General features: G+C 36.1%; 7 protein-coding genes, 1 long non-coding RNA gene, 1 other non-coding gene and 2 pseudogenes across 12 annotated transcripts; 7 read left to right on the forward strand and 4 right to left on the reverse strand.

Annotated features, from left to right (window-relative positions):
* Window positions 1-190: 190 nt before the first annotated feature.
* On the forward strand, window positions 191-569 carry LOC134385096 (small ribosomal subunit protein eS17-like; annotated as a pseudogene).
* Window positions 570-8,609: 8,040 nt separating this feature from the next.
* On the forward strand, window positions 8,610-10,644 carry LOC134384219 (syncytin-1-like). Its single transcript, XM_063105802.1, has one exon. The coding sequence runs from the start codon at window positions 8,610-8,612 to the stop codon at window positions 10,362-10,364; it is 1,755 nt and encodes a 584-aa protein (XP_062961872.1). The 3' UTR covers window positions 10,365-10,644.
* A 41,326-nt stretch (window positions 10,645-51,970) lies between these two features.
* Window positions 51,971-88,690, forward strand: SLC35A3 (solute carrier family 35 member A3). Its single transcript, XM_063104986.1, has 8 exons — window positions 51,971-52,217; window positions 68,308-68,512; window positions 73,635-73,789; window positions 73,862-73,984; window positions 77,701-77,872; window positions 81,179-81,297; window positions 82,945-83,078; window positions 88,213-88,690. The coding sequence occupies exons 2-8, from the start codon at window positions 68,326-68,328 to the stop codon at window positions 88,301-88,303; spliced, it is 981 nt and encodes a 326-aa protein (XP_062961056.1). The 5' UTR covers window positions 51,971-52,217; window positions 68,308-68,325; the 3' UTR covers window positions 88,304-88,690.
* On the reverse strand, window positions 78,629-78,702 carry TRNAI-GAU (transfer RNA isoleucine (anticodon GAU)). Its single transcript has one exon. It is a non-coding gene; the product is annotated as a tRNA-Ile (tRNA).
* Window positions 88,691-100,261: 11,571 nt separating the features above from the next.
* Window positions 100,262-141,529, forward strand: MFSD14A (major facilitator superfamily domain containing 14A). The gene is made up of 12 exons (XM_063103760.1): window positions 100,262-100,474; window positions 112,345-112,440; window positions 120,229-120,291; window positions 121,033-121,160; window positions 123,398-123,512; window positions 126,427-126,645; window positions 126,925-127,038; window positions 127,737-127,808; window positions 136,668-136,780; window positions 137,974-138,071; window positions 139,062-139,225; window positions 140,259-141,529. The coding sequence occupies exons 1-12, from the start codon at window positions 100,391-100,393 to the stop codon at window positions 140,463-140,465; spliced, it is 1,473 nt and encodes a 490-aa protein (XP_062959830.1). The 5' UTR covers window positions 100,262-100,390; the 3' UTR covers window positions 140,466-141,529.
* Window positions 141,530-143,903: 2,374 nt separating this feature from the next.
* On the reverse strand, window positions 143,904-190,384 carry SASS6 (SAS-6 centriolar assembly protein). 2 transcript variants are annotated; one of them, XM_063106785.1, is made up of 17 exons: window positions 190,320-190,384; window positions 185,046-185,106; window positions 183,210-183,289; window positions 182,707-182,811; window positions 181,654-181,825; window positions 180,719-180,784; window positions 179,748-179,867; window positions 172,935-173,126; window positions 170,616-170,810; window positions 170,419-170,508; window positions 170,163-170,342; window positions 169,672-169,753; window positions 168,833-168,969; window positions 166,743-166,871; window positions 146,164-146,261; window positions 144,111-144,205; window positions 143,904-144,007 (listed from the first exon to the last, which is right to left on the reverse strand). In XM_063106785.1, exons 1-17 carry the CDS (start codon window positions 190,382-190,384, stop codon window positions 143,904-143,906), a joined length of 1,971 nt encoding a protein of 656 aa, XP_062962855.1. The 2 variants fall into 2 exon arrangements, with proteins under 2 accessions (XP_062962855.1, XP_062962856.1); XM_063106786.1 differs by lacking the exon at window positions 185,046-185,106 and having other exon boundaries at window positions 190,320-190,340.
* LOC134383139 (small ribosomal subunit protein eS25-like) lies at window positions 150,676-151,038 on the forward strand (annotated as a pseudogene).
* Window positions 190,385-190,654: 270 nt separating the features above from the next.
* On the forward strand, window positions 190,655-208,487 carry TRMT13 (tRNA methyltransferase 13 homolog). Of its 2 annotated transcripts, XM_063104563.1 has the most exons (11): window positions 190,655-190,881; window positions 193,700-193,746; window positions 193,835-193,901; window positions 199,186-199,248; window positions 199,712-199,781; window positions 200,225-200,331; window positions 200,679-200,846; window positions 202,725-202,797; window positions 203,337-203,411; window positions 206,504-206,933; window positions 207,220-208,487. In XM_063104563.1, exons 1-11 carry the CDS (start codon window positions 190,735-190,737, stop codon window positions 207,413-207,415), a joined length of 1,443 nt encoding a protein of 480 aa, XP_062960633.1. In that variant the 5' UTR covers window positions 190,655-190,734; the 3' UTR covers window positions 207,416-208,487. The 2 variants fall into 2 exon arrangements, with proteins under 2 accessions (XP_062960633.1, XP_062960634.1); XM_063104564.1 differs by lacking the exon at window positions 207,220-208,487 and having other exon boundaries at window positions 206,703-206,844.
* LRRC39 (leucine rich repeat containing 39) lies at window positions 206,342-232,412 on the reverse strand. The gene is made up of 9 exons (XM_063104565.1): window positions 232,279-232,412; window positions 224,292-224,484; window positions 219,197-219,302; window positions 216,325-216,481; window positions 215,608-215,744; window positions 212,810-212,955; window positions 211,945-212,097; window positions 210,792-210,928; window positions 206,342-207,701 (listed from the first exon to the last, which is right to left on the reverse strand). The coding sequence occupies exons 2-9, from the start codon at window positions 224,402-224,404 to the stop codon at window positions 207,646-207,648; spliced, it is 1,005 nt and encodes a 334-aa protein (XP_062960635.1). The 5' UTR covers window positions 224,405-224,484; window positions 232,279-232,412; the 3' UTR covers window positions 206,342-207,645.
* Window positions 232,413-240,919: 8,507 nt separating this feature from the next.
* Window positions 240,920-282,710, reverse strand: DBT (dihydrolipoamide branched chain transacylase E2). Of its 2 annotated transcripts, XM_063104970.1 has the most exons (12): window positions 282,643-282,710; window positions 270,296-270,419; window positions 267,949-268,024; window positions 262,924-263,105; window positions 257,433-257,554; window positions 254,472-254,688; window positions 253,353-253,519; window positions 248,692-248,769; window positions 247,237-247,428; window positions 247,021-247,092; window positions 243,498-243,706; window positions 240,920-240,953 (listed from the first exon to the last, which is right to left on the reverse strand). In XM_063104970.1, the coding sequence occupies exons 1-11, from the start codon at window positions 282,691-282,693 to the stop codon at window positions 243,539-243,541; spliced, it is 1,449 nt and encodes a 482-aa protein (XP_062961040.1). In that variant the 5' UTR covers window positions 282,694-282,710; the 3' UTR covers window positions 240,920-240,953; window positions 243,498-243,538. The 2 variants fall into 2 exon arrangements, with proteins under 2 accessions (XP_062961040.1, XP_062961039.1); XM_063104969.1 differs by lacking the exon at window positions 240,920-240,953 and having other exon boundaries at window positions 241,892-243,706.
* LOC134383678 (uncharacterized) lies at window positions 242,863-263,955 on the forward strand. Its single transcript, XR_010024199.1, has 4 exons — window positions 242,863-242,944; window positions 244,462-244,638; window positions 257,451-257,565; window positions 263,819-263,955. It is a non-coding gene; the product is annotated as an uncharacterized LOC134383678 (long non-coding RNA).
* Window positions 282,711-288,358: the final 5,648 nt, after the last annotated feature.

Here is a 288,358-nt window from a genome sequence, read left to right on the forward strand (position 1 = left end):
AGAGAAGAAATCTAGGGTAATTAGAGGGGGGAGGGAAATGGGGATGGAGAGAGATTGGATAAGGGGCATAAAGAGTAAGTATGACTTGTAAGAATATATATGCTAGTAATATGATCAACATATCTCAACGTTGAACCCCAAAAATATGTATAATCTATTATGATTCAATAAAAATTGAAAGAAAAAAAACATGGAGAAGGTGGTGCGGGTCCCCATTGAGAAGTATTACATGCCCCTGGGCAACAACAGCCACAGGAACAATCGTGTGTGCGAGGAGATGGCCATTCACCTCAGGAAGCTCCACAGCAAGATGGCAGGCTATGTCATGCATCTGACAAAGTGGATTCAGAGAGGTCCCATGAGAGGTATCTTCATCAAGGTGCAGGAGGAGGAGAAAGAAAGGAGATAATTATGTTCCTGAGGTCTCAACCCTGAATCAGGAGATCATTCAAGTAGATCCTGACACTAAGGAAATGCTCAAGCTTTTGGACTTTGACATTTTATCCAACTTGCAGGTCACTCAGCCTACAGTTGGGATGAATTTCAAGATACCACATAGAGCCGTTTGAATCTTCCTGCTATGCCGTAATAGTTTCAGTAAACCTGGGACAGTTTTTATTCATGAGAAAGTTAAAGTTCGCTTTTTTCCCCCCAACCAGTAAAGATTTTAATATAAGTTTAGTAATAGTATAGTAGAGGGGGAAAAAAATCTATGTATAAGGTCTCTTTGGATAATAATGCCTACTATTAAAAGGTGAGATGTTTCTGAATTTGACTCTGGTTTGGGGATACCCATTTGGCTTGATCTTTTCCCTCTCTGAACAGCTATTATTTTCGTGTTGCCTCATTTTGTGTCCTGAGAACTTAGCTTGGCCTTCTTCCCATTGGGGTATGTAAGTGATGGAGCCTGTGTGTGCAGGTTGCCAATCAAAAATTTGGAGGCCCTCAAAAATATGGTCAGACAGAAATGTGGGCTATACCCCATTTGTAGCTAACAGCCTATCAATTGTTGCCAGCTCTCAGGGGAGTTGTCTAAATCTTTCTTTTGGCTATCTTTAGGAGTGGCTGCGGGTATTGGGAGAGCTGTATCTTTGCACCCTCACTGAAGATGCCTCCTGTAAGCATGGTTAAGCCTAAAATGCTTATTGATTTTAGGTCATAAAAAGTGTACTGGTTTTGGTTGTGAGCCACTTGATAAATGTACCTTTGGCTTAGTTTGGTTTCTGACATACAGAGCCTTATAGGAGCAATCTTTTTCTTAAACCTTCCCTGTTCTCTTTATTGGATCCTCCTTCATGGGAACTTCTCAGTTGAATGAAACTGATGTCAGAGGAGGGGGTCTGGGAGGCCCAATAGTCAGCCTCTACACACCCCATCCTCTTACCAGGTTCTTGAGTCTACCACAGGAAAGAATTCAAGAGCAGAGCCGCAGTAGAAAATGAGAACAGGATTAAGTAATGAATAAGAGATACAGATTTCACAGAGTGTGGCAGAGCTTCAGAGACTGAGCAAGGCCCACAAAAAGTTTAATATAAAGGTAAGAAATACATACTTAAAGTTCTATACAGAGTGCAGGCTGGCTCAAGAGAGTGAGCAGCCACTTGCTAAAAGTAAACTTGATACAAAGTAAAGTGTACAAACCTCAGTCAGTGATGCGTGAGTTGGCCCCAGGAAAGTGAGAAACAACCCCGCCTTCTGCTGGGATTTGGCTTTTATAGTTTCACTGTCTAATGCATATTCAATTAAGGGAGTGGTTCCCAGTTAAGTAACATAGTCTTGCACATGCTCAGTTGGTCAAATCCTATCACATGTACTAAGCATATTCAAGAATATCCTGAGCTCTCTAGCACCTCTAGTGGAAGGTCATTCAGAGAACAAACTGCATTTTACTGAGTATGCCTGCCCACCAGGGTTATATAACCCTTCCCTATTGAGCATGCCCAGCCACATAGGGATTTGTATAGTCCAGCCCCTTGTGGTCTCATTTCCCCTGTGTTGGTGCCGAAAATAGGTGTAACTAGCAATAGTAACTTTCCTCTGGAGGGTCTGGAGTAGGGGCCTGAGACCTTAGAGAAAGGCTTGAAACCTAGAGGTGTGTCCTGAAATCTGAGCCCAAGGAAACTGAGCACCTCTTATCTCGAAACTCTCTTCTTGAACCCCTGCTGACTACCTGTTCCACCAACTCTGTCCATCTCCTTTTTTTTTTTTGGTGGTTGGCAGTCCAGGGATCTGAAAGCCTTGACCTTGGTGTTATCAGCACCATTCTACCCAGTGAGCTAACCAGCCAGTCCTCATCTCCTTCTTGTTAGCATAATTTTGCTGAGGATAATTTGAAACTTCATTGGCTTCTTTAAGAAACTCATGATTTTACTGGCTAGCCACCAAAAAAAAAAAAAAGAAACTCAAGATCTCTTCAACTGTCTCCTCTCAGACCTCTTCCTTCTCATTGCTTCTGCTCCTTGTTTTGTCACTTTTTGAGGGGGTGGGGACTGGTGGCCAATACAGAGACCTGAACTGTCAGGAGCCATATTTAACAATAGCCACCATTTTTAACAAATAACAGCCATTTTATGTAAGCCTTTCTCTTCCTCCTCAGAAAAGCCCGCGCTCGCCAAGCCAACACCCCTCCCACCTCCTCTTCTCATACCACGCCACTATCACCCCCCTGCCTTTCCGCCTATCATAAGCTGCCACACTCTGTGACAGCCCGCCCCTTCTTCACTATGTATATAAGCAATCGCCTAACAATAAAATTTTGAGGCTTGATCAGAATCTTGTCTTGCCTCCATTCTGCGTGTCTCCTGTCCCTCCCCCTTTTCACCAGCTACAGGTAGTCCTCCTCGAGCCCACGTTCTTACCTGTCCCGCAGGCCGGGACATTCTGGCGCCCAACGTGGGGCCCGAGGCACGGAACAACGTTGCTGGCACCTACTCGGAAGACGCCTGGCCAGGCATACCCTGAGCTCCTGAGCTCGTTTCGAGCCCGTGGATGATCAATCCTCGGGACAAGACTCGATTTTGATCGTCGCTGGACTAGCCGCCCCAGCGGACATCGGACCGGTGAGTAGGTGATTATCATGGGACAGGAATTGAGCTCTCACGAGCTCTTCCTTAAGGGGCTTAAGGATTCCCTCAAGATGCGCAGAATTAAGGCTAAAAAGAAAGATCTCTGAAGTTTTTTCAATTTCTTAACTGATGTATGCCCCTGGTTTCCTCAAGAGGGTACCATTGATCATAAATACTGGAAACGGGTTGGTGACTGTCTCAATGATTACTATCGTACTTTTGGCCCCAGCAAGGTCCCTGTGTCTACCTTTTCCTACTGGAATTTAATTAATGACATTTTACAAACCCATTCTCAGGACCCGGATATCAAAAACATAATACAAGTGGGGGAGACAGCCCTTAAGGATGGTTCTCGCCCCCCCTCAACTTGCCCCTCTGTCGTAATAGGCATGCCGGAGGGACTTAACAGCCATGATGCTGATCCCCCTGAAAAGACTCTTCAGACAATCTCCCCTGAAACTAACCCCTCTAAAAAGACTCATAAAACAGCTCCAAAATTATACCCCTCCCTTACTTCCTTCGCCCCTCATAATGATCAACTTTCCCCCGAGGACCAAGAGACCTTAGATAAACAGGCAGCTCATTATCATGATAACGAGGATCCCTGGCAGCTTACTGCGCCAGTTCTTCATCCACCGCCCTCCGCTCCCCACCAACCCCCCCCTTACCCCCTCCCTCAACCACTTCCTCCTTTTGTGGGCCCCCTATGCCCTGTGCCTGAGAAACTCCTTCAAAACAACCCCCTACAACAAATAAATTCTTCTCTGACCCAACAAATTTCCTCCCTCAGATCCACGCTTCAGCAAAAACGACAACACGTCCAATTAGTCAAAGAAATAAAAGCCCTTGACCATGAACTTAGTTTGCTCCTTCTAAAAGATGCCACACCCAAAAAACGGAAGACACCCAGTCCACCAGTCTTAACTTTTCCCGTCACACGCAGTCACGCCCTCATAAATTCCAGTCAAGATAAGGGCGAAACCGAAGATCAAAATGATCCTGACACCCAAGACCCCCTCTCCACCGAGGAGGCCTCCGATACGGAGGAACCTGAGGTTGAAACCCTGAGTAACTTCTCCCAAGGACAAAAATATCGTAGACTCAATCTTAAACATCTTAAAGATTTAAAAGCTGCGGTTGGTTTATACGGACCCACTGCACCCTACACCCTAGCACTTCTCGAGGGCCTCAGTGATCGGTGGCTAACACCAAATGATTGGTTTTCCCTAGCTAGGGCCACCCTCTCCGGGGGCGACTTTGTTCTCTGGCGCACAGACTTTGTTGAAAACTGCCGGGAAACGGCACAGCGTAATACAGAGAATAAAACTTCTAAAACTTGGACTAGGGACAAGATGTTAGGGAGACCTCCTTATCAAACTAATGAAACTCAGGCTGCTTTTCCCCCAGGATTGTTGTCCCAAATTCAGGTCGCCGGCTTAAAAGCCTGGCGCCGACTCCCACCCAAAGGGTCCGCCACCACTTCCTTGGCTAAAGTTCGTCAAAAACCAGACGAACCATATTGTGATTTTATTAGCAGACTAACTGATGCAGCAGAACGATTGGTTGGGGAAGGCGAAAACGAAAGCGCCTTCATTAAACATCTAGCTTAGGAAAATGCCAACCCCACCTGTCAGGAAACTATCCGCCCACACTGCGGCGGTTCTCTTGCTGATTATATTAAGCTTTGCTCTGGGGTTGGGGCCTCCCACACCCTCGGCCTTGCTATTGGAGCTGCCCTAAAACCCTTTGTTGCCGCAACAACCAACAAAGGACAACAATCCAAGACTTGTTTTACATGCAAACAGCCCGGTCACTTCTCACGAGAATGTCCAGCCAAGGCTCAGGCTGCTCCACAGACTGATGCCAAACCTCCTCGACCTCCCCCCTCCACTGTCTGCCCTCGCTGCAGACGGGGAAAACATTGGGCATCTGATTGCTATTCCAAGACTGACATTGACGGGAATTCCCTACCTAAGAAACAGGGAAACTCCCAAAGGGGCCAACCCCTGGCCCCGTCCTCGGGACAGAACCTAGGGGCTGTACGGTTCGTCCCCCCGAAACAGGTTCTCCCCGCCCAGGAGTTAGCTCCCTCCAACGAGCCACTCCTGGAAGCGCAGGATTGGACCTCTGTTCCGCCACCGACACAATACTAATTCCTGAACACGGTGTGCAAATGCTCTCCACAACTGTTTATGGCCCCATGCCCCCTGGTACCTTTGGACTCGTCCTTGGGAGAGGGAGTTCTTCCCTCGCTGGTTTAACCGTAGTCCCCGGAGTTATAGACAATGATTTTACAGGACAAATCAAAATCCTAGTGTCGGCAATCTCGGGACCAGTCCCTATTAAAACAGGCGAATGCCTAGATCAATTACTTATATTACCCTTAAATACACAAAATCACCACAATTCATCCCATCCCCCATCAGATTCTGCCTTTGGCTCTTCAGATGCCTACTGGATCCAACAAATTACTCCTGAACGGCCCTTACTAACCTTACATTTAGAAGGAAAAAAATTTGAGGGACTAGTAGACACGGGGGCTGATGCTACTGTTATCTCTGAAAAACATTGGCCTTCTTCTTGGCCTTCTAAAGTCTCTTATACCCACCTCCAAGGTATAGGACAGTCTACCAACCCAAAACAAAGTTCTAAAATCTTAACTTGGACAGATATGGAAGGAAATTCAGGAAAAGTACAACCCTATATTATCTCAGGAATACCCGTTAATCTTTGGGGGAGAGACATACTGTCACAATTAAAAGTCATCATGTGTAGCCCAAACGAAATAGTAACCAGTCAAATGCTAAATCAAGGGTTTCTCCCTGGTAAAGGACTTGGAAAAAATAACCAGGGCATTAAAGAACCTATTTCGGTCACACCCAACACCAACCGACAAGGGTTAGGAAATCAAAATTTATTCTAATGGCCATTGATCTTCCTGCACCCCACGCGGAAAAAATAAAATGGAAAACAGACACCCCTGTTTGGGTAGATCAATGGCCACTAACTGAAACTAAATTAACTGCGGCCACTATGTTAGTGCAGGAACAACTTAATGCTGGCCACATTGAACCTACCACATCACCATGGAACACTCCTATATTTGTCATTAAGAAAAAATCAGGCACATGGAGATTACTCCAGGACTTACGAGAGATCAATAAAACCATGTTCTCTATGGGAGCCTTACAACCTGGGCTCCCCTCCCCTGTAGCTATTCCCTCCAATTATTCCAAAATCATTATTGACCTTAAGTATTGTTTTTTTACCATTCCCTTACACCCCCAGGACAGAGAATGTTTTGCATTTAGCCTCCCAGTAACCAACTTTAAAGGGCCAATGCAAAGGTTCCAGTGGAAAGTTCTTCCACAAGGAATGGCCAACAGCCCCACACTATGCCAAAAATATGTGGCACAAGCTATAGATCCCCTTCGGGATAAATGGCCTCATATTTATATTATTCATTACATGGATGATATTCTCTTGGCAGGAAAAACTGCCCCTGAGGTACTCAATTGTTGTGCCCAATTACAGGAGGCACTCACCACCCTTGGGTTACAAATTGCACCCAATAAAATTCAGTTAAAAGATCCCTATTATTACTTAGGCTTTGAGCTCAGTTCGACTGTCATCACTACTCAAAAGGTTCAATTAAAGACTAATCATTTACATACACTCAATGATTTTCAAAAATTTCTAGGGGATGTCAATTGGCTACGGCCTTATCTAAAGTTAACCACAGGAGAACTTAAACCTCTCTGACATATTACAGGGTGACCCTGATCCCCTGTCGCCGCGTGCTCTTACCTTTGAGGCACATAAATCACTCCAACTTTTAGAAACTGCTATACAAAAACAACAAGTTACATTCTTAGATTACAGCCAACCTTTCTCCTTCATAATCTGTGCCACGCCACATACCCCTACCGGGGTTATTTGGCAACATAGCCCCCTATTATGGGTACACTTATCTTCATCTCCGAACAAGGTTTTAACAACATATACCACCCTCGTTTCTAAACTAATCAAAATAGGAAGGGAAAAGAGCCGCCTACATTTTGGAAGGGACCCTGACAGTCTTGTTCTCCCCTACACCAGAGAACAAGTACAATGGCTAATGCAAAACGATGACTCTTGGGCTATTCCCCTGATCCTATTTCAGGGACAAATTGACAACCACTACCCTGCCGATAAACTTCTCCAATTCTCTCGGCTACACCCTTTTACATTCCCAAAAATTACCTCTCAAAAGCCCCTAAAAGGAGCGACATTAGTTTTCTCTGATGGCTCCTCCTCAGGTACAGCTGCTTATATAGTAAATAACCAGCAATATATTACAAAATCCCCATATCAATCAGCTCAACTTGTTGAATTATTTGCCATCATACAAGTATTCAAGCTCTTTAAAAATGAGGCCTTTAATCTATATACTGATAGTGCATATATTGCCTTCTCTGTCCCATTATTAGAGACTGTTCCCTACATAAAACCTTCTATAAATGCAGTACCTTTGTTCCAACAATTACAACTGCTAATTTTATCACGACAGAAACCTTTCTTTATTGGACACCTAAGAGCCCATTCAGATCTCCCAGGCCCCCTCTCTCATGGTAATACACAGGCCGATACTCTAACCCGGGCCTGTTTCTCCTTACTACAGGACCCCTTTAAAAGTGCCCAACAATTTCACAACCTACACCATGTAAATGCCCAAACACTGCGCCTCCGTTTTAAAATCACCAGAGAGCAAGCCAGAGACATCGTTAAAAACTGCCCCCTTTGTGTAGTCTTTTTATCTTTACCACACCTTGGGGTTAACCCCAGAGGCTTGCTTCCAAATGAAGTATGGCAAATGGATGTTACACACGTTACAGAATTTGGCAACCTAAAATACATCCATGTCACAGTAGATACCTTCAGTGGCTTCATCCTCGCCACCCTCCAAAGTGGTGAAGCCACAAAAAATGTAATTGCTCATGTTCTCCACTGCTTTACAGTTCTGGGTAAACCTAATATCCTAAAGACAGACAATGGCCCTGGATATACCTCTCAAGCCTTCAAAACCTTTTGCCTTCAAATGCATATCAAACACATCACAGGAATCCCATATAATCCACAGGGCCAAGGCATTGTTGAAAGAACAAATCAAACCTTAAAAAATACCATTAACAAGCTTAAAACCACAGGTCTCTACCCCACCAAAGGCTCACCACGTAATATCCTTAACCACGCTCTATTCACTCTAAATTTCTTACAACTTGATGCACAGGGAAAATCAGCAGCCGATCGTCATTGGCACCAAAAAACAAATGACCAATACGCACAGGTCATGTGGAAAAATCCCTCAACACTTAAATGGCAGGGCCCCGACCCGGTCCTCATATGGGGACGTGGCTCGGCCTGTATCTATGACACTCAAGAAGGGGGGCCTCGATGGCTGCCTGAACGTCTAATCAAACCAGTAAACCCCCCCCAAAAAAATAACTCACCCAACCCAGGGAAGGATCCCTGAGAAAAAACTCTTTCTTTTCTCTTTTACAGACAATGAAACCCTGCCTCCTCGCCCTTCTTTCATATGCCTTCTGTGTGCAGGCGGGTTTTCAACCTCCACCAAGTCGTGAAGAACTCTACAAGGTCCTTTTTGGAAACCCTTGCGATTGCAAGGGCGGTACGGTTTTCCGCACCCCAAGTGCCTATACCAGTCAAGTAGACTGCAACACAAAGGTAGCCTATATCGCAACATCTTACACCTGGTCTGGGGCGACAAAGCCTGAATGGGTCTGCAAAAACAAACCTACAATCATTCCTACAGTACAGGGTCGCCCTGGACCTTGCCCTAAAAACTGCACTTTTCTCCAGTCCGTCCATTCCACTTGCTACTCTTCTACACAAACATGCACTGACCATACACAAACACCACAAAAAACCTACCTTACTGCTACCTTAGAAAGGGCCTTTTCGGGCACCTTTGGCAGCGCCTTAGAGGGAGGTTCTGAAAAATATTCTCAGGCATCCTGTCTCCCACAACATGTCGGCAAAAATGTATGTTGGTCGCCCATGGCCCCGATTCATGTATCGGATGGAGGGGGCCCCAGCGACACCCTAAAAGAGGCTTTAGTTGCCCAACGAATTCAAGAACTAGCCCAACATTTATATCCTCTATTAAACTACCATCCACTCGCCCTTCCAAAACCCAGAGACATTACTTTAGATCCACATACACAAGACATCCTCAGCGCTACCCACTCTCTATTAAACTCCACCAACCCCTCCCTTGCACAAGACTGCTGGCTATGTTTAACCGTTGGTATGCCTCTACCTACTGCCATTCCTATGTTCAATGCCTCGTATATCCCCTTTAATGAAACTGCCAATTGCTCACTATCATTCCCCTTCAGAGTACAGCCCTCGGGTTTTAATCTCTCTGATTGCCTCCAGGGACTTTCACAAAATAATTCCTATGACGTTGATGTCGGATTTGTCACCTTTTCCCATTGTCATACCATAACTAACATTTCCACCCCCATCTGCCCTTCTCCAGGACAGGTATTCATTTGTGGAGGCAACCTTGCCTACACCCTTCTCCCTACTAATTGGACAGGCCTCTGCGTTTCAGCGAGCCTTCTCCCTGACATTTCTATCATCCCCGGAGATGAGCCCGTCCCTCTTCCTAGCCTTGACCTTATAACAGGACGCCACCGGCGTGCTCTCCAAGTCATTCCCTTGCTTATAGGCTTGGCTATTACAACCGCTATGGCCTCCGGCGGGGCGGGGATAGGGGTCGCTGTTAACACCTATAATAAATTATCTCGTCAGTTAATTGATGATGTTCAAACCCTCTCTGGAACTGTTAATGATTTACAAGATCAAATTGATTCTTTAGCTGAGGTAGTTTTACAAAATCGTAGAGGGTTAGACCTATTAACTGCAGAACAGGGAGGGATCTGTTTAGCTTTACAGGAACGGTGCTGTTTCTATGCCAACAAGTCTGGCATTGTCCGAGACAAAATCAAGAAATTACAAGAAGACCTCATCAAGCGAAGAAAAGAATTGTTCGAAAACCCGCTCTGGACTGGACTTAATGGACTCCTCCCTTACCTCCTCCCTGTCTTGGGCCCCCTTCTTTGCCTCCTTTTACTTATAACCTTCGGTCCCTGGGCGTTTCGCCATCTCACCAACCTAATTAAGAAACAAGTTGATGCCGTCCTTTCTAAACCTATCCAAATTCATTATCAACGGCTGGCATCAAAGGACGCGGGAGAAGACTACTATGGCTCCCTCCCTACGGGGACGACATGATAACCAGAGGCATGTCTACCCTCTCCCTTTAAGGAGAACAGGGTATGAGCACCGGGGTGAGTGTAAAACAAAGTATTGCAAGGGAAGGTCACAGAACTCCGACCTCCTCTGGGTTTCCCTGTGAGCACGCCTGGCTTGCATAGGGGTTGGTATCTAATCTATCAAAAATCAATTTCGGCTCTGCCCCTCCCCCCAAAAGATACCAAGAGCCAATGATGGTGGATTCAAAAAATCCACGGGGGAGCCAGGCCCCTACTCCCTCGCCCGGTTAATGCTCGCCTTCCCTTCTGTCTTTGAACAGAAAGGGAGGAGATGTCAGGAGCCATATTTAACAATAGCCGCCATTTTTAACAAATAACAGCCATTTTATGTAAGCCTTTCTCTTCCTCCTCAGAAAAGCCCGCGCTCGCCAAGCCAACACCCCTCCCACCTCCTCTTCTCATACCACGCCACTATCACCCCCCTGCCTTTCCACCTATCATAAGCTGCCACACTCTGTGACAGCCCGCCCCTTCTTCACTATGTATATAAGCAATCGCCTAACAATAAAATTTTGAGGCTTGATCAGAATCTTGTCTTGCCTCCATTCTGCGTGTCTCCTGTCCCTCCCCCTTTTCACCAGCTACAGGTAGTCCTCCTCGAGTCCACGTTCTTACCTGTCCCGCAGGCCGGGACACTGAACCCTTGTCCCTGGCATTATAATACTGCACTCTAACCAACCGAGCTAACCAGCCAGCACTGTTTTGCCATGTTTGATCTTCCATTCAGTTCCTTTGAATCCTTTGTTGTGAGGCTGCCACATGGAAAAGGAACCAGAACACCCAACTGAGAATTTAAAAGGGGGTTTTTATTGGCCAGCCAGTGACTGTTCCTCCAAGAAAGTCTTGGAAGGAAGCAGCTCTGAGTTTACGTTTAAGGGGTCTTTTAAAGGCACATAGTCCTGAGGTGAGGGTCCTGACCAAATCATTCTATTTTCCCAACAATCCACCCCTTCAGGGTCTTTGCCGAACAATCTATGTGTTCAGAATCTTCCACAATGTTCCCTTAGTGAAGATAGATGACCCTTGCATTCACATATTACACATTCCATCCCAGTCCCAAAAATCTTTAGCTTGTTGCAGCACCAATTCAAAAGTCCAAAATCCAAAGTCTCATCTGAGACCAAAAGCAAAAGTCCTTCCAGTGAGGAACCTGTAAAGAGTCAAACGAGTTTATCTACTTTCAAGATACAGTGGGACAGACATTGGGTACACATTCCCATTACAGAAGGGAGGAATAAAAAGGAAAAACAGGCCCACAAACAAATCTGAAACCCAAACAGGGCAAACATCAATCACACTGGGCCACCTGGACCCCTAAAGTGTTGGGCAACCTCACTCCTACAGCTCCACCAAGTGCAGCCCATCGAGCTGCCCTGGTGCCTGCCGCTTTTCCAGGCTGGCGCTGCTTGCTGCCAGCAGCCCCACAGTTCTGGGCTCCTGGTGGCAGTCTCACCATCCTGGCTCCACTAGACATTTCCTCAGTGGGGTTCTCTGTCGGGGCTCCAACCCCACTTTTCTGCTCAACATTGCTCCATAGATGACCTTCACAGCAGCTCCACCCCTGCAGCATGTCTCCACCTGATTTCCCAGCCTTTTCCATACATCTTCTGAAATCTAGGTGGAGGCTGCCACGCCTCCACTGCTCTCACATACCCCTGGCCTGCAAACTTAACACAGCATGAACGCCACCAAGGTTTTTGGCTTTTGCTCTTCAGAGGTGTTGAGGCCAGATTGCTCCAGCCAGAATGGCTGGGATGCAGGGAGTAGTTTGCGGAAGGCAGTGACACCTCAGGTCTGTCCTCTGGGACAACTCAGTCCTTCTAGGATGGGAGGGGTGCTCTCCCAAACTTCTCAAATGCCCTCAGGGCCTGTGATGGGTTGGGTACCCATCCAGACTTCTCAAATGCCTTTAAGGCATTTTCCCCATTGTTTTGGGTTTTAGCATCTGACTGCCTCCCGCCAAGATAATGTCTTTAGCAAACAGTTTATCTGCTTCACCCTTATATTTTTCTCCTGCTCTCCCTTCTCTACCTCATGACCAGGCTGCAAATTTTCCAAATCTTTATGCTCTGCTTCCTTTTTATATTCTGGCTTTTGTATTACTTCAGTCAGCTCAGCTTATACCAGCTACTCACTCAGTCTCAGGCAGTTTTTCGCAGCATTCTCCCACAGTTCAAACAGCTGCATTCGCCCAGTCCATCAAGGAGTGGCTGTCCTGTCCCTGTGCGTATCTGCAGCTCTCCTGTAACTGCTGCCACCGAGACAGGTGCATAGTAATGGAGACTAACTTTTCCACCTTTTCACCAGGTGAAAACATACTTGAAATTCTGCAGGGGCACCCGTCCTCGGGTCATCTGTCCATCTGCATGTGACACTCTTTTCTCATTCTTTTCTCAGGTTTATACAGCACCCTTCAAGCCATCGGATTTAAGTGGCACCCTTCAAGCCATTTGCCTTCAGACAAATGCAACACACATTTCTACATAGTCTCTAGAGCAAGTTACACCATCCACCCATAGGTCTTGTAGTTGCAGTAGCCAGGGGCTCTCCCTGTTTCTGCTGCTTTACTGTCTCAATTTCTCATGCACAACCGGTCATGCCTGGAGACACATGGTTTTTCCCAACTCATCACTGGGTTGGTCGTCTTCCCTGGTGTGAGGGGCCTGAGTGGCCAGTCGCTGCATGTTGTCCTCCAGGATAATCATTCTCGCTTACAACAACTATGCTTTCTGCTGCATATCTTGATCAGTTTGCAGCATAGTGATCAGTAGGCAGGCTCTGGTCAGCAAAACAGTGGCCACCAGACACCACATGCTCAAGGAGAGCCACATTTCCTCCCCTTCCCAATGGGTTTTGCATTATAATGCCCGGTTTATGCTGCCTTGCAGTACAGTGAGCAGCAACCAGATCCCGGTCAACAGGAAGGTGTCCATAGGGCAGAGCATATTCAAAAGTAGCCACATTTCCTCCTTCTTCTAAGGGCTTTTGGTTCCTGTAACTGCTCAGAATCCTGTTCCAGACTATGCCAATTGTATGGCTCTGGCTAGTGTACTCCAGTTGTTGCGCTACTTTATCCTGTTCATGACACCAACTGCCTAGCTACAGGACCATGCCAATTGTAAAGCTATATGACTATGCCAGTTGTTGGGCTCTTTTACCTGCCTGCACTGACTGGGCCAATCCTGCACTGACTGGGCCAATTGTCGAGCTAGAGCTGCATCTGCAGCTCACAGACCCCTCAAGCCTGTTCACAGACTGGGTCACAAAACCTTCACATGCCAGGCTGGGTCCCCAGACCCCTCACATGCCAGGCTGGGTTATCAGACCCCTCACATGCCAGGCTCAGTCACCAGACCCCTTACACACAGGTCTATGACCTAGGTAACCAGCAAACAGGTCCTTGGAAGCCACAGGTTGGAAAGGCATGCATTTGCGGAGCGGCAACAGCCACCAGAGGCACTAAACTCCAGCCAAGGTGGTGGTGCCATGCAGGTGCACTAACTCCACACCCCACCACACAATTTGTTTACTGAACCACCCCCAACCAGACCTGAGGTGAGGGTCCTGACCAAACCATTCTATTTTCCTAACAGGCACCATTCCGTTAGACCAATGAGTTCTCACTAGCTAGGACACCAATCTCTTTAACCAATATGACAGATATTACATTCAGGGCTCAACCAATGACCAAATGGCACGAATCCCGCTAAGGACTTAAAACCCCAGGAATGTAACTGTTGGGACCCTTGAGCATTCTCCTCTCTTGCTCAAGCCCACTCCATTTTCTCTGGAGTGTACTCTTCTCTCTTCCTTGCTAAATAAAACTGCTTTTAGTTTCCAGTGTGTCTTGTCCAATTCTTTGCTCAAGATACCAAGAATCCAAATCTAGCCAGCAAGACTTGGAATTTTCCTGTAACAGAATGTACAATATTTTTCTGAAGTAAAATAAAATTCACAAGGGGCCGGCCCCGTGGCTCACTCGGGAGAGTGCAGCACTGGTAGTGTCAAGGCCGCGGGTTTGGATCCTATATAGGGGTGGCTGGTGCACTCACTGGCTGAGCGTGGTGCACGCAACACTGTGCCAAGGGTTGCGATCACCTTGCTGGTAAGAAAAAAAAAAATTCACAGGTAATGTTCAAACTTCTGTTTAACTCTAACCTTTGGCAGAAGATGCTTTTTTTTCCTAAGCTTGTAATTCAGTTTACTTCCTATAAAATAACCTTGTACACTGAAGAGCAGAAAATGCCACCCTTTTGGCATAAGATTATTTTGAGAAGTGCAGTAAGAATAGTGATTGATAATAGGCTCTTTTAAAGTCTGTTTTGCCCGAAGTTTTAACAAAGAATCTCAGATTGGACTTTTAAAAACTTCTAAAGGCTAGGAAGCCAATCCAAGGACTCACCAACAGACTACTATTTGTAGGGTTCCCAAAATATTCTGAGGTTTTTGGGCCTGCCAGAAAGTGACCTTGCTTTCTCCCCAGTAAGGCTAGGAACACCAATGAGCAAGGTACCAGGCTAATTTTTTCAAGGGGCTTTCTTGGCTTCATAAAGTCAAACTTAGTTCCTTAAAACTGTCTGATCATTGATAAATCTTGGATGTGACCAGTGCCATTGTGCATACAATAAGCACAAAATAGCAGCTGGCCTTGTCTTCCATTCCAGCACCAAACCCCTCCCCTCTTCCCTTTAGGAGAAGCCTCGGGACTTCTGCAAAACAGAAATCCTTTTCCTTCTGCAAGGGTGCAATCCTCCACCCTGGTCGCCTAGCTTTGGCATTAGCATAATACTCCTCCTTGATGGTATCAGCCAGCCCTTGGCGCACTATATAAGCTCTCTCATGCCCTACATCTTGTGCTGTCCTCCATTTTGAGAGCAGCCCTGGGCTGCCTGCCACTTTGAGCACAGCCCAGCAGATTTTCTTTTCCTTTAATAAAGCTTGATCAGTACCTGGCATCTCTGCTCACTTTCTTTCAATGATAGCCATTTCTATGCATATTATTCACAGATATGTATGGTATTTGAGTCAAAGCCTTGGGAATATAATCAATGTTTCCAATTGTGTCCCATTACAAGGGGGGCAAATTCTTATTGAAATACCTATATTGCTATGAAAATAAGATGCTCAATAAGAGTTTCCAAATTCTGGAGGGATCAGGTAGAGAGAAAAAGATAAATGCTTTATTATTTTGTTTACGGGAGTATAACCTACCAAATGGCTGTAAGTTATAGATAATTAAAGGAAAAACGATAGGGCTGAGCCCGTGGCGCACTCGGTAGCGTGCTGCGCTAGCAGCGCGGCGACGCTCCCGCTGCGGGTTCGGATCCTATATAAGAATGACCCGTGCACTCCCTGGCTGAGCGCCGGTCACGAAAAAAAAAAAAAAGGAAAAACGATAAAGTTTCCTTAAATCTGGAAAATAAATAAAGAACCAGCGGCGTTTCAAACCGAAAGTCATACATATTATAATCATTCTTGTCAGTTCATTTAGTCCCACGTAATTAATTCTTGTTTTGCTTGATCTTGGTTTAGCAGTTTTATAAATCAATCAGTTCCTCCATTAAAGTTTTGGAAATTCTTACCTAGTCCAATGGCGTGATCCTAAACCTATCAGAAATCTGTATTTGTTAGAGTCTTTCATGATTCTCTCTAAGAGGAAGCACTTTCAGATTAAATTTCCTTGTAAAAACTTCTAAGGAAGCATCATAGTAAAACAAACTTACTGTCTGCAGTTGACAAAAGACTTAAAGTGACAATGGGTAAAGACTGAATGAAAGTTCATTATAATGCAATTGACAAGGAAATTTTGATTTTTCTGTTTTATCTTAACATTTTAAGATAAGTAGAATTATTACTGATAACATTATACTAGGACATATCAGATTTCTAGGAATTTTATACAATTTCTGGAACACATATATTAATAACATATACCCAAACAAATATAACATAAAGAAGGTAAAGCATCACTTCTTATTTGACAATGCTTTACATGCAATTTAAAACTGAATAAGCCTAATTAGTTTAATATCTTTCTTTTAATAAGGAGAGAAAACAAATTCTTTTGAGATTTTCCAGGGGTTCTCTGGGAAATCTCAAAATTAATTTGAGGTCAAAAGACTTTGTTTAAATTTTGATTTGGGGAAATTTGTCAAAAATATAAAGAAGTTTAAACCTTTAGGGCCGGCCTGTGGCTCACTTGGGAGAGTGCGGTGCTGATAACACCAAGGCCATGGGTTCGGATCCTATATAGGGATGACTGGTTAGCTCAATGGTTGAGCGTGGTGCTGACAACACCAAGCCAAGTGTTAAGATCACCTCACCAGTCATCTCTTTAAAAAAATTTTAAAAATTTTAATAAATAAATAAATAAATAAATAAAAAAGTTTAAACCTTTGATTAAAATAGGGTCACAGGTCACTTTGAAACAATAGTTATGCATTTAACCAAAGAGACAATGAAAAGACTGCAAAGGCCAATACAGAAAGTTATAGCTGTAGAAAAAACCTTAGCTTTTTAAATAGAGAATACTCAGTTTTCATAAATGATCAAAGATTTGATACAGACATCATGAAGCCCTGAAAATAACTTTGATAATAAAAAAAACTTCATTTTCTAGGTAAATTACTTAAAAGGTAAAGAAAAACTTTTCACGATCTCTTATCAAAAACAGACCAAAACTCCAAGAAAAATTTGTCATTTTAACAGAAAAAAGACCAAATTCTAGTTCTGCATCAGCATATAGCACTTTTGATGTTAAGGCTCATTTGAGACCCTCATAATAAATTCATTCAATTTTAGCCAGCTTGACAACACAAGATTCTCTCTCTATCCCCCCAACTTTCTATATCCATTTAGTTTTTTTTCCTTCATTCTCCTTTTCCATTCTGAAATAGTGTTTAAATAACTTCCAAACTGGGAACAAAATTTACTTTTTCTTAACAAAAATGCATCTTTATATTGTATACTTTTTCTTACCAAAAACACATTTTACATTCCTTGAATACAGAGTTATTTCCCTTATTATTTCTGCTAGTTTAAGTGCATATATTAATTAAAATTATTAACCCTTAGTAATCCTAATTTTTAGTAAAAACTATGAAATAAGCAATTGTGAACTCTTTGTCAAATAATAACATTCTGTAGATTGGCAAATTTGTGAATATACAATTTCATAATTTCTAGAGACATATGTTTTCTCATAGTACTATTTTTCAGTGCAGCACAAGACATGTTTACTAACAGATCCAAATCATTAGTTCTCCTGTGAAAGAAAGTGAGCCGAGATGCCGGGTAACGTTCAAGCTTTATTAAAGAAAGAAATCTGCTGGGCTGTGCTCAGAGTGGCCCAGGGCCCAGGACTGCCCTGAAAATGGTGGACAGCACCAGGTGTGCGGGTGGTAGAGCTTATATAGTGCGCCAAGGGCTGGCTGATACTATCAAGGAGGGTCATTATGCTAATGTGGATCAGGGTGGAGAACTGCATCCTTGCAGAAGCAAAAGGGATTTCTGTTTAAGTCTGGAGGCTTCTAGTAAATGGAAGGGGGGTAGGGGTGGAGGTGGGTGGCGCCATTTTGTCCTTGGGCTTGTCTAAAGTGGCGCTGGTTATGTTGCAGATCTATTATCTTGTAATAAGAATCCAAAAGTATGTAAACTTAAACTTATGTTTAGTAATTCATATTTCAGTATTTTACTTGGAAATGGTTTAGAAATTCAACAAATATCCATCATTTAACTTAGCAAAACTCTAAGGGTGTAAGTTGCCAAAAAGATTTGGGGAGCTATTTTTAAATAGACATATTATTAAACAGAATTATTGTTGAAGAGTTCATTTGTAAACTTTTATCCTAAAAAAAAAGAATTCTTCCAAGAAAAAAGGCACCAAAGTTATAGATATAGCTTCCCAATAGTAAATCATCATATTTTAAGTATGGTTATGTCTCATTTTAAAAACATCTATAGGCAGGCAGGTGTGCCCTGAATGTTTCTGAGTAGGAGAGGCTCTCTGCCAAGATTGGCTGTGAACAAACCATGAAATGGTTGAGTTTCTTTGTTAACTAAAGGGAGGAGATGAAACTGGTGAGGGTCAGCAAAATGCTTAGACATTTTAAGTCTTGAGAACCCAGAACTAGCCTCTCCACCTCTTTAACTTTGTAATATTTTGCAGTGAGGAAATTTCTTTCATCTCTGTTTACTCAATTTCTTACCCACCCATATCTATAAAAAATAATCTGAGGGCAATGGTGAAAATGTCCATGCTACCCAAAGTTATATACAAAGTCAATGCAATCCCCATCAAAATCCCAGTGACATTTTTCTCAGAAATGGAAAGAACTATCCAGACATTTATATGGAATAACAAAAGACCATGCATAGCTAAAGCAACGCTGAGCAAAAAAAATAAAGCTGGAGGCATAACACTACCTGACTTTAACTATACTACAAAGCTATAATAACCAAAACAGTATGGTACTGGCATAAAAACAGACATACTGATCAATGGAATAGAACAGAGAATCCAGAAATCAACCCACACACCTACAGCCATCTGATCTTTGACAAAGGCACCAAGCCTATACGCTGGGGAAGAGACTGCCTCTTTAGCAAATGGTGCTGGGAGAACTGGATATCAATATGCAGGAGAATGAAACTAGACCCATACCTTTCACCATACACTAAACTCAACTCAAAATGGATTAAAGAATTAAATATACACCCTGAAACAATAAAACTTCTTAAAGAAAACATAGGAGAAACACTTCAGGAAATAGGACTGGACACAGACTTCATGAATACGACCCCAAAAGCACGGGCAACCAAAGGAAAAATAAATAAATGGGATTATATCAAACTAAAGAGCTTCTGCACAGCAAAAGAAACAATTAACAGAGTTAAAAGACAACCAACAGAGCGGGAGAAAAAATTTGCAAAATATACATCTGATAAAGGATTAATATCCAGAATATACAAGGAACTCAATCAACTTTACAAGAAAAAAACAAGCAACCCAATTAAAAAATGGGCAAAAGAGCTAAGTAGGCATTTCTCTAAGGAAGATATACGAATGGCCAACAGACATATGAAAAAATGCTCAACATCACTCAGCATCCGGGAAATGCAAATCAAAACTACGCTGAGATACCATCTCACCCCATTTAGGATGGCTAATATCCAAAAGACTGTGAACGATAAATGCTGGCGAGGTTGCGGAGGAAAAGGAACGCTCATATATTGTTGGTGCGACTGCAAAATGGTGCAGCCTCTATGGAAAATGGTATGGAGGTTCCTCAAACAATTGCACATAGATCTACCATATGACCCAGCTATCCCACTGCTGGGAATATACCCAGAGGAATGGAAATCATCAAGTCGAAGGTATACCTGTTCCCCAATGTTCATCGCAGCACTCTTTACAATAGCCAAGAGTTGGAACCAGCCCAAATGCCCATCATCAGATGAGTGGATACGGAAAATGTGGTACATCTACACAATGGAATACTACTCAGCTATAAAAACGAATGAAATACTGCCATTTGCAATGACATGGATGGACCTTGAGAGAATTATATTAAGTGAAACAAGTCAGGCACAGAAAGAGAAATACCACATGTTCTCACTTATTGGTGGGAGCTAGAAATAAATAAATAAATTCACACACATAAAAAAAAAAAAACGGGGGGGCGGGGAGAAGACATAACAATTACAATTCCTTAAAGTTGACACGACAAGCAAACAGAAAGGACATTGTTGGGTGGGAGGAAGGAGAGGGAGGAGGGAGGGTGGTTTTGGTAATGGGACACAATAATCAACTACATTGTATATCGACAAAATAAAATTTAAAAAAAAAAAAGGAAAGAAATGTCAGATTGAACTTTTAAAAGCCTCTTGAGCTAGGAAGCCAAGCAAAGAACTCTCCATCAGATTTTTCCATGATACCTATAAATTTGAATGAATTCCTTTCTTCTCAAATTTTCTAAAATATCCTAAGGTTTCTTGGCCTGCCAGGAAGTGACATTCTTTACTCACCCTGTAAACCAGATACCAGTCCAGTTTTCCTATGCATGTTTCATAAGCATTAGATCCCTAAAATTAACTGTTGTGCCTTAAAAGTGCCAGGTCATTGCTGATTAAATCAGTATTATTCTCAAATATGACATTCCAGGTAAAGCCTCGGTTGCTGTAACCAATGTTTTCAATTAAGTCCTGTTGACAAGGAATATAAGACTCTTATTGAAATTGTGCAAATAACTATACTTCCACGAAAATAAGAATACTCAATAAGAGTCTCCAAATTCTGGAGGAAATCAGGCAGGGAGAAGAAGATAAATGTTTTATTTCTATTTACAAAAGCATGATTTACTAAATTATTGTAAGTTATATATAGCATAAGTGGAAAGAAAAAAGGGTTTCTTATATTCAGAAAATATAACATTAAACCTCAACAGTATTTCAAACAAAACCCACAATTATCCTTCATCAGTTTCTTCAGTCCTATGTAATTAATTATTTTTCCACTCTATCTGGGATAGCTATCTCAAGAACCTATCTGCTTCTGGTCTAATGTTCTGGAAATTCTGACTCAGTCCATTTGTATGAACTCAAAGTTGTTTAAGCAATGCCATCATAAGCCGGTGGCCGAGAATACCTGAGCACAGGGCTCCTTTTTCACAGGGCTCTGAAACTCTTTCTTTGTTGACTCACTTTGGCCTGTGGCTGAATGCAGATGCTTTCAGGGAAGCATCAGAGTAAAACAAAAAACTGTCTGTAGATGACAAAAGACTTAAACTGGCTGTGTTTAAGTTATTATTGATAACGTTCAAAAGTAAAAGACCTGATGAGAGTTTATCACAAGAATAATGCAACTGGCAAAGAAATGTTTCTGTGGCATGCAAAACAAAATACAGTCAGACCAAAAACGTTTTAGACAAAATATCTATAAACATGATGATTTTCAAAGAAGAGTGGATAATGCATCAACTTTATGAAAATAAACTAACATAATCTTTACTAAGGAAAAAAAACTTCAGATTTAATGTATAATAATCCTGAGACAATATACCATGGATATACCAAGCATGTAGTTAGAATGTACTAAGAATATATCAAGTTTATCAAGTAAAGAGACTCTAAATCTGGAATAGGTCCTAATATGCAAATCATATTACTAAAACTATAGGTAAATGATGAGAATCCCCAGTTGAAACCCATCCAATGAGAAGATGCTAGATTTCAGTTAAATAAAGCAAGCTGCAACTAATTTAACATTAAAAAAAAAAAAAAAACCCTGAAATTATGACCAGTACTATTATGCTTTTATTGTTTAATATCAGGCAAAGCAGCACTGGGACTGACAAACAGAAACATACCATGATCAGTGAGGACACTGACGAATCTCTAGGAACTTCTTCAGCATACAATTTCTGAAATGTTTATATTAATAGCATTTTACCCATACAGATTTTACCTAGGGAAGGTTAAGCAACTCTTCTTATTTGACAACTTTTCCCATGCAACACATCCATAGTAGCATATCAAATAAACCTAATTATTTCCAGCACCTCTCTTTTTATAAGAAGAAAAACAATTCTTTGCTATTTTTCAGGAGCCTTTGGAAAATCAGTTTTAGGTGCAAAATATACCATTTAATATTTGGTGTTGCAAAGGGAAAATATCAAAGGTTGCTAGAAGGTTTGAACACTTGATTAAATAGGATCATGGGTTACAGGGAAACAATACTTGGCTACGTAGTTAACCAAAATGACAATAAAATTTTTTAAAAGTATACTTAGGAGGCCACACAATTTTAAACAACCTTGGTTCTTTCAAAAGTGGGAAGACTTTGTTCTCTTAAATAATCAAGGACACGATAAAAGCAACATAAAACACAGGAAATTATTCTGATAAGACACAGAACCTTTGCTATACAGACAGATTACTCAGAAGGTAAGTAAAAATCTCTTACAACCTCTTACCAAAGCAGAAAAGTAATCCAAGAAGAGTTTTTAATTTTGACAAAGAGAAAACCAAATTCTAGTTTTGCATCTCTATGATATTTGATATTAGGGCTGGCTGGTGGTTCAGATCCCAGTACCAGCCAGCCTCACCTGCCTCCAAAAAAACTGATATTTAAACTCTTTCTGACAATCTTATATATAAGCCCATCAAACTTTAGCTAGCTTTGACCATCACAAATGAAATTTCCTTTCTGCGAACCTTCTACAACTTTCTACATCCATCTAGGTTTTTTCCTACTCTTTTCTCCTTCTCATTCTGGAACAAAAGAGTCATTTCACTTCAGTATAAAATTGCTCTTTTTCCTTAACAAAAATATGTATGCGTACCTTGCATACAAAGTTCTTCCTCTCTGCCTCTATCAGTCCTAGTAGAGTCTCATTTACATACGTTAATTAAAATTTATAACTACAGGGACTCCTATTTTATAAAGAAGACTAGATGGTAGATAATTGGAGCTGTTTGCAATACAACAGCATTTTTAGCAGACTAGCAGAGCTTATGAATATACATCTCATAACTTTTATAGTGATACACATCCTAAAATCACAAAACTTAGCATATTCATTAACAGATCCAAGTAGACAGCCTCTCTGTGTCATATAAAAAAAAGCAAAAAGTTTATTAAAAATATCTAAACTTAAAATTATGCTTTGCAATTAAGTTTCAGTATTCTGTCTTATTTAAAGATAATCTAGGTATCTAATAAATGTCCATTAACTAATTCAATTTAACATCAGTCCAAATTTTTGTTACCTAAAGATCTCAGAAACTATTTCCAAGCTAACACACTACAAAACATGATGACTCTTGAAATAAAGTTTGCCAGAATAATGATTCAATTTTATTAAACACAAATTTACATTTTTCATAATCTTAAACATCTGGTAGATGTAATGCTAGCTTATTTGATTTGTAAACCTGTGTAAATTTAAGATGAATATTCCCAGTTAGGATAAAAATGTACAATACTGATAACTCAGAAGATATAGCTGTTTTTATTAAACCAAAAATATTAGTTTAATTCACCAAAGATTTAACCTAAATAATGTGAACTCAAATTCTTTTTTTCTCTTTACATTTTTTTGTATTGCACTCAAATTCTTGAACCATTTAAGTTAGTCGCTATAAAAATATATTTTCTATAGCACATTAAAATTACTGGAAGATCAATTTCCTAAATTTCTGGGAATTTTAGGAATTATATAAGACATTTATCTCTAAACCAATCCGAATAGAGCTCCTTTAAGAGATTTTATAATCTAATTTGGCAATATCATCTGAAGGTAAGAAAATGTTACACACTTAACAGACACATAAATATATATTCAGGCCCAGATAGAAAACTTAGAACTTCAATTTTAAAATTTCAACCGATTTTGTATTTTGGCCAAACAAAATACAAAACTAACTAGATCAGTTCTCCTCCAATTGGGTACAAATTCTTAATTGACCTGAGTTCAAAATAGACAAAACAGACAAAGAGGAAAGAGTAACAAACCACTGTCTTTCACCCACAAAGACAACACTTTTATAAACCATTTAAGTAGTTTACAGAAATCATAAAAAGGTCAGAACAAAAAACCAAAAGAAGCTGGTACCAGAAATTAAGCCAGTATTCAAAAATAATAAAATTCAAATCCTTACTGATGGGTAGGAGTCTGGAAAACAGGACTAGGAGTTGGACTCACTGTTGGATCCCTGGACTGACAGTCAAGAGTGGAGCATGAAGGCCTGAAGAGACTTCATTGCCTGGGTGGGGTAAGCAGGGATCTGAAGCTAAGGTCCAATCCTATCCAATCTGGCTCTACACTGTCAGAGACAAAAACTGGAAAAGTAAGGATTTGTGTATTAGTCCATTTCTGTTGCTTATAACAAAATATACAAAACTGAGTATTTTAGTAAGAAAACAAAATTTATTTGCTTACAGTTTCGGACACTAGGAAGTCCAAAGTCCAGGGAACACATCTGCTGAAAGCTTTCTTTGGTGGTGACTTCCGTGATGGCAGATTATCACATTGCAAAATGGCAGAGCAGAGAGAGAGAGAGACTCTTCATGCTCCCCTTCTAAAGCCCTCTGAACCATGCCCATGACCACCATTTTTAATCCATTCACTATGGCCTGGTTCTATAACCTAATGACCACTTCAAGGCTCCACCTTTCAATTACCATAATAGGATTTCCCACCTTCAAAAAAGTCACGTGGGGACCAAGTTTCTAATACATAAAACTTGGGGACACAATTCAAGCTTCAGTGAATTTGGGGGGGGACATAATTCAATCCACTACAATATGGATTTTATTTAGGCTATTATCGCAATACGAAGAGCACCAGGTCCAAGAATCAGTGTCTTGGAAGGTTGTTATGCCCTAGAATTTTATAGGTAGAGGCAGACAAGATGCAGATGGAATGATTTACAGTAAGAGTCGTTTCACAGTCAAGGGAAGTCTCAGTCAGTTAGCTGACTTTTTCCGTGGATAGCTAGTTTCAGGAAGATGAACAATTATAATCTCAGCTAATCAATCATGAAATAAAGAATGGAAGTTGGAGGGTCTGTGTCTGCTCTTATTAGCAGGCTCATGTAAAAGGGGCTTGTCACAGGTAAACAATGGAGTCATCGGTGACTCGTGGGAATCACCAGAAAGTTAGAAAGCAAGTCTTACTTAAGTTGTATGAAGAAAGTGGTTCTTTGTGGGAAGCCATTTCCCAGAACACAAAGGAGTGGTATAATTTTGGAAAACAAAAATTTGAGGGAATTTCTTAATCATTACTGTTTTCCAGAACACAGGGCTCAAGTAAAGTTACACATTCTCTCTACATTACATAGACTAATCATAGGCATGACAACAGAGGTGGAAATCATGGGTGCCACTTTAGAATTCTGCCTACCTGCAAGAAGCTGAAGCAGTTGTTGCCAGATAATATCAGTTTTCTCTTTGAGGTATGTGGTGGGGGGAGAGTTGGCATAAAGGGTAGAGAAGATTTGTGTAGTTTGGAAATGATCATTGTGACAGATAGAAAGAGCTGATTAAAGATACTGAAGATCGCAATGAAGTAGATATTTAATATCGAAGATCATAAATTTGCAATGTCTCTAATCCACTAAATTGTGTGGTTGTGTAGTTTTCTTCAGAAATCTTTGGCACAGAAATCTTAAAAGTAAACAAACAAGTAAACCAATTTAAAAATGGGCAAAGGAGCTGAATAGGCATTTCTCAAAGCACGATATAAAAATGGCCAACAAACACATGAAAAAATGCTCAACATCACTAAGCATCAGGGAAATGCAAATCAAAACCACATTGAGATATCATCTCACACCAGTTGGACTGGCAAGTATCAAAAAAACAAAGAATAACAAATGCTGGCGAGGATGTGGAGAAAGGGGAACCCTCCTACACTGTTGGTGGGACTGTAAATTAATGCAGCCGTATGGAAAACAGTATGGAGGTTCCTCAAGCAACTACAGATAGAACTGCTATACAATCCAGCAATCCTGCTGCTGGATATACACCCTAAGGAATGGAAATGACCATATTGAAGTGATACCTGTGCTCCCATGTTTATCACAGCTCTATTTACAATAGCTAAGAGTTGGAACCAACCTAAATGTCTATCGTCAGATGACTGGATAAGGAAAATGTGGTATATATATACACAATGGAATACTACTCTGCCATAAAGAGAAATGAAATTCTGCCATTTGCAGCAACATGGATGAACTTTATGTTAAGAAAATTATGTTAAATGAAATAAGCTAGGCACAGAAAGATAAATACTGCATGTCATCACTCATAAGTGGGAACTGAAAATAAATTTTTTTTGAAAGAAAGATACAACAATCACAATAATTCCTTGGACTCTCAAAAGGAGAGAACAGAACTGAGGACAACAGAGATGGGAAAGGTGGAGAGGGAGGGAGGATTAGGGAGAAATTGGTAAAGAGCACAAAAAATGTTTACATTCTGTAATGATAAAAATAAATAAATAAGAATTCAAATTATGTGAGGGGACTTCAAAAAGTTTGTGGGAAAATGGGATTAAAAAATAAACATAAAAACATAAACTTTATATTTCTCAACAAGAAGTATCCATCTAGTTCAAAATACTTTTGTAAATGATGATACCAGCCATTTAGTCCATACCTAAAGAACTGAGGGTTCTGGGAATTTAACCATGTCAATGCAGTCTTTTTTACATTATTAACTGAAGAAAACTGGATGCCCTTTAAAGATTTTTTTAAGATTAGGAAGCAAAAATAAGTCAGAAGGAGCCATTAGGCATCTACCTTACTGTGAGTTAGATGCTTAATGATTTCCAATTGAAACACTTGCAAAATTGCCCTTGTTTGATGAGGCCAATGAGCAGGAGCATTGTTGTGGTGAAGAAGGGCTCTGGTGAAGTTTTCAGGTGTTTCTCTGCTAAAGCTTTAGCTCACTTTCTCAAAACACTCTCATAATAAGTAGATGTCATCATTCTTTGGTGCTCCAGAAAGTCAACTAGCAAAATGCCTTGAGCATTCCAAATACCTGTAGCCATGACCTTTGCTCTTGACTAGTCCACTTGTGCTTTGACTGGATCACTTCCACCTTTTGGTAGCCATTGCTTTGATTGTGCCTTTTCTTCAGGATCGTACTGGAGAAGCTGTATTTCATTTCCTGTTATAATTCTTCCGAGGTATGCTTCAGGATCTTGATTCCATTTGTTTAAAATTTCTATTAAAAGCTCTGCTCTTGTCTGCAGCTGATCTGGGTGCAACAGTTGGCACCTGTCAAGTGGAAAGTTTGTTCAACTGTAATTTTTTAGTCTGAACTATATATGCTGAAGTAATTGAGATGTTTATGGTGCTGGCTACTGTTTCTGCTGTTAATATTCAGTCTTCTTCAATTAGGGCATGAACAAGATTAATTTTTTCCTTGCAAATTGATGTGGATGGTCAGCCACTGTGGGCTTTATATTCAACATCATCTCATCCCTTCTTCAAAGGAGTTATCCATTTGTAAACTGCTGATTTCTTTGGGGTTTGGTCCCCATAAACTTTTTGTAAAGCATCAGTGATGTCACCATTCTTCCACCCAAGCTTCACTATCAATTTGATGTTTATTCTTGCTTCCATTTTAGCAGAATTCATGTTGTTTTGATAGGGGCTCTTTTCAAACTGATGTCTTATCCTTCTTAGTGCCTCAAACTAGATCCCGTTCAGATATGTTACAACAAGTTACTAGGAGTTTATTTTGGTGCAAAAATTTTTTTGGAAATCCATACATAGTTTTTTCATAATATGCATTTCCATGAACTTTTTAAAGACCACTCCTAGGTATAGTGGGAGTAAATAAATGACACTCCTGAAATAAAAGGAAGTTTTGGATAAATATCAGACTGTGGAGTTTATTATTTCAGAGAGGTAGAGCATTATGGTGATAAGGGGTAAAATGTGGCTACAGGTGTTGCTGGGTAGAGTAGGAGTAGACTCTAAATCACATGCTACTGCTCCTGTGAAATGTGGAGATGTGACTAGCAGATATCAGAGATAAGCAGGAGCATAAGGTGGAAAGAATGGAAAAGGAAAATTTGTTTTTGTTTTTGTCAATGAGAGAATAATAGTTCGGTAGTAAGAGTAGGGAGCTAGAAAAATGACAACACAGCCTTCCAGATGTGGAGTCACTGCTTAATTAAATATATGACCTTCCTAGCTCAGGACTTGAGGGGGAGGAATGTAGGACCCTGTTAAATACATACTTCCCAAATGCCTGGTACCTCACTTTTATAAAAATTATAGTATAGTACTTACTTGTTTTGTTGAATGTCAACTCGCTGAAAATATGATCAAAACAACCTGTTAAAAAAACAAAGGTGAGTTTACAGTTTACTGCTGGTAAACATATTTTATATGTATATATAAAAAGACTAAAATTCACTTTTTTTATAATTTAGTTCTATTAGTTTTAACATAATCAATTTTGCATATGTTAAATTTGTGTAATCACCCCCGAAATCAGGATACAGAACAGCCTTATCACTCCAAAAATTTTTCTTGTGCTGCTCCTTTGTAGTCAAAACTTCTCACCTCTCATCCCTGACAACTACTGACCCCTATAATTTTGCCTTTTCCTGTATGTCATTTAGTATATTCATATAGTATTCCATTGTATAGACATATCACGATTTGTTTATTGATTCACTCATTGAAAAACATTGGATTGTTTCTAGGTTTCAGCAATTATGAACAATCTTGCTATAAACATTCATGCATGTACAGGATTTTACATGAACATAAGTTTTCAGTTCTCTTGAGTAAATAACTAGAAGCAGGATTGCTGGGTCATTTAAGTGTATGCTTAACTTTATAAGAAACTACAAAACTGTTTAACTAGAGTGCTTGTGTAATGTTATTCCCACCAGCGGTGTATGGTAGTTTAAGTTGCTTTACATCCCTGTCAGCACTGGGTATTGTCAGTGTTTTGTTTGTTTGTTTGTTTGTTTAGCAATTCTAACAGGTATGTAATGATATCTTATAGTAATTTTAATTTGTATTTCCCTAATGTCTGAAGATGTTCACCATCTTTTTCTATGCATATTTGTCATCTGTATATTTTCTTTGGGGAAAGTATGTTCAAGTCTTTTGCCCATTTTTAAAATTGGGTTTTCTTATTTTTCATATTGTTTTCTTATTTTTGAGTTTTGAGATTTTTTTTTCTTAATTCTGTATGCATATCCTTTGTCAGATAGGTGATTTTTGAATATTATCAAAATATTACATATTTTCAAAAATAGAAATCTTTCATTCTCTTAACAGTGTCATTTGCAGAGAAAATGTTTTTTAATTTTGATGAAGCCCAATTTATAAATGTTTTATTTTATTGGTTGTGCTTTTGCTGTCATATCTAAGAACAATTTGCCTATCTAAGATCACAAAGATTTCCACCTGTGTTTTCTTCTAAAGTTTTAAAGGTTTTTGTTTTGTTTTGTTTTGCGTTACATTTAAGTCTGTGATCCATTTTTGAGTTAATTTTTGTAAAAAGTGTAAGGTGAAAATAGAGGTTCATTTTTTGCATTTGGATGTTCAATTGCTTCCCTATGATTTGTTGAAAAGAATATATATATATATATATATATATTTTTTTTTTTTTTTTTTTTTTTTTTCCACTGAATTGACTTTGAGTCTTTGTCAAAAATCAGTTGACTATATTTGTCTGGGTTAATTTCTAAACTCTGTTCTGTTCCATTGATCATGTGTATGCTTTTGCTAATACCACACTGTCTTGATTATTATACCTCTATGTTTTTTATATGTAGCTTTATATTTATTACTGTAGTTTTATAATAATTCTTAAAATTGGATAGTATATGTCCTTCAACTCTGTTTTTCAAATGTTTTTTTCTGCACTAATTTTATTCTCCTTTCCTCTTGGCACTTAAATGACATGAAATGTTAGACTATTTGGTATTGTCTCATAGTTCCCTGAGGTTCTGTTCAATTTTTTTCAATATTTTTCTTTCTGTGGTTCAAATTCCATAATTTCTATGGCTCTTCAAGTACACAGATTATTTCCTCTTTTCCATTTTGCTATCAAGCTATTGAATCTTGGTCTGATAAGTTCTAATATCTGAGTCATCTTACACTGGGGGGTGGTGTATTTCCCCCTGTGAGTTTCTGTAATCTTCCTGTTTTTGTTTCAGTTGGTTTTTGTTTGTTTGTTTTTTCTTCAATTGTTGAGTGATTTTGCATTGTATCCTGGATGTTTTCATTGTTATGTTATGAGACTCCAAGTCCTGTTAAAAATCTCTGGGGAATGTTGGTTGTTTTCTTTATCTTGTTTTAGCAGATAGTTGTCCCAGTTATGTTCAGGCTAAAAGTCTTGGCCTGCTTTTTGTGGGCCATGGTTCCAGTGTAATTTCACATTTCAAGCTTTTGCAAACTGGATCTGTTCTATGTGTGATTCCCCCAGAGGCTAAATAGGACCTGGTGGTGGTCTACATTGTAGACCATTGTTCAAAACTTTTAGTCTTGAGGGAGTTTGGGATATGCCAACTCAAAATATGCTGCTTTGGTATATTGATTATTTGGAGCAGAAGGCACTTGAAAAACAGTAAGTGCAGGGAGAGGCTTTCTCTGAACTCCATTTATCTGTCCAATGACAGATCCTCCAAAAGGAACTCAGTTGTCAGCAATCCCCTCCCTGGGATGATTGACTCTTATCACAGGAGAGGAAACTAGATACCACTCCCAGACAAACTTTGTCACAAACTATCATATCTCCCATCTAGTTTTCTTAGAGCCCATTCATCTTTCTTAAAAATTATTTACTCTCCCCTAAGTTGCCTACATCCCTCCTTCCCTTTGCCTTCTAAAAATGGTATATAAGCTACCAAATCTCACTGTTTTTTAGGTAATCACTCTGTTTTCTGTGATGCCTATGTGCAAATGAACACCTTGGGGGTCATCCTAGAACCACAGTCTTCTTGAACTCCTCCTCTCTAAAATCTCCATAATACTCTCTGGCTCCCAGGGCTCCTTCTTCTGTTCCTTTGACTGGAACGCCTTGTTTTCAGTCTCCTTGGGCTATCAGAGACCTCCCACAAATGGTTCCATCTCTGCTGTGCTCTGAATATTGATATCCCCCAAAATTCAAATGTTGGAACTTAATCCCCAATGTGATCATAATAAGAGGTGGCCCCTTAAGGAAGTAATTAGGTTATGAGGGCAGAACCCTCGTGAATGGGATTAGTGTCCTTTAGAAGAGGCATGAGAGCCCCCTTACCCCTTCCACCATGTGAGAGCACAGAAGCCACCACCTGTTAGGAACAGGCCCTCACCAGACACTGAATCTGCTGGTGTCTTGATCCTGTACTTTCCAGTCTCCAGAACTGTGAGCATTAAATTTCTGTTGTTTATAAATTACCCAAAGGTGTTTTGTTATAGCAGCCCAAATGGACTAAGACAATCTCCAAGGCAAATCATCAAGCTCAACTGCTGATACAGCCCTTGCCCACACAAAGAATGTATCCTTGGAACTGGAGCCCTACAGAGCCAAAAGAGGAAAACGAAAAGAAAAACACAGAATTTACTCATTCTCTCTTTTCTTCAGGAGGTCCTCTTCCCAGTTTTCTTATTAGAGTGATTTTCTCTTGGCACTGCCCTTTGCAATGTATCAGAATTTGGGTTGCCTTGAGAGTAAACCAGGAGATAATAGAGGGGAAAAAAATATAAAATTCACCATAAAAATTACTCTAGCTCAGAAAGCAAGGGTAATCTTTATGACTTGGATTTGGCAATAAGGGTTTACTATGTAGAACATATGAAGAACCTTCTTACTGAGTGATTCCATCCAATTGAAAGGATTTACTGGGTGACATCTGATAACTTAAAAATCTACTGTGAGCAAGTCAGCTAAACTGTTGTGCCTTGGGAAATGTGGGATAAGTCAGCAGTCACATCCTCATGTCCTGGAAAACGTTATCATGAGACCGTTTTAGCTAAGAAACCAAACATGCCAGCACCAGAAGGAGTAATAGAATGTTTCTTGTAACCCTTACCCTAGATTCCTGCATGTAGAATGTAAAATAGTAACAATCCAAGATCTATATATATGTGCTACAGGTCACAGATCCTGCTGCCTGCCTTCTTTCGAAAACAATACACTCAAAGGTCAAAGGGTGAAAATGGAAGTCAGCTTTTATTCAAAAATACCAGTGACCTGAGGAGAGATGTTAGGCTCACCCCTCTCCCCAGTAAACCTGAAGGAGAATGGCCAGGCTAAAGCCATCTCAAAGACTCAGGTTTACTGAGGGGTTTTTAAAGAGGAGGCTGAGGGAATGGAATGTGATAAATGAAAAGTAGGAGGGAGGGAGACGTGGCACGTAGTAGGGTGACCCCAGCTCATTGGTGACACTCTAAGAAGTGGCACCCATAGGCAGCACATTTGTGACCCCACACATTATCCTGACTTGGTCGCATCTGAAGGAGGCTTTTAAATTACAGGAAATCAAAAACTGAGCCTTCCCTTGGGGGACAACCCCCTTTAGAAACCCCAGCTGGATTTATGCATAACACCTATAGAAGTTCCATCTTGCAAATACCTGGGAAAATGGGCACATATTACTTGAGGTGACATAAATTACAATGGCCTAAATGTGGATGTTTTGAATTTCCTAAATTAATACATTTACACACACAGTTGGAGCAAACTGGTTTTGGAACCAGACAAATAGAATGGGAAATTTACCTCCAATGGCACTTAGAAGCCACTAAAAGAGGTACAGAAAAAACTCCTTCCCAGGGCCAGCTCATGGCACACTCGGGAGAGTGCAGTGCTGATAACACCAAGGCCATGGGTTTGGATCCTATATAGGGATGGCCGGTTAGCTCACTGGCTGAGCGTGGTGCTGACAACACCAAGCCAAGGATTAAGATCCTCTTACCGGTCATCTTTTAAGGAAAAAAAAACAAAAAACGAAAACAAACAAACAAAAAAAAACAACTCCTTCCCTTCTAGAGACAAACAAGAAATTGTCAGCAACCATTTCAGAACTGAAGAAGCCTTCTGAGTTCTCTTTCTCCTCACCACTGCTCCTCCATCCTCTTCCTCTTCACCTCTGTATCCACTTTTGTTTGATCTTTGGGATCCAGAACTATCATCCCATCCATCCCCTCCTCTGCCAAAGGAAGCTCAACCAATTTCAGAGCCTCTCTCCAAACCCGTTCTTCTGGCTGCACCTTTTACAAGAAGACCAGTGACAGGAAGAGGAGATCCAGCTTTAATGTATAATCCATGGATTAAAACTGAGCTTAAAGGTACTGTAAAAGATTTTTCTGGACTCAAAGATCGCATAGGATTTGCAAAAGAATTTGATTTAAATATCAGTACCTATAAGTCTGGATATTCTGATCTCTATCAGCTAGTTCATATGCTGGTATCAGAAAGAAAAGCTGCAGAATGGTTAAAAAAGGTTAATTGGAATAATCTGTTGGAGGACTTTGATTAAAACACTGAGCCAGAGAGCAGGTTTGTTTCCTGGCAAAAGCTCTCCATGAGGCCATACCAAAAATATTCCCCAAAATATTTATTGGAGTAAGATCCAGCAAGGTAGACAGAGACCAGATGAGTCTATCCTCAGTTATTTTGAATGGTTTGAAAAAACTTTTATTTCTTTGTTTTATTTTTTGGCAGCTGGCCATTACAGAGATCAAACCCTGGACCATGGCTACACACACACACACACACACACACACACACACACACACACACACACACACACGTATTTTTGGGGCAGCACGGGCTGATATGGGGATCTGGCCCTTGACCTTGGTGTTATCAGCAGCACCCTCTAACCAAAAAACTTAAATAATATTCTGGTAGGAAAGATGAAGCCTCCAAAGTTGAAAAAGTGATACTCTTTTCCTTAATGGACTAAATAAGGATCTAGTCACCTTGGTTAAGATATCAAATTAATTGGGCAACTGCCCAGGCTCATGATGTTGTTAGTTTGGCTGATCAGCTCTCTAAAACTCTCCAAAAGAAAGAGAAAAGCAAGGTCTCTAAGGTCATGAGTTTACTGCTTCAGCAGGTGACTAGTCTTTTAAGTGAAGGCAGACTAATAGATCTTTTAAGTGAAGGCAGACTGCCCCAAGTAACCAAAGAGTTGTCTGCTTTTACTGCAAAATGTGGGGTTGGAGAGCTGAGAGCTGAACCATGGGTGAGCCCAGCAAAGCCAGAGGGGTGGGGCTGCCTGAAGACTTGGGGGCCCAACCCCCACACCACTGTACAGAGGATACTGGAAATGGAGTCAAGGGAGATTATTCTCCAGCTTTGAGATTTCATTCCTGCTTGCTGGGTTTTGGACATGCTGTGTGCCAATTACTCCTTTCTTTTCTGTTGCTCCGTTTTGAAACAGGAGGGTGAACCCTATGCTTGTCCCACCATTACGTCTTGGAAATGGATAAATTGCCTGATTTCACAGATGGGATTTTGGCCTTTGATCTTTTGAGCTGGTGCTGGAATGAGTTAAAACTTTGGGGCTATGGGGATGGAATGAATGTATTTATATATGAAAAGGACATAAGCTCAAGGATGGAATAGGGGTTGAATGTTTTTCTCCTCCAAAGTTCATGTGGAAGATTGATGATCCCCAATGTGGCAGTGTTGAAAGGTGGGGACTTTGAGAGGTGATGGCATCATGAGTACTATGCTCTCATAAATGGATTAATCCATTCACGGAATAATGGGTTAATGGTTTAATGGGTTATCTTGGGTGTGGACTGGTGGCTTTATAAGGAGAGCAAATAAGCACATTAAGTGCTCTTCTGCTCCTTGCTACATGATACCCCGAGTCACCACGGGACTCTGTAGAGACTCTCCACCAAGAAGAAAACCCTCACCAGATGCACACCTTGACTTTGGATTTCCCAACCTCCAAACTGCAAGAAATAAATTTCATTTATTTATAAATTACCCAGTTTCAGGTATTCTGCTAAAAGTGACAGAAAATGGACTACTATACATACATAGTCCAGCAGGGAAACTTAACTACTCGAAGAAAGGGAAAGCCAAGTTACATTAGATATTTGTGATATCACTAGAAGCAGTGTATACCAAGGGGGTGTAAATTATATCTTAAAGCAAAGGACTTGTCTTTCCTTTCTCTCAAAATGCTACAATTGCTTCTGCCATCTCATTCTCACAGCAAATAACACCACCTGATAAAATTATGAGACTATCACATGGGTTTACACAAGTTTGGGATGGTTTTATGTAGCTGACACCATCATTTGGGCATCTCAGTAATATAGCCCATTTATGGTGGAAACAAACAAACCATACTAAGGACAACCAACCAAACAATACTGGTGACATGGGTTGGTTGCCCCTTGGCCAATGTAATTGTACTTTACAGCTTCAGGCCACTGATTAGTTTGCTACTTATTGATCCCAACTCCCTGGCATTTACTGGGTTGCTTGTGGAACAAACTTGTGATCCTGGCTGCCTCCTGGTTGGTTAGGGCATTGCACTCTATGTTTTGTCTGGGCCCGGGGGCATGTCCTTACCACCTTAGAAGCCTTTGCTAATCTGTCCTTATTAAAAGCCAGATGGACTCATGCTGTCTTTAACTGGTTTGAATACCTTGTAGCCTTCTTTGTTCCCTCTCTGGGTATTGAGGATGTAATTATGCACATAGAAGTCCTTATCAACTTCACCAGACAAACCTTAAATAAGCCAGTAGGGTTTAGCTTTATCAAACAATGAAGTGACTCTAATGCATAAAGCTGTAGTGCAAAACTATATAGCTTTAGATATTTTGACTGCTTCACAGGGTGGCACCTGTGCTATTCTCAAAACTGAATGTTATGTATCTATACCAGACAAATTAGCCAATCTGACCTACATTTTAAAGAGCATGGCAGAACAGATTGATGCAATGGAAAGTCCCTTTCTATCCCTTATGGAACTAATCACCATATGTTTTTGTTCTTGGGGCTCCCCAAGAATAATCACATTGATTATTCTGGTTCTCATTTCATAGTCATATGCTTTGTTCTTATAATACTGTTGTTCAAGCTAATTATGATATGTGTTACTTGATGTTTTGAGTATACTACAAAAACTAAAATAATGATAGCTGGATGCTTAGAAATAAATGAACTTCCTGCTACATAGGAGTCAAGGATCTGTCTATTGTCCCATCCCAACTCCCATGTTGCTTGAAATTTAAACTTAGACCTAGAGGACAAAACCTAACTTCTTTCCCTCCTACGTGGCACACGACTTTCTGGAATGAGCCTTCCCAACAACAAGGGATGAAAATGTCTACATGAGTTGATCATCAATGCTTTCAGATAAAAGATCTTTTATCAAAAGAGGGAAACTAAAAAACTAAAAAATCTGCTGTGACCAGGTTGGCTAAATTGTAGTGGCTGGGGAAATGTGGAGTAGGTCAGCAGTCACATCTGCATGTCCTGGAAAACATTATCATAAGACCTTTAGCTCAGAAACCATACGTGCAGGCACCAGAAGTAATAAAATGAACTAGAATGCTTCTTGTAAACCTTACCCTAGATTCCTGAATGTAGAATGTAACCTAGTAACAATCCAAAATCTCTATATATGTACTAGCCAATAGAAAAACTGATGTAATGATAAGGAGGATTGTCCTTTTCTCTCTCTTTTCTTCTGTCTCTCTCTCATCCCTTTGATTCACCCCCTTTATGTGATTTTGAAATGCTGAGCTCTACTGGCCCGCTTCGAAATGCATTTCCCAGGTCAATCTGACATATGCATTTCCTGGCTGCAGTTGTCACACTGTCTTGATAAACTCCATGCCTATATGTTGGACCTCAGTTTCTTTTAGGTCAATACATCTCAGTTCATTCAGAGATTTGAAAGATCGGTATGATGGCGTTATGCTAGGTTTGATCCTTGACTAAGGGCCTAATTCTACTAGCCTTTTTTTGTTTAAAGGCCCAATTTGAAAAGTATTCACCACTCTCTACCTTGCAAGTTCCTGAATTTCTATGCTCTCTTTTTTTTCTTTCTTTTCACTATTTACAAATTAGTGAATTATTTTTTGAGTACCTCTTGTACTTCTCTTTCATGAGGTATTTTGTCAAATACAGTCAACATTAACCTACACAAGCTATTAACATTTTGTTTTCTAATATTTTCTCTCTGAGCTACAAGCTTACTCGTTTTATTATTATAACTTTCCAAGTTGTTATTGGCCACAATTTTATCAAATATTCCAATGCATAACACGGTTATCATTGTTCCAGCTTCTAAAATCAATTTACTTGGCCTCATCACTTGACTCCAAAGTCGATGTCACAAAAGTCATGTTTTTGTTAAAATATATGGCATCCTTGGATATCAATTTCTGTATTGATCAATATACGCAAAGTTTGTCAAAATCTTAATGATTAATAAAATCGTTAAAATCTTAAGATTAATAATCTTAATCATAAGAGGGTACTTCAAAAAGTTCGTGGAAAAATAGAATTAAAAGATAATATGAATCTTACCATGAACTTTTTGAAGACCCCTCTTATAATAATAATAATTATTCCCCTTGTATAATCTATTTTTTGTTCATGCTATATGTATAGCACATTGCAGGTTACTAGGGACTTCTCTTGAAATTTCCACACATAGGATACAGTCTGATAGAGCATTATGATCATGCACACTGCCAGATTCAAAAGCAGACAGAGGGCGGGTTAGCGCAATTGGTTAGAGTATGTTTTCGACACCAAGGTCCAGGGTTTGATCCCTGTACTGGCCAGCCATCAAAAAGAAAAAGAAAGAAAGAGAGAAAGAGAGAAAGAGAGGAAAGAAAGAAAGAAAGAAAGAAAGAAAGAAAGAAAGAAAGAAAGAAAGAAAGAAAGAAAGAAAGAAAGAAAGAAAGAAAGAAAGAAAGAAAGAAAGAAAGAAAGAAAGAAAGAAAGAAAGAAAGAAAGAAAGAAAGAAAGAAAGAAAGAAAGAAAGAAAGAAAGAAAGAAAGAAAGAAAGAAAGAAAGAAAGAAATTGGAGTCAGATTATAATCTATATTCAAAAGCAGACAGAAAGAGAGTTCTGGAGGGTCACGAATTGGCAATTCAATGCTCTGGCCCAGAGATGACACACATCATCCAATGACAGCACATAGACCAGAACTAGTCATGTGGTTCCACTCAACCACAAGAGAGCCAGGAACTTCAACCTACTTTAAGAAGTGTTCTGAAGGTAGAGACTGGGAAATATTTGGTGACTAGCATAATCCAATTGCATATGAACTTCATAATCAAAGGTACTCTAGGACTAGTGTATTAGAGGCCCTACTTCACAAGTTATAGTTCCCCACTCATTCCCAGACTGAAGAGGCTCCTGATGGGCTTTAACAGCACAAGTACATATTGTGCACCATTCTCCTAGTCTAACACAAAGGAACCTGTGGTGACTTTGTCTGGTAACTCTGCCAGGTAAAGGAGAATCCCTAATGTTTTTATTTATAATTAACCCTGACTCTGAGATAAAACCAATTACTTGATTCCTGATGGACTTAAGAGCATCAAATGATAACTGAAGCTTTGATCAGTGTCAAGAAGCTCCATAGGGCAACAATCATACAGGGTAATTTCCCCAGTTTCTGAATGTACAGAGGGAGGAGAGGGCCTCTCTTCTGTGAAATCACTCCATGGGCCCCTGATTCAAAGAATAAGTCTATTATAATCAGAAAAGCCAAGAAGAAGCCACTGGAGCACCTCACCTGGTCAAAGAAGGAAATGAAAAGTTAAGTTCATTTCAAATCTGTTAGGTAAATGTTCCATAGAGTGTTAAAATCCACAGATCCACCTCAAAACTAAAGGATCATGTAATTGTTGAGCTACTGATATAGAAGTGACCTCATTCAACTTCCTTTAGAGGTAAATGATGTGCAAGTAGATAACCTTTGCCAATTCTTTCCAGCTTTGTTCACATATCGGTTCTTTCCCCTACAGAACTAGAAGAAGGCAGATTCGACTAATCTGGCAGCTTGAAACAACAAACTGGTTTTTCCTGCTCATGAGCAGTAATTTCAATTCAATAGTTTTAAGAACTATAATAGTATAAGAACATATTATTTGGTAAAGTGACACCTGGAAACCTGAGCTTTAATTCTATAAGCATTGAAAAAAAATTTTTTTAAATTTTAACCTTTGTAGACAGAAATTCTTTTAAAAATGTGTATCACCATAGTCCCTGCCCTCTTTCTTGTTTGTTGTGTTTTTTTTTTTTTTTTTTTTTCCCCTACTGGGTCTTCTAACCTCTGACCTTAAGCAATTAAAGTTCCTAAACTACCAACCTGAGGATACTGATCTGGTGAATGTACTTCATGTGCATAATGCTTTCAGTGTCAACTGCACCAAATATAACTAGATCTGTCTTCATTTCTCTGAGGCACCATTGGGAATCCCAGTTATTGTGCAATATTATAATACATTTATGCCTTCAATAGGGTTGTCAGACTTAACAAATAAAAATATAGGATACCTAGTTAAATTAGAAATTCTGGTAATCAATGAACTTTTCAATCTAAGTGTATTTCAGACATTGCATACTAATTATTATTTATTTGAAATTCAAATTTAACCAGGACTTTTGTATGATATCTGGCAACCCTAATGCAGTGGATTGACTTATGTACCTCCAAAATTCATTGAAGCTTGAATTATGTCCCTCAAGTTTTATGTATTAGAAACTTAGCCCCCACTATGACTGTTAAGAGGATGGGAAATCCTTTTATGGTAATTGAAAGGTAGAGCCTTGAAGAGGTGATTGGATTGTAGGATTGAGCAGTTGTGAGTAGATTAAAAATGGTGGTCAGGGCATGGTTAGAAGGGTTGTAAAAGAAGAGGAGAGTCTGTCTTTCTCTGTCTGATCTCTGTGCTTCCACCATCTTGCAATGTGAGATCCCTGGGTCACTGTTGCCACTACCAGATGGACTTTGGACTTCTCAGCCTCAGAAACTATAGGCAATAAATTTCGTTTTTCTTTATAAATCACCCAGTTTCAAGTATTTTGTTATAAGTGACAGAAACAGACTGATACATCTAATAAGGTACCACTGATAAACATAGTCCTGCTTGGCCCTGGCTGTCCTGAGACCGATATCTTGTTCTCATTTCTCTGTCTTTAGGGTGCCAAAATTTTGCTCAGAAGACCTGTTATGATAGAGAAGCCAAAGCTAGTTCTCTGACCCAGATTGCTATTTTATTCTCGTCTTTTATGGTCATCTCTGTTCTTCAGTGATATTTCTTGTCTCTATTGTTACTTTTGCTGCTTGCCACCTTTTCTCTATACTCATTTCTCTTCTCTCCCATTCCAATGGCAACCATGGGAGAGAATAGCAGAAAATTTTGACCCAAAATATGCTTGGACATATTTCAGACAAGATCAGGTGCATTCAGGGTGGAATGGATGTAGACACTTTGACATATTTCAAGATGGCTAAGGGCCGAGCCCGTGGCGCACTCGGTAGAGTGCTGCGCTGGGAGTGCGGCGACGCTCCCGCCGCGGGTTCGGATCCTATATAGGAATGACCGGTGCACTCACTGGCTGAGTGCCGGTCACGAAAAAACGACAAAAAAAAAAAAAAAAAAAAAGATGGCTAATTCAGGGAAACTGGGAATGAAGATTAGCTAGATGACTGTTTTTTGTGTGTGTGGAAAGAAATTTACATCTATCTATGAAAATAGCTAGGCTTCCTCTGAGGTCCCTCCTTTGGCTACTATCTATTTTTTCCGAGAGCAGGTGCTAGTTTGCCTGAAATATTTTTATCTGCATAACAACACAGTCTTAACTTTAACTTTTGCCTGCCTCCTTTCTGTGAGGCCACCTCTCCCAGGGCTTTGGAGAAACCGGATCTCAGGACATTGTTCTGGAGAACAATTGTACCTTCCCCACCTTCTCTCTCTCTTTAATGAATACTTGTATATAAGCTTAGCACCCCATTGGATTATTGGAATCTTGGGAAATTACTCTCTTGTGATTCCCTCCTCCATTGCTCCTTCCCAGCATATTAAAATAATAAAAGTTGTCGTGCCTTTTCTTCATACTGATGCGAATTTGTCAGTGATTTTTAGTGAACCTTCAAGGGTGAAAAGGAAGTTTTTCCACTGGCCCCTACACAGTGTTAAATAAAATTATAGGAGGGCATTGTTTTGGACTAAGTTCCTGCACTAGACCCCAATAGACCAGACTAAACCCAAATTGAAGTCACCCTTGCTCAGTTCTACATCACTTACGTTGTGGTCTGACCTTCCAAGAAATAAGGAGAAAGACATACCAGCCAATTTCCCAAACAGGCTAGTTTAAATCTTCAATAGATGTAATGATGAAGTTCCCTCTGCTTTAATCCTTACACAAAAAAGATAGCCTGATGCTAACTAGTCAGTTATTTTTCTATTTTTGTTCTGTCTTCCTGCCCCCGCCTTACAAAGAAAGTAACTTTGAAATGACCAATTTGCTTCTCTGTTGTTGTTTCTGCTTTCTTCAGCCTTTTTCCTACTGTAAAATCAACCTCCTTTGCTCAGATCATTAGAACACTTATTCTATTTTATGGAATTATGTGTTGCCTGATTCTAGAATTGCAATAAAACTAATTGACATCTTTAACTAAATTTGTTGTAATTTTGTTCCTTGACAAAAGCTAAGTGTAGTGTTTTAAAATATGGACTTTAAAGGCAGACAAATAAGGACTTGAACCCCAACTTATTCTTCAGTAGATATGGAAACTTCAGTAACTTACTTAATATCTGTAAGCCTCACTTTCTCCTATTTTGTAAAATATAGGTACCAATGCTTACTTTATAGGGCTATTGTGAGAGTTAAATGAGCTAATAAAGAAAAATAGTATTGTTATTATCAAAAGAGCTTCAGGCCTTAGATATTGACGTGAACTGTTGGTTGTCCGGATTTGCAGTTCAGGCTCATTCTTGCCCTGGTGAGCTTTTGTAATATATGGCTTCTCTTTGACATCATTACCAACAAGTTCACTTCAGTTCAGGAAATGTGTATTAAATTTCTGCTGTGTGCCAGGTACTATTCTAGGTGCTAGAGATCCAAAGATAAATAATATTGACCTTAAGGAAAGTGTTGGGCTGAAAGGATAGATATAAAATAGAAGCACAATACAATGAATTAAGTAAAATGACCTAGTATGCAAAGGATGCCTCAAGATGCTATGGGACCACAGAGAAGTGATTTGAAGCCTTGAGAGGAAAGAGGCAAGACAATTCTTCAAGTTTGAATGATACCTGAGCAAAGAACTAACAGTTGAGTAAGTCCAGTATAAAAAATATAAGGGAGCATCAGAAAAGTATTCTATTCTTAGCAACCAACATGAGAAAAGAAATGGTGTATACAGAAAAATTCAAAGCAGTTCCATATTATTAGAGTATAAATTGTAAAGTCACAAAGGGCTAATGAGCTCTTGCCCTGTCACCCTATGATGCCCTGCACCACCATGGGACTCTGCATAGAGTCCCCATCAAGAAGAAGGCCCTCACCAGATTCACCCCACCGACCTTGGACTTCTCATCCTCCAGAACCCTCCTTGCCACTTTCCACCATGAGTAGAAGCAGCCTGAGGCCCGTGCCAGATGCAGCTGTCCCAGAATCGACTTCCGGCGGCAAGATGGAGGTCTGAAGGCAGCGGCAGCAGTGGAAACTCAAGACTCGGGGCCCCAGGGACTGGAAGAAATCACAGTGCCTACTTGGAAAGAAGAAAAGGTAGCGACTTGCCCCAGCCCAACCCCAGAGCGGGCCCCTAGAAGGGTTGGAGAGCCGCCGCTGCTTGCAGTCGGTGAAACGAGCAACTCTGCACCCGCCAGCGGCAGTGGCAGTGGCAGCAGTGAAGGAAGTGGTGGCAGCGGAGCCAGCAGCAGCAGCAGCAGTGGAGGAAATGGTGGTGGCGGAGCTGGCAGCAGCATCAGCAGCAGAGGAAACGGCGTCAGCAGTAGAGGAACCGGCGGCAGCGGCAGCATCGGAGGAGCTGGCGGCAGCGGCAGCGGCAGCGGTTTAAGCGGCAGCGGCGGTAGCGGCACCAGCAGCAGCAGTGAGGGAAGCAGCACCAGCGGTAGCGGCAGGAGCGAGGGGAGTGGCAGCAGCGGAGTCGGAGGCAGCGGAGCTGGCAGCAGTGATGAAGGCGGCAGAGGCGTGAGCAGAGGCAGCGGCAGCAGCGGGGGAAGTGGCAGCAGCAGGAGCAACACCCTGCAGTACCACCCTGTCACCCAGCAGCCCGGCAGAGTCCAAGCTGACCAGAGAGGTTGCTCCCCGGAGAGGCCCAAGACCCGAGGCAACCACACACGCAAAGCACTAGTGGCCAACTGAGCAGTCACTGAGGTAGCCATACCAAATTGGCAACCCCAGCAACATCTAAGTCAGACAATAGTGTCAAACCTGTGGACTGTGAAACCCCCTGCCACAATGAATAAACATAAAGAAAAGAAACCAGAAATAAAAAAATCAAGAAAGTACACCACCCAAAGATAATAAATGTCAAGCTCTAGATCCTACAGAACGAGAAGCCCTTGAAATGACTGACAAGGAATTTCGAGCGATAATTCTAAGGAAACTGAATGAGATACAAGAAAACTCAGCCAGACATCATGATGAAATGAAGAAAAGTATACAGGACCTGAAAGAAGAAATGTACAAGGAAATCAATGCCCTGAAAAAAAATGTAGCAGAACTTGCCAAACTAAAGAAGTTATTCAGCGAAATGAAAAACACAACGGAGAGTTTAACCAGCAGGCTTGTTGAAGTTGAAGAGAGAACCTCTGAACTTGAAGATGGGCTGTTTGAAATAACACAAGCAGACAAAAAAAGAAAAAAGAATCAAGGTATTGAAGAAAATCTGAGAGAGATATCAGACAACCTTAAGCACTCAAATATCCGAGTCATGGGTATTCCAGAAGGGGAGGAAAACGGAGATTGCATTGAAAACATATTCAACAAAATAGTGGCAGAAAACTTCCCAGGTATAGGAAAAATCACAGATCTTCAGATCCAGGAAGCTCAATGATCTCCAAATGTATTCAACCCAAAAAGGTCTTCTCCAAGACATGTTATAGTCAAATTGGCAAAACTCAAAGACAAAGAGAGAATCTTAAAAGCTGCAAGAGAGAAGCGTCAAATCACCTATAAGGGAGTCCCAATCAGGCTAACTTCAGACTTTTCATCACAAACCCAAAAAGCTAGAAAGGAATGGGATGATATATTCAAAATACTAAAAGACAGAGACTGTCAGCTAAGAATACTCTACCCTGTAAGGCTATCCTTCTGAAATTAAGGGCAAATAGTATATTTCTCAGACAAACAAAAACTGCAGGAGTTCACCACCACATGACCACCCTTACAAGAAATTCTCAAGGGAGTACTGGGTTTGGTTCCTGAAAAATAACTACCACTGCCATAAAAACCCAAGAAAAATCTAAACCCAATAGTATAATAAAAATGGCATTCATGAAGAGAAAACGAACAAACAAAAAGGCTATCTACAACCTAAGGAACCAACAAACACAGAAAACAAACAGTAAATCAGAAAGCAAGGAATAAAAGACACCTAAAACAACCAAACAACAATCAAAAAAATGCTAGGAATAAATCAACACTTTTCAATAACAGCTCTTAATGTAAAAGGCTTAAATTCCCAGATCAAAAGACACAGACTGGCTGACTGGATCAAAAAGGAGGACCCAACTATATGCTGCCTTCAAGAGACCCACCTCACCCATAAAGACTCACATAGAATAACAGTGAAAGGATGGAAAAAGATTTACCATGCAAACAGAAAAGAGAAATGAGCTGGAGTAGCTATTCTTATATCTGATAAAATAGACTTTAAACTAAAAACCATAAAAAGAGACAATGAGGGACACTACTTAATGATAAAAGTACTAATCCATCAAGAAGACATAAAATCATAAATATGTACACAGCCAATGTTGGAGCAGCCAGATTTATAAAACAAACTCTATTAGACCTAAAGAAGGAAATAGACGCTAATACCATAATAGCAGGGGACCTGAACAACCCACTGTCAATATTGGACAGATCATCTAGGCAAAGAATCAGCAGAGAAAAACAAGATATAAACAATACTCTAGATCAATTGGACATGGCAGATATCTGCAGAACATTCCATCCAACAGCCTCAGAATATTCTTTCTTCTCATCAGCACATGGATCATTCTCCAGGATAGATCACAAATTAGGTCACAAATCAAGTCACAACAAATTCAAAAAAATTAGAATTATTCCATGTATTTTCTCAGACCATAATGGATTAAAACTAGAAATCAATAACAAACGAAATTCTGGAAACTGTATGAACACATGGAAATTAAACAGCATTCTACTTAATGACTTATGGGTCCAAGAAGAAATCAAGCAGGAAATCAAAAAATTTATTGAAACTAATGAAAATAATGATACATCATACCAAAACCTGTGGGATACTGCAAAAGCAGTACTAAGGTGGAAATTTATGGCATTAAATGCTCACCTCAGAAGAATGGAAAGATGGCAGGTGAACAACCTAACACTTCATCTTAAAGATATAGAAAAACAACAACAATCCAAACCTAAAGTTAGCAGACGGAAAGAAATCATTAAGATCAGAGCAGAACTTATTGAAATTGAAACCCAAAAAACAATACAAAAGATCAACGAATCAAAAAGTTGGTTTTATGAAAAGATAAATAAAATTGACAAACCATTAGCATGGCTAACAAAAAAAAGAAGAGAGAAGACTCAAATAACAAAAATTAGAAATGAAAAAGGCGACATTACAACTGATTCATCTGAAATACAAGGAATCATTCGAGACTACTATAAACATCTATGCGCCAACAAGTTTGAAAATCTGGAGGAAATGGATAAATTTCTGGACACACAGAAGCTCCCAAAACTGAGCCATGAAGATGTAGAAAATCTGAACAGACCAATAACACTAAAGGAGATTGAAGCTGTTATCAGAAAGCTCCCAAAAAAGAAAAGCCGAGGATCAGATGGATTCACAGCACAATTTTACCAAACATTAAAAGAGGAATTGACACCGATTCTTTACAAACTATTCCAAAACATTGAAACGGACGCATATCTCTCAAACTCATTCTATGAAAAAAACATCATCCTGATACCAAAACCAGGTCAAGATATAACCAAAAAAGAAAACTACAGGCCGATATCCTTGATGAATATAGATGCAAAAATCCTCAATAAAATACTAGCAAGCAGAATACAACAACACATACGTAAAATCATTCACCACGATCAAGTGGGATTCATCCCAGGGATGCAAGGTTGGTTCAACATACGCAAATCAATAAATGTGATACACCATATTAATAAACTCAAACACAAGGACCATATGATCATCTCTATAGATGCTGAAAAAGCATTTGATAAAATTCAACACTCATTCATGACAAAGACCCTCTATAAGTTAGGTATAGATGGAAAGTATCTCAACATAATTAAAGCCATATATGATAAACCTACTGCCAATATCATCCTGAGTGGGGAAAAGCTGAAAGCCTTTCTTTTAAGAACAGGAACTAGACAAGTATGCCCACCCTCACCACTCCTATTCAACATAGTGTTGGAAGTACTAGCCAGAGCAATCAAAGAAGAGAAGGAAATAAAGGGCATCCAGATTGGAACAGATGAAGTCAAACTGTCCCTGTTTGCAGATGACATGATTCTATATATCGAACAGCCTAAAGCCTCTACAAAGAAACTCTTGGAGGTGATAAATGATTTCAGCACAGTACACAAAAATCAGTACCATTTCTATTCTCCTATAGTGAACATGCAGAAAGAGAAATCAAGAAAGCCTGCCCATTTACAATAGCCACCAAAAAAATAAAATACTTAGGAATTGAGTTAACCAAGGACGTGAAAAATCTCTATAATGAGAACCACAAACCACTGCTGAGAGAAATTAGAGAGGATACAAGAAGATGGAAAGATATCCCATGCTCTTGGATTGGAAGAATCAACATAGTGAAAATGTCCATACTACCCAAAGTGATATACAAATTCAATGCAATCCCCATCGAAATTCCAATGACATTTTTCTCAGAAATGGAAAGAACTATCCAGACATTTATATGGAATAACAAAAGACCATGCATAGCCAAAGCAACGCTGAGCAAAAAAAAAATAAAGCTGGAGGCATAACACTACCTGACTTTAACTATACTACAAAGCTATAATAACCAAAACAGTATGGTACTGGCATAAAAACAGACACACTGATGAATGGAATAGAATAGAGAATCCAGAAATCAACCCACACACCTACAGCCATCTGATCTTTGACAAAGGCACCAAGCCTATACGCTGGGGAAGAGACTGCCTCTTTAGCAAATGGTGCTGGGAGAACTGGATATCAATATGCAGGAGAATGAAACTAGACCCATACCTTTCACCATACACTAAACTCAACTCAAAGTAGATTAAAGAATTGAATATACACCCTGAAACAATAAAACTTCTTAAAGAAAACATAGGAGAGACACTTCAGGAAATAGGACTGGACACAGACTTCATGAATATGACCCCAAAAGCATGGGCTACCAAAGGAAAAATAAACAAATGGGATTATATCAAACTAAAGAGCTTCTGCACAGCAGAAGAAACAATTAACAGAGTTAAAAGACAACCAACAGAGTGGGAGAAAAAATTTGCAAAATATACATCTGATAAAGGATTAATATCCAGAATATACAAGGAACTCAAACAACTTTACAAGAAGAAAACAAGCAACCCAATTAAAAAATGGGCAAAAGAGCTAAGTAGTCATTTCTCTAAGGAAGATATACAAATGGCCAACAGACATATGAAAAAATGCTCAACATCACTCAGCATCTGCGAAATGCAAATCAAAATTACACTGAGATATCATCTCACCCCTGTTAGGATGGCTAAAATCCAAAAGAATCTGAACGATATATGCTGGTGAGGTTGCGGAGAAAAAGAACTCTCATACATTGTTGGTGGGACTGCAAAATGGTGGAGCCTCTATGGAAAATGGTATGGAGGTTCCTCAAACAATTGCAGATAGATCTGCCACATGACCCAGCTATCCCACTGTTGGGAATATACCCAGAGGAATGGAAATCATCAAGTCGAAGGTATACCTGTTCCCCAATGTTCATCGCAGCACTCTTTACAATAGCCAAGAGTTGGAGCCAGCCCAAATGTCCATCATCGGATGAGTGGATACGGAAAATGTGGTACATCTACACAATGGAATACTACTCAGCTATAAAAATGAATGAAATACTGCCATTTGCAACAACATGGATGGACCTTGAGAGAATTATATTAAGTGAAACAAGTCAGGCACAGAAAGAGAAATACCACATGTTCTCACTTATTGGTGGGAGCTATAAATAAATTAAAAAATTCACACACACACACAAAAAAACTGTGGGGGAGGGAGAAGTCATAACAACTACAATCCCTTGAAGTTGATACGACAAGCAAACAGAAAGGACATTGTTGAGTGGGGGGGGAGAGGGAGGAGGGAGGAGGGTTTCGGTAATGGGCCACAATAATCAACCACATTGTATACCGACAAAATAAAATTAAGAAAAAATAAATAAATAAATAAATAATAAAAATAAAACAAAAGGCTAATGAAAGTATTGCTTTCTTTTGGTCATCAGTTTTGGGGCTCATATCTTTACTTCACATCATCAGTTGTGGGTCTCATATATTTTGCCCTCTATTTTCATTTTTGCTTTTGTCTGTAGGTATTTGGTCATTTTCAGTTTCATGCCTGTCCCTGGTGACAAAGTGCATGTTACTGTTTCATAATATAAGTACTTCTAACTTCTACTTCTCATTTTTATCATTTTAAATATCTCTGAACAGATTGAAAAGTCTTTCTTTTCTCTAAAGAATGTACGAGGTGTCTTCAAAATGTTCATGGGAAAATGCATATTATAAACAAACTGCATGAGTTTCACAATTATTTTGCATCAAAATAAATTTGTACTAACTTCTTACAACATGTCTAAACAGGATTCCAGTTTGAGGCACTATGACGGATAAGGCATCAGTTTGAAAAGAGCCTCTGTCAGACCAACATAAATTCCACTAAAATTGAAGCAAGAACAAACATCAAATTGATGGTGAAGCTTGGGTGGAAGAATGGTGAAATCATTGATGCTTTATGAAAAGTTTATGGGGACAATGCCCCAAAGAAGTCAGCAGTTTACAAATGGATAACTAACTAGTTCCAAGAAGAAAAGAGACAATGTTGAATATGAAGCCCACAATGGCTGACCGTCCACATCAATTTGCAAGGAAAAATTAATTTTGTTCATGCCCTAATTGAAAAGGACTAATGATTAATAGCAGAAAAAATAGCCAGCACCAGAGATATCTCAATTGCTTCAGGTTGCTCAATTCTCACTGAAAAATTACAGTTGACTTTCCATTAGATGAGTGCCAAAACCATTACTCCCAGATTGGTTGCAGACAAGAGCAGCGCTTTCAATGGAAATTTTAAACAAGTGGGACCAAGACCCTGAAGCATTTCTTGGAAAAATTGTAACAGGAGATGAAACATGGCCTTACCAGTATGATTCTGAAGACAAGGCACAATCAAAGCAATGGTTACTAAGGGGTGGAAGTGACCCAGTCAAAGCAAAGCAGCAAAGTTTATGGCTATAGTTTTTTGAGATGCTCAAGACATTTTGCTTGTTTACTTTCTAAAGGGCCAAAGAATGATAACATATGCTTATTATGAAAATGTCTGGAGAATGCAAAAGCTCTAGCAGAAAAACACCTGCAAAACCTTCACCAGAGAGTCCCTCTCCACCATGACAATGCTCCTCTCATTCCTCTCATCAAACAAGGGCAATTTTGCAAGAGTTTCCATGGGAATCATTAGGCATCCACCTTACAATCCTGATTTGGCTCCTTCTGACTTATTTTTGTTTCCTAATCTTAAAAAATCTTTAAAGGGCTCCCATTTTCTTCAGTTAATTATGTGAAAAAGACCGCATTGACATGGTTAAATTCCCAGGACCCTCAATTCTTCAGGGATAGACTAACTGGTGGCTGGTATCATCACTTTCAAAAGTGTTTTGAATTTGATGGAGCTCATGTTGACAAATAAAGTTTATATTTTTAATTTTTATTTTTTAATTTCATTTCCCATGAACTATTTGAAGTCTCCTCATATTTATGTCATACGGTGTTTTTTTGTTTTTGTTTTTTTGGCAGCTCTTTTTTGAGTGGGGTGTTCGAACCCTTGACCTGGTATTATAACACTGAGTTCTAACCAACTGAGCATAAGGTGTATTTTTCTTGCTGGTGTATTTTAAAAATATTTTGGCTTTCTTTCCCCTTACAACCACACATATTTACTAAGTACCTACTATTTTTTGAACGAATATAAGTATGTGTGTATATACACACACACACACACACATAAAAGGATCTGTTAAATAAAAATTATAGGAGGCCATTGCTTCATACTGAGCTCCTGCACTAAGTCCTAACAAACCAGACTAAAAACTAGAATGGACTCACTCATTCTGAGGTCCCACAGTTTACAGAAACTGAGTTGTTGTCTGGGCTTTCTTCATACTGAGCTCCTGCACTAAGTCCTAACAAACCAGACTAAAAACTAGAATGGACTCACTCATTCTGAGGTCCCACAGTTTACAGAAACTGAGTTGTTGTCTGGCCTTCCTAGAAATCAGGAGAAATAATAGCCAAATTTCATAAACAGGCCAGTTTTAGTAGGTATGATAATAAATTTCCCTCTACTTTAATCCTTACTAAGAAAAGTAACCTGAAGAAACCTGATGTTAACCAATCAGTTATTTCTCTATTGTTCTATTTCTCTGTTAATGCCTTACAAGAAAAGTAAGGTTGAAATGACCGACTGGTTTTTTGTTCTTTGCTTCTGCTTTCTTCAGATCTTCTCTATTAAAACCAACCTCCTCTGCTCAATTCATTGGGACACTTATTCTATTTTTGTGGAATAAAGTGTTGCCCAATTCCAGAGTAGCAAAAAAAAAAAAAAAAAAAAAAAAAAAAGCCAATTAGATCTATACCTAGATTTGTTGTGATTGTCTTTTGACAGATCTTCTAATAGTTCCTAGCTGTTATTATCATGTATCATGCACATTTTAGTTTTGAAAAAATCGGACAAGTATTAAGATACTTATATAGTCCACCATCCACAAATTTTCTTCTATTACAGAAAGTTTTAAAGCCAGTTATTCTACTCTAAGACAGTTATTTAATTTTATTTTTCTGTTCTCTCTCGTTTTTCTAAGTATGTCTTTCTTGGACTTAGTTTTAAACATTTGCAATATAAGGAGACAGGCTTAATTTACAGCAGGATTGTGTTAAGATGTGTTATGATGATGAAACTGGACCTAGAATGTTAGTTTCATCCTGTAGTGACTGGAGAGTTTCCAACAAAGATATTGGAAGGTCTTTTAAATGATAATGTTGTGTAAGGGGTCCATGTAGCCAGGAAGGGTCACTCATAACTCTGAGATACTCTGGCCCCAGATTCTTCTTTTTTTCCTCTCCTGGTTAATGGCACGAGGCCCATTGGCGGCACCGCTTTGGGCTCCCCTCAGCCTCAGGGTATCAGTCAGAGTGGGAAAAGTGGTCATTTCCAGCTAAACAAGCCTTCTTCCAGAATACTAGTCGGTCTGCGCCAGAGCTAATCTGGTTTGTTTTCGGGTCAGTGAGAGTCATTTCTAGGAGCGGATTCGTTTGCTTACAGGATCCGCCTCCCCACTCCTCTCAGGGTTCTTTGCCCCAAAGGACTTTGCCCTTCCTTTCGCAGATGGACACCGTGGTACACTGTGCAACCGGACAGCTCCGCAGAGTCCCACGGCGAGGGTCACCCCCATCTGTCTCGTCCCCTCAAGAGGTGTCTAGCAGGAGGCAGAGCCCCAGCGGTAACGCGACGGTGAAGCCGGCACCTGGGGCAGCCAGCGGAGTAGCCCAGGAGCGTCGCCTTAGGGACGGAGCTGACAAGTGCCGAGCTGGGGCCGCCGGAGCCAAACCGGGAACGTCGTTTGCCCGGGACGCGGCGGAAGCCGGAGCATTTGCGGGACCGGACCGCGGGAACCCGGAAACACCTGCGCCGCACTGAGCTGGCGGCAGCTACTACGGAGGGAACGGGCGGCGCTGCGGGTCAGCGGTCCCGGCTGACCCGTCGGGGTCGTCAGCCCGGGGCGCCCGGCGGAGCTGAGCCGCGGCCCCCAGTGCGCGCAGCCGGCCGAGCTGTGCGGAAGGTGAGTCCTGAGCGCTCTTGGGATCGGGCGGGCTCTGGGAGGCCAGCAGCTGCGGGGCGGCCCGGGCAACTCTCTGAGGAGCAGGAGATGTGCGGGCGGCAGATGTGAACTCCGTCTGGGTGAAGGGGCAGTGTCGAGGACCTGAATTACAGTGCTTGCTAAGTAGGGGTGGGAGGAGACGGAGTGACACGTTGTAACTCCGACTGGCGAAGTGTGGAGTGTGCTGGGTGGAGGAGGAAAAAGGGCCTGAGGAGAGGGGTGTGTCAAGCGAATGAAAAAGGCAGTGTGTGTCTCAGAGCCTGGGGAGTGCAGAGCGAAGTGACCGGTGGGCCAGGCTGGCGCCCAGTCATTCCTTCGGTGGACATTCCTTGAGTTCGTTCTGTGTGTAGCTCCGTGGTACCCACGGATCCACAAGGACTTTGCGCTAGGGACTTCAAAAAACGGAAAAACTGCCCATGGTAAGGAGAGTACGACGGCAAGGGCGGTCTGAGACCGTGTGAGATTCCCATGAGAACAGGAAGAGAGGGAGAAAGGGAGAGGGGGTCGGGGAGGAGGAGTTGGGGGAGGGTTCTTAGTGTTGAGGAAAGAAAGATTTTTAAATAACATCTAAACCAACCAAAGCACCTCTTAGTTCAGGAAAGCTAGATATAAAGAATAATATTAAATGTAGCATTGGCCCTTACTTTAGTAAACTACTTCCATTTCATTACCTTAAAGCAGAAGACCAAATCTTTTATTATGTCCTAGTAAATGCAGTATTTGAAAATGAAACCAGAGTTAAGTCTTTTTGTTTTTAGAATCAACATTCGACTCTGGTAATTAAAGATGAAATTTGGTACAGTTCCTCACTTGGTGCTCTTATTCACTTTCACTGGTAAACTCAGTTTGTTTCCTGACTTGTAACTGATCCTAACTTTCCATCCAAGTGTTGATTCTACAAGGAATGCCTTCCTTACTGTCTTTGTAGAAATCCTACTTATTCTGTAATGCCTTAAATGCCACCTCTTAGGAAACTTTCTGAAATCTACCGTGAGTCCAAAACATTCTTTTTCTCTTGTGTACTGATTAGGCTTTATAAATCTTACAATACTTGTTAAATTTACATTGTATCATGGATATTTGAGATTTTATTGCTAGAATGTAAGCTTTTTTCCTAAGGGAAGTAATTGTACCTTTTAAATTTTTTTAACACTTTAGCACTTGAGCACAGTATCATGATAAACTCTTAGTAAATATTTGTTACATTAAACCATATAATGAAACCATCAAACTCCTGGAGACAAGGATAACTCTTGTGTTGTAGGGTAACCTTATTTCAGATTTTTAAAAATAATCTCATATTTGAAAGTGCTTTTCTGTTCCAAGTTTTAGTACCTCATTTGATCCTGGTAATAAATCTTAGAGGAAGGACAGTTATTATCAACTCCATTTTATAGATAAGAATATTAAAGATAAATAGGTCAAATGATTTGCCCTAGGTACTACATACACTCCTTAGGCTGCCACAATTATATTTGAAAGGAATATAATTTGTATTCTCTAACACGTGTCTTTTACTTAGTAGGAACTCAGTATGTCGAATCAATGACTGGATAAATCATAGAATCAATAGAAATAGTCTCTCAGTTGAAAGCCTACTCATCATTCAGCGTCTGTGAAGTATAACTTGATCTTCTTTCCCTTTCCTGAAAATTTTAGAGAGGGAAGCTTCTATTTGATGTTAATCAACTGTGGAATTTTTTTTGTGTGTGTGAAATTGTCAGAAATTTAAGAATAAATTATAGACCTATCTGGGTAATTGAAATAGCTTGAATATCATCAAACTGGCAGTTAATGTCATTCATAGGTATGAATTTATTATTAAAGTTTAGATCAATAGAATTGGTAGCTTAACATTAGATTTCAGTCCTCACAAAAGTAAGTGCATGCTAAATACATTCAATTTAATTGTCCCATTAATGGAGTGTAGTGTTGTGGTTATATATTTTTAATCACTGTTTTTTTGATGTTTTGTTATGTAAATTTAATATGAGAATGACTTTAGAAGCTAGGATGTTACTTGATTGCCTGCCCAGAACTCAGACTAGCTTATTATCCATATTTTGAAGATATCTTCTCAAGTGAAACCAAATAATCAGTTTAAGATAAGTTTCTGTATATTTAGAGATAAGCATTTTGATTGAACAGGTATGCTACATCAGGTAGGATAACAGAAATTAGAGTTTAAGATGAAGCTGAAACTTTTAGGTCACCTAGATAAAATGTTAAGAAACAAATTTATTCCAAAGAAAAAGCGTCCGCATATGACTTTATACGTACTCTGCCTGTTTTTTTCTCTAAAGTTTGGATAAGAAGATTTTTTTCTAAGTTCATATGTGCTGTAAAGCCAATTTATCCTTTTTTAAATCCAGAACAGAGTAAATGCCAATATGTGACAGGCACTGGTAAGGAAATACAGGAAATACAATGATGGATAAAATAAGGAAATGTATATATGTCAACAAATTAGTTTGAAAAAACTTATGAGTGCTATTATAAAAGATATGTGCAAAATGGCATGAGGTATAGTAGAGGGAAGGATTCAGTTGCTTGGAAGACTTAGGAAACTTCACTGAGAGGACACTTGTATTTTGAGTCCTGTAAGATATATAGAAGTTCTACAGGTAGAGAAGGAGAAAGAAATTTTTTTAAAAAGGGATATTCAGAGAATGCATGAAAGAATGTGTTTGAGACAGGTAGTAATTTATGGCAGGAAATTTAGATTGAAACCAGATGAGAGGCTGTTTTCTGTGAATGAGTTTGAACTTTATCCTCTATTTGGTAAGGAGTCAAAAACTTTACAAATGGAAGGAATGTGATCAGATCTACATTTTGTTAATATCTGTTTCATCCAGAGAATAGATTAGAGTTGACAGTCTGAAGCCTGTCCCCATCGGTTAGGAGGCAAAGTGACATGAGACTTGAATAGTAAATATTGAACAAGCATAATTAATGTAGTACATTCATATTCTATATAGTTTAAGAACAGCATATGTAAACTTCTAAGACTGTATGTAGGTTTACTTGAGAGTGGTTGCAGTTTCATGTTTAGAAAGGGTGGTAGTTAAAAAAAGCAAAAGCACATACATAGTATTTGAATTCTAACACTGGAATCATGACCTTATGGGAGGATGGTAATCTTCCAATAATTACCCAAGCACAATCAATCAACAGCTAGGATTTTAAAAAGTTTTAAAATCCTTGACAGTTTGTCAGACCATAAATCCATAAAAATCAGCTTATTCTATGTGTTCTATTAAGTTTTAGTTAAATTATTTTCACATTTTTCTAAAATTCTTATTGTTTATAAATGCTATGCAGAAAAACATTGTAAGGCCCCTCACCTTTCAGGCTTAAACTCAGGCTGAATGAAATAGCTAACTAAACATTAAGCTCGATTGCCCTTGTACACTTTAAACCTAAACATTTGAAAAATCATTGGAAGATGTTGGAACGTTGTTATTAATGTTAGTGCTTGGGGAGCAACACTGTCTTTTAGAATGATTATGTTATGTTTGATTTTCTGCATATCGATAGATACATTCCAGATGGCATGTTTTAACACATGTAGTCTCTCAGAAAGTGGCCATAAATTATGTTTAAAGGAGTCAACTTTGAATAGTTTAGTATGGACAGAAAACTTAAAATTGGGAATTTTTTTTCTAGCTTATAAACTTTATATCTGATTACATGCTATTAATATTTCAAGTTATAAAAACAAAGATACTAATGAAAATAGTGACAATCTGTATGTTCTTTTGCCTTTTATGTCTTTTAAAATAGCAAAGAAATTGATGTTTTCTCAAATAAGCAGTAGTAGAAAAATTACTTTGTAATATTGGTCAAGTTTTTACCTTCCCTGTGGAAATGTTATTGTTAACCATTTAGTTTATGAATGAAGTGGATGTGTGTTGGGTTTTCCATCAGAGGAGATTATTACAGTAATTTCTTATTCATTTGGTAGCTTTGTTTTGTTCCTGAGTCTGGCATTTATTTTTAAAAATATTTATTGAGCACCTACTATGTGCAAGGAATTGTTCTATGCACTCCAGTATAACCCAGTTTTCCTAATAACTAATTAATTCTTTTGAGTACTTAAACTTAATTTTAACCAGTCTTCCTTTGAAATATAGTAAATGCTTTCTGCCTGAGTAGACATAGAATAGAGATCATTTAATTTTTTCAAAAAATTTTTTGGATTTTTAATGTACATGAAAATATATAATATATATTCTGTGTGTGTTTATGTATTATACTGAAAAATAAATTATCAGGCATTTCTAAATTAGCAAGTTAAAATCATATATACTTTTTTAAGAGAGTGAAACTTTATGTCCTTAAACAGGAAATGAATGGGCCAAAATATTCTCATTCTGTCCAATTGGAAATGAGAGTTATGTTAAGTCAAATGAGATTAAAAAATAACTAAAGCCTAGTCTCCATAAAAGAGAATATAAATGTTATACATCCTTTTATTACAGAACATTATTTTTTAAAATTGTTTGAGGAGAGAAAAGGTTTAAGAGGTAATTACATATAATTTTAAATAGGATTCCTTTTTATTTTATATTTATACTTCTCAAAAAAATCGCTTTCGCAGGTTACTAATTAAATCATGATCTTTACATTGTTTTACTTCAAAGATTTAGCTAACCTTAAGAATAAACTAAGCAAATACTATGTTTCAAAACTGTATGTCAAAAAAATATAAAGAAATGGGCAGACGATGGTGCTTAAAAGATTGCACTTCGAATTTAGCATTTTTTTGAAAGGGGGAAAGCATATTATGCCATATTGTCCATAAATATTTACTAAATAAATAAACATGGTTCACCTGATGTTTTTAAAATCTTGTAAGCTGATTAAATCACAAACATTGTTTTAGGAAAAACAAGGATAGGGTTTTAAATAGTTATAAATTATGATAATAATAATAAAAACTTTTCAATATCTTCAGTGGCTATTTATTTTGGGGTTTAAAAGCCAAAAAACAAAAACAGTGTCATCAAAGCACTGTATGTTTTAGCCTTAATATTTTAAACTATACCTATTAATAGCATGAAAGTATTTCACATCAGAGTGTCAGCAGGACCTCCTCCTCTCTGGTTACTCTAGGGGAGTATCTATTCCTTTCCACTTTCAGCTTCTGGTGGCTGTCAACATACCTTGGTTTGTGCCTGCATCACTGCAGTCTTCAAGGCGAGCATCTTCACATCTCCATATTGCCGCCTTCTCCTGTGTATGTATCTGAATTCTCCTTTAAACTTTTTCCCAGCTTTACTGAAGGTATAATTGACAAATTAACATTGTATACATTGAATTAGATCCCCAGGTATTCTCTTCTGTTTCTTATAAGGACACTTGTGACTGCATTTAGGGTCCACCCAGATAATCCAGGATAATCTTCCCATCTCAAGATCCTTATTTTTATCTGCAAAATTCTCTTTTTCAAATAAGGTAACATTTACAGATTCCAAGGATTAGGACCTGATATCCTGGGGGCCGCTATTCAGCCTACCTCAGAGATTTTTACACAGAGATTGTAAAAATATATGGACTATAGTATCCTGAGATCATCCTGTAAAGTTGTTGACTCAATTTGCTTTTTATTTGAGCCTACCACAGGATCAGACTTCAGATTTATTTTCAAGAAATGTCAACTCTGCTGCTGAATGGGATGAGGTTTTGTTTTAGGGCCGTCATAGAAGCTTTCTGATTTCTTGCCTGGACCTTGGGCTGTGAAGGGCCTCAATTTCATTATTTTCTTTCTCCAAGTTTTCTAGCTGATTTAGAGCCCATCAGTGAAAACCCATATATTGCTATTTCCAATAAAATGTATCAGCAACTACTTGATCACCCGAAGCCTTACCTTGAGACACTTGTAGGTGTCTACAGGTAAAAATTTAAGTAACTTTTACCTCTGCATGATGAACTACCAGTGTCTCCTTTACAGATGGTAATAGGGTCGTTAATGGTTTTCAATCTAGTCAGATTAGAAAAATGATTCCAGATTGCTGTCTTTTTGTCTCTGTTACCCTGGAACCACATAGTACCAATAATTGTGTCAGGTAGGATCCAATCAGGGAAACAGAATCCTTCACTATTATGGAATAAGGGATTTATAACAGGAATAAGACCTTTCCCAGTTGTAGGAGAAACATGGGAAGTAAAGATCAAAGAAGAGGATGTTGGAGGATTACTGAAAAGTCACCAAGCAACCTTTCTGAAACACTGGTGTGAGTCAAAAAGTCAGAGCTTTCAAAGGAATCTAGGAAGCCAGCCATGTCCTGTCAGAGGAGGACCATGCAGTGGAGCTGGGGGAAAAGTTTATGGAAAGCTGTTAACTCTGTGTTGCTGTCTTTCTGTGTTCATAGTCAAGAATCTGGTGGAAGGCTGGGCCTACTGTTGCTCAGTAGAGTCAGCAATTGGAAAGAAGAGTGGATCTAGAGCAGGGAAGAATGAGGATAAACTGGAACAGGCCAGCAGCCCTGTTTTTATCTCATCACATTTAACCCTGACAATCGTCAGAGAGTAATGGCTCTTGCTTCACTTCTGCTTTCTAAATCTTGTATAGATTTTGTTTAGCCAATTCTAACCCAGCACCCATGCAGAGAAGGGGTTTTGGGGAAATGTGGTTTGAACTTAACTAAGTTGGCATAGTATAGTGCAGGTAACTATAATTTCCCCATAATATTTTCCTATTAAACTCTACATTCTCCTGTTTTAGCATTTTATACACTTATACTATTTCTTGGTTATATGAATAATATATGTCTTCCATTCTAGAGAGTAACTTCCATGAAGAAACAGACTGTCTTGTTCATTATTGTGTCCCTAGTGCTCATCATTAAGTAAGAGTGTCTTAAATATTTGATGGCTGATTGAGAATTGTATTTGATACCTGTATTTTTTACATCTGCCCCTAGTCTCCTTAGTCTTGAACCTTTACTAACGATTAGTGCCTATGAAACTTACCTGGCTTTTACACTAGTCTCTGTTTTTGTAGAATATCTTTAACGCTTGCCTTTAGCTGTAAGTGGTGGGAAATGACCATAGTAGAAAGTGGTAGAGCAGAATAGCAAGGGGGTAGAGAAATGGGAGAGAGAAGGAGTACATTTTTGCATGGCATCATACTTTGGAAGGGGATCTTAGAGTTATACTTATTAGGTAATTTTGTTTTCTGAATCACCAAGAGTACAACAATACTGAACAATTTTTGTCTAAAAGTTAGAATGTAAATAATTTTATATTTGTATAGTTGAAGAAATATCTGAATACTATTGATTTTTACTTGAATGTAGGAATGAAAATTCTGCAGTCTGTGAAAGAGCAAGTTAAAAATTGACTGTTCTGTAACTTACAGGTGATATTATCTTATGTAAACAGACACCTGACAGCTTCAGGAAGAAAGGAAAGAAGAAACAATGAAAAGTTGTTTAACTTAGAATGTAATAGGAACCTGTAGTTGGTAAAGAGTTGGTTAGCAAGTGTTATTGAGCAAGAGTTTGCTTTTCTTAGTCATTTAAGAGTGAAATAATTTAGTGGAGTTTATTGTTTCTATCATAAAAACGAAATTGATTATATCGATAGTGTAAATTACTTTCTACTCATATTTCTTTTACTAATACAAAAAGTAAGATTTTTGGATTTTACACAGGATTATTTTGGATTTGAAGGATAGCATATTGTTGCTCTTTTTTTGAGTACTGTATCTACTTCTGAGGTAGTCAGAAGATACATAAATGCCAGTGTCAGAAATCATCAGTGGTGATAAATTTTACTTGTCATTATTTAGCACATAACTACAAATTATAGTTTTAAAGCTTTGGCATCATGGAAGATAATGGACAAAAAACTGCAACTGAACTCAGCATTTCTGTAAGTATTTGCTTTTTCCATTTTTTTCCCTTTTCTTTTTTTTGGGGGGCAGCTGGCCAGTATGGGGAACTGAACCCTTCACCTTGGTGTTACAAGGCTATGCTCTAACCAGCTGAGCTAACTGACCAGCCCAGTATTTACTTTTTCTGTTCTTTTATTTGGAAAAACCATAAAAGGTTTGTTTTTTATACCAATAGTTGTTTCTGACTAGTGTATAATGTGATTTATATTTGCATAGCACTTTATAGCTTGTGTTTTCACACATACTATATTATGTCTTAACCTCTAGTAGACTATTATATTGTAACAAGGAAATATATTTCAGAACTAGTGCTTAGAAAATGTAAATATAGCTGACTCTAAAAATCATAACAGAAATTTAGCTTTTTGTTTTTACAATAGAAAGAAAATTGATCTGCAGAATATCTTAGATACTTAGTAGTTTTTTAAAAAGTATATAAATATTACAGTTTTAAAACATTGACTAAACATTTAGTTTTTTAGGACTTTTAGTGGCCGGAAACATCAGCAAAATACAGATATTGTCTCAGAATGGTATGCTTCATACACAGAACTAAAGATTATGTAACTATATATTGGTAAGCCACTGAAAATAAGTCCATAGCCATACTCATTTTCAGATTTACCTACAAGGAACTATAGTCTATATTTGAAAAGATGACTAGAAATTATTAGTATATGGTGTTTTGAATATTTTAGAACTTAGTGCATATCTGTAATGCAAATAATGGTATAAACAACTAATTTCTCAGTAATCCTGATTAATTTGGGGGTGGTTCTGGTGGTAGTGGTGTGCATTAATGATGCATATACATTATGTAAGGTACATTTTTAAAAATATTTAAAGCATATAAAATATATGAGAATTGGCTGACAAAGCTTTGTAAAGCAAGGATTTTTGGGGTGCTACTTAATGAAAATGAGGGGTGTGTGATTAGCATATCAAATGTATTTAAATTATAGCTTCTAGTATGTTTGAAAAACCTTTTTTTCTTAAAAATATTAAAAAATTATTGGGAATGTCTTTGAACTTGAAATAAGCTTACTAGTATTTTTTGTATAAAATGCAAAAGTAAATTCTAACCAAGCCATCATCTGAACTCATCAAATACAAATGAATGAAGTATAGATGAATGAAGTTTTGTTGTACATTTCCCCCCCAAGAGGTGAAAAGAGATTTTAAAATATTAAAACCCAACTTTATAAATATCAGACATCCAACAATTCAAAGGAAAAGTGGTGATTAGGAAGCAAGTACAAGATCTATTAGGGTGACTAATCAAACCCTGAAATATTCCTTGTGTATAAGGTTGTAAAGGATTTTTAGAAGTACTAGCAGTGTGATTGCTGTATTAAATTAGTGTGATTGTAGTATATACACTCATGCACAAATATTACAATTATATATTGTTATTGTAATATACAGTAATTACTGTATGTTATACATTGCTATATAGGTAACGTTCACAATTTAAAAATTCAGATGAAACTTAGATGAAAAAATTGACATTAGATTAAGATAATTTTTGTGTGTGTGTGTTTTAGATGGAAGAGACCTGAGAAATCATATAAAATATTACATTCTTGAAAAATTGCTTAAAAATACTTGTGGTTTATATAGCATTTAGGGGCTACTTGTTGAAAAATTTTAAAATATCATAAAAAGGAAAAGAAAAGGATTCTAAATGCTCATTAGTAGGAGAAAGGGTAAATAAAAGGTCCACTTATTTGATGAACATTATACAATTGTTAATAGCAATGAACTAGGTCTATATATCAACACAGATGGCAATGCAATGCTTACTAAAACAAGAAAGATGCCAAATAATGCATACAGTTTGATGCCATGTATGTATATTAAAATATTTAGGGCTTATATCTATATACATGTATAAAAATTTTTAAAAAGTAGACTGGAAATATATACTCTGAATCATGATAATAAATTCTTCTGGGGGAGAAGGAAAGGAATAGGATTTAAAGTTGTGGATTAAAGAGGACTTTGACATTAGTTGTAATGTTTTATTCCTTAAAAGGAGGAAAGATAAGCAAATGTGACAAGATTGATGCTCATTAACTCTGGGTGGTGGAATTATGGATGTATGTTATATTCTTGTGTTCTTGTTATATTACTATATTTTTAAATTCCATTTTTCTCCCTCAGGAAAAATATATTATTTCTTGGGAGAACATTGAACTTTGTGTCCACAAGAATTTATTTTTTATATAACTAAGAAGTCCAAAAGTTTGTTGAAGTCTTTTTGGTGGGAATATGAAATGGTCTAAGTACTTTATTCTTCCTGTGCTACTAAAGTCCTGGGGCTTTAGGGATTTCCAAAAAACTGAAATAAGTAAAGAAAAATTATTGGCAGAAACTATACCAAAGTATAAGTATGTCTTTGACTGGTGGGATGATGGTTCAAAATTTTACTTATTAATAGAATTTTAAATTTTCTACATTTTCCTCATTAAGAATATCCTACCTTTTAAAGTAAATAAAGCATAAATGCTGTTTTTAAAAACAGATGAACAAAAACAAAGAAAAGCCATCAGAATGATGCAGTGTCGTTTACCTAGTAATTAGGAAGAATGCATTTTTTCAGGTCTTAGGTGTTAAGGTTTAAGTAGGGCATCTAAGTATCCTGACTCTTCTGCTATAAATCTGATATCCTTACTCACCCTAGATGGGATCAGGGAGCTTAGTAACCAGGCTCCTTAAAGGAATGCAGGCAGTAATTTGTTCACTGGTTTTTGACAATATATCATAAAAACATAAGGTCTTTGACAATAAATTGAATGAGGCTATATCTGTGAAAGAACCTAGCACAGATTCTTCTTGATTATTCATCTGTAAGATTCTTAAAGGAAATTTTTATGAAGCAAATAATAATGTGGAAACAAGAGGATTCATTACAATTGAAAGGATAAAAGGGTATTAGGTTGTAAGAGAAAAAAACGTACAAAGGACTGAAATTAAATCTTAAATGTAAAATTGTTTTAAGTGTGTTTTCAGTTAGAATGGGAAAATATTGCAGACTTTCAAATGAGGAAACAATATTAATCTTATACATTATAGAAGTGAAACATAATCTTTGTTCTGGCCGATTTTTGTATTTATGGATTTGCTGTGCATTTATAGTTTGTTTTAAGTAAGTAAACTTAATAGTTTTACCTATGTGGTATTCCAAAACCAAACTGTGTGTTTGTACAAATACTAATATCTTGATTATCTTCATTTTGAGTTTATTCTGCCCTTAGGTGGAATAGCAAATTAAGTTGTAAGTCTTTAAATGTAATCTGGTACAAATGACCATTTATTTGCAAATATTCTACTTTCCAACTTTTAAAAAAACATATATTATAAGAGACTGAGAGCATTAATAAGAACTGTATTATCATGGTGAATATATATATTGATGTTGTATATTATGTTTGGAAATAGAGAAGCATAACTGTAAAATTATACCCTAGCTTAGAAACTGACCTTTAAATTTTCATTGAAAATAAGTTAGAGAATCGCTGTTATAATAGGAAACTTATGGTTTTGGTTGCACAGAATAAACAAAAGACTTCCTTGAACAGATTTGAAATCATTGTTTGACATTTTCCCGGCCTATGGTAAATATAAGTTGCTGGCGACTTAACTCTCTTTCCATATAGAGATAAGGGCACCAGGATGTCCTGGAATTTTACAGTAGCATGTAGTGGGAGCCAGGGAACCCACTATTTAACTGTATAAGCTGATATTTCCAATTACTAGTTACATGACCTTGAACAAGTCATCTAACTTCTCTATTCACTATTTTCTTCATTTTTAAAATGAAGAGATTATATTAGATGGTTTCTAAAGCATTGTCCACCTCTAAAATGCTGTAATTTTATTTCACATTAGGGCTTTTTTGCTATTGCAGAGTCACAAAAGTGAGACAGATGGTTGATAAAGAAGTCTATATATTCTTTTCTCTAAGTTTGATCCTCTGTGTGTAACAAAGAGAAATATTCAGTTTTTTTCTCTGGAATTCAAATGAAATGCTTAAGATCTTTTTTTTTATAATTAAGTATATATTTTTAATAGTGAATATATATATTTCACCATTTAAAAAATTCATTCTCATATTCATGGTGCTGCTCTGTTTGTGTGTGGGGCATATTCAGCTGAGGGTAGGAATTGCTAAATTTAGCAAGCTAGACTTGGTGTCTTTGAGAATAGGTCTCTCTGTAACCATGGTACTCAGCCTAGTATAGGCTGTAAATAATGATTATTGAATCTGTTTGAATATTTTATATGCTATTATAATAATTAGGAGTTAAGGAAAGGAAGGATCATATATGAGGGTACTTCAAAAAGTTCATGGGGAAATGGAATTAAAATATATTAATCTTTCCATAAACTTTTTGAAGACCCCTCATATCTAGAACCATAAAAGGTAGCTTGGCTGTGAGAACTCTGAAGAGATAGACTAGAAACAGGATTTATATTCAAAGAATTTGAGGTGGGAGATGGAATCATCGAAAGGATAGAGGTGGAGTGAAGAAAGACTAACAAATTCAAAGAAATCAGAACCAAAACCAAAGCTATGAGGAAAGCCTGGTGAGGAATGCTACTATTTAGTATGTTCTCAATCTTTAATTTTTTAAATCAACTTTATAGGGTTATAATTCACTTGCAATAAAATGTACCCATTTTAAGCATACAATTTAGTGAGTTCTGATAAATGAGTATAATATAACCACTACCACATTCTTCGCTGAATATTTCCATCACCACCAAAAATTATTTTCTATCCCTTTGCATTCAACCCTCAACCCCAGCCCTTGGGCACAGGCAACCATAAATTTGCACCTGTCACTACAGATTAGTTTTGCCTTTTCTAGAATTTCATATAGAGGGAATTATATAGTACATATTGTTTTACTTAAATTTTTTTGCTCAGTATATTTTTTGAGATTTTCTGATGTTTTAGTGAGTATTAGTATTTCGCCCATTTTTATTGCTGAATAGTATTCCATGGTATGGCTATATCACAATATATTCAGTAATTCACCTTTTGATGGGCATTTGGGTTATCTTATTTCTGTCTTTTACAAATAAAGCTCTTATGAATATTCATAGTGTAGACATATGTTTTTGAATTTCTTGGGTACACTTAAGAGTGGGATTGCTTGGTCATGTGAAAAGATTATGTTGTTGTTGTTTTCTTTTAATGAGAAACTACCAAACTTTTTCAAAGCGAATATACCATTTTACATTTCCACTGTAATGTTGAGAGCTCTGTTTGCATTAAATCCTCCCCAATACTTGGAAGCATCAGTTTTTTAAGATTAGCCATTTTAATATGTGTACAGTGGTATCTTATTGTGATTTTAATTTGTGTTTCTCTAATGACTATGATGTTGAACACCTTTTCATATGCCTTTAAGCTATTTATTTGTCTTTATTGGTGAAATATCTTTTGTCTATTTTTATTTTATTTCATTTTATTTATTTATTTATTTGGTGGCTGGCTGGTATGGGGAGCTGAAATCTTTTGCCTATTTTTAAATTGGGTTGTTTGACTTCCACTTATTGTGTTATGAGAGTTCTGTATATATTCTGAATAGAATGTCATTGTCAGATATATGTATTGAGAATATTTTCTCTCATGACGTGGTTTGCCTTTCCATATTATTTTCATAGTATCTTTGGAAGAGAAGTTTTTAATTTTGATGACCAGTTTACCTATTTTTAAAGTGATGGTTTGTGCTTTTTACATCCTAAGAAATCTTTGTTTATCTTTACATGGTCATGATTTTCTCCTATGCTTCCCCCCCCCCATAATTTTCCTTTTATTGGGGAGTAATTTTTCTCAGGTCTCTGCACCAAGGATCTCCTATGCTTTTTTACTGAATATTTATAGTTTTAGCTTCTATGCTAGGTCTATGACTTATTTCTAGTTAAATTTGTTTTGAGGCAGTTAAGGATAAAGGTTCATTTTTTAAAAAATCATCTCATTATTTCAGAACTACTACTGACCTTTCTCTTTGGTGCCTTTGGTAAAAATCATTTGACCAAATATGTATGGTGCAATGGACTGAATATTTGTGTATTTCCCCCCCAAATTTGTATGTTAAAATTCTAACCCCCAATGTGGGATGGTATTAGGAACTAGGGCCTTTGGGAGGTAATTAGGTCATGAGAGTGGAGCCCTTATGAATGTGACTAATGCATTTATAAAAAGAGACCCCACAAAACACTCTCTCTGCTCTCTGCTATGAGAAGATACAATGCGAAGACAGCCATCTGTGAATTTAGAAGAAGCACCTCACCAGAACCTGACCATAATGGCACCTTGATCTTGGACTTCTGGACCCCAGAACTATGAAAAATAAATTTATGTTGTTTATAAGCTGCCCAGTCTATGGTACTTTGTTATAGCAGCCCAAACTGGCTAGGACACATGGATGTCATTCTGGACTGCATTCTGTTCCATTGATCTGTATTTCTGTCCTTATGTCAATACCAGTCTTGATTACTATAGCTTTATAATAAGTCTGGAAGTTTGGTAGTTTAACTCCTTCAATTTTGTTCTTCCTTTTCAAAATTGTTTTCATTGTCTAGGTCCTTTGTATTTCCATACGAATTTTAAAATCAGCTTGCCAGTTTCTACCAAAAAGCCTGTAGGAATTTTGATTGTGAGTGAATTGAATCTTTTGATCAATTTGAGGCAAAGAATGTGATCTTGGGTGGGGAAGCAGTCAGCTGACCACACACTCTGTATTAAGTCCTTCCTTAAAGGAAGATCTGGGTGGAGCATCTCCATGTCTGCCAATTATGATGGTTAATAGTGTTGTTCAGACCTGATTTTTTTTTTTTTTTTTTTTTAGTCTAATTGTTCTATTAATTACTGAGAAAGGTGGGTTAATTAAGACTGGATTTACCTGTTTTTCCTTTAGTTCTGTTAGTTTTTGCTTTATGTATTTTGAAGCTATGATTTTAGGCACATAAACCATTTATAATGGTATGTCTTCCTGATATATTGACCCTTTATCATTATGCAATGTCCTTCCTAGATTCTAGAAATAGTTCTTATGCAATGTTTTGCCTGATATTAACATAGCCCCTCCAATTTTTAGTTATTTTTCTCATGGTATATCTTTTTCCATCATTTTACTTTTTAACCTACTTGTGTCTCTATATTTAAAGTAAGTCTCTTAGAGTAATACTGAATTACTTTAGGAAAAATACAGGAACTTTGCAACTACTATCATTAGGTGAAGCTGGATGAAGGGTATGAGAACTCCTGTACTATTTTTTTTAACTTCTATGTGAGCGTAAGATTATTTCAAGAGTGTTCATAATTGCTTGTTGCTACATTTTTATGATAGCTTCTTTGAAATTCTTGTCTGATAATTCTGGCATTTGTGACATCTCTGTATGTTGTCTGTCCTTACTCATTCAAGCTGAGATTTTTTTCTGGTTTTGGGGATGAGTATGTTCATTTTGGCTTATATCCCGGACATTTTGAGTATTCTCATTATGAGACTCTGGTTCCTACTTAAATCTTACATGTTAGTAGACAGCCATGGGTGAGGGAGGAAGGATACCACCTCTTTGTTGACATTTGCCTTGTGCCCTGTGGTCTCTGTGGCTGCAGGTCCTTGTTAGAGGGGGAAGGGACAGCACTTTTGCTCTCATTGGTGCAGGGTGGGGATGTTCAGCAAGGCTCAATCCTACAGATCACACAGAATCCAGTTGAAAAGGTTCTGGCCTGCAGGACTGCTGTCTTCTCAGTCCTTTGGTTAGAGAGAGTGGGTTTTTCTTGAGGCTTTTTGTTGTTGTTCTATGCCTGTTGGCAGTTGCAGGTTGTGAGCTACTGTAGCACCCAGGGTGGGATACATAGATGACAAAACATCTCCAAGGGAATTCATTGCTGAGTCATCCCTCAAGACCTGAGGTCTCTAGCCATTTTGCCTTATTTTCTTCACCTTTCAGAGTCTTTCTGGTAGTTGCATTTTGTCTTTGGTATAAGGTTTTTGGTTGTAATTAGCAGGAAGAATAGAGTGGAATGAGCTTATTCCATCTTGTCTGGAACCAGAAGTCTCTTGTTTTTTAATATATTAGTTTCTGTGTCTTATCATTTTATTTATTTGCCCTGTTTATTTTGTTTTTCAGGCACATGAAGATAAAACAATGTCTGCCAACCTAAAATACTTGTCCTTGGGAATTTTGGTCTTTCAGACTACCAGTTTGGTTCTGACAATGCGTTATTCTAGGACTTTAAAAGAGGAGGGACCTCGTTATCTATCTTCTACAGCAGTGGTTGTTGCTGAACTTTTGAAGATAATGGCCTGCATTTTATTAGTCTACAAAGATAGCAGTGGGTATCTAGGTTTTTTTGTTTTTAATCAATGCAATTTATTTAATTTACATATATATATAAGTATATACTGGTAACTACACATTTGTATTCTTGCATTATCTAATGCCCTAGTATTAAGAATATTTCAGTGTATTTTAAATTTTATTAATTCAGCTTTAGTCTAGAAATAAAGGAATTTTATTGTAATCTATATCATGATTCATGTCTTCTAGTTAATGCTGTAAATATGAAACATAGTTTCGTGCATTTATAATAATTTGAGAATAAGAGTAATTCTATAATTCTGTGACCGTTAGAATTTTAGAGTCATAATATTTTTTTACTAAAGTAAAGGCTTTTTATTTAATTGGCTGCATTGATTAGTTCAGCATGACTGATTTGACATAGTTTCTTTAAAAAATTTTATTGAGTTATAATTCACTCATTTAAAGTGTATAATTCAATGGTTTTTTGGTATATTTTGTTTTTAATTTTTTTAAATTGTACTAAAATATATATACATAACATAAAATTTGCCATTTTAACCTTTTTTAGTGAACAATTCATTGGCATTAATTATACCCACGATGTTGTACAACCATCACCATTATCCATTTCCTGAACTTTTTTATCACCCCAAACAGAAACTCTGTAACAATTATGTAATAACTTTTAATTCTCCCTTACCCCCAATCCCAGTAACCTCTAATTTTTGTCTATGAATTTGCCTATTCTAGATATTTCATATAAGTAGAATCTTATAATATTTGTTTTTTTATGTCTGGCTTATTTCACTTAGTATAATGTTTTCAAGGTTTATCCATGTTGTAACATGTATCAAAACTTTATTCTTTTTTATGGACGTATTAAGTTTGAGACCACCTATAGGAGTATTTTGTTGTATGGATATACTACATTTTGTTTATTCATTCATGTGATGATGGATACTTGGGTTGTTTCTACCTTTTGGCTATTGTGAATAATGCTGGGATGAACAATGAATAATGCTGTAAAAGATGTACACGTATCTATCTGTTCAAGCCCTGCTTTCATTTCTTTTGGGTATATATTTATGAGTGGAATTGCTGGGTCATATGGTTATTCTGCGTTTAACTTTTTAAGGAACTGTCAAATTGTCTTCTTCAACAATACACCATTTTACATTTTCACCAGCAGAGTTCTAGTTTCTTCACATCCTCACCAACGCTTGTTATTTCCTTTCTTTTTTTTAATTATAGCCATTCTAGTAGGTATGAAGTGGTATCTCATGGTGGTTTTGACTTGTATTTTTCTAATGACTAATGGTGATGACTTTTCATGTGCTTATTGGCCATTTGTATATCTTCTTTTGAAGTACCTCTGATATGACTTGCTAATAGATTGGATATGTAAAGGTCAGAAAGAAGGAGGAATCTACTTTGAGAAGTAATTCCTAGCTTTTTAGATTAAATTACTGGATGAATGGATGCTGCAATAAATGATATACGGAAGATAAATTTGGAGGAAAATTAGGAGTTCTCTTTGGGATGTTAAGTTTGAGATCACCTATAGGTATTGCAATTGAGATGTCAAATAGTACATTATATGAATATGGAGGTCAGGGATTTGTCAGCTCATATATTGCTTTTAAAGTCAAAGATTAGATTAAATAACCTAGTATATGCTAGAAGAGAAGAAGGCCAAAGACTGAGCTCTGTAGTATTCCCAATATTTTTTTGAGGTCAGAGTCAGGAAGAGGAATCATCAAAAGAAGACTGTGAAGGATTCGCCAGCAGCATAGAAAGAAAACATGAAAATATAATAGTAAAGCTGAGAAAGTAGTGTTTTTTTTTGACACTAAGGTCTAGATGAACAGAAGTATCTAATGCATTTAATATTATGGAGCCAAAGATACCTTTGATGTGAATAGTTGCATTCAGAGATATGATAAAACCAACTTTCAGTGAACTGAAGCACACACACAAAAATAAATTCGAAGTGGATTAAAGATTGACATTTAAAGAGCAAAACCTTAAGACTGATAGTGTGTGTGTGTGTGTGTGTGTGTGTGTGTGTGTGTGTGTGTGTGTGTGTGTGTGTGTGTGTGTGTGTGTGTGTGTGTGTGTGTGTGTGTGTGTGTGTGTGTGTGTGTGTGTGTGTGTGTGTGTGTTTTCATCCATGGTTCTGGCTCCCCCTGCCTTTCTGTTTTAGAACTGGCCTTAAAGAAATTCTCTGACCTACCTTGTCTGATTGTAGGTGACCCCCACTTTAGGAGGGGTCCTGCCCCATACCCAAGAGAAGAGAGTTCTGCAGAGAGGCCAAGAAGAATCTGAACAAACAGGCCTTGCTGTGTTTCACCACTTTCTATTAAAATTAGATCATACCCTTTTTGTCCGATCACATTTCTGCTTGGTTGTCTATGCTTCAGTCATGCCTATGTAATGAAGCGTCCATGAAAACCCAAGAGTACAGGGTGTAGAGAGCTTCTGGGTAGCCGTACACATGGAGGTTACTGGAGGGTGGTGTGCCTGGGGAGGGCATGGAAGCTCTGTGCCCCTTTTCCCACACCTCGCCTTATGCTTCTCTTCATCTGTATCCTTTGTAATATCCTCTATAATAAATTGGTATGTGTCTCCCTGAGTTCTGTGAGCTGCTCAAGCAAATTAATAGAGCCTAAAGAGGGAGGAGGGGATCATGGAAACCCTGATTTACAGCTGGTCGGTCAGAAGTTACAGAGACTTAGGCTTGTGACCAGCATCTGAATTGGGGGACAATCTTGGACTGAGCCCTCAACGTGTGGGATCTGACACCATCTCCCGGTAAATAGTGTTAGGATTTAATTGAATAGGAGGACACCTAGCTGGTGTCCACTGCAGAATTGCTTGCTTCCTGGTGGGGAGAAATTTTCATGCATTTGGTCACAGAAGTCTGTTTTGATGATTGTTGCTGAGTAAAAGTATAGGAAAAACAGTTGTGTTTTCTGTATATGTTCGAAAAGACCTTGGTACTGTGAGTGATTTCAAACAAGGTACAAAAAGGGCTGGCCAGTTAGCTCAGTTGGTTAGAGCATGGTCCTGATAATGCCAAGATCTAAGGTTTGATCCCAGTACCGGCCAGCTGCCAAAAAATAAAAAAAAGATACAAAAAGCACAAATAAGCCATAAAAGATAAAAGAAAAAATAGATAATTTGAGGTCCATTAAACATCTATATATCAAACAAAGTGAGAAGACAAGCCACAGATTGAGAGACAATATTTACATTGCATGTAACCACCAATAATTAATAGCCATTAAGGCTAGATTCACATATAGTCAAAATTTACTTTGAACATTGTTTAAATCATGTATAAAATTCAGCATAATATTGTTCTCAGTGTGTCTGTCACTACCAGTCTTTCTATCATTAGTGGAACAGGGCATGTATTTGAGCATCTGAGGAAGAATACTGTAAATGAACACTCAAAAATATAACCAAAAAGGACAAATAATAAATATCTACATTCTGTCAAAAAAAAAAAAAAAAAAAAGCCAGAATTACAAAGAACTCTTCCAACTCAGAAAAAGTACAACTCAATAGAAAAGGGGGCAAAGGATATAAATAGGCAATTCACATAAGAGGAAACCTGAATGGCTAATAAATTATAAAAAGATGCTGAACCTCACTAGCAATCAGGGAAATCACATTAAAACCAGAAGACACAATTTCACTTTCCTCAGACTGGCAAAAATAAAAAGTCTAACAATAACAGGAAGTGGTAAAGATGTGGAACAACACCTTCCCTAAAGTGCTAGTAAGAAAAATATGTGACAGGATTAATTATTTTAAAATTTAATTTTAAAAAATAATATTTTAGTTTTTTTCTGGTAAAACTAAGAAAAAAAATCTTTCAGTATCTTTAGTTTTATGTATGTTTTTTGGTGGCTGGCCAGTATGGAGATCCAAACCCTTCACCTTGGTTTTATGAGCACCGTGCTCTAACCAAGTGATCTAACCCGCAGACCAAAAGTATTTATCACTTTTTGTTTTCTGGTAACTTATTATTTTAGTTAACAATTTTTTGACTTCTTTTGAGGTAAGGAAAGGGTTGGTACCAGGTAGCAATATTTGAAGGTTTTTTTTTTTTTTATTTTCATAATCAAAAGTGAAACTTTTCATAATAAAAGTGTTCCTATTTTATATTGGAAGAGAAAATCACCTACAAAGTGTCATTGTTGGCAAAATAGGGTTCCTTAGAATTTCTCTTTTCTTGAGGGGTTTATATATCTTTTAAAGTTCTTTGGACATTTTTTGTGACTGATACTGTAGGTTGGCTACCTCAGAGTTCATTTCCAATCTCTTTTGTCCCTTTCCTAGCTCTAATATGGGGGAAATAAAGGAAAAGTCTCAATTTACCAACTCCCTTGCTACTAGGGGTAGCTATGTAACACTGTTTTGGTCAATGAGAGTCAAGAAGATGCCTTTTAGTCTATTTCTTCTTCCTCCTCCTTGCTGCCTGAAACAAGAACCAGAGATGCAGCGATAATTTGATGACCTTTTTTCCAATAATCATGTAGACAACAAATGAAAAGTATGGAGGTAACAAGTCAATATATATAGAGAGAGCGAGCCTGGGTCCCTAAGCTGCTGTAAAAGCTTTGAATCTGGACTCAGGCTTTGTCAGACAAATCCCTATGGGATTGAGCTAGTGTTAGTTGGTTTTTCTTTTGTTTACAGCCAAACCCACTCCCTAACTGATTTACCTTCTTTTTATAATTAAAGTCTTCTCAATTGTTAATTGGCATGAATGGCTGCTGATAAATGGAATGCACAAGATATAAGTTCTTTTATAATGTTGCTACAGTAAAATAACACTTGGTTAACAAATTAATACTTTGAGCTTTTGGTTATCATAAATATGTATGTGTATATATGTGTGTTCATGTATATGTATGTAGATACACATATATAATCAATTTGATTTTATATTAGAATGAAGGAATATAAGGATGTGCTCTTAATATTCTACCTTATGATATTTATCACTTGAACAATTAGCATTATAAAGATATATTTTAAACCTAAAAGTATCTTAACATATAGCTTTTTTCTCAGGTGAGAAAACTGAGGTCTTGAGAGTTACTTAATCACTGATTTTTCCCATTTTGTGTGTTTTTTCCCAGAATGTAGTCTAAGAGCATTGAATCGAGTACTACATGATGAAATTCTAAATAAACCCATGGAAACACTTAAACTTGCTATTCCATCAGGGATATATACTCTTCAGAATAATTTACTCTATGTGGCACTGTCAAATCTAGATGCAGCTACTTATCAGGTATTTAAAATACATTTCTAATAGTCCTTTTAAGGAAGAAAGAAATAATAATATTGCTTCTTTCTTTTTCAGGTCACATATCAGTTGAAAATTCTTACGACAGCATTATTTTCTGTGTCTATGCTTAGTAAAAAATTAGGTGTGTACCAGTGGCTCTCCCTAGTAATTCTGATGACAGGAGTTGCTTTTGTACAGGTAACTATTAAAGATAAGTATACCTTTCATTTTAATCATAAATAAGTTTCAAAACCTTATTTATTTTGCATGGAGAATATAGTTCTATTATTTGTTGAAGTAAATGTTTAATCCTCACAATTGACATATTTTTTGAGGATTTCCTTTGTGCAAGATATTATATTGGGACTGTAAGTGATATAAATAAATAAATAAAAATAAAATGATCTGACCTAAAGAAATAAACAATCTAGTTAGGGAAATAAGATGCTGCACATAAAACAAAGCTGATTTTTACTAGATATCTGGAACATTTGAGATAATTAACCACTCCCTTCTTACTGTCTGTCAGCTTCCCTGATACCATTCTTTCCTGGTTCAGATATCTAATGATTTTTTATCAGCTTCCTTAATGTCCATATTGGTTTTCTTCATGGGCTCCTCTTCCTTTCCATATTGGGAGTGCTTGTAGAATTGTTATTTCTTCTAAGTTATGTCCATATTTTTGGAGATTTCATTCATTCTGTAGGTTTTTATTAACATTTATATGTTGGGCCGACCCCGTGGCTCACTTGGGAGAGTGCGGCGCTGGGAGCGCTCCCGCCGCGGGTTCAGATCCTATATAGGGATGGCCAGTGTGCTCACTGGCTGAGCAAGGTGCGGGCGACACCAAACCAAGGGTTGCAATCCCCTTACCAGTCAGAAAAACAAAACAAAAAAAATCATTTATACGTTGATGACTCCTCAATTCATGTCATCAGCTCTAGTTATCACCTGTAGTTTCAGATTTGTGTATCTAAAAACCTTTTGGATATCTTTGCTTGGTTGTTCAATAGGCCTTGTAAACTTGGCATATCTAAAATTAAACTTTACCTTTTCCCCACCAAACCTGTTGTTGTTTCTATTTTTTCCAATCATTATTTACTCAACCTGGGAACTTAGACTCTTTCTTCTCCTGTACATCCAGTCAATCAGTAAGACCTTACTGATTCTACTTTCTAATACTTTTTTTTCCTCGTCTGTCTCTCTACTATCACTTCCCCAGTTCATGCTTGCCTTGTTTCTCATGTGGTCTTTTCTTCCTAACTGATTTTTTATTCTTATCTTACTCACCTCCCAAAATCCAGACTCCACTTAGTCAGCACTGTGGTCTATCTGAAAACAAATTCAATCATGTCACTTTCCTGCTATCCAGAGGATCCCCATCACATTCCCAAAAAGTGTTTTATGTATGAGGATACTTCAAAAAGTCCATGATTAAATTGAATAAAAAGATAATACAAATCTTTCCATGAACTTTTTTGAAGACCCCTCATATATCTTGAAGAAATATTTTTAACATTTATTTTAAATGGGTTTTATAAAAATGTAACTGGCGTATCAAACCTATATTTTCATAGATATTGCTCAGGGTAAGCTAAAGTAGGTATTTGTATTAGTCCATTTTTGTGTTGCTATAACAGAATACCTGAGACTGGGTAATATATAAAGAACAGAGGTCTATTTGGCTTATGATTCTGGGACAGCTGCATCTAGTGCAGACCTCAGGCTGCTTCTACTCATGGCGGAAAGTGGCAGGCAGCTGGCAGGTGCAAGCAGATCACATGGCGAGAGGAAGCAAGAGAGAGAGGGGAAGTGCCAGGGTCTTTTAAACAACCAACTCTGGCGGGAACTAATAGAGTGAGATCTCACTCAGGCCCCAGGAGAGCATTAGTCCATTCATGAGGGATCCGCCCCCATGACTCAAACAGCTCCCAACACTGCCACACTGGGGATCAGATTTCCACATGAGTTTTGGTGGGGACAACATGTCCAAACTCTATCAGTATTGTTTCAAAAAGTGAGGTATTTTAAATTAGAATATCAAGTACTAATTTAAAATTAGTGGAACATCGGTTTGGCAAAACCACAAAGATGATAGGCAAATAACTGAAGCTTGAGGGACACTGACCTACAGGATGAATCCCAGAATTGTTATTATGACACACTGGACCTTGTGTTATGCACCTATTGCTCCAGGCTAATTTCTGCTGCTCCACATTTTCTCGCTCTGAATTTCTACAACTGAACTGCTTAGAGAGGATGTTTTGTGCATCTGTGCAATCATGCCTGCAGTGCCTACTCCTCTTTTTTTTTTGCCTGGCTAACTCCTACTCATTCGTTAAGACTCAGTTATTACCTCTACCAGAATATCTTTCTAACATCCCAGGCTGAGCATTTATCCTTTTTTCTCTGTTTCTATAGTACTTTGTAGATATCTTTTCCATAGTACTATATATTAAAGTTAAGTGCTTATTTGTATGTCTATCTTTACCACTACAACTTAAGATCCTGGAAGGCAGCAGCTGTGTTTTTCACTGCTCTTTTCATTTCTAGTGCCTTATTAGCAAGATTTAAACATAGTTTCAGATCAGGAAAGACAAATGACATTTGTTTTTACATGATTAGTTGTCAACTGATTTTATACACCTTAGTACAAATCACTTTTGGGAAAGCTTCAGGGAAGAGGTGTGATTAAAATTAGGTTTTGAAAGATAATAGTTATAATGAAATCTGAATACTGAACACTTACATGCCAGGCACCCCACTCAGTGCTGCTCATCCTGTATTATTTCATGTAATATCTAACTATTTAAGGTGGATATTATTCTTTCCAACTTACAGAAGAATTGAGGCTCAGAGAGGTTAACTAAATTGCTGAAGATCACAGATCTAGTTATGGCAGAACCAGAATTAAAACTCCTTAAAACTTTTCCCACTCTTTGTGTTTCGGTAGGTTTGAAGTACCAGAAAAAGCATTACAGAAAAAGGGATATTAAAAAAAAAATTTTTTTTTTTAAAGTGCAGCTGTGGATAAGCAAAACATAGGTTAAGGAATGATAATAAACGTCTTTGAGGAACAAAGGATTGACAAAAGATGTGGTAAAAGATTGAATTACAAAATACAGATTGGTACCAAGTTATATGTGGTCTTCAGTACTGAGGTAGAAGCTTAGACTTGATTGCTTTAAGCTATAAGACCTCTCTGGAGATTTGCAAGGGAGTGAGGCATATCAGAGAAATCCTACAGGCATGCAAGGCCGATTGGTGGGGAGAAAGACCGGAGAAATGGAGAACAGGCAGAAAGCAAGATAGGACCTAAACTGGCCAGTTAGTTGGATTGCAGTATCCCAAAGCAGTGATATAAGAATTGTTACGAGGGAAGAATCAGTATGAGTTTGAAACTAATAAATATCATAGGGAATGGAGATCAAGAAGATTAAAACACTTAGGTTTGAATGGTGGCATTTTAATAGAAATAAAGGTATTTGAGGTATATTGTTTTGGAGAGGGATGAGTAAATTTTAGTCACATTGACTTTAAGGAAATAAGCTTCTGGACAGCAGCATTGAAATCATAGACGAGCTCAGAAGAGATATTAGTACTAATGTTTGTCAACTCTCCAGGCTAAAGGGAATTGGTATAAACTGTGCTATAGAGCCGCATTGTCTAATGAAATGTAAAATATTTATTATTCTTAGGGTATTTTTGAAATTAAAAAATTTGTAATAGTAATATATATTATCACTGTAGAAAAAAAATATCAAATGATTCTAAGACTTTTTTTCAAAAGCTCTCTGTAATTCCCAAGATTGATGTTTGTTGCATTTTTATCTTAAGGTCTAAGAGTGGGTTCTTAATATGTACTTTATAAAATATAGGAATTAAACTTCAATTTTACCTTTATTTTTATTCAGTGGCCCTCAGATTCTCAAGAGCTTGATTCTAAGGAACATTCAGCTGGCTCTCAATTTGTAGGTCTCATGGCAGTTCTCACAGCATGTTTTTCAAGTGGCTTTGCTGGGGTTTACTTTGAGAAAATCTTAAAAGAAACAAAACAATCGGTGTGGATAAGAAACATTCAGCTTGGTAAGTTTTAAATGTTTTAGAGTTATTTTAAAAAGTAATTATATTGTTATATTTAAAGATTTCTGTACATCTTTAAACAAATAAGCCTTGCCTAAAATCTGCTGTTGATCCAAATATTTGGCAATGTTTTTGCCTTTTAAAAAATTTTATTTTAAGTGAATAACTTTTATACAAGAATATGGAATTTTAGGTCTGCAACATAAGGGTGTAGCCTGTTTCTGTCTTCACCATTTGGAGCCTTAGTAACTTTATCCTTGATTGCCACTTCTTTCCAAAAATGTGTTGCAAATAACTTACATATTTTATTCCTGGAAAAGGGGCTTAATATACTTAAATGGAGGAAGTTTGAAATGAACTTTTTGTCTTTTAATATGCCTTTCTATTTCCAAATATTGTGTTTTAGTTCTTAAACACTGCAGCATTTTTCTAACTGAAGGTAAATAGTTTAAAAGAAAAAATAATTCCACATATTGAAGGTTTGCCTTTGAACAAATATTTAAACTATTTATGGTATTGTAAAATTTAAATCCTCATACAAAGATTCTAGCATTTCATATTTCTGGATATACTTATTTTGGATGATGCTATATAGAACTGCTAATATGAGAAGCATCTTATGGCAGATCAACACATTCTGTTTTAAGCCTCTATACTTGTGATTTTGGGGCTTATCTTTGAAACCACTATTATTCTTTCTGTCTATATCAACTTAATAAGTATATCATATCTCTGTTTTTTTTTTTTTCTTTTTGCGAGTGGCCAGTACAGGGATTGAACCCTGGACCTTGGTGTTATCAGCACCACACTCTAACCAACTGAGCTAACCAGCCAGCCCTATATCATGTCTCTCTTGATCATCAGTCATACAGGCCCCTTCAGGCCCTAGACAGTAAATTGTCTGTATTCCTAATGGCCTGTATTTTAAGTCAAACCTTCCAAATTTGATTTAAGTCTATCCTTCCAGTTGTTTTCAAGCAATGTGATAACAAACAGACTAACCCTTTATTTTATCACATAAGATTTAAATTTCTCTGTAAAATCTGTAGAAATGTATCAAGGTGTTCTTTTGTTTTTTCTTTAAGAACATTCAAGGTAAATATTTTTAAAGCAAAATTTAATAGGGTTCTTTGTGCAGTTTGTCTAGAAGGCAAGTTCACAGACCTGAAAAGCATTAAGCAGTTTAATTCACCATTTTAGGAAGAGTGTATCTATGGCAGAGTGCTTAGGAATATTTGGTTTTGAAGTCAGGCTACTCAAATCCTGATTTCATCACTTACCACCTATGTGACCTTAAGGAAGTTACTTAACCTTTCTCTGCTTCCCTTTCCTCATCTACAAAATGTATTTAATTATAGTACCTACTTCATATGTTGCTATGAGAATTAAATGAGATACTACATGTAGAGGGTTTATAATAAAGCACCTTGCATATAGTAAGCAGTAATTAATGTCTGCTATTTATATAAATATGCAAATATCAGAAAAAGAAGTATTCAAGGTTTGTGTGAGTTACTTACAATTTTCTTGAATTGTAAGATAAAAATGGAAGACAAGTCAGAATTCATGATTCTATGGCAATTCATGGATAAGAATATTCTTTGCTTTGACCTCACATAGCACAGTGCTTATGGAAAAAAATAGTAAGATGACTGAAAGTTTTGAAAGGATACTTAACTAAATTATAGTCAACTCAAAATTACAAGAACAAAAATTAAAACAATATAATAGCAGCTTTCAAACATCACATTGTCAAAGATTAGCAAATTGATAAGATCAGTGTTAGCCGGAAAGTGGAGAAACAGGAATACTCCTTGCTAGGAGTATAGATTGATATAAAACCTTGTTGAATCTCAATTTGGAATGTTTACCAAATTTTTAAATAATTGTAGGCTTTGATGCAAGAATTTTACATCCAAATAAGAATTTATCCTACAAGAGTACAAAGATAGATATCCAAGTTATTCATTTCAGCATTGGTAATAACAACTGTAAAACATAGAAAACAGCATTTAATGGACTGACTAAATAAATGATCAATATCAAATAGTATAGTTGTTAAGATCATGGACTTCAGAGCCACACTGCGTGGATTTAAATCCTGAATCCACTACTTACCAGTAGTGTGAACTTGAGCAAGGTATTTAAACTCTCTGTGCTTTAATTTCTTCATCTATAAAATGGCATAAAAGTATCTACCTCATAGGGTCGTAGTGAGTTTACATAAAGCACTTAGAACAATTCCTGGCACATGGTCATCCATACAGTGGAATATTATGCAATTGTTAGAATGCAGTAGGTCTGTACATACTGACATGTATGACATGTATGTATCCTTCTGTACCTTATACATATATTTAGTAATTTACTAATTATCGATTTTTTCTTTTATAAATTTTTAAAAACTTAATGCCATTGGGAGTGTTTTTGTAATTATATGCCAACATTAATTTCATGTTTGAAATCAGACATTAAAAGGATAGAGCTGGCATAAATTAAAGTTTAGAGCATCTTACATCCTTTTTGGTTCCTTTCCATTACGTAGTACTTTGATTATTTGTGGCTTTATATAAAAAAAAAAAAAAAATCACTTTACACCTGCAATCTTTTACTGCATATATTTCAGAGACTACCCATAAGATGTGGTCCCTATAGGCATCCGTTTCTTTATTCATAGCCTAGCAGTGCCTCTGGAAATCTCTTCGATCCAATATTCATGTGATAGGCTATGTAGTAGAGGTGAGGGATTCAGCAGTGAACAAGACATAGTTTCTGCTGTCACTGAGCTGACTTTCCCTAACAGATTCTGATGTTGCCGAAGACTATTATTTATTTATTTCCATGATTTGGGGAGATATTAATGATTATACTTTCAAAACTCCTTAAAAACACATACCTGAGGTTTTATATTTGCATGTATAAATGTGAATACATGAAAATCTAGACCTAGCAATAAGAAGATAGAAGTTATAACAACATGCCAAAAGTGAGCATTTTACAAATACTTGAATGAGACAACCATATAGTTTATGCATTATATTATTTTACTGCTCCAAAGTTGGTAATCCCTTTTCTTTTTTATATTCTATGGATTTGTCTTTTTATATTCTTGTATCTTTGTCTTACAATCATAATACAGTACTAAGTATACTTTTGTTAAGTTTATATAAACCAAATAAAAATTTTAAAAAGTAGTATAATTTTATCAAAAAGAAAAAGTTAAGTATAAAACTATTTGGAATGTCAATGGAAAAATATCTCATCAGACAAACTAAATGACATATGACATAGACTTTACATTTTTTTTAGGTTTCTTTGGCAGTGTATTTGGATTAATGGGTGTATACATTTACGATGGAGAATTGGTATCAAAGAATGGATTTTTTCAGGGATATAACCAACTGACCTGGATAGTTGTTGTTCTTCAGGTAAAGCATTTTTTTTCTTCAGATAATGCATTTAAAGTCTTATATTTAATGCTTATAAATTTTATTTTAATATAGAAAATCAAAGTAGCTACTGATGTGAAAGAAAAAGATCCCTCCCGTTAGTGCTCTCATTGTATCTAGTTTATTCAGGAAAATTAAAATAGAATTGGTCTTTATGCCCTAATGAAAATTTATTTTGAAATGAAGTCATGAATGAATTTTGTGGTTTTTAAATTTAACATAATGAAAATGCCAATTTAAGAATAAAATAGTTGAAGCTAAGGGCAAATATAACTTCTGATTTTTCTACAACTCTTACCATTGTACAGTAAGTCTGTGATCAGCTCATTAAGACCAAAGAAGCAGATCTAGATATTTAATTCTGTGACAGTTTATATAGCCTCATATTATATAGTACATATTGGACTATTCCTGTCAAATTACTTTGGTTTATATACAACTTGAAATTATTCAAGAGCTTAGTAATTAATTTCATCATGAAAAAGTACTTATTGAGTACTCTAGAGGATATAAAAATAAAGATACAAGTCACTGCCCTCAGAGCCTTCTGCTCTCCTAGAGGTATTTGAAGCTATATGGAGCAAGGTTCCATAAGGTAGGTGAAGGTGGCAGAGGATAGTTGTGTTTTGAAAGCAGGAAGGATACTTCTGTTTTTAAGAAAGGAGAAAAGGACACAAGGATAAGTGAAAACTTGAGAGAAAATTTGAAGTGGAGATAGGATAAGTCAGGAAAGTTTATGTATAACGTATTTTATCCTAGCAAAGATGAGAAGCCATCTTCCCTTTAAGAAGGGGCTGAAGATTTGAGCAAAATAGAAAAGATTTGGTATAACTGGTATGAGGGATTCAGTAGGGAGTAAAAAGATGAATGACAGCATCACCAAGAAATATTGGGACCCAAATATTTATTTGTAGTGAGCTCAGTTGGCTTAATTCATGATTTTTTTTTATTAAATAGAGCTTCCATTGTAGAAGAGGTATAGTGAAAATTATTAAGGTTGGTAACCCAGATTAGTACGCTGATAAGTAACACTTGGCAGAAAACAAAACTATGTAGTATAGTAAAACCCTATTACTGAAGTAACCACAACTTGGTAGAGAGATCTGATAGAAAGTTCTTTCTATACTCTTAAAGAGCACAATTAAAGTTTTAGGAAGAGTAATCTGACAGCAATGAGAGGTGGATTAGGATAGAGAGAAATTAGAGGAAAAAAGCCAAGTTAGGAGGCTGTTGAAAGGCTAGTAAAATAACTTTTGAGTTACTTTATTTTTACTTAAAAGTAAAAATATCGCACTATTTCGAGAGACTAAGCTCCGCACATTTGTCCAAACAAGTGATGTTTAATTGCTAAATTGGATGAGGATTGATGTTTTATACATATATGGTCAACTGCATTATAATAAACTGCAGATTGTTCTAGTAGTTACTTTATCAGATGCATTTTGAAATAAGATGACTATTGTACAAAACCTAGAAGTCTATTGGTAATAAGAGATCTTTAATATAAATCACTACAATGGGATTAAATTTTAGGACAAAAGCCTAAAGCTTCATTGCATAATGAAATTGTTTTGAAAAGCAGTTTTATATGTTTATTTTAAAAATAATCTTTTAAAACTTCTGCAGGCACTTGGAGGCCTTGTTATAGCTGCTGTTATTAAGTATGCGGATAATATTTTAAAAGGATTTGCAACCTCTTTATCCATAATATTATCAACACTGATATCCTATTTTTGGCTACAAGATTTTGTGCCAACCAGGTAAAATATTCTTTTCTATTTCTTTAAATCCCCAAAAGTTTTAGAAAAATAAGAATTCTTTATAAGATCATCTGTTAAATTTTATTCTATTACAACTTTTGAAGAATCACTGAAATATAATAAAAATCCATTTAACTATTTTTTAAAAAACGATTTCAAACTAAATTCCTGAAAGATCTTCCACAAGTGTTTAGTACAAATTTGGCTGGCCAGGATTTTACCAATAAATCTGAGTATTTTTTCCCCCAAAGTAAAAAGTCATGTAAAAAAGTAAGTCATATAAAGTCATAAGTCATATAATGACATTTTTAAATGCAGAATTTACGTAGCTAAAGGCAGGAGAATGAATGGCATTCTGAAGAAGATAATCTTATTAGTTTATATAGAGAAAGTGGCTCATGAGAAAACTCAAATTAGGTGATTGCAGGAAGAAGAGCAGTTTGGAAAGGAATTGCAAAAGGAGTGATAGGTAAGGCAAGATACCCAGAACTGTGTAATGTTATGAATGCCAAGGGAGAAGACAGAATCAAGAATTGAGTGTAATGAATAATCATTATAGTTGCTGTTGAAGGTTCTATTGTTTTTTTTAATTATTAATTTATAATCCCAGACTAATGGAATTATATTTTAATGGCTTCTAAGATAGCATTCTTGGTTTTCCTCCAAGTTTACTCCCCTCCTGATTTTCTCAAACTCTAAACTTTGGAATTTGCCAAGGATCTGCACTTACTTTCTTGGTATCTCTATTCTCATGACTTTAAATATCATCTATACAAGTATGCTAACAATTCTCATTTATATTTAATTCCAGGCTTATATGAGGGTACTTCGAAAAATTTGTGGAAAAATGGAATTAAGAGAATATGTATCTTTCCATGAACTTTTTGAAGACCCTTGTATGTCTGCCTATTTGACATTTTCACTCTAATGTCTACTAGATATCTCATTCCCTGTCCTTTTCTGGGTTTCCCTATTTAGTAAATTGGCAGCACCTTTATACTTCCATTTGCTTAGGCCAAAATCCTCCTTGACTTAGATAGGAACACAGTTTATACACAATAACCTAAGAGAAGGCAGTGTCACTATGTAGGAATATAAATAGGTTTATAAGAGTAGGTTAAAGTGTATGGAAGTTCTGTGCTTTCTGGTGAAGTAAGAAGTAAGGTCATCAGCTTCTCTTCATCTTTCTGTTACATATTATTCTTTTTTTTTTTGATGGCTGCTGGTATGGGGATCCAAACCTGTGACCTTGCTATTACAAGGCTGTGCTGTAACCAACTGAACTAACAAGATGCTCTTACATCTCATTCTAATCTAGAAACAAATCCTGCCAACTCTTCCTTTTTAATATTTGCAGAATTTGACCATTTCTCACAACTTCCACTGCTAACACCCTGGTCCAGGCTACCTTCATTCTCATATGGATTAAGGAAACAGTTCCCTGACTTGTCTCCTTTTTTCTCTTGCTCTGTACCCCCAGTCTTCTCCACTCAGCAATCAGAATGATTCTTTTTCACTGTAAATCAGATCATATCACTGCTCTGCTCAGAAGCCCTCTATTTCCCATCTCATTCAAAAGTTGTTGTTGGTCAACAGCCTACATGATTTGGCCCTCAGCTACTGCTCTGTACTCATCTGAAACTCCTTTCCTCTTCACTCTTTTATGTTTTTAAAGCTATATTGACCTCATTGCTATGGTTTTTAATTTGTCTTCCCATCTTCTTGGAATACTCATCATCTACATATTCACATGGCACACTTCCTCACTTCCTCAGGTCTTGTCTCAAATGTCACTTTTGTATCTAGAGACCACCCTAAATAAAAGAGCACCCCCCTCCACTCCAACCTTCTTTCCTTCTTTCTTCAGAAGATTTATCACATCATCTGATATGTAGGTAGGACTGGTACTTGGCACATAATAGGTAGTCAGTATGTTTGCTGAGTGAATGTTCAAGATCATAACATCTTAACACAGCTGGTAAAATTCATTTGTGTTCTTGAGAGTTAGTGAGATAGGATTATGGATGGAATTTGGCAGTAGAAAAATATAGTATGCTCTTTATATTTCTGTACTGAACATTTATTATTTTAATTCTTGTCTAACAACCTGGACAATAGATATGGGACATGAATGTTAAGATCTGTATTTTTTCTGAGACAAAAATCTTAAATTATTTCTGTTTTCAGCTTGGTGTGGGAATGAATCACTTAGCTGGTGAGACTAGCCTAATGATTAACACCTATATCTTAATGATGCTTCATTAGATGAAGAAATTATGTGCTTTATTGTTATTTGAGAATGTTTGAAACTTGCAGATTTTTAGGGTATACTTGAAAAGACAAATCTTTTTCAAAAAAATTAAACCTCATATAAGGTCGGGGGAGTTAACTTTAAGTCTTTGAATCATGCCAGGAATATACAAGTAAATGAAGTAAACAAGTAGAGGGACAAAAGATAGTAGTCAGTCAATAAAATATATACTTGCGTGTAAATTCATGTTTTTGAGGGAGTTTAGATAAAGATAAAAGGAGAAAAGACAATGATACTGTTATTACTGAATGAATGAGTAAATGAATGAATGAATGTTTTGAAAATATGCCCAGGAAACCAAGCCAGATGGAGAAGATGAATTATTTTTTCAAAATAGATAACTAAACCCTCTATCTTAATGCAATCTTACTTTTGTGAAGAACACGTGTTAAGCAATAATTTCAGTAAACTTTTCTCAATCTTCATTCAACTCTATTCCAAATATAGTAATATATTTGCATTTGTTATCTAAATTCCACATCCTGAAACTTTTCTTTTTTTTCTTTTGTTGCTTCTCTGAAGTGTGGTATGCCTATACTTTCCTTTCTGATTGTCCCTCTGGTACATGTCAATCCTCACTCACTCCCTTGGACATCTCATTCACTACCATATCTTATCTGTCCTCTCTATGACAAGTCCCAATGTCACCTAAATACTAGATATCTATTTTCTATTTTCTACTGACTGCTAGACATCTCTACTGATAATATATCACCAATACTCACTTTCCTAACATTTTTCTTGTGCTCAATATTTGCTTATTGGTATTACCATCCTTCCATTTAGGCTTGCTTATTCTTTTATGAAAAGTTTATTAAGTGCTCACTGTGCCTGCCAGTCATTGTGCTAGGTCCTGGGAAAAAAAGGAGTGCATGAAGGAGACACAGTTTCTTGTCTTCAAGGAGGTCACAGTGATTGGAGAGACAGACATGTGAATAAATAAATTATAACAGTATGATCAATACAGCAATAGAAATATATATACAGTTTTATTAGAGGGGTCTCAAATCCTTGAAATAATCATTAAATTCTGAAAATATTTTTCTAATTTTTTTTCTAACAAAAGTTTTCCTTTCAGTACCACCTAAAAATTGCTGGCTTAAGAAGCAGGGAGGGCTGGGCAATAATCTCAGTTGGTTAGAGCATGGTTCTTAATAACATCAAGGTCCAGGGTCCAAAGTAAATAAATAAATCATTAAACCACATATATAAAAAATAAAAAAATTTTTTTAAAGTAGGGATTTCTTGACATTATTAGGTATTCAAGTAGATCTAGATCTTGTTAGAGATATCATAGAAGGGATTCCTACACTGATCCAAAAGGTTGGATCAGACAACTTTTCAGTTGAGCATGAACTAAGAAAAGTTCATAATAACTAATGAAGTATCCTGTCAAAAGCTTATCCAAAGCCTAAAATAATTAGCAGATATCCCTATGGTAGTGATTTCTACACTATACATTACAGGAGGTTGAATGTTATATTAATCTTATATGAATAACTGCACCCAAGGCTTTTGAAAAGTTGCCCATTTGCATCAAGTCAACACTAGTTATTAATCATAACAGGTAATTATTTATTCAGCTCCCTACATACACACACACACATACACACACACACACACACACACACACACAGGGCACTGGGGGTACAACTATGAATGAAGAGCACATGGTTGAGCAGGGGAGCAGACATAGAAGTAATGCATTATTTAATAACTGTGATAAATGTTATATAGAGTAACTCTGCCCAGGGGAGTGAGTCTTGGAAATATTAGACCTGAATTGTTATGAATAAGCATTTTCTTGTGAAAAAGGAAATTGCAGAGGGAATAGCATATACGAAGGCACTGTCATGAAACGGCACATTGTGTTCACCTAGTGGAGTTGCAGAACTATAGATTGGGTGGTAAAGTGTGGGAGATGAAGTTGGAGGGACCATATTATGAAGGGCCTTTTATGTTACAGTAAGGATTAGTGATCTTTTTCCTTTACAGAACAAGTTTGTTTTTTTTTTAATCAAGTGAGTGACTTTGAACTGTTAATAGAAACTTTAAAACCAAGACTAATTCATGTCTCTCTAACAGAATTTTTTTAAATGTACATATTAAAAGTTAAGATTGGTAGTCTAGTTTATATCCAATTTAAGTTCATTTCCAGTTTATAGTAAGGTAGATTATATCTATAGATAGAATAAAGAAGAAACTGGCATTTAATCTAATTTCCTTTTGTAAAGCATCCTATAGAAATCAGTCCTGCGTTTTGTTTATTACTACCTTAGATTTTAAATGGAGCTTTATTTCGGTATAACATAAAAGAATGAAATTTTCCTTTTATGTTTTTGAATATTTAAAGAATTGAGACCTTTTACTATTGAATGTATTGCATGCAAAATGCGTGTTAAGGTGAAAAACAATGTTTAAAATATCTTTGTTTTGGGAGACAATATAGTGCAGTGGATGAGAGTGCAGGCTCTAGAGTCAGACATAGCTGGATGTGAATCTTGTCTCCAGTTAAAGTTGTGGGACTTTAGGCAAGTTATCTAAACTCTTCAAACCTGTATCCTCATATGTAAAAAATGAAGATACTAATGAAAAAAGAATACTAGTACTTATTCTAGGGTTGTCGTGAGAAGTAAATGAGATAATGCATGTAAAGCATTTAGCTGAATGCCTTGAATGTATTAAGTATTCAATGTTTGTTAGCTATGTTACGGGAACATTTTTCCTCCAAATTATAATTGTTTTCATAGTAAAGAAATAGAAGGAACTTGTTTTGCTTTTAATCTGATTTTCTCTTTTTCGTTTTTCCTTCATCTTATTTAGTGTCTTTTTCCTTGGAGCCATCCTTGTAATAACAGCTACTTTCTTATATGGTTATGATCCCAAACCTGCAGGAAATCCCACTAAAGCGTAGTTGTGTACTATCTTTAACTGGTTTTTCATGATGGTGTACTAGGAATCTCAACATTAATCTTGCACAGAGGACTTCTACAGATTCTGTGAAGATGTCATCATTAAATCTGATCATACTGTTCAAATGGTTTGAAAATATATTTAAGGATAAAATATGTGTATATGTAACAACATACAATGCATCTAGAAATCAAAACTTGAAAGTATTTCCAGGGATTATAATTAGAAGGAATATTGGAGAAAACTTGAAATCTGAGTTTAAAACGATATTACCTTTTTGATTGCTGCAGAAATGTTCTATGCACTCTTTGCGATAGCACATGACAAATGTCAGAAATCAATTTTTGCAAATTAGGTCTATTTAATCTCATTAAACGTTTTTTATCTTACTCTTTCTGTACAGATATATCAAATCACATGGAATATTCAAAGTTTGAAAATTATTACCTATAAAGCTCTGAAAAAATAGAAGTATGATTTGAAAAAACATTTTCATGTATCTTAGATTTTTATATTTATACAAAAGACTATTAAAGGATTGCTGAATATTATTTGTTCAACTACATAACAGTTGATAAAGTAGTAGTACACTAAGTCTGATTTGTCAGAGAATAAAATCATATTTGAATTTAATGTAGAGATTCACACATCTATTTCTCCATATACACATAAGACCTTTTAATGCTTTGAGACTGCTAAAAGCAATCCATTTGCTCCTGTGCTAGATAGTGGCCAGTGACTTTTGCACTAATGGAATTTTGCCCTTAATCTCTTAATTGTATTTCTTTTCTGTAAATCAGATAAATATACTTAATAATCAGATAAATATACCTTAATATACTTTAAGTTAAACTTGTGTGTATATTGCCATTAAAGTTCTGAAATGTAATTTAAAGGGGTTAAATATTCATTTAATAATTTAAAATAAAAAATATTATTGTCTAATATCTCCATTTAGAAAATTTTGAACTATCAAGCATATACTGTATACAACTAGAAAGTTTTTAAATGAATATTTTACTCATTGATCTGTAAAAACTTCCTTTAATCTACAACTGTTGACAAAAACCAAAACCAAAAAACTACTACAGACATCAGTGGACTGAGACCAAAATGACTTTTCTTGAAGACATTCCAAATTGCCATATTACATTAAATAGTGCTATAACTTTAAATTCAACGCTGCTCAGAACTTTTTACGCCTCTCAGAAATCCACTATCCAGGAATAGTCTGATGATATGACTGGGAGAGGTAGCTGAATTCTGAGTACCCTTTCTGTGTCCCCACAAAAGCTGCTGGGAAGGAGCCACCATTTTGGTTTAAAATAGTGGGGGTTTTTTTTCTTTTTTGATTAACACTGGAGTTGAGGATGCAAATTACATGAGTTATTTAATAAGTTTTTCAAGGGAAAGAGACTATATTAGAAACGATAAGATGAATTGGTGGGCAAAAATGCTTTCTGTAATTGGAATATGGTTTTTATTTAATTATTGACTACAGGCAGAATTACCTATTGAGTATAAGAAGTATTTTACTTTATTTTTCTCAGTCATATTGTATATATTTTTAAAAGTCTGTCCTAAAAGATATAAAAACTATTTAAAAAATAAATATTTTTATGTAGTTCTAATGGATTTCATTAAACAGAATTTGGCTTAAAAATACTATGTTATAAACTGTTGGAGACTCTTGGCTAATTTGAAATGGCAGTGTTACCTTGCTAATGCAAACATAGTATCTACATATTGCAGTCCTAAACAATTCCATCCACAGTTTAAAAGTGTTCAGAATCAGTTTGCTGGTGATTGCAAACTGGTACCAGGTGAACTTTCAGGATGCCAGATTTATGATTTTCAATAACTACCACATTTTGAGCATGGTGTTTTTAGACTCCAACAATATTCAGATTTCCATCTTACTACCTACTGCTAAATGATATCTCAATCCTGCAAATACACAGAATTCAAGACTAAATATAAAGATTTATGTTCGGCTCAAATTGAAGTACTGGTTGATTACTCATGAATTAATTCAGTGTGCATTAACAATTAATTGTTAACTCAGGTTTAGTCTGCCCCTATTTTAGCACTTCAAAAAATTATACAAATTATTAGATATTAGACATGTCAGTTACAGTAATAACACACTTTTAGGTATCCAAAATAACACAATTTCCAAGATTTCTAACAAAGGTTATAAAAGTGTAATCAAAGAGTTGTGAAAATGGACAAAATAGTCTAAAGTGTATTTTCAAAGCAAGCTTTCATTAGACAGAATTTATATCTTGCTTTTCTAGTAGTTTTGAAAATGTTATTAGAGATTACACTGTATAGTTTTATAATTTTTAAATCATAAAGAAATAATCATACTTGAGAAGGTGGGCATTTGTCCTAGATCATGTCATATTTACAGATGATACCATTTTCTTGTGTGTGGTGTGTGTTTTGATGACCTCCATATGCCTTATTGTATCAAGCTTTTATAATGATGACTCCTTGATTATTTAAATTCCTATACTTTTAAAAGTTTATTTTTATGTCTCAACTACTTTGTTCAATGTGAAAATGTGCTAATTCATGGAAGAACAGTGCCAATTGATAGTTCTATTAAAAATTAAGAATGTGTTATTTGGGAAGAAAAGTTTATAATGCAATAGGTAAATGTTTCAACACAGTAATAGTATCAATTCTTTAATATGTGATTTTAGAGAAGCTGTAAGCTACTTTTATGATATATAGTTTAGAGATGCAAATCTTAAATGTTTACATCAGTTTATATTGAATGTTACAGAATTTCATAGATGGAAAGGTAAACTAGATTCTAAGGAGATAGAATCTGAAAGGAAACTAATTGAGACATTATGTTCTGTACACTTAGAATAATGCTGACTATTCATACTTGTCAAATTACTGGACTTTTAAAATGTCATTCAACTGAGTTGGATATTTTTGTTTTAAATACAGGGTTTAGTATAGCTCATTTTATTTACATTCACTGTTATAATATTTAATTACTATGGATGTATGTTTTACAGAAGAGTTTATAAAAATTATTTATGCTATACTGAAAATCATCTTAAGAATCTCCAGAATATTTAATGTAGTTATAGGACCAAAGGAAAAGCACCTTTATCAAAATCTGGTCCTATGTGCCTTGCTTTACCAAATACCTGAGTTTTCTGGAAGGTATTTCTATAATTCACAACTTTAGACACATGGGCAAAATTAGGAGGTTTTAAGAATAACTATAATTCTATTTTTTTGTTGTTACATTTTCTCTTTAAATTCATTATCTTACAATATTTAGAATAGGTATATTATAAAAGTGGTAGTAAAGAGTGCTTATTTAAATAAACTGTGGTACCATTGCTCCATCATTGACTTTTTTAAAAATTCAACAGTTGCATATAATTGTCATTTTACTGTTTCATTTCTTATTACAAGACATAATTTACTATGACTTTTGGAATATGTTTTAAATGATTTGGATCCTGAATTGGTCTATGTCTATATTTCATTTGTTTAGAAACGTTCTTTTGTGTTTGGGAATTTGTATATTTAAATTTTTTATGGACATAATTCAAAGGAATGTATAAACTGGTCTTTTGTTAAATGGCTTTCTAATTGATAAATTTCTCTTGTCATTTTTTGGTACCCAGTTTTTGTATATTTAATAGATTTATTGAAATAGATTATTTTCATAAGTAACTATAAGGATTTTTTTCCATATTTCCTTTTTTTCCTCTTTACCTATGTCTATGACTTACCCATGAGTGAGTCTCCTCCATGTATTAAAAATGAATCACTGATCTTTTCGCTACCTCTCTAGTTACTTTTATCACATATGATCTTTCCTTTTCTCCAGCCTATGCTGTAGCATGAAAAGACTGGGTTTTATTTAAACTAGTTAGAATTTTGCTACCTGTATGATAATAAGAGCCTAAAGTTTTTTGTTTAAAATATCTCTTTGCTAGCCTCAAAGTGAAGTAATTACAGTGATTTGGTGTGTATTTTCTTCATAATATGAATATAATTGCTTCTGTTGTGACTATCAGTTCAATGCATAGAGAGCAAATGTGATAAGCCATATACAGGATTTTATTCCCATCTCTACTACTGAAGTAATCTTATACAAAATGCTTTGTTTTAAAAGATCACTAAGGGCCGACCCCGTGGCTCACTCGGGAGAGTGCGGCGCTAGGAGCGCCGAGGCTGCGGGTTCAGATCCTATATAGTGATGGCCGGTGTGCTCACTGGCTGAGCGCGGTGCGGACGACACCAAGCCAAGGGTTACGATCTCCTTACCAGTCACAAAAATAAAAAATAAAAAACTAATTTAAAAAAAATCACTAAAATAAGAACATCAGCATTTAAAAATGTATACAATTTAACCATGGTAACTTCTATGAAAAGCACTAACTGCAAATCTGTAATGTTATTCTTTGTATTAGAATTTTTTGTTGGGCCGACCCCGTGGCTCACTCGGGAGAGTGCAGCGCTGGGAGCGCAGGAGCGCTCCTGCCGCGGGTTCGGATCCTATATAGGGATGGCCGGTGCACTCACTGGCTGAGCGTGGTGCGGATGACACCAAGCCAAGGGTTGCGATCCCCTTACCGGTCACAAAAAAAAAAAAAACGAATTTTTTGTTGAAAATATATAAGTCCTCAAATCCCAGTGCTATGCAAATGTCTAAATCTTATAGATTCTGCTTTCAGCAGAGTCAGATAGTGACTGGCATTAGTAATCATACTGGTCTTCCTTACTGTTCTTAAAAAGAGAATTCCTACATTTCTCATTAGGAACAGTATAAAAAAAAAGAGAGAGAATTCCTTCAAAGCAAGACTAATTACATACACACTCCAGAAAAGAAAATAGCAAGGAAGAAATAAATTGCCTTCAATGGCCAAAGATTTGAGTGTCTACTATAGTTGAGAGTGTCTTGATGATTACAAATTCAGGGGTTTCCCAAATCCACCCTCAAGATTGATAATTCGCTAGAAAGATAGAACTAACTCTCTATTATACATACAGTCATATTCATTACAGGGAAAGGAAATACAAATTAGAACCAGACAATGGAAGAGATACATAAGGCAGAGTCCAGGAGGGATCCAAACTCGGGACCTGCAGTGTCCTCTCCCAGTGGAGTCGTGCATGGCATTATCTACTTTTGGCCACTATGTGTGACAATACACACATAATATGGCGAGTAAGGGACGCTCATCTAAGCTTTGGGGTCCAGATTTTTATTAAGGCTTTATTAGTTGGCATGGTTGATTGGTTCTTTGCCCATGTGGTTGCACTCACTCTCCAGCATTCACCCCTCCCTGGAGACGTCAGTGACATAAGGCTCCAGGAGCTCACCATGGGTCATCTCCTTGGCATAAATTCAGTTGTGGTCTGAGGGGCCCATCATAAATAATAAAGTCATTCCAATTACTGGGACTTCCAAAAGACTTAGCCCAGAACTTCCCTTAGGTGAGGCCAAAATTACTACACTGACACTTCATCTCTATCTCTATACACATTCTCCTGATTTTGTGAGGATGACACAAGTAATGACAATTCTTACTTATAGAGATTTTTAATTTATACTTCGTCATTGTAGAAACTCTGCCAAATGATTCTGAACATGAATCTAGTGTAGAAAACATTTTATAATCAGATACTGTGCTAAGTAGCACATCCAAGGGGCCTTCAAAAAGTATGTGGGAAATGGAATTAAAAGACAAAAAATATAAATTTTATTTGTTAACATAAGTTTTATCAAGTTCAATACCCTATCATAAGCAATGATACCAGCTGTTTAGCCCATCCATAAAGAACAGGGTCCTGGGAATTTAACCATGGCAGTATAGGTTTTTTTTACATCATTAACTGAAGAAAAATGGGTGGTCAGAAGGAGCCAAATCAGGACTACAAGGGGGATGCCTAATGGTTTTCCATTAAAACCCTTGCAAAATTACCTTTGTTTGATGAGAGGAATGAGAGGAACATTGTCATAGTGGAGAGGGACTCTCTGGTGAAGCTTTCCTAGGCATTTTTCTGTTAGAGTTTTGGCTAACTTTCTCCAGACACTCTCATAATAAGCATGTTATCATTCTTTGGCCCTTTAGAAAGTCAACAAGCAAAATGCCTTGAGCATCCCAAAAAACTGTTGGCATGACCTTTGCCACTTTTGCTTTGACTGGATCATTTCCATCCCTTGGTAGCCATTACTTTGATTGTGCCTTGTCTTCAGGATCATACTGGTAAGGCCATGTTTCATCTCCTGTTACAATTCTTCCAAGGAATGCTTCAGGATCTTGATCCTACTTGTTTAAAATTTCCATTGAAAGTTCTGCTCATGTCTGCAGCTGATCTGGGCATAACAATTTTGGCACCCATCTAATGTAAAGTTTGCTCAACTGTAATTTTTTAGTCTGAATTGTGTAAGCTGAACCAGTTGAAATGTCTCTGATGCTGGCTGTTGTTTCTACTATTAATCATCAGTCCTCTTCATTTAGGGCACAAACAAGATTAATTATTTCTTCACAAATTGATGTGGATGATCTGCCACTGCAGGCTTGACCTTCAACATTGTCTTTTCTCTTCTTAAAATGAATTATCCATTTGTAAACTGCTTATTTCTTTGGGGTTTGGTTCCCATAAACTTTTCATAAAGCATCAGTGATGTCACCATTCTGTCACCATGCTTCCATCAATTTGATGTTCGTTCTTGCATCCATTTTAGCAGAATTTATGTTGCTCTGATAGAGACTCCTTTCAAATTGATGTCTTTATCCTTCTTAGTATCTCAAACTAGATCTTGTTTAGACATGTTATAACAAGTTAGTACGAGTTTATTTTGCTAAAAACTTTGTAATCCATGCATAGCTTTTTTATAATACTTATTTTCCAAGAGCTTTTTGAAGACTCCTTATATGTATTATATATAGCATAATATTGTAATTTACTTTTTAGTTGTGATGCCTAATGATAACTTTATTAAATACTGGAATATTTTAATTTTTTTTTCTTTTTTTGATGGCTACCCAGTATGGGTGATCCAAATCCTTGATTTTGGTGTTAATGTTGGAATATTTTAAAGAAAAAAATTAAAAATTGGTTTATAAACCTTTTATCTATATTTATATTAATATACAATTTTGAGCTAATTTTAAACTAACCATTAACCATCACTTCCATTATAAGGAAGCACTAATAGAATAAAACTGATACTAGTTGTTACTATGACTCACAATAGGGCTTCACTGTTGTTAGGTCCACATTCCTAGTCATCCTTTAGTAGGGTTAAGCATCATTCCTCCATTGGACCTACAGATCAGTTTCTTATTTATGCGTTTATTTTTATTTATTCATTTAGGTTTTCTAAAATAAATATTATTTATTTTATTTAAAGAAGTAATAACTTTAAAACAACATGATATTCCTTTGGAAATACAGTTTATCTTAGATATGCACTTTCCTTATTTTTAAAGTAGAACTCACTGAAGGCTTAAAAGAATAATGAATGTTGTTATGGTGTTTTGGGGTAATCATCTACAAATTCACTCTTGTTAAAATGTACTTTAAATGTAGACTATTTAAGAGGCTTAGTTAAATGTTCTAAATCAGACGTGTGTTTTTAACAAAATCTGAGGGTTTTTGTGTGTTTGCCCTTTCTTTTAAAAAACACTGCACATACATATGATTTCTAATAATTGGGGCTTTATTAAGTTTTGTCCTTTAGACTAAAGTTTCATTATGTTTTGTTTTATTCTGCCTGGATAGTAAATAAAGTAACTTAAAATTATGATGTTAAGTGCTTTTTCTAATATATAAGTGCTGCTTCAGTAGGTTTTCTAAATATAGCAAAGGCAGGGTAATATGTCCTGGGTGACTGATAGGTTTATAGAAATTCATGAAAAACATGAACCTCTGTTTCATTTTATAACTGTTCAGTAGTACTGCCGTGCATTCTAGAATTTTAAAAAGTGCATCTTGTTTTGGATACTACAAAATGCCTCAAATTTCCATTACTTCATATTATTTGTCTCCATTTTTCTCATAAGCCACGTTTGGTTTTCTTTTGAATATTTTGTTTTTATTATATTGTTGCCATTTTAATGGCTTCAGTTGTGCTATGACAGATTTTAGCTTAGCTTTAAAAAACTCATGAGTTATCTCCATGAGCTCACACAGGTGGTGGTGTTAAAAAAACTTTTTTTGTAAGTTAAAAATTTCTCCAGCTTTCCATTTCAAAACATACATAAAAGTTGAAAGAATGGTATACTATCTAAATTAAGCAATGATTAACATTTTGCCACACTAGCTTTATCTCTATCAGGACACCTTACCCCCTAAATACTTAAGTATGCATGTCCTAAAAAATTAATCTCAATACCATTATCACAGTTAAGAAAATTTAAATTAATTTGGACTGCATTATCTAAGTTCATATTCAAATACTTCTAAGTGTCTGAAAAATGGCTTTTTATAGCTTTTTTTTGAACCAGGATACAGTTGAGATACATGCTTTGTATTCCATTGGATCTTTTAATCTAGAGATACCTCCCTGCACATTCCCCTCCGTACCCTTCCCACCATTGCTTTTTTCCCACATAAGACTTTTGGAAGAATCTAAGTCTTTTGGCTCCTATTCTGGATCTATGGCCTTTGACTTGTTCCCTTATTCTTTGCATTTCCTTTGAACTAAACGTTAAGTCAGTAGGTTTGACTAGCTTCAGCTTAATTGTTTTTGGTAAGACTATTTCACAGGTGAAGTAGCTTTTATATTGTATCATCTTTGAAGGCACATAATTCTAGATTGTCTAATTATTTGGTTGGTAATCTATTATTTGGTTAAGGTGATGACTACCAAATCTCTCCATTGTAAAGGTCATTTTTTCCCCTTAGTAATCTATGGAGTAATGGAATGGAAATATTGTTTCCCAACAGCCTTTCATTCAGTGGCTTTAGCATCAGTTGATGATTCTTGACTGAATCATTTATTACACTGAAGTGCAAAGTGGTGATTAAAAATTTTTTTTCTCTAATTTTCTTCTACATTTATTAATTTATATTCTACTTTTTAAAGTCTATTTCCCTCTTTTCCCCAATGCCTTTTTTCAAATATCACTGTCTTCATGAATTTTTTAAAAATTACTTAATAAATTATAGTCATATGTGAGCCTGTAGCCAGTGGAAGTCACTGCAATCTAGCTCTTGTGTCTTTTAGACATGACCATATTAGTCTTCGAGTTCTTCCTTGCTTCAGACACAAGATGTCCCAGACTTACTTTTTATTTGTCTTGTTCCAAACCTGAACTATCAGCTGTTTCTCCTGGACTATCAGCTGTTTGTAGGAGGCTTCAGTCCTTGGACAACTGGATCTCTCTACAGGCTTCTTGAGTGTTCTTTTAAAGGGAATGGAATTTAGAATCCATTGTTGAAGTGTTATTACTTCTAGGCCATTTCAGTGGACAGAGCTAGGAAGTATATTTTTTAAAAAGATCATGAATTCAAATCAATATTTACAATTAAAATTTAATATCAGGTTTTTTCTTATTTTTTCCTCTTACAGTGGAAATCTTGGTTCCTAATAATGTTAACGTAATTGCTTATATGTTTTATTATACAGTATGTTTTAAAACTATAATACCAATATTACTAATAATAAACATACTGAGTAAAATTAAAGATTTCTTTGCATTTCTCTTTGTCCTTAGAATATAACCCACTAAGGATATACAAGGGTACTTCAAAAAGTTCATAGAAAGATTCACCTTATAAAATCCTATTTTTCCATGAACTTTTTGAAGTACCCTTGTATAGTCAAGAGTATGTATTCTAAAATTAACGGAAATCACTCTTCTCCGATTAATTGCCTATGTGACAATCAGTGAACTTATTCTTTCTCCTATTTTCTCATATTTCTTAGTTTCCTTAATTCTATTAGATTAACGTGTAACACACATTATTTTCCCACTCTAATCTCTGCCTTTGTTACAAAATTTAATATATTTAAAATTTAAAAGATATTTAATATTCTCTATCAGTACTTTACCTAAAGTCTCCCCAATCAACTCTTGGCCTGATGAAGCTCTTACAGTAGAGAACTCAAGGAGGGCTTGTACTCAGACAGTACAGTACTCTGAGTTATAGCATGTTTAAATTTTCTTCTAGAGCCTAGATACTTAAAAGTACAGCTTGGCTACATACAAATCATTGGCCAATACTTTCTTTCCTTGAGTTTTTCTGAAAATGTTCCTTCACTGTTGCACTGCTTTGAGTTATTATTTTGAAGTTAGGCACCACTTAATTTTTTCCCACTTTGGAAATGATGGTTGTTGTTGATTTTTGGTTGGAGGCCCAAATAATTTTTTCTGTGTCGTTTTCTCTCTAATCCTTTTTATCTTTCTTTTATTTTATTATCATAGCTATTGTATTCCTCTTCCCCATGTTTCTTTTTTTACTTTCATTTGTATCTATTCCTCAGGTAGCCTGGAATTTAATTTTCATTTTCTAGATGATTTTATATTTTCAGTATATTGCCAATTTGATCAACTCTCCTAGCTGAGGGTCTCTCATGAGGCTGTAGTAAGAATGTTGGCAGAGGTTGCAGACAGCTAAAGGCTTGACCATGTTGGAAGATCCACTTCTAAGATGGCTCACTCATGTGGCTTTTGTAGGAGGCTTCAGTCCTTGGGCAACTGGCTCTCTCCACAGGCTTCCTGAGTGTCCTCATGACATGGCAGCTGGCTTCTCCCAGACCCTGGGGCCCAGAGTGAATGAGAGAGCTAGCAGGAAAATGCAGTGACTTTTATGACTTAGCCTGTGAAGTCAATATGGTCACTTCTGCTTTATTCTCTATCAAACCAAAAGTCACTAAGCCCAGCCCACAAGCAAGGGTAAGGGAATTTGACTCCACCTCTCCCAAGGAGACATATCATTGAATTTGTGAACATATTTTAAAACCACCATACCCAGATTCATTATTATTATTATTATTTTTTTTTTTTTAGCATTTTTCCATTTTGCTTTGTCACTGCTTTCCTCCCACTTATACACACGTTATTTTGTAACCATTTGAGGGTAGGTAGTGTGCATCGTATCCCTTCTCTCCTTAAGACTAAAGTGTTTCTTTTTAAAATTTTTATTTTATTCAAAACATTTAAACATTTATTTGTACATATTTGTGGGGTACCGGTGTTTATTATTTTTCCCCGTCTTTATTTCTTAAGGAAAAGGATATTCTTTTATACAACACGGTAATCAGAATCAAAATTTAACATTTTGATTATAGTTTAATCTACAGTCCACATTATACCTGTGTCAATTGCTGTTTCTGGCAATTTTTCCATCAAATTGTTTTTTAAACAAAATAATAAAAAAGTAGTCGCCTACAAAGTGTCAGGTCATCTAAGTTTTTATTGACGAGAATAAAGGTCCTAAGACTGAAGCTGGAGTAAACAAGCATGATCCACTTGAGTTTGAATGGGTGCCCTGAGCACCAGAAGGACCAGACTATTCCTTAAAAACCAACTTATCTTTACCCCTCAGGTTACCCACTATTTCTGGAAAATGATTTTTCTTTACTGTTCCCTTCAGTCCCCGTCTTGGTTAAACACAGTTGGAGAATGTGCTAATGGTTTAGGACTTCTGGTTAGAATTCCCGTGCAACCATTTATCAGCCTATTTGCGTGAGCAGGTAACTACTACTGACACTTAAATTTTCATCTGTGAAGGGGAGACAATAACGGTCCCTACCGCCCAGAAGTGAAGATTAAGAGCTGGGTGAATCGAAAGCGCAGGGCTTGACAGGAAGCCAGCAGCACACGGTGAGCCTAAGGGCTTTCCTCCCGGGCCTCCCTCCTGGCGCGGCAACTGCGGAGCGGCCGAGGGGGCGGGGCGGCGTCACGTGGGCGGGGCGGGCTCGTCAGCAGATCGCACGATGTGACGCGCCGCCGGAGGCAGGCCGGGCCCTCAAGATGGCGGCGGGCGCCCCGAGCGGCTCGGCCCGGCAGTAGTGGCGGGACGGCACTCGCCGCTGAGGCCGGCCGCCCCGGGAGTGGCTGCAGCAGCGCCAGGAGTCGAGGATGGTAAAATGACCCAGGGGAAGAAGAAGAAACGGGCCGCGAACCGCAGTATCATGCTGGCCAAGAAGATCATCATTAAGGACGGAGGCACGGTGAGCTGGGGTTCGGCGCCGGCGGGCGTCCCCGGGGCCCCTATCCGATCTCTCTGCCCCCCGCTACGCTGCCGCCCCTCGAGCGCCCATGCCCTTCCCTACCTGCCCGTGCTGCCAGTGTCTCGGGCTCCCAGACCCCAATGCCGCTGCTCCGGGGGTTGTCCTCCCCCTCTCTGGCCTGCGGCCTCCGGGGCCCATCCTCTTGGAAGAGCCGCTCGCCTTTCCCGCACCTGCCGCTCTCTGCCCCAGCACCTCTGGAGGCCCTGCGGCTTCGGGGCCCACGTGCGCCTCCGCCGCGGGAGTAACGTGCTGGACTCTCCCGCCGGCCGCCCGCCCGCCGCGCCCTTCACCACCCCAGCCTCGCCTCCGCCTCCAGGCCCCGCGAAGCGGTCGCCGCGCTTGCCAAGGGGGCCGGGGGCAACCCCTGCGCTCCCATATGCTGCTAACCGGGTGACAACTGGCGCGCCGACCCCTCTGGGGTCCCGTACTACGTTCGCTCTCTCCTTCCACGTCGCTGTGCGTTGGGGCTCTGTTCTTAGCGTACGGGAAACCCTGTCAGGAGGTGGGCTTCCCTCTTCACTTCCCGGAGTCAGAAGCCGCGCGGTAGACACCTGGGGCCTACGTTTCAGTCCGCTCGTCTACAAAGAACAGTCATCACCTTGTTGTCCCTGGAAATCAAAAGTACTGTGTAGAATTGGTCATGGTTTGAGGAGTAGAGAAAGACTTTAAAAGGAAGACAGTTAAAGGACAGGAATAAAATTTTCCTTTTTAGAAACAGTTGTCATCATAATAAACTTTATGCACTGTGCTGTAGCTAACCAGCAGGGGACTTAGGATTTTTAATTAAACAAACAAACACACACCTCACCTATACTTCTTTATGCTGAGATTTCCCCATTGCTACCCTCTGGTCTTTGTTGCATCCTTTGATACTACGTTCTGAAATAGAATGGAAAGGTGAAATACGCGTTTCACACCCCCAGAAGTGTGCAGAAATGGTTCCTCTAATTCCATTTCTGTTTGTATTTTATTGGAACCCTGATCAATTGACTTGCACAATACTAAATATGTAGTAAGTAGGCTACCACTGAGAATTTGCTGAATGCAATTGAAATAAATGACGACTTTCTTTTGACGTTTGAAAACATGGCTCAGTCAATATGCCAAAATTTGGAAAGCTTGGGCCATATAGAAGTATGTAATGATTTCAGAATATATTTTTAGTTAACTGTCAAATTTATTAAATGTCATAGTTTTGGCATTTGTTGAAAAAAGCAACTTTGGAGTTCCTCAGATCTTTTTCATTGTACTTGATTAATTAGAACATTACTTTGATTAAATCAGTTATGAATAGTCATAGCTCTTTTGACCAAGTTGGTAAGAACTACGTAGGGAGAAAAGTACTGTTGTCTTTGTCAATCTTAGAGACCATATTTTAAATTCTTAATAAAATTACAAATTAGAGGCAACGAAGGATTGTATTTTATGAAACCAAGTGGTATTTAAGATCAGTATTCTTTGTAAAAAGATAATGAAACTGATCAAGAAACACCTTTTCCTTATAAAGTTCAGTTTCATTACCTCTCTTTTGGGATTTTGTTTGATTTGCTTTACAGCAGATGCTTTCTTTCCTAATCCTGTGAGTTTGGAAGAGATTTATTGAAATCTTTTTTATCCTGTTATTTATTAACATAGTGAATTCATAGCTTGCTTTAGGACACAAAATGCAGCTTTTGTACCAGCAAATATGTTTTCAGAGGGCACATAGAATAAATGAAAAGTTTTTCTAAGAGCTGTGGTCGTGGAGTGTTTATCATTTCTCATCTTTAGACACTTAATGTTTCACTTTCCATTCTAAGAGCACTGGACACTCCTTTAGAATAAGAGGTTTTGTTTTGCATCTTTGAATCCCACACGGCCTAGTATGTGAATTTTAAAGTGATAAGAACACTTATTTTGTACTAGCACATTCCTAGATAAAGTTTTATTGTAATTTTGTTTATTCCTATACATAATGAGGGTACTTACAATAGGTCAGGCTACTGTTACGAATATTTTTCAAGAAGGGAAAAAAACTGCCATTTGATATTCTGGGTTTTTTGTGTGTTTTTAAGTCATTGTGTGATAGATTGTTTTAGAGCTATTGCTATTCACATTAGTTTCAGAGCTTTTAAAAAGTTTCCACCAGAGGGTGGATTCATTCTGAGTCAGTTGTCTGAGGCCATATGGTCAGTATGTGACTGGATCTGGACGGTATATCATGTACCTGGTCAGTGGTACTGATCTGATCCCCTTCTGTTTTCTTTCTAGTATTCAATAAAGTTAGTAAAATGTTTTCACCTTGTTTTTCTGCTAATGACATCTTTATAAACTTTTATCATTAATTCAACAAATATTTATTAAGCATTGCTATTTGCTATAGGCCTAGTTTTTGTATTCGTCATTCTCTTGCTTCTTTCTATCTCTTATCACCTAATTAATTTTGAAAAGTTGGATAGATATATAAGGAGAGGGCCGCTGTTGAACAAAAGCTAACAAGAGAAGATAAGCTACAGTTTCTGGGTAATACTATTGGTTTTAGCTTCCCTGAGAGTTTACAAGAGATTCTTGTGGCGATTCATGGCTAAGATCATGAGTTAGCTGAGGAAAATTCAGGTTCACTAGATTCAGGACATCTGGCACAGTTATGGTATGGGACAGGTATTGGGCATCCAGCACAGTGATCATGGGAGGTAGGCTCCTGTGATCTACCTCCATTAGGAGTAGGTCATAGTCCAATACTTCTGTGGAGGTGAAATGAGCAAGTAATTTCGGGTTGAAAACTTAATATTGTAAATATTGTAGTGATTCTGGATTCTGTTATGTTCTTCTGGGGATTTTTATTTTTGTTCTAGTAGGCAAACTTTGTCTTTCCATCAGTGTATAGCATCTGATATCTCTACTCTGATTCATGGCTTTCCACTGCTGCTTTTTAGCCTGAAGACTTTTTGTTGTTGCTGCTGTTGGGCGGCAGAGCCTGGAGACTTACTTGTGCCTGTGAAATTTGCTTGTCAGGCAGAAATTTGGGCAGAGATTATACTCAGATTTTTAGAATCACTTTCTCTTTAGTTTTCATTTCCTCTTTTGTTGTTTGGTAGAATTCCCTCCTAATTTTGAACTGTTCTGTTGTCCTTAGACTCTGTCCTTTTAAACTTCCAGCCATAAGACTTCAGCTTTCTGTCACTTGAGCTAACATCCTTTTTCTGTTCCAGGATCCTGTAGAGGGTACCACATTACATTTAGTTGTCATGTCTACCTAAGTTCCTCTTGGCTATGACAGTTTCTCACACATTCCTTGTTTTTGATGACCTTGACAGTTTTGAGTATTACTGGTTAGGTATTTCATAGGATGCCCTGCATTTGAAAGTTTGCTGGGTTCCAAGCGTATCCTGGGGTTATAGCAAAGAATGGGTTTAATGATCATGAGCAAAACGGAATACGAACCACAGGCTTCTGCGGCTGCTCATGTCTGTGCAGTGAAAAGGCCTATCGTTTTTTTGTAGATGAAGTAGTGAACGCTTCTGAATGAACCAGGTTAACCATAAGTTACTAAATATTTTTATTTCTTGGAATTATATTTCAGTCAGCTCTGCAGTCAGGATAAGGCTAAGTAATGTGATGCCCATTTGAGTAATGTACAATTAAATCACATTAAGGTGTGTGATTCTATGTCACCTGTTCTTAACCTGAGTCTCTTCAGCCTTTGAAGTCTTCACTTTTTGACTATACATTTTTCTCAGGAGAGTCCCAAAAGGGTTCATACTTCTTAAAAGTTTAAGAGCAGTGTTCTATTTGAAAACAGTATAATTAATTAAAGAATAAATTCCATAGATTAAGTTTAGTAAATATTTATTTAATCATCTGCTGTATACCATTTCACTGATGAAAGAAACCATAACGTTGGTGAATTTGCTTTTGAAGCATCTGTATGTAGAAATACAGTTTTTAGTTATAAGTCTTAATGTATGGTAACTTTTTGATATATCTCATTCAGTGTAAACCATTGAAGACAACTGAATTAAAAGTGCTTTCTGACATTTTAGAATACTTCCAGTTTTGTTGTTAAATCATTGCCATGTAATACCAGATTGTTTATAAGCATTCCTGGTAAAGTCTAAGAGCTAAAGAGTTATTCATATGAGTTATTCATATTGTCAAAAATCTAATTTTCCTTATGATTTTGAAAAGTTTGCTTATTTTTATACTGTATTGTCTTTATTGTTTTGTGAATACAGTTGTGGGACTAGATCTCTGACAGTGGAAAATGTACAGTTCTTTCACAAGTGAATTGGTAAAATAACTTTAAAGGTTTGATAGAAAACAAGACATACGTGAATTGCTTTGTTGGAAGTACCTGAAAAAAAGTAAAATTGATGTATCATTTGCAAAATGAAGTATGTCCAGAGAAAAGCAACCCTTTCAAAAGGCTGGACCCAAGCTCTGATCCTCTGCACTATTCACCTACAGGGATGGCTAAACTAGTTGCAGGATAGCTCTCAGGGGTGTAAGGCCTCCATAGACCCAGAGAGCTGTTAAATAGCCTTCAGTTGCTAGCATGGATGCTATAAGGAGGGTCTATGCTGCCTTTCAAAAGACAGGCGATGCCTAGAAACCTCGTGTATACAGACAGTCCCTTACTTATGATGGTTTGACTTAACGATTTTTGGCTTTATGATGGTGGGAAAGCAATGTGCAGTCAGACAAGTTTAGGAGAAATCGTACAAGTACCCATGTAACCATTCCGTTTTTCACTTTCAGTATTTAATAAATTCAAGAAATTACATGAAATATTCAACATTTTGTTATAAAATAGGCTTTGTGTTAGATGATTTTGCCCAACTGTAGGCTAATACAAGTGGAGCATGTTGAAGGTAGGATAGGTTAAGCTATGATTCTCAAATGTTAGGTTTATTAAATGAATTTTTGACTTATGATATTTTCAACTTATATAGGGTTTACCTGGACTTAAATAGCACCAGCCTAAGTTTAGTAGCACCTATACTATCTTTGGCACGTGTGTAGCAGGCAACACCATGAATGACTTAACTCCATACCTTTGTGGTTCATCGTTTGCTTTGGGTTGGTATGTTTTGGATAATAAGCAGTTTTCTCAGATTATATATCCAGTTCATCGTGATGTAGTTAGAAGACCTGCTTTCTAATTTATTCAAAGCACCTGCAGAAATTCGCCTACAGTTGAAGTATAATTGATTTGCAGCTATTAAAGATTTGAAGCTTAAGTAAAAAGGATAGCTTTTTCCATGTGGCATTCTGACAAGTATATATGATTTAAGTTTTTCAGTTATTTAAAAGTGCAAGTTGTCTTTTAGCATTATTTTGAATTAGAAGTGCCAATTAAAGTAGTAGTTGACAGTTTCAACCAGGGTACAAGATTCCTGAAATAGGTTTTGTCTCCTTGAGGGTCAGGTGTGGTAGCTTATTCTGCATGATGGGTCAGCCTTCTTAATAATGTATAAAAACAGTTCTATCACATGAAATACTTTCCCTTAGGGAGTCTTTTTTCTGTGTAAGACTGTTACATCAAATTATTTTAGTTAAGCTTAGTTTTGTATTGTTCAGAGAAAATGCAATGTTTCTTTCTGAAGACATTTTACTGTCATTCTTGATTAATAATTTATCAGAGTATTAAATTCTAAGTTCAAAATTATTTTCCCTTATACCTTATTTTTTTTTTGTCATTTTTCTTTATTTTCCTAACTTTTTATTTTGAGAATTTTCACAACTGCAGAAACCTTACAAGAATAGCACAATGAGTATTCATTTGTTCATCACATAGATTCAAGGTTTACCAATTGTTAACGTTTTGCCACATTTGCTTTTTCTTTTGGTCTTTATATATACCCACTTTTTGTTTCTGAGCCCTTTGATAGTCATAGACATCATGACACTTTATCCCTAAAGAGTTCAGAATGTATCACCTAAAAATAAGGATATTCTCCCTATATCCACAATATAATCACTGCAATCAGCAAACTTAACATTAATACAATACTATTATGTGATATATAGTCCATAGTCATATTTCTCCAGTTGTCCCAATAACATCCCTTATAGTTGGTCTTTATTTTTTTATTTTTTTGATGCAGGATTTAATCATTATGTTTAGTTGCCATCTAGCTTCAGTCTCTTTTAGTTTAGAATGGCTTTTTTGTTGTTTTTTATGATCTTGACATTTTTGAAGAGTTCAAGGCAGTTGTTTTGCAGGATGACCTTCAGTTTGGTTTATTCTTATTGTTTTTTCACTTGATAGCATGCTATTTAATAAATAAGATTACAATGGCATTATAATGCCCAGTTACTGGTGAACAACTTCTATCTGCTGGCCAACAATCCACATAAGCCCCTGGTTCACTGGTAGGAATACAATATAAATTATTAAAGCCAGTAATCCTGCATAATAACTGCTAGACTCATACACATATTGATTTGGGCAATCTAGACTCAGAATTTGAGTTAGATAAGAGTTTAGATAAGAGATTAATAGTCTACCCCTTACTGCTCAGAGAGGTAAAGTGACTTACTTAAGTCACCTTGCAGCTATTATTGACCATTATGATTAGTGATATCAGTCAATCCATGGGCATTCAACACCCATTATATATCAGGTATTGTGCTGTGCATTAGTATATACTAATATGGGTAAGACTCCATACCTATCCTTAAGAGAGTTAACAGTCTGTGGCAATGTATGCAGTAATTAACACCTGGGCTCTGGAGTTGCCTAGAATGACTCTGCTCCGTCTTTTATTTGCTGTATTGGACTGTAAAATGGACATAATAATAGTATCTAGAAAGGTTGCTAGAAAGAATAAGTTAGAGGTATTCATAATGGTATGAATATAAACCATTATGTCTCCAGTAATATTCTTTTATTATTATTTTTATCTAGTGTCTGTATATAATAAATCCATTTGATAGATGATACTATTGTGAATAGTAGGATATCAGGCTACAGAGGAGGGAATTAACAGGGGAAGTTACAAGTTTAACAGTGAATATACTACCCCTTTAATGGTGTTTAAATACAGTAACTATGCTGAATATAATAATGATAGGTCAAAGAGACTTAGAGTAATTCATTTCAGTTCTACAAACATCTGTTAAGCACCTATGTGCTATGCATGTACCAGATGATCCAGATCTTAGAATAATAAAGCACAGTACCTGTCTCAGGGAGCATGAGCTTGAAAAGGGCAAATAAAATGAAATAAGTACTTTACATAGCTAAATATAACTATAGAAGTTGTCCACTACAACAGGGTAAGAGAATAAATAAGTAGATTTTAAAAGACTCAGGCAAAAGCCTAGATGATGAAACAATGGTCTGTTACTAATAGAAAGGATAATTTGGGAATTACATTGGGGCATGGAGGTGAAAAGTAAAGGAGACTATGCTGACTTCTGAGGTTGAAGTTAGCGATGACTACAGTGGGACCCTCTCTCATGCCTCCGTAAGAGAGAAATTATGCAGCTGAATGGACTTTTGGTATAGTAACTATTATGGTTTTAGGTGGCATATCTTGGCATTTGGGGTTAGGTATGTGTTATGTTCAGATTTGTCTCTTTCAGAATCCCTCTTGCAATTCTCAAGTATCCTCAGATGTCATCTGTTAATATGATCTCCTCTTTATGATCTGAACTCTTTACTCTTGACACTGTAAACTACTCGCAGGTCAAATATTTGCCCCCCTCCCCTTCTTGTTTATAACCTCTTTCTCTGGTCTTTCTGTCAAGGTCATGGACTTTATATTCTTTCTCAAACTGTCCTGAAATTTTGCTTATGGATAGGTATTCCATTAAAACCACCAGCTCTTATGTCAAAAGTCCTACTTAGAAGTTTTTTAAATTCCAAATCAGTAAATTTTTTTTAATGTGTCCATATTATTAAGATCTTGTATTGCTTTTGAATTCATTTTGAATAGAAGAGATGAATATAAATACAATACAGCAGTCAAAATTACTAGTATTTTAGAACAAATATTCCTTCCCTCCTCTGCTTTTTTTTAGATAAAAAATATATTTTTTTTCTACCAGTTCTGGGAAATATGAGAGAATGATTCAGGAGTGACACGTATATGCAGCTACCCATCTTTTTCCATTCTAGTTTTACATAAATAAACTATTATCTTCTTACAGTACAAGCATGCTTATTAGAAAAGATTTAGGAAATTCAGAACAGCATAGTAAACAATGTTATATTACTGCAAATCATTACCCAATATAAATACTATTAACATTAAGGTGAGTTTTTGTTGTTTTTTAATAGTTGAAATTACCCTACATATACAATTTTATATCCTACTTTGCCTTTTTTTTTTTTTTTTTTTTTAACATTGCCATGAGTATTTTTACATGCCATTAAAATTATGCATAAACAATTTTGGGTTGCATATTATTCTGTGTGATTTATGTACTCTGGTTTGACTATAGGATGTGTAACAAAAAGTTGAATATTTAGCTTTTCATTTTTTTCTACTATAAATGATGCCATGAACATCTTTCTGATAGAACTTTTTCTGAACGTTTGATTATTTCTATAGGTAAGAATGTTATTAAATTTTTTTAAATTATTAATGTACTTTATATTTTTATTCTTAGTGCTTTTATATTGGCTTTTATGAATGCTTTGCCTAGTTAAGATATTAATCTGTTATTTCTCACATAATCGTTCTCAATTTGTTTTCCTTTTAAGTTCAGCTAATGTCATACGTAGTTTTCTCAAACCAGTGTGCCTAAAACTGGATTAATCTTTCATTCCTCTTTCCTCTCTGTTCGGCTGACCAAGCCAGACACTGAAATTTTATCTTTTCATTTTTGACCTTCCTTTACTCTTTGCTACATCTAATCAACTACTGAATCTTATTGATTCTACTTCCTAAGTGTTCTTTATATTCATTCACTTTGTTCCATCCCTACTACCACTATCTTAAGTTACTGTTACCCCTCACCTGGGTTTCTGCATCAGCCTGCCTTCTGGTCTTCCTAACTCCCTTCCAGTCTATTTGCCAGTGAAAGGTATTGTTTTAGAAAGAGGCAATCCTGTGAGATATTACTCTCTGGCTTAAAACATTTCAGTGTTTCCCTGCTACCTTCAAGTTAAAAACCATTTTCCAGTCACCTATCCAGCTCTGCTCAGTCACCTCTTATCCTCCACTTTTGCCACTTTCCTCCTTAGGTATCAGATTGTGAAATAACCCGGAATGTCTCCTGTCTTCTGGCCTTTGTATATATCCTGTTCCCTTTACCTCAGATACTCTTGGCCATCATTTCTCCTTCCTCACCCTATACATACACACCTGACAATCCTGACATCTTTCCCACTGGACTTTGAGGTCTTAGCTTAGATAATACCTCCTGGGAAACCTTCTCTGACATTCTCAACTGGTTAAGTGCTCTGCACTTAAACAGAGAGCCACTTTTAACACATTATCTTCTACTCCTTTTGTTCTATGTGTATATTTACTCACATTTTTATATAATTATCATCTTACTTTTTATGAGCATTTCCTAAACTCCTTTCCAAGGAACTCAAGTGTCCATGAGACATTATCTATTAAGTGAAAGAAAGATTCCATGGTCAAATTTGGAAAGCAGTGCCCACTGTATCTTCTCATATAAATTAGTATGTTAAGAGCCTTGGCAAGTTCTAGAAGGCTTTCTGTTATGTGTTGGTTATAGGTGATGGTGAACAAAACAGGTCTCCTGTGGACATTATCTTCTTCATGGGTTCCTTTTCCTCTGCTTACTACTTAAATGTTGACACCCCTTGGGGTTCTGTCTTAGCCCATCCTCTATTCACATTTTATACTCTCCTGATAATCTCATCCACTCTGATGGAATGCTACTAATTGTTTTAATCAGGGCTCAAAGACAGTAGAAATGATTCAAGTAAATGGGACAATCTCTTAGATAAGACCGGAACTAAATTTGATCCAGGGGAGAGGGAAAAGTGCTGGGAAGCCACCAGCTTCCACTACTAAACAGCCAACCGAAAAACTTGTAAATCATTCTTGATTCTTTATCCCACTGTTTATTAAGTTCTGCCCATTTCAAAACCTGAATACTTATATCCATTCCCTCCCCTTCAGCATCCATATTGTCCACTGTTTCATGCCCTCATCATCTGTTGTTTGAACTGATTCAAATAGCCTCCTTTTGCACTTTGCTCCTCAGTTTCATCCTTTAGGGAAATCACCAGAACGATGTATTGAAAAATGCAGGTCTGATAAGACCATTCTCTTGCTTGAAATCCTTCAACAGTTTTTGGTCCCTGTACAGTGAAATAAGAAATTTCTTGATTTTTACAGGCTACCTCTTCTGCCTCCCTCTCTTTACTCCATGAAGAGAACTTTATTTTCCAGTAGCCTTGAACTGTTTACTTCATTCTGGTTTTCTCTAATGTGACTATCTACACCATTTCTTTTTCTTGTATTACTCTTTATTTGCTTTGTAACTTGTGCTATTTCTTTTTATTGCATTTATACATAAGCAGATAATGATAATGAGGTTTCTTCTTCTCTAGACTGTAAACTCCTTGAGTGTCTTGTTTACATAACCCTGGAACCTTTGGAACATAGTAGAGGCTCTGTAAATGCTTGTTGAGTAAATGAGATCTTGTACAAATTCATTCCTAGCCATGGTCCTTCAGCTCCCTCCCTTGTCTCAAATTCCTCAACTGCAAGTTCTACCAAGGAGATTTTCGGGTACCCAAATTCTGTAGGTTGGGAGAGACATCTTTTATTTTAAATGATGATGATGCATTATGACAGTATTAAAAATGATGCAGCATCATTTCCAGCATGTAAAGAAATCCAAACACAGTTAATATTTCCACGTAAGACTATTGAATATACTTTAAAGCTTAGGTACGACATTGTACTGTGTATTTGCATGCACATCCTTGTTTTAAATATTGTTTAAATTGATTGAAGAGGCCAAACAGCAGTAGCTTAGACTTTTATCTAGAAAATCTTGTGTTTTTGTTATTATGCAAACTTGTTAGTGGAGACTGAATTAATATTCTAGGTTATTTTTCCATCAGTTTTTTTTTTTTAAAGGAAAGTCTTTTTATTTCGGAAGACATTGACTGGAGACAGAGGGTAAAGTCCCAACTGCCTTCCTGATTGAATGAGGGCTGGGGGTTATATAGGTAAATATATCAGGGAAACAGGATGTAGAGTCTTCACGTGTGACGGACAACTGCTTATGTTTTTCCATCAATTAAATATTGTTTAAACTATGAAATTCAACAACTGAAGTAATTCTTAAAACATCTCTAATATCAGTATATTCTTATTTTTGTATTTTCTTGTGTATATCAAATTCCAGATCACTTATATATTAGTTTAGGGACTATTCTGCTTTTGAGCCATGTTGATATCTGTTATGATTTTTGCTGCTTACTTCATTTATGTTTCATTTGTTTATGCTCTCAAGCCTCACAGAGGTTTGTGCAGGCTGCCACCTTGACCTGAGCTGTTCTTCCCACCCTGTGCCCCTACATGTTTGACTCCATTATGTCCTTTCAACTTTCTTCCTGGAAGTCTGATCTTCCCATTCCTCACCCCACCCTGCACGTTGGACTCTGTGTGTTCCCATTGCACACTGTGCTAATAATAGTAATGAATTTATTTGTTTCCATGTCTGTCCCTTTCACCTTGAGGACAGGGACAGTGAGTGTCCAGATGTTTAACAGTGCCCAATACATATATATTCTTAATAAATATTTATTGAATATCACCATCATTGTTAGTAATTCTGGAATGCCCCCATTAACTTTGTTAACTCTTTTTAAAAATCTGTTTTTACAGCCTCAAGGAATAGGTTCTCCTAGTGTTTATCATGCGGTTATTGTCATCTTTTTGGAGTTTTTTGCTTGGGGATTATTGACGGCACCCACCTTGGTGGTAAGTAATCTTTTAGCTTATTTATTACTGACTCAAACTCTTTCTCTTCAGTTTTGGAGGAAAAGACAGGCTTTTCCCTTCCACAGTTGATTCTCTCACCAATATTGTCAACCCTTTAGTACTTTCCTGTATTTTACTGTCTAAGTTATATTTTCAAACCTGTACCTCTCCCTTACTTTTTTTAGGTTGTCGATTTTAGGTTGTGAATTTGACATGTCATTAGACATGTTCAAGCAGAGGCCAAATCACTACTCTGTTTGGATAGGGTGGAAGGGATTCTTATACTGACAGGTTTAGGAAAGATGATGTCTATAACCTACATTACTCAGCATAATTATTTTGAGATTCATTTATGCAGTCATATATTCTAAATACAAGTTCTTTGCATTTTGGTTAAAAATCTAGAGTAATCATCTAGAAAGGTTATTCTTTTATAGGCCTAAACTGATTTTATCCAAATTTTCCCAGATTTGGAACCTTAGAAAAGACCTCCCTACCAGACTAAATAACTCAAGTGATAGCTAGTTTTCTCCTTTTGGTGTAGATAAGAGGAATGGTATAAGAGTAGGGATATCGATGGTAGAAGTCTAAAATATATTGAAAGGAGTAATTAGGGTAAATGTACAGCTTACCAAATCCTAGAAGAATATACTTCCTTATATTTTCATGAGCTCGTTCATTGTTAATATAAAAAATGCTTTTACAAAAAGGTTATTTACAGAAAAATTGGATGATCGTATAAGTAGATTGTACTAGTCATATTAAGAACATTTACAATTTCATATTTCTTGGCATATTTATTTACAGCTACATAATCATTACTTTATATATACATAAAATATTGATTTTTAGCCATTATTTTGAATATACAGGACATATTCATGAGTACTGCTGTAACAAGATTCAGAAGAAGAGAAAATCTTCAAATAAATGCAATTCTTTCTCTACTAAACCATGCATCGCCAGTTAGAGTAGTTCCCTGAGTAACTGACATGTAACTGTAAGTGCCAATTTGAGTATATTTTGATTGAGGTCCTTTCCTTTGTAAGAAGTACAAATCATTTACCTATGATGGATCATCAGTTCTACATAAATGGATTTTCAAAATAAATGAAATGCGGGCTTTTAAAATACCAAATTTTTTTTAGTTTATGAGTTTATGATGGAAATTTTTAAAAAATTAATTTAACATTTTCTGCCTTCCTAATCCAAGTACAGTGATTTAGAACTTGCTCAGGTAATGCAAGTTCATTATGACATTCATAACTTCATTATATTGTAATAATTAGTTGTCAGGGACTTCTGAGGTACTGTAATAACTTTTTGGTCTCACAACTTTATATCAGCTTTACTAATGTTGCAGTGTGCTTGTGTGTAATCTACTACTAGTTTAACTGGTGGATCATCACTCCTGTGACTTAAAGCATTTGAGCTTTGTAATAGTAAACAGTCTATATGTATTTATAGTATGATGTGCCCAAATACAGTCCTGAGCACTTTAAATATGTTATCATTTTTAATCCTCACCACCAACTTATGAGTAAGATACTAGCCTAAATAACAGATGAGGAAAATGAGGCTTAGAAAAGTTAAGTAACTTGATTGCTACTGTGATTGTAAAGTGCAGCACTGGTATTTGAGCCTACTTGCTTGACTTCAGTGCTCAGTTTTTTGAGCCATGCTGGCAGTAAGTGGTTTATACCCATGTTTTATTTTTATTTAATTAATTAACTTATTTATTTTTGGGAGCTGGCCAGTGTGGGGATCCTAAACCCTTGACTTTGGTGCTAAAACACGGAGCTCTAACCAACTGAGCTTATCCAGCCAGCCTCATACCCATGTTTTAGATAGTTGAGGTATGGGGCAACCTGACCACTAGCTAAGTAGGGGGATTAAAGTGCAGGTAAACTGTTAGCAAGCTGTCAAAAAAGCTTTTTGTGATATTTCCATAATTTATCATCAGGCTTTGAAGTGTGTCTAGCTATTTTTAAAATTTGCTTCTGGTTTTTATCTTTTAGGTATGTGAACTTTTTATGTAACTTTGGTACAGTTTTTTTTTCTAGTTGGACAAAGGAAAACTGTCCTCTTTAAGAACAAGGAAGGAATCTACTTATTTAGGTGTAAAGACTTATTTATTCATTTTTCGTAGACATGGGAAAACTAACCTTGTGCTTAGTTTAGTATATTATTAATTATTTTTACCAATTATATTTTAAAAATCAATCTCAGAAAAATGTTTAAATATTAATTAATATTAAGCTCAGAGCTTTCTTTTCTATGTATACATGTTTTTAAATGCATTTTTTATGTTCTACATTTCTCTCTTAATTTGATGGAGATAACCTTGGGGGTGGGGGAAGAGATCTAGGCAAAACAAAGATTAGGTTGTAGAGATTAGATTGCATCTAAATGCTGAGATTTGTTATGCTTCAAGTACTTTGGAGTTTGGACATTGGAATAGCAAGAATCTTTCAAGCATCACTAAGGAGAATTGTGCATGTGGGCACATATGTAAATCTGTATATATACATGCCTCTTTCTATATGTAATATATATTGCTTTTTTTTTTAATAATTAGAAACAAAATGTATGCCTGTTGTAAAATATTCAGCCATTTAGAAATATATGTGTAGGACCTGAAAGTTATCCCCAAATCCTCCCCACCCCTTCAGGCAATTATCAACAGTTTGATGAAAGCTTTGGGCTTCAGGGTAGCCATTGCCTTGTTGGCCATTAGGACAGATTAACCAACTAGAGATGAACATTTCATCAGCTACAATGTGCTATCAATTCAGTGGTTTTTAACTGGAGCTGAATAGTAGTGAAATCTGGGGAGTTTTTTCTAAATACCTGAGCCTTACGACCTGTGTTAAGAACCTATATAATTATTCAGTGTGGAAAGATTTTGCTCATTTTGAGGCTGTTTGCTTACAAATTTTGTTTTTTGTTGTTGACTTTGTTGTTGACAGATACTCCTTCACCAACACCCCCCCTCCAAGTGTTAGGATGTGTGGAGAGGTGGGTTTCAGAGGTAAAAGAAGGGACCAAGTGGTTGCCATTTGCTGTCTTTCTAAAATGTGTTAACCTTTAAACATTTCATTTCTATTTTTTGTGTTTTGAAATTGATTATAAATGGTGCCTACTAGAGAGTCACAGCTCTTATTATTCATTTTAAAAAGGAAAATGAGGATGAAGATATTCAGTTTATTTGTATTTTAAGTTAATATCTCTCTTCTAATACATAGCTCTCAAAAATTATAGTTTGTTTCAGCATTTCAAAGTTCAAAGATAGTCTTTAATTTTTTTAACAGATAACCAATTTTAGACATATGAGTATTGATTATAATAAATTGTTTTGAATTTATGATAACCTTAATTTCTTAATAACTAATTTGTCATTGTAAGGTTTAATTAAAAATTTTTTTTTACATTATGTGGTTAGAATTATCTTTGAGTTTTAAGCTCTCAGAGAAAGCTGTGTTCTATGTGGAGAACCTGTCCAGGGGAAGATGGTGAGTCTTCACCAACAAGGGGCTTTAAGTTATCTACAAAGAAGAATTTTATACTTACAAATTGTATTAGCCAGTGTTCTCCAGAGAGACGAAATCAATAGGATATGTTATAAATGTATTGGAGGGGATTTTTTAGGGGAATTAGCTCATATAATTGTGAAGAAAAGTCCCGCCATAAGCTATTAGCAAGCTGGATGCCGATTGCATAGCTCAGTCCAAGTCCGAAGGCCTCAAGCCAGGGAAGCCAGTGATGTCCTTGGTGTAAGTCCTAGAACCCAAAGCTGAAGAGTCTTGAGCTCTGATATCCTCGGACAGGAGAGAAGAGTGTATCCCAGCTCCAGTGGATAGAGAAAGAGCTTCACCTTTTTTCTTTGTCTTTTGTTCTCTCCAGCCCCCAGTGGATTGTATGGTTCCCACCCACATTGAGGGGGGGGCCTTTCCCACCCAGTCCACTCAGGCTGTCATACTAATCTCTGCTGGAAACACCCTCATGGACATACCTTAAAAGATAGCTTTACCAGGTTTCTTGGCATTCTTTAATCAAGTTGACACCTAGAACTTCACAAGTCCACCCCACTCCTGGTAACAATTTTCTGTATTAGTCCATTTTCTGTTGCTTATAACAGAGTATGCGGAACTGGATGATTTATAATGAAAACAAAACTTATTGCTTATAATTCTGAGTCTGGGAAGTCCAAACTCCATCTGGTGGTGGTGAGAGTGACCCAAGGGTCTGACATTACAAGATGGTGGAAGCAGAGAGAGCAGAAAGAGACTCAGCTCTCCTTTTAATGCCCTCAGAACCATGCCCCTGAACACCATTTTTTTTTTTAATCCATTCACTGCAACACAGTCCTACAATCTAATTACCTCATCAAGGCTTTACCTTTCAGTTACCATAATGGGATTTCCCACCCTCTTAACACTCACAATGTGGCCAAGTTTCTAATATATAAAACTTGGGGGACAAAATTCAAGCTTCAGTGAGTTTTGGGGGAGCATAATTCAATCCACTACATAAATATTCTTGAGGACTGAAGTCCAACACTTTTGAGAAGTTATGAATCTATGGCTAGTTCGTAGTGGGTGTTCAGTCAATGATCATTGATTGACTAAATAACATATTAGCTACACAAAGAGAATTAATGACAGTGGGTATAAGGATCTACAATGCTAAGGAATATTTTCTCTCTTTTGATAGACCTATGATTATGGAAATACTTGGCCAGTATTTGATGATGGTTCAAGATGCTAGATGCACAGTCTGTGTTACGGAACACTCAAATTTACCAGCATCTCTTCTACCTAAGTGATTTCACATCCTTTGCTACTGAGATAGTCCCAAAGTATATAATATTTTAAGTACTATTTACTTTACTCTCAAAATTTTTAACATTCTTAAAAATATTAAGAATGGTAGAATTTCTTGGAAAATGTTACATTTTTTCCTATTCAACTCTAAAGTCCAGTACTAAAGGATCCTCACAGATCAAAAATCTTTACAATATTTGAATTGCTTGTGTATTTGTCTCAAAATTTTGTTAGAAAATCAAACATGGAATTTTTGTTTATATTAATTTAACTCTATTCCTTTGGGGGTTATTGAAGGTTGTGTTTTTTTAACATTAGCTACATTAATTTGATCACATAATTGTTCTATTAAGTCTTTTTGAAAGCAGAATTTATCAGTTAACTATTTAATGAACACAGTTACTACATGAAGGCACTGTATGAGGTACTAATAGAAATAAAGATATTAAATCACCCTTTTTATTTTTGTCTATTTTGGCGGCTGGCTGGAGATACATTAAATACAAGGTATAGTAGATACAGTGCCTGTCCTTAAGAGGTTTGGAATACAGTTGAAATAACATTATGGCAAAACAGACTGCACATATGACAGTGCCATAGCCTAGGAGCAATGGACAATGCCATATAGCCTCGGTATATAGTAGGCTATACCATCTCAGTGTGTGTAAGTCAGTCTATGATGTTCGCACAACAACGAATCACCTAATGATGCATTTCTCAGAACATATACCTGTTAAGTGGCATATGACTGTATTTATTAAATACATGAAAAGCTGAAAAATGCAAGAGATAAGTAACTCAGTAATGCAGTATAAGAGATACCACAAAGCTCTATGTCACTTCCAAATGAGTGCTATCATCACCTATCATATGGCTCTAAAGGAGAGATCAATTGCTTTGGAGAGGAAAGTTTGGTAGCACAGGAGCAATTTGGAAGGTTTGGGGATTGGCTAGATAGAGAAGACATGAGGAACAAATATTCAAAATGGACAGTATGTCATGTATAACAGCATGAATATTAGAAAGCACAGGAATATTTCCAAAACAGTGAACAGACCAGATTGATTAGAATGGAAGATAGTCTGGCAAAGTGAATCATTAGTGATAAGATCTAGCATATTATAAAGCTTCTTATAGACATTCATTATGCTGTTCATTCTTTGTACCTAGAAGGATTTGGCTTATAATAGGCCCTTAGTAACTTTTGGAAGAGTAAGTAGATTTGAGGTGATTGTGAAAGGTTTTAGATACCAGTTTAAGTAGTTTAAATCTTTTCCTTTAGTACAAGGTCTGGCAAAGTATGGCCAGAGGACCAAATTCTTTTTATTTATTTTTTTGGTGGCTGGCAGTATGGGGATCCAAACCATTGACCTTGGTATTATCAGATAGTTGTTGCAGACTATTTTTGTGAATAAAGTTTTATTAGAACACAGCCACACTCATTCATTTACATAGGTCTGTGACAAGGGCAGAGTTGAGTACTTGCAATAGGGACTGCAAGGCCTGCAAAGCCGAAAAAAGCTGAAAATATTTACTCTGTGGTCCTTTACAGAAAAAGTTTGCAGACCCCTCTTTTAGATCTGTGGGGTCTTTATTATAAATAATAATGTTTCTCAACCTCAATGCCATTGACATTTTGAGCCTGATACTTATTTTTGGTTGGGCACTAACCTGTGCATTGTATGATGTTTAGTAGCATTCTTGACCTCTACTTATTAGATGTTAATATGTAGTGTCTTCCCTCCTCAACTTCCCCAAATTGTGATAATCAAAAAGGTCTCCAGACATTGCTGAATGTCCCTTGGGAGGCAAAATCTCCCTTGGTTGAGAACCACTGATTCAGACCAATTATATGAATATCATAAACATGTGATTTTTCCTTATGTTAATGATTTTCTTTGACTGCTAACATTTCATTTCTCATTTTCTTTATTTTTACATACAATGAATAAATTTTTGTTAAATTTCTAGTTATTGGCAAAAGAGTATCTGAAGAAAAGGGAGCAATTCTAATCCTTATAAAGGCTCTTCTTGGAAGATGTCAGAAAGTACACTCAGTGTGGTGCTTCTTCCTAAAGAGAAGACTTCCCCACATTTCTTCTTATTCCCCACATTGCCACTGTCTATTGTTTTTACTGAGAGATAGCACTGTATAATGGAAGAAGCATTGGCTTCTAAGTCCAGCAAGAACCCAGTTGCCTCATCTGTAAAGTGATATTATGTAATTTATAATGTTAGGATTTTTAAAAAGAGCGTTAAGTCCATGACACATAGGCTACAAAAATGGTATCCACTGTTTTTATTATTCCACTTGCCTTTCCTTCTAGCTGCTTTTTCAACCAGTGGGTTCCCAATGGTTCACTTGCCCAAAGGACAATTTGATACCATGTGGTTTGAGAATAGGCCTTAGGAAGGACCGAATAACTTGTTATACATTTTCATAGTTTGGGACTTTTTTTCTTACTTTATGGAATCTTTGTCGATCCACTTCATGGCAATTAAAAATCCCCTGTTAATTTTCCTAGTTTCCTATCCTTGGTAGTATATCCCCATCTGAAAGAGAGTTATAAGTCAGTTATATGTGGCAAGCAGCATAGCAGAGTGATTAAAAGCATAGACTTTCAAGCCTGACCTCCTGGGTTCAGTTTGAGCTTTACTACTTACTGACTGATCTTGGACAAGACATTTAACTTCCGTTGGGTATCAGTTTTCTAACAGGGTTGTTATAAGGAATTAAATGAGATAATATATGCAGTGTGCCCAATTTAGTGCCCTATAACATAGTAAATGTCATGTAAATGTTTGATATTATTAGTATTTACTAGTATGCAGGGAATGTGTCATACAAATCTGAAAATTCATGTGAAATAAAGGTAAATTGTATTGGGAAGAGATGTTTGAAAATGTAGAAGTAGAAATTTTACTAAGACTAAATGTGATTTTTATTTTGGTTTTTATTCTTTAGGTATTACATGAAACCTTCCCTAAACATACATTTTTGATGAATGGCCTAATTCAAGGAGTAAAGGTAGGATCAATCACACGTACATATTTCCACACACACAGACACATATGTACACATACATATGTATATATAATTCTGCTGGTATATTAATTAATCTGTGTTAATTTTTATTAGGTAGAGTATATTTTGGAGGATTACTTAATACTTTTTAGACTTGACTGGGTTTTAAATATGATTTGACTCAAACATGATCAACTGTATATGATAATAAATGACATCATACCAGATTCTTCCTGTGTAGTATGTTGGCATTTTTATTCCAGAGATCTCAATGCTTTTTGTAAACTAACAATAAAAATATAGATTGGAGAGAAAAAAATATACAAAAAACCCATAAATATAAAACTATATCAGTGTGATAAAGTCTTGGTTATTGTAGAAATTTTTACTCTTGATTCAATTTGACAAACAAGTTTTATAAACAAATAATTAGCCTATGCCTATAAAAAAAATTATAAGGTAATTACCTTATAATATTTCTAGAATAGCTAATGTGGAGCTATTGTGATTCAGAATTCATTAGAGCATTTAATACTTAATATCAGAGCCCTATAGATGATTCTAGACTATCTGGGGAAATTTTTTTAATTATGTAGAAATAAGTTATTATTTATCTAAAGTTTAGTGATGTATTTATTTTAGAAACAAATTTGTGTAAAATTCTTCTGTAGTAATAAAATGATTTATTTTTGGCTCATGGATATATGTATATGTATATAAATTTTTTTGCTTAAATTTTTTTAGGGTTTGTTGTCATTCCTCAGTGCCCCACTTATTGGTGCTCTTTCTGATGTTTGGGGCCGAAAATCCTTCTTGCTGCTAACAGTGTTTTTCACATGTGCCCCAATTCCTTTAATGAAGATCAGCCCGTGGTATGTGCATATTCTGATTATAACAACTGAGTATCACTTTTTCTTGTCACTTTCTTAATATTCCTTTATTTCTTCACTTTTCTTGCCATCTTACCTTTGTAGGTTTTAATTTTATTTACTACACCAGTTATTCTTTGACACAGATATGGAAGCCCCTAAAATATAATAGCTAAGTAATAGTTCATAAAAGTTTTGGAACTAGATGCTACTATTGGAAGAATCTACACTACTGGTTAACCTGCTTTTAGATTTCACAGCCCAAATTTCAAAACAATATTTTGGGACTGGGTAGCGTTGCTAACTTTTTATTTTCTTAAATACAATGTTAAAAACATACACAAAAAGTTTATCATTATCTGTTTTAATGAAGCTTAGGTTTTGCTATATGTCAGTAAAGCCCAAAATAATAGTTAAAATCAAGGAAGTTTTCAGCAATGACCACCTAGCTGCCACTGGAAACACGTTCGGCACCAGAGCCGGGGCAGTGGGGGGCCAAGGGCTTCAGCCACACACCTCTGACATCTGCATCCAGCCCAGCAACCACTGAGCCCCCACTGGAAGCCCCCTGGTCTCCCCTGCCTGAATGAGAGGGGTGTCATGGGCCTCGACCACACCCCCCTCCTTCCTCCTCCTCCCACCCTATTTCCCTCCCCCTTCCTGCCTCCCCTTCCCCCTCAACTGCTCCGCAACATCTTAGAATGTAAAAAAAATAGTAATATTAGTGAATAATTTTTTTTTTTAATTGAGGAAGTTTTTTGTTTTGTTTGGCAGCTGGCTGGTTCAGGGATCTGAACCCTGACTTGGTGTTATAAGACTGTGCTCTAACCAACTGAGCTAACCAGCCAGCCCCGAGAAAGTTTATTTCTCTCTCCATGTAAAAGAAGTCTGGAGTTGAAGTCCTGGAACTGGTCTGGCAGTCCAGTGAACCAGACTTTTTCTGTCTTGTTGCTGTGCCATCCTCAGCTGTCACCTCACTGTTTAAGATGGCTGTTCAAGCCCAGCCATCAAGTCAGTCACACTTCAGGCAGCAAGATGGAAGGAGTGACTAAGTAGCACACACCGCCTTTTAAGGACATTACAGAATTCCCATCCAACTTCTGCTTGCATCTCTTTGGTCAGATTTCAGGTTTATGCTTCTAGTTAAAACAGAGTGGGCTTATGGCCACCATGATTAAAATCAGGATTTTTTTCGCTGAGGAGGAAGAAAGAGAAAGCTCACAGAGAATGATTGTCCCAACGTGATAGAGCCCAGGTTAATTGTAGATTTATTCTCTGACTAATGTTCTTTCTATTCCACTGAGTATTCATGATAGTTAATTCTACATCGTGGTTGTGCTTTATTTCCATGTTGTACCTAGAAAAGCCAAGGATATATATGGAGCAGAATCTTCCTCTTATGGGTTAGATACAATTCTAAAGACCAAGCCCTTGATGAATGCTAATCATGCAGGTGAAATCTCACCAAAGGAATCTAGGGAATGCTCAAGTTTTCTGTGGAAAGCAATGCGTTAGAAAGACTTTAGAAGTGAGGAAGTCCTGGTGGAATGATATTTTGAAAGTTCATTATGATTACACATGATTTTAAAAACTAAACATTGACATTACAATAGAAACTTCTAATTCCCAGTTAGATGTTTTGGAATCATCTGTAGCAAAATGCTTTTTAAAATATCTTTCGTTCATTCTTTACAGTAACTGTATTCTCAGTTTTGTGAACACTAACCACTGCCATACAGGTTTCTTCTTCATGAAGACTGAGTTTTTTTGTTTTGCCAACATTTGAAGAGTTAAAGATAGCCTATGGAAAACATCTAATTTCCACATATAGGCCCAAAATAAATGTGGAGTACTCTGTTCTTCAGTTTTGTTTACTGAATTTTTTAGTGTGTATAGTAAGGGATGAAGTGTAATAGACTTTAGTTTATTGCCATACTAGTAGAAACAACAACAAAGCCACTTAACAATTCAACAGTTGTGTAAAAGATTTACCTGAATACATTATCTAATTTTAAGTATTCCTATACAGTAGCTAAATTGACGTTGAAGGGCCACGTCTTACTGTATGTTTTCATAATATCTGTGGCTTATGATTTACATAAGAGTTAATCCATGAACTGTCCTAGTAAACTGTTGGCTGAAGTGAACTATTCTTACTCTAATTAAGTTATAGAAATGAAGGAAGATTAAAGCAATGGTAATTGTTTAGCAATATCTTATCTATTGTCTTTCATTCTTAGGTGGTACTTTGCTGTTATCTCTGTTTCTGGGGTATTTGCAGTGACTTTCTCAGTGGTATTTGCATATGTAGCAGATATAACTCAAGAGCATGAAAGAAGTATGGCTTATGGACTGGTATGTGTGTTTATTCTATACCTTTTGTATCTGCTGAAAATATCCTGCTTTTAAAGTATCTCTTATTACAAGGAGTGCAAACCTTTGCATTATAAGGGAGCTTTTTTGTTTTCTGGGGGGGTTTTTTTTGTTTTTTGCATAAAATACATTTCATAAGATCATCCATTAGACCACATTAAACATTTTTTTCAGTATGAAAACATGTAGGTTTTGATATTTTCCACTCAAAAAGTATTTGTAAGTCACGTGTCAGAATTGAAATTATTTAAATTATTTAAAATATTCAGTAGGATATTTTACCTTATAGAAGTTCCTTTTAACAGAATCCAAAAATAGGGAATTTTTAAATATGTCATGAGTTGAAAAGAAATTACTACTCTTATTTAATGTCTAATCTAAAATACAACAGGCTAACATCTAGCTTGGGGATCTGCAAACATCTTCTGTGGCTTTGTGGACCATGTAGAGTTTTTATAACAGTTTCTATCTCATTCTTTTGTTTTTGCGTATGTATGTGTGTTTACAACTCTTCAAAAATCTAAGAACTGTTTCTTAGCTAGATTTGGCCTACAGGCAGTAGTTTGTTAATCCCTGTACACTGTTTTTATAAACTACATAGTGGCAGCACAGTCTATTGTCTATCAAATCTAGGAATGAAGTGGCTACCCTAGGAACAATAATATACAGATCATTAGTAGATAGCCAGAAGTAGGACAGTGATGAGTTTCAGCAAATGTGGGACAGACACCTTTTGATAAATAAGGACCAAGTATTGTGTCAGGCTGAATCTTAGTTTTACAAGACACTGTGATCTCTGGTTCAAAGGACACTATAACAGAATCATGGAAATAGGAGATTTAAAGGGGAAAATACCTGTAAGGAGAAACTTGCAAAAAAAACTAATGATTTCAGTTGTATACTTAGACCATTAAATGGTATGAGGTTGATGATAGCCAGGATTTTTTTAACAGCTTTTTTGAAGTATAATTTACATACCATGACATTTATCCATTTTATGTGTATAGTGTAGTTCAGTGAGTTTTAGTAAGTTTTTACAGCTGTGGAATCATCACTATAATCCAGTTTTGGGATTTTTTTTGACAGAAGTAAGTTATTTTTCCATAGCCAAAGCTTTGAAATTAACAGTTTCTACCTGAGGCTTTGTGTATTAAAGGCATATTCTGGCAAATGACCACTTAGACCTTTTAGAAATAATATAGATGCAGATAAAAGGGGGGGAAGTGATCTTTGTGGTTCTCTTTTTGTCTGACCAGAAAGAAATGACCACCAGGTAAGAATTGAGAAGTGATATGAAACACCTGTACTCTGATTTGACCTTTGCTCGTTGCTTTGCAAACATGAGCTCTGTAAATACCCTCAGAAATGTCACACAGTGAGAACCATTGCCCCTTAACCCACACAAGTGCCAGAGCTCTGCTCAGACATGAGTCCTTCTGAGACCACAGTGAGGGCTGCTGTAACAAAATACCACCACAATCCAGTTTTAGAACATTTCCATCAGCCTAAGAGTTCCCTCAGGCCCATTTGAAATCCATCGCACTTCATCCTTGACCCCAAGCAACCAGCAATATACTTTCTGTCTCTGTAGTTTTGCTTTTTCTAGAAGTTTCATGTACATGAAATAATACAAAATATAGTCTTTTGTAGCCAGCTTCTTTTACCTAGAATAATCATGTGAATTTCATCCATGTTGATACATGCTATCAATAGTTTGTTCCTTTTTATTGCTGTGTAGTATTCCATTGTGTGGGATATTCTACATTTTGTTTATCTATTCACCAGTTGATGGACAACTGGATTGATAGGTAGACATTTTAAAGTTTTAGAATTTTATCTGCTTGTTCAAATAATTGACCTTTGAAAATTGAGTTGCTTTTCTTGAATAGTTATTAATAAACAGTTGCAAATAAGCATTTCTGTGAAGCTTAAGTCCTCCATCCAAAAGTCAAAAATGGCATAGAAACAGAATAAAGCACAGGGTAGGGAGCAGAATCTCATGCACTTCCAACATTAATTTCTAATTATCTTCTGAAGAGTTTGTTTCTATCAGGTGTTATACGCTGTCACATCTACTGCTAATTTGCAGGCCATTTGTCTGATAGGCCAGACATGTCTGGGGTTAACAGGTTTTCTCCACTTGTGCCTCTCTGTTTTAATCTTCATCTTCACCAGGCTTGTATGGACTTCCTCAGAGTTTTAGAGATGTTCTCAGTACCTGATATCAGTGATCTCATTCTTCCTAACACTGGCACGTAAAAAGATTACCAAGTTCAGTTTTGTATCAGGGCTTAATTAACACTGTGCTGATGAGAAGAGACACCTCAAAGTCTTTAAATTTTATTTCAGCCAGCCCTAAATATGTATCAAGATAAATGTTCATTTAATTTGAATTTTAGTATTGGAAAAATCACAATGAAATTAGAATTTCTTAGAGCAGTGGTTTTTAAGACTCCTTTCATTAGAGAGCACTAGGGTTTGTGAAGGTGCCCTAAGGACTAGCATGACTGGTAGACAGGGAGGGGCATTTGGACAATGCTGCAGGCCCCCAATCCTTTCTCAACTAAAACAGGTTAGGTTTTTTTGTTTCTTTTTTTAAAATATGTTTTACCTATTAATTTTTCAGTAGGATTTAGTTGAACACAGGGCTTCAAGGCTTAAGAGAAATTTTGAAACCACTGTCCTGAGAGGCTATTACATATTTTTTAGGCAATAATCTAATTCTTTTCCTGCAAATGAAGAGAGTGTAAAAGTGGCACAGATAGGAGGTTGAAAGGGAGGGTGCAGTAGCAGGTCTGACTTAAATCACAATTATGAAAGGAGCTTGTAGTGTTGAAGTAAAGGAGTCAAGGTATCCTGAGCTAATCTTTTCCTATCTATCCTTAATTTGTTTCAGGTTTCAGCAACATTTGCTGCAAGTTTAGTCACCAGCCCTGCAATTGGAGCTTACCTTGGACGAGTGTATGGGGACAGCTTAGTGGTGGTCCTAGCTACAGCAATAGCTTTGCTAGATATTTGTTTTATCCTTGTTGCTGTGCCAGAGTCGTTGCCTGAGAAGATGCGGCCAGCATCATGGGGAGCACCCATTTCTTGGGAACAGGCTGACCCCTTTGCAGTAAGTTTATACTTTTTCCTTCTCTTTGGCAAAAAAATGAATGCGTGACTCATTGTAGCACTACTATTTTGTTATGGATGTCTCTTTGGGGAAAACATCTTGAAGATTTTTTTTTAACATTTTGAAATTCTTTTCAGAATAGTTTGGGGAGGATAAACTAAAATACTTGTAGACAACTAGTGTCTATGTGTACACTGCCAAAAGGAATCTCTGCATATTCTTAAGAACAGTTCAAAGTTTTTGATGTAAAACCTTATATCAGTCTTTTTCTTGTTCTAGTCCTTAAAAAAAGTGGGCCAAGATTCCATAGTGCTGCTAATCTGCATTACGGTGTTTCTCTCCTACCTACCAGAGGCAGGCCAATATTCCAGCTTTTTTTTGTACCTCAGACAGGTAAAATTTTATACTACTATGGTGTATTTTTTCTTTCATTCTTTAGCTCCATAATAAAAATATTTAATTTTGAGAGAGCTTTGATTAGTAGAGATCTTTAAAAATAAATACCATTTTGTAAACAGCCCACCAGACTTTACCTCCTATTTACCATGGCTGATGTTCCTTATGCATTTCTTATGGGGTATTTTGTATATTAAGATTTCTGGCTTAGGCAAACAGAGATTCCCCCATGAATATAGGTGGTTTAAGTTTATTGCTTATGGAGTTGATGGGATACTTTAACCCATTCACCTGCTCCAGTTTCTTTGTGATTTAGACCATATATATGTAGAGCCACTAGCCAAAATGAGAGAAGAAACCAGTTTTTTCTCCTTGATGCTAATCTTACTAGGCAGATATCAAGCCTTTATCAATACCTATAAAAAGCAGAAAACACTGCAGTATTTATTTGTAAAATGATTCTGAGTGCTTGATAGCTGTCTTAATTTAGTATATCCAACTTAAGGGACCTACCACATATAAGTAGGTGTGTTTAGCATGTTAAGACCCATATTTTTTCCAAGGAATTCTTTATTTATAAATGTTATATTTATTTTTTCTGACCCATTTAATGTTAATATAAAAGTAGTTTTATTAGTATGGTATTTGTTATGCTTTTTTATTCATTAATGTTAATTTTTCTGGAAACCTTCTAGATAATGAAATTTTCACCAGAAAGTGTTGCAGCATTTATAGCAGTCCTTGGCATTCTTTCCATTATTGCACAGGTGAGTTTCTTTTTCAGTTGGGGTGATGTCATAGAGGGTGGCCCTGGTTGGACATCCCAATGGGACCTCCATAGAGTGATGGTATCTTGACGAAGTCATCAAAGTCAGGAGTGTGAGGTTTGTAGGTTCATAAATTTAATTTTGGTAGAGTAGCTAGTATGGATCAGATTTTTGGGACTGATACATATTAATATATAATACATAAACTAAAAAGCTAGTTTATTGATTTATACTAGGGTATTCACCTGTATGAAGTTCGATATTTTATTTCAGTCCTTGTTCTGCTATTGCTTCACTCATTCAACAAGTATTTATTGAATATTTTCCATGTGTCAGGCTCTGGGCATATAGCAGTGAACTTAACTCCCTGCTGTTGCAGAGTTTACATTCTAATCAGGTAAGGCAGAAAGTTAATAAATACATGAATATAAACATATCAGCTGTAATGAGAACTACTGAGCAAAGGGTAAGGGGGATATAGAGAGTGTCTAGGGACAAAGTGTGGGTCAGGGGAAGGAGGCTGGGGAGGCCTTGCTGATACAAGGTGACATTTGAGCAGAGATCCAAAGGCATGAGGAAATGCTGTGTGGGACTATCTGGAAGAAGTGAATTCTAAGGAGTCTGAACAAAATAAAACCCTGAGGAGAGGCTGTACCTGGCATGTTTAAGAAACAGTGATGGGGCCAGTATGGCTTTAGTGGAGTAAACAAGGAAGGGAGTGTTAGGAAATGAAGTCCAAGTGGTAGCAAGGGACCAGATCACGTGGCACCTTGTAGGTCATCATGAGACTTGAGTAAGATAGGAGCCTTTGAAGGGTTTGAGAGCAGAGGAATGACATTAAATATGTATCTAGAAGCCCAGTTGGTAAACAGTGGTTGTTTGATAAATAAGATATTAATCAGCACGTGAATTTGGATTTTATTAGGAGATGTTTCATCCTGGCCTCCAAACTATCTCTGCTCTGCAGTGAAATATTGTTCTTCTCCAGTGTTCACAATTCTCTCACACAGGATCTTTCTTCTTTCTGTGAAAAAAACTGCACCCCTTTTTTTCTGTTTGGCTTTGCTTTCTCCAAACTCTCTGCAGATGATCTTCTCAAAGTTAACACGTTTTCCCACCTTAGATCCAGTCTGCTAGCCTGCAACTTTCTTTGTTTTATTCTACTTTTAAGAAAATGGAAAGTTAGGGTCCTTTTAATTGGACTCTTGGATGGTTCACAGTCTCTTGGGTAGGATTCCTTCTACATATATCATTTATGAATTTCTGGTGGGTTTGGAGATAAACTTCAAATTTAAATTTAAATTTTATAATATAAGAGGACTTCAAAAAGTTTATGGAAAGATTTGTATTATCTTTTTTTTTTTTTTAAAGATGACTGGTAAGGGGATAAGGGGATCTGAACCCGTGGCCTTGGTGTTATCAGCACCACACTCTCCCAAGTGAGCCACAGGCCAGCCGCTGTGTATTATCTTTTAATTCTGTTTTTCCATGAACTTTTTGAAGTACCTTTGTATATCTCCCTTGTACCCTGTAGGGTACACATACACATGGCATTGATTATTAGTATTATTTCTGACTTCAGTTTTATCCTGAAAATCCTCCATCTGGAAAAACATTGAATTTAAATATTTTTTCGTGGCCATCAGAAAAGTGTTCTTCATTCAGCTTTGGAGAAAAATATATTGTAGCTTATATATAAAAATACCTTTTTTGAAAAATACACAAAAACACCTTTTTGATGTATAACACAAAGGAAGAAGTACAGATAGCAAAGGCAGAGTTTGATGAATTGTCAAAGGTTAACGTGAGCTTGCAATTGTGGGATAAATCCATCCTGGTCATGATTACTTTTTTTCATATATTGCTAACATTAGATTTGCTAATACTTTGTTTAATATTTAGATTAAGAGAACAGACTAACGTTTACTGTAACGACACTTAACACATTGAGAACAGTAAGGTCTTAAGTTTCCTTTCCTACTTGACTGATGGTGGAAGCTGTATGTAACTAATGAACTCGGGTAGTAACACTGCAGACTGAGTGATGAGTTGGAGGTGCTTCGGAAGGAATTTTTCCTCTGTTCAGATGACACCTAGCATGAGGGATACAAGATGAAAAACAGTCTCTGAGAGTGCAGAATCTGGTGGGGCAGATATGTAAATAATGGAGAAAGGTGTGGTTGGGTTTATATTGTAAAGATCACTGAAGCAAGCAGAATCCTAAGGGAGTGAGGCTGGAAAGGGAGCATTGCTAGTACAGCATATTCAGACATGCACAGTCTACAGGAATAAGGTCTTTAAATTATCATTTAGCTTTTGGTGCCTACATAAAAGCACAATTGAAATGAAAAATCATGTTAAAAACAATGAAAAATTAGTTGGACTTTAAAAACAGACGTGTAATCTGCTTGTAAATATTGATAATTACATTTGTATGTCATTATATGAACTGCTAAAATATTACATATCTATCCCTAAAAGTAGAAGATTGATTTTATATTCTCATTTATGCAAGTATACAATTGAGAATTTGTTCTCTGTTGACTGCCCAAGTCAGTGAAAGACCAGCGTCTTTCTCCCTCCTCTCCAGCAGCACAGAGCTTCTTCTAGCTCCCTATTTATGCTTGTTTGTTTGTTTCATTTCTTACCCATGTTCCTTTGTTCCTGCTATACTTTCTGCCTCCCTTTGCTCCACCCTAAGTATCCCTTCTCTGGGTTCCCATACTAACTTAAGCATATCTCTGTCATTGTACAGAATACACTGTAGCGTAGATTTTACCTCTTCGATTATTTTTGCCTCAGCAGTTTGTGAGCTCTAGTAGAGCTCAGAGTAGATGGAGAGATCAGGATTCTGTCATCTTGTCATCCTAGTCCCCTGCACTGCTTGCAGCCTAGCAGGTGCTGTATTAAATGTCACTGGTTTTTTTCCACAGTGGTTTGAAAACTTTAAAAGTTAGTAGTAAGTGGGCTCAGCTCAGTTGGTTAGAGCACCAACTGAGTGTAATAACACCAAAGTCAAGAGTTCAGATGCCTGTACTGGTCGGCCACCAAAAAATGTTGGTAGAAAGCGTTAAAAATCAGGAGGTATTATGTGAAATTATGGATATGTAGCTTCTTCCCAAAAATGATTAGGTTAAGTGATACTGGATAGACCTCCCTTCTAGCAGGAGACACGTAGTTGCTGTCCCCTTTTCTCTCTGGTTGCCATAGGCCTGATCATTCCCTTGGCACCAGTAGAGTTCCTAACACATGCACTAAGCTCTGGACATGGATGTAGTTCTACACATTTCTCTTCCTCGCTGTTCTCATATCTCGTCCTCTATATGCTGGTTACTCCCAAATTTATACCTCCACGCCAAGCCCTGAGCTCCTGTTTGTCATATCTGCTGGGCATCTCAACCTTAAAATGGCCAAAACTAAAATCTGGATTTCGTCCCTACCTCTGCCCATGCTCCTCATCTAATTCAGTGGTTATCACCACCTCCTGGTTGTTTGGGCCAGAAATCTCAACATCACTCGCAATTTCTTTCTTTCTTTTTACTCCACGTCCAGTCTATCAAATGATGCTTCCCGTCACCTCTATCCCCAACATATATGCTGAATTGGAGCATTTCTCATGCTTTCCATTACTAGGAACCCAGTCTAAGCTGTGGCAGTAGTAGTCTCCATCTGGTCTCTCTGCTTCTATTCTTGCCTTCCTACAGCTCATTCTCCACTTGGCAGAATAATTTTTGTAAAAGAGAAATTTAATCACTTCTCTTTCCTGTTTAAAACTCACTTTTCATTGTAATCATAATAAATCTAGACTGTTGACATGACCTCCTTTTCCTTCACTTTCCCCATTGTCGTGTGTATTCCAGTCCAGGGCCTTTGCACTTGCCTTTACCCTTGCTTGGAGTGCTCTCTTCCCCTAGATTTTCACATAGCTCTGTCTTCCTCCTTATTCAGCTTTCACCTCAGATGTCACCTCAGAAAGGCCTTCCCCGGCCATCCTGGTTCAAGCAGTATCTCCTCACAGTATTTTATTTTCTTCAAAGTAGCTACAACTTGGAATTATCTTACTTGTCAAATAAGTATGCTCATGTTTGTCTTCCCTCCACTAGAAGGCAGTCTGTGTGCTGCCAGGTACTTTGACTTATTCACCATTGTGTCTTCAGACCTAGAATAAGAGTTAGGCTTAGTAGGAACTTGGCAAATATTTGTTGACTGACTGACAAAACTGATGTCAGTGTTAACTGTTAACCACTATGTCATCTTCATTAAGTCATTTAACCTTTGGCACTCATTTCTCTCATCTTTAAAATGAGAGTTGTATTAAATTAAGGGACGCCAAATTTTTTTTTCTGTCTAGTACACTGTATATATTAACTAATTTGTTCCATTATTATTATTGACAAGAATATTGAGACATATTTAAAATCATGCATGCTTTCCATAAACACCAATTAAGAACTTAGTGGTTGCTGGGGATACAAAGGTAAATAAGAGAAAAGTCTGTGCCCTTGAGAAGAAAATCAATATCCTCAGAATGTCATGTGATAAGTACCAGTGTGTCCTTTAGTTCTATGGGTCACAAAATAGGATGTGGGGGAAGGGGTCTGAAAGAAGGTTCACACAGCAGTGGGCCTGCTATAGTAACTCTATACAGGATGTTACAAGATTGATATTTCTGAATTCTGTTTCCAATTTTGATGAGATGGCCTTAAGAAAATATATTCACCTTTTTGTTCTAGTTAGCAAGCCTGTAAAATGGAAATGGGGCTAGTAATGCACTCTGAGACATTTTTACTGTATTAGTATTTATTTGAGAATAGCTTCCCACAGAGGGAATAATCCTGATTTCTGTAAATAAATACTTATGACTAGCTGGGTTGGATGAAGGGCTGAGTTGACTGCATTTTATCAGCATTTTTTGGTAATGCTCATGATCTGTGCTTGAGAAGTGTCAGCTTCCTTAGAATAGCATTCCTGAAAGAATACGTGCCTTTTGGCCAGTTCAACCCCTTCCCACTGAGCTGCGGCTTGCTGGTCAGCGTTCTTCAGATTTCTGCCTCCTGGCTGAAGTAGCAGGTATTTCATCATAGGTGAATCTCTATTTTTCAACAGCAGTTCTTCATCTTAGGTTGAATTTAGTAATGACCCTGTGAATTCCTACTGCCATAAAAGGAATCATAGCTTTTTAGACGAAAGTACTACATTTGGGCATATGATGAAAGTATTACATTTTGGGGATATTCTTGAAAGTAGTTTCCCAAAAGTTATTCAACTTTGCTTTATGGTTCCTCATCCCCCGCCCCGGACAATTTGATGCTACAGAGTTTTGGGTATATTCGGTTTTCTTTTTTCATAATAAATTGGAGCCAGTATCAGATATATTCCACAAATCAAAAAAGAGAGAGATTAATATCCTAATCATTTCTAATCTTTTGGTTATTTTTATAATATTGACCACTGGCCCCCAACCACAAGTCACGGGAAACATGTTGTTTGCTACATTAGAAGGAAGTAACAAGATCATACATGTTGCATTTGATTGGAAGTAATAAAAATTGAAAATACTTAGCATACCAGTCAGACTGAAAAATACTGGCTTGAGAGTGAAAGAGTAACCAAATGTTTCTTTTAGCTGACTTGAAGTTTTTCTTGTCTAACTGCTAGCTGTAGGTGTGTTCCCTTTTGTGGCTATGGTTGCTGAAGAATATAATTCTATAAGATAGCTAATTGAGCCTTATGAATTCAACTTTATGCTCACATGACTTAAATGAAAGTCTTAGAGAAGAAAGCTATAAGTCCTGTTGTTCAAAAATCCTTAAAAGAATCATTTGCTTTTCACTGGCATATTTCTTATAATTGTGTTTTACAGTGTCAGCCAGTCATAAAATAGTGATTTCCTCAATTGTTTTCACTTCTTTTTTATGAACATACTACCTATCTTATGTGCTATATTTAAAATTTTAGTTAGAATAGCAAAAAATATATATTTTTCTAAATTTTTTTTTTTAATTTTTATTAAATCATAATTGATTATGCTTATTTTGGGGGTTCAATGTTGAGATATGTTGATCAAATTAATATTACTAGCATATATATTGTTACAAATCGTACTTATTCTTTATGCCTCTTGTCCAGTTTATCACCATCCCCTCTCTTTCCCCCCTCCCCCCTCTAATTACCCTAAATTTCTTTCCTCCTTCTGAAAGAGTAATGGTTACTCTGGGTTACTCTGTTGCTTTGTTGCTAGATGATCTGTCCAATGCTGAGAGGTATGTTCAGGTCCCCTAATGTCATAGAGAAGATGCTTCTGTCACACTGGAATGGGCTTTGTGGAGAGAGACATCCTCTTCTTTTCTTTGGTCTCTGCTGGTGACTCTCTTTGTGTCAATGCTCTCCGGTGGCTGGCTGACCATCTGCATGTTGGTTGTGGCATCTAGCCACTTTTGTGGCAGCCATGGTTATTGTGGTGGCTGTGGTGTGCCACCCACATGGAAGTGATGTTTTTGTCATGCTCCTTGGTGCTGGCAGTGTGCCTGGTTGTGGGAGGGGGGATCCAGTCCCTGACTCTAGACCTCAGGTCCCTGGGCGGGCCCCAAGGCACTGGCGGTGTGCCTGGGCTGGAACTAATTTTTTGTCCTTTGCTTACTTCTAAACTGTGGGAACTTCCTGTGGAGGACCAGTACTTGAGCTTTGTGGTTGAGCTAAATTTTTGCTTTGCTGCTGATTCCCTAGGGAAGGCTTTTTGTGCAGCTCAGGGGTTAACGGTTGACTTTATAGGTACTTCCAGCTCTCCAGAGACCCGGTGCCCCTGAGTTGTGTAGAAACTCTGATCTGGGCCTGAGTTTTTTCATCAAAATGCACCCCATGCAATTTTATATTCCTGACCAGTCTGCTCTGAATGATCCTATGCTGATTGTGGGGCAGATCAGCTGTCCTTGCTGTGCCCCAGTGATCCCCCAGTGGGCCCATCTCCCCCACCACCTGTGCTGCAAACACTTCCCATGGGGTGGGCCGTGCACTAGTCCCTTGCAGTGACTCACTGGCCTGTGAGTGGCTCGTTTCTTTCAATTGTTGTGGCTCCTCGCTCCTATGTCAACAGGAACCCTATTAGTGGTCTTGCTGTCCTGGGGCCATCAGGCCCGCTTCTCCCCTGCCACCTCCAAGCAGCTCCATCCAAAAGGCACAGCTGCAGCTTTCTGCCGGCTCCTGCTCAGTGCACTCAGCAGCTCCAGCCTTAAAGCAGCCACAGCACTAAATGGTCAGAGTGGTTTTTTTCTTTCTCTCATCGTGGCTTCCCCTGCCTTCATGCATTCCACAGGTCTCTCTTCCTCTTCCCTTGAGCTCAAGCAGCCCCATCTTGGCTGTTGGTGCTTTCTTATAGTTGTAAATTGGTTGATTTGTGGGAAAGCGTGATGCTGGGAACTGTCTATTCTGCCATCTTAACTGGAAGCTCTCACAAAAAATACTTTCTAATGTCCCCAAATCATTGCAGAATTTCTGTTAACTTTGAAAGAAAAGGAGACACAAGAAAACTTATCCGCTCATAATATTGTTCATTAAATGCTTACTGTGTCCCAGGCACAATGCTAAGCACTTTATTTAGTATATCTCATGTAATTCATATGGGAAGGTTTTGAAACAGGTGCTATTATCCCCATTTTATAAGAGAAAGATATTGAGGCTGAGAGTGAAGTGACTTGCCCAGGGTCACATAGTTCAAGCCAAGATTATGATCCAGGCTTTTTTTTCCTCAAAGTCTATGCTCTTAATTACAGTAGTTTCCCCTTATCCGCAGTTTCAGTTACTCGCAGTCAACTGTGGTTCAAAAATATTAAATGGAAAATTCCAGAAATAAACAAGTTTTAAATTGCATGCTATTCTGAGTAGTATAATGAAATCTTGTACCATCCTGCTTCATCCTGCCCAGGATGTGAATCATCCCTTGGTCTAGCACATACATGCGGTCTATACTACCCACACCTAATCGCTTAGTAGATATCTCAGTTATGAGATAGACTGTCATGGTATCACAGCGCTTATGTTCAAGTAACCCTTATTTTACTGAACAGTGGCCCCAAAGCACAAGAGTAGTGATGCTGGCAATTCAGATATGCCAAAGAGAAGTCAGAAAATGCTTCCTTTAACTAAAAAAGTGAAAGTTCTCAACTTCATAAGAAAAGAAAAAAATTCATATGCTGAAGTTGCTAAGATCTATGGGAAGAATGAATCTTCTATCAGTGAAATTGGGAGGAAGGAGAAAGAGATTTATGCATAGTATATACAGGGTCTAGTACTATTTGTGATCTCAGGCATCCCCTGGGGGTCTTGGAACGTATCCCCTGAGAATAAGGGGGAACTACTGTATTATACTATACTTCTCTCAAATTATACTTTTTATCTGATTTACTGTTTATAAAAGCATCCTGGTTTCAGCAAGAGATAAATTTAGGTAAAGAATATATGGGTAATCGTTGTACTATGTGAAGTGTTTTTTGTTGTTGGGGGAGTAAGCATTTTGGACTGACATGGCCCTATCAAAACTTCTTTAAAACTGTTACATGACAGGGATCTCCAAATTAGTTAGAACCTTTTGACCCTACTGTTTGCAACTTCTGGTTTAAGTAGTCCTCAGTAGAAATGTACTGAACAGAAAGTTTTATCTCTCAGTTTTCTAACTCTTTGTCTGAATCTGCATCTGCTGGATTAATGCATCCTGGAGTAATGATCTCAGATATACTCAGGGCAATTGTTGCAGAAAAGCCAAATTGTAGAAAAGTGGTAATAGTCTTTTTATATTATAGATTGAGAGAAGTCACCAATAAAGTGTTTAAAAACTTTATTCTGATAAACCATTTTTTTTTTCAGACCATAGTCTTGAGTTTACTTATGAGGTCAATTGGAAATAAGAACACCATTTTATTGGGTCTGGGATTTCAAATATTACAGCTGGCATGGTATGGCTTTGGTTCAGAACCTTGGTAGGTATAAATATTTTAATGTTAATTTTCTTAATTTTGGTGTTTGCCTTGCTTTTATTTGCTTCTCATGATATAGACTTTACTCTGTCTCCTGCTATGCTTTTTTCTTTCAAAGTGTATATAATACAAATCTATCACTTTTATATTTATATATTCTCCTAGAATGGCTTGATAGAAAGGTGACATTTTATAGCTAAGTGACAGGCTGAATTTTTGAATGAGATTATAGAACTTTTGAATCACTAAGGAGCATTTAATCTAGATCAGTTTGTGAGTGGGAAAAAGCATGTAATTCCATAGCAGCAAGGCCCTGAAAGTTTAGTAGTATTTACCTTTTTTGTCTTTCTGGTTAGGAAAAAAAAAATTGTGCGAAAACCAGTGATCATTACTAATGGCAAACCAGAAGTGAAAAAAGTCCAGTTGTTTTGGTCCCAGCTTCATGCTCTGTCTTAGCTTTTGTTGACAGTCTGAGAGCTGATAGCAATAGTGATGCTGATGTCAGGCTGCCCACATATACCCTTGTGCTCAGGTATTATGGGGCTGAACTCTACAGTTTGCACTAATGTTTCAGACAGCTGACCACTTCATCTCTGTTTGGACTTAGTATATGAGTAAGCATCAGGAGTGGGTTTGAATGATTTGTTTTCCAGTTTTACAAAGAGGTGCTCACAATTTAAATTATCTAAATCATTTCTTTTAAACATTAAGCCAGGAGCATCCAAATTACTTATTCTTTACAACTTAAGGATTAGACCAAATCAGTGATATCACACTGAAAAGTCTGTGGGAACTTTGCCGGATTACTTACTGGCTTCACATGTTTGGAAATATTTGATGTTATTTCTTTATCTGATTATATATTATCCTCCACATAACCTCTTAATTTCCTACAGGAGTAATATCCAACACATTTTAAAGTTTGGAACATGATATTCCAATTTTATATTAAAACCTCACACCATTCTTTTGAATAAATGGTTGTGTTTCTAATTTCTAGAAAAGAAAATAGGGTTAGACTTTTAAGTGGCTTACCCAGTCACTTAGTAAGGAAGGAACAGAGCAAGTACAGTTCTCCTTTTCTCTGTACCATAGCCATTTCACAGTAAGAGTTACTTGATTTTAAGTGTGTAGTTCGACTTTGACAGGTACAGTGGAGAAGAATTTACTATTTCATTTTACTGCTTTGATTATAGGATGATGTGGGCTGCTGGGGCCGTAGCAGCCATGTCTAGCATTACCTTTCCAGCTGTCAGTGCCCTTGTTTCACGAACTGCTGATGCTGATCAACAGGGTGAGTTGATAGAAACCAATGATAAGTATTTAAAAGCACAGAATATTCTAATTCTGTGTCATCGTCATAGTCCCCCCTCCCCCCACCAAGCATAAGTGTATCTTCAGGGTAGGGAATTTTCAAATTGCTTTCAGTGTAAACAGGAAAAGCAGATTCGAGGATAGTATTCTTAGGTGGATATGCTCATCTATTCCTCTGTCTCTCACTTTGAATGTGTGGCCCTATTTGTTCTTTTGCTAGAAAATTTAGTGATGAATTTATATTTACTAAATGTTTATTGTTTGCTATGTTGTTCTAGACACCTTTGGATATATTCATAGCCCTTTATTAAAATCATGGTTTCAATTATCTAAAGACATATAGTAAAAACATATCTTTATTGTCTTATACTTTTGTGGTAGGAACATTTAATTCTTGGATTGTTAACAAATGAATAGTTCTTTGAAAAGCATCCTTAGTCGTAAGGAAAAAAGGGAGTGTTGCAGAAGAGCGGCAATGGTCACTTGGTTGGTAAATGAGGAAGGAAAGGCCTATGGCCAAAGCATGTTGCATTTTAAATGGGAGACAAGATCACAGAAAGATAAAAATCAAACAAACTCTATAAAAAGAGTGTTTATTTGACTAAAAGGAGTCTTAAGTAGCTGCTTGGGGACAGAGTTTTTAACAATCGTATTTGTGAACTCATGACTGATTTTTAACCAGGAATATTTGGAAGGCTATCATCTAGGGACATTTAAAGTGTATTTGCCCACTTGTTTTTGTGTTAGACCTATATGTGGGTACATCTGAGTGCACATTTGCATTAGATAGTTTACTACACTTTGTAGAGCTGATGGCTTCTAAGTAGTTTCTAATGCCGTTGCAGTAAATTGCTAGTGTCTGACAAAAGCCTTGATTTTAGACTAAGTGATTTCATATTTATATGCTGGTTCTAGGGTAGTAAAAAAAAATAGGTAGTGTACTAAATGATAATTTGTTTAAACAATTTAGGTGTTGTGCAAGGAATGATAACAGGGATTCGAGGATTGTGCAATGGCCTGGGGCCAGCCCTTTATGGATTTATTTTCTACATATTCCATGTGGAACTTAAAGAACTGCCAATAACAGGAACAGACTTGGGAACAAACACAAGCCCTCAGTACCACTTTGAACAGGTAACTAAAATTTTATCACATGATAAAATTGTATAGTTCATTTGGCCAGATTAAAAAAGTCACAAAAGCTTTTTTGGGTCACAAAAGTTTTTGAGATTCTTATTATTTTAGATTGAATAAAACTCTTAAAAACCAAAGTCTTGACTGTGTTCTCTTGTATGCCTCTGTGAAATTGGCTGTGCAGTTTTTTTTCCCCTTGATAATGAAGAATTATTTAAATATCTGGTTTGTCAAATTATACCTACTGGCATACGTAATAACCATTTCTTTATTCTACTACTTGGCTTTCATGAGACTTCTGTAATGTCATTCTCCTATGTTAAGCCTGCCTTTTGTAGGAAAAGTCAGTTATGTGCTGGTAAGTCCCTTTGTTCACTTGTTTGCTGTATTTCCCTCCTCGCAACTGAAAATATTAATGCCAAACAATGTTAATCATTTTAGCCAATACAAACAGCTCATCAGTTTCCTGGGGTATTTAGCAGAGTTCCACATTAATCTTCCAATCAGCTAAGACTACTTTTAAATAAAAAAGGGTGTTTTTTTTTTGTGGGCTACACCCAAGTAAAACTGGCAGTGCAAGTTTTTGCTAAGAATGAATGTAATTTTGGGCTCAAACAAAGGTTTGTTTCTTTTCATGTTTTTCTCATTTTCAGTCACTTGAGAATGTAATTTACCTTTTGGGAACAAAATGGCAGTTGATTCTACTACTGTAGTTAATATTGTATGCCTCTTGATTTTACTTGTAAGACTTCCTATGAGCATTTTCCTGTTGGACAAATTAAGTGAGGGCTCATAGACATCTGTGTTCAGATTCTGGGTTGAAAGTGACAATATGATATTTTTGCATAAGCTCTTTTGTCAGTCATTCTCCCCAGAATGTTATATTGAGCATAATGCTTTTTAATATAGCTTTAATGAAGAGAAGCTATTGGCTTATAGTTCAGAGCAACCAGTTATTACTAAAAGATAAGTCATTTCTTCTTATGAACAAAATTATTTGTACAAAAATCCTAATTATTTTTTTCTTCCTCAGAATTCCATCATCCCTGGCCCCCCTTTCCTCTTTGGAGCGTGTTCGGTACTGCTGGCTCTGCTTGTTGCCTTGTTTATTCCAGAACATACCAATTTAAGCTTAAGGTCCAGCAGCTGGAGAAAGCACTGTGGCAGTCACAGCCATCCTCATAGTACACAAGCGCCGGGAGAGGCCAAAGAACCTTTACTCCAGGACACAAATGTGTGACGACCGAAATCAGGAAGCTTTTTCTATCAGCACCCAGGTCTTAGTTTTCAGCTGTAGTTCTGGATGTACATTCCATTTCCATCCACAGTGTACTTTGAAATTGTCTTAAGAAATGTATCTGCATGAACTCTGTGGGAACTAAAGAAAGAACTGGACAGTTTTCCAAAGATGTTACAATTTCTTTTGAAGAACCCTTTTGTTTATTAGCACCAGTTTCTTGCCCCTAAGTTGTTTATTATACATCCTTTAATTAAAAACTATATATGTAACTTTTTAGATATTAGCATATGTCTCTGCTACCATTTCCTTAAGGTGTTGAGCTTTAACTCTATTTATGCTGACTCTCAGTAAGACGGAGTAGGTAGTATGGTTGTGAACCTATTCATTTTAACATTGTAAAATCTTGAGTCAGATTTCAATATTGTAAAATCTTGGGTCAAATAATTAAAAGCCTTAATGCAGATGCACTAAAACAAAGAAATGGTAAATGAATTGTTTGTATTAAAAAAAACTCTAAAGAAAATTGTACTAAATCTGAATCATGTTTCAAGCTTGTTTGCAGTAATTTTATTTTAAACACATTCACTACTATTTTTGAAGTAAGAAAATATCAGCCATTTAGAATTTAAATTGGGGTATTTAGAGCCTGTAAATCTAATGCTGGCTCAAATTTGTTCCCCAGCTACTTCTTATACCACTATTCTTTTAATGTTTGCATAATCATAAGAACCTCAACACTTGAATACATAATCTAAAAATTATATAGTAAAGCTGGTAGCCTTGAAATGTCAATGTGATATCTATATGTAGATAAATATATATAGTGGCCTTTCGGGACTGTCACAGTAACACTTTATTTACAAAGCTAATGTTTGTCCTAAATTTTCAGGACCCTAGAGGAGAGCTTTATACAATTACTGATGTGAATTTCTCTAAAGTGTATATTTTTGTGTCCAGTTATATTATTTAAAAAAGTGTTACTTTGTAAAAATTGTACATAAAGTATTGTATAGTTTACACTGTTTTCATCTTGTGTGTGGTTATTGCTTAATGCTTTTTAAACTTGGAACATTCACTATGGTTAAATAAGGTCTTAAAACAAATGTAAATATTCTGTTAATAAAATTAAATATTTTAATGTTTTTTTTTTTTTTTTAAAAAAAGTCTTGATCTGTGACTCCTTATAGGGCCTGTTTGGCTTTATTTGTTACCACAATTTTTTACAGTAACAAGTCAAAGCTTTATACCTCTCCTTTTGAATACATTTCTTTTCCCTCACTATAAAATACTCTTGTAGGAAGACAAGAGGAAAGAAATGAAAACTTAGTACACAAATTAACTGGAAGAACTTGATTTTCTAAGATAGGTATTGTAGATCGATCCTATTTCTTCTTTTCTTATATACTTTTTACATGTCATACTCTCAAAGTAATTATTTTAATATTTTATTAACAAAGCTCACAGTTTACAGAAATATTAAATGCAACATTTTTGATTATTAACACATGTACAACTTTATACTGCAAAACAATTTCAAATAAAACTTTAGGAGGTAGAGCAAAGAATTAGCACACTCAGAAGTCTTGTAAATATATACATTTAATACAAAAAAAAATCTTCAGCAAGTTGAGATCAGAATGATCTCTATCCTATCCTTTAGAAATTCTCAATTTTCCATGTATGTATATGGAAAGAGAGCTACCTGTATGTCATGTATCCCATCCAAACCCTGACACAAATGTTTCTTATATTTTACACAGTATTTACAACAAAGCAGATTCCAATATTACCAAGAGGCTTCTTTCCAGAATAGTGCTTTCAAGTTATTATAACCTAGTATTCTTACTCACATAGTATATCTAAATGAGGGAGAAGTCATTGCCCTAACATTAGTTACTGAATTTTTAGATTAGATCCCTAGTTTAAGACAGCTTGCAATTGCCAGCAATTTCAACATGTAAGACTAAAGACAATGGCTTCATAAAAAAAAAAAGTAGAAAAGATTCTTTGTCTTACCATGGAACCAAGTAACGTTGGTATGTCATTAATATCTTGTTGAAATGTCTCTTTCCTCATCTGTGTAATAAAGTACTTGAAAATAATTTTCAAATATCACATGATCATTAGCACTTTGCAAACAGAAACTGATTTAGAGGACTCTGAAGAGAATGCTACTCTGTACTGGGTGGTTGTCAACAAGAAAACAAAATGGGACCCTGTGATTCTGGGTGAATTTTAAATCACCTAATTTTTTTCCAAGGAACAATTCTTACTTGAAACTTAGTTCTATGGAAGAGAAGAAAGTTATTGTAACTTGTAAGTTATTTGTTTTGCCTACCTATTAAGTAAACATTAAAATAAACCGAAGTTTTGATATTATAAAAAATGCAATTAATGTTCATGATGCTCATAGTAAGGATTTTTGTATGGTTCCAGTTTTTAAAACAATACTCCACTGATGTAGATTTAATTGCATAACTAATAAAATTCCAAATTAAGGAGAAAAATCAGTTCAGTGTAAACTTGCAGGAAGTACTAAAATCCTAAAAACTTTTCACTTCAGATGATTAAAGCACTTTATACCTAACTTGGTCATGCAAATATACTGTCCAAATTATTTTTGTAAGTTTATCAAATTTATTTAATAGACTCATTCAATAGCTAAGTATTTTCAAGTATAATACTCATTTTTTTGCTATGAAGGCTTAAATTCATTTCAGTCATTCAGGGTAAATTTGGGATTTTTCCCTTTAATGTAAATGTCAATAATATAGATATTCTAAGGAGATAATCATTTTCCCTCATAATTCTCAGGTGGCAAATTCACTTTTATTTTGCCAATGAAAATGATAAAATGAATTACTAATATTCTTCGGTTTTATACTATTATGTTCTTTTTGTTTGTTTGTTTTAAAATATGACCGGTAAGGGCATCTTAACCCTTGATTTGGTGGTGTCAGCACCACGGCCATCCCTATATAGGGATCCGAACCCACGACCTTGGTGTTATTAGCACCACACTCCCAAGTGAGCCAGGGGCCGGCCCTTATACTTTTATGTTCTGAGAAGGTTTAAATTTACCCAGATTTTCAATATGATTAGAATGTCCCTTACAAGGATCATCTATTTCCTTAGAACTGAATTTCTATGGATTAGTTTAATAAAATTCATACTACTATGATTCTATAAAACACCCATGTTCACAAACCAAAAAATACCATTTACTCCAAACCTTTACCAATCCCCAAGTACAAATTTGTTCCTATAAAGTGTCTGCCATAAATGACAGCAGTACTTACTTAAAAGAATCCAAAGAATCAAACAGTAGTTCAAGTAAAATTTAAAACTCGCTTCTTTGGGATCTGATTTATGCTAATATATTTTTAAACCACCAGAGTTACTAAAATGTCAGTAAAAAAGTAAAAGACAACACTAGAATTAACTGTTTGGTAACTGCCCAGGGAAATATGCTGAAGTTGTAGCAGGGTGCACTGTGGGTTTGGAAGTTTGTAATGCTCCGAGAGTGCCATCTTTCTGATAGTCTGCAAATGAGGACAAAAAAAGATTATTGGTATTCACTTGTCTTTACATGTACATTTAATTAAATCACAGTGTACAAAATCCAGTTCAGGAATGTTTTCTCACCTGAGTTACTAAATAGATTCTGGCTGAGACCACGTAAAGGAATACTATCTTCCCTTTTCTTCAGGTATTTGGATTCCAGCCCTAAATTTTCACCACTTAAAAGGAAAATAGTAATTACTTGTAACAAAGTCTTATTTTCTCTTTATTAGTTAATTTTGAAGGTTATCTCATATATACATATACTACATATAATATGACTAAGTTATATTTATAGCTTAACTTTGTTCAGGTCACATTCTTCACTGGTTTCTCAAGCAAATAATAAGTTATCTGTACATAAACCAAAGTATTTTCTTCCCAGTAAAGAGTAAATTAAATCAAACTAAAAATTTTAAGAGCTGGCATAAGGACTGGAGAGAAATACAAGTACTATAAAATTTTACACAATAGCGCGTAAGTGATACATGATGGAAGAAAAATACATATATACATGCCTTGAGAATATCATGTAATTACTTAATAATTTCTATCTCATCCTGTATTTAAAATGAATAAGACTTCTTTTTGCTTTGACCAAAAGCTCTTCAAAATTGTGTAGTGCTTCAAAGTAGTTATTAGTCAAATATTGATACAGAGCAATAATGATTTCTGGTTAGATAAATACAAATGTGAAACTTTGGGGAAAAAAGGACATTTCTGTATTTTTCCCCTTCCTATGACTGCATTTCTTCTTTCTCAATCTGTCCAGTGTTAATAGTTTCCCTAGTAGTATACTTGTAATAAGAAGTTAAAGTCTCTTGCAAAACAATGACAATATAAGTGATAGTCTCCCAATTTTCAGAAAGTAAGTGGATAAATAGGTAGTTTTTTCAGCTTTAGCTTTATTTTTTTCTTTAACCTTTGATATACATTGCTACTTTCTGCTAGTTGACAACAAATAAAAGAACCAGTTCTAAACAGAAAAAAACAAAATCACTGAACAGTCCTAGTTTTATGAACAGATGATTATATTGAATTTTGTACTAGTAAAATTGCTCTTGGTGTTTATAATGAATTATATATATATATATATGTATATATACACATATACATATATATACACAGAGAGAGAGAGAGAGAGAGATAAAAACATAAACATTATGGTATTCTACCATTAATATGAATTCCAGATGCTCTGCCTTATGACCCAGTGTGATTCAATATAACATATGCATTCCAAAATTCTGATCTTTTTGAAAAGGGAGGCTCACAAACATTAACTATTTTAATACTCATCTTAATAGCAATTTCAGAATACCCAGTGAGTAACAGCTAGAGAGTTAAAGAACCTTTTTTGAGCTATGTTAGTAATTTAGTTTGCAACGTATTGGGACTGCAATAGCTCACGATAATGAGTGCTGGCAGACAGTTCTTATAGCCATTAAATTTTAAGAAAATAAAGAACTATAATGATTTAAAAATTACAAACATGAAGATTGCCCAGAGAGAAAAGTTTGCATGTACGAGTTGTTTAACCACAAGTCACTGATTCAATAAACTTCACTATATAAAACCTGATTTAGACCTAAAAAATAGGGAAAGAATTTCTGAGCAGGCAAAAAAAGTCACAAATATTAAAGTTTTATTTATGTTACCTCAGAGATAATCTTGCAAACATTTTTACTCTTATACACCATATATTTCTAGCAGATTAACTAGCTGCTTTCTTAGATTACACTGGAAGCAACAAATCAGAAAAATAGAGTGCTTCCAAGGGCAGACATAGCTATATATAAAAAAAACAAAAAACGAAAAACAGCCAGTTATGAGGAATTAAAGATTTCTATGTACATACCCAAGAATATTTAAAAAGGCAATACGATCTTCAGTTATGTAGGAAAATCTCTTGTGACAAATAAAATTCTACTATATATCTAAGAGTATCCCACAGTTTAAAAAAACATGTATGAGAAACTTACTCTTTATAACTAAAAGTGATTCAAATTCCACTGACCAGGAACTTAAAATGTTTCAGATAAATAATTGGGTATCATAGCTTTCAAGCACTGATAAAAATTCTTTAAGATAACCTTCAAAATTGCAAACATTACATTTTATGCCAATAAGCACTTACTTTTCCTTATCATTTGAGCAAGGTATACTCATAGTTGCTCCTGACTGGACATCTCCTAGCAGTGTATTTGGTTTTGTAAACTGCAAATTAAACTGAACCTGTGAAGAGGGAAAACATCTCATATAACTGAATTAGTGAGAAGGGAGACAGTTCTATATTGAGATAAACGGTTAAATTTCCTAATAAATATAGACCAAAAAAATACAGGTGTTACCTCTATTTTATAACACAAGCACATTCTATTGAGAAGATTTAATAAAAAGAATCCTACTTCTTACCAAAAAAGTAAGTTCCTGTCACAAGCAAGATGAATATAAAATGATTTAATTATTGTGAAACAAAAACATGAACACTAATACATTCAAGTAAGTGTTACAGTATTAACAGCAACCAAATACCACAATAATGCATTTACCTCATACATTCTGAAAATTCTTCCCTTTTCAAGAACTTTCAAAGCCTGTTATATTTAATTAAGGATTCTCAATGAGGGCTTAGAATATGAATTTTGAAATAGTCTAAAATAATCAAGAATCTATGTAAAAATACAAAATAAAATATCAGCATATAAGATATTGTAGTTATTTAAAGTAATAATGTACTGAGTGTGTTTTATGCCCGGAATGTATAAATGGGTTATGTATCAGGAAATCTATAAATATAAATCACTGTACTAATAGATAAAAGAAGAAAAATCATGACTACTCACATACAGGAGAAAAGGCATAAGAAAACAATAAACATCTATTTTTGGTAAAAATGCATAATAAAACAGGAATATATAGATACTACCTTAATATGGTAAAATTATAAATTAGAAAGATATGCTGCTGTACTTAGCTATCAAGGTTCAATAATGTAAACATATCAGATCTCCCTACATTAATCTACACTTAATAACTTACAAACATGGGATGTTTGTTTTAAGCAAGACAAGCTGATTCTAATATTCCTTATAGAAAAATAAGCATGCAATAAAGAGGGAGGAAAATTAAGAAAGGGCACCAAATGTTAATACAGCTTCCAGCCACCAATCACAAACAATTAGAAAGTTGGACAAAAGAAATGAAAAGAATGTTCTCAGGTAAAGACCACAGATAGTGCAGGACTGTGATTTCTGAGAGAAATGTGATCCCTACAATCAACCTACCTTTCTAACTGGAGGCACTGTTCTGAGAGCAGGTGCAGAAGGAAAACGCATTGCTAAGTTGAGGAGATCAAGACCAGAGTTTAGGGAGGTTGGGTGGCTGGAGGTTGTAGGACAAAGTTCTGATGAAAGGGGAGCTATATAGAGAATGAGCTGTGCAAGTCTTCCTGTGGGTCTCCTTGAGTCTTTGTCAAGTACTAGGTACATGCACAGGGTAAAATGCCACAAGGCTGGGAAAGTAAGACAGGGACATTTTAAGCTGAACAATTTCCAAGGTTCATAAGCAAACAGACAAAGCAGAGAGAGTCCTTGGCTAGGGCTTCAATGGAGAGCTGTGAAGGGTCACACCTTTGTAATAGGGTTGAACTATCCTTTGAATAGAAGATATTTTAGATGTACCCTAGTAAATCTCAAGAAAAACAAACAAAAAAAACCTCAAAGGGATCAAAGTGATCTACAAATAATTTAAATGCCTACAACACTTTAAAGGGAAGATAATCCAGACAATCATCCAGAATGTAACATTCACAGTGTTCTACATCCTATCAAAACTTACTAGAGATGACAATAAGTAGGAAGATATGAGTCACACCCAGAAAAACAGTCAATAAAGGAATAAAGTATGTAAATGGTAAATGTATGGGTAAGCCAAAAAGACTTCTCCTTGTTTAATTTCTTTAGATGATACTTGATTGTTTAAAGACCAAAAAAAAAAAAGTGGGGTTTATAACAAATGTAGAAGTAAAATTTAGACAACAGTAGCAGAAGGACATGAGAAAGCTAATGGAAGTATAGTATTATAAAGTATTTTATATGGGAAGTAATATGATATTATTTGAAGGTAAATCACAGTAAGATGAAAATGTATACTATAAACTACAGCAAACACAAAGAAAATACAGCTAATAGTGGATATAAAATGGAAAACAAAATAAAATGCACAATTAATTGGAAAGAAGGCAAAAAAAAGTAGAAAAGGAAAACAAGGTGTTTTCTATATGATGGGACATACAGAAAACAAACAAGACGATAAACCTTATCACTATATACACTAAATTTTAAAATCTCTAAGACAAAATATCAGAATCAATAAAAATGTAAAAGTCAATTATAGAATATCTAAAGAAACCCAACTTAAATATAAAGCACAGATTTGTAAAAGTAAAGTGATAAAAAAATATTTCATGTAAATACTAATCTAAGAACACTAGGGTACAATATTAATATCAAGGTACATTCTTCTTTCTGCTCTTAGGTATGAAAAAAGGAACTCCTAAGAGTCAAAGAGAGTGAGAAAAATCCCCTTTTTTCTTTCTCTGTTCTCTCCTCTCCCAACTCCCAGGCCATTCTATGAAAGCAGAAGTGACAGAGGTGATGGTGATAGCAGGCAGACACATAAAACTCTGAAGGAGAATCGTATTCTCTGACCAAAGGCACTGTGGTCTCACGAGCATGGGGCAAGTCCTCATTACTTTTTTCTTTTTTTTGTCTTCCCACTGCTTGGCACCAGATGTAGACACAATTGCAGGAACTGTGTGGCAGAGAAGGAAAACCTAGGTCTATGCTTTCTAGCCAGAAGACCAGGAAGGGGGACCTAGGGACCTGGAAAATTTTAAGAAAATAGTGGAGAGAAAGGAACTCAAGAAAGAAATCCTATAAAGCTGTGTATAAACTCTTGGGCTTACTTACAAGCTGCACATGCAAGACCTGACCCTAATCAGCATATCAAAGCTTTGAGAACGAACTATGGGATAAACCACTGCCTGGGTCACAGATTAGCACTGGACGGTCTGCACTCAGGACAGATCCAAATTGCATGGCAAAGTCTCTGAAAACTGAACTAACATAGGAACCAGAACAAAGGCAAATCAGAACGTGTGACTTGAACCTAACAAGAGTGAAAGTCTGGTTAAAAAAAACAAACAAAAAAATCACATTCTCCTTAGGATTTAAACAAAATCTAGAGTCTCATAATATTCAAATGTTCAGGATACAACCCAAAATCATTTAGCAAAGAACCAGGGAAAAGACCAACTAAAAGATGTCAATCCTAATAAGATAACACAAATATTGCAATTATCAGAAATCACTTCAAAGCACCCATTATAACCAAGTTCTAAGAAGTAAGAGTGAACACTCTTGAAAAGAATATAAAAGTCTTAAAAATTAGAAGATGTATAAGCGAAACAAATGGAAAATTTTAAACTGAAAAAATTCACTGGATGAGCTCAATAAGTAGAATGGAGATGACAGAGAAAAGACTCAGTAAACTTGAAGACTGATCAGTAGATATAATCAAATCTGAAAAAACAGAAATAAAAATACATAAGAAAGAAAGGATGAAAAGAACAGAACCTCCTGGACTTATGGGAAAACAGGCAAAGGTCTACATTTGTCTTCTGAGTTCCAGAAACAGAGAAGGAAGAGTATTGTCCAGGAAAAAATATTTGAAGAAATAATTTCTGAAAACTTACAAAATTGGCAAAAGATATTAATTACAGATTCAAGAAGCTTACCAAACCCCAAAGAGCATAAAGTCAAAGAAATCCATGCCTAGATATGTCACTGTCAAACTGTTGCAAACTAAAGAAAGAATAAATCTTGACAACAGCCAGAGAAAATAATCAATTATATAAAGGTGAACAACAATTCAAATTTACTGCAAATTTCTCATCAGGAATCATGGAGGCCTGTTCATTCTTAGAGATTTAACAAAAAAGAAAAAGAAATAAAAATCATGGAGGCCCAAAGGAAGTAAAACATTTTGAAAGTGCTTAAGGAAAATAACTATAAATACAGAATCCTGTACCCAGAGAAAATATCATTCAGAAAAGAAGGTGAAAGAAAGGCATTCCCAGATGAAGAAAAAGAGAGACTTCTTTGACAGAAACCTCCACTAACATGAATGCTAAAGAATATTTTATCATTCAGGTCAATGACATTGGAGGGGAACTCATAATTTCAGGAATGAAAAAGAGCTAAAGAAATGGTAAACACTATAAATATAACGAAGTATACTTCTCTGCTCAAGTATTTTAAATATGTATAATGGTTGATAGCAAAAATCATAGTATTGTCTGATAAAACTTCCAATGTATATAGATATAATACATGTAGAATACAAAAACATAAATGAGAAAAGGTACAGGGACTATATGGTATTAAAGTATTTATATTCCGGTTGAAGTGGTAAAATATTAATTTTACACACAATTTAAAAGTTAAGTATGAGTATTATAATGCTTGGAGCAACCACTAAAATAAAAACTATACTAAAAAATATAATCAAAAACACAACAGAGCTTCCTTTTTGTCTGACATCTTAGCGAGGTCGCTGTGGTCACCACTATTCTCTGAACTTCGCAATGCCACCCAAGGACAAGAAGAAAGACAGAGGAAAGTCAGCCAAGAAAGATAAAGATCCAGTGAACAAATGTGGGGGCAAGGCCAAAAAGAAGTGGACCAAAGGCAAAGTTTGGGACAAACTCAATAACCTAGTCTTGTTTGATAAAGCTGCATTTGACAAACTCTGTAATGAAGTTCCAAACTATCAATATGTAACCCTAGCTGTCGTCTTTGAGACTAAAGATTTGCTGTTCCCTAGCCAGGGCAGCCCTTCCGGAGCTCCTTAGTAAAGGACTTAAACTGGTTTCAAAGCACAGAGGAAAAGTAATTTACAGCAGGAATACCAAGGGTACAGATACCCAGCTGCTGGTGAAGATGCATGAACAGGTCAAACCAAATGTAAATTTGGAAAAATAAAACTTTATAAAAAAAAACAAAAACAGAAGCCCTACAACAGAAAAACTAAAATGGAATACTAAAGAATGTTCAAATAACCCAAAAGAAGTCAGAAAGGGGGAAACAAAGGAATTAAAAACAGAAGGAACAAACAAGATATGCTCTTTATATGAAAGCCACTTTAAATATAATGATATACATAGGTTTAAAAAAAAAGGTGCATAGATATTCCATGGAAACACTACACAAAAGAAATCTTTCCTTGCTCTGAAGTCTACTTTGTCTGATATGAAAATTACCGAAAATAAAGAAGAAAGCTGCATAACAATGAAAGGCTCAATTAACCAAGAGGATATAACAATTCTAAAGGTATACGCACCTAGCAAAAGAGCTTGAAAATACATGAAACAAAACCTGATAGAATTAAAAGGAAAAATGGTAGAAATGGAAACATTCACAAAAATAATTGGAGATATCAAAGCAACACTCCTCTCTCAGTAATTGATAAAACAAGTAGACAGAAAATCAACAAGGATACAGAAGAACTCAATACCATTAAACAACCAGATCTGAATAACATTTAGAGAACACTCTGTCCAACAAAAACAGAATACCTACTTTTTTTCAAGTGCACATAGAACTTTCACCAATATAGACTATATGCTAGGTCATAAAACCAATCTTACCAAATATAAAAGAATTGAAATCATACAAAGAATGTTTTCTGACCATTCTGGAATTAAACCAGGAATGTATAGCAAAAAGATATCTTGAATCTATCCAATTAATTAGAAATTTTTAAACACACTACTAAATAGTATGAGGGTACTTCAAAAATTCCACGGGAAAATAGAAAAGATATATATATATTTTTTTTTATTGTAACATAGTTGATTTTACATATCTGTGGAGTACAGAGTTGTTAAATATCATTACCTGTGTGCAATATGTGATACTCAAATCAGGATAATATATTCAACATTTTAAAATGTGATTGTTTTTCACGAACCTTTACCAATTCCATCCTTACCTCCCCTCCCAACTCACCCTTTTCCACCTCTGGTAACCTCAGTTCTGTCCTTTCCTTTTGAAAGTTCAATGCAGAATTGTGATTATTGTATCTTTTCTTTAATTATTTTTATTTATTTTTTACATTCTATGATGTTGTTGTGAATCAGTTGGGAGGGAGAGGGAGAGGAAGAAAGAAACAGGATGGAAGGAGGAAGGAAGGGGGCAGGGTTGAGGCCTGTGGCACCTCCCTCATTCCCACAGGGGAGACCACAGGGCTTCCAACAGCAGCTTGGTCATTGTCCAGCTGGGTGCAGATGTTAGGAGTGTGGCTAAAGACCTAGCTCCCCACCACCCCAGCTTGGGAGCCCAGGACACTTCTTGTGGTAGCTTGGTAGTCTTCACTGGGCTGGTTGCACGTGTCAGGGGGCATGGCTGAGGCCCTGGGCCCGCCACTGCCCTGGCTCAGGAGAGCCTGGGGCACTTCCTGCAGTGACTCAGTGGTTGTTGCTGGGTTGGTTGCAGGTGTCACGGGGGCATGGCCAAGGCCCAAAGCCCCCACCCTTAGTACTGGTTGTGGGTGTCAGGGGGCATGGCTGAGTCCCCCAACACTCCCCTCTCTCTGGCTTGGTAGTTCAGGGGACTTCCAGTCCTTCTAGGTGTTAAAGAACTTTTGTGAAATGAGACCTTTACTAGTTAATATCAAACTTTGTCTCTGGTCGTAGGTATTTTGTTTTTACTTTCAGTTCTGTGTTGGGTTATTTGCTGTTCTCACCACTTCAACTCTGCACTGGAACTAATTTGTAGTCCTTTGCTTACTTCTAAAATGGGGGAACTTCCTGTGGGACCAGTACTTGAGCTCTGTGGTTGTTGAGCTAAATTGGTGCTTTGCTGCTGTTTCCCGGGGGAATGCTTTTTGTGCAGCTCAGGTTTTAATGGTTGACTTTATAGACACTTCTGGCTCTTGTGAGATCCGGTGCACCTGGTTTGTGTGCAAACTCTGGTCTGGCCCTGAGTCTTTCAGCAAACTGCACCCCCTGCAGTTCTATATTCCTGACCAGTCTCCACTGATAGGTCCTACACTGACTGGGGGGGCAGATCAGCTGTCCTTGCTGTGTCCCAGTGTTCCCCCGGTGGGCCCATCTCCCCCACCACCCATGCTCCAAACACTTCCCATGGGGAGGGCTGTGCGCCGGTCCCTTGCAATGACTCACCAGCCTCTGAGTGGCTCTTTTTTTTCAGTTGTTGTGGCTCCTCACTCCTAAGTGGGTTCACGAGAACCCTATTAGTGGTCTTGCTGGCCTGGGGGCCACCAAGGCCCTCTTCTCCTCTGCTGCCTCCAAGCAACTTCATTCGAAGGGTACAGCTGCAGCTTTTGCCAGCTCCTGCTCCATGTGCTCAGCAGCTCCAGCCTGGAAGCAGCCAGGATTCAAAATAGTCGAAGCAGTATTTTCTTTCTCCAATCATGGCTTCTCCCACCTTCATGCACTCCACAGGTCTCTCTTCCTCTTCCCCTGAGCTCTAGCAGCCCCAGCTTGGCTACCATTGCTTTTTAATAGTTGAAAATCGGTTGATTTGTGGGAGAGAGTGATGTTAGGGATGGTCTATTCCGCCATCTTGACCAAAAGCTCTAATTTATTTCTTTATTTTTTTAGCTCTCACTTATGCATGAGGACAAATGGTATTTCTCTTTCTCTGCTTGGCTTACTTCAATTAACATGACTTTCTCTAAGTCCATCCATGTTGCTACAAATGTCAGGATTTCTTTCTTTTTTATGGCAGAGTAGTATTCCATTGTGCAATATACCAGATTTTCCTATTTGGTTATCCGATGATGGGCATTTAGGTTGGTTCCAACTCCTGACTACTGCAAGTAAAACTGCAATAAACAAGGGAATGCAGGTATCCCTTCAACGTGATTTCCATTCCTTTGGGTCTATACCCAGCAGTGAAATTCCTGGATGGTATGGCAGTTCTGTCTGTAGTTGTTTGATGAACCTCCATACCATTTCCCATAATAGCTGCACCGATTTAAAGCCCCAGCAACAGTATAGGAGTGTTCCCCTTTCTCCACATCTTCACCAGCATTTGTTATTCTCTGTCTTTTTTATAATAGCTAGGCTAACAAGGGTGAGATAATATCTCAGTATGGTTTTGATGTGCAATTCCCTGATGCTGAGTGATGCTGAGCATTTTTTCATGTGTCTGTTGGCCACCTGTGTATCTTCCTTTGAGAACTGCCTGTGCAGCTCCTTTGCCCATTTTTTAATCAGGTTTTTTTTTTTTTTTTATTAAGTTGTTTGAGTTCCTTGTATATTCTTGATATTAATCCTTTCTTGGATACAGTTTGCAAATATTTTCTCCTAAACTGTAGGTTGTCTTTTCACTCTGTTAATTGTTTCTTTTGCTGTGCAGAAGCTTTTTAGTTTGATATAATCCTATGTTTTTCTTTTGCTGCCTGTATTTCAGGGTTCATATTCATAGTCTTTCCTCAGTCCTACTTCCTGAAGTGTTTCCCCTATGTTTTCTTTTAGAACTCTTATAGTTTCAAATCTTGTATTTAAGTCTTTAATCCATTATGAGTTGATTTTGGTAATATGGTGAGAGGCATGGGTCTAGTTTCATTCTTCTGCATAAGGATATCCAGTTTTCCCAGCACCATTTATGGAAGAGGCAGTCTTTTCTCCAATGTATATTCTTGGTTTCTTTATCAAAGATCACTTTGCTGTAAGTACATGGGTTGACTTCTGGGTTCTCTATTCTCTTCCATTCATCTGTCTGCCTCTCTGCTTTACTGCAAGTTCCATGCTGTTTTGGTTACTATAGCTTTGTAGTATAATGTCTACAGCTTTACTTTTTTTTGTTCAGGACTGCTTTCGCTATTTGTTGTCTTTTGTTGTTCCACATGAATGTTAGCATTGTTTTTTCTATTTCTGCAAAGAATGTCTTTGGTATTTTGATGGGGATTTCACTGAATCTGTAGATCATTTTGGGTAGCATGGACATTTTCACAGTTCTAATTCTCCTAATCCAAGAGCATGGAATATCTTTACATCTTTTTATGTCCTCTCTAATTTCTTTCAAGAATAATTTCTCATTCTTGTAGAGATGTTTCACCTCCTTGGTTAAATCGATTCCTATGCATTTTATTTTGGGGGTTACTATTCTAAATGGGATAGCTCTTGATTTCTTTTCCTGCTAATTCATTGTTGGAGTATAAAAACATTACTGGTTTTTGTGTATTGATTGTCTCCTGGAACTTTACTGAAACCATTTATCAATTCAAAGAGTTTTTTTGTAGAGTCTTTAGGCTTTTTTATATATAGGATCATGTCATCTTCAAACAGGGACAAGTGACTTTGTCTTTTCCAATCTGTATGCCCTTTACTTCTCTCTCTTGTCTCACTGCTCTGACTAGTATTTCCAATAGTACATTAAATAGTTGTGGTGACAGTAGGCATCCTTGTCTTGTTCCCATTCTTAAGAGAAAAGCTGACAGCTTTTCCCCATTCAGGATGATATTAGTGGTGGGTTTGTTGCATATGGCTTTTATTGTGCTGAGATACTTTCCTTCTATATCTAATGTGCTGAGAAGTCTTTATCATAAAGGGGTTTTGAATTTTGTCAAATGCTTTTTCTGCAACTATTGAGAAAATCATGTTTTTCGTCCTTGATTTTGTTGATGTGGTGTATCATATTCATTGACTTGTGTATGTTAAACCATCCTTGCATCCCCAAGATAAACACCACTTGATTGTGGTGTATAATTTTCTTGATGTGTTGCTGTATCAATTACTAATATTTTACTGAGGATTTTTGAGTCTATGTTCATCAAAGAAATTGACTTGTAGTTTTATGTTTTTGTTGTATCTTTATTTGATTTTGTTATCAGGGTGATGCTGACCTCATAGAATGAGTTTGGGAGAATGGCCTCTGTTTCAATTTTTTGGAATGGTTCAAAGATAATTGCTATTATTTCCTCTTTAATGGTCTGGTAGAATTCAGCAGTAAAGGCATCAGGTCCTGGGCTTTTCTTTGTTGGGAGACTGCTGATTACTGCTTCAATCTCATCGCTCATTATTGGTCTGTTTAGGTTTTCTATTTCTTCTTGGTTCAGTCTTGGTAGTTTATATGTGTCCAGAAATTTATCCAGTTCCTCCAGGTTTTCAAATTTGTTGGTGTACAATTGTTTATAATAGTCTCTAATGATTCTTCATATTTCTGTGGTATTGGTTGTAACATCTCCTTTTTCATTTCTAATTTTTGTTATTTGGGGCTTCTCTCTCCTTTTTTCAGTTAGCCTAGCTAATGATTTGTCTATTTTGTTTATCTTCTCAAAAAGCCAAATTTTTGTTTCATTGATCTTTTGTATCATTTTTTGGATTTCTATCTCATTTGATTTTGCTCTGATCTTAATTACTTATTTCCATCTACTAATTTTGGGATTGGATTGTTCTTGTTTACCTAGTTCTTTGAGGTATAGCATTAGATTGTTTGTTTGAAATATTTTTATTCTGTGGATGTAAGTGCTTATTGCAATAAACTTACCTCTTAGAACTGCTTTGGAACATTTCACAAGTTTTAGTATGCTATGTCTTTATTTTCATTAGTTTCAATAAGTTTTTTTATTTCCTTTTAAATTTCTTCTGAGACCCATATGTTGTTCTGGAACATGTTGTTTAATTTCCATGTGTTTGTATAGTTTCCAGAATTTCACTTGTCATGGATTTCTAGTTTAATCCGTTGTGGTCTGAGATGATACCTGAAATGATTTCAATGTTTTGAACTTTGTTGAGGCTTGATTTGCGACCTGTGTTCTATCCTTAAAAATGTTCCATGCGCTGATAAGATGGAAGAATATGTATTCTGTGGTTGCTGGATGAGATGTTCTGTAGATATCTGTCAAGTCCAATTGGTCTTAAGTGTGGTTTAAATCCTGTGTTTCTCTGATTTGTTGCCTAGATGGTCTGTCCAATGTTGACAGAGGGGTGTTCAGGTCCCCAACTATTATCATATTTGGGTCTCTTTCCTAAGGTCTAATATATAAGGTCTTATATATCTGGGTGCCCCAAGGTTGGGTACATATATTTTTATGATAGTTACGTCTTCTTGCTGGATAGATCCCTTTCTCATTATATAATGGTCTTCTTTGTCTTTTATAGATTTTTGTTTAAAGTCTATTTTATCTAATAAAAGAATAGCTACTCCTCCTCAATTTTTATTTCCATTTGTGTGGTACATATTTTTCCATCCCTTCACTATTAGTCTGTTTGTGTCTTTAAAGGTAAGGGGAGTCTGTTGTAGATAGCATGTAGTTGGGCCTAGCTTTTTAATCCAATCAGCCAGTCTGTGTCTTTTGAATGGGTTGTTACTGAAAGGTATTGGCTTACTTCTAGCATTTTATCAGTTTTCATTTGGATATTTTGAATATCTTTTGTTTCTTTCCCTAAAATTGTCTTCAGTGTTTGTTGGCTTTTGGAGGCGGTAAGATACATTCTCTCTCTCTTTCTCATTTGCATTTTTGTTCTACCAGTGAGTTTTATTCTTTCTTGTGTATTCATGGTAGTAAATATCATTTTTTGGATTCCAGATGCAGTACTCCCTTGAGGATTTCTTGTAGGAGTTGTTGTGAGGTCTGGGAAATATGCTATTTCTCCTTCGTTTATGAAGGATAGCCTTGGCTGGAAGCTTTATTTTTAGTATTTTTAATTTATCATCCAATTCTCGGCTGGCCCGTAGAGCTCCTGTTGAGAAGTCTGCTGTCAGTTTGATGGAGACTCCCTTATAGGGTGACTCGACACTTCTCTTGCTTCTTTTAGGATTCTCTCTTTGAGTTTTGTCAGTTTGACTATAATGTGCCTTGGAAAGGACCTTTTTTGGATTGAATCTGTTTGGTGATCTCTGAGCCTCCTGAATCTGAAGGTCCATGTCTCGCTCTATACCTGGGAAGTTTTCCCCTATTATTTCATTGAACATGTCTCAATGCCCTTTCCTTTCTCCTCCCATTCAGGAATACCCATGATTTGGATGTTTCTGTGATCAAGGCTTTCTGCTATCTCTCTTAGACTTCCTTCATTTTTTAAAATTCTTTTTTCTTTTTTTTTGTCCACCTGAGTTATTTCAAAGGGACTGTATTCAATATCAAAAATTCTTTCTTCTGCTTGCTCTAGCCTGATGTTTAAGCGCTCAGCTGTGTTTTTTATTTTGTTGAATGACTTCTTCAGTTCCATGAGTTCTGCTACATTCTTTTTTAAAGTATTAATCTATCTGTAAATTTCCGGATAGCTTTGTTCAGTTCATTATGCCATCTGTGTCTCCTTGCATCTTATTGAGTTTCCTTAAGGTTTTTACTAGAATTCCTTTTCAGTCATTTCAAGGGTTTCCTGCTCTATGGGGTCTGGTATTTGAGTTATTGTATTCCTTTGGTGGACTCGCATTTTGTTTTGTCATATTTCTAGTATTCTACATTGATGTCTGGTAGAGCAGTTGCTTCTTCTACTACTCTCCTTCCCAGGACTTCACTGGTGAACATCCTTGTGTCAATGCATTTGAGTGGCTGGCAGTCCACCTGCACAGTGGCAGTGGCTGTCATGACTGCTGCTGTGGTAACAGGCTACCCTTGTGGTGGTGGTGGTTGTGGAGGTGGCTTTGGCAGGCTGTCTGTGTGGCAGTGGTGGCTCAAGCAGTGGCAGGCTGCTCGCATGATGATGGTGGCTGCCTGGTGGCCCCAGTGGTGGCAATAACTGCAGCAGTGGCAATCACAGCAGCCACCTGCTTTACTGCTGTGTCCACAGTGGCAACCTGTGCAGCTACGGTGTCTGCAGCAGCAGTGTTGGTGGCTGCAACAACCTCCCTCACATCTGGGGTGTCTGAGCAGTAGTGGGGTTACATCATGGGGGTGGCAGGGGTGCCAGCAGCTGCAACCATCTCCTTCACATTTGTGGTGTCCAAAGCAGCAATTGGGATACCTCGTGGGGACACCAACTGTGCCAGCTGCTGCTACTGTCTCCCTTGCATCTGTGGTGTCCTTCACAGTGTCCTTGGTGGCAGTGGCGTTAACCTGCAGTGGTAGCAATGGCAGCAGTGGTTGCAGCTGCCTTCCTTGCATCTGTGGAGTATACGGCTGCAGTGACGGGTAATCTGCAGGAAAGCTGCTCTCCAGGGAGCTGCTCTGTGATGGGCAATGGTTCTGAGACCAGAAAATGGCTCCGGTGACTACGGTGGCAGTGGCTGTGGGCCTGTTTAGATCTCTAAATCTTTTCACAGACTTTTTGAAGAACCCCCATACATAAGTCAAGAAGGAAATTTCAAGGGAAATTAGAAAATATCTTGAACTGAATGAAAATGAAAATATGGCATACCAAAATTTGTGGAATGCAGTTAAAGCGAAGACTAGAGCAAAAATTATAGCATTAGATGTTTATATTAAGAAAGAAAAAAGGGAAGGGGGAGAAAAAGTTCTCAAATAAGAATATACTTTTCCACCTTAATAAAGTAGAAAAAGGAGCCAAACAAACTCAAGGCAAGCTAAAGAAAAGAAAATATTAAAGAGCAGAAAACAATAACTTGAAAAATAGAAAAATCAATGAAACCAAAAACTGGTTCCTTAAAAAAATCAATAAAACTGGTAAATCTCTTGCCAAACTGATTCTTAAAAGAGACAAGAACAAAATTACCATTAACAGTAATGAAAAAGAGAATATCACTACAGGTCCTAGAGACATTTTAAAAAGTATGTGAAATGTTATAAACAATTCTATGCATGTAAATTAAAAACTTAAATAGTTTAATCTCATGAAAGTCACAAATGACCAAAACTGCCCCCCCCCAAAATGATAAATAACCAAAATGGTCCTGTGGCTACTGAAAAAATTTAATTCATACCTATAAAAAAAAAACCTCCCAAAAAAGAAATCTCCAGGCCCAGATGGTTTCACTGGAAAATTCTACTAAACCTTAAAGAAAAAAAAAGCAATTCTGCACAATATAGTCCAGAAAATACAAAGGGCACTTTCCTACACATTTAATAAGGCCAGCATTACCCTGATTTAGATTTTTTATAAATAAAGACAATACATGAAAAGTAAACTACAAACCAATATCCTTTATGAACACAGACACAAAATCTTCATCAAACTAACAGAAAATTGATTCCAGCAGTATATACAAAGAATAATACTCCATGAGAGTGTGAAGTTTATCCCAAGCATGCAAGGCTGATGTAATATCTGAAAAGTAACATAATCCAGCTATTAAGTGATAAAAGAAAAGCCACATAGATTAATTCAGAAAAGGCATTTGACAAAATTCACCACCCATTTATTATAAAAGCTCTTAGCAAACTAGAAATGGAATAAAATTCCCTTAATCTAAAATATGGGACTTACAAAAAACCTACAGCAAATATAATGATAAAAAACTGAATGCTCTGTCCTGAAGGCCAAGAATAGGAACAGAATGCCTGTTCTTGCCATATTTATTCAAGTTGTAATAGAGGCTCCAGACATTGCAATAAGGCAAGAAAAATAAATAAAGGCAACCAAATTGGGAAGGAAGAATTAAAATTGTCGTTTTTAGGTAACATGATTGTCTATATAGAAATAAATGAGTTTAGCAAGGTTTCAGAATTCAAGCTCAATATATAAAAATCAATTACATTTCTATACATCAATGAGTAGCCTAAAAAAATTAATAAAATAATTACATTCACAATAGCATCAAGAAGTATAAAATACTTAGAAACAAACTAACAAAAGCAATGCAAAACTTGTACAATGAAAACTGCAAAATATCGTTTAGAGAATTTGAAGATCTAAATAAATAAAGACATGTAATGTTCATGAATTGGAAGACAAAATATTGTCAAAATGGTGTTTCTTTCAAAATTGACTGTAAATTCAATTTACCCTTCTCTAAATCCAAATAGACTATTTTGTAGAAGCTGACAAGCAGATCTGAACATTTATATGGAATTATAAAGGATCTAAAATAATAATTTTGAAAAAGAACAAAGTTGGTAGATTTACATTACCTACTTTCAAAACTTTAAAGTCAAGGTAATCAAGACAGTGTGGTATTGGCACAAGAACTGGCATATAGATCAATGAAACAGAATTGAGAGTCCTGAAATAAATCCTTAAATTTAGGGTCAATTGGTTTTCAACAAAGGTACTTAAGCAATTGAACAAGAAAAAAGTCTTTTCAACAAATGGTACTGAGATCATTGGATATCCGCATTAAAAAAAAAAAAAAAAAACTTATATCATTATTTCATACCATACACAAAAATTATCTTATCTTACAAAAGATCACAGATCTAAATGTAGAAACTAAAATTATAAAACTTTAGAAGAAAACATAGTAAAAATGTTTTCAATCTGCTGCTGGATAAAGAGTTCTTACGTATGACTCCAAAAGCATGATCAAGAAAAGAAAATAAAAATTGATGAGTTGGACATCGTCAGAAATGAAAAACTTTGTGATTCAAAAGATATTAAGAAAATGGAAAGGGAAGCCACAAACTGGGATAAAATACTTGCAAATAATATATTTGATAAAGGACTTGTATTCAGAATATACAAAGAACTCTTATAACTCAATAAAAAGACAAACAACCTTATTTTAAAATGGACAAAAGATTCAAACAGATATTTCACCAAAGAAGAAATACTGATGTCAAATAAACACATGAAAAGATGCTTTAGGGAAATACAAATTAAAACCACAATGAGATACTTCTACACAAGTATTAGAATGGCTAAAATTAAACTGACCATCCCAACTGTTGGAAGGATGCAGAAACTTGAATTCTCAAATTGCTGGTGGTAAATGGTAAAACCATTTTGGAAAAGTTTGGTAGTTTTTTAAAAATCAAACATATTCCATCAGCCATTCCATTCTTAGGTATTCACCCCCAATAAATACAAAGATTTGTACACAATGCTCACAGCAGCTTATTTTATAATATCCAAAAACTGAAAACAACCCAAATGCACATTAGCTGATTAATGGATAAACCAATTGTGGCATATCCATACAATGAAATACTAAGCAATTTAAAAGAAATAAACTACTGATACACATTACCACCTGAAAGAACCTCAAAGACACTATACTGAGTGAAAGAAGAGAAACACAAAAAATTATATATTGTATGAGTCTTTTTATATAAAATATAGAAATACAAATTTATAAAGACAGAAAGCACATCAGTAGTGGCCTAGCTGGGGGCTGGAGTGTGGATTAACTGCAAACAGGCTCTGGGGAACTTTTTGGGGTAACTTAAATGTTCTAAAACGGGACTGTGGTGATAGTTACACAACTCTATAAACGAACTAAAATTATTCAACTATAAACTTACAATGGAAGAATTTCACGATATGCAAATTCTACCTTAATAAAGCTTTATATTTTAAAAAAAAGGAGGCACAATAGAGTTCAAAGACAAACCAAAAATTGGGGGTGGGGGGAAGGCAAAAAAATGTAGGAAATAACAGCACATAAAAGCGATACAAATTAGGGTACAGAATATATAAAGAACACTTAAGAAGTCATAAGTGTTAAACATTCCAAATAAAAAAGAAATGAACAGGAATTTCACAAAGTAGGAAATAACCCCAAAGTATATAAAAAGATGTTTCTCATTTTAATAAGAGGGAAATGTCGATTAACATCATAAGATACTGCTTCAGTCACTAGATTGACAAAATGCCTTTGACCCAGTTACTTCTAAGAATTTATCTTACAAATTTATTTGTACAAGGCTACAAAGACATATGTACAAAGACAGTTGCTGGAGCAGTGTATGACTATATAGACTGAAAAGAATTTAATTATCTGTAAACAGAGTACTACCTAAATTAATTATATTACATCATATACTGGAATACTATGAGATCACTAAGAAATAAACACATACTTACATTCTGATACATCGAAACAAACCTAGTCCATGATAATATTGTTAGATGAAAAAAGCAAGGGATAGAACATTGGGCATGTACTATTTATGTTTATATATACAAACACCCATATATACAAACATACATACAAATATATGCACACACACATATTCTTGTATATGCTTTGAATACTTTTGGAATATATCACAAGAAACTCCTAACAGTGTTTTTCTCCAAGGAGAGGACTGGGGACCACAGTAGGGACATTTAGAGAGTATATCTTCTTGTACCTTTGGAAACTTCCTATACTCATACATTACCTGTTTTTAAAAACAGTTAATACCAAATAAACAAAAGATTAACTTAGAGCCATCTAGTAAACGAGGTAGTTAATCAAACTGAGTGATTCTATCTCTAGATAAAATCTGTCTCTGAATACATACTGTGGGCCAAACTCTATGAAGATAAAGAAATCAATCATCTAGGTCCTTTCTCATTGTGGAAAATCTCTCACACACTTCATAATTTCCTCCATGAAACCTAATCAAACCTTGTGCATCAAGAATTTATTCCAAAAGATTATATCATAAGTATTTTTTTTTTATATCAAATAACATCTCTTCTTTAATAACATTTTAGTTTGAAAAATACCATAATGGTGTTTCACCACAAAATGTAAGCACCACAGTGGCAGGGGCTTTGTCTTGTTCACTGCTGTATCTCCTGCAACTAGAACAATGCTTGGCCATAGTAAACATTTATCAAATTTTTATTGAATGACTGAATCCTTGGCTATATTGTCTTCAAAAATAAAAGAGAAGAAATAAGTAATTTTGTCTATTTTGCTTTAAAATTATCAAGTGTTTGTTCTTTCTATTTGTCAGCACAGCACAATCTTTTTAAATACCCACATACAGTAGTCCCCCTTTATCCATGATTTCGCTTTCTGCAGTTTCAGTCACTGGGGTCAACCACAGTCCAAAATTGGTGAGTACAGAACAATAAAATATTTTGAGAGAGAGAGAAACACCACATTCACATAACTTTTATTACACTATATTGTTTTAATTTTTCTATTTTATTATTAATTATTGTTGTCAATTTCTTCTTTTTCTTTCTTTTTTTTTTTTTTTAAAGGATGACCGGTAAGGGGATCTTAACCCTTGACTTGGTCTTATCAGCACCACACTCTCTCAAGTGAGCCACAGGCTGGCCCTGTTAATTTCTTACTGTGCCTAATTTATAAATTAAACTTTATCATAGATATGCATGTATAGGAAAACAGATAGTATAAACAGACGGTCCCTGACTTAAGATGGCTCAACTTTACGATGGTGTGAAAGCGATAAGTATTCAGTAGAAACTGTACTTTGAGTACCCATATCGCTATTCTGTTTTTCACTTTCAGTATTCAATAAATCACATGCAACATTCAACACTTTATCATAAAATAGGCTTTGTGTTAGATAATTTTGCCCAACTGTAGGCTAATGTAAGTGTTCTGAGCATGTTAAAGGTAGGCTAAACTAAGCTATGAAGTTTGGTAGGTTAGGTATATTAAATGCATTTTCAACTCATGATATTTTCAATTTACAATAGATTTATTGGTACATAACCCCATCACAGGTAGAGCATTTATATGGTGTTCAGTACTATCTGCAGTTTCAGGCATACAGCTGGGGGCCTTGGAATATATCCTCTGTGGATAAGCAGTTGGGAACTACTGTATTCTTTCAGCATGATTTTGTTTCTTACCTAATTTAACTCCTCATGTTATTTCACATCCTCACAGTTAAACATCTAATTGAACATACTAAATCTCGACAATAACATTTTAAGACATCAGGTATATCACAGACTCCATGTCATGAAATAAAATGGTGATTTTTTTTTAACTGCAACTCAAACGAACATGTTTTAATTGCCATAGCTGCTAACACAAGACAAACAAGATCAATGGTCACCTAAGTTGGCAGTGATTAGAGGTATAAGAAGAAAATCTTATAACTTCGATTTATATCCATTTTTAATCTCATTCTTTAATTTCTATTTTTGAATACATTTTAATATTAATAATAGCAAATAACATTTTTGGAGCACTTATCATGTATCAGGCACTATTCAAAGCAAATGCCTTAATTCACTTAAACTCAATAAGCCAGTAAGGTAAATAAAATTATTGCTCCATTTTACAAGTGGGGAAATTGAAGCATGTGAGTTGGTTGTTTTTGGTTTGTTTTTTAGTGGTATGCCCCACTTCACATTGACAGAGGCAGGATTTAAATCCTAACATCAGACCTCACTTTCTTAACCACTAAATTATAATGTATATAATACAGTAGTTCGGTAGTACATATATAAAATTCACAAATAAATAAATTTGACGTGTTGGAGATCCAAGCTCAAAGTGTTTTGTTTGTTTCAGGGGTTTTTTGGGTTTTTTTGTTTTTTTTTTTTACTGTTAGGAATACATGATCATAGGAATATGGAGATAAATGATATACGAAATACTGAAAGTCTTGCTCCTATGTCTAACAACACCCTTGGTATAATGGTTCCTTTGATTCCACAAGACCTTTAAAAAAGGTAATATTATTTTATAAGTCATATTTAGTCCTACTAACTAGGCAACTGTCTATAGTAGCTCTTGTCCTCATTTTGGACATTATATATATGCCTGGAAAGTTGTTTAAAGTGGAAAACAACTGTGTATTCAATCATAATTTTCAAGAGAAAAAAATGGTCCCAAGATGCAATCACGCTTCAGTATACTGATATTTATTACAAAACAATAGCACCCCTTTGATTGCACAAATCTAATTCTCCTTAATAAGCAATGAAAGAAGAGCCAATTAAATGCATCTAAATACTCTTTAGAAAACAGTATTATAAGCATAAAAAGTCAGGCTTAATCCTCATTTCACTGAGAACTCTCAATAGCTCCAAATAATCAGTAAGAGTATGACTAAGAAGAAGCCCATGCCTAAGCAACACAGCTAACTTATTTTTAGAGCAACCCATACCTACTTTTATAAAGAGTTTATAATACTAGTTTCAAAGTCCTCAATCTACCTTTTATAAATATTCTTTTCATAAATGTTTGTCTCCATGATGTAGGAAAAACACAATTGGGACCTAAAGTTAGGAATGAAAATAAAAGCGGTCACTGATCTAAGTGGACTAAATTATTGTGAAAATAAAATTGTAATATATATGAAAACAATATATAATTCTAAGATGTTAGTAATAACAATGATGATGAAGTCAAGTGGACAGAAAAAAGCCTTAGCAAGTAAATCAAGGGTTGGAGGAAATGCTCATCATATACTATTTGAGATAATGTTGCCAGAACTACATTTCAAAACTTGCTAAAAGCCTACACAACACCAGACCTTTAAATTTTGATAATAGAATCCAAAAATGTTACCACAGCTAATATACTAGCAGTATGAAGTCAGTAACTCTCATTAGGATTGAGAGTTGTAGAAGATTCAAGTAGAAGAATGAACAAAACTGGAGAGATTGAATAGAAATAAGGGTTTAAGCATATTGGTGACCAATCTTTTTACACATTACAGTGACTCAAGAAATATACAAGTATAGTACATACAATATTTCCTATAAGCATATATACTAGATATTGAGTAATGTATTCATCTAATATATTACCTAATACTTAGCAACTGACCAAAGAATAAGTGAACTTTTGAAAAGATGAAAAATATTTGTGTGCTAATTCGTTGCTATATTTTTCCAAAAACAGTATTAGTTAATTTGGCTACCTTTGGTCCTGAAACCGGGTGGATGTTATTTTTGGAAGACATTGGATGAGGAAAGGTATTCTGGTATGTAAATGCAGAGGAGACAGGATAACCAATCCCACAAGCTGGGTAAGTCAGTCTACCATCAATCTAAAAATAAAAACATAAAAATGATTAAGGATGAGAAATTAATTCTAATAGTATTTGCTGATCCAGGAGGCGTTAGTTCTAGTAACTAATAGTTAAGAGCACTATCTCAGAGGACTATCTTAAGATCACTATTTTATTGTCATGACACCACAAAACCGCTGTATTATACAGCATAAAGCTGGGATATCTTTGGCCCAGAGGCTTTTTAGAGTTGCTATGCAAGTTTGGATACAACTACTGGGCCCACCTTTGAACCGAGTTAAAACAAAGACTTCTGAGCTATCTTGGTTCACTTTATGCCTCCTGAAAAGGGGTAGGGGCAGAGTCTTAGATCAATAGGTCAATGAGAGATAAAATAAAAATAATTTCCTGCCAGACTGAGTAAAAATAAGATCAGTGCTCTTAAATGAACTAATTGAGATAATAATTGTCTTTGCCACTAATTTTCAATATAGTGGCAACCACCATTAACCAGTATCATGAGAACAATGTTTATTTTTATAATAACAGGCCAACTGAAACACAAATCTTAAGAAGCAATTGTGTACACCAACGGCTGCACGACAAAAATACCTTTCTCACAGCTATTTATCATCTCAGTCATTCAAGGTTAAGCCTGTCAAATTTTTTCAAGCTTGTAATTCAGCCCTAGGTACTTCTTTCTGTACCTTTTTCCAATTTAGCATCAATTCTTTCCCTTCTTCGGACATCTAGTACTATCTGATTTATCAAAGTAGATTAAAAATTCAATTAGACATCTGAAGTTTAAACCCTCTGCCAATGCCCTCCAGCCAAACCCACCAGGAACACAACTATAGATGTACAAGCTGGTTTATTGCTCGTTGCAACAGAGTTAAGACTGCACACACCATGGGGAATAATGGGGTGTCTCAGCAAGTGGTTGTTTAAAAAGTATTTATTTATTGGATTTAGGCATATGTTAGGTGATTTAAGGGTAAGTTTAAGAAAGTGGGGCTTTGCTGTGGATAGGAAACAACCAGGAAGTGGGGATAAACGTATGACTGGGTATCTGAATAAATCCTATCTAAGAAGGCAGGAGGAATGTATTAAGGCCAAAGATGTAACTGGTAAAGGAGCAGCCACTCATGTTAGCCAGGACAGGAGGAAGGTTGGCCATTTTTGTGGTTTGGCAATGTTCATATTTTTGTCTTTGTTCAGACATGATTATGGAGTGGTCTCGTTTTTGTCCTGATCTATCACAGTAACAGGGTGACCTTATCTGATGTTGATATTCTGTGAAATTGTTATGTTCTACAGGAAAACCCCAAGGCCCACTTCTGTGTGCTATGCAAGCTCCTAGCAGCACCTAGGCTTAGCCACCTCATAGCACCAGGCTATCTCTTAGATATAAGGAGCTGCCCTTCCTATTCTTCTCACTTATTTCTTGCAAGGAAAACACAAAAGACCTCATGCTAGATGCTAGAGTTTCTTCCAACTCTAACCAGTTTCTTCTAGAATCTAGACTTGACAATTCCACTAACAGGGCTTATCTTTTTCTTTCTTTTCTTTTTCTGATGGAATTCAGTTTACGTTTTTTCCATCATAGTTCCAAACTTGAACTCAAAACCTGAATTCTCTCTTCTTGAAGTCTCCTAAATATTATGTGTGTGTGTGTGTGTGTGTGTGTGTGTGTATTTTAAAGTTTGTCAACTTATTTAGAATTAAAAGTAATGTAATAAAGAGTTAGTACTGAATGATGTCTATACCCAGTAAAGTCTTACAAAGAAGTGTGTCCTTCAAATATAGCCACTTTGTGAAGAGCAAGTATACCTACGTCCCACTTCCAAGGGTAACTGAAACTCTACTTCAATGCTAATAATTGTAGGAACCCAGTTTGTATCGGTGCCAGCACCTTAAGTCATGGAGACTTCCTAACAATCTGTGAATACCTTTGCTTTGGAAATTCACTAAGATCACTCACATCCTCTCTTAAATCTTACCACATTCAGGTTAGGAGAAATTCCACTTCTGATTGTGTTGCTGCTAGAATGTGCAGGTGGAGTGGTAGAAGGTCCCAATACATCTTGCTTTCTCACTAGCTGATTTTCATTTAGCTCTTTATTTAACCATGTGATTACTTAAATAAAAGAACAAGAAGCAAGGTAAAGAATTTTATTTGACTTTTTACCTTTCTAATCATTTTAAACATTTAAAAGTTATATTAAGATTTTTTTAATTTTAAGTTTTTACAACTACCATATATCACAGGGGAACAATACAGGTTCATCTAAATTTTTGCCATTAAAGATTTTTATTTTAGCAACTGCCACATAGGATTCCTTATTTTATTACTCTTAGAAGCACGTGTCTCTGCCACTCAAGCATCTCTTTCAAAGCTTTTACTTCTAGAATATCTTACAGTTTAAGTTTGCAATCCTATGTCTGATATCTAGTATTAGAAACTGGGAAAATGTTAGTTAAAAGCCTCATCTTATATTTTAGTTTCAAATTATTCATATTACAACTATTAGATAAACACAGCAACTAAAAAAAGAGTAGTGAAGAATTTAAACAATAAATTATAGTCAGTATTTTCAACACTTTTAATTTTGGGTTACTGACACATGTGATATGATATCCTTTATTTACAATGATGATAACTTACAGGGCGAATGATGTAACTTACTATAGCAAAGACATTAAAACAGTATATTTAAAGCAGAAATTATTCAGATGTACCAATAGCTTGATTTACCTACACTTTTATGAATTCAAATAAAATTTTCAGATTAAGAATAAAACTACAAGCCTCATTTACATAAAAATGTAACATACTTACACTTTTCATTATTTTTTAGAAGCTGTTTGCTTTCTTCAAGTTTTTGAACTGTAGCTTCTAATTGTTCTTGTAATTTACATACCTGAAATAATGTCAATCCTCACAATAAGTCAAGAAAATAAGTTAAAATAAAAACTGAAGAAATGTATTATATTAATTAAATAATTAAATGATTACTACTATTATTGAATGAGAATAGAGGAATTAATTCAACTATGTAATAAAATATTTACATGTGAAAATAGACATACATATACTCTTATATAAGTGTAATCAAGGTATTTAGGTCATGATAACTAACTTTTCAAACTGAAATAGGTTATTAACTTCTGTTAAATCTATTCATCTTCTTTTGTTAAAAAAAAAAAAAAAAAAAGGCCAAGGCCATTCTCTAATACAACAAAGTAGAAATTTTAAAAATACATCTCAGGAAGCTTGTCATACTTTACAAATAAAATAGTCACAACACAAAAATATAAAACATTAACTACCTCTTGCTCTTTAATTCGGAGAGACTGTCCAACATCTTGTAATTCCTTTTGTTCCTTTTGTAATTTTTCCTCCTTCTCAGCCAAGAGTTTTTCTTGCTGAACAGTAACTGTATTCTTCAGTTTCAATTTACCCATTAGAGTTTTCAGATCCCCTTGTAACTTCTTTATAATTTCATTTGCCTGTAAAGAACTTCATATGTAAATCTCTATATAATCTAATGAGATATTAATATTTCATTAAATTTTTAAAACAAACCTTCAGAAGTTCTGCTGATAATGATTTTATTGTAGCTTCAAGTTTTTCTAGTTGTACCTGATTTTTCTCACCATTTTCTTCTAAAACCACCTGATTTTTAAAAATAAATAAATAAATAATTAGGACATGTGTTGTGTTAGAAAAGCATTACTTGTAAATGTGATCATCAATTTGTTTAGAAAAATTTAAAAACAGACCTTTTGCTCCTGGATTGTATCAAATGCTTCTTTTGTTCTTAAAACAAGCTGATCCTTATCTTTGATTTCCTGTTCTAAAACTGCCACTTTTGTCTGTAGCTGATTAATATGCTTTTCTTTCTCATGGCATTCAGCATCTAGTGCAGAATTCTCTCTTCGCAAAGAGAGTACTTCTTGCTTAGTCCGCTGTAGCTCCTAGAGGCAAGAAAAAAGAAATTATGCATTATGAAAAAGAGAAGTTGGCTGGTCTGGTTATTTATAGTTAAGTTTTTTAAAATAACCAAAACGTCTTTCATAATTTTAAACTTCTAATACAGATTTTTTTAAAAGACCCAGAAATCTCTCTAATGATATGTGTAACACAGATCTGGAATACAATTGTAAAATACTCTATCTAATTCGATCATATAAAGGGAATATAAAACAATCCTGATTTATGAATAAATTACTACAACTTTAAAAAAACTAGTAACAAGAATTTTCCAATGTCTACCCAACTGATTCTAAGGGTAACCAGGGGTGAGAGCCACCATCTAAAGTTAACACTTTTTTCTGTCGGCTACATGTACAGATCTTTTTTTAAAAGGGGGCTCATACTGGGCAGTTTTATAATCTACCTTCTTCACATAATATATTACAAATATTTTCCCATGTCAACAAATATGTTAACATTTCTGGATTTCCTTTTGGTTCACTCATTAAGGCAAAAACATGCAAACAATATTTGTTAATTAAAAATAGATTTTAATAAATCTAGAATAGGTCACTTCCCAAATAGCTAATACCAACACAAACATTGCTGGTACACAAAAGTCCAGTATACAATACATCTAGATAGTTTTAATTTTTAAGGAAAATTTTTAAAAATGACTTCATAGAATTATACTATAGTGGTTTTAGAAGAATAGACTTTGGTATCAGACAGAATTCAAATCCTGGCTCTTCTACTCTGTGATCTTGGGAATTACTAAACCTCCCTAAATCTCAGTTCCCTCATCTGTAAAACAGAGATAATATCAACTACATCTTAAATTATTTTATTTAATCTTCTCAAAAATCCTTATGTAAATTGCCTAACATATTGGCTGGCACACAGTAAATACTCAATAAATGGTACTAATTATTTTTAGGGCACTAATGCCTAAAAAGTATAATTTAGCATAATTAACAGAACATTCAAAGGTCGAAGAAAAAAAAAGTTCCCAGGACTCATAATTTGTAAGTCTAATGCAAATCCTGGAAGAAATATTGATTAGATTATATAAAAACCAACATAAAGAAGTCTGTATATACACTGGCCAGTTTCAGGGCTAAAATATAAGAAATCATATAGCATTATAATTAAGCATTTAGACTACCAACCAACCATGAAGTCTGAAATGTTTAACACCAATTATAATAATTGGTGTGGAAGGTGAAGTGTTTAAGGAGAAAAATTGAAGACATCTATTATCCCAGCAGAAGGCTATGAGGATCTGAACATAAAATTGGTCAGGCTTTAGAGAATAATACTGGTGATCTTTGTATTTAAATATAATAGCCAAAAACCTACATGTTTTCTGATAATTCATATGACAGTAACGCATAATAATGCTAAGAAAGAGTCTATCATCAGTGTCAAAGCATCAACAAATGTGCCACTATTACAAGACTTAAAAAACTCTGTTGCCTAAGAGAACAAGGTAGGTTCTCATCCTCATTCTTCCAATGACTGGCTATGTGATCTTGGGCAAGTTACTGATCCTCTTTGTGCCTTAGTTTCATCATCTGTAAAGCGGCAATAATAATACCTACCTTAAAGAATTGTTATAAGAATTAAATGTTAATATAAGTAAATCACTTAAAACAGTGCCTATCACACAGCAAATGCTCAGTAAGCATTAGCTATTATCTTTACTATTACTATTATCATTATCATTACTGGACATTGAACGCCATACCGTTGCTTGATATGTTGAGTAGCTGAAGAAAGAACCAGCAGCCCTGTCAACACTGAGTACCCTAAGAGATACAGATGCTGCTAATATTAAAAATACCCTGAAAAATCTGAGAGCTATTCCAGTAAGCTGTTCTTGGAGACCCGAACTGAAAACATCCAAGTTTACCTCCGTTCTGTTATAAATTAGCCCTTTTTATCAATTTTCAGATTCTCAATTGTCTTTGCATTTCTGAACTGATTACCCTAACATCACAAAGTTCTTTACAGAGCATCCGGAGAAATACCACCCACATAAGTAATAAAGTAACCAAATTAAAATAAAGTGACCAAATTAAAATGTTCTTTCAAATTGGGGGAGGGGGGGGACCAACATGCAATACCTCTTCGACACCAGAAAGTTTTGCTTTAAGTTCTCTAATAGTGGAGTCTCCTTTATATTTCCTTTCAGTTAGGTCTTTATTAGCTGCTTCTAACTCAGACAACCTGTTTTGTAGCTGGTGAATATTTTGTTGATGGACGACTTCTAAATCTTTTTTCTGTTGTTCATGCTGCTGTTGATATTGAACTTGTGCCTATTATATAAAAAATATAGTACCAAAATTCAAAGAAAAAAATCAGAAATACAAATTTGAAAAGATTTGATGAAAAAAATTGTAATTTCTTCTATATAATTATTAGATTTTCCTGTTTTAAAGGTCTATTTTCAATCATAGATTTCATGAAGTAGATAAACAGAGGCAAATTTACCACCATAATCTTGTTCATAATTTCTGCTTCTTCTAAACCCACATAAGTTTAGAAGTAATGGACCTCAAGTTAAGAAAAGAATGATATATGATTAAGTAAAAAAAGCAACTGCAAAATACTATATATAGAATGAACCTACTTGTATAAAAAAAAAATGAGCGACTACATAAGAACTTTCAGTTTTCACTTTAAACACTATTACATTGTTTCAGTTTTTACAATCAGTACATATAATGTTTTACAATGGAAAAAAACACCTACAATTGTAAAATTGGCAAGTTTTGTTCATTAGACCAATCTCATATTTAGTAGTGACATTTTACCAGAAGTAAAATTTGAAGATGGTTGTAGCTGTGCAATCTCTGGTGCCTGTATCATACCACAAACCCATCTTAACAATTTCTGTTAACGAACACTATCAAATCCTAAATACCTTTTAAAAATAAGTACACTTTTTCTGATTATGAAAGTTAAACATGCTCTTAAATCACAAATAACCCTTAATCCATCCAGGTAACCATTCCTAATGTTTAGGAATATTCCTTTCATTTATATATTTATACTGACGTCCCGCATAAAACACAATATACATACTTAAATTTAATGAATTAAGATCAAGCTATTTATACAATTTAACCATGCTTTTTATTCTCTTAGCATTTATACCTTCTTACATCACTAAAAAACTCTTTGTAAATACTTTAATATCTATACAACATTCCATCCCATGGCTACTCCATAATTCATTTAAACTCCGCCCTACTATGGACATTTAGTTTCTAATTTTTCACAATTACAAATAAAACTATGATTAATATATTTGCACACAGACATACACCTAAAATTCAGTTTATTTCCTTATGATCGATTATAGGTTAAAGAATATAGACAAGTATAAATCTTGATATACGTTCTAAAACTGCAATCCAGAAAAGTTGTACCTATTCAAAATTCCTACCACTAATGCAGGAGAGTGTCCTTCTCATAAGATACTTTGAGAATTTTATATTACTACTCCAGAAATTCCCTCATTTTTGGAAAACTGGAAAGGAGAGAAGGAACAAAAGAGAAAAAACAGGAAGGAGTCCATATAAAATTGAATATACAACCTGAGAAGAAAACACTGAAGAAGCAATCAAGACCAAAAAAAAGAGCAAGCTGGTAAAGATGCTAATTGTAACTGTTTAAGAGGGTAATCAAAGACACTAAAAGCAAAAGAGGGCAAAGGCAGTGAAAATACAAAACTGATTTTATACCAGTGATCATCAGAACTTTTGGGATTTCTGTCTTAAAAAAAAAAGAAAAGAAAAGTGTAAGGGTTAGAATTATGAAGTTTATATTTTCTATTTTGTTCATTTCTAAATCACTTGAATATTTTTAGAAAAAAATATATAAGAAAAATATTTTCATTCTGAAGGAAAAAAATAATCTTTGGAGAGAGAGTTTCAAAATTATAGCAAAGTAATAGAGCTCAATAGAAAAGGGAGAATTTGTAGAGGTGAAGTCAATATTTATCAAAACAATATTCTATAGAGGTTTTAATCAGAAGAGCATACAATAGTCTTAGATAAACATTAGGTGAGAAATATGTTTCGGGATGGACTTACAATGATAAGAATTGGAAAACAAACATCTGTAGAAAATTCTATGAAGTAGAAAACTGAATAAATAGAGAAGTCAGAATCAAGAAAATAATACATAAAACAAAAGGAAGATGAGTTATTCTATTTGTTGCTAGAACTTTCCTCACAGAAAAGAAGATACTACAAAAAAGAGACATTGGTGTAAAAATAATTAAAACTATTCAGTATATTATTTTAAAATGTAGGGGAGCTGGCCGGTTAGCTCAGTTGGTTAGAGCACAGCCTTCCCACATCAGGGTCACAGGTTCAGATCCCCATACCAGCCAGCCATAAATAAATAAATAATTAATTAATTAAAATGTAGAGATTTGATGAAAACATGGGAAATAAGTACAAACATAAAGAAAAACAAAATACACATGAATCAAATTTGCCCTACCTTTGCAAATGCCCTAAGATGGTACTACAGATTTAATGTCCACTTGAGTTGAGAAGTGGCAAAGGCAGATAATATATTTGTTATTGTGTTCCCTATGACATTTGGGAAAATCTTCAAAATTGGGAGGAGACAGTTTACCTGCCCCAACAGATTTCTATACAGACACAAAATTGGTCTAATTTGGGAAACAGTGCTTCATGGCAGTGGTTATCAAATTGTGGTCCTTAGACCAGAATAATCAATATCACATGGGAACTTGTTAGGAAATCAAATTCTTAGACTCCACTCCAGGCCTACTATATCATAGACTCTGGGGATGGAGCTCAGCAATCTAGTCTAACGAGCTCCCCAGGTGATTCTCATGCACACTAAACTTTTAGAACCACTGCCTTATAGAATATCTATCAGCAAGAAGAGAAATGTTGACCTGGTTTTAATGTCCCAAAAGACTGCTTGACAATCCTATTATAAAATGCAATAGAGAATGCAAACAAATCCCTCAGTCACTTTGGAGTTACAAACAAATACACTTAAGAAGTGACTTTTAGAACCTAACTTGCTTGAAAATGAAGCCAAAAAAAAAAAAAAAAGTAGTAAATAACTGAATTTAATGAAATAGGAGGAAAAAAGAGTATACAATTAATAAAATGAAAAACTGGTTCTTCAAAAACACTAAAAAACAGACAAACCAGCAAGTCTCATAAAACACAAATTAAGAACATAAAAGAAATGATAGAAATTTAAAAAAATCAAAAGACAGTATTACGATATTGTAGTTAATACACTTAAACACACACATGAAATGCATGGCTTTTTTGGAAATATAAATTAACAAAACTGGGCCGACCTCGTGGCGCACTCGGGACAGTGCGGCAGTGGGAGCGCAGCAGTGCTCCCGCAGCAGGTTGGGATCCTATGTACGGATGGCCGGTGCGCTCACTGGCTGAGCGCGGTGCGGCCGGTCACAAAAAAAATAAATAAATAAAATAAAAAAAATAAATTAACAAAACTAATTCAAGAAAAAACAGAAAATTCAAACAGACAATCATCATGGAATAAATGGGGAAACAACTTAAAGATGAATGCCTCTAATAGGCACCAGATCCAAATGATGTTAAAAGCCTAATTGTATCAAACCTTCAAAGAATAGATAATTGTTATTTCACTGATTCAAAGCATAGAGAAAACTAGAAAATGTTCTCATTCATCTCATGAGGCTAGCATAATTCTAATACCATAGTCCATAGCCCACAATTGTAATAAGCACAGTAAGATGGGGGAAAATGGCAATATCAGACCAATGTCACTCATGAGTATAAATACAAACATCCTAAATTAAATATTAGTGAATTGATCCATAGTGAATTAAAAATTCCTGTGACTATTTTTAAGTATTATTCTATGAATTTTAAAATGGTTCAACACTTGGAAATCTACTGTTATAATTTATTACATTATTATATTAAAGAGAAAAATATGATTATTTAGTTAGATACCCAAAAACAATTTCATTTGACTTAGCACTCTTCGGATTGAAACTCTTAGGAAGCAAGGAAGAGAAGGAAACTCTCTCAAATGCAAAGCAAACATCACACCTAATGGTGAGACATTTTAGTCATTTATTAAAAAAAGACTACAACAAGAAAAAGATTCCACTATTCAGCACTTTTTTGAACAAGGAAAAAAGAAAGACACAAATCTTAAGAAGAGACAAACTACTATTTTTTACAGTTTATATATCTTCCAGAAAAACTAAGAGAATCATCTCCAAAACTATTAGAATTCATATATAAATTTAGTAAAGATATGACATTAATATACACTACCAATAAGCAGTTAGAAAATTTAACCACAGTGGCAGATGTGGGGGAGTGGATGCTCCCATTTATACAGCAAAAACCTGTAAAATACCTAGACAAAAACATTGTTTAATAGCACTGTAAAAGAAAAAGAGAGAAGGAAAGAAGGGATGGAGGGAAATAGAGTGAACTATAAGCCTATTTTAAACAAATAAGGCCTGAATAAATCTTTACATTATATGAGAAAACTCTAAAGATATCAGTTCTGAACAATAGTCTAGAGACAAGCCCAAATACATAAAGGAATTTAGTATACAATAAAGGTAGTATTTTAAATCACTGGAGGAATATGGTATTGGAACAACTGCTTGATGTCAAAAAAACCCACCTCATATTGTATTCCAGAAAAATATATTCCAAATAAAGAGCTAAATATAGCATGAAAATTATAAAAATATTAGAATATTGGAGAATATTTTTCATAACCTTGGGGTGACAAAGGTTTTCCAAACACGAAAGGAAACCTTAAACCACAGAGGCAATGTTTTTTGTTTTGTTTTGTTTTGTTTTTTGTGACCGGTAAGGGGATCGCAACCCTTGGCCTGGTGTCGCCCGCATCGCGTTCAGCCAGTGAGCGCACCGGCCATCCCCATATAGGATCCGAACCCGCGGCAGGAGCGCCAGCACCGCACTCTCCGGAGTGAGCCACCGGGTTGGCCCCAGAGGCAATGTTTGACAGATTTGAAGACATTCAAATGAAAAGGATTGTACAAGGCCAAAGATCCTGGTAATTGGCACATGACAGGCTGGGAGAAAATGTTTATAACACATATGATAGGTAAGGTATTATATACTTACTTTATACCATTAAGAAATGAAAAGGCAAGCCATAGACAAAAATATTAGCAATGTATATGTCTGACAAAGGATTTATGTCCAGAATACACAAAGAATTCCTACAAATCTATAAGAAAAATACTAACAGGCCAATTTTCAAATGGGCAATGACTGAATGGACACTTCACATGAGAATATTCAAGTAATCAATATGCATATGAAAAAGTGTTCATTATTATGAGATACTATTACTCACCCACAGAATGGCAGTGTGAACTGGTATACCTACTTTGGAAACTGGCAGTTTCTACTAAAGCTAAACGTATGTCTACACTAGAACCCAGCCATTCCAATCCTAGATACATACCCAAGAAAAAAGAGTGCATATGTCCACGAAAGGACATGTACAAGAATGTTCATGGCAGTTTAATTAATAATAATAGTAAAATACCAGAAACAACTCAAATACATACAAACAGGAAAACAGATAACGATATAGTCAAATAACAGAATATTACATGACAATAAGAAGAAATACACAAGAACATAGTTGAATCTGAAAGATACTGTATTATGCCGAGTGAAAGAAGCCATACACAAATAAATACATACTATATGATTCCATTTATATGAAATTCAAGAAAAGGCAAAACTAATGAATGACAGAAGTCAGAAGTGTGATGACCTCTCATGGGAGTCTTATATGGATTGAGAAGGCACACAAGGGACCCTAGAGACATGCTACAATTTTCTGAATCTTAATTTGGGTGAAAGTTACACACACAAAAACTCATCAAGCTATATACCCTTAGGAGCAAACATCTAGTAAAGTATATAAAAACAAAAATAAAATTGAATATTAAAAAAGCTATAACAGAAAAAGTAAAAAAGAAATCCACAATACAAAGCAGTAGAAAATGATAATCACACAGAAAAAGGGAGCAAAAGATATTAAAAAGTAATCCAGAGAAGAAATAAAAATAGTCAAAAGTTATATTAAAAGATGCTTATCTTCACTTAAAAAAAAGGAATATAAATTAAAATAAGTACAACCTTAATAACTATCAGGTGGCAAAGAGTAAGGTTAATAATGTCAAGAGCATGGGGAAATAAGTATCCTCATACACTATCTTTGAGATTCCATTTGGTACAAACTTTTTGGGTGGCAACTTTGCAGTATACATCAATATTTTATATGTATACATTGCAATCTCACTTCTAGGGACAAAGGATGTTCACTGTAGTACTGTTTTGCAATAAACAAAATTCTGAACTATTTAAATATGCTCCAGTTGGGTAAGAAGTTAAATAATTTAAGTTATATTCAAACAATGAATACTATGCAACCACTAAAAATAAATATCTGTACTGATATAAAATGACATTTATGATGTGTCAGTATCATGTCAAGTGAAAAAAAAGTTACAATCAATATATCCAGTAAGACACATTAGTATAGAAGAAAACCAAAAACCCACTATGTGTGTACCTATACAGCTATAATTATACAATTTGGTTATAAATTTATAAATAAGTACTTATACATTGCATATTATTTACATATAGATAGAGAAAAGTCTGGAAAAACACACATCAAAAGGTTTATAGACTATCTCCTAGGTAGTAAGACTTCATAGGGTATCTCTGGAAATTAAAGAAAGACTTTTAATTTTTATTTTATATACTTCTGTAATGTTTAAAAGATTTAAAGCAAGCATAAATTACTTTTATAATTAATAAAATGACCAACAGCAATTTTACTTTTCCAGTTTCCTTTAATATTCTTACCTGCAAGGCTTTTTCCTTCTCATTCGTCAGTTCCTGAGAATGCTTATTTGTCAGGGCTGCTGTGTGTGATGCCCATTCATTCCGTAACTTATCTAATTCTTGGATTTTTTCTGATAATGTCTGTATTAGAGTTCAACACAAAATATTAAGACAGTCTTCTGAACATGTTATACTTCTGACTAGAACATAGCAATATTTGCGAGGATATTAAAGAATAATGTGCAGCTTTTCAAGACATACCCAAAGCCTTTTCCTGAACAGATTTTTTTAAGTTGAGGAAATCAAGATTAGAATAAAGGCAATTTGGGAGCTAAAATGGCCTACAGGCCAAGTTTAACTATATTTAAGCTTCTAGTTAAATCTGGCTCTTCACTATGCAATACTCTCCGACATTAAGAAGTAAAGCAATCCAGGGTTGAGTAAGTCGGTCATAAAAAGTAGTCCACCTATTATACATAAAACCCAGTTACATGGTCCCCAAGAGGGTCATGTTGTACAGGGATATTTTCTGCCTGAAGCCATGAAGCTTAGCAGATACTTTGGCTCTCATTTCAAAAACTAGGGGCAAAAATATAGTAGTTATGATTGAAATGATGCTAAGCCTATGAAAGGAATTAATTCTAAACATAACAGAAGGAAGGGAAAGGTTTAGAAGATAGCAACAGAGGAACGAGGTGAAAAAAAAGGGAGCAGAGAACTAATATGTGACAAATACTACACATTATCTTATTTAATGAGGTTCTGGAGGGAATATATTTGGGATAAACAAAATGTTTGCGTTGAATAAAATATCTAAAAGAGAAAGTATCAGATTAAGATAATTAACTGGTAAGGGAAGGATTGCAAAAGGAGAGGAAATTCAATGGTGGCATGCTCTGAAAGATAATACACAAAAGCTTAGACCTGAGTCAAGAAGCATTTCAGAGCCAATATCTGGATGACTTGCAAAGACAAAATGAAATCTGAATTACCTTTTGTGTGAAGTTCAGTTGCCTAGTAATCTCATCTAGTGAATGCGTCAATGATAATTTTTCTTCCTATTTATAAAAATAAAATCAGGCAGTTTACAATTTAATCATCTCTAGCCCAGAAGCCAAGCTATTCAGTGTAACAAAGTAAAGCATCAGCATCATCCTGGAAGCTTTTTAGAAAAGCAGAATTTCAGGCTCCATTTCAGACCTCCTAAATGATAATCTACATTTTAACAGAATCTCCAGATGATATGTATACCACTAAACTTTTTTTTTCTTTCTTTTTTTTTTTTTTAAAAGATGACTGGTAAGGGGATCTTAACCCTAGACATGGTGTTGTCAGCACCACACTCTCCCAAGTAAGCTAACCAGACATAGCTATATAGGGATCCGAACCCGTGGCCTTGGTGTTATCAGCACCACACTCTCCCAAGTGAGCCGTGGGCTGGCCCTTGTATACCATTAAACTTTGAAATGTACTGATCTACAGCATTTAACTAAAAAGACTTTCTAAAAACTCTTAAGAGGCATCCCGATGTTGTTTCCTTGTGCCATATACCTTATATACCACTTTGTAATTATCAAGACACTTTCACATATTTTATCTCATTTAAGAGGGGCTAGATATCTACCAGCTGATGAAACCATGACACAAATGTTTAAGTGATCTGCCCAAGGTCACAGAAAATTATTAAAAATACTGGGACCTAAGCTTCTCTATTCCTGGTCCAGTTCTATCCTTGTTGTATCTCGACTAAATGAAAAACAATAAATTCTTGTGGGGGAAGGAGGGAGGGAAAAAATAAATTCATTATATGTTATAAAACTTTATTTGGAAAACAAAAACTAACGGCAATATATCTATCCATTAATTTATCAAAGACCTTTGATACTTATTTAAAAAGAATAACTTATAACTTAAATTTAAATCTTACCTTGCTACATTTTAAACAGCCTGCTAGAAATTTCTTTATCTCCACATCACTCCCAGGTAAAAGTTTTAGTGAAAGGTGTGTAAGATGCTTAAAAGGATTTGTCTCTATCACATTTAAAAATGCAGGTGAGTTATCCAAAATAGCTGCTGGAGAAACTAACTGTAGCAAAAACCTTTAAAAAGAAAATGTTACATTATAACACACTTACAAGATAGTGAAACTCTTCCATTGAATCATAATTCCTCTACTTAGAAAGATCAGGAAAGGAAGTATATTGAAAACATAGAAGCCAATATGAAAGGACTCCCAATGGTAAAAGATAAGATAAACACTGATCAAAACAAAGTGAATACATAAAAGTCCATGAGTTCACAAGAGACAGCTGAGGGGGGACAGAGAGGGGAAAAAAAGCAAAAACTAAAAACAAAAACTCAGTGAGTACTACAGAAGTAAGTACAGTACCAGCTCCTTACTCTGATAATATGAAAGTAAGAATTAAGCATTTATCCTTTCCTATATGAAATTTCAGAGTAATCAAATAGACCTCATTGACGAGGGAAAATTCTTCTTTATAGAACTATACCTAATAAACATAGACAGAATAACAAACTTATCATTTTGTAATTCCTAATGAAAAAACTGATTCAAACAATCAACAATTGATGAAACCAACAAATAAAAGGCTGACAGTGAACTTTACAATGAAAGGATCAGGTATTAGCACCACAAGAATATGAATGAGCACACACACACACAAAATCTTATTCTTCCCTTTTTCCAAGATGATTACAAAAAATACTTGACATTGCTAAATATTTCAGAAAACTTTGGTGGTTTTCTCAAAACATGAAAATTAAGGTATAAATGTTTCTGATTCTAATTCTAAAATTTAATGGGGTCGTAATCCCAGTTTTAAAAATAAACAGGAGTACTTATAACCTAAATATTATTTCCATTATATATTAGTACATGTAAAATATTTTGCCATCAACTCGTCTTCAAAGAGCCTGTCTTGAAAGAAGTTTAATAATGTAGTGACCTCATGTAACTTACCTTGGAATTTCTTTGGCATGTTCTTGAGTACATTGCTGAAGGAGATCTATAAATTTTTGTGGAAAAGCTAAGAAGTCTACCAGAAGACCTTGCTGGAATTTTAAACTATTTAAAAGACAAGAAAAGAAATTTTTTAAAAATCTAATTACTATCTTTAATTATAAATACCCTAAAAGATTCTTTTTTTATTTACTGAATGCCCATTATAACCAAGAAATTAGGTAGGGATTTTTATAGAACTTATTCAATGAGACGGAAAAGGTCAATAAATTTAGTTAAAGTTCAAAATTCTGAGCTGTTTTAGGCAGAATTCTGATTATCCATGAAAAATTTATTTTCAAAAAATCCTGAATAATTACAGTACAAATAGCCCAGTATTCCCAACATAATTAAATGTTCCTAATAGGTATGTGTTTCAAAGAGAACAGTATTAAGACACTGAAAAAACTTAGAAACTTACTTATGCCTGAATTAAACATATGACCAGAAAAAAATTTAGTTACCTTTGAAAATCTTCCTCAGATATAACAAGGTTATACAGGAAAAATGGATCCGTATCATCAGTCAGACGGATAACTAAATCCTAAAAGAAAGATTGTTGAAAAGAGTTGTGGTAGACAAAAAAAACAAAAAAAACAAAAAAACAAAAAAAAAGAAAGATTGTTGTTTTTTAACGTTCTCAGTAGATCTAGCTTTTAGAGTAATTTCTTCCTTCTTGGAAGTAAAATGATCCAATAACACAGTTATACTTCAAGTAGTTTTGTTTTCTGGTGCACTGGTTTTTTATTAGTCTTAAGAGATTTACAATCTTAAACAGGGGTAGATATTCTGCTACTTGAGAGCCATATGGGGGTCTGTAGAAGTCAACTAAATGCTAGGAGTTGAAAGTTTAGGAATATCATCCTATCAGAGGCTTACAGAAATTTGGACCCAGCCTTTGCTGCACTACGAAACCATGACAAAAATATTCTTTACCACTGCACATACCACAGTCAATACATTTTCAGTTTCCCTCAAGATAACTGGTCTGGCATTTCAAAAGTGGCAAATATGTCAGCAGGAATGATAATCATCCACCCTAGAAAAGGAAGGATCTTTTGTCACTGAGGCAGAGGATAGAAGTATCAGGTGACAGGATGCCAGAGCTTTTTCCAAAGGGCCGATTCTCTCCGACTCTATCTAGGTGGCCACTGACGTGGAACCCCATCTGTTTTCAGTTTCAAGTGAAGTGGGTACCTTTCAAAAAAACCACATCCCAGGCAATTAAATTTGTACTGCAGCAGATCATCACAGCAGCTAAAGCTGACAGAAAAGTACATGAAAATTATGTACTTCAGAAAATACGAAAGTACTTCAAAAAATTCATGGGAAAATAGAATTAAAAGATAATACAAATCTACAATCTTTCCATAAATTTTCTGAAGTTTCTTCATATTGGTGCAAGGAAAACAGGACATAGTTACAAGATGATGGAGGACTAATAAAGAACTAAGCATTCAAGTTAAGAATCAGTTTGAAATAAAATCTTCTCACAGCTACTGACGAACTGCTAGAGTCCTAGAAAAATCTAAATCACTTATGAAAATGGAGTCCTAGAAAATGCAGAGAGGTCCAGCTAGCATAAAGAATAATATGTAAAAAGCATAATATAAAATCTCTACCCTGGAAAATTAGCAATCTGGGTATTTGCTCTGCCTCAAAATGCCCTGTTCTTAATCAGTTTCTACTTAAATACTTCTTGAAATTCACTCCAGAATGCTACTTTTTTTAAAAAAACGAAGCTACTACTAATACTTCTAGGACCTTGAATGCGTTCAGGGAAAGCTATGACACAGGTCAGGCCAGTTAACTCACTTGCTTAGAAGAGGGTGGTGCTGATAACACCAAGGGCTAAGGGCTCACACCCCCATACCAGGCAGCCACAAAAAACAAAGAAAAAAGCTATGGCTGATGCTCTAAATGTTTCTGTTCAAAAGGTAAAGTAAAAGATTCAAGAATATCTCCCTGCAGTACTTTATCTGTTCTCACTTTTACAACAGAAAATGACAATTCTATAAGGTCAGCAATATATATTCTTGGAACTTTTAAGTGCACTGGACAAACCTAAGGAGAATGTCATTCTAACCCCCAATTCTTTGTGTGTGCTTTAGAAACATATAATTATCTTTCAGTTGTTGTCTCAGTAGATTCCACCACCCCAAATTTGCAACAGTTACAAAATGGCCCAAAACTAAAAAGCAAGATGGGCATAACAAAAGATCTCAAATTCTTAAAGAACAAAAATAACTACCTACAATGTACAGAAATTATCATATTTCAAAAAATAAATAAATACCAACCTTTCTGTGAACTGGATTAGAAACTGATTGTAGTTCAATGCTCACTCTAACACTTACTCTCCTGTATGAAAAGACATGTCCAACTATCAGAAACATTTACATGAAATGAGTTATCACTATCATTTGTATTGACTGAAGTTTTCAGTCTTAAGCTACAAGACTTTACACAGGGGTTGTACGAACAGATGTTTGAAAAGCACACTAGATGTGAAGTTTAAGTTCTTATTGTCCCACTAGTAAGTAAGCTAGTAGTTTTTAACCTAAGGCTAAATTTTTCTCACCTGTGAAATGGGGACGTAAGCATTAAATGATATAAATGATATGGTATGCCTAGTACTAGCCTGGTATATAATCTTACTGCCCTAATTATAAAATAGCATCTATTGAAAGACAAACTATCAATTTAGTAACAACTTTTCACATATAAACAATTACCATTTCAAATGATCAAACTGATTTATAAGAGATTCCATTTTAAAAACTTAAAATATGAATACTTGAATGTTTAAAATGTTTAAAATCAAGATAACATTCACTACTCTTGTTTATGCATACACATAATGTTTTTCATATCCACAAACCAAATCTGCTTAATATATCCTCTACGCCATATATCCACAGAAGTACTGACAACAAGTTTATTATTATCTATCTTATCCTAGAGTAACTCTAGGCCCTGACAGGGAAAGATCATAGCATGCTGCATCTTAAAAAGTCCAGTATTGAACAGAGGCATATAAATAAAGATGCTTATAAACATTAATCAAATTGAGCAAAAATATCAAAATAATTCAGAAAATAAAGGTGAAAATTAGTGAAAAACATCTCTGCACAGTGGTTTTCAAACTATTCTGCTAGAATCAAGTAACAATGGTCTTTCTCTGATGTGAAAGGAAAAAAAAGTAAACTGACAAAAAGAACTTGTTCACTTTTAAGCTATTCTTCCCAAGATTTGTTTTAAACCTTTTCCACATTCTACCACTTACCTACTACAGAAGTAAAAAGTATAGCCAAAGTAACTGAGTATTGATGGAAAAGCTTAGAAATAGTTGACCAAGGCTAGATTCAACTGTATGGATGTTTTTATGTTCTGATTTGTAATTTGATACTGGTTTAAAATGTACCATTTTAGTTAGATTTCTTATTGAACATATATATGATTGGATGCTAAATCTTGGCTCATATGACAAGGTTAAATGCTACCATAACTTTTATCTGTTATCTCAAAAGGAACAAGAAGCACTACTCTACACCACAAAGATAGAATTATTTTTAAAACAAGAGTGTCTTGTTTCTATTTTTCCAGTATCTAGAACAATGTATGTGAAATAGATTACAGTCCTATTCGAATTCCTTAAATTAAGCTTTCTTTGAGGAAAATACCCTCAATTTCCTAATTTGTAAGATAAGTGAATTCAGTTAGAAGGTTTGTGAGGGCCTTTTTAGCTCTACAATGTCATTATGTTTGACTTTCATCTTTTGAAGGTTTTTCTAGTATACACTGCCATGGTGGTATTAATACTGCAGCTGATACTTAACTTTTTATAATGATTTACAATTCTAAGAGTTCCGTCATACTTCATAAATTTGAAAAAAAAATTAAAGCAGCATCCGTTTAATAAGTGTTCTTTACATAATTCTGGAAGAGTTATATGACTGTGATAATTTACCCATCATATTAATGCTATTGTTGCATATATTTCAAATGCCTATATGCATTAGATGTTGGGAGAAAAAAGGAGGAAATTAAACCTATTAAATTAAACCTATTAAAACTATTCCCCAAGTCTACTACAAAAATACCCCTAGAAATGTATTGTAGAAAAATATGAGCTTTCAGCAGATATGCTATTTAAAATCACAAATCTTTTTTTTTCCCATTATAATGGTTAGTGTCATAAGAGCAAACAAATCAATAAAAGGTGCTATTTCTCATCTCAATAAATGTCACACCCTCAACTATGCATAAATCTACATAATATCCTCCATGTCAGTTAGATTTGGCTGGGTGTTCTTTTAAATAAAAAGCATCTTAAACATCAGGCAATGCAGCACTGGATTCTAGCCCACCTCTGCCATCCAGTAGCTGTGAACTTAAACTCTCAAACAAATAAAAGCTACTCTAAGCCAGGTACTGTGCTGGGTGCTAGGGATACAAACAAAAATAAACATTTTCCATGTCCTCAAACTGAGATCAGATGACTTTTCCCTAGATTTGCTTCTGATTGTATTACAGGGCTTCAAGAGAGGGGAGGAAAGGGTTAATAACACTTACTGAGTACCTACACTACTGAGTACTTGCCAGGTACTTTACATATATCATTTTACTTAATAACAATAATCTTAAGTAAATATTATCTCTTTTACAGAGGAGAAACCTGAGGCCCACAGAAGCACATACTTGCTGAAGGTCACACTGCACAGCCCAAATTAGACCATGCTGTCTAATGAATGAATAAAAGTAATTAATTTCAATTTAGACAATTCTGAAAAATCCTTACAGTGAAGGGATTTAAGACATACCTTGAAGGTTATGAAAGAAAAGCACTTAAGGCAGAGGTAACAGTAGGAATAAAGGCATGGTAGAGAGAGAGAATCAGGTACATTCAGAGGATAACAAGAATTCTTGTGTGACTAGTATTTTGGAAAGAGGAGTTAGGAAACAAAACTGAAAAGGCAGATTGGTGTCAAATTACAGGATTCAAAATTTTGCATTCTTTCCTCCAGATAGAGTTCCCTGATTGTTACCACTGTCCTCAGCTGAATTTCTTTTTTCTATATGACTTTAGTATGGTACTTACATTACTTTACAGATTAGTCACACTTTATTAATAGCTAAAGTTTAGTGAATGCTTATTATGCTCTAGACACTGTCCTAAGCACTTGTATTAATGCATTTCATGCTCATAATAATCCCACGAGGTACATGATGTTATTATTATCATTTTAAGAATAAGGTACAGAGAAGTTAAGTTAATTGTACAAGATCAAACAGTAAGCAGCAGGACCAGGATTTAAAACTAAGCAATCTGGCTTCAGAGCCTCAATTTTTAACCTGTGCTATGCTGCCTCTCCAAGGAAAATCTTTTTATTTCCCCTATTAAAATGTGAGTTCCTTGAGGGCCAGAATGAAAATAGTTCTTTTGTTGGGGAGTGGGAGTAAGAGGGAGCTTTATATCTTCTGCACCTTGGACAGTTCCTGGTTCATCGAAGGCATTTGCAATATTTGTCGAGCTGAACTGGCCTTGAATACTTAACTAAAGAATCTGGGTTCTTCTTTCTATTGGTCAGGGGTCAGCAAACTATTCTGAAAAGAGCCAGAGAGAAAATATTTTAGGCTTTGCAGGCCATAAGGTCTCTGTCACAGCTACTCATTTCTGCCCTTGTTGTGCAAAAGCAGCCACAGACAAATGCATAAACAAGTGAGCATGTGGCTATGTTCCAACAAAACTTTATTTACAAAAACAAACCTGTATTCCAGTTTGCTGATCCCTGCTATAGGTCATAGGAATATATGAAAAGTTTCTAAACAGGAGGAATAAAAAGGTTAAAATTGTGTTTTAAGAAGATTAAAAGTGATGACAATGTAATTAAATGCAGAAGAGCTAGGAGTTTCAATACTGGAATCAGAAGTGATGCCCCATTACTTTTATCTTTCTATAATAATTCTAGAACTGTGTTGCTCAACAAAAATACAATGCAGGCCACAAATGTGAGCCATATATTTAATTTTTTTTTTTTTTAAACGATGACCGGTAAGTGGATCTTAACCCTTGAGGTGGTGGTGTCAGCACCATGCTCTCCCAAGTGAGCTAACCAGCCATCCCTCTACAGGGATCCAAACCCATGGCCTTGGGGTTATTAGCACCACACTCTCCCAAGTGAGCCACAGGCCGGCCCCACCATATATTTAATTTTAAATTTCCTAGAAACCACATTAAAAAAATAAAAGCAGGTAAAATTAATTTTAATAATGTTCTATTGAACCCAATAAACCCAAAATATTGCCATTTTAACACATTAATATAAAAATTATTCAGATATCTTGTTCTTTTTCTCATAGTAAGTTTTCAAAATCCAATGTGCATTTTATACTTAACTGTACATCAAGTCAGATTAGCCGCATTTCAAATGTCCAATAATGGCATGTGGCTAGTAGCTGCCATACTGGACAGCACAAAACAATGACCAACTAAAATGACCTACAGATCTAGTTGGCTGCTGGTTTTGGTACCAAATCCTTGTCTGGCTTGCAAATTGATTTTGGACCTAATTATGAACTATATACTATAGTTTCATTTTACTGGCAATTCAGTAAGTCATTTTTTATGTTACATTTCCACACCATTTAGTTTTCACATACATTTTGACACTTCATCCTCACTACAACCATGTGAGTAGGCATGTGATTATACCAGTTTCACAAATGAGGAAACATAACGTTCAGAAAAGCCAAGAGACAGCTAATGAGTGGTGCAACTGAGAAAAAAATTTAAATCTCCTGACTTCTAGTCAAATCTCTCTACTTAAGCCCCAACAACAAAGTTGCAATTTTGCATTTATCTGTGAGGCTGGCCTTTCTTTATTTCCTCCACTGAACTGTAAGCTCCATGAAGAAAAGGACTGTTTTTCCTGACCACGGTATCCCCAGTGCCTAGTAAGGTTGTTTAACAAGTAGGCAATATTTATCGAATGCATTAATGAAGTTTCTGATTTTCTCATTTTTAGTCGGCTGAGTGTAATTTACTGTAAGTTTTTTTAGTAACTAATGTGAAGAAAAGCCAAAGTACACCATGAAATTTATTTTTTTAATTGAAGTTTAAATTTACTTTCAACATACCCCAAAGGAGACAAGGGGGTGGGGGGGACGGGGCGGGGGGAGGCTGGGAGTCCAGGCCTGAGTTCCAGTGCTAACCCTGCCTTGAACTTGCTGTGAGTCCTCGCCTAAATTATATCACTTCTCTAGGCCGGAGTTATCTGTCAAAAGGGAAGAGTAGGGCTATAACCTGCACGATTCCATTCAGAGCTAGGATTTAGGACATTAACCTGGTATCAGTCGGCTTCCCATTTCCTCACACCCTTCCTTCCGTCCCCTTGCAACAGCAAACTTGGTTAGATAGGTAACCATTAAGTCCCAGTTAGGCCCCCTCTCCGCGCCCTGGGGGCCGCCTGGGCACCCCGCCGCAGGCCGGTGCCCACTATCCAGAGCCGCCATCTTTCCACATTGGCCAGACCCCAACTGCCACCCGCTGCACCGGGTGACGCGAAGCTCACCTCTCCTCGCAGTCTTTGCATTTCACCTGCAACGGGACTAGTTGCTGGAACAGAACTTCGCTCATGTTCGCCCGTTGCCCCGGCCGGTGTGCGGAAAAGCCCAACAGGCCCGGCCCTCCGTACTAGCCTGAAAGGCGTCTGGGTCCTGATAGAGTTTGAGTTTGGCGCTCAGCTCCCGCGGAGGAGGCGGGGAGAGAGAAACGAGGCAAAGACGAAGGAGGTTTGAACCTCGCCAGCCACCATCAGTTTCTTCCGGTTTTCCAGACGGGGCAAAGGCGGTTGCGGCAGTTCCGGGCATTAACCTGTGCGGCGGCACCCGAGGGAGCCATGTTTGTTAAGGGAAGGGGTACCGAAGGAAGCTGACAACTTTTCCTCTGGTCGCCAGATGCTCGCCACCCGAAGCGGGCCCTGAATTATGGCGGCTTCTGCTCCTACACCTCACGCGACTGGTTTTCCAGCTGAAGGTAGATGCGGTTATTATGTGGAAAAGAAGAAGCGGTTCTGCCGGATGGTGGTGGCCGCAGGGAAAAGGTTCTGTGGTGAACACGCTGCAGCCGCGGAGGTCTGGTATCGTCTTACCCTCCCGAAAGTCGGAAATTAAGTTTCCGGGTCCGGTCGGTGCTGGAACCCGGCCCCTCCCCTCTTTGACAGGTTTCTGCTTCTGTCCCCTCGATTCTCCAGCTTTTTTACTTTAACTCTGTTCTGTCCTCCTTGCGGAGCGATGATGGGCCCTAGTGATGAGCGGTGTTTTCTTTTACTAAAAGTAAAGCGCCAGCACTGACCCATTTATCTTGATCCTAACTCATGATAATGCTGGATTTTAATTTTACACCGAACTACGGCTCCTTACGTTTTGCCCACCCTCGCCTGATGGGAAGTGATAGTTTAGAGAAAGTGATGGAAGTCCCAAGGTTTCACTAATTGTGTTCTAATTACTTTTTCGTGAATGATAACCACTTCTTGTGAATGCGGCTGAAAGAAGCTAATTGTACTATCAAACGATATATATTTGTATGTATATATGTTACTTTAGAATATACGTATATGATAAGAAAACAAAAATAAGAACAAGAGGAGCAGAATGCTGATAGGAAGGGGGAAAAAATAACATGTCTAATAGAACTAGAAAGAATAAACCAAATAGGCCAGCATCTGGTTTCATACCTTATGAATGTTCAGTATTATTTGCATTACTTTGTTTCTTAATCAGTTCATCCTTCAAGGCAATATCCAGTACAGATCAGTCCCCTGAGCCCTTTCATCTGCCATTCTCATTTTGGAATGTGGGAGACATATGACTTATTGTGGAAACTATTTGAAGTATACCCACAATTGTATTGGCTGGTTTTGAGGGGATCAGCAAACATCCCTTGGTTAAAGAATGAAATTTATGGTAGAAGGATTTGTTCCCATTCTGTTACAAAGCCTTAGATTTCACCTTCCCCTACATCTGGAAGGTGAATGCAGATGGCAATAGTAGAATATGAATAAATCCTTACAGCCCGATCAACATTCCTAGAGGGGAATGACATTATTAGTCCCTTGAAGAAAGGTTGCAGAACACCAAGTGGAAACACTTTCCATGACTATGATCTGGTTTTGAGGCTAGGCAATCCTCCTGAATCTGTAATTTATGATGTAATTGGGTGTTTTGTTTCCATCTCTTTTTTTGAAGTGTCATATATAGCTGCGATGATATTATTTGCATTCATTTTTACTCAGTGATTCTCAACTGGCGGTGATTTTGCCACCCCAGTGGACACCTTGGCAATGTCTGAACACATTTTGGTGGTCACAACTGGGGAGTGTTACATCTAATGAGTAGAGGCCAGAGGTGCTGCTAAACCTCCTACAAAGCACAAGACAACACCCCGACACCCCCAAAAGAATTATCTAGTCCAAAATGTCAATAATGCCAAGGTTGAGAAACCTTGTTTCTACACCCAAATAATAATTTTAAACATGTTTTTTCCCCACTCTATGATTAGGTTTTGATGGTTAGAATAATCTTCTCTTACACAGAGGTTAGGTTTTAAAGTCAGCAGATAAGAAAGAAATAACAAAGTTTTTTATTTTAATTGAAAAGTAGACAGTATTTTCAAAAGAAATTGAAAATTTCTTAGCTTTCTCATGAAATTCGGTGTACATTGCTTCGTGGACATGCTGAGAGTCACATCAGAACTGAAATAAATTGAAAAAAGAATTAATAATAATAACAGCAGCAAACACTTAGCATTTACTCTGTAGCCAGCAGTGTACTGAACAGTTTTGTTTTGTTTTGTTTTTACAAACCTTAGGAGGTAAGACATGTTATTGTTCTCTTCTTTCAGATGAGGCAATAAATCTACACAAGGTCTTAGGGCTAGTAGCTGATAGATAGAGGTAGGAATCATATCTAGGCAGTCCGGCTGGCCTGTGGTTTTAACTAGTATACTATCCTATTTCATACAGATTCATATAGAATATTAGGTAGAACTGCGAGCACTATTGATTTTCCTGTCTTTTTTCCCAGTGCATATAGTTAAATCCATGTAACTTAGAAATGAACAGGATATAACTCTACTATACTGAAAAGTTGCAAAGCCAATAGAATATGACATGCACCAAATGATTAAAATGCCATCCTTCATTGTTTCTAAGATGCTTTTTTTTTTTTGGTGACCGGAACCCTTGGCTTGGTGTTGCCCGCATTGCGCTCAGCCAGTGAGCGCACAGGCCATCCCTATATAGGATCCAAACCTGCAGGCTCAGCGCTCCCAGCACCGCACTCTCCCGAGTGAGCCACGGGTTCGGCCCTCTAAGATGCTTTTTTAAAAATTATTTTAACATCTCTAAAATCAGGATGCATCTTAATGAATATCTCATAATTTAAATGGACAGCATTGTCCACAAAGAGTGTTAACTGTATGAGGTAATGCATGTGTTAATTAGCTTGATTTAGCCATTCTACAACATATACATATTTCAGAGCATCACGTTGTACACAATAACGGTATACAATTTTTACTTGTCTGTTAAGTTAACTAAAAATAAAATAAATGGGTAGCATTTTTTCTTTCTTGGTGGTACATAAAATGTATATAGTTGATGTTATTTTAGAGTCAAAATTCCATACATAGTCCTTCTCTATATCCTATTTGAAGCTATACACCCTTGTTCATCCAAAGCAGTATTTGTTCATATATCTATAAGCCAGCTACATTGGAGATTTTTTGTTATTATTAAACCCTGTGGCCTGATTTTGCCAATTTTTTGTTATATCCCTTTAATGTTTCCTTACCTTGTTTTGAGAATGCAGATACACTGAAGTTATATCTTGAATCTGTATGTAGTAAACTTGATATTTTGTTGAAATAAATGTATTCCTTTTAATTTGTTAGGACGAAAATGCTCGGAAAAGAATCTTGTGTCCATTAGATCCAAAACAGTAAGTATGGATCAGATAAAGGTTTTTCTGTGCTGGAAATGGTAATTGTCACAAGGCTTATTTTAAATAATTTTCTTTTTAAATTTAGCACAGTATATGAAGATCAACTAACAAAGCATTTGAAAAAATGTAACTCAAGAGAGAAGCCAAAACCTGTAAGTTTTGATCAGTAAAATTGAATGGTTAAATGTGTGGTATGTAATGTTTATATGTAGTTAGTAGATTACAAATGTGGATATTTAACAGGTCTTATGCCTCAAGGCTTGAATTTGGTAAATGCATTTGAGTGTATATAGGGTATCAGACCATAAATCCATTTATAATCATAATTCAGAGAATAGAATTTTATGCAACATGAGTGTTGTTCAGAGAATAATTTCACAATTTATTTATTGAAACATATTTACTTAGTGCCTACTAAATTTATGTCAATAGAATATGATCCCAGCCTTCACTGAATTTATTCGAGACTGGTAAGTAAATTTGTAAATAAGGGATATTATTTAATAAGGTCAATGAAAAAATAAACATACATGTAATGAGAGCGCATATTTGTGTCAAAATTTAAATTAAATCCAAGGGGTCAAGAGAGGGTTCCTAGAAGGAATAACACTTGAGGTGAGTCTTGCTATGGCAAAGAAAAGGAAGAAGAGCACTCCTAGGCAGAAAGGACAAAATGTACAAGTGTATGGATCTGAGAAACCACATAATGCTTTCAAGAAACTTGTACTTTATTCTGAAAGATATGGGAAAGTACTGAAAGATTTTAAGTTTGGGAATAGTGTGGTCAATTTTACCTCCTAGAAAACTTTCTTTTACAGCAGTGTGGGAAGATAGATTGGAATCAGGAAGACTAGTTAGGAAGCTGTGGCTGAAATCTCGGTGGGACATGGTAAGACTCTGAATTAAAGAAGATGGAAAGGGTGGGGATAAATACAAGAATTGTTTAGGTAGCAGAATCAATAAAACTTGGTGACTGGAAATTTGGAGTTATATATCTAAGTCTGAAACTCACTAGAGAGGTTGGGCAAGTAATTGAAATTTGGAAATCAAATACATGCAGGTCATTTGTGAAGCTTTGGATTTTTAAGTTACCCAAGATAACTGTTTAGAGGAAAAAGAAATGGACTTTATTCAATAGGTATTAATTGAGCACTTATTCCAGACATTGTACCAAACACCCTGTCTAGAAGAACATTACAGTCTAGTGAGGGAAATGTAATATGTAAAAGTACAGGGAGCTATGGGAAAATAAAGGAAGAGGACCTAACTCTTTTTTTTTTTTTTTTTTTTTTTTTTTGAGAATATAGGGGGTGAGAGAAATGGAGAAGGAGTCAGGAAGGATTCTCTGAAGGATCATATCAGATGACACCTAAAGTTCAAAAGAGAATCAACCAGACAAGGAGGAAAATATTAGCGAAGGCCTAGAAGTAAAAGTAGATAGTTTTGTCAGGGTCTGCACATTTTACATGGCTGGACTATAAAATACAAGGGGAGAGCTGAATAAAACATGAGACTTAAGGGGTGTCCAAGGGATAGAGACCAAACACAAAACTCTAGGCAACATTGACATTGAAAGATGAGCTGCTAATAGGAACCACAGAAAAAAACTGAGGAAGGGTGACTGGAGAGATGGGAGGAAAAAAACCCACTAGAAGAACATGGTGTATCAGAAGCCAGAGGAAAAAAAATTTCAAAAAGAAAAGAATGATCAACAGTGTCTAGCACCACAGAGAAATCAAGTAAGGTAAGGATAGAAAAGAAACCATTGGATTGGCAATATGATGGTTGTTAAAGATCAAAAACCTTAGCAAAATGCATGTTTAATAGGGTGGGGTGAGCAGAAATCAGACTGGAGTGATATATGAATAAATGGAAGATAAGGCAGTAAAAATCATAAGCATAGGCTATTCTTTCAAGAAACTTGGCTTGATAGATCTTGAGAGTTAGAATGGCCATCAGGGAGGAAGCAGGATAGAGGGAGTTTTAAAATGGGAGGAAATTTAGTTTTATTTATATACTTAGAGTAAAGAGCAAGTAGAGAAGAAATAGGAAGTAGAAGAGGGTATCATTGAGGCTGCTTAGGCAGGGATAGGGAACAAAATTGAGGTAGAATGGAATAAGAGGAGGGTTAGCTCTTCCACTGAAATAGATGGGGAGGAGTAGAAGATGGATATCAGTTCAGGCAAATTTGAACTGATAGGATTAATTGAGAAAGTTCTCATTTGATAGCTATTCTTTTACTGAAGTAGGAGACAAGGTCATAGAGGGGGATGATGGTGCAGTGGGAGATTTGAGGAGCGAGGTAAAAGTTTAGAAATAGGGTTGTGAAGAATAATCGCTGGGCATCTTTGAGAGTCAGACTGAGTGTGGAGATAATGAATTTGAACTGGCAATAGTCCAGATGACTGGGTGATTTTTCTTCAACAGTGTTCAGCTGGCCAGATATTGGGATTAAAAGTTATATTAATGTAGGCGTTGGGTTTTGCAAGGGTGGGTGTTACAGAAGGACCAGATTGTGAAAGATAATGGTAATGATGATAATGGATATCTAGACTGGATGGCATGAAAGAGAAACCCAGAGATTAGCTGAGAAAACTTGCACAAAGGTCTTTAAAAGGTGGAAGAATATGATTAGGAGCAAGAGAATCACTATGCCTTGTACCAGCATAGCACAAAGTTATGGTCAGAGAGTAGGTTAATAGGATTTAGGATTTCTGAGTTTAAATGGTTCGCAGTAATGCCAGAGTCTAGAGGGCCCATGCACATAATTTGCTGAATTGGAGTGAAAGTCTTTAGAGTTAAGAAAGTCAAGCAGAGCTATTACATTGAGTGGCTTTAAACATGGTCATATGGCTGGATTAGGAGTAGAAAGACAACTTGGTGTCAAAATCCCTAATGAATGTTGGGTAATGACCAACATATTGATAGTTGATAACCCCAAGAGATTTAGAAGATGGTTTAAAAGCCTGTTGTTTCTCAGTGGGAACTTTTGGCATTTTGAGTGGGCAGTCCTAGCCTGTGCATTCCAGAGCTTCACTGTCCATTCCAAAATATCCGTCCTAGTCTCTGAGCAGCAAATGGGAAGTACATTTGTCAAGAACTATGAAAGGTCTGAAATTTCATTTTATTTTCAAGCTGCCAAGTTAGCCTGCCACAGGTTCACGGATGCTAGCAGAAGATTTGAGATTCCTGGGTCAGAGACAAAGGATTGTATTGCTCACCACGTAGCAAGCAACAAGAGCTTCTTGTTTGCATCAGTTCCCCTTATTCCCCAAGGCCCACAGGATCTATATGGAGGGGCCTAGATGGATGCTGTACATACTTGTGTTATAGCTGAGAATCTCCAAGCTCAGGAAATACAAATCTTTTAAAATTGGACAGTAAGCAAACCTGCCTGACCTTTATTTCTAAGTAAACATTTCTTTATTATACTGTGCAATAAGTAAGCCTGTCATGTGATCTAGAAAGAGACACAATTTCTATTTTCCAATGGTGCTTGGTATACAAATCTCTTTGAAAAGGTAGTCTGGAACAAAGTTACCTCTGCTTGTAAGATTTGTAGAAAATCAAGAGACCTGTAGGAGACTTATCTCCCCATAGCACTTCTCTGTCATTTTGACAACAATATACCCCTTACATTTCCAAATGCTTCCCAATTGAGAACCACTGGGCCAAATGGCATAAGCTTAAAAGAAAATATTTTTATGTTACAATGGTGTAGAAGAAAAATGATTAAAATGGTGACCCCACCACCACCACATTAGGACTTAGCACCTTTAGTAGAAAGAATGTTGGCTTTGCTTGCAAGTATCTTCCTTACGCAAGGTTTTAATTAAAGTAGGTAAATGGAATATGTATTCTGGGGAAAGTTTGAGAGAAAAGGTGAATTTATTAAAAATAGAATACCCTTGAGCGGATTGCATTGCATGCCAGGACACAGTGTCAAGGAAAGGTAAAAAAGCAGTGGGATGATGAGGTGGGAGAAAGAAATGCTGAACAATATTTACCTGGTACATTATGTAGAATATGAAACTTGGAACCCAGGTAAGGACATATCACTGCTCTGCTTTCCTTTGGGAAATTGGTCATCAATTTTTAAATATTTCATATGAAAATAAATTGATGGTAAATTTCTCTAATATAAATAGTTGTCACATTTAAAAATCTAATCCACAATACAAGTTACCTGAAGCACTCTGCAACTATTTTAAACTGAGTACATAAAATTCTGATAGTTATAGCTAATTTTCTTTTTCTTTTTTTTTTTTTTTTAACTGGTAAGGGGATCGCATCCCTTGGCTTGGTGTGGTCCGCACCGCGCTCAGCCAGTGAGCGCACCAGCCATTCCTATATAGGATCTGAACCCGCAGCCTCGGCGCTACTAGCGCCACACTTTCCTGAGTGAGCCACAGGGCCAGCCCCTAATTTTCTATTATAGTTTTGTCAGTCGTCTAACAAAACATTGTAATACCTACAGTCTTCACCCATTCCATTCAGTCACTGGTTTCCATTGCTATCCATATGGGTATAGCTAAACACACAATCAGGATTTTACTTTTTTGCCATCTGTGTAAAAGTCCATAGCTATGCTTAACATAATGTCCTCAGGAGTTGTTTTCACTTTTAAAACAGGATTTATAGAAACAGTACTATTCATTCATCTAGGTCTACACTGGCCAGTATAGCAGCCACTAGCCACATATGACTATTTAAATTTGAATTAATTAAAATTAAATAAAATTGAAAATCCAGTTCCTCAGTCACACTAGCCATATTTCAAAGCTAGTGACTACCATGTTGGCCAGGGCAGATATAGAACATTTCCATTATTGCAGAAATTTCTTCTAGACAGTGCTGATATAAATCCTTACCTAGAACTTATGTCTCTGAAGATAGACTAGAAAGATCTCATTATATTAATTTAAATAATATAGTGTCACAGGACATTGCTATTTTCAATTTTTAGTTAGTATTTTAAAATAAAGAAATCAGACTTATACCATTGTAATATCTATGTTTTATCTGTCTTTGGTCATGCTGCATGTCTAATAAACAGCATTGTGTAAGTTGGTACTTTGTTTTTGCTTTAACACTGTAAAGCAGAATGGGCACAGTCTTCAGTCTATGCTGCAAACAGGTAAAAACTTTAATAAAAATTACTGATGAATTTCTTTATACTATAAATGCTTATTCAAATAACCACCTCATCAGAATATGAGATCCATGAATGTACAGACTTTTATCTCTTCTGTTATCAACTGTGGTAAATCCCTAGCACCTACAGCAAATCAGGGACCATAGTAGGTACTCAATAATTACTAAAAAAATAAATTAATGGGAAGAAGGGAGAATGGGATGAAGGGAAGAGTCAGTTTTTCAACTTAATTTTTGTGAGCTTCACCTTATTAACAGTATTATTGTTTTGTTTTTGTTAAGGATTTCTTTATTCAAGATATTAATGCAGGCTTAAAAGATGAAACAGAAATACTTGAACAATTAGTAAGTACATTTGACTTCATATTTAATTTTAAAAGGCATTTATGTTATCTCTGTGTTTTGAATAAGCCGTGTTCCAATATTTGTTTGGAATAAATTTGTTGTTTAGAATGCATTTTCCTATAGAATCATTATTATTAGTGATGGTTGGTTCCCAGACCAACTCATGACCTATAACAAAACAAGCTAGAATTGGCCCTGAGGCCCCTTTGATTTTTGAATCTGTTTCAGCCTGGATGTGTTCTTGACCCTGAACAGGTTAGGGGAATTAAAGTAGTACGGCAGAGACTGAGTAGTGGCTTAACAGCTGGGCAATTCTGATGGCAGCTTAGGGAAAAGACTTTATCAGAAAGAAGAGCCTAAGTTGCCATCAGAATTGCCCAACTTCTAGGCTTCTACTTAGTCTCTGTCATGCTACTTTAAAGCATTTTTTGGCTATATTATTTAGTTTTATTTTTGTATCTAGGTTCCAATTTCTTCTCTATCTGAAGAGCAGTTGGAAAACTTAATTAAGAAATTGAGAAAAGCAAGTGAAGGTATGTCTGCCTAAAGTTACAAGTAAAATTATTTTTATCTTTTTTTTTTTTTTTTGGTGATTGGCCAGTACAGAGATTAAATTATTTTAGAGTACGGTATATACTATGTTTTTCGATCTGATAACCTAGATGGCTACTGAGTGTCTAATGGGTGGGTAACGTATAAACGTGGATACACTGGATGAAGGAGTGATTCATGTCCAAGGAGATTTCACTCTGCAATTCAGAATGGTGTGCGATTTAAAACTTTTGAATTTTTTCTTTCTGGAATTTTCCATTTAATTTTTTCAGACCACAGTTTACCACAGATAACTGAAACTGCAGAAAGTGCAATTGCAGTTAGTGACTCCTGTAACTAGGTGGTATATGAGTTGGTACCATTGTTTGAAGTCCTACAATTTCACGTTTGGTTCCTTAAGCCATTGTGCTTATATTTCGCACAGGTTTGAATTCTACGCTTAAAGATCATATTATGTCCCATCCAGCATTACACGATGCCCTTAATGACCCTAAAAATGGTGATTCTGCAGCTAAGCACCTGAAACAGCAGGTAGGTTGAGGCCATAGTAATACTAAAAATGATCTTTGTTTATTTGTTAAAAGCTAACATTTTATTCTTTCTAAATATAGTTATTAATGAGATTTTATTTAGTTTCACTTTCAGGGTACAAAATTTTTCTTTTCAAAAAAATGTATAAGCATATATAAGAAAAATTCTGGCACGGATATGGTTCTGAGTACTGAGTATTAAATATTTAAAAGCAAGATAAAAATTGAAAGCCAAATAGAAATTATCAATATGAACATACTGCCTTAGGTAGAAATTACCTTGCTGTTTTCCCATTTAGGCCAAATGTGTTTGTTATAGTTTATAAAATAATCTTGTGAAGTTTGCAGGCTTCTATTTTAGGTACCATTGAAAAATTAAAGTTACTTGGTCCAAGAAGATGCTTTGTTGAGTTTGGAGCAGGAAAGGGAAAATTATCTCACTGGGTTGATATTGCCTTAAAAGATGCAGAAAAAGTTCACTTCATCCTAGTAGAAAAGGTGACCACAAGATTCAAGGTAAGTGAAATTCTTGCAATCTATTAGCAACCAAACTTTGTTTGCATTTTTCTTATTTAGAAATGCGTGTCTCTTAAAGAAAATGGAAAGAAAATGAGTTTCCTTTTTGTTGTATTTGATTATAGCTTTTATCAGTTCTAATTATATTGATGACTTAAACTGAAGGTGATTTATTTTTAATCTAAATTTCAAAAGTCCACTGATTTGAGTTCTTAAAATTATTTGCAGAGACAGAAAAATATGTGGAAAGAGCCAAGCTCAAGCTAGGAGTTAAAAGTCTTGGGTCCTACTGACTCATTCAGTAGACATTTATTGAGCATGCTGCCAGACACCATGATGGACATTGGGCATATAAAGTCAAATAAGACAAGGTCCCTCTACTCTATTACATATATTTAGAAAGGAGAGACAAGCAAATGAATAGATGATGGTAGTACAGTGTTAGAATATGAAAGAGTCTGCACAGAGTACAGTGTAGGTTCAAAGGAAGGAGTGACAAGTTTTACTTTATTGCAGGGAAGAGATGGAGAATGACTACAGAAAAGGTAATGCTTGAGCTAAATCTGGAAAGAGGAATCAGTGTTTGCTAGGTAGAGGATTTGAGAAGCATTCTAGGAAGCAGGAATGGTGTAGCCAAATGCCTGAAACAACAGGAAAATATGGAAACATTTCTCTATGATGGGAGTACATGATGTGAAGTAGAGTGCAGCGATGGTGAGACTGTAGAGGAGGGCTAGCCTACGGAAGGTCTCATATTTTATGCCAAGGAAGGTGTTTGACTTTATCCTTCTGTGTGCTGGGGATACAGTGGAAACAAGATTTAGTACTTGCCTTCAAGAAGCTTATATCTAGTGGGGCGGATGTATGTATTTTGGTTCAGTGTGCTAAGTGTGTTATGACAATGGTAAGAACCCAATGCTATGGGAGCATGAAGCTAGACCACCGACCTCAGGGATACAGAAAGTTTCATGGAAGAAGGGACAGTTGAAAGGAGATTGAAAGAATATATAAGAGTTGGTGAAGTAAAAAAAGAGTTTGAAAAAGTGTATACTAGCAGCACCGTTAAGGCTATATCAGAAGAGTCTGAGACTTGAATTAGAGAGATTAATAATAAAATATAATTTTATCCTTTACAAATAAGGCTGTTGCAGTAGGATGGAGAGGAGGGGAAAAGTAGGAGAAATGTTAAGATGTTGAAAGCCACAAGACTTCGAGATTTATTATTCATTGAATCTGAGAGAGAAGGAGTAATTTGGGGTGACGTTTTTATGGCTTAAATGACAGTGGTGCTCTTCCCTGAGAAAGAGAATAAAGGAGGAGGTAGAAGAAGAGTAGGTTTGAAGGCAAAAATAATGAGTTCAGTTCTGGATGTGCTGCATTTGCTGATAGTGTCTGATGTTCATCAGAGAGATCTGAGCCACAAATGTAGATCTGTAGGTCATAGGAACATGGATAGAGATTAGAATAGTTGTGATCTTTCAGGGAGTGTAAGAAGAAGAGCAAGCCAAAAATAGTATCCTAGACAAAGTATATAAGACAGAGTAGCTGCCACATAATCTTAGATAAGTCACTTAACATCTGTGGATCACAGTTTCTTCGTCAGTGTGGGAATTTTAGGGTTAAAAGAAATAATGTATACATATCAACTGATAAAATTTTCAAAATCTATGATATTATTTTGGAGTTTCCATCAAAGAATATACACTTAAATTTTTTTATTCATTCTGTTTTTTTCATTACTAAAAATAAGATGGAAACTTATTTGCTCTGAATTTTTAAAACAAATAGAATTTTTCCATTTTTATAAAGCTGTTTTTTTAAAAAAAAAAGCTTTTTTTAACATAAAAAGTTATTGTTACATCAATATTGTTTGTGCAGGTAGATGGTAAACACAGAAAGAAAAATTCAGTGTTTGAGAGACTTCAGATTGATATTCAACACTTGTGTTTGAGTAAGTTGCATAACTTTTCATTGCTTTGCCTAAATTATGAAGTTTCAGACTCTGAGGTTTGCTTAGAAATCATGTGGAACAGCGCTTCAGGGAAAATAAAAGTATAATTAATCCATTGTTATGTTATATGTAACATTTAAATAAATGTAAATTGAATTAGGGTTGAAACTTTAAAAAATTGTTTTCAGTGTCAACTGGAAATGAAGTGTTATACAACTATTAGGGAAAAGCTCAAAAGTTTTGATATGTCCTCATACCATAAACTAGACTCCACCTTAATTTAGCCTTTAGAAGCAACCCAGCATTTGTATATAAATCACTGTATTTAAAATTATTTAACTGAATGTATTACTTTTCTGATGTCATAAACTCTCAACAAGTTCTTATTTGTTGAATTCTATAAAGTAAGAATTTTCTGTTTGAGTCTCTTTTAGCCCTAAAATTCAAAGATTCTAATTAGTTCTCTCTTTTTTAGAAGGCCACATGAATACTTTATCTCACAAGAAATCTAACTTAATTTTCATTTCCTTTTATTTCAGACAAGGTTCCTGTGCTAAGAGAAAGAAAACTACCTGTGGTAGGAATTGGAAAGCATCTGTGTGGTGTGGCAACAGGTATGTAAACAAACCAGTAATGTCTAAATTATACATTAGGTTTTAGCTTCACCTGACCCCAACCATTTCGGTAGTGTCTTTTGAATAGTGTAGATTTCTTATTGTTTACATTGCAACTTATTAATCTTCATAGTAGCACTGGCCTTCTGTAATATCAAATACAGGGCTTTCCTATCTGCTCATTTGGCCATTTTGCAGGATGAATTAAGAGTTCTGTGTATAAATACTGTCTCATATGAGACCTTAAAATTTTGGGGGTTATATTTCAACCAAAAAAGGAAACAAATCATTTATTGAAACTATGATTCCACCCCAGAAACTACTGAATTTTTTAGAAGAGCTGTTTGGGAAGAATCCTGAAACCTTTCCAGTCAGAAGATTATTGTGTTTCATGATTCTGGGGAAAAGAAAAAATAAATTTTAGATGAAAAAAAATCTAAGATGTCTAGTCTTAGCACTTCTTTTCATCAGATCTAGCATGGTAAAGTGGAAATAGCATGCACTTTGGAATCAGGTAGTCTAGACTTCAGCTCTACTCTGTAACCTTGGCAAATTCTTAACTTTTCCAAATTTTGGTTACCTCATATATAAATCAGGGATACTAATATAATTTACCAGGTTACATGTAAAGCATCTGGCACATATTAATGCTCAGTAAATGTCAAGTATTGTTATATCTTCTTCTAGGCTTCTGCTAGTTTTATCATCTACCTATATGGGGAACTTGGAGCCTCCATAAGATATTATTCAAATTTACTGGAAATGGCTTTGAGTACTTTTGAGTACTATATATTTGTATGTTCCTTCATAGTTTTTACTTCTTTCACATAATCTCATTTAAGCCTCTGAAGTAACCAATTCCCTTCTGGGTGGGGAGCATACTCCTTTGACTCTTCCCATCTCATCCAAGTTTCTCAAAAGTATAACCTACAAAGACCATTTCTCATGTTCTACATACTTTTTTCTCCTTGATTCACTCTATCTGAATCCTCCCTTCATCTCTTCTGTAGTTGCTTACCCTGCTTGAAATTCTCTTTCCTTCTCTCTTGTGACACTCTCCTTTCCTGGTTCTTCTGCTACATCTATGCCATTCTTCCTCTATTTCTTTCATGATCTCCTTCCAACATCTGTTCTTTAAATATTAATATTCAAACCCATCTGCTACACATCTAATGTGTCTTTCCCCTTCTTTAAACTCTTTAGAAGCTCCCCATGACCTACAGGATAAAGTCCAAGTTCTTTAACATGATATTCTAGTCTCAATCTGGCTTGTGCCTTTCTCTCTTTGCCACTCCCTGTCTCCAGCTTTACTATTCAGTAACATATAACATCAAACCCTGTGTACTTTATGCCATACTGTTTCTACTAGATCTGGAATTCTGCCCCCACCCACTCACTCACCCACACAAAAAAACTGGTCAGTTTCTACTTACCTTCAACTCAGTTGTCACCACTCTCAAGGAGTCTTCTTAAATAAGATATGCCCTCTTAGTGTTATCATTAATACCCTGTACATATTTGACCTTAGTGTGTTTTAATTATCTGTTTATATATCTAATTCTCCCATTAGGCTGTGAATTTTTTGAGCATAGGGTGTGTCCTAATACCATGCTTGGTATATAACAGGAATTCAGTAACTCTTTCAGTAAATGAATAATGTTGGCCATCAATTTGCTGTGTTTCCTTGTCCCATTCTAGGTTTGCGTCTTTGTGCCTTAAGTTCTCTATAAAGAAGGGGTTAAGATAGATTGCCAAAGCTTCTTTTCATTCTTTTTTTTTTTTTTTAGTTTTTATTTTATTTTAACTTCTCAATATACATTGCAGTTGATTTTCATGTTCCTTTACCCGTTCCAAGCTCCTTTTAATTCTGAAATAATTTAATTCTTTCAGTAATTTTTCTGGTTATTCACATTTTTGAAAATCATTTACTTCAAATATGAATAAACAGTGACTGAATTACTTTGTCAGAAAAGGATAGTTTATGAAATCATAGATTAACTACCACTTTCTCCAAATAATAGGTTCCCAATGTTTATTGGCTAAAATTTATATATTGAATTAAATTTACTGGTGAAATATCAGATCATTTAATATGAGGGTACCTCAAAAAGTTCATGGAAAGATTTCTGTTATCTTTTAATTATATTTTTCCGTGAACTTTTTGAAGTACCTTCATATTTACTTGTGACATCTTAGGGTAATAAAATTTTTAAATATATATTTGTTTTGATGAACAGACACACGTGACAGTCTAATCAGACAGAAAATAGGGTTTTACATTTGGGGTCTTTCCAATATCTGGGGTCATTCCAATATTGTCAGCAGTATTTGGGGTCTTCTTAATATTGTCAGCAATATAGCAGTTTTCAGTGGGAGGTCGGTACAGTCATCAAAAAACCGTTTGTTTAGTTTTTAAATATACGAACATGTTTTCATTTTAATATAGAGTACATTCGCCTCTAAGTGTGTGTGTGTGTATTAATCATCATTGCATACCCAGTGCTTTGCACATGAAAAGCATTTGGTAAATACTTGCTGAATTAATGTGTAAATACAATAAGGCTAATCAGTGAGGCCTGCTTTCCATATTCTGACCCTCTATTCTCAACTCTTTAGTTCATCACTATTTGCTGTGAACATCATACATTTCAATACTAGCATCTTAACTAGCATTATTCTAAACAGAGTTGCCTTTCTTTTTCTTTGGGTATCTTAAGATCAAAACTTCCCTGGAATGTAAGTATAGTTGACTAAATTTTTAGTATACAAGCCATTTCCTCAGCTAGGGTAAGAGAAATGAAAGACAATTTAAGTAGACTAAAAGTTTTTCAAATTGTAGATCTTAAGTTTCAGACAGTTTTATTGTGCAGTAGGCTTTTTTTACAATAAATTGTTAGAGAAATTAAGATAGTAAGAAAACAGCAAATTTGAACAAAGTTGATAATTCATGATAGGATTATTACAAGTATAAAGCTAAGTAGGTTTTTGTGTTTTTGTTGTTGGGTTTTTGGAAGCCATACTGCTTAATAAATGTAAAAATATTTATTTTTAAAAACAATGTGGTTTGGGGGGCCACATAATTGTGTTTGCAGATCTTGCATTACGATGTTTGGTTGAAACCTATGCTGCCAGTTGTGAGGAAAGGAATGAAGAACCTTTAGCCAAACGCATAAAGAATGATAAAACAGAAAATGAAATTAACACTTTGGCCAAGGAAGGAAATGAAAAAAATGTCCCAGAGAAGTGGACCCCTGTGGCTGGCATTGTTATTGCACTCTGTTGTCACCACAGGTGTGATTGGAGACATTATGTGGGCAAAGAATATTTCAGGGCTCTAGGCCTCGGAGCAGTAGAATTCCACTATTTCCAGCGAATGAGTAGTTGGGCAACTTGTGGAATGCGGAAAACATCTTTGGAAGCCTCAAATATTATCACAAAGAGAAAAGATAATCAGCATGATGATAATGAAAAGCATGATGATGGAGGATACAGAATCACAGATGACATCACTGATTTGCCTGGGTAAGTGATTACTTTTGTAATGTGCAACACTAAAGGAGAAATATTTCATTGTTGCTGTACTTTCTTGTTAGATAACTATTACCAACAATTTATTCATGAAAATATATTTTACAATCTAATTTTAGAATAAGTTAAAATATACACATTTTTATTGTCATAAACAAAATGTGTTTGAAAGCATGGGACATAGCACCTATGTATAATGTGGGTTATTTAGCAGCTTCTCAATAAATACAAGTAACTACAATAATTTTTTAATAATGTTCTGTGTGTTTACTCAATTTAGGCTTCTTACTGTTGAAGAAAAGAAGAAAATTGGGCATCTTTGTAAATTGCTGATTGACCAAGGCCGAATTCAGTATTTACAGCAGAAGGGATTCAGTCCTGCTTTGCAGTATTATATTGACCCTCTGGTGTCTTTGGAAAATGTATTGTTAACCGCTTTACCTAATCATTCTTCGTCACCAGAAACAAGTGCTTAATGGAAAAGAAATTTGAACATCATCTGTCTTCCACCAAACAAAATTTTTTTAATTATATTTTTATATTCACAAAAATATAATTTAAATAGCAGATAATAGGGACTTTAAAAAATGCTATGGCCTCATTAAACTTTCGGTAATAGCTTTGTTTTTTACTTCAGAAGTCCAAACATTAGAGAATTCACCAAATTCCCAAAATAATCCTCTTCAGCAGGCCATCTTGAATTACATTATCCATCAGTATTTGTAGGAATTGGTAAAGTAGTCAAACAGTTGACTTGGTGATCTGAAACACACATAACACATCAACACGAGATTAGCATATTAACTTTCTATTTGCATTAATTTTGGAAATTTATTTTCCTTTGGTTTTATTTAATATTTTTTACTTCTCAAGTTCAAGATGTAATGATCAATTGTTAGTTTGTAGCAAGGGCCAACCTGAGAATTTGGCTTATGTGTGGATTTTTTTCCATGCAGATCTGGAAAGGATAATTGTGATTTTCTCAAATGCGAACAAATTCAGAGATGTTCACAATCAATTAATGAAATCACCGTCAGATTTCCACAGCCATACCTGTATTTATATATTATCAGAATTTTTCCATGACAAACACCAAAAGTGAAGAGATGTTTTCAAGGGAAAAAAAACTATTTTACTTCATTGTTTTCATTGCTGGATAACTATCCAGTTAGAACATCCAAAAAGATAGTTATAAGCATAATTCACAAATTAAATGTGAAATTTGCAAACAACTTCTGAAGTTAATTAGGTATCTCATAACACACACACACACACACACACACACACACACACACACACACACACACACTGTACAAATAATAAGTGCATTCTGTCCTGTTTGGGAAAATAATTTGGAATAAAGTGGAAATCAGATGAAACCAAAAACATTCTCACATGCAATGGTTTCTTAACTCATCAATGGTTTCTATGCACAAGCAAATATTAAACCAAACATATGGTAGGACTGTTATTCTCTTCCACATCTTATGCTTGATTTGTTTCTGCCTTTATTTGTAAAAATTATCTTACTTGTATGTTTGCCAAGAAAAGATCCAGTTGTTAATTTTAGACATTATAATGATATTGTGAAATAACTATTTTTATCCTTGTGGGTCTATGATTACATGAATTGTAAATAAAAATCCATTTTTAATTCCTGACCTTTCTAATTTGATTTAATCTCATATGTCTTGTTAGACTGCCGAGGCTGAAATCCCAACCCTACCACCTCTCAGCTGTGTGACCTTGGGCAAGCTACTTAATCTTTGTGCCTCAACTTCTTCCTCTTTAAATGGGGATGATTATAATAATGCCTACATCAGAAGGTTGTGAGCATCAAATGAGATAACACAAGTAAAATGCTTAGAACAGTTTTGAGCACAAAGTATTCAATAAATATCAACTAGTAGTAGTAATAGTAATTCATGAATCTATTTTAATAACATAAAAAGGCAGGCTTTGATTTTATCTCATTGTTTAAGTTGTTATTTTTTTTCTCTTGTTATGAGTTTTATGTCAACTGTTATTGAAGTGAGGTAGTTTGATTATTTTTTAAGGTAGTTACTCGTGCCCCCCCAATCAAGAGAACATAAATGAAGGTAATACATCATTTGATAATTAACCTTATTTTTATGGTATTAGGCAGTGCTAATTTGCGTCATAAAATTTGTTTTGCATTCATTCACCAATTTATACCCAGAAATAAAACATATTTTACAGCAGGCATAATCTCAGTTATGTTTCATAAAACATACATATACATACCCAAGAAATATCACAGTCCTATAGCCTATTTAAGCTTAATGATCTGTTTCTGACAATGGTACCAAGTACCTTATGGAAAGATAAAGCCTGTCCTTCAACATGCCAGCCTTAGGTCAAGATTATTGTTTTCCCAATCTTATTTCTCTTTACATATCATGAGAAAGTGATTATGTAGGATATGCATATAGCTATTTCTTGATCCGCAGAATTTGCAGGTTCAGCAAACCCGTTCCTAAACTTTTTATTCAACTACACAATTACTGCTTCTTGCATGTCCCACAGGTGCATCAAATTTACTGTTATAACTGGAACTTAGGCTGGCCAGTTAACTCGGTTGGTTAGAGTGCCGCCTTGTAACACCAAAGTCAAAGGTTTGAATCCCCATACCTGCCAGTTGCCAAAAGCCAACAAAAAAACTGGAACTCATCTCCCCTTCTACACCTCAATATGCCCACCAAACCAGCATCAGTACTTCATTCCCTATATCAGCACCACCATCCCATCTATTTGCACTAACCAAAAATTGTGCGTCATCCCAAACTCCCTTTTCTCATCACTATTCAGTTATCAATTCTGTCTCCTACTTGTCTTTTATATATTTATCCTCTGCCTTCCATAACTAGGCCCCAAATTATTATAACTTTTTTACTTGCCATCCCCCAACCTGTCAGCCATGCTATTGCTTCTATGACCTTGCTATAGTTGATCTAATTACCATTTCCTAAACATCCACCATTGGATGGTGGTAAAAATTATTTCCTCTAACTGAAAACTGTCATTGCTTAGATTATACTCATTTTTCTTTCTTTCTTTTTTTTCTTTTTGGCGGTTGGCCAGTATGGGGATCTGAAGATTGTACTCATTTTTCAAAGTAACTGTTGCATTGAGTTGAACTAAATCTGCCTTTCAAGTCTAAAACTCTTCACAATTTAGTGAATTATAAAACCATGATTTCTATCACTATTGTTTCATTGTTTTTATTAACAGAATCGTGCTATTTGCCCTCTTCCCCTAATCTTGGTTTAATTTAAAGGCGTTCCTTCTTTAATTAAAAAAAAAAAAAAGTAGTTTAATTTTAAATTATCAGAGACTTATTGAAATCTATATACATCAAAACCTCACATGTTCACTGTTGGTTAAAATCTATGTTCTCTAAATTTTTATCTCTCGGTTAAATGTGTTTGTGCTATTTGTGGGTTGTAGAAAAAGAAAATGGCAGGGAAGGTCAGTTCATGCTCAAATTGACATGTATGGCAAGCTGGTAGGATGAAGTAGTGAAGCTTTAATAATATCTTCATTCACTTGGTTGTGCTTCAGGTGCTTGGCCAAAGAAATTATTTTCTGACTCCACTTAAAAGATTTTGAATATCTTTGCAACCTCTCTCTCCAAGTGCTTATCAGAATTATGAACAGAGTTTGATTTCACTTTTTTTCCTTCCTTCACATTGGTCAAGAGACCAGATTTTGACAGAAAAGGCAAGATGGAATGCAAAATCCATAAAGGAATTGATAGTAGATAGAAGTTAATTATATACACATTCTTCTACCAAAAAAGAATATTTAATCTGTTATATACAAATCTCATACCTGCTTTTCTCCGAGACTCCTGTATGTATGTGTGCATAAACTGAAGGCCAAATAATTCCCGATCCTCTTCATCTATGTTCTCACTGGGAGGAAGTGTTACTTCCAATTTCAGTGGGTTGTCTCTGAAGTTGACAAACCTAGCAGTTCACCAAAAAATAGTATTTTTATAGGTGCCATAGTCGTATACATTTATTTCCCTGGAGAAAGATCAAATGGTAATATACTAAATTACTTTTTTTAACTGGTTTTAGTAACTGAACAGCTTAGTGAGATATGATATAGCCCTGTTTCTTTCCTAGAAGAAAAAAATACTAGCTTTAGACAGCTTATTTTCAAAGCTTGTAAATGTAACTGTTAGTTCATAGAGTATACTTAATGTGATACTGTTTAACTTCTGAGAGCAGTTTTAATGCATCTTAAATATACAATGCTATGAACTTAGTTTCTACATATTTTATAGATCTGTGTCTTATTTATCATTGTAACTTCACCATCTACGCTAAGGCTAGTAGTTACTGAATAAGCGAATGAATGAATAATTTTGTTGTGGAAGTTTGGGTTTTGATGTATATTCTCTTGTCTTATTCTTACTGTCAGGAAATTAAATTTTGGAGGAAAAACACTTGAGGGAGTTCTGATAGTAATCAGTAAAAAGTTATATCTACTTTCTGTCAGTTACATAATTGTGTGTGTCTATTTGTAGTTATTAGAAAAATAATCACTATTTTTTATGCTTTTGGTTTTTATATTGCAAATGAAATTTGTTTGCAGTAGAAAGATAATTTTCATGAAAATGTCACCAACATAGGACATTTTTTTCCTCCTTGAAGGCTGGCCAGTACTGGCATTAAACCCTAGACTCTGGTGCTATCAGTATCATGCTCTAACTAACTGTGCTAACCAGCCAACCCTAGGACATTTCTTAAAGCTGATAAATCCCAGTACTGCTTTCATTTCAAGGTTTCTTTCTTGAATAATTTAGACCAGTGTTAACATAGTCCTATTTATCAAATTATAGAAATTTAACATTAACAAGGATTTTTAAAATATATCTATTTATGTAAATAAGAACCCAAATTTATTAATAGCAGTCTCTCTACTTTGTTCTGTGGCTACAAAGGAACATTTCAGTTTTGTGTCTACAACTTTTTACCTCAGATTCACCATTTTCTCCATGCATACTGGAATATCTTGCAGTTTATTGTTGCTAAGAACAATAGTACCCAGATTTTTCATATTGCTGATTGTTTCTGGCAAGCATACTATTTCATTCCGTTGCAGCCATAATGTATGCAGACTTTGCATTCTGAAGAATTAAAAGAGGTTTCTAATCACACATAATATGCAAACCCAAAAATCAAAAAAATGTCATCTTTTACAACATCTCCTGTAACCAGTATATACTGAATTAACTGACTTCACATTACCTAATTATGAGGGAAACTATGTCAGAGAGTTCATCTCTATAGTACAGCTCTCATATCATGTGGTAGAAATGAAATCAACATATTCTGTAATTTTTCACTGTATTCATAGGGTTTCTTAAGGAAAAACTGCTGTAAATGTTATCTAATCTGATTTAGAGTCCTAAGAGGAAAACTAGAAATTATTAATATGCCCTTTTAGGGCAAGCCCGTATGAATGCCGGTTAACAGCATGGACTGTGAGGCCAGGCTACCTAGGTTCAAATCCTAGCTTGCCCATTTACTGTAACATTGGGCAAGTTAGCTAAGATCTCTGTGCGTTAGTTTCCTCCTCTGTTAATAAAGTGCCTAGAAATACCTGGCATGCTGTAAGCAATGTTGTCATTCTTGTGGCATATTCTTGTTTATTACTTAAAGTCAGATAGCCAGTTTTTCCTCTCACAAAACCTTTTTACTTATTTGGAGTAAATGAAAATACTCTGTTAAAACAAACTAAACAGATCTATTGTGATTGATTACTTGTTTAGTTTGTTATTATTTTTCATAGATGGTTTCAAGACATTTCTCAGTAGCATAAAAAGTTGTTTATTTTACCTTTCAATAGTGTCAGGAAGTTGTTCTAGTCTGTTGCTTCCCATGTCCAGCCACTCAAGGGCAGGCATGTTTAACACAGCAGGAGGGATTGTAGTAAAGTTGTTCATACTCAAATCAAGGTGAGTAAGTTTTAACAGATTGCTGAGCTAAAGAGGAAAGCAAGGTTTTTCAAAATAAATGTCCACAATGTAAACTACTAGAAGATCCACACTGGTAAACAAGATATTTCACATCAAGGAGTATTCACATTACACTTGGGCTTTCCTTGGCCATAGTAAACACAAAATTAAAAATAAAAAATAAGCTAAATAACAAATTAAAAGTCATGCTAAATCTTCCAAAGTTCCAGGGTTTACAGAACCTGCCCAGCAAAAGCTTTTTTTTTCATATGAGTAAGCATCTATCGTCATGTTTTTCTTTCATCCAGTAGTTTAGAATTGTATGGGAAAACTCAAACTTCAAAATAATAGCCATCTTTATTGAACTTTGTGCCTGACAATTACATACATTATCTCAGTCATAGAATTTAATGCTTGGTAATTCTATTTTTAAAATTAAATAAGCAATCATAATTACTAAGAGTAATATAACAAACACCAGTGTGCTCAGCTTAAGAAAGAAAATGTATTGATAAACTGCACCCACTATATGCTTCTTCCTTCTTCCTCTTCAGAGGTAACACCTATCCAGAATTTGATGTCTGTCATTCCCATGCGTGCTTTTTATGTTTTTATTACTATACATAAATAATATGTTTCTATGTATTTCTAAATATAATTACTGTATCCATAAAATTTAATACTTTTATGGTTTTTTAAATTTAAAGATTATGATACCGTATTTATCTTTAACTTGTTTTTTTCTCTCAATATCAGTTTTTAAATGTGTTCACGTTGATGCTTAAAGCTCTAGTTTACTCAATGAAAAATATCTCTTTAGTTATCTGTGTTCCCCACTCCCAGTCTGAGGGAACTGTAAGTACATGATCCTCCACCAATGTACCCTTAAGTTAGTGAATAATTCTGACATCAACCGTACAAGGTGAGTGTCATTTTCTGTTTCCATTTTTGGATAAAATGGCTCAGATGGGTCATGTAAGTAGAAATGATAGAGCCATGATGTGAACTCAAGTTTTTGTGGACCTAATCCCACAAAATTTATTCCCTTTCCACATAACAGCTTAGTGAAAGTTTCAAGATATGATAATTTAGTTAACTTTTACAAAAAAAATTCTCCATTTAGCTAGGAAGGTTCTATGTTTTGTTTCTGTTTCAGGGCATGTTCAAATTCATTCTACAACTTTTGCACCACAAAAAAATATACACAAATACAGTGTTTTGTGGGTAGTACAAAAAAGCAGAAGGGTTCTGTCTAGTAGATGATGCTGTTTCTTTGGCTTTAGAATTTACGGCATGAATAAAACACTTTTTAAAATCTGTCATCAGACTTTTGAAATTTCCTAATGGTTCAGAATAGAGTATAAAAGATTGCTTTTACATTAACATAAATTTGTGTGTGTACAGCGTGTACAGTTTAGTGGCTCTGAGCTGTGTCTTCAATCGCTGGTTTCTCAGCAGTACTAGAACCTTTTAATTGTAGAAGATTGAAAAGATAATAGAGCTATTATAATTTAACAGTGCTAATTTTGCATATGTCAAAACAGATCTAGTTATGTAAAGTGTTGTGTCCAAGGCCGCACAGCTACATAGAGGTCACACTTTTGGAAATAAACAATTCTGGGCTAAAGATCACAGTTCAATATTTGTTCAGTATAACCTATTTTTTAAGTGAAAAAAATGTAAAGACTGGTTAATAGTGAAAGTTTCAAGCACAAATTCGTATTGCTTTTTAGTGACAGAGCCAGTCCTAGAAACAAAAATCACAAGAATTAGAAATTAAATATTTATTGGCCCTCTTGTATGTGTCCATGTGATCATCATTTTCATCGTATAAAGGGGCATACATTTCATTAAATGGAACTACAAAATATCTGTATACTATATTTTACTTGCAAAGGCAATAATTATTGCTGACATGTTTGGGGGAAAAAAAGTTTGAGATATTCATCAAAATAAAGGAAAAGGGAATAGTCTTTCTATTTTATTTTGTTTTATTATTTTCCTTAACTTTTAACTTGTAAAGTCATTGTTTTCAAGGCAGTGCACCATGGAAATTTTCTTTGCTGATTCTAAGAGCATTTAATGTGTTTGAAAAGAAATATAAATGTCTATATTTTTATATGATCAATTTAACCAATAACAAGACAATAACGAGACATCATACCAAATCAGAGTTCAAAAGTTTTCCAATCCCATTGCCTTGCTTTTACTTGATAGAGCCTAGGAAGCTAGCAAGAAACATATTTTCTAGAAGAATTCATGTTTTACACTTCCCTTCTATCTCAAAACTGATCACTCTATAAAAACCAACTGGTAAACAAGAGATTTTATATCACCACATTGTCTATACTTTATGATAATCATGTATTCATTCTAAAAGCACTTATTAATCACTATAACCCAGGTTCTGCTCTCAATTTTAAGAATATAAATAAAACTCATTCTGGCCTTCAAGGAGATCACAGGCTAGTCAACAAATATATCAGTATTGTGACAATACAATCGAAGTATCTTTCTCTTCATTATATTTATAATAATAGGAAATGGTTTTCACTAAAATTTTTTCTAAAATAAAATTCATAGCATTTCTTCATTAGTTTTATTTTTAACAATCATGCAATTGAGAAGTAAACTATTAGTAGATGAAAATAAAATCATAGGCATTTCTATCTTTCGGACCTCTTGTGGAAGATCACATATATCTCTGTTAACAGCCAGTTCTAGTTTCTCCAAACTGGCACAATTACTTAGTTCCTTGGGGACAGACTTGATTTTGTTGTAGCTAAGAATCAGTTCCTGAAGTCCAGTGAGCAGTCCTATTAAAAAATAATACACAATAGAGAGCAGATGAATATAAAATATTATTACGTATTACAGCATAAATTACTTGCCAGTATTATATTGGCAAATTCATATTTCTTACTTTACTCCCTTTTCCAGGTTTGTGTCCTGCCTCTTCAAACAAGGGACAAGTTTATCAGTGCTATAGGCATGCACACACACACACACACACACACACAAAAACCATTTTTATTGTTATATCCTGAGCAATTTTCTATTTAGGAATTCCTTTTTTTCCCCCCATTTGAGGAATCTTTCTATTTTTCTCTCTTGCTTTCAATCCATTCTCTTCTAAGAGAAATAGCTGAGCTAGCATTATTGCTTCAGGACAGAATAATAGTTCCAAAAAGACTTTTTTCACATCTTGAATCACCTCAGTAAATCCAGAAGCTTGGATCCCCTGGAAGCTTCAATTTAGATTAAATGTTTATAATATTCTCAAAACTCAGGGCTATATAAAGATGAGATCTTTAGTCCACGTATCAAAGGAATCTCAATAAAATGCATATCTGCAGCTGGATAAAATAGCACAGTAACAAAAGCAATCTTTCTTACCAATTCCTCGAGGTATCTCTGAAATTGTGTTTCGAGATAAATCTAACACAATGAGGTTCTGGAATCTTCCAATGAATTCAGGAATTTTTAACAAACCAGTTCTATGAAGCTGCCATTCCTGTAGCTGATTCAGTTTCAGTAGAGAAGAAGGAAGGGTCTAAATTCAAGTAAAAGAAATTACAGAATCACTATATATTACTTAAATTATTTTAGTATTATGCCACACTGAGGTGTGATATTCTTTGATTTGTAAAAGCACTTTGGAATATTTTCTTCCTTACTGTGTTACCTTTCCAAGTACCCTGTGCTACTTCTAAGTGTTAAGACCTTTACTTTCTTTTTTTCTTTTCTTTTCTTTTCTTTTTTTTTTTTTTTTGGCTAAACCTTCATAAACCCCAATCATAATAGAATAAACAAAAATAACATTTTGGTCAGTAGCGCACATACATAGAAGTATGTTCCTAAAGATTCTGTTGTATTAGGCTTTCCTGGAGTACATATGCTATTGAAAATGAGAATATCCAAAAAATCATTTTAATCAGTAATTCAAACTTCCAACCCAGCCACAACCAGGCACACCACCGCCACTCTGGGCTTCCACAGGGCTCCTGAGGCAGGAGCTGGGGTAAGCTGAAACCAGCCACAACCAGGTAAACAGCACACCAAAACACCACTGCCATACCGGTAGCCCACCATAGTCACCACAATTACCATGGCTGCCACAAAAGCATCTAGTCGCTGTAGCAATAGTCACAGCCACCATGCAGATGGCATGCCAGGCACTCGATTGCATTGATACAAGGACAGTCACCAGCAGTGACAAAAAAAAAAAAAGAGTTCCTCTCTCTCCACAAAGCACACTCCAGAGTGATAGAAAAAGCATCTGCTCTATGATAATAGTGGGGACCTGAACACACCTCTCTCAGTACCAGACAGATCATATAGGAAACAAATCAACAGAAGAACAGTTAATCTATCAGAAGGAGAGAACAAATCAATGGTTATTAGAGGGGGGAGGAAAAGGGAGAGAAAATGGATAAGGGGCATAAAGAATATGATTTGTAATAATGAATATACTAATAAAAATAATAATTCAAACTTCCCTTCTACTTCTGTTTTTAAGTATTTTATCAGTTTTCTTAGGATTTTTTTTAATTTAATTTTTTCATTGTACATGTTTATGGGGTACAGTTTGTTATTTCCGTACATGCATATATTGTATAATGATCCAATCAGAATAGTTAGCATATCTATCACCCAAACAGTTAACATTTCTTTGTGGTTATAACATTTAAAATCCTCTTTTCTGGCTATCATGAAATATACAATACCACATTATTAGCTATCGTCACCCTCTAGCACCAGAACTTATTCTTCCTATCTAACTGTAACTTTGTACTATTCTACCAACCTTTCTCTTTTCCCTCTTCCCGCTCCCTTTCCCTGCCTCTAGTAATCACTATTTTACTATTTCCTTTTTTCTTTTTTTTTCTGTTTTCTTGGACCGACCCCTCCTCCTGCAACCAGGCAAGGAGCATGCCAAAAATACCACTTCTATGTGGGTGGCCCACATTAGACAGCTGCCACAATAACAACAGCTGCCACAAAAGCGGCTATAAGCCACAACCACTGTGCAGATGGCCCGCCAGCCACTCGAGTGCATCATCACAAGGAGAGTTACCAGTGGAGACCAAAGAAAAGAAGAGGATGTCTCTCTCTACAAAACCCATTCCAGAGTGACAGAAGAAGCATCTGCTCTATGATAATATTGGGGGTCCTGAACATACCTCCCAGCATTGGACAGATCATCTAGGCAACAAATGAACAGAGTAACCGTTAACTCGTTCAGAGGAGAAGAAATCTAGGGTTATCAGAGGTGGGAGGGAGGAGGAAGAAGAGGATAGGAAGAGTTGGACAAGGGGCATAAAGAATAAGTATGATTTGTAATAATATATATGCTAATAATATTGATTTGATCAACATACATCAATGTTGAACCCCAAAATATGTATAACCAATTAGGATTCAATAAAAATAATTTTTTCTTAATTGGCCTATGATAATTGTATATATTTATGAAGAACAATTTGGTACTTGGGTACATTTATACTGTGTGCAATGATCATATCAGGGCACTCAGTATATCCCTGACCTCAAACATTAATCACCTCTTAGTACTGGAAACATTCAACACCCTCTCAACTAGCTACTCAAAGCAAAGAGGACATTTTTTTTTTTAATTTAAGGACTTTAAGAGTTTCAGCTATTCTGAACTCTATGCCTTTTCCCTTTCAGACTAAAATAGCCAAAAGAGAAAATAAAGGAGCTAACCCCCTAGCTAAATATATCTATATGCATGAAAATAAGCAATGACCCAAGGGTTAGAAGCCCTTATAAAAATTAAAGTATGCATAATGTAATTAAGCAACTGTGTGTCTGTGTGTGTGTATGTATGTGAGGGAGAGAGAGAGAATATGAATTAAGTGGTAGACCTAACAAAAAAATTAATATCTAGTTCCATTTTATGAAGTTTTAACTGAGCGTTTCCTTTGAAAAGCTATACGATTTTTATTAGGCAGATGGTCATGTTTTTTAAAGAAAAAGAAATTGCTTATTAGAAGGATCAGTAGGAAAATATCACAAATGACTTAAGTTTAAGTAGGACTGAACAAAATTGAGTGAATTTTTGCAAAAAAAAATTGTGAAGTATGTTTCTTTTCAGTTGTTTGTGTTGCCCAAATTCATTTGGTATATTACTAAAATTAGAATTTATAACTATTCCAATCTTAATTACATACTCTCAAAATTGTTCTTTCAACTGTCCCACAAAATGTGAAATATTGAAAATCAAATATACTTCTATAAAGCTTACCTTCCATTCCTCATTTTCTATCTTCAAAACAACTCTTCCATCTACCATGGTGACCTTTTCTTTTAGCTTGGTTAAGCTTACTCTTTCTTCCCAGATACGCACTAGCCTAGGAGACCAGGAAATCATCTTAACTCTATAGATAATGACATAGGTAGCATTCACTTTTACATATATATAAATATATATGGATATATAGAGATATATAGATATAATGACCCATCAAAAACCACCATTTGATCAATGGTATCAGAAAATCAAACAAGCATTTATATTGTGAGAATTATTAATATTAGTGCCACAAATGCCCTGTTTTTAAGTTTTTGAAAAGCATAGCTCTCCATAGATTTTAACAATAGCTTTATTGATATATAGTTCACATGCCATAAAATTCACCCTTTTAAAGTATACAATTCAGTGGTTTGGGTTATATTCACAGAGTTATGCATCTATCACCACTGGCTAATTCCAAAAACATTTCCTCACTCAAAAAAGAAACTCCATACCCATTTGCAGTCACTCCTCTTTTCCACCTCCTCTATCCCCTAGCAATCACTAATCTACTTTTTGTCTCTGTGTATTTGCCCATTCTGAGCATTTCGTATAAAGTGGAACATACAGTATGTGATCTTTTGTGTCTGGCTTCTTTCTCTTAGTACAGTTTTATTCAAAGTTTATCCATGCTGTAGCTCGTATCAGTACTTCATTCTGTCTTATGGAAAAATGATTCGATTGTATGGATCTACCACATTTTGTTTATTCGTTCATCAGTTGATGGACATTTGAGTTAATTCCACTTTTTGAAAAATAAAATAAAATTTAAGAATTCCACCTTTTGGCTATTTTAAATAGTGCTGCTATGAACATTTGTGTACAAGATTTTATGTAACATTCTCTTAGGCATATTCCTAGGAGTAGAATTGCAGAGTCATATGGTAACTCTATGCTCAACTTTTTTAGGAACTGACAAATTTTCCAAAGTGACTGCACCATTTTACATCCCCAACAGCAGTTAATCAGGGTTCAAATTTTCTCCATCTTTGCCAATATTTGTTATTGTTCGTCTTTTTCATTATAGCCATCTAGTGCGTGTGAATAGCATCTCATTGTGAGTTTGACTTACATTTTCCTGATGAGTAATCCACAGATATTTACTAAGGTTTTAAATGGCTTGAAAACAATACAGTTCAGGCTGGCTGGTTAGCTCACTTGGGTGAGCATGGTACCAGTAACACCAGGGTCAAAGGTTCAGACCCCCTTACCAGCAGTTCAACTTCAGAGTTAAATTGCATATTACTATGTGCCAATTTTATCCAGACTTCATTTTTCAAATATAAAAATGTATAAAATCATTCTGGAGCACTTTCCTATTAATTTTTGATCCATTGCAAACATACATAATAATATCAAACTATAAAAATGACTAGCAAAAGGTTGCAAAAAGTTTTCTATTTCCTAGGAAATTTTTCATGTATGAAAAAATAGTTTAGAATTGAAATTTTTGCAATTGTAGCCTATTAGAATGATACATAATAAAAAAACATAAGCAGTCATCAAAGAATGAAGTTTAATTAATTTGAATATTTATTTGCCAAAAATCTCCTGACAACTGAAAGTTAATATATATTCTTAGCAGTTTTGCATATTAACTGATCTTCAGTGAGGATTTTATTTTAATGAACATAAAACCAAAAGAAAAGTGTAACATTTGCTGTCTTTCTGTGTTTGGATTTGCAAAATACTTCTCATAGAACTATATTTTAATCTGTCACTTGCCTGAAATTTAACTAATCTGCTAACAAGTGTTTTGTGGCAATGGGCTATGTGTGGGCTTCTAATCTGAATAGCTAAACTTCCAATAGCTGTGTTTAACTGAGATGAAATGTGTAATGTCTACTATTCAATTATATCACTTTTTATAAAAATAGAACTATTCAAGCAATAGACTTAATGGTTATCAATTACTTTTTACTCACAAAGATAAATGAAATTCAGAGCAAGATTTAATGACAAGTAGAAGTGGGTATCTTATTTCTTAACCATTAACTTCAGTTAAAGAATTCATCAAGCAGGCAATATATGCCAAATACTGTATTAGACATTGGAGATACAAAAAGCTCTGTCCTTAATGAGTTTACCCAGGCTAACTATTATCAGACAAGTCTGTTTCCATCTCTATAATTATTTTTTTCTGGCTCTATATTTTATGATCTAAGTCCAGAATGTACCATTTATTAATTTAGTGACCTTGGACAAGACATGTCACCTCTATAGGCCTTGCCTATAAAATGTCGGGTTTGAATTAAATACTGTTATCTCTTTCAGCTCTAATATTCTATAATCCCTACACTGCTTGTTTTAAGCTTGATGATGCTCTTTCACATCTTAAATAGAAATTTTCTAATTCCTCTAAAACCTTTTTATTGTAGAATAAAGCCTGTCTCAGATATTTTCACACCAACTCTTGCCTAAGTGTTTAATTTCTTTAAGGCAGCTTGGCATCAAAAGGCAAAGAGGACAATTTCTGTTTAAACTGTAGGCTTTTTTTTTCTTTGCTAAAGCTTTAGCCACATTTAGCTGACAGAAGAGCATTAGATTACATTCGAACCCTTCTTACCCCTTGCCTGTGTACAGACCACTTTCAGATCTGCTGCTTCTTTTGACTACTTCCTTGCCACTCAGTGTGACTTGTAGACCAGCAGCATCACCATCTCCTGGGAGCTTGTTAGAAATCCAAACTCTCAGTCCTACTCCAGACTGGCTAACCTGGAATGTGTGTTAAGCCTACCCAGGCAAGTTTGAGAGGCACTGTTCTGCTTCAGAGAATAAAAAGTAAGGACATTTCTTTGGGTTACCTCTGGTCAGTTTAAAAATTCTTTGATTTCTCCAATTAGCCTTTTTTTCCCAGCACCCAGCTTCTCTGTCTCACTCTAAAAGATCTGTCAGATTCTTACCATTTTGAATCAGTTATGGTTGTTTATGTATTAAACTATTTCTTTAGTAATACTACAGATTTTAAGTTTAAACTTTGACCTAGATAGTTTACTTTTGAAGTGTCTTGGACTTAATTTTAGCCATAAACCAAGTTTTATAATGCTATAAAATGATTTTATACTGAAATAGTTTTAAGATTAAGAGAAAGGAGCTTTTCTGAGAAAAGCTACATTTCACAGACTCCATGTAAACTTTCTAAAACTAGAAACTGATTTTGGTCTAGGTATGACAAAAGAGAGTAATTCCCCCTCACCCCCTATTTCTTAAACAATCTTTGACTTTTTTCCTCAAAGGTTGTCACGAAGCTCCACAAATTCTACTTCTAATCTTAATGATCATAGAGGTGTGTGTAACTTTTGCAAACCACATTTTACTAAGAGATAGTCCTCCCTTCTAATCACATTATAGTCATGAAGCCAAAAAAGAAGAGGCAATAAGGACAGTAATGCACACTTATTACTCTTAAACAGAGAGAACTTGAAGCTGCTGAATTGAAATGATCCTTAACTAGTGACAAAGAATCCCTCCTTTGACCAAAACTTTAGACATGCTCCTCTGAGTCCTCTGCCAGACTAGGTCTGACTTTGGGCTTCCCTTTCTATCCTTGTAGAATCCAGTTTGAGCAATAATCCTAAGTCAGTTTAGCGAAAATCTCCCTCCCTTGTATCTACCCACTCTCCAGCAATAATTCTGTCAAGTCATTTTAGCTAGAAACCCCTTTATCCTTGATGTTTCCTCTTAGTAATTTTCCATCCACTGACCCCCACCCAGCTTTTTGATTTTAAATCCCCACTTGTCCTTGTTGGAGTGGAGTTGAGTTCAATCTTTCTCTCTCACTGCAGGACTTCTTGCAGTGGTCCTTATACCAATCACCAATGACCCCCCCATGAATAAAGTCTGCCTTTTAACATCTTTAGCAAGTGTTTGGATTTTTTTTTCTTTCAAAACTAGATACGAGGGTACTTCAAAAAGTTCATGGAAAGGGACGGCCCGTGGCTCACTTGGGAGAGTGTGGTGCTGACAACACCAAGTCAAAGATCAAGATCCCCTTACCGGTCATCTTTAAAAAAAAAAAAAAAGTTCATGGAAAGATTCATATTCTTTTAATTCTTTTTTTCCATGTACCTGTAATAGGTGAAATTTAGGGGTTTATAATCAAGTCATGATTCCTGACTACTGTTAAAATTATTTCAATTTTTAAAAATTTATTTTAAAAAAAGGATTTAGAGTACTCTAGAGTCAAGTTTATCATAATTGTATAATATAAACAAAATAAGTTTCATAAGAGTAGCTTTATATGTAAAGGGCCCATCTAGGGAAATGTAACACCTGAGGTGAACGTAATGCTTCCTGAGTCAGATTGCTTGGATGCGATCTTTGACAAGTTATTTAGGCCTTTCCATCAGGTTTTTCATCTTTAAAATGGAGAAAATAATAAATAGCACCTAGATGTGGCAGAGGCTACTCATCACTCCTCAATATCTGTTACTCCTCTTCTTCCTCCATAACAGGCCCTCTAAATTTCACTGGGCACAAGACCTCATTTAGCCGTCCTCTCTTGCAGCTAGAAATGGGTTATGTGAAGTTTTGGCTTCATTTAATTCTCAACCAGGTGTTCATTTTACTTTGCTTGACAATATCAAAGAGGCAGAGGAAATGAGAGCCACACTATTTAAGTATAGCCCAAATCAGGGAATCAGGTGATCCACAGATGCCCTGGCTAGAACTCACAGCTATTCAAATAGATGGAAATCTATAATACCATCTACTTTCAGATGTTGTTTTACATGCTAGGGGATGTAATGCTAAACAAACAATCCTGAAAAGTAGACTAAATGATACTAATCAAACTCTGATGAACGTAAAACAGTCCTGTAAGAGCATAGGATAACTACTATTTTTACATACAGACACTTGTATTTTTTGTGACTCCCATCACATTGCCACATTTAATTGAGCCATTTGTTTTCTTTAAGTATATTTAGAGTTTTCAGTAAATAAAAATCTCTACCAAATTCAATAATAAAGCACTAAATAAAAGCTCTTTTTTATAATGATGACGTTACAAATTTTCACTAATTCAAACTGATACGTTATAGCATACTTGTGTTGAAATTCCTTCTCTCTCTTCAGGTCTTCATTGTGTTTCTTTATTCTTTTTTCCCAAACTTCCTTTACAGCATTGACGCTCCCAGTACAAACCACATTTTCTGTCATGATTCCTCCACATTGTCAAAGAGTTACCAACTTCATTATGTTCTAAACAGCTGAATCACAGATGACATCTCAGAAAGGACCTAATGGTACCAGAGGAAAAAAAAGCAATGTGCTTCAGATTGTTCATAATAATTATAAATACTAATATTTATTAAACACTTGCTATTTCCAAAAACTATTTTATATACCTTACATACCATATCTCACTTAAAAATCCTCATAAAAATACTGCAATATGTGTACTTTTATTGTCTTTAATATACAGGTGAGAAAACTGAGTCTTAAAGAAGGTAAAACAATTTGCTGATGTGTGGTAGAGGTGGGAATTGATGCCAAGTCTATTTCCTTTGTTACTAAGTAATTCACAATAATGGGAAATGTCCAATTATTGGAAAATGGTTAAACAAAATAAGACTGGCATCTTGGGATATCTATCTAACTGGAGTGCTATATGCACAAGCTGGGATATAGTTAAGTGACATCATACTGAGATCATTTGCTCTTGTGTAAAATAAATTGCAAAAGGATAAATGCAGTATTGAGGATTGTGACCTGAATCTTAGAAATGAGAGGAAAATAAAAATAGGAGAATGGTTATGTAAGTTATGGTAAATCTACTTGATGGAATGTCCTACAGCCTTACAAATAATAATATTAATTTTTCTCCAAGCTAGCAATAATCAAAGAATTTGATTCACAATTATTTATTTGAATGATTACCTTCCAAATTCAGGAAGACTAAGATGTTCACCATCAACTTTTATTCAACATTATATTGGAAAGCTATGATGCAAGGAAAGTAAATAGAAAGGTATAAAATTGGAAAAGGAAGAAATGAAATTTGCAGCAGCATAGGGAAACAGGTACTTTCATACACTAATGGTAGCAATATGTATTGTTGTATTCTCTATGGAGAGAAATTTGGTAATATCTATCAAACTCACAAATGCACATTCACACTTCTAGGTATTTATACTTCAGATATTTTCAAATGTAAAATAACATATTGCAAACTTATTCATTGTTTTTTTTTAATAACAGCAAAATATTGGAAAAAACCTAACGTTCCATCAGCAAATTATAGTACACCTATATCATGGGAAATTATATAGGTCCATAAAAAAGGAAAACCATTTTATATACTGATATGCCATAATCTCCAAAATATATGCCTACACCATAATTTATCCATTGTAATTATTGTGGATATTTGAATCCCATATTTTTGCTATTATGAGCAATATTGTTTCTAAAGTTCTTGTTCTTATCTTCTTGGTGCTCAAATAAATGGAATTATTTATATTGGGTATATATCTGGGATTAGACTTGCTGGCTCATAAGGTATATGAATGTTCCAATTAACAAGTGTGCTAAATTGTTTTCCAAAGTGATTGTGCAGCATATGTACTTCACAGGGCCTGGTTTTCCAAAGCCTTGCAGTTTCAAATATCGACCTTACAGAGGACTGGAAATTTCCCTCAGGCTCTAAGTCTCTATTGCAAGATAAGAATTGTGGCACAGCAGGTTGCTGGCTCAAAGACAGACTAGTTACTGATTGTTATGTAAAGATACTGAGAAATTGCTGTAAGAAGGAATGTTTGCTAAGATCAAACTGTTGCTGATAGGACCACTTAATTGCCTTACCCCAATGTCATCTGGCCTGTTTCACTGAAAGTTACCAGCCTATACTGTTAAACTATAACCCCACCTTTGTCTCTTCCTGTAACTTCCTGGTCTGGAAAATAAATGCAGGAAGAGAACCCCAATTTGGCATTAATTTCCCAAGGAAGGGATCCCTCTCTCTTGAGGGTTCCTGCAGGAGATTAACCACTTCGGGGCCTCTCACTGCTCAGAAGACATGGGTTTTGAGCAATCTTTTGCATGTCCATTACCCAGGGGAAGTGGGGTGACAAATCTGTGGGGGCAAAGCAACACAAAGCAACATTGGCTCATTAGGTATGTGAATGTTCCAATTAACAAGCATGCCAAATTGTTTTCCAAAGTGATTGTGCCTATTTATACTGCTACTCCCACTATATAATGGTTCTCATTGTTGTATGTCCTCATCAACACACTACTGTATAAAATGATGTCCCGTGTGTTCATAATTTGTACTTTCCTGATTACTAAATGTTCCAAGTTGATATACAAAGATTGTCCTATTAAATAAGAGACAAAATTCTGAGGGTTGTTTGTAAGTGGTACACCTAAAAAATAAAAATAGGGAAAAGTGGACAGTAGAATAGAAAAAGATCCATTCTAGGTATATTCCCAAGAGAAATAAAAACATATGTTTTCAAAAAACTTGTACATGAATGCTGATAGCAACATTATTCATAATAGCCAAAAAGTGGAAACAACATAAATAGCCATCTACAGATGAATGGGTAAACAAAATGTGGTATATCTATACAATGGAGTATTTTAGGCCATAAAAAGGAATGAAATACGAATACATGCTACAGAATGGGTAAACCTTGAATAAAATTATGCTAAGCCAGACACAAAAGACCACATATTTATGATACCATTTATATGAAATGTTCAGAATAGGCAAATCCATAGATACAAAAAGTAGACTAATGGTATCCAGGGGCTTTGCAGAGGGGGAAATAAGGAGTGACTGCTAGCTCTACATTTTCTTTTTTGAATGATGAAGGTGTTTTGGGTAGATAGTGATGATTGTACAACTCTGTGAATATACTAAAAACCACTGTATTGTACACTTTAAAAGAGAGAATTATGTATGTGAATTATATTTTAATTAAAATTTTTCACAATTGTAAAAGATATATCATGTAAATGCTAATCAAAAGAAAGCTAGTATACATATAGTAATAGCAGGCAAAATGGACTTTAGGCACAAATGTATTACACGTATAAAGGATCACATCATAATAAAAGACTTAATTCACAAGAAATATATAACAACCTTAATTGTATGTCCCTAATAACATGGCTTCAAAATATATGAGGCAAATTTAGTGGGGAAAAACAGGAAAAATCAAGAAATCTGGAAACAAAGTGGTAGATTTTAACCATTTTCTTAGCAGTTGATTGAACAAGCAGTTTAAAACTTAGGGAGAATACTGAATATTTGAACTACACAATGAATAAACTTGGCCTGAATGATATATATAGAATACTACGTCCCACAGAATACATATTGTTTTCAAGAATATGTGGGACAATCACTAAAATAAAATCATATGCTGGGCCATAGATCAAGTGTCAACCAATTTCAAAGGACTAAAGTAGCACAAAGTGGTTTTTTTTCTTTCAGTTTTTCCTAATCAAAATGTAAACTTGCTAAAAATCAATAATGAAAACACACCTGGAGAAAAACCCATATTATTTCAATTAGTAAATACACTTCTAAATAACCTATGGTCAAAGAAGCTATCATAGCGAAAATAGGAAAACATTTTGATCTGAATTATAACAATACCACAAATCAAAATGTATGGAATACGGGTTGTGTAGTACCTAGAGAGAAATTTATAACCTTAAGTTTATGTACATTTTAGAATAAATGAGGCTAAACATTTTACAAACATTTCAAGAAGTTAGACAAAGAAAGCAAAACAAATCCAAAGAAAGCAAAAGGAACAAAATAATAAAGATAAGAGCATACATCTATAAAATAAAACATGATACAATAAAATATAATAATAATCTAAAATCTCTCCACAAAGAAAACACGAGGCCTACTGATAACTTCAATGGCAAATTCTACCAAATATTCAAGGGAAAAAAATTAACACTAATCTTAGTATAAATGCTTCCAGAGAATAGAAAATAAGAGAATACTCCCCGATTCAGATTATGAGATTAACATAACCTTGATGCCAAACTAAGAATAGTAGTTCTAGAAAGAAAAATAACAGACTACTCTCACTAATAACTAAGTTAATCTTAAATCATATATTAGAAAACCAAACCTGGCTGTATAAAAAAGAAAAATACATCCATAGCCACATTGGGCTTATTCCAGAGACTCAGGTTTGCTGAGGAATTGATTGATATTCTAAATTAATACATAAGAGAAGAAAAAACATGATCATGCCAATAGATGTAGAAAATCATTAGGTAAAACTTAATAGGGAAGCTGGTTAGCTCAGTTGGTTAGAGTGCAGACTTATAATATCAAGGTCATGGTTCAGATCCCTGTACTGGCCAGCTGCCAAAAAAAACCAAAACAACATAATATATATCATGATTAAAAACAACTCTTAGAAAACTGTAAATGGAAAGTAATTTCTTTAACACAAGAAACTGTATCTACTAAAAACCTGCATCAATCATACATAATAGTGTAACACTGAAATCCTTTCGTTTGAAATTGGAAAGACAAAGATGCCTGCTTTCAGTACTTCGATTCAACATCATGTAACAGTTGTACCCACTATATTAAAGCAAGAAAAAGAAAATAAAAGGCATAAAGTATGCAAAGGAAAAAACAAAAGGACTTTTTCATGGGTGCAAAATCAAGAGAATCTTTAGCAAAACACAGAATAATTAAGAATGTTAAGCAAGATTGATGGAAAGTTAATATTTTAAAAAATCAATTCTGAATCTACATTCCAGCAGAAAACGAATATTAAATTCTTTAAAGGATACCATTTTCAATAGCATAAAAAATTAAGTTCTTAAGAATAAACAGGATAGGTAAGACCTCTACACAGAAAAAGAAAAACAGTGAAATTAAAGAAGACCTAAATAAATGAAGTGATATACATTATATTCATTGATTAGAAGACCCAATACTAAAAAAATGTCAATTATCCCCGTATTAATTGATCCCCAATCAATCTCAGTAAAAATCCCATTTGGAAAGGGAGGTGGGCAACTTGTCAATCAGATTCTAATATTGAATGACAATTCTAAGGATACAAAATAGTCAAGTTGCCCTTGCCAAAAAACACCTAGAGTGGGAGGATTTATTCTACGTCTATCAGGATCTCTTAAAAGCTACCGTAGTAGTTAGTGTTATACTGGTGCAGTAGACAAACAGATCAATGTAGCTGAATGAGGAACTCCAGAAACAGATTCATACATACACTGGCACTGCCGAAAAATGTGGGAATGATTTTTTTAAAAAGAAGTTATACTGGGACAGTTGAATATCCATATGTAACCAAAATTAATTCCAGGTAGACTATAGTCCTACAAGTGAAACTGAAAGTAGAAAAAAATAAAGATTTGGGGAGACAATATAAGACTTATCTTCATGTCCTTAAAGTAGGTAACGTTTTTTAAAACAACACAAATATATCCATAAAGGAAGAGACTGATAAATTGAACTACTTTAAAATTAAGATCTTTATTGAAAGCCATTATTAAGAGAATAAAAAGAATACCATGTAGTGGGGGAAGATATTAGCAACACATGTAACCACCAGTGGGCTGTATCTAGAATATATAAAGAATTCTAAAAATCAACTAAAAAAAATCCATGCACAGGTGGGTAGATCAAAAAATTTTTTTTAAGATTTTTAAAAACCAACTAAAAAAAGACAACAATTAACAAGTAATTTTCTTTCTTTCTTTTTTTTGGTGGGTATCTGGTACAGAGATCCAAACTCTTGACCTTGGTGTTATCAGCCCCATGCTCTCCCAAGTGAGCTAAGCAGCCATCCCACAAAACATATGTGAATTAAAACCGTAAGATACCAATGCACAACTATCAGAATGGCTAAAATTAAAGAGACTGACTATACCACGTGTTGGTGAGAACTTGAGTAACAGAAATGCTCACACACTGCTGGTGTATTGGTAGAGTTGTAAATTAGTGCAACTACTGAAGAATAGAATTCTTATCAACCTACTAATATTGAAGATATGCACAGCTTATAACCCAGCAATTCCACTCAAACATATAGACCTCACAAACAGGAAGGGTATGTGTCCACCAGAAGAAACGAACAAGAATGTTCCCAGCAATGTTTTTCGAAGTAGTTAAAAAACTAAAAGTAAAATACATTTTTAAAAACAACAAAAATATCCACCCTATGAATTACACAAATAGCTAGAATTAAGGGGGATGGGAGGGAAAGCGGTGTGACATTGGAAATATGGTGAAAGAGATGAAATCTCTTCTCCCAATAAGCAAAAAGGAAGGCAGTCAAAAACTGTTTTGAGGAAGACTCTGTACAAGAAAGCCACAGTCCATATAAAGCCATCAAAATGTGACATGATTTTTAGCAATTATTGAAGTATAGGAAAGGAGAGTCTATTTTAACATTCTTCTTTGGCACAATGAGTGTGACATTGATACCGAGAAGGAAATGCTGGCTCTGCAGAAAACAGTAATTACAGTCAGGACACTAATAAAGGCTATGTGTTCGTCTTCAACTTTTTAAATAAATCAACCTATAAAAAAGCAAAGAAGACTTATTTATGGTTACAGAACAGAAAATAAATGTCATACATCTTGAAAATATAAAAATAAGAGTATTTTTAGCAGAATGTGGCAGAGGGAATAGGGGAGAAGTAGAGGGTGGGAAAACAATATCCACACCTTCAGAGTGGCGGATCTAGTAGATCTGTCTGTACATGACAGAATCAGAAGTAGAGATTTCAGTATTTGTTTAAAGTTATAAAGGAAATCAAGAGAGTAACTAAAAATAGGAATAGAACTCTGTGGGGGCTATAAGGGAACTTCATCATCATCTCTCACAATGAAGCTCCATCCATAGATAATGTCTGAAGCTGATAAGAAATAGCATGTAACTGCCTTTGAAAAAGAAAGAAAAAATGGAGATAACCACTGAAAAGTAAATCCCAAAGTAGTTCAAATGGTTACTTCTAGGTAGCAGGATTGGTAATAGAGAGGAATGGGATAGAGAAAATTGCTTTTCATTAAAATATTGCTCTTCTAAATCACTAATTTTTTAAACTAAAGCTACGCAGTACGTGTGTGTGTGTGTGTGTGTGTGTGTGTGTGTGTGTGTGGAACAGACAAAGGGAGAAGAACTGTTATCACAGAAGAAAAAAGTTTAAAACTTCAAGACTGACATATAATTGGTAATATGCAGAAAATTGTTAGGAGGGGGTCTGCATTTCTAATACATGCAGAATGTACTTAGGAGCAGGATGTACTTAGGAACAGAATGAGAGATCTTTTGCCATCAAGAAACCGTAGGGTACATGTGCTGGTAATCCGACTACTGGGCTTGTTAGCACAGCCAACCTACAATTTATTGTCTCAGATTGTAGCAAGTTTGAAGTATTTGCTAAATACTTTAAATAATCAATATCAAATAAAAAATATTTTTTAAATCCTAAATATCCACATGTATGTGTATTTTACTAGACTTATGAGGGTACTTCAAAAAGTTCGTGGAAAAACAGAATTAAAAGATAATTCAAATCTTTCCATGAACTTTTTGAAGTACCCTCATATAAAACCATTCATGTGCTAATTCATTTCCCCATTTACCATTAAACTTTGGCCATCCATCAGTTTTTCTATAATGACCATTTTGCCTTAGAGAAAAACAAGTCAATAATGATGTCTGCACAAGAGTCTCTGCCTCCAGCGGAGGACTGTGGTCTTTACCTTGATTATTACCGTAGTAGAAAAGCACATAGCAAGGCAGTGAGATAAGCACAGCAAGGACATGATTGGGAGAGTTGGCTTCCCAAAGTAAAACAAAAGCAAAAGAAATACAATCTCAGAAGAAATGATTCTTACCTATAGGGAAATACGTCTTCCAAAGGAGGACATGAGTGACTATGAACCCAAAAAAGGACTTTAATTTCAATTCCAAGTTTGGTTGTGCATTCCAGCAAATACAGACATAGTAAAGGCATCATCAGTAATCTATTCATATGTGAAGAACGAGGAAAAAATGTTTTTGAAAAATACTTACCATTGTTGCTGGATGCCAAAGTTGACATGCCCAAAGTTAGTGATTATCAGCTAACAGTTGAATGCAGGGGGAGTTTTTTTGCAGTGTGGTTCCAAATGATTAAAATCCTCAGTCAAGCTGTAACCAAGTGAAATGTAATGTCAGCCTAGTTCTAATTTTAGTTCATGGACAAAGCTGAGAATAGCAAGAATCACATGGGCTTCTGTGCAAAGGATCAACTGATAATGTATGTGAGGGCATTCTATAAACTGCAAAATGCTGTACTACAGACATTATAAAGCTATCAGCCATAACTATCTCTAAATGCCTGAAAAATAAATCCTATTGAAAGTCCTTCCACTTTTCTTGACTTACACATTTGAAGTATTTAATAGACTCTAATGAATCTATTCCAAGCAGAGAAACTTGGAAGTAGGCTGATGTATGGCATAATAAAAACCCTAGCTAGTAAACCGTAGATCTGCAAATATTTGAACTAAAGGCACAGATGCTTCAGAAAAAAGAAAAATGAACATGTGGATAAGTGTGGGTAACAGAGGAACCCCAAACTTCTGCTGCATCCAGGTTTCAAATTGAATTCTCTCTAAACTTTTTATCTCTTCAGCTTTCATGGATAAGACTTAATTCTAGGTTCTTAAAAAAAATTATGTTTTTTTAAAAATTTGTAATATATGTACATGGAACAAAATTTAAAAGATAATGAATCTCCCCCCATCTCTGCCTCCAGCCATTTAGTTCTCTTCTCTGAAGGCAATCACTACTGCCAGTTAGTTGTGTACCCTTCCAAAGATGGTCTGTGAATTTACAAGCATAAATATGCCTATACCGTATTCCTTAAAAGCACACACACACATACTGGCATGCACACACACACAAAAGATAGCATAAAATATACATGGCTCTATAACCATGTTTTCTTCACTCAGAATATCTTAGGAATTGTTTCATATTAGTATATTTAGAACAGCTTCATTCTTTTTAATGGCTACATAGCAATTTAGTGTGTAGGTAGATCACAATTTCTTTAGTCACTTGGACACTTCAGCAAATTTAGTGTTTTTAAATGCCTGATTATTCCATAGAAATTCTCTAATACTTCTGTAATGAATAAGCTCTGAGAGTTATGGAACTGCTCAAGATCACAGAAGGAGTAGAGAAGCCATAGCCAGAACCCTAAACTCTAACCTCCCTTTCCGAAGAGTGTATACCATCCTTGAATATATTCATAGGTAAAAATTGAGTTTAAAAGAATACTAAATTGTTACTTTGGAAACAGTTTAGATCTATTTCTGCCTTTGGCACTATCTACAATTAAATTTTAATTGACAGCATTTATAGAGATCCACATGTGTGAGATTATACTTCCCAGACACTCTGCAATTAGGTGAGGCCATATGACTAGCTGTGGTTAATGAAACATCTTCCTTTTACTTACGCAATGGAGATTTCAGCTAATCTGATACTTCAGCACGAGCCTAGCCTGTTCTGGTTATAACATGAACTTAATCTGTGCCATGTACTTTGCTAAGCACTCTGCCTTTACTATCTCTCTTGATCCTTATACCACCCTGTGAGGTAGGTTTATTAGTTAGGGCTTAGGGCTAGCCCGCGGCTCACTGGGAGAGTGTGGTGCTGTGCTGATAGCACCAAGGCCACGGGTTCAGATCCCTATATAGGGATGGCTGGTTAGCTCACTTGGGAGAGCATGGTGCTGACAACACCAAGTCAAGGGTTAAGATCCCCTTACCAATCGTCTTTAAAAAAAAAAAAATTAGGGCTCTCCAGAGAAACAGAACTAATAGGACAGATAGATAGACAGACAGACAGACAGATAGATAGATGGATTTATTATCAGAATTGTCTTATGTGATTATGGGGGCTGAGAAGTCTCAAGGTCTGCAGTTGGCAAGCTGGAGCCCTAGGAGAGCCTGTGGTGTGGTTCCAGCCCAAGTCTGAAGGCCTGAGAACTAGGAGAGCTGATGGTGTAAATTCTAGCCCAAGTCCAAAGCCTGAGATCCAGAAGAATAGACAGCGTAAGTTCCACTCCAAAAGCTGGCAGGCTTGAGCCCCAAGGAGAGCCAATTTTTCAGTTCAAGTCTGAAAGCAGGAAAAGAATGATGTCCCAGCTGTAGTGGCCAGACAGAAGGAGTTCTCTTTTACTGAGCCTTTTTGTTCTATTCAGTTCTTCAGTTGATTGGATGAGGTCCACCACATTAGGGAGGGCAATCTGCTTTACTCAGCCTACTAATTCAAAATTAATCTCATCCAGAAACATCCTCACAGACACATCCAGAATAATATTTGAGCAAATATCTGGGCCCCTCATGGCCCAGTCAACTTAGCACATATAACTAATCATCACAGTAAGCATCCCTATTTTAAAGACTAAGAAATCGATATTTAGAAAGAATAAGGAATTTGTCAAAGACATATAGCTGAAAATTAGCTGAGCTAGAATTCCAGCTCCGATAGATGTGGTTCCCAAACCTTGACTATTGGGCTGTCTGCTTCTTTTCTAAAAATAAGCTTATTTAAAAAATAAATAAATAAAAGTAAGTTTATGACAGTTACACAAAATTATATTTGTAGGTAGACACCAATAATATCAAAGCTTTTTATTATTATTATTATTGCTTAATGTGTATATAGGGAGGCAGTGAGTGGAAATGGGGAGGAACAGAGGTAAAAGTAACAGAGGGCTGAGAACAAGAAAACTCTTTATTGTTCTATTTTCACTCCATTCCATCATAATCTGTGTTAATAAATATACTTAAATTCAGAGAAAATGATAATGCTTTTAAACACAAGATTCAAAGATAAAGTAATTATTACTCTTTAAAAAAATGATTATATAAAACCTAGAGGATTTTCACTTAGAAAAGTGTAATAGAACAACAGGACTAATGGTCTTTTAGTCAAGCTCTTTCTGACACATTTGGATTTAACTTTTTCCTTTCTAATTTGGATGCCTTTTATTTCTTTCCTTTGCCTAATTGCTCTGGCTAGGACTTTCTTTACTATGCTGAGAAGTGGCAAGAGTGGGCATCCTTGTCCTGCTCCTTGTCTTAGAGGGAAATCTCTCAATTTTTCACCATTGAGTATGATGTTAGGTGTGGGTTTGTCATGTGGGGCCTTAATTGTGTTGAGGTACATTCCTTCTGAAAACGCCTAATTTGTTGAGAGTTTTTGTGATAAAAGGATGTTGAATTTTGTCAAATGCTTTTTCTACATCTGTTGAAATGATCATATGGTTTTGTCCTTCATTCTGTTAATGTGGCTTATCACGTTTATAGATCTGTGCATATTGAACCATACTTGCATCCCTGAGATAGACTGGGTAATTTCTAAACAACAGAATTTATTGTTCACAGTTCTGGAGATTGGAAAGTACAAGATAAAAGTGATAGCAGATTTGGTGTCTGGTGAGGGCCCATTCATCACAGACGGTGATTTCTTGCTGCATCCTCATATGATGGAAGAGGAAAACAAGCTCCCTTGGGCCTCTGTTATAAGGACACTAATCCCATTCATGAGGGCAGAGCCCTCATGATCTAATCACCTCTCAAAGGCCCCACATGTTAATACCATCACCTGGTAGTTAAGATTCAATGTATGAATTTTGGTGGGACACAAACATTCAGACCATAGCAGGGTCCAGCTTCATTCCTCTGCATGTGAACATCTAGTGTTCACAGCACCATTTGTTGAAAAGACTGTCTTTTCCCCATTGAATGGTCTTGGCACCCTTGTAAAAAATCACTTGACCATATATGAGTGTGAGCGTTTATTCCTGGGCTCTCTATTTTATTCCATTGCTCTCTGTGTCTGTCTTTATGTCAGTACCTCACAGTTTTGAACACTGATTTTTTTTGTAGAAATCTTTCGGTAAGGTTGGGTAGATGTGCACGTGTGTGTGCATGTGTGTGTGTGCAAAGGAATGTCCTCAATAACAGACAACACACCTGCCAAATATTAGTGAGCCTCTCCTCCATATTTTGAGACTTATATTAGAAAGTTATAGCCACATACTACCTTGCACACCTGGTCTCACAAAACAGAAACCATTTCTGAGGAGATGGTAGGAAATGCTCGTGGGCACCAAATGCCTTTCTCCTGGAGCTCAAGCTCTCAGGTTCCAGCCAGTCTCACATGGCTTCTGCAATATTTCCCCACAGTTTCAATCTCGTAATAACTTAGATATCTAAGCTTCTAAAATGGCTGAGGAAAATTAAAGAGTTAATTACTTTTTCTCTTTTTTCTATTATTAAATATGTTATGTTTTATGAAAAAGTTAATATATTTAAATGGGAATTAAAATGTACTTCTGACCTTTACACTTTCTGTTGGTTATCATTTTTCACACACAAATACACACACACACACAGACACACACACACACACACACCCCACTACCACCCAAATCCTCGTCATTTCCCTAAATCAACCAACAGTGAAGACACAAGAGACTGTTATATAAAAATCATTTATTTTATAGCATATTGGAAATTGGCCTGAAATTAGAAGGTCATTGGAAATTATTTTAAAATCTTCATTTAAGGAAAGCATGCCGTGAGCCTAAACAACCAATGTTATTTAACAAACAAAATACAAATAAACATAATTTCTGTGATGAGTTAAGTAGTTGCCATACTTCTTCTCATTATGTAAAGATAGTTCTCATATGAAATATAGCACCTTAGCAATACTAATCAGAATATTATGCAAACTTCCAGGGCCAATTTAAACCTAAAATCAGATAAATAGAATAAAAAACATTATAGTCTTGATTCAAAAGAAAAATACAAAAGTAAAAACAATACCTCTGGCATACCCACCAAATAACAACAGAGAAATGGCACTGGCTTCCTATATGAGGGTATACTTCAAAAAGCTCATGGAAAAATATAATTAAAAGAGAATTCCAATCTTTCCATGAACTTTTTGAAGACCTCACATATCTTGAATGAGGTATTTTTGACTGCATAACAAATTTAAGAGATATGTACCACCTGCTTTTATTTTTATGCGCTACTTTTAGTTTTACAGAAACAAAAGCTGTACTGAATTTAAAACCTTTCACACAGATAATTCTGTATAAACTACATAATACTTCTTTACTAGGGTACTGACGTCTCTGTAGTATATTTTGTATACATTTCAAAAGGCAACTACAAGAATTGGTTTTTCACATTTCCACAAATACTATGCAAAACCCTTAAGATCTAGTAAATGTAGAGGAAGCTGTGAGAATTTTTTTTTTTTAAATGACTGGTAAGGGGATCTTAACCCTTGGCTTGGTGTTGTCAGCACCGTACTCTCCCAAGTGAGCCACAGGCCAGCCTGAGAATTTTTTGCATTCAGAAAGTATTACAATCCAAAAAGTAACATCATGTTATAGAAATAATACCATTCTAATGAAATTGGAGTGTATTGCATTTATATATCATTATTTCTAATATACACAAAATTATTAGAGAAACTAGTGCCATAAAAGGACAATGGTGGTTTTTTTAAATGACACCTTTGATGTGGCAGTTTGTCCTGCTCTGTCCAGTTGAAATGTCTATTCAGCATTTAAACCAACAGGGCCCTTTCTAATCTTGTGCCAGCAACACAATGGGACCAAGGCCATGTTCTTGCGCAACTTGTGAAACCTTTGGTTTGCGGACTTGTTAGTTTGGTGGCTCAGCTCATCGGCTCTAACATGTGAATATCTAATGTTTTAAATTGCTAGTCATGTTCCGATTTATATTCATCCCTGCAGTTTCCACTAGTAATCACATCTACTATCAAGTTAGTTTACTTGCCTTAGTTACTAAAGTGTGAACTCTAGTTGCATTTTTCGAAGAAATCAAAATGCTAGATTTTTACAGCTGACTATACTCTTGCAACTTCTCTACAGACTATAATTTTGGTGTTTTTGGATTTGCTTTTTACCACATTTGTAGAACTACTGTGAAGTTTTCTTGCAGCAAACTTCAAGTTAAATAGCTTTTCCTAAGTTTAACACAGTCCGACTGCTTCTCTGGTGATGTAGATGGATGGGGGCACTCGTGCTGCCTGCTGGAAAAGACTCTGCCCCCTGCTCAGCCCTATCTGAGCATGGACCCGTTTCCTTGACTGTCCCAGCTTTTCCCCATATCAAACCTAAATTCTTTTTTTTTTTTTTTTGGTAGCTGGCTGGTTTGGGGATCCAAACCCTTGACCTTGGTTCTTGGTACTATCATCATTGCTCTCTAACCAAGTGAGCTAACCCAGCAGCCCTCAAACCTAAATTCTTGATCTTTCACCTGTTCTCTTTTCTTCTGTCCTGTCTCTTGTTAACACCCACAACAGCTGTTTCCTATGCTTTGCATTGTAACATTCCACATGATACTCCATAAAAGCCTGATATAGATGACCTCTTTATAACAGAATTGCAATTATTCTTGTCATGCTTCCAATTTTTTGTGTCTCTTCTCTGGACTGTCTGCAAATCCTCCTGCTCGGTTTTAACAAGCTAGACCCTGTAGCCCAGAGTTCTCTTACAAGGGGCTGACTAGCACATGAATTCACTTATGGCTAAAGGCCCTTGTGCTCAGTACTGGGGTTGTTTCATAATGAATTAATTTTCATTCTCATTTTACTCCAAACTTGTAAACATCAGGGACTCGTGTTACCTTCAGTGTTCACTTAAATGGTATGCCTTTTATAACATAAAAGAGCCTCTGGTTACTTTGATGGGATAACAGTGATAACATGAACCATGTCAGGTTTGGCATAAATAGTTCAGAGTTGACTTAGTCTGTCTGATAAGATTTGGGATTTGTTGGACACTGAACTGATGACCTAGATATCTCGTAGAATATGTCGAGTAAATTCAAACATATATCTTCTTTTTCTCTTGATAAATATCCCTATGGTAAGTCATGGGGTTCTGTTAATGTTCTGTTTGACCATAAAATTAGGTTTGAAAATTTAACTTACTTTTTTTCTTCTGTCATAATTAATATGCCGGTGAAAGTGCAGAACACTGAAACTGAGTAAACTAAAATGCAACAATCTTAAGATCAGACAACTAGAGAATATTGAAGCACCATTACAATTATTGCCTAAATTTTACTCAATTTTTCCTTCACTACCATTACGTGGAGAGCATATAGGCCGGATGACTCAATGCCGGTACTTTAATTAGAACTCTCTTCTGTGAGTTCTGAAAGTATAGTGCTCAGATGGTGCAGCCCTCCCACGTTGGTCCCTGAATGGTCTGGGGTCACATACATGTCATCTATGTTGCTTGCCCCATGAAAAGCAATACCTGAGCCACGTCCTGTTCAAGAATTTGAGTGGCTTGGGTTTGTGTGGCCTAAAAATAGAGTCTATCCTAATATTAGGTGTGTGGCTTGTGAGGTAGGAGTTATGAGGATAGAGTTAAGGAAAGACAAAATGATTTAATCTCAGTAAGAAAAGACGTGTACAAGGAAGGAGAAAAACCATTAAAAATTGACTGGAAGTATAATTCAACTCTAAAAGCACTGCTCTTCTCCAGGTATTGGCACAGACCCACTTCCAGTGAAGGCTTTAATCACCAGCCAAAGCTCTCGCTGTGCGGGCAGAAACATCATCTATCTTCTCCTTTATCCATAGTCTCTATCCCAGAGGCTGGAACTGAACACATACTCAATAAATACGAAAGGTCTTCAAAAAGTTCATGAAAGAATTCACATTATCTTTTAATTCTATTCTTTCATGAACTTTTTGAAGTACCCTCAGAAGTGCAGAATGAACTAATTAATCAGTTACAGGGTATATGTTATACGTCTTTGAAGATTTCAAGGGAAGGTTTGTACTCCTGGTATTGTAGGGCAGTGCTGAGCTCCACCATCTCTTCCTCAGTCCATCAAGTGACTTTTGAGATCCACTTTGAGTGGAAAGTCATGAGAAATGCCCGAACAAGCCACTGGGCTTTCTGAACAAAAAAACTATCACTTTCACTCTCTTCCTACATAACCACTTCCCGGATATGTTTCAACATAAGATACATTTTGATCTCTAAAATGGAAGTTCATACCAATTCTGGCTTCTGTTCTTCAAACTTCCTTCCCTATTGTGCTTCTTTTTCAAATGTCAGAGGAATGCTCTATTTAATGAACAAAGCCTTGATTTTCTTCTTCGCCACTCCCAGCAATAATTTGGGCTTCTTCTCCACGTACATATACTTCTAACCTCCAGATATATTAGTAAAGAACTTGAATTTTCTGGCTTCTCCACTTTAATTTCAACCTCTAGGAATACAGCAAGAGCCTTGTTCCACTCAGCCAACTCCCAGCCCACCCTGTGATGTGTGGAGCCCTTGCGCCAGCACTGCTGCTAGGGCTGTGCTCCTGGACCTCTGGTCTCCTCTAGGGAATCCTGCTATTCCAAAGGTCCTGCACACAGCCAGGAACAAATCTTTTGCTGAATTTTCAATGGAGGGGACTAAAGAGAAGATGGTAATGACAATGGGTTGGGATACAACAGACAGCCCCAGGGTTACTTTGGCAATGTAGAGAACATCTTGACCCACTGATGTTGGACCTTCAGGGTATAAGCGTATTTTGCTTGCTTCAGGACTCTCTCCTTTTACTTTATTTTTTTTTTTTTTTGCCTTTTTTATTTTTTCCAGTTATCTTAGAGCTTCTCCTGGTGTTCACATTCTGTAAGTAAGAGGGAAATTTTTACTGATCATGTCATTCTTCATTTAAAATTCAGCAAATGACTATCAATAGGGAATTAGTTAAATTATGGGATATCCATCTTCATAATTAGTAAATTATGGGATATACTCTGCTATATGGCTCATAACTCCTGTTTTCTTTTTCTTAGAATAGTAATTATTTTTGTTTTGTTTTTATTTTTATAGCAGTTTTAGTTTTATGGAGAAATTGAACAGTAAGTACAGATGGTTCCCATACCCTCCCCCACCCATATATAGTTTCTCCTATCACTGACATGTTACATTAGTGTTACAATTGTCACAATTATGAATCAATATTGATATATTATTATTAACTTAATTTTATATTTGGGTTCCCTCTTTGTATTGTAGTTCTATGGGTTCTGCCTAGTGCATAATGTCATGTATTAACCATTATGGTATCATATGGAATAGTTTTGCTGCCCTAAAAATCCTCTGTGCTTCACCTATTCATCCCTCCCGCTCTCCCTCATCCCCTGAAATCCTGGCCACCACTGATTTTAAGTAGTTTTTTTTTTTTTTAAGTTATTTAATATCTGTCTCCTCCACTAGTTATTTAAAATCTGTCTCCTCCACTAGAGGGCAGGATTCAGGAAGGTAGGCATTGTGTGCCCTTTGCTTAGAACCATGCTTGGTATACAGTAGATGCTTAATATTTTAATGTATCATAAATACATACAATGGGATACTATGCAGTCATTTAAAAGCATGACAATGTGGAATTGTTTATTGACATGTAGTTACCCATAATACAACATTAAAAAATAATCAAATTATAAAATAGATATACTATGATTCCATTTTCACAAAACATTAGCAATGTATACAGGTACATATATCTAAATGTTAACAGTGGGGAGGATTATAGATTTTTTTTGTTTTTAAATTTTTTTATTGAAACATTGATTGTACATACTTATGGGGTGATATTTTATTTTCTTTATAACTCCCTGTATTATCTGAATTTTTAAAACAGCATTTATTTGATTTATTTTCTGACAATTTTTTACACTGAAAAAAATCAAGTACACATTGAAAAACCTTTTTTCTGTCACAAAACTTCATTTGAACAACTAATTTTGACACACAGAATTCAAGTGGACAATATTAAAAATGACCTGGATTTCTAAATGTAAATCAAAATGTTGGATTATATTTATTGATGCTATTTCTGGTTAAAGTGGAACTTTAACAAAATGATCGTTATGAAACCTCCATTTCTGTATAAAATTTATTTTATGTCCATAATTACCCATTAAACTCTTCCTTCTTATTCATCTTCCTACTCAGCATATGGTGAATAAAATAGACCTTATTTTCTTATCCTACTATTTTAGCTGAAGAAATTTAAAAGGCAGTGGACTTCTGAATATAAAAAAAAAAAGGTCAGTGGCTCCTACATTGAAAATGCCTTCCACACAACAATCACAATAATTCCTTGAACCTGTTAAGATAAATGAACAGATATGATGTTGATGGGGAGAAGTGGGGGGAGAGGGAGGGAGGAAAAGGAGAAATTGGTAAACGGACATGAAAATCAACTACACTGTACACTGATAAATTAAAATTAAAAAAAAGAAAACACCTTCCTTACATGAAGCAAGTTTGCAAAGGTGAAGTTTTTCCCAACAAGACACCAAACCATTACCAAAATTCTAAAAGTATATCCATTTTCAACAAACACCTTAAATAGCCTTACTTGTTATAGAACTGCAATTGGGCATTTTTAAGATCTGGTTATAATTTTCCTTTTTAAAAGATGTTAATTTACATAAATAAGACATTTACAGATGATAATCTCTACATGAAGCAAGAATATACTCCTGAATTTTTTTTTTTTTTTCTTTTTTGGTGGCTGACCTATACAGTAATCAAATCCTGGACCTTGGGGTTATCAGCACCAAGCTCTAACCAACTGAGCTAACCAGCCAGCCCTGGATATCTTAACAGGTAAGTATAATTGCACTTATTTTATACAACAATTAGCATGATTATGGGGAAATGGAAAATATTTTTGTATGTAAATTCCTTTTCCCAGTTAAGTATAATTAAAAAGTTTCATTAAGAGTCAGTTTAAAAAAAGAAAGAAACGGGGCAAATACTGTATGTATATGGCTGTCTTTTAGTAACATTAATTTTGTAGTTCTTACCAGTTTCAATCCATTGACACATAGACCTCAGCACCACACAGGTATTAAGAAGTCATATTCTGACCTATAAAATGTGTCAGCTCCAGGAGAACAAATACACCATTATTCAGTTTCAGTAAAAAGTCTAACGGAATAGTAATAAATATTGTGCCTTAGAACCTTTTATTTTGGGGAGTGGGGGGAGACAGCTGACCACATGGGAATCCAAACCCTTGACCTTAGTGTTATAACACCATGCTGTAACCAACTGAGCTAGCCAGCCAGCCCCTACAACCTTAATCATTATAATACAAATAATTTATAATACAAATTGCAAAGATAAATATGTGCTGGCACAGTTAAGCTTTACATACTCTTTGGAAGCTCAAGAAGTTCAAGAACATCTTAACAATCTTCATTTCAGATCTAGTAGCATAAAAGCTGGGTTTTCTAAGTAGGATTTCCACAAATTAGAGAAGCGTGACATAGTGGCACCATCAATAATTCTGTGATCAGCTGACCAGCTCACGTTCATTATCTGTGCCTTATATACTTCTCCTTTCTGATTAAATCGGGGAAGAGCCTAGAAATAAGGAATAGAACAAAGAGTAATAAACCTTCATGTGTTCAAAGCTCAAGCTCTAACAACAATGGAATAAGATTGGGCAAACCCTCCTCCCTACAATAGAAAAAACAGGCATCCCAAATGACTTGAAAATGCTGACTCCTACTTTTCCCATTTTTGAGAGTATGTACCTCAACCTTTCAGAGTTTCTCCAAGATATTTCCTTTCCTCTATACAATTTCCATCCCTACATTCATCCAATTTCACCTCATAGTTCAAATATTTAACAATTATTTACTGAGCACCAGGTATTTTTCTGGGCTTGAGAGAGAGATAGACAATTAAGCCAATTAAAATAAATAAGGGTTCCTCACTGAAGGTAGTGGGAAAATAAGCCAAATGGATACCTGGAGAAAGAAGATGGAGGGGAAGCATGACTAGAGTGTTGGAAGAACAACAAAGTGGGTGGGAGTGAGTGGTGGGAGATGAGGTCACAGCCGGAGCAGGGTGAGGGTGGGGCCCGTCATTAAAGGCATGCATCCCAATCTGTCTTTGGTAAAGGACTTTTTAAAACAAAAATTCTAATCCACTGAGAGCTATTAAAAAAAAAAAAAAATACAACAAAAGTCAATTACTAAAAACAGGAAATTTTTAAAAGACACACAAAATATAATCCCCAACTTCTTATTATTAAATTCAGTAGATAAAATCACTCTAACTGCTATTAAAGTTTCTAGGCCCTACTCTATGTTTCTGCACTTCTCTCCTCACAGCTTGGATACAGCACTCGCAACCCAATGTGAGTCCCTGATCACACTGAACGGCATCAGTGTAGAGTCATGTAGACCATTGTACTACTTTGCCTTTGATTCTGAGTGAGATGAGAAGCCACTGGCGGTGTCTGAGCAGAATGCACATTCTCCAAAAGGGGAAGACTTCAGGAAGAGCAGGTTTGACGGTGTGGGGTGGTAAGGAAAGGAACAGGAGCTCAGTTTTGGACAGGTTAAAATTTGCAATGCCTATGAGATATCCAAGCAAGTTGTAAGAGTTTGGAGTTCAAAGGAGAAGTCTGGTCTGCAGATATAAACTTAGGCGTCACCAGTGTATAAATAGTATTTAAATCCACGAGACTGAAGCAGATAAAGAAAAGGGTGAGTACTGAGCCCCGGGGGTACTCCACTGTCTAGAAACTTGGGACATGAGGAGGTGTGGGCAAAGCAAATTTAGAGGGAATAGGCAGTGAGGTAGGAGAAAAACCAAAATAGTGAGATATTCTGCAAGTCACAGTGAAGAAAGTTTTCTAAGGAGGTGGGACTGATCAACTGTCTCAAGTGCAGCTAGTAGGTCGAGGAAGAAGAGGACTGAGAATTGAGTAATATTTTAGTGACTTAGACAATTTAACAAGGAGTCAAATTCTATGGTGACAACAGAAAATAGCAAAGGAGAGATAACACAAAAAGAAAAAGGAATGAAATACTATTTGCCCCTACCCAACAAAGATTAAATTAGGTCACAATTAAGATTTATACTCTAATAACAATGCTTCATAGCTTGAAGAAACCATGGGTAAAGTGATTCTGTAAAAATATATGTATTGAACAGATATTTCTACACCAATGTTCATACCAGCATTATGCACAATAGCCAAAAACTGGAAACAACCCAAATATTCATTGACAGATGAATGAATTTTAAAAAGTGGTATATACATACAAAATATTATTTAGCCTTAAAAAACAAATGAAATTCTGATACATGCTACAACATAGATGAGCCTCGAAAACATTATGCTAAGTAAAATAAGCCAGATACAAAGGGACAAATATTGTATGGTTCTACTTATATAAGGTACCTAGAATAGTCAAATCCATAGAGACAGAAAGTGGAATGGTGGTTAATTACCAGGGGCTGGCAGAATGGAGAGTTATGGTTTAATAGGTACAGAGTTTCAGACTGGGATAATGAAAAGTTCTGGAGATAGATGATGGTGATGGTTGCGAACAACATGAATATACCTAATGTCACTGAACCAAAATGGTCTAAAAATAGTTAAAATGATAAATTTATACTATGTATATTTTACCACAATTATACACACACAGTATATATAATTCAAAAGAAAATAAATCTATTTAAGAAAAGAGAAAAACAAAACTTTGTCAAACAGGTGTGATGGTTTGGAAACTGTAGGAAGCCAGAATTTTACAGGAATCAAATGTTGAATTCTTGTCGTGAAGAGAATGAATGATAGAGAACTTTTCACTCAGAGAACTCCTAATTTGGAAAGAACAGTGTAATGCTGTGTGTTTTGTTTTGTTTTTCTCCCTATCTCCTCTGTCTGCTAGGAAAATGGATGTTAGGAAGAGGGTACAATTTAGAAGCTAACATACTATCTGCTTAGAAAACAAATCAAAGGCTCAAGGAAAGTGGCTGTGAGGGTTTTGGATGCCAACATGTAAACACACTCATGAAGTCAAGTCCCAGAGATGTTCAACATGGAAGCACTAGAAGTATAGAGAAGAAGAAAGGTTTTTCTTAAAACATGAAGAGCAAAAGCAAGGTTACTGTAGTGACAATGACATTTAATAATGGTGGTACTGAAGTGCTATCCAGGAGCTTATTTACCTTGGTTGTCTTCAACCCTGAATTACTTAGGATGTCCAAGCCCCATCCCCCAAAATTCTGATTCGCTTGGTATAGGATGAGCTTGGGCATAATTTTTTTTCCAGTTCTCCAATGATTTTAATGTGTAGCCGGGATTAACAACCATTGCAACCCACATTCTAAATCAAAGTCTTCTAAAACACGGCCACAGATCACATTTGTTGGAATAACCTAGGTTCTTGGTCAGAATGTAAGTTCTAGAGGTTCTGCCTCAAAAGCCAAGAAATCTGTATTTTTTCACTAGCATTCCCAGTGATTGTCTGGCAGAATAAACTTTGGGAGAAAAAAATGCTCTAAATGGTCTCTCACTTTTTTATAAATAATTTGAATTGGTCTACTATTATCCTTTGGTATTCTGAAATAAAGATATTTGATAGAAGCAGACTAGCTGTATTTGTAATTATCCATAAAGACTCACATCTATGCCTGCATAATCCACAATGGTTGATCCACATAAAAGCAATCTAGATCACTGCCATCTATGACATATAGAGGCAGCCACCAGAATAGCAGGCCTAGCTCGTAGGAAGAAATAGGCTTATTGAGCCAAATTCACAAACTCAAACCTACAAAGTGAAGGAGAAACCTTGGAGATGGTTACTCTTCTCTGTGTTTACTCCCCCAATTTGCTTAAGCTTGGTTTTTCAATTATTATTTAATAGACGTACCTTAATTGATCCAAGGGCCCCAATGGCTACTTCAGGTGGCAATATCACTGCTTTGGCATACGTACCACCAATCTATTTTTAAAAAAAGAAAGAAGGAAGGGTAGAAAAATTAAGACTTCAGGGAACAATGTCAAGTGGCATTTTATATTTTTAATTAAACACATGATCAGAAATCTTAAGGTATAGTTTATGAATTTGAACATTGTTACTACTCACTGATCCAATGTTGGAAAGAGTAAATGTTCCTCCTGTAAGATCAGTGGTGCTGAGCTGACCCACAGAGCCCAATTTTTGGAGACGATTCAATTCAGAGGCAATCTCAAATAGAGAACAGATCTGAACGTTTTTCACATTGGGGACAATCAAACCCTGTTCAGTATCCATCGCTATCCCAATGTTATGAGAAGCCTAAAAAAATTTAAAAATTATATAGTAGGACTTTTAATAAATAAGCTAACAGCAAAGAAAGGATCAACCTTTACTGTCTTCTAAAAACAACCATCAGAAACTATTTTTACCAGATTTAAAACTATTTCTTTTAAATCATTGCCAAACAAGGCTTGAAAGATTTTTTTGAAAAAAGTAATTTTTTATTGGTAAGAATATAGTGCAACAGGCTACCTTTCTACACCGTTAGTGGGAATGTATGCTGGTATAGAGTTTCTGGAGAACATTTGACAATACGTATCAACATTTATAAAAATTTGTGCTAAGGAGATAAATGCAAAAGTATATAGGGATACACAGGGATGTTCAGTATAGATTATAAGTTTCAGAAACTGCAAACAATCAAAATGTTAATACGCTATTGGCTAAATAAATGGTAACAAAGCTATATTTGTTGACATATAGTGATGCCCATAAGATAGTAAATGAATAAGAAAAAAAGTTAAAGAAAAATATGTATAAGTCCTCATTTTTAAAAGAAGTACTTAATCAGGAAGTATTAAAATAAAAATAAATATAGCTGGTTGTATTAATCACATGGGAATATTTTAGATCTGACCCGCAGGATACCTAAGCTCACTTCCTGGTTGTATATTTCTTTTTTTTTTTTTTTTTTTTTGTGACCGGCACTCAGCCAGTGAGTGCACCAGTCATTCTTATACAGGATCCGAACCCACGGTGGGAGCGTGCCACGCTCCCAGCGCAGCACTCTACCAAGTGCGCCACGGGCTCGGCCCCCTGGTTGTATATTTCTAATGAGAAATGTACATAAGGATGGGCATCCCAAAGTGAGGTCTGTCTTAAGAAACTTTCACTCCAAACAGAAAAGCTCACTCAAACTGAATTCAAACTTTTATTACTTTTCTCATTTCAATGATTCTTGTTCTTAAAATTCCAAGAATTCAATTTTGATAGAGCTGCTTCTTTCTGAGAGGGTAAGTAGGGTGGGTAATATAATCCACCTCCTTATAGCTTTATATTTCCATGATTTTAAGCAGAAAACCAAAAGGGCTTAAAAATGGCAAACTGCCTATCTAAACAATAATACTATTAACAAGTAAAAACAACAATAACAAAATATACTTAAATTTAATGTTTTATCCTGTATCTTTAATTCTAATCTTAAAAAAGATCACTATTTGAAATACAATAGAAGTCTATAATCTACAAGCACATTTGCACCATCTTCTATTTATAAGAACATTTTCACAATGCATAGCCAACCTTATAAGTTATATTCTGGCAGTTTTCGTCCACAGAAGCATTAAGGATAGGAAACTGTAGTAATCCCAAGGAAGCAGCCTGTTTAACAGAAAGAGAATGCAAGCTTTAGCACTTCAAACTCAAAAGGGACAGGAAATTGGAAGTAATAAGAGGTGGTAAAAGGACGGAGGAAGAGAACTATTACTTATGCTGAGTTTAATTGCAGGAGTACATGCACCTAGACACACTACTTCTAATATCACTTTCAAGCCATGTGGAACTAGGTCACCCTAATCATTTACGAATAAAAGATGAAGGTAGCTTGTAAACATCAAGGACATTTTCAAAGTAACCAAACTGACCAGAGTTCCGAAGAAAATGTCTAAATTCTAAGTGATTTCTTCACTTACCTGCAGAGTCTTAAGATTTCCATGAGGTAAACCTGTAGTTCAAAAACACACTAGGAATTAAATCACAAAAAGGTAGGTAAGCTACTTCCCTGTGTAGAAAGAATATGTACTAAGGATTTCAAAGTGCACTGACCATTACAGGCCAATGTTCCACCTGGTGTCCTTGGCCAAGTGAAGGGCAAAGCTGGCATGAACATTTACTTTAAAGTCTAAGTCTCACCGAATCACATTATGTTTTACCTCTCTGCCTTCTCCCTTAATCTTTGCCCTTCTATTTTTCTTTTTTCTCTTAATACCATTTCTCTCCTTCCCATATTCAGATTTCCCTAACCATGCCCAAAATGTTCTTGACTACTGTTTTTCTGCCCATCCAAGATCTAAAAATCAAGGTTCACATACTACATTTGGTGATCATGCCTTGAATTAAAAAGGTGAAAAAATAAAAATGCTTAAGATTGTATTTAAAAAGAATTCCCTCCCCTACTCCCCTCATCTAATCCTATTAAGAGTTCTTTACATGCATTGTGTTAAGCGATAGTTTTGTCTGTGGACCAGTGGTCTTGGCTGGGAAAAAAAACAAATCCTTGAACTAAAGAGTCAAGCAAAGAGTTTAGATATACATGGAACTTTCGTAGTGATTAATTTAATTAATACAGACTTAAAAAGTAGATCAATGGAAGGAAAATATAATGGAAAGATTTGCTACAAATTTCTCAATTTTTATGACCTGAAAGTTTTAGTAAGCATTTGATTTGACAACTGCAACTTTAATCTTTTTTATATAGAAACCCATTACTAAGGTCAATCTAAAGTGCTACACATGGGAAGCCTGGCTGGTTAGCTCAGTTGGTTAGAGCACAGTGTTATAACACCAAGGTCAAGGGTTCGGATTCCAGTACTGGCCAGTTGCCAAAAAAAAAAGGAGACAAAGTATTACACATAAGAATAGTGTTTTTAGGGCCAGCCCATGGCTCACTCGGGAAGAGTGTGGTGCTGATAACACCAAGGCCACGGGTTCGGAGCCCATATAGGGATGGCCGGTTAGCTCACTGGGGGAGCGTGGTGCTGACAACACCAAGTCAAGGGTTAAGATCCCCTTACCGGTCATCTTTTTTTTTTATAGAAGAAAAAAAGAATAGTGTTTTTATTGGTGGGAGATAAAAATAAATAAATAAATTCACACACACACAAAAGAAAAAAAAACCGGGGGGGGAGAAGAAGACATAACAATTACAATTCCTTGAAGTTGACATGACAAGCATACAGAAAGGACATTGTTGGGTGGGAGGGGGGAGAGGGAGGAGGGAGGGAGGGAGGTTTCGGTAATGGGCCACAATAATCAACCACATTGTATATCGACAAAATAAAATTAAAAAAAAAAAAGAATAGTGTTTTTAACATAATCCAAATTTTGTAAAAGAAAACACAAGATATGTGTCTGAGGACTAGGTCACTTTTTCCCTTGTATAACACTTTATAGTATTTTCCAAATGTTCTGAAACTTATATAAAATGTTGTTTGAAAACAAAGCATACTAAATTTTCTTTTCTTTTCTTTTTTTGTTTTAAAATATGACCGGTAAGGGCATCTTAACCCTTGACTTGGTGTTGTCAGCACCACGCTCTCCCAAGTGAGCTAACTGGCCATCTCTATATAGGATCCGAACCCATGGCCTTGGTGTTATCAGCACTACACTCTCCCGAGTGAGCCATGGGCCAGCCCCTAAATTTTATTTTCCAAATAAAGATCAGATATTTCATTCAGACTGGAACGATGAAAAAAAACAGTAATAAAAGAAATTCAGTACATTAAAGGGCTAGTCTATCTTTGCTTCAAAGCTGACTTGCTGTCACCAGGAAACAGTAAGAGGAACCCAGTCAGAAACATAGAAGTGGTGCCCTCTTGCTCTTTACGATTAACTCCTCCACCAGTCTTCATCTCATTCTTCCCTAATGCCAGGGCCTGGCTCCAACAGTCCTTCCCACTCATTTTTTTTTCACTTCCCATTCTCCAGCTCTCTCCCTCAGCCTACAAATCTGCTCAATTATTCCATGACGATGTACAAGAGTGGAGGGAGCAGATGGAACCTTTCCTCAATCTCCTGCAAATAACCTCCTTAACTACCCTCTGTACTTACTGTCCTATCTGTCTTTCACCAGATTTTCTCAGTGTCCCCTCTTCTTCAAATCCTGTTTATCACCCAACTGCAATCAAGCTTCTACCTCAATAATACTTTATCCCATCAGATCTGGCTGAGGCCACTCATGACTTCTTAACTACTAATCCAATAGCCCTTTTCCTGTCCCTTATCCTATTTAATCTTCGTGATGCAATGTCCACTATGTACTCCCTTCTTAAAATTTTTCCCTTCTCTGTGAGAGGCTAAATCAATGGCCCCATCTTTCATGCCTCCCCAGTATCCCTGCTCTCTCAAGCTGACTTCTGAGCTTAGTCCTGTGACTTGCTTTGATCAATGAGACACAAACATGATGCAGCAGCGCTTGGAGAAAAGGGCTTGAGCATTTCTGCTTCCTCTCTTCATCCCTGCCAGTACAATGCAATCACGTGTAGGCTAGGGTGCTAGCAATATGAGACACATTTGGAAGATAAATGAGCCATCCCTGCCTAAGCCATCTCATACCAGCAAGTACCAGCAAGCCTCTAGCCATCCTGCTAGTTGAATGCAGATGTGAGAGGCCTCTGCCAAGATCTCGTCCTCCTCATGAGAAAAAATAAATGGCTGTTGTTTTATCAGCATTACACTCTAACCAACTGAGCTAAACAGTCAGCTGTATGGCTGTTGTTTTAAACCATTAAATTTGGGAGTGGTTTGTTATATACAGCATTCACTTACTTGTTAGGGTAATTGCTAAGAAAATGGAGATATAGAATAGTTTCTGCCTCATGAGGCTCAGCATCCAGTGAAGAAACAACTGAGTAAACACTTTCAAAACACTGAGATAAGTTGCAATGGGAGACAAAAAGTGTTTAACTCAAACAGTGACAGCCACAGAAGGCTTCTGGAGGAGCCTATATCTGAATAAAATTTCGTATTTAGGATGTGCAGGTATTTGATCAAGAGAGGAGGGGGCATTTCAGGTGGAGTTGTGTATTCCAGCAACTATACATAGCTTAATATGACTAAAACAGAGGGGGTGACTATAAGAGACAGGACTAGAGAGGTAGGCAGTCTTATGATAATATTTATATGCCACACTAAGGAGTTTGGAAACTATCCTAAAAGCAGTGAAGGGGAACCACTGGAAAGAATCAGGGAATAATACGATAATTTTATTTATGGAAGACCAGTCTTGATGCAGTGTGGAGAAAGGGCCAGAAGGGAGCCACGTTGGAGTTAGAGACACCAGTATACATTTCTGAGTAAAACAGACGAGTACCTGAAACAACTTCTCCACTTGTTAGCTATAAGTCCTTGACAAGTTTCTCAACCTCTCTGAGCCTCAATTTCCTTAAACAGAAAGAGGGGGACAGTAATATTTACATGTCAGGATTACTCTGAGGATTAAGAGATAATGTATATAGCATGCTTAGTACAGGACCTGTCACAAGGTAGCTGCTTCATAAATAGTCATTACTGTGAGCTGAACTATGAGCTGCTCAAGATCTGTTGACAGTCTCATTCTATTTTATACAGGTCCCAAAGCCCAGCTCTAGAAATGATTCCCAGGAACCTCAATATAAGTTTGTTGAATAAATAAAAATAAACACATGTCAGAGATATGCAAAATCAAAACGAAGTCCATTTTAATTCAAACCAGGACTTTGGGCTGGTTGGTTAGCTCAGTTGGTTACAGCACTGCCTTGTAACACCAAGGTCAAGGGTTCTGTTCCCCGTGCAGGCCAGGTACCAAAAAACAAAAACAAAAAACCTACAAACACCAGGACTTTGCTGGAGTGATCCCTTCAGGTTAAAAGGCTTTTTAGAGCATGGCCTTATAATGCCAAGGTCACTGGTTCAGATCCCAATACCGACCAGGAGCAAAAAAAAAAAAAAAGAATTAAAGGCTTTACTTAATTGGCAGGACAATCTCCACCTAGCTTAAAGAGATAAATAGATAAAAACATGACACAGAAATTTCAATTTTATAAATTCCTATGAAACAAAGAAATAGTGTGTTTGCACATTTTCTAACTGTATGATGTGGTGAAAAGTAATGTTTTTTATTCAAACCCATAGTTAACACTTTGCATATTTGCAAAGCAAAATTTAAATGTCCTGCTCAAGCTTTGTTTGAAATAATGAAATCTCACCTTTAAGAAGAAGGGCATAAAGGAGAGTTTAATTCCACGAGCAAAAGCAATGGGTTTCAATTCTTCTCGTAGCTTAACCAGTTCAGTAAGGTCAACTTCATCACAATAGCCAAAGTGAGGTATCTTCAGGGCTGCAGACATGGTCTTGACCATTGCTTTTTGAAAGCCTGGAAAACATTCAATAGTTACTTACTTAAATTCTTAAATCTTTTACTTTTTTTTTCTTTCTTTCTTTTTTTTTTTTAACAAAAATAGAAGGTTCTCTAATGACCTTCACTCTCTAAGTTAAACTCTTCCTCTTCCTGCTATCTTCATTACATTACATTGAAAGCCACTAAAGCATGATACACAGTAGCAAGTGTGATAACACAGCGGGTAATTGCTTTAAGTACTGGGGTGTATGAAAAATTCAAAATGATGCAAGCCATGTATTTATGTGATGGCTGTCTTGCAAAGCCACTCTTCTGGAAGTTAATCATCCTAAGAGTTTATAATTCCTTTCTTTTTTTTTTTTTTGCTGGCTGGTACAGGGACTGAACCTCGGACCTCAGTCTTAACAGCACCATGCTCTAACCAATTGATCTAACCAGTGAGCTCCTAAGAGTTTTTAAATAACTCAGAACTAGTTATTTTGAAAGCCAGCTAAAAATATGAATGTTTAAAATAATCACTTCTGCTTGGTCTTCAAACAGAACAGTTATCAGTATGCAAGTTTATATTCTAAGAAACCTGCTAATGTGTTACTCTTCAAATATTAACAGTACAAGGCCGGACCGTGGCTCACTTGGGAGAGTATGATGATGACGACACCAACGCCACGGGTTCGGATCCCTATATAGGGATGGCCGGTTAGCTCACTTGGGAGAGCGTGGTGCTGACAACACCAAGTCAAGGGTTAAGATACCCTTACTGGTCAAAAAAAAAAAAGAAATTAACAGTACATATAAATTGAAGTGTTTCCTGGAAAAACTACATTATTTCATCATTAAAAAGATTATATTCTGAATCAGAAATTTCTCATCAGTAAGAACTGAAAACACCATATTATATCCGTGCATCTATTGAAGTAGCTTCCCCCAAAATAAATGTATTATTGCCTTACATTATTGTTATTATTACCTTTTACAGGTTCTGTCTTGTCTTTGCCTGTGAATACCAGAGGTTTTGATATAGGTATGGGAATAGTCCTATCTTTTGGCTTTGGTGGAGGTGGCACAATTTCAGCTTTTGGTGAAGGAGGTAATATAGCTCCTGTCTGCTTTTCCAAGTAGTTGAGAATGTCTTCTTTAAGTATTCTGCCATCTTTTCCTGAGCCAACAACTTCACTCAGCTTAATCTAAAAAATGACACATTTTAATGTTAAAAATACAGCTACTTAAAAATAAATAAATCCATCATTAAACGTTTCAAAATGGAATTTAATCAATGACAGTAAAAATACATCTCTGCCTAATAAATCAGTGTAAAGAAATAAGATTTTCATTATCTCAGTAGATGAACCACAGCTACCCCACATAAGGAATCATTTGTTAATTTCATTCACTTGCCCATGTGGTAACTATGAGCTACCTACTTTATACCATCCATAGCTATTTATGAAAACTTACATATTTAAACAGTCAGGTACCTTTAAATCTCTCACATAATTCTTACTTGATCTTTTCTATTCTCGGAGACTACATAAGAAGAGGGAGAACTGAGAATTTGAAGAAGAAATAAATACTGACAAATTTAGAACAATGTTTCTGATGTCAGCTACCAGTTAAACATGTAATAGCTTAAATAATCATACAAAAGCTCTCTCAGATTAGGTTTTTTCTGATGGTTGTTTTGGCAAGATCAGTACAAAACATTTAATTCTATTTAAATAAAAATAAACACATAAGCTTGGATGATATCCTCAAACATAGTGTGCATTAATTAATTAGGGTTAAGCCCGACTTCATTTGTATTAGTGCATCTCTAAGGATGACTTTAAAAGAATAAATCACTTTATCATGTCAAACACTAAGTTTATAACAAATGAACTCAGACTTTTTTTTTTTAATTCAGAATTTAAACAAGTAATTTTTAGGTAATTACAAACAACTAAAATGTCATTGATTTAATTGTAAACAAATTCAATTCATAAATATGCAAACTGCAAGAAAAGAGATACAAGTGATTTATGATAATAAATCCACTACTTAACTTCTTCGAATCATACGAATTTTTACACATCTTTAGAAAGTGGTATAGAAGAGCTAAATCATGTATTTCTTCTACAGGTGATCTTTCCACACAGTTAGGAAAAAAAATTGGTAAAATGCTTTATAGTTTTCAAAGCAATATATAAAATAAATATTTCATCTGATGCCCTTAACAACCTAGTATTCCATATTACAATGGAATTTGTATTACAATTCCTATTACAATCTCTATTTTCTATTATATTAAACAGTCTTCATATTTGACACATTTAATGATTACATAAAATTTCATCAAGTGTATAGTATAATTTACCTAAGCATTTCCCTGATTTTGAACACAAATATATCTTCTCATTTTTCAATACATAAAACACAGGAAGAACATATTCCAGATAATTTTCTTGGAATAGTTCTCTAAAGGCAGGATAACTGGCTGAAAGGGTATGAACATTTTAATGATTCTGTTACAGGCTGAGCATACCTAATGTGAAAACCTGAAATCCAAAATGCTCCACTCCAAAACTTTTTGGGTGCAGACATGACAGTCAAAGGAAATGCTCATTTTGGATTTTGGGTTTTCAGATCAGGTATGTTCAACCAGTTTGTATTCTGCAAATATTCCAAAATCCAAAACACTTCTGGTTCCAAGCATTTCAGATAAGGGATACTCAACCTGCACATATTTCCAAAATGCAAACTTTAGGTTTTTTCCCACTATAACAACTACTTTTTTCAAAAACAAACAAAAGGCCGACCCGTGGCGCACTCGGGAGAGTGCAGCACTGGGAGCGCGGTAGTGCTCCCGCCACGGGTTTGGATCCTATATAGGGATGGCTGGTTCGCTCGCTGGCTGAGCGAGGTGCGGCCGGTCACAAAAAGACAAAAAAAAAAAAAAAAAAAAGTCTGCATTGTGGGACACAGTAGAAAGAACTTAGGTTTTGGACCCAGACAGAACTGTATTCAAATCCCCAGTTTAGCTTACTTGATTTTAGATAAGTTACTCAACCTCCCTGCCCCTTCTCATCAGAAAATGCAGATAATCCAAACTATCCTGCAGAGCTGTTGTGACAATTGGAGATAATGTGTGTATATTATCTGGCACATACATGCTTAAATAATGGAGACAATGATTGATGAGGTAGTATATCATGTTTAAGAGCACTGGTTTTGAAGTGACTTAGACTCACTTTTGAATTCTGGCTCTGTTATTGTGTTAGCTGTGTTCTTTATCTCTCTAAATCTTAGAACAGCCCCTTATCTCATAGGGTTAAATGAGATTATATGTAAATACCTATTACAGTGCCAGGGAGCCACCTTGCCTGGCATTCTACCCTCTGTTCAGTCAATGACTGGCACAAAGAACACAAAAGGCTGGCTTCCTTGCCTCAAAGCAGCACAATTCTGTGGTTCTCCCCATCCTCTTTGGATCAGGCCAAATCCTTGATACCACATCCATGCCTGGACATTTCCCTTCTCTCTTCTTTCCTTTCCTATTCTGCTTCCCTCATTCCCTTTACAGGTTTTCACTCCTTCAATAATTCAACCATATGCATTCAAATTCCTAACTCAAATTGCGCTTCTAGGACACCCACACTGACCTAAGACACTAGTATTTACAAGTGCTCAATAAATAGTAGCTCTTACTATTACTAGGTGCTAAGAAGGAATAATAAAACCACACTGTTCAATCAATGTTAAGTAACAAGTTCATGATCTCTACTCATTTCTCCCAAGGATTTTTATGCAAATATCACTTTTCAGTATCAGACATTTGCATGTTTTCTTTAATCCCGACTTGAGCCATTTCATCATGAAATAGTTGGCTAACTTTTCAGAGATAAAAATATATACTTATTATGCAATCTCAGGCTTAAATATTAAGAAAACTTACATTGTTTTCCATTGCAAGGCGGCGAACTGCAGGAGTTGCCAGTGTTTTTTGGCCCTTTATCTCTTGGTGTGTGTGTTCATCATGGGACACAGCAGGAGTTTCAACAACATCTTCTTCTGAATCTGGTAACAAGGTAAAACTTAACTTCAGTAGGAAAAAATAAATAAATAATATATATATATATATTTAAAATCCTAGTGGCTTATAATATCTAAATAAATTCAACTTAAAGTTTATAGTCAAAATGCCTACCAAGGGCCGGCCCGTGGCTCACTTGGGAGTGTGTGGTGCTGGTAAGACCAAGACCACAGGTTCGGATCCCTATATAGGGATGGCCAGTTAGCTCACTTGGGAGAGCATGGTGCTGACAACCCCAAGTCAAGGGTTAAGCTCCCCTTACCCGTCACCGTTAAAAAAAAAAAAAAAAAAAAAAAAAGCCTATGGGCCGAGCCCGTGGCGCACTCGGGAGAGTGCGGCGCTGGGAGCGCGGCGACGCTCCCGCCGCGGGTTCGGATCCTATATAGGAATGGCCAGGGCACTCACTGCCTGAGTGCCGGTCACGAAAAAGACAAAAAAAAAAAAAAAAAAAAAAAAAAAAAAAGCCTAACAGTTGGGCTACTTCAGAATGGGAAGGGACTGGTTGGTTAGCTCAGTCAGTCAGAGCTCCATGTTGCAACACTAAGGTCAAGGGTTCGGATCCCCATACCAACCAACCACCAAAAAGAACACAGACTGGAAAGACATGCAAGTATCTAATGGTGGATATGGAGTGAATCGGGGGCAGTGTATATTGGTGCCTGATACTGTCTAATTATTAGTACCTGGTATATATTTTACTTTTGTTGAAAATCATACATAGCAGCTACAAGCTAAAATAAGAGTCTCTTTCATAAATTTTTTTTTTTTTTTTTTTTTTGGTCGTTTTTTCGTGACCGGCACTCAGCCAGTGAGTGCACTGGTCATTCCTATATAGGATCCGAACCCGCGGCGGGAGCGTCACTGCGCTCCCAGCGCAGCACTCTACTGAGTGCGCCACGGGCTCGGCCCTCTTTCATAAATTTTAAAACAGGTATCTTAAGCATTTTCCTAATATAATTCTGATTTATATTTATAAATAACATGAAATAAAAAATCAAATGTGAAGTAAATTATATAAAATAATAATATAAAATCCATAACAATCTTAAATATTTTCCTAAGATGACAACAGCATTTAAAAATTTGTTCTGGGCCAGCCTGTGGCTCACTCGGGAGAGTGCGATGTTGATAACACCAGGGCCATGGGTTCGGATCCTATATAGGGATAGCCAGTTGGCTCACTGGCTGAGCGTGGTGCTGACAACACCAAGCCAAGGGTTGAGATCCCCTTATCGGTCATCTTTAAAAAAAATAATAATAATAAAATAAAATAAATAAAAATTTGTTCTGCTTTGAATATGGCTTAAGAAATGCTGTGGCTAATACTAATTCAGTGTTCAATAATTCTGGAATCCTGGTATAAGAAAAACTATCTCAGGCTATTAGCATGTATTTTTGTGAGCAAGCAAAAAAAAAAGGCTTTTGAGAGCATTTGATTATCAAAGTCTGCTGTTAGGAAATCAATGATGTACAGTAGAATCTCTATCTGGACTGGTAAATTAAAGACTGATGAAACTTCTGAAAATCAGAAAACTGGTTTACGCTGACATTCAATTCCAGGCAAATAAAAATTTTCAACTGCTGCAACTGTGGAAGGTTAGTCTATTCATTCCTTCTCACGAGACTATGAATTGTCCCAGAGAAGCTCTAAAAAATTCCCCTAAGGGTAACACAGGGAAGGGGAAAAAAACCTTGTGCTGAGCACCTATTATGTGTCAAATACTGTGCTACATATGCAATATCTTACTTTAATCTTCATCCCAACTGTATAGGATAGGTACTATAATCTTCATATTATAGATTAAGAAAAAAGTAAGGCTTGAGAGATGAAGAGATTGGCTCAAGGTCACACACCTAATAAATCCAAGAGCTGAACTTCAATCCCAGGGCCAACTCACTCTGTGCTGTTTCCATAAGTTCACGGATGTAGTAAATTTTCTTTCTGGTCAAAGTAGCTGGAATATAACTCCTACAGTTCAAGGTGTAATTTGTTGAATTTTAAGAATCCCTGTATTTTCTCCATTTCTCTTAGTTATTGGAGAGACTAATAAGAAAGATTAACATTAGGACCTAAGATCCAAAGAAATCAGGGACTCAATTACAGAAACCCCAAATACAGCTTGGGGTAATGCATATTAGCTGAAGTAAAAGAAATGTATAAATACTTAAATATATCATATACCAAAAGATCATATTTTCAAAAGATCAAGTAATTTACTGCTACTCACATTTCTGGAAAACATTTTGTGATATATTACCTATATAGTACTTAGTGCCTTTTAGAATAATTTGGGTGTAAATATGAATGATAGACTTACTTGTAAGAATCACTCATATATTATTTGTCATGGAGTTGCTGGAAGAAAGCTCTAAGTAATAAAATATCACCTGACTACACAGCATTTAAAAACTTTCAAAGTTTTTTTACACATATTTTCTCCTTTGATGATCACAAAAATGTTATTAGTATACACGGCAGATTTTTCAATTTTACCAATGTTGACACATACTCTAAGGGGAAAGGAGTTAAGACTAAAATCAAATTCATGCCTTCCCAATTGATATGACTTTAATGGTTCTAGCATTACACTCTGTGAGATTTTAGTCTTCAACAACTGATCTTCTGTAAATTAGAGTACAATTTTAAAAGCTTTTTAACTCAATTTTTAAGAAAGAGCAAAAGACATTTGGGAAGTAAGCACTTTTTCCTCATGAAGCCTGTCAATTTAGTGTTGATGTAATTCCTCATGTGAAGCAAATTTACAATAAAACCACATTATTTCAGGTCAACTAAATTATAGGGTAATTTGGGGGCTGGCCCATGGCTCACTTGGGAGAGTGTGGTGCTGTTAACACCAAGGCCGCAGGTTTGGATCCCCATACAGGGATGGCCAATTAGCTCACTTGGGAGAGCGTGGTGCTGACAACAAGTCAAGGGTTAAGATCCCCTTACTGGTCATCTTTAAAAAAATTAATTAATTAATTTTAAAAAATAATAAATAAAAGGGTAATCTGAATAGGTAAAAGTAATAAAACTGTGAAATTACAATATTCTTAGGTATTTCAAAAATTATTTCTAAGAACATTAAGTAGCGCAATTAACTCACTTAACTGAGGGAAAATCTTTTGGAAAAAATGTTTTGAGATACTAAAGCATCTGAGTCTGTTTGGAAGACCTTTCTTCATAGCACAAATATAAACTTTAGATTAATTTCTGTCCATATCATCATAAATTGAGAATTAATGACATCCATACTAATGAGATCTCATTGCATTTTCTTTTTCACTTCAAATTGTTGAAACAGCTAATTCAATCAATTCAATGTACAATTGGCTGTACAACATTAACAGTTATAGTTATCCTTTACTGAGCACCCGCTATACCCAGGCATTGTACCATTCAATATACATTAGTGAATGTAATTTAACCAAATGACATGCTACATTCTTGAAACAGTTTTATGTTAAAGAGCTTTTTCTTTAACTTTAAAATATTTTCTATTTATCCCAGTAACCATTTCAATATTATAAACTCTAGGTACTTATAGACTCTAAATTGTGTTATAAGCAGAATTTTGTACCTATGCATATGTACAGTGTTAGAAATTTAGTCCCATTGTTCTATATACGGAATGAAACTGATACCCATCCTCTTTAAACCAAATTTTCAGTGTAATAAAGTAGCTAGGAGAAGGGCCTTTAGAATTAAACAGAGCTAGGGCCAAATTGTAGCTCCACTACTTCATAGCTGTGACCATAGATCAGTTATTTAATCTCTCAGAGTCTCAATGTTGCACGTATCACATGCAGATAATAATCTGCAGTCAAAGCACTCAGAGATGAGACTCGGAGGTCACAAATAGTTTCCTTCATCGAAATCCTCATGGCACTCGTCTCGAAAAGCAGACTGTAACCATGTTACAAAACAGTATCATGTGAATAAGGTAATTTATACTTCTAGAAGGCTTTGTGTTAGGTAGTTTTTTTAATATATAGTATAACTGTTTTTACTAGCACTAAAACGGAACAATACAAATTCAGTATTACAAATTCTTGCTTATGAAAAGGTACACAAAATATTTAGAAACCTTTCTCATTTCCAGAATTAAAATGAGGCATTGTTGGGAAAATATAGGAAAATGGTCAGGGCCCCTCAGATGTTCAGAATCTTGCAAGCATTTGCTGAGAACAGGTTGTGTGGGTGGAGTTAGTGCGCCTGCGCAGCGCCACCACCTTCACTGACGTCTAGTGCCTCTGGCAGCTGCCTCCACAAGCAGTCATGCTTTTCCAACCTACAGCTTCCAAGGACCTGTTTGCCGGTTACCTAATTCATTGACCTGCGTGTAAGGGGTCAGGGACACAGCCTGCATGAGGGGTCAGGTGACCCAGACTGGCATATGAACGGTTTGTGACCCAGTCTGGACAACAGACTTGAGGGGTCTGTGAGCTCCAGACCCAACCCTAGCTCGACAGTTGGCCCAGTTGTTGCAGGATTACGGGCTGGTAAAAGAACCCGACAACTGGCGTGGTCATGTAGCTTTACAATTGGCGACACAAACAAGATAAAGAGCTTTGCAATTGGCTATGTCGACAGGATTCTGACATTAGCCTAGCATGGCAGGCATATATAAATTTCTCTCAGTAAGCTGATTCTACTGTTCTACTGGTCTGCTTATTTGGCTTATGCTTCATAGTTTATTCTACGGTTAAAAAATAAATAAAAAATAATAAAATATAAACGTAAAAGCAAAAAGGTGCAAAATAAAACTAGCATGCAAGGTAATTGTTCAGAATAAACTATGAATGGCAAACAAAATAGAACAGCTAACAAGTGATCAGTTCGCTATAAGGAATATCAGATTATTTTAACTCTGAACATAACCTATCCAATCACATTAATTTTGTCCTAAGAGCTTTACTAAGGTATGACTGACATACAATAAACTGCACATATATAAAATGTAAAATTTGATAAGCTTTGAAATATGTATTTACCTATAAACCAACACCACAATCAAGATAATGAAAATATCCATCACCCACAAAAGTATCTTTGTACTCCTTGGTAATCCCTCCTTCTCAACCCTTCCTGAGAATTTGTTGCTTCTTTAAACACTAAGCTTTTCACAAGGCAAGCCTCCAGATAAATGAGGTGTTACTGTATATGCTTTTAACATGGTAACTGGCCAGAAGGTAATCATGCATCATAGAGAACCTTTTCATTTTTCTGATTTGTGGCTTCTAAACCCCCAACTCAAACCCTATGTTATTAAAAGTCACTTTTAACTAGGACCCAATGACAAAAGAACAGCAGTAATCAATTTGGTTAAATGCATGAACAAATTTACAGTACCTTTTAAAGCTTCCGTTTCTATGTCTACTAATGGCTTCCCCACATAGGCAATATCATCTAGATTATAATAGAGTTTTTTAATGATTCCATCATAACGACTAGTGATGGTAACAGAAGCTTTATCACTTTGAACTTCACAGATGCTATCAAACTGAGACACTGTGTCTCCTTCTTTTACAAACCTAAAAAAAAGAGACATGAGACACTTTTACATAAACAATCATAAGTACAGATCATCCTAACAATATAAATGCCATACTGAGTTACATCAGCATACATCTAACCTAGCATTTACTTCCAGATGGTGCACCAAGGAATGTTTCAGAGACCACTATAATGGCTTCCAGAATCTCTTCCTCTCCAAGAAATACTAAAAATTTTGAAATCATTCATCAATCTATAATTCAAAAATTTAATTAAACTTTCAGATTTTCTGTCTAACTCATTTCTTGGGAAAAGAAATTCTAAAATTGTATTTTTATTATTATTTTTATTTATTATTATTATTATTTTTTATAAAGATGACCAGTAAGGGGATCTCAACCCTTGGCTTGGTGTTGTCAGCACCACACTAAGCCAGTGAGCCAACCGGCCACCCCCATTTAGGATCCGAACCCGTGGCCTTGGTGCCATCAGCACCACACTCTCCCAAGTGAGCCACGGGTCAGCCCCTAAAAATGTATTTTTAAAGTGGTATTTCCTTTTATTGTCTTATATTAGCCTTTTCAAACTTTAAGGTATGCCCAACATTTCTAATAATTCAACAAAAAATTCATGTCCTCAATACACATCATTTATAATTCCATGAATTTTAAGTAGGAGTTCTCTCAGTCTTTCCTTCTAACATTTTAGTTGTCCTTGTATATAAGTCTCTTTTTCCCATTTATTATTTCAGGTATGCTTTACAAGCCTTTTCCAGATATTCTTGGCAAACGAAACAGGAAGAATGGGACCAAACCTAAAACACTACATATAATTTTGATTCTAATACCATTCTTGACATGTCTAGCACATTTCTGACTTATTACTATCAATTCTTCAAGATAACTATTCAGTCATTCCTGCTCCTCGTCTTCCTGTCTTAACCAGTTCTCAGCCCATGAGATAGAATAAAACAGGGCTGGCTGGTTAGCTCAGTTCTTTAGAACACAGTGTTATTAACACCAAGGTCAAGGGTTCAGATCCACATACAGCCAGCCACTAACAACAAAAGAAAAGAAAAAAAAAAAAATGTAGCAACTCTGGAAATGAGATTCCCTTCCTCTCCAGGATTTTTGTTGTTGCTATGGGGGGACACCGGGGGGGAGGGGGGCAGGTAGAAGTGGTAGAGGTGGAATTGCTGTGTGTTTAGTGACTTCCCTGGACTAATTTTGTAAGGTCACATCTAAACACATCATAATCAAACTGTTCAAAAACAGAATTGTGAAAGCAGCATGAGAAAAACCACTCATCATGCACAAGGAAGCCTCATGAGATTAGCAGATAATTTCTAATCAGAAACCATGGAGACTAGAAGGCAGTGCAATGACATTGAAAGTGCTAAAAGAAAGACTGTCATCAATCAAGGATCTTATATGTAGTAAAACTATTCTTCAAAAATGAAGGAAAAATTAATATATTCCCAGATAAACCAAAACTGAGAAAATTTGACATTAGCACACTTGCCCTGCAAAAAATACTAAAAGGAGTCTCAGGCAGAAATGAAAGGACATTAGACAGTAACTCAAATACAGATAAAGAAATAAAAAATACCAGGGGCTGGCTAGTTATCTCAGTTGGTTAGAGTTAGATCACGGTGTTGTAACACCAAGGTCCAGGGTTTGGATCCCCTTACCAGCCAGGTGCAAAAGAAAAAAAAAGAAAGAAAGAAAAAGAAAGAATATCAGTAAAGGTAACTACATAGGTAAATACAAAAAACAGTATATATGCATTTTGTTTTTAACTCTTTTTTATCCTATCTGATTTACAAGACAAACTGCATTAAAGCAATACTTATAAAACTGTGTTGATGGGCTTATAATGTTTAAAGATGGAATACATATGACAGTAATAGCATAAAGGAGGGGATACAGCTCTATTGCAGCGAAGTTTTCGTATATTAAAATTAAGTTGGCATTAACCCAAACTACATTGTTGTAGATTAACATGTAATCCTCAGTGCAACCACTAAGAAAATAACTTAAAAATACATAGTAAAAGTTTTAAACACTCCAATAAAGAGGCAGAGATTGGCAGAATGGATTTTTAAAAATGATCCAACTATATACTATCTACAAGAGATATACTTTAGGCTGGCCAGTTAGCTCAGTTGGTTAGAGCATGGTGTTATAACACAAGGTCAAGGGTTCAAATCCTATACCGGCCAGCTATCAGGAAAAAAAAAAAAGATATATTTTATACTCAAAGGCACAAATAGGTTGAAAGTAAAAGAATGGAAAAAGATATATCATGCAAACAGTAACCAAAAGAAAACTGGAGTGGCTATACTAATATCAGACAAAATAGTCTTTAAGACAAAAGCACATATAAAATCCAAACTTGTTTCAGAACTTTGTTAAAGTCTTTTTGAAACTTACGTATTTTTCTTACTTACCCATAGATTTGTTCCCACTAATTAAAAGTTTGAGCAGGTCATTTTTTTTTTTTCTCTCCTACCTTGCAGAGCATCCCAGGGTATGGAAATCCCCTCCTCCTCCCCCAAAAAGATGCAGGAGCATTGATGCCAGTTGCCAGAAGGACTGGCTTAGCCCTGGCCCAGTGCCTGTGATAGACTTTCATTAGATGTCACCTTACTCAGTCTGAGTATACATGACAAGTGAATCTGAACAACAGCAAACCCATTCACATGAAGCTGAGCACGTGGAGGGATGTGGCAAATGAAGATATCTGCTTTGTTCAATAAACATATCAATGTTCAAAAAAAAAGATTTGTTCCCACTAATTCTAAGAATAAGTGAGGTTTTACTGCCCTTTATACAAAACCACATTATCTTCTGTTGAATTATGCTTTCCTCACATATTCAAATTTCTATTCTCAGGCTCCATTCTATAGAACAGAATTCTGCTTAGCATTTTACCAAGTGCAATAAAATACATATGAATTTTTTCCTTGAGTTATTTATAGATATTAAGTTAGAGAAAGGACACACAAAGTTCAGAGAAGCTCTTAATATTTCTAAAAGAACTTCTGAAAAATTAATCAGATGATTTCTCATTTAAAGAACTATTAGAATTTCATTAAGGATGAATTGATTCCTTCTTCCAAGAGCCTTAAACCCAATACTTGGCATATGAATCTAGAGAATGAATAAGAGGGAGAAATTAAGAAATGTTAAAAAAAAATAAAAATAAAAAATCTAGACAGTAGACTTGGTCATAGAAAGAAGGTATCAATAACTTAAATGTGCATAATACTTAACAGACTTTAAAGGCATTTCCTATACATTACGTTATTTGATCCCTTCAACAACCCCTATGAGTTGGCAGAGCAAGTACTATTATCCTCATTTTACACATTAAGAGACAGAGATTCAGTAGACAGGTAAGACAGCTAACAAGCTTCCCAGGTCAGGCTCTTCTGATTTGAAGCCCATTACTCTTTCCACAATCCCACTTGGCCACTAGAGACAGAACTGTAAGGTATGTTTGTTTTTTACAGTTCTCCTTTAACTTACAAAGCAATAAGGATAAGAAGTGCAGGAAAAGAATGCCCAGGTGGTTGAATCAAATTCTTAAAAGGATCTGTAACAGTATAAAACTATGGTGGGGAAAAAAAGAAAAAAAAATCTATTTACTCAATCTTAACTGCTACTTCTAAAATTCTTGCCCATTTTTTTGTTAACTTTTTAACGGTTTCAAAAATTATTTTTTGATTTGTGCCTTTGGTAACGTATTTTAACCTGTTCTAAACATACAGGCAAACTCTGTCAGGTAATGGTGAATCAAAAATACTTAATATTCTTACTGAAGTCAGTACCGACTGAAGTCACTTTCACTACAGTAAAGAAGGCTTAAGGGCCAGCCTGTGGCTCACTTGGGAGAGCGTGGTGCTGATGACACCAAGGCCGCAGGTTCAGATCCCTATATAGGGATGGCCGGTTAGCTCACTGGGAGACCGTGGTGCTGATGACACCAAGTCAAGGGCTTCACCGGTTTTTTAAAAAAAAAAGAAAGAAAAAGAAAGCTTAGATTACATGATGATTTTAAAATAATTTGGAAGGAAATTGTAAGTTTATACATTAAATGGTTTTAAAGAAGTGGTCTTATGTCAGTTTATCATTTTTTAGAGGTTAATTTCTCTTTTTAGTTGAAGTGAGAGGTGGGCAGAAAAGGAATTTTTTTTTTTTTTTTTTTTTTTTTAAAGATGACCGGTAGGGGGATCTTAACCCTTGACTTGGTGTTGTCAGTACCACGCTCACCCAGTGAGCTAACCGGCCATCCCTATATGGGATCCAAACCTGTGGCCTTGGTGTTATCAGCACCACACTCTCCCGAGTGAGCCATGGGCCAGCCCAGGAATTTTTTTTTTTTAAGAGGGAAAGGGCCGAGCCCGTGGCACACTCGGGAGAGTGCAGTGCTGGGAGCGCAGCAACTCTCCCGCCGCGGGTTCGGATCCTATATAGGACTGGCCAGTGCACTCACTGGCTGAGTGCAGGTCACAAAAAAGACAAAAAAAAAAAAAAAATTTAAAAAAAGAGGGAAAAAAAATCCTTAATAAAATCAAATAAAATACCTTAATGTACGATAAATTCTGTCACCAGCATATTGTCAACACAAAGTAATTCTACCTTACTGCTTTAAAAAAAGCTTTATAGGACTTTATAGTTAGTCAGTTGGTTAGAGCACAGCCTTATCACACCAAGGTCATGGGTTCAGATCCCTGTACTGGCCAGCCACCAAAACACAAAAATTATTTTAAAAAGCATTATATTTTATATAAAGAAGTTCTCAGTTTAAATTGATTGCTACTTATTTGTACTTAAATTATTTTTATATTGACTTACAATCTTTTTCAGATTAACTTACCATTCTTTAACAGTTACTTCTCTAATCCCTTCTCCAATGTCTGAGAGTTTGAATTGAACAACCTGTCCACACAGAGCTTCAAAGACAAATGAGAAATGATCTCATTAAATATTCAACGTGTTACCCATAAATGCTTTTACATATTAAATTAGAAAATGTTCTCAAGCACAGATAGAAAAACAGCATTTTATAATTTTTAAAAGCATAATGATTATTTATAACCATTAAAGATTTGAATAAATTATTTCATGACCCAGACCTACTGACACTGCCACAGAATTTTTATTTTCCAACTTCCAAAATAATGTTCTTTCACAGGGTTATAGTAGGCCCTACTAACATATTAATGAGATTTTGAAACAACAGTAATGAACAGAAAATAAAACAAAGATATTATACAAAGAGAGACCCAGTGGGATGTCCTTATTTCACGTTATGAAGCTATAACAACCATTAACGGTCTGTTCTCAGTTATATCTCTTTTGATTTCATATAACTATTCTCATTTTTAGTGGCTAAACATCAGGCAGTTCTATACCTAGCAGACTTGATAGAAAATTTTTATTTTCCCAAACCATTTTCTGCCAACTTATCCCTAAGTCTTCATTTTCCTCTTTTCACCTTCTGCCCCTTTTAAAATTTCTCTCCCCTTTTTAAAACACTTAGATGCCAATGATAATTATTCTTAAAAGAGAAAGTATTTCTGGTCAATAGAAAGCAAATATGGGCCCGCTCACTTTTCCAGGTTAACAAATGACTCTGGACTTATTCAGGAGTGCTCCTCTGTCTTTAGAATATCATTAACCATATTTCCCTATAAGATATACAACAAAGAGGTTGGTCGGTTAGGTCAGTTGGTTACAGTATGTTGTTACAACACCAGGTCAAGGATTCTGATCCCTAGACTGGCCCAGCCACCAAAAACAAAAACAAAAAACAAAGTTGATTAAGATTGTAAAATTATCTTTGATAGATATGAGGAGTTAAGTTGGCAGTAAAGAAGTGCAAAATACATTTTGGATGTGGAGGTATTTGGTACCTCTTGTTTCCTCTCTGGTACGTGGGGCCCTTTCACAGCCTACTGCTCAGAGTATAAATTGGCACCTTTCTGAAAAGGAGTTTGGCACTTAGTATCAAAAGCCTTAAAAAAATTAATCCACCAAGTATAAGGATCTTTGTTTTGTTTACTGATATATCCAAGCACCTAGAGCAGTGCCTTCGCATCCAACAGGTGATCAATAAATATTTGTTGTTGAATGAATAAATTCTCACAATACAATCAGTTAAATACTATGATTACTCCCATTTTCCAGATGATGAAACTGAGAGAAATTAAGTAACCTGCTCAAAGTTATACAGCTGGTGATTGGTAGACCAGGAACCCATGTAGCCTGAAATTGGTGGATCTAGAAACCCAAAGTTCAGGATAAGTATTTAGAGGCTAGAGCAGGAAGTTGGAGTTTCTACTTGAATGGCCTCTGTTTTACACTGGGAAATAAAAAAAAAAAAAAAAAAAAGATCAACTTTTAATAATAGAAATCTCATTTAAAAAGTAGTGAAGGTAAGGTTTACATATCTTAGGCTGACATATAAAAAGAATGGAAGGATTGACTGAACTCAAGGGTGGGGTCTGCCTGGAATTCCCCTATTTTTCATTGCTAGCCCAGACTGAGGCCCCACATATCTGTCAAAAGTTTAAATGATATAACAAAATCTAGGATTCTTTATGAGGGTTCTGAATAGAATGTCAGGGGAAAAAGTCCTTGTGCCCCTGCCAAATCTAATACTTAAGTCCTCAAGTTTTTTACAGAGCTTAAAAAAAGATGGGGGACAGGTAAGAAAATGGTAAAAGCCAGGGAACTTTCTATTTAGGAGCACATGATGCTGGTTTCATTATACCATCTTAACATGACAGATTAAGTGCTTCACCCAACAAACAATAGTATAGTGTACAAGGACACAAAGATACTCCTATTAAGCCAACAATTTACTTTAACTGAGATGGCTAACTATCGTACTTAGATGAGTCAGATGGTTAGAGCATGGTACTGATAACACCAAGGTCGGGGGGCTGATTCCTATACCAGCCAGCAATAAAAATAAAAGGTAGATGGCCCAACACAACCCAATCCCAACATTATGAAGACACAGTTTTAAGGGAAGTATGTGAAGTAGAGAGTGAGAAAAAAGAAAATGGGAAATAGATGCAGGGAGAGCCAGGATAGAAATATAGGGTCAATCTTTTTTACTTTGATAAGTCTTCAATTATTAAAAAAAAAAAAAAAAAAAAGTATTGATTAAGGTACAAAATATGATTTTATATATGCTGTCTTAAGATCATACTTACCAGCAGTTGTTTTGAGCAAGGAATGTGGATGACTATACTTGAATGAAGGATAGCCGAAGACACACACACATTTTGGCTTCAAAACATGAACGTTTGTACATGTTTGAAAATAGCGAACACAAATCTACAGATGAGAAAATAAAACATAAAAGCATTTATAAATGATCTTAATGCCTTGTCTCTTTAATCATGTATTGAATTTCAATTCTATTTAAGAAGTAGAACAATCATTATCACAATATAAACATGAAATTATCGAGGCAGAAACCAGAATACTTGGCAGCAGTGACAATCAAGTTTATGAAGATGGTTATTTTCTTAAATATTTGTTTACGAAATCACAGGAACTCAAATTCTAGCACACAGAGAACATTTTGTTCTTTTGTTTAGTAATATTATATCCTATAGTTCAGATTTGTGCATATGTTTATGGTCCTTGCCCAAGATTCCTTATAAAAGTTAAAAAAAAATTTAACAGTGAATTCTGTATAAACACATCAGCTTGTGAGTATGCTTAAGTCATATGACTTCCTGAGATAAGACTACTAAAGAATTCTAAAGTTACTGTTAGTATCTAGGGCTGGCTGGTTAGCTCAACTGGTTACAGCATTGTTTAGAACAGTGGTGCTGATACCACCAAGGTCCATGGTTTGATCTCTGTTACTGGCCAGCCACCAATAAAAAAAAAAAAGCATCATATAAAAAAGTTAAATCTCAGTATAACACAAGATAACATGTTAAAGAAATTATTCAACTGGCTACATAAAAACCTAAGTGTCTGAAAGGCAAAATGTTTTATTTTGTTTTTTGGTTTTTGTTTTTAAAAAAAGATGACCAGTGAGGGGATCTTAACCCTTGGTGTTGTCAGCACCACACTGTCCCACGTGAGCTAACCGGCCATCCCCATATTGGGATCTGAACCTGTGGCCTTGGTATTATCAGCACCACACTCTCCCAAGTGAGCCACGGGCTGACCCAAAATGTTTTATTTTGAAAGTTAGTATTTCAGTGTTATTAGGGAGCTGGACAGTTAGATCAGTTGGTTAGAACCTGGTGTTATAACACCAAAGTCAAAGGTTTGGATCCCTGTACAGGCTAGCTGCCAAAAAAAAGAAAAAAAAAATTTTTTTCAATGTTATTAACACCTGATTAACTACTTCACACTTTAAACATAAACTACAGAAATTTCTAACCTTCTTAGAATGTCTGAGAATACTGATATATATTTGAAACTTTTTCATTTATGTAGGAGAGAGTCATTTTTTTTAAAAAAAGTTACATCTTATTGGTTAATGGCAATTAGCCCTTAAAATGTACTTTTTTAGGGCCGGCCTGTGGCTCACTTGGTTCGGATCCTATATAGGGATGGCCGGTTCACTCACCGGCTGAGCGTGGTGCTGACAACACCAAGTCAAGGGTTAAGATCCCCTTAACCAGTCATCTTTAAAAAAAAAAAAAATTTTTACTTTTTTTTTAGCCCTTAAAATTTTAAAGTTATGTTCTAGCACACATTATTCTATGTATTATAGTCATGTTTTAATATTTATAAACAAGAATTTTGTTCTTTTTTCTGATAGCAAATAATATAAAACCAAAAGTTTGGTTGACTGATAGGAACAATACATTTAAATTCTTAAGTGATTTTTCACTTTAATTTCCAAGCTGTTACTGATTTCTGAACATGAAGAAAAACTGAAGATCCCTTTCCTAAAATACGAAAAATCTTAAATCATGAATGTTAGTTTTAAAGAGATCATCCTAAATCAACTAATCTTTACAATATCTATATTTTATTCTTATCAACATTAACACTGAAGAAACATAAACTCTAACTAAAATAATTAAAATTGATAACTTAAAACTTAGCAGGGGCTGTCCAGTTAGTTCAGTTGGCCCGAGTGCGACTTTTAACACTGAAGTCAGGGGTTTGGATCCCCCTACCTGCCAGCTGCCAAAAAAAAAGGAACAAATAAAACAGCAGGTAGTGAAAAATTCTCTTTCCCAAACACCCCCATTTTATTGGTTCTTCTCTTTCTCCAACTCCCATAACCCTGGCTCTCAAAGGAGTAAATAACACTTCATCAGACATAAAATTTAGAGACAGTAAATGAAAGTTTTGAAGTACGGTGTCACTAAACAGGGATGTGTTCAGAGAAATAAGTTCTTATGCGATTTTGTCGTGCAAACATCACAGACTATACTTACACAAACCAAGATGATACAGCTTACCACACCTAGCCTACAAAGCTAAATAGCATGTTACTGTACTGAATACTACAGGCAATTGTAACACAATGGTAAGCATGTGTGTACCTAAATATATCTAAACATTGTGGAGTATACTATAAAGCAAATATATTTCACAGGGCCTAGTTTCTTGTACTTTCAGGTTTAGTCTAACTTCTTAAAAGTACAAATAAAATGTTGACCTTGCAAAAAACAGAAAATTTTCCCCAGGCTATATAGTCTCTGTTGTAAGATAAAGAATTGTAACACAGCAAGGCTGCTGGTTCAAAGAGAGACAAGTTATTGATTGATATGTAAAGATACTGGGAAGCTGCTGTCAGGAGAAGGAATGTTTGCTAAGATAAAGCTTTTGTTGGTGGATCACTTAAATTGCATTATGGAATGTCATCTGGATCAGGTCAAGATGGCGGAAGAGGAGAGCTGCCTGCCGCTTTTCCACCACGAGTAGAAGCAGCCTGAGGCCAGCGCCAGATGCAGCTGTAGCAGAATCAGCGCAAAGGAATGGCTTCGAAAGGGTGTCTTTACCCTGCCGAGAACCGGGAATATTCCCCCAACCCGCATGTGCGACCCGCCGGTGCGCCACAGCCCGCATCGCAGTCGCAGCCGCAGACGTGGAAACATCGAGGCCTGAGCCAGCGTGTGTCACCCCGGGATGCAGCGGTGACCACGGCTTCTGACCCCCCACCCCGACCCGCCCATCCCTGGAGCTGGAAGTGAATCAACCCACAGCTGAGACAGGGAGACGTCCAGCAGGAGAGGCAGAAGCTCCACGGAGACCACATGCCCTGCGGGGCAGCCACTGCGTGATCCAACAGGTAGGCTTCACTGCCGCCACCCAGCTTCATTCCCAACCCAGCCCAGTGCACACAGAGCGGGGAAACGTCCAGCAGGGGAGGCGGGAACTCCACAGGGTCCACGCTGCTGCCGCGCAATCCAGCAGCAGGTAGGCTTCACCACCGCCACCCGGTTCCATCCCAAGCCCAGCCTAGCGCGCACAGAGAAGGGAGACATCCTGCAGGGGAAGGGGAAGCTCTGCAGAAACCACACGCTCTGCGGTGCCTCGGCACATCCCAGCAGCCCGGACCAGAGCGCACGGAACAGGGAGTCACTGAGGTAGCGATACCAAATTGGCAACCACAGCAACATCGTAGTCAGTCAATAGTGTCAAACCTGTGGACTGTGAAACCCCCAGCCACAATGAATAAACATCAAAGAAAAGATACCAGAAATACGAAAAATCAAGAAAGTACACCACAAAAAGATAATAAATCTCAAGCTCTAGATCCTAAAGAACAAGAAGCCCTTGAAATGACTGACAAGGAATTTCAAGTGATAATTCTAAGGAAACTGAATGAAATACAAGAAAAGTGAGCTAGACATCATGATGAAATGAGGAAAAGTATACAGGACCTGAAAGAGAAAATGTACAAGGAAATCAATGCCCTGAAAAAAAATGTAGCAGAACTCGCTGAAATGAAGAAGTTATTCAGCGAAATAAAAAACACAACGGAGAGCTTAACCAACAGGCTTGTGGAAGTTGAAGAGAGAACCTCTGAACTTGAAGATGGGCTGTTTGAAATAACACAAGCAGACAAAAAAAAAGAAAAAAGAATCAAAGACATTGAAGAAAATTTGAGAGAGATATCAGACAACCTTAAGTGCTCAAATATCTGAGTCATGGGTATTCCAGAAGGGGAGGAAAACGGAGATTGCATTGAAAACATATTCAACAAAAGAGTGGCAGAAAACTTCCCAGGTATAGGAAAAATCACAGATCTTCAGATCCAGGAAGCTCAATGATCTCCAAACGTATTCAACGCAAAAAGGTCTTCTCCAAGACATGTTATAGTCAAATTGGTAAAACTCAAAGACAAAGAGAGAATCTTAAAAGCTGCAAGAGAGAAGCATCAAATCACCTATAAGGGAGCCCCAATCAGGCTAACATCAGACTTTTCATCACAAACCCTAAAAGCTAGAAAGAAATGGGATGATATATTCAAAATACTAAAAGACAGAGATTTTCAGCCAAGAATACTCTACCCTGCAAGGCTATCCTTCCGAAATGAAGGGCAAATACTATATTTCTCAGACAAACAAAAACTGCGGGAGTTCACCACCACACGACCACCCTTACAAGAAATCCTCAAGGGAGTACTGGGTTTGGTTCTGAAAAATAACTACCACTGCCATAAAAACCCAAGAAAAATCAAAACCCACTAGTATAATAAAAATGGCATTCATGAAGAAAACAAACAAACAAAAAGGCTATCTACAACCTAAGGAACCAACAAACAAAGAAAGCAAACAGTAAATCAGAAAGCAAGGAACAAAAGACACCTAAGACAACCAAACAACAATCAACAAAATGCTAGGAATAAATCAACAATATTCAATAACAACTCTTAATGTAAAAGGCTTAAATTCCCCAAACAAAAGACACAGACTGGCTGACTGGATCAAAAAGGAGGACCCAACTATATGCTGCCTTCAAGAGACCCACCTCACCCATAAAGACTCACATAGACTAAGAGTGAAAGGATGGAAAAAGATTTACCATGCAAACAGAAAAGAAAAACGACCTGGGGTAGGTATTCTTATATCTGACAAAGTAGATTTTAAACTAAAAACCATAAAAAGAGACAATGAGGGACACTACATAATGATAAAAGGACTGATCCATCAAGAAGACATAACAATCATAAATATGTACGCACCCAATGTTGGAGCAGCCAGATTTATTAAACAAACTCTACTAGACCTAAAGGAGGAAACAGACACTAATACCATAATAGCAGGGGACCTGAACAACCCACTGTCAATATTGGACAAATCATCTAGGCAAAGAATCAGCAGAGAAACACAAGATCTAAACAATACTCTAGACCAATTGGACTTGGCAGATATCTACAGAACATTCCATCCAACAACCTCAGAATATTCATTCTTCTCGTCAGCACATGGATCATTCTCCAGGATAGATCACATATTAGGTCATAATTCAAGTCTCAACAAATTCAAAAAAATTGGAATTATCCCATGTATTTTCTCAGACCATAATGGATTAAAACTAGAAATCAATAACAAACGAAATTCTGGAAACTATACAAACACATGGAAATTAAACAACATTCTACTTAATGACATATGGGTCCAAGAAGAAATCAAGCAGGAAATCAAAAAATTTATTGAAACTAATGAAAATAATGATACATCATACCAAAACCTGTGGGATACTGCAAAAGCAGTATTAAGGGGGAAATTTATTGCATTAAATGCTCACCTCAGAAGAATGGAAAGATGGCAAGTGAACAACCTAACACTTCACCTTAAAGATCTAGAAAAACAAGAACAATCTAAACTTCAAGTTAGCAGACGGAAAGAAATTATTAAGATCAGAACAGAACTGAATGAAATTGAAACCCAAAAAACAATACAAAAGATCAATGAATCAAAAAGTTGGTTTTTTGAAAAGATAAATGAAATTGACAAACAATTAGCATGGCTAACAAAGATAAAAAAGAAGAGAGAAGACTCAAATAACAAAAATTAAAAATGAAAAAGGCGATATTACAACTGATTCATCTGAAATACAAGGAATCATTCGAGACTACTATAAACAACTATACGCCAACAAATTTGAAAATCTGGAAGAAATGGATAAATTTCTGGACACACACAAGCTCCCAAACCTGAACCATGAAGACGTAGAAAGTTTGAACAGACCAATAACAACAAAGGAGATTGAAGCTGTTATCAGAAGGCTCCCAACAAAGAAAAGCCCAGGATCAGATGGATTCACAGCAGTATTTTACCAAACATTCAAAGAGGAATTGACACCGATTCTTTACAAACTATTCCAAAAGATTGAAATGGACGCAAGTCTCCCGAACTCTTTCTATGAAGCAAACATCATCCTGATACCCAAACCAGATAAAGATATAACCAAAAAAGAAAACTACAGGCCGATATCCTTGATGAATATAGATGCAAAAATCCTCACTAAAATATTAGCAAACAGAATACAGCAACACATACGTAAAATTATTCACCACGATCAAGTGGGAATCATCCCAGGGATGCAAGGTTGGTTCAACATACGCAAATCAATAAATGTGATACACCATATTAATAAACTCAAACACAAGGACCATATGATCATCTCTACAGATGCTGAAAAAGCATTTGATAAAATTCAACACTCATTCATGACAAAGACCCTCTATAAGTTAGGTATAGACAGAAAGTATCTCAACATAATTAAAGCCATATATGATAAACCCACTGCCAATATCATCCTGAATGGGGAAAAGCTGAAAGCTTTTCCTTTAAGAACAGGAACTAGACAAGGATGCCCACTCTCACCACTCCTATTCAACATAGTGTTGGAAGTACTAGCCAGAGCAATCAGAGAAGAGAAGGAAATAAAGGGCATTCAGATTGGAAAAGATGAAGTCAAACTGTCCCTGTTTGCAGATGACATGATCCTATATATCGAACAGCCTAAAGCCTCTACAAAAAAACTCTTGGAGGTGATAAATGACTTCAGCACAGTAGCAGGATACAAAATCAACACACAAAAATCAGTAGCATTTCTATTCTCCAATAGTGAACATGCAGAACGAGAAATCAAGAAAGCCTGCCCATTTACAATAGCCACCAATAAAATAAAATACTTAGGAATTGAGTTAACCAAGGAGGTGAAAAATCTCTATAATGAGAACTACAAACCACTGCTGAGAGAAATTAGAGAGGATACAAGAAGATGGAAAGATATCCCATGCTCTTGGATTGGAAGAATCAACATAGTGAAAATGTCCATACTACCCAAAGTGATATACAAATTTAATGCAATCCCCATCAAAATTCCAATGACATTTTTCTCAGAAATGGAAAGAACTATCCAGACATTTATATGGAATAACAAAAGACCACGCATAACCAAAGCAACGCTGAGCAAAAAAAATAAAGTTGGAGGCATAACACTACCTGACTTTAAACTATACTACAAAGCTATAATAACCAAAACCGTATGGTACTGGCATAAAAACAGACACACTGATCAATGGAATAGAACAGAGGATCCAGAAATCAACCCACACACCTACAGCTATCTGATCTTTGACAAAGTCACCAAGCCTATACACTGGGGAAGAGACTGCCTTTTTAGCAAATGGTGGTGGGAGAACTGGATATCAATATGCAGGAGAATGAAACTAGACCCACACCTTTCACCATACACTAAAGTCAACTCAAAATGGATTAAAGAATTAAATATACACCCTGAAACAATAAAACTTCTTAAAGAAAACATAGGAGAGACAGTTCAGGAAATAGGACTGGGCAGAGACTTCATGAATACGACCCCAAAAGCATGGGCAACCAAAGGAAAAATAAACAAATGGGATTATATCAAACTAAAGAGGTTCTGCACAGCAAAAGAAACAATTAACAGAGTTAAAAGACAACCAACAGAGTGGGAGAAAATATTTGCAAAATATACATCTGACAAAGGATTAATATCCAGAATATACAAGGAACTCAAACAACTTTACAAGAAAAAAACAAGCAACCCAATTAAAAAATGGGCAAAAGAGCTAAGTAGGCATTTCTCTAAGGAAGATATACAAATGGCCAACAGACATATGAAAAAATGCTCAACATCACTCAGCATCCGGGAAACGCAAATCAAAACCGCACTGAGATACCATCTCACCCCAGTTAGGATGGCTAAAATCCAAAAGACTCTGAACAGTAAATGCTGGCGAGGTTGCGGAGAAAAAGGAACTCTCATACATTGTTGGTGGGACTGCAAAATGGTGCAGCCTCTATGGAAAATGGTATGGAGGTTCCTCAAACAATTGCAGATAGATCTGCCATATGACCCAGCTATCCCACTGCTGGGAATATACCCAGAGGAATGGAAATCATCAAGTCGAAGGTATACCTGTTCCCCAATGTTCATCGCAGCACTCTTTACAATAGCCAAGAGTTGGAACCAGCCCAAATGTCCATCATCGGATGAGTGGATACGGAAAATGTGGTATATCTACACAATGGAATACTACTCAGCTATAAAAACGAATGAAATACTGCCATTTGCAACAACATGGATGGACCTTGAGTGAATTATATTAAGTGAAACAGTTCAGGCACAGAAAGAGAAATACCACATGTTCTCACTTATTGGTGGGAGCTAAAAGTAAATAAATAAATTCACACACACACACACACACACACACACACACACACACACACACACACACACACAAAACCGGGGGTGGGGGGGGAGACATAACAACTATAATTCCTTGAAGTTGATAGGACAAGCAAACAGAAAGGACATTGTTGGGAGGGAGGGGGGAGAGGGAGGAGGGAGGGAGGTTTCGGTAATGGGCCACAATAATCAACCACTTTGTATATTGACAAAATAAAGAGAAAAAAAAAAAAAAAAGGAATGTCATATGGCTTGTTTTACTGAATGTTATCAGCCTATACTGTTAAACTATAACCCCACCTATGTTCTCTTCTTGTAACGTCCTGGTCTGGAGAATAAATGCCGGAATAACCCCAATTCATGGTTAATTTCCCAAATGAAAGGAATGCCTCTCTCTTGAGGGTTCTGGGAGGTTAACCACTTCAGGGTTTCTCACTGCTTAGAAGAGATGGGCTTTGAGTAATCCTTTGTGGCTCCGTCACCCAGGGGAAAAGGGGTGACAAATCCATGGGAGGCAAAGCAACAAACATAGAAAGGGTACAGTAAAAATACAGTATAAAAGATAAAAAATGATACACCTGTATAGGGCACTTAACCATGAATGGAGCTTACAGGACTGGAAGTTGCTCTGGGTGAGTCAGTGGGTGAGTGGCGGGTGAATGTGAAGGCTTAGTACATTACTGTACACAACTGTAGACTTTATAAACGCTGTACTTAGGATATGCTAAATTTATATTGTAAAAAAAGTAATTGTGCTACGATGTTACAGCAGCTACGACTTACTAGGTGATTGGAATTTTTCAGCTTCATAATAATCTTATGGGACAAAACACCATTACGTGGCACACCACTGTATTTTATAATTGAGGCAACTCTGAATTCTCCCACGAACAATACTTAAAGACACTTAATATCATAGGAACAGTCAGTCCTAATTTGCTGAGGTAATCCCAGTTTTCCCCTAGTAACTCAAGGTTATTATTAATGCCACTTTTGCTTTCAAAAATATCCAGGTTTACAGCAGGTGGTGATAACACCAAGGTCATGGGTTCGAATCCCAGTACTGGCCAGCCATCAAAACAGAAGCAAAAGCATGATGTCCCAGGGAAGTGTAAAATCAACATAATAAGGCCATCTTAATTTACTATAGATGTGGCAAGAGCTCTTGTTACTTATAACTTTTTATAAAAGAAGAAAAAACAGACTTTTTACTGAGTCATTCAACAAATATTTATGAGCGCCTACACTGTGCCAGGCGCTTGGGATTACGTAGAGAACAAAACAGACACAAAAACTTCTGTTATGGAATGTACAACTCAGTGAGAGATAGAAGTCGTTATAACACAGTGCTATAGCGGAGAAAATAGAGCGTGTTAAGGGAACCCAAAGGAAGGGAACCTAGCTGGAGAAAGCTATGTTGAGGTATGACCTTAGGTATGAGTAGGAGTAACCCAAGGGATGAGATATATTGCAGATAAAGCCATAGGGGAGTAAGGCAAGAGTCTTTAAAGCAGAGGAAATACATGTGCAAAGGTCCGGAATCAAGAGAAAGTGTTTGTTCAATTAACTCAAGTTGTTCAACAGAGTTCTAGTGTACTTTAGTGTGGAGTAAGCATGGAGAAGTATCAGAGTCAGGGTTGAGGTGAGGAAGTTTTAGTAAAGAATGAAGCCTGAGAGATTGAAAGGTCCAGATCATAAATTGCCTCATAGTGATTTGAACTTTTAGACATTTAGCTGAGGGCAGCTTTAAGCAAGAAGATCACATTATCAAATAAGTGTCTTACTATGTAAGATCACCCTGGCTACACTACAAAGAATGGGTTGGAGGCTGGCTGGTTAACTCAGTTGGTTAGAGCATGGTGCTGGTAACACCAAAGTCCAGTGTTTGATCCCTGTACTGGCCAGCCACAAAAAAACAAAGCATAACAAACAAACAAAAAACAAAAACAAAAAAACAACAAAAAAGGATTGGCTGGGAAGGTGCAAGATTGGAGGTAGAAAATCCAATTAGGAAGTATTTGGATGCCTGCAGTTGAAGGTGGGATAGAGAATAGTGACTGGATTTTTTTCAGAGAGAGTTACAGGCTAAATCAAGAGACACAGGTTTGAGGGTTTGGTTCTGAAGTCCAGAGAGTCTGATGTGCTTTGAGACATTATGGCAGACACTGTTGAGATAAAGTTTGGCTTTTTCAAGCTTCCTTTTGCTAGCTGTAGCTATGTCACACAGTTCAAGCCAGTGAGTCTGCCTGGTACACCCTTTCCTCCTTCTTGCCTTGAATTTGGAGTAACTTGTAGCAGCCTTCTTGTGATTATGAGGGAAAGGCCAGATTTACTGCTTAAATGACAACCCTGATAATGATGAGACACTTGATCAATGACAGCTGCCATCTAATTTTGGGATGCTCTGTATACATGGATACTTAATTTCCTACTTAGTGGTTGGGTTTTTATTACTAGCAGCTGAAAAACACCACATGTAAATGAAATTGGAGATTTCCAGGATAGTAGGATATATGGGTCTGGAGTAGACCTGGTTGGAAAACTGGGGAACTTTAGAAAATCATCAGCATAGATGGTAACTACATGCAAAGAAGTGAGTGAGATAACCCAAGAAACAGGAAAAGTGCAGAGGGCCAAAGTCAAGGCCCTTACAAACACCAATATTTGGAAGTTTGGTAGGGGTCTGAATGATTAGCTCACTTGGTTAGAGTGCGGTGTTAAAACAGCGAGGTCAAGAAGAGTTTGAGTTCAGATCCCCATAATGGACAGCCACCAAAATAAAATAAAAGTTGAGTAGGGAAAGAGGACATTGGGACAAAGTGGTCAAAGATGTAGAAAGAATATTGGGAAGCGGTGTCACAGAAGCCAAGAATGAAGAGTTCTCAGAAGGGAGGCCAATATTTAGTAAGGGGCTGCTGAGAAGAGCCCTCTTCTTCTGGTTACCCCCTACTTTTCCTTCACAAATTCAAGTTATACAGTATCCTCTGAGAACTCCTCTCTGACTCCCATGACCACCACGGGTGTCCACACCTATGTGTTCCTGTAGCTCTATGCACTTGTCCCATCCTAGCACTTCTCATGCAGGGTTGTAATTGCTTAATCTACCTGTCTTTCTCTCCCCTGTCGTCCTCCACAATGTTACAGTCTCTGGGAGGGAAAGGATGGTATCTGTCTGTCTTACATTTGCATCCCCAGTGCCTAGCACAGTACCTGGTACACAGGAGACTCTTGGAAGTTTTGTAAACTCAGGGGTAGAACGTCGCAGGAACATCGAGGGAAAGGGGAGCATGGTGGTCCATGAAAAACACGCAAACAGGGTGAAACGGTATCATTACTGGCATGTGTCAGCGCTTGGTGATAAAAGACTATGTGAAAGAGGGGTCATTGCAGGAGAAATGGTGGTGGGTTGTAGCCTGGGTGATGTTGGAATAAGTAGTGCGGACACGGGAGAGAAGTACAGGATAAAGAGTGAGAGTCAAGCCCCTCAGTCGCTCGGAGGCAATGACCCGTGGTGCTATTCTTTGCTCGACCGGTCTCTTTCTCTGGACTGTCGTGTTACCAGTGTCTGGCACACCGTGGGTGCTCAATAAATGCTGAATGAATATAGCTCTGTATCCCCAGCGCCTATAAAAATGCCAAGGAGGAGAAAGGCTAGTTGTGCCTCGGGGTGTAGAGAGGGCAGAAGCGCTCCCAGGTAAGGGCAGGGAGTGGGTCTCCAGACGGGTGGGCTCGCCACCTTCCCTGCTCGTTTTGCATGCATTCCTCCACCTCTCCGTTACGCGTACCCCAGACGCGGCGCACTCCGAGGAGAAAGTAACACACCACTGCTGGACGACCCTGCACCGATCACTCCTTCCCGGCCTCAGAGCTACTCAAACCTGCTTACCAGCCGCCCCGCATCGCGGCCCCAGATCCTCAGCACAAGTGCCGCAGCCATCTTACTCCGGAAATGACTACGGCGCGGCCGCTGGAACAGACGCCTCCGCCCGGCGACCTATCTAGAGATGGGAAACGTGCCTCCCCCTGAGCGGCCAATGGCGAGTGAGGAACGAGCCTCCCACAGCCAACCAGGCAGCGGGGCGGGGCTGAGCTGAGCCCCGGGTGGCCGGGAGCCCAGCGGGGAGCGAAGGAGCCGGGAAGGGGGGGCGGGGTGGGGGGCGGGGGGCGGGGGGATGGGGGATGGGGGCGGGGGGATGGGGGAGGAGGCGGCCGCTGCTGGGCAAGGCGCTGCCCTGGGAGTACTGCACCCACGCAGCAGCCGGTGTAATGGGAGGAAGAGTGGGAGTGAAGGAAGGGCGCTTACCTGGAGAGAGTTTGCTGAAGTGAGCCCTGAGGCATGAATAGGAAAACATCCCTCAACTTCATCTTGTGTTGTCACCGCCTTGATTACAGAAAATGGGACATTTTTATACTTTGTAGCAAGGCTCTGTAACACTAATTGTTTCACAAAAGTCCATACTGGAACACTTCCTGATGACAGGTTTTTCTTACTCCTACTGAGGGTTTTTTGTTGGTTTGTTTTTATTTTCCAATTGAGTGTTCTTGATTACCGTAATTGGCTTCTCCATTTCTTTTTTTTCATGAGAGATGAACATGATTACCTAGTGTCTAAATAAACATGTCATTACCATTGCCTTTCCTTCTTGCAGAATGCTGTCAGATGCAGCTGCCTAGCATATGCAATATATGTCACAGACACGTAACCTTGATTTACTTGCCTCTTGAAGAAGCGTCAAATTCAGGTTAAGTGGGACTGGTAAAGACAAGATGCAGAGCCTTCTTTAATAGGCAATCTTCTCATATCATAGTTTATCATAGTTGGGGAAGCAAAAAACAAAACAAAAGGCAATTTTCCTCAGAGCAACCAGGAAACTAACTTCTAGAAATTTCTATGATGACATTTGTCTGTTCTTGCCTCCTACATGGAAAGGAAAATCTGCACAGATGTCTAAGGAATTACAGGAAAAAAAAAAACGGGAACAAAGATAACATTATAAATCCTCAACATTGGAGATTAGTGGTTGTGAAACATAATCTCAGGTATTTCACAAATTCACTGTTTAATATTACCCAAGCACTTTGGGGAGGAGGGGGCTTAATTGCCTTTCAGTTTATTACACACACAAACTTATTGTAAGCAATAAATCTAAATCATTACCTTTAAGAGAAAATCTGGAATAGTCAAAAGAACTTCAATTCTAATTTTTTTTTCCTTTGGCAGCTGGCCAGTACAGGATTGGACCCTGGGCCTTGGTGTAACGAGCACCATGCTCTAACCAACTGAGCTAACCAGCCAGCTGAGGACTTCAATCTTTTTAGCCTTCCCATTAAAAAAAGAATTAGGGCACTATTAATATACTTGATAATCCCATATACATGTGTTTGTGTAAAAAGAAGTAGTAGCTGTGCCTCTGAAGTGAATTATTTTTCTTCTGAGGGCTACTATACAACTTTCTTCCTCCTTAACTTTCCCTTTAACTCTACCTTCTCATTAAAAAATAGTTTAATTCCTTCCTTTACCATCTTCTTATCTCAATGGATTACTGCCTCCATATCAATATAACATGTCCTTATCTTTCTCTCAAGAATCAAGAGACATATCATCTATTCACTAGTTAATTCTTTCACTTGAATTCAAAAGAACCAAAGACTCCATTTCTTCTCTCTTTTTAAAAAATTTATTATTATTATTATTATTATTATTGGCATCTGGCCAGTATGGGGATCTGCACCCTTGACCTTGGTGTCATAGCACTGCACTCTAATCAACTGAGCTAACCGGCCAGACTCTTCTCATTTTTATTTTAATTTTTAAAATTACCTATTATAACCCACCAATTCCACTCCTAAGTATCCAACTAAGAGGAATGAAAATGTGTCCACATAAAAACTTGGACAAGAACGATCATAACAACAACAACAGAAAGAATGATCATAACAGCAAAATAGCCAAAAACTAGAAACAGTCCATCAATGGTGACTGGATAAACGGAATGTGGTATACCCATGCAATGGAATATTATTCATTCTTAAAAATAACTGAAGTACTGATCCGTGCTATAACATGGATGAACCTCAAAAATATTATGCCATCTATAAGAATCCAATCACAGGGCTGGCTGGTTCACTTAGTTGGTTTAGAGCACTATCTTAGAACACCAACGTCAAGGGTTCAGATCCCCTTACCGGCCAGCTTCCCCCCACCAAAACAAACAGGCACAAAAGGTAACATATTATATGATTCCATGTAAATGAAAAGTCCAGAGAAGGTTAACTTATAGAGACAGAAAACCAATTATATAACTAATTAGTATTATATAATGTGATTATGTTAGCATTATTATTAAATAATAAGATTTGTATTATTTAGAAAACAGATTAGCCTGTGGCTGGGGATTGGGATGGGTACTAATTGCAAGGAGGCAAGAGAGAATTTTTTGTGGTGATAAAAATTTCCTATTATCAGATTGTAGCAATGATTGCATAACTGTAAATTTACCAAAAATCATTGAATTATACACTTAAAACAGGAGAATTTTATGGTATGTAAAATATACCTCAATAAAGCCGTTCAATTTGTGTTATATTGGATACATATAAAAAGAATGTAACACAGATAAGTCACTCATAATAACAGCAAAAACCAGTGGACCTACCACCCAACCTAATAAAATCTTCCCTGTGCTGGTGAAGGTTATTGTCTGCTCCTCTCCTTACCCCCTGACCACCCCATTCCCGTAACTCCTATCCTGAATTGTGTATTTATTGTTCCTTTGTTTCCTTCAGAACTTTCTGCGTATACATATATGGATCCCTAATAATACATTGTTTACTTTTTTTTTTTTCAGTAAGGGGATCTTAACCCTTGACTTGGTGTTGTCAGCACCACACTCTCCCAAGTGAGCCATGAGCCAGCCCTGTATGGGATCCGAACCCGTGGCCTTGGTGTTATCAGCACCACACTCTCCTGAGTGAACCACGGGCCGGCCCTACCTTGTTTACTTTTGCTTGATTTCCAGTCTTAAAAATATGGCATCAAACTGTATGTATCTTTCTGCAACTAGCTTTTATGACAATACCACAATTTATTTACTCATTCTCTATTCAGTGAACATTTGTGTTATTTCTAGTTCTTTGCTATTACCATCAGTGCTACTATGAACATTCTTGATCATTTCTCCTGGTGCAAGTACAAGAGTTTCTTTAGGGTAGTACTTAGACTTTAATGAGCATTCGTAACAACTGGGAATCTTGTTAAAATATAGATTGCAATTCAACAGATCTGGATGGGGCCTGAGATTCTGCATTTCTTTCTTTTTTTCTTTTTTTTTTTTCTTCTTTTTTTGGCAGTGGGCTATTTTAGACGCCCTCCCCCGCCCATTTTTTTTTTTTTTTGCAGCTGGCCAGTATGGGGATCCAAATCCTTGACCTTGGTGTTATCACCACACTCTCCCAAGTGGGCTAACCAGCCAGCCCAGATTCTGCATTTCTAACAAGTTCCCGGTGATAAAAATACTAATGCTATTGGTTAGCCAACTATGATTAGTAAGGCCAGGATATATACCTAAAAATGGAACCCTTGTGACAGGGGTTATGCTTATCTTCAACTTTACCCTAGATAATGCTAGATTGTTTTCCAACATGATTGCACAATATACACACCTAGAAACTATGTAAGGGAGTATCCATTGTTCCTCATTTGATATTATCAGACTTAGACAAATTTTTATCCCGATTTAGTAATTATAAAATGGTATTATGGTCTTAATTTGAATTAAGGTTAAGCAGTTTTTTATATGTTTATTAACCACTCTTAAAATGTCTGCTCATGCTTTTAGCCCATTTCCCCCTATTATGTGTGCATCTTTTTCTTGCTGATTTGTGTAGGAGTTTTTATATATTCTGGATTCTAATCCTTTTTCATTTATCTGTGTTGCTAATATTTTCTTCCAGTTTGTGATTTGTCTTTGCTTTTTTGAAAGTGTCTTTTGATGAACAGAGTTCTTAATTTTTTTTCTCCCCCCACTTCCCCAGATTTCTTAATTTTATTTTATTTTTGGTGGGTGGCTGGTAAGGGGATCCAAATCCTTGACCTTGGTGTTACAACACCATGCTGTAATCAACTGGACTAACTGGACAGCCCTAGGGTTCTTAATTTTAATGTCATTGAAAGAATTGTCTTTTTCTTTACAGTTACTGCTTTTTGTGTCTTAAGAAATCCTTCGCAGTCCAAAGGTCCTAAAGGCAGTCTGCTATATTTTCTTCCCATTTAAGTCTCTTTTGTAATTTTGATAATTGACCTATCAATCACATACCATAAATTCATGCTTTTAATGCATACAATTTACTGATTTTTAACATACTCACAAAGTTTTGCAACCATTACCACTATCTAATTACAGAACATTTACCCCTCAAGAAGAAACCTCATACCCATCAGCAATCATTCCCATTCCATACCCTATCCCACACCCAACCCCTAACAATGACTAGTCTTTATTCTGTCTCTATAAATCTGTCTATTCTGGACATTTCATATAAATGGAATCAAACAATATGTGGTCTTTTTTTTTTTTTTTTGGTGGCTGGCTGGTAGGGGATCCGAACCCTTGACCTGGGTGTTCTAACACAATATGTGGTCTTTTTTGACTGGCTTCACTTAGCTTCTTTTACTTATGTTCTCACGGTTCATCTATATTACAGCATGTATCAATACTTCATTTTCTCTTATGGCTGAACAATATTTCATTGTATGGATATAACAGATTTTTGTTTATCCACTCATCAGTTGATAGACATTGTTAAAATAAACAGAGGCCATGGTTTTGATACCCCAAGGCCAACTAACTGCCCATCACCATGTAACCACAACTTGAGCCATTCCTTAAACTCCAACCCTAAATACCAACAAAACATAAATGTAAGCTTTTTGTCCTTATCAACACGATTCCAATCAGCTTTAAACAAATCAACTTATACAAGTCAACTTGCCTTAAGAAAGAATAGAAGGGCCGACCCCGTGGCGCACTCAGGAGAGTGCAGCGCTTGCAGCGCTCCCACCCCAGGTTCGGATCCTATATAGGAATGGCTGGTGCGCTCACTGGCTGGGCGCGGTGCGGGCAGCACCAGGCCAGAGGTTGTGATCCCCTTACCGGTCACACACACACACAAAAAACAAAAAAATAGAAAACAGACATTCACACAAAAAAGAAGGCAACGTACTTCCTCCTTTATAAACTGCTGTATTAGATTTTATTTTTTTTTGGTGGCAGGCCAGACGTGGGGATCTGGACCCATGACCTTGTTATTATAATGCTGTGCTCTAACCAACTGAGCTAAGCAGCCAGCCCTTCATCTTTAAAACTGAGACTTCATGCTATTTTTCTGTTTGCAGGCTCCCAGTTTGCAAACTTTTATTTATTTATTTTTTTGTATGAACAATAAACTTAAAATCCTAACTTGATATTATTTTATTTTTGACAGCATTTGGTTGTTTCCATTTTGGGTTGTTATGAATATCGCTGCTATGAACATTCGTGAACAAGTTTTTGTGTGAAAATACATTTTCATTTCTCTTGGATATGTACCTAATAGTGAAATTG

Source organism: Cynocephalus volans, chromosome 8 (genome assembly GCF_027409185.1).
Source record: "Cynocephalus volans isolate mCynVol1 chromosome 8, mCynVol1.pri, whole genome shotgun sequence".
Lineage (NCBI taxonomy): Eukaryota > Metazoa > Chordata > Mammalia > Dermoptera > Cynocephalidae > Cynocephalus > Cynocephalus volans.

Coding starts and splice junctions, on each gene's coding strand:
- SASS6 (XM_063106785.1), bottom strand. CDS start 190,384: ATGAGCGAAGTTCTGTTCCAGCAACTAGTCCCGTTGCAGGTGAAATGC. Junction 180,785..181,653: donor GCTGTTTAAAATGTAGCAAG/GTAAGATTTAAA, acceptor TTTTATAAATAG/GAAGAAAAATTATCATTGAC. Junction 170,811..172,934: donor AACTTTCTGGTGTCGAAGAG/GTATTGCATGTT, acceptor TCTTGCCTCTAG/GAGCTACAGCGGACTAAGCA.
- DBT (XM_063104970.1), bottom strand. CDS start 282,693: ATGGCTGCGGCACTTGTGCTGAGGATCTGGGGCCGCGATGCGGGGCGG. Junction 254,689..257,432: donor GCCTTGCAATGGAAAACAAT/GTAAGTTTTCTT, acceptor GTCATTTTTTAG/ATTAAGCTGAGTGAAGTTGT. Junction 247,429..248,691: donor GCCAGAATATAACTTATAAG/GTTGGCTATGCA, acceptor AAATTTTTTTAG/GCTTCTCATAACATTGGGAT.
- MFSD14A (XM_063103760.1), top strand. CDS start 100,391: ATGACCCAGGGGAAGAAGAAGAAACGGGCCGCGAACCGCAGTATCATG. Junction 136,781..137,973: donor GGCTTTGGTTCAGAACCTTG/GTAGGTATAAAT, acceptor CTTTGATTATAG/GATGATGTGGGCTGCTGGGG. Junction 139,226..140,258: donor CTCAGTACCACTTTGAACAG/GTAACTAAAATT, acceptor TTTCTTCCTCAG/AATTCCATCATCCCTGGCCC.
- LRRC39 (XM_063104565.1), bottom strand. CDS start 224,404: ATGACAGAAAATGTGGTTTGTACTGGGAGCGTCAATGCTGTAAAGGAA. Junction 212,098..212,809: donor CTTCCTGACACTATTGAAAG/GTAAAATAAACA, acceptor TTAATTCTTCAG/AATGCAAAGTCTGCATACAT. Junction 210,929..211,944: donor GAGAAAATGGTGAATCTGAG/GTAAAAAGTTGT, acceptor GTGAACTGCTAG/GTTTGTCAACTTCAGAGACA.
- LOC134384219 (XM_063105802.1), top strand. CDS start 8,610: ATGAAACCCTGCCTCCTCGCCCTTCTTTCATATGCCTTCTGTGTGCAG.
- TRMT13 (XM_063104563.1), top strand. CDS start 190,735: ATGGCGGCTTCTGCTCCTACACCTCACGCGACTGGTTTTCCAGCTGAA. Junction 193,747..193,834: donor TGTCCATTAGATCCAAAACA/GTAAGTATGGAT, acceptor TTTTAAATTTAG/CACAGTATATGAAGATCAAC. Junction 199,782..200,224: donor ATTGAGAAAAGCAAGTGAAG/GTATGTCTGCCT, acceptor TATTTCGCACAG/GTTTGAATTCTACGCTTAAA.
- SLC35A3 (XM_063104986.1), top strand. CDS start 68,326: ATGTCTGCCAACCTAAAATACTTGTCCTTGGGAATTTTGGTCTTTCAG. Junction 68,513..73,634: donor ATTAGTCTACAAAGATAGCA/GTGGGTATCTAG, acceptor GTTTTTTCCCAG/AATGTAGTCTAAGAGCATTG. Junction 73,985..77,700: donor CAGGAGTTGCTTTTGTACAG/GTAACTATTAAA, acceptor ATTTTTATTCAG/TGGCCCTCAGATTCTCAAGA.